Here is a 263958-nt window from a genome sequence, read left to right on the forward strand (position 1 = left end):
CATCAGATTCCCAGCTGACAAGCGGGGATGGGAGCTCGCCCCCTAGCTCCGTGCGCGCGACTGACGTATATCGATGGCGGTTTGTGCAGGAGCGGCTACCTGCCACATTATAACTGTGGCGGGCGGTTGTAAAGTGATTAAATTAATTGGGCAGTGTCTCTTTAAGACCGCTAAAAACACGGTTCCACCGCTATAAGTGCGGGCTCACAATCCCTGGTTATTATAAGCGAATAGTAGAGTTACTGAAGAAAAACCCAAAGAGAAACCCAAGAAAATGTTACCAGACCACAGAGGAGACTTCCAGCACGATCTGTGCAAAAACAAAACTCGCTGTACAGGAAGAGGAAGAGAAAACTCAGCCTCTATATTTTAAAAAACCATGCCACATGCTTGTCCAGCCTATTGACCTCAGGAAAATGGCCGCTCATATATTCACAATGGGGAATTATAGAAAATGGCTGCCCATATAAACTAATGGGAATATGAAAATCATGATCCACAGTAAAATGGCGGCCCCCACTGTGCGCCATGCGGTCTCCAGGATCCCCAAAAGGGGGCCCAGAACAATAGGCATCAGAAGGTCCCTGCCCAGGGGCTCACACAGGACAAGTCACCCTCCTCAAATAAGCACCACAATGACCACATTATTACTGCCCCTCCCCCCCCAGGTAAAAACCTGCTAGGGGTAGGGGAATGCCAAGGGGTACACAGGACTAATCCCCCGAGGTGCCAGGGGAACCGAGGAAGCCCTTAAGGTCCGACTATTCCAGGGAAGGGCCCACGTCCACCCTGAGACCGCCAGGGGTTTTTGGGGGGACAATTTACTCACCATACCACGGTACCAGGTGGGCTCCATTCTGAAACAGATTACCACCCACCCAGGATGGGGGGTGCTGTCAGGAAGCTGCGACTCAGGGCGTTCCAGGTCGTGTGCGTCCCAGCCAGATGGTCCACTTGCAGGCTCGTCCCCATCCGTTGGGGCACTGTCATGGTGAGGCCTAGTTTTGGACTATAACCTGCTCATGCTCACTGGCCAGGCTGGGAGCTTAAGGATCTAGATTATCCAGTGCAAAAGCTCAGCCGGCTGTTGCTTGTAGTTCCTCTGGATCTTGGTCCTCAGGAACTAACTAATGAAAATAAAAAAATAAGCTTTCCTATAATAGCCAAGACCGAAGTCCCAGCAGGAAGCTAGGTCTTATTCCTTAAACTAGGCAGAAACAAACTGTTTGATGATAGCAGGGTGTGTGGGGTTATGCCCTGCAGGGACAGCCCCCATAGGTATGGTTAAGCTTTTTTCCTGCCTAATGCCTATTCCTGATAGGAGGAGCATAACCCTATATTCTCTGACTAGATGGAGCTGCATCTGTCGATGAACGATAGAGAAATGAAGGGTTCAAGCCTTTCCTTTGTTGCCAGCAGCACATAATACCAATTCACATAACTCCTTAATGATAGACCTTATTAATTAAAAAAAACAGGAAACACAATGAAGACTATGAACAATTTATTTCTTTGTGTACAAGAAGATTAGAGGTACATAGTAAATATGTGTGCATGATGGGTGAGGCGCAAACTAATCAAGAGATCTCATTAAAACATATTAAGAAGCACCTCATGCCACGCCAAGAGTGGAGCGAAGTTTTGAAGATGCCTCAGCTGGCAGGGACACTAGTGCATTCTGCAACTCCTGCGGGAAGTGCTGTGCCATGTTTCTCAAAATCATAACTAGAGCTTCCTCTGTGTCTGCAGGGGTAATCATAGAGATAGGAATGACTTGTAATGCTAATGTAAGAGAGTACTAAAAGTAGAGGACATGATCTAAAGACATTCAGACAAAGGTAGGTATAAAGTCAATTAAGATAATATACAAGACTGCAGCACTAGTATATTACTTTCACACAATATGCATGTGAAAATGTAACAATAGTAGTGAGGCTCCTCATAAAAGGCCTTATAGATGTATAAATATTAATGGTTTTGAGACATTTCACTGATAACTAATAAAATAACATATAAACAACATATATATATATACATAAAACAGTGCAGCAATAGTAGTCAAACTCTTCAACTAAAAAGTCCAAACAGCTGTAGTAATGAGACTCCTCCACAACATATAATACAATCCCCCACCAAAATGTTCAAAGGCGCAACTGTCTCACTTTTTTTCAGCCAAATTTCCACAGCATGAGTGAGACTTCTGTGATCGTCAAGTGAACCACCACTACAACTGAATTCAAGGCTGACCAGAAGGCTGGACTTCGAAAACCTAGAGGCCAATCTGAGCATTAGTATGGTGCAATCCTCATAGAGGATTAACAAATGCAGCCTCAACCTCTTCCGATGTCACATTTGGTAATCAAGATCCACATAAAGAAAAAAGCTCCAATGCTGAAATTTACCCAAGGCTTTCTTAAATAGGAACTCCAGGCACCTATCAAAAAAATAAAAGTTAGCAGCTACAAAAAGTGTAGCTGCTGACTTTTAAAAACAGCCACTCACCTGTCCCACGGTGAGCTCACCCCAGCCATCTCCATCCTCCATCGGCTGCGCCGCCAACTTTACTACGGGCACCTGACTGTGACAGCCTGTGGCTTCACAGCCGGGTGCCAACTACGCATGTGCAAGCCGTGCTGCGCATCCTGAATGGTGGATGCAGTCTTCTGGGACCTGTCAGTGTCCCAGAAGACTGCAAGAGGGGAGAACTTCTATTGCTGAGCGCCACAGAAAAGGGAGCAGGTACCTGTCAAAATCGGGTACCTGCTTCCCCCCCCCCCCCCCCCCCGCATCTCAAAAGTGCCAATTGTGCAACAGTAGCAGGGGATTAGTCCTTAAAGCGGAACTTCCCCTTTCGGGTAAAGTTCCGCTTTAATGATAAAAGTTGTGCTTAAAAGCATATATACAAAATGCAAAAACTGTGCAAAGTATGACCGGTGGCATGTATGAGAATGCTAATGTTCATCTTAGAAAATTTAATCCGAAAATAATATCCTCAGGGGCTAGGGTCCCGTGAGGACATCCTATTTGGTTGAAATGCGTAGGGCGGGCTTTTTTTTTTATCAGAATACCAAATAGCTCCACCTTACGTCTTACTAAAGTAGCACAAGTTGCACCTTGGGATTAAATTTGAACATTTTAGTGAAGGATTCATACATTCATCATAAATTATATTACTTGCCACAAAGAGAAGATATTTCACCAATTGTTCCCTATGAGGAGTACTCTATAAATTGTTTTAAATATTGTAAATGCACTGGAGCCCAGCATGAGCAATTACAAGTATTACATATATGAAATACATCACTATGACTATAGTAACACATTTTGTCTTTTGGAGGCAGTAAACAGAGAACTGCCATGAATGCAGTAATAACACGGAAGGAAGGTATAATATACCTGGTTGGATCTCCTTTGTCCCCAAGACATGACCAAATATTCTTGCAATATCATTGATGTGGTTGACAACCTACAAGAAAGAAGCACATATTGGAGTAAACCTGTCATCAGACAAATGGACATTAAAGTGAACTTGTCATCAGAAGAAAGGATAAACTAACAAAGCATACTGGAACCAAAAAGAAGTTTATAGATACATCTGAATTCCTGGAACTTTGACATGAGCAACATGCAATTATATGTTCTAGCGTATCAAGCTACAACTCACACACAGGAGAACATGTGCTGGGGAATGGTACGCCCTAAATAAGGGTGTAACATGCTCCAGGAGGTGAACTTATTCTTTAATTCTGACAGCTAGGAGGATCTGGTCTGGGATCAGTGCAATATTTATTGAAAGCTGGATATCCCTGGATGAAGACGAAGACAAGCTTTTAGATACAGTGGGTACGGAAAGTATTCAGACCCCCTTAAATTTTTCACTCTTTGTTATATTGCAGCCATTTGCTAAAATCATTTAGGTTCATTCTTCTTCCTCATGAATGTACACATAGCACCCCATACTGACAGAAAAACACAGAATTGTTGACATTGTTGCAGATTTATTAAAAAAGAAAAACTGAAATATCACATGGTCCTAAGTATTCAGACCCTTTGCTCAGTATTTAGTAGAAGCCCCCTTTTGATCTAATACAGCCAGGAGTCTTTTTGGGAAAGATGCAACAAGTCTTTCACACCTGGATTTGGGGATCTTCTGCCATTCCTCCTTGCAGATCCTCTCCAGTTCTGTCAGGTTGGATGGTAAACGTTGATGGACAGCCATTTTTAGGTCTCTTAAGAGATGCTCAATTGGGTTTAAGTCAGGGCTCTGGCTGGGCCATTCAAGAACAGTCACGGAGTTGTTGTGAAGCCACTCCTTTGTTATTTTAGCTGTGTGCTTAGGGTCATTGTCTTGTTGGAAGGTAAACCTTCGGCCCAGTCTGAGGACCAGAGCACTCTGGAGAAGGTTTTTGTCCAGGATATCCCTGTACTTGGCCGCATTCATCTTTCCCTCGATTGCAACCAGTCGTCCTGTCCCTGCAGCTGAAAAACACCCCCACAGCATGATGCTGCCACCACCATGCTTCACTGTTGGGACTGTATTGGACAGGTGATGAGCAGTGCCTGGTTTTCTCCACACATACCGCTTAGAATTAAGGCCAAAAAGTTCTATTTTGGTCTCATCAGACCAGAGAATCTTATTTCTCACCATCTTGGAGTCCTTCAGGTGTTTTTTAGCAAACTCCATGCGGGCTTTCATGTGTCTTACACTGAGGAGAGGCTTCCGTCGGGCCACTCTGCCATAAAGCCCCGACTGGTGGAGGGCTGCAGTGATGGTTGACTTTCTACAACTTTCTCCCATCTCCTGACTGCATCTCTGGAGCTCAGCCACAGTGATCTTTGGGTTCTTCTTTACCTCTCTCACCAAGGCTCTTCTCCCCCGATAGCTCAGTTTGGCCGGACGGCCAGCTCTAGGAAGGGTTCTGGTCGTCCCAAACGTCTTCCATTTGAGGATTATGGAGGCCACTGTGCTCTTAGGAACCTTAAGTGCAGCAGAAATCTTTTTGTAACCTTGGCCAGATCTGTGCCTTGCCACAATTCTGTCTCTGAGCTCTTCAGGCAGTTCCTTTGACCTCATGATTCTCATTTACTCTGACATGCATTGTGATCTGGAAGGTCTTACAGAGACAGGTGTGTGGCTTTCCTAATCAAGTCCAATCAGTATAATCAAACACAGCTGGACTCAAATGAAGGTGTAGAACCATCTCAAGGATGATCAGAAGAAATGGAAAGCACCTGAGTTAAATATATGAGTGTCACAGCAAAGGGTCTGAATACTTAGGACCATGTGATATTTCAGTTTTTCTTTTTTAATAAATCTGCAACAATGTCAACAATTCTGTGTTTTTCTGTCAGTATGGGGTGCTATGTGTACATTCATGAGGAAGAAGAATGAACTTAAATGATTTTAGCAAATGGCTGCAATATAACAAAGAGTGAAAAATTTAAGGGGGTCTGAATACTTTCCGTACCCACTGTAAGTGTTTTTAACTACTTAAAAAAATAAAGTATTTCATGAGTCCTATGCACATTAGTCTTTTTATTTAATTTACACAGCAGTCCATTTGCTTTCTAACTAATAACAGTAGCAGAACTTTGACATGGTCTGTGAAGTGGAGGAACTACATCTGGATAAAGAATTTAATTTCTTCCTCAAGAGAATCCTCCTGCAGAATGCTACCTTCAGATCTACAAAATAAAAGGAACTTTTTCACTTGCAGGTAATGCTGATGTTCAGTAAGGGCCAGTTCACACCAGAATTCTGTGCGGTAAAGGTGTGTTCCCTGGGCGTTTCCCGCACAGTGTTCAAAATGCACTGCCTGTCTAATCTACTGCGGGTGGCAATACATTGTTAAGGGCACAGCAAACGCAGTGAGTTTGGGGGGCACCAGATCACATGGTACTGCAGTACCATGCGATTTGGTGCGGCACGTTTTTCAAAAGTAATGCATGCACTACTTTTTGTGCATTCCGGTGCAATCTGCAGCCCATTCAAATGGCTGCCAAATTGCACTTTAGGGAAAGCACAACAATTGCACAGGAATGCAGACATAGTTCCTGTGCCATTCTGTTGTGAACTGGCTCTCAAAAAGAAATGCTGGGAGTGCTTACATTTCTTGTGTATAACAGATTATGATGACTGGACTTCTCTCTTTTGTTACATACAAACAGTCCTAAGCACATGTAAAACTCCTACAATACATTTAGAAGTCCTGTAACTGAAAATAAATTCCACGTGTATTTAGGATTACAGGAGTATTATGCAAATAATTTTAGTAACAAATAAGGGCGTATTATAATACACTAATACTGAACAAACAACCCTTGGCACCAATCAGATGTTTACACTTTGGAAATAATAAGTAGCAAGCAGCTAACTGCTTACATTAGGGCACTGCATTGCTCTTTAGCAGTGGTCCTCAGGGCCCACCAACAGGCCAGGTTTGCAAGATAACTGAAATACATCCCAGGTGATATAATTTGCTGCTCAGTGATTGCAGTATTCTAGTCTGCATCTCCCCAAGGTAATACTTAAAATCTGGCCTGTTAGTGGGCCCTGATGACCGGAGTTGAGGACCACTGCTCTTTAGGACCTAATCCATCTGTTCATGATGCATAAAATCAGCCACAGTTCACAAACGTATAGAAGCAAAATTACATTGCTTTCAAATTTAAAGAAGAATTCCAGGTATGGTATATTTCTACATAGTTACATTGGTCCAGCTACCAATAATTGGGTATATATATATATATATATATATAGCATATATAACTATGTATTCCACCATACCTGTGGAATCCCCTGGAAGCTGGAAGTCACTGAAGTTAGACCCAGCCATTCCAGTGACCTCCACTTGCTGACATTACTGCCAAGACTCTCCAATTTGTGTAATCAGAGAATGCAAAGTATATCCTGAACAACACCCATGCTGAGCGGCTGACCCCCCCCCCCCCCCCACGGGACCTGGAAGAAAGTGGAGATCACTGGAGTAGTGGTGTCTACGCCAGTGAATCGCAGGTATGGTATTACACAGTTACATTGGGTCCAAGCTGGACAAATGTAATTAGGTAAAAATACACCATACCTGGAATCCATCTTTAAATCATTATCTTCCTCATTTCAATGAATGCATTGCTGGATTATGTGTCCAGGTATCCTTAATGTATTCAGTATAAAATGTTATCACAATTTAGCTTGCAAAAAAAAATTATATATACAGAATCGCAATCAGTTTAATAAAGGTACAGCTTATTACGCAATCATTCCCGAAAGGAGTATGAGCCATACCAAGTAAAAGTGCGGGCTCCGTTACGCTCCCTCCTCTGACCTTGTGCTGCTGTAAATTGGCATAATACCTTTGTTTAACTGGTCCTACAAGCTCAATTGTTTATAGTTACTGCAGTGAGGATTTGCTTATTTGCAAAGATTAATTAAAACGCTTAACCGGTATGACTTGAATTTCAGGGCACTGCATATTTTCTGCTAGCAATGTATTAATAAAGAGCAATTACAGGGAGTAGACATATTAAAGGTGTACCACTTTTGGCAGCTTTTTTTTTTTTTTTTAAAGCCCGTGGTGTGTGAAACACACTCAAAAGACTTACACCCGGTGCATAAAAAAGTGCACACACGCAAACGTGAACACACAAAAAGTGCGCAAGGCGTACACACATGGCCCTCCTCCGAAGAGGAAGGGCCCTGACCCTGATCCCCCGGGGCGCGAAGCTCCTGACAGGGACTGAGGTACTCACTTAGGTCCACCCAGCCGAAGCTGGGCAGACCCCATTCTTCAGGGGGACTGCCGAAACAGCCCACCCCGAGTACTAGGTAGGGCTCCCCCGAAGGGAGACCCCATGGGGGAGGGCGAACTAAGCCAAAAGGCCATATCCACCCCCTCCCAAGACTTACAGGGCAGGCCCGAGGACCTACGCCATCCAAGTCGTGCAAGTGACAAAACAACCAAAAAGGGACATACGTGAACACACAAACAAAGAAAAAACAGAGTGGGGAAAAGGGAAGTGGAGAAGTGCTGGGTAGTGCCTAAGTGCGAGACCTCGGCAGGCCCCCCGGCCAGGAATAAAAAATTCCTCTGGTGTTGGCCAAAAGGCCCACCCCAAGAGGCAGGTGCTTGAAAAAGTGTGATGGTGCAGTGACCAAGGTGCCACAAAAACTCAGGTGAGCTGCCCCTCACCAGTGAGATTGAGGCACCCCTGGGCTGCCACCCCAGGGGCACGTACACAACGGGCTTTTTCGGTCTCAGCCCCTGGCCAGACCAAGCGTAGCCCTTCCTGTCAGGAGGCCAGGAATGCAGACAGCTCGGAGAGAGCCCAACCTCGAGGGTATAGAAAATGGCCCCCTTCTAGCCAAATTCACCCAAGAGGAAAGGCCCTTCCCCTCACCATCCGCACTCCCACCAATTACATCCAGGAGCAGTACTAACCGTGGTCGCCCGGCTTTCCCACTCCCTTCAAACTGACAGGGGCGGACCCATTCAAATCAGGAAGGCATTGGAACCCTCCGGCTTTCTCTGGTTTGGCCTACTCCGGTCCTCCAGTTACGCCCAGAGCGCCCCGGTTAACTTCGGCCACCACCGATACTAACCTTCAGGTTCCATTCCAACACTGATAAGAACAGATACTACACTTGATCTTAGCCAAAAGGCCGAGAAGCGATTTTGGCAGCTAATGTACACTCAGAAAACATAGCTGAAAAGGGGAGTTCTATTAGAATTTCCTACATCTGGACAGGTTTATAGTCAGAAAACATCAGACTTATTGAGGTTGATTTTGCTAAAGGCAAATATGCTGTGCACTGCAAGTGCATTTGCTCTATATGTGAGAAGAAAGCTCTGAAATGAGGGAAAGCTCTGCTGGTTTTTATCATCCAATCATGTGCAAGCAAAAATGCTTTAGGCCCCTTTCACATGAGCTTTGTGATCAGGTCTGCCTGTCAGTTTTTCACCTGATCGGATGCTCCGTGCACCCCTTTGGAGTGGTGGATGTCAGCGGTGACATGTCCGGTAACACCCGCTGCTATCTGATCCGATCCTGTCTGTAAAATCCAGACGGATAGAGACCCTATTCACCATCCGTCTGGAGGATCGGATAGGATTGGATGAAAACTGACAGGCTCCCATAGAGGAGAGCGGGGCTCTGACAGCTCCATGTCAGCACAGTGAGTGGAGATGGACCTGTCATCCACCAGCTAAGCGGATGGAACCCCGCTGAGCAAAACGGAGTCCGCCGGGCGGAAAGTCCGTGTGAAAGGACCCTTATTTTATTTTCCTTGCATGTGATTGAGTATTCTTTGCAAAGTGACGCTTTCCTTAATTTACTAAACCCGGGAGAAACTGCAGTGCATTATATATTTGCCTTTAGTAAATCAACCCCAATGTCTGTTTAATCCACCAAGTCTATTGTCAAGTTTTTAAGGCCTAACTCCATTCACAGAGGTAAACTTGCTGAGACTGGAGCAAACAGAATCTAAAGCAGCTATATATGGAAACCAATCAGCTTCAAGCTTTTATTTCCAAAGCTTTACTGAACAAGCTGAAGTTTTAAGCTGATTGGTTGCCAAGCACATTTGCTCCAGATTTAATAAATTCCCATCCCTCACAATTTTTCTTTAGTTAGGGGGGGGGGGGGGTAATCTCCTGTTTGAGAAAGCATGAACTGTAGGACAATCCCCCAGGGGGACACAGCATCAAACACAAAAGGATTGATTTAAAATGGTTAAGCCACTGAATGTTTGTGCTACAGTCTCCTCTGTTATAGTAACTGATGTGCCCCAACATTTTTTTTTCTTATAAATAAGCTGCTGTATTATACAGGGCCGGTGCTAGACTATTTTGCGCCCTAGGCAAGACCAACTACTTGTGCCCCCACGCTCCCCCCCCCCCAAAAAAAATCTAAATTAATTTATTAACTGTAGCACAGAAACTCCTGCATAGCACTAAATTGATGACCCTATGGGGGCTTTGCGTGTGTGCACCTACGAAACGTTGAAAAACTTCAGTTCCCTATATTTTTTCATAGGCAACGCTTTAAAAGCCCCCTACAGGACATCAGGTTAGTGTTATGCGGGGGGTTCTGATGCTAGAATTATTGCTCTCACTCCGATGTGTGTGCTGATACATAACATGTATAGGGCAATTGCATGCATTTTTGTATGTGTGAGTGTAAGTGGGGGGCGCGCTCTAAAATGTTTTGTGTCTTCTTAAATGTTTAAAAAAAAAAATATATATATATATATATAGTTTGTTTTTTACACAACTTTTATTGCCATTAAATAGGGGACCAAAAATCCCCCTATATGATAGCATATAGGTGACAGGTACTCTTTATTAGACATTCAGGGACCCTGGATGTCTACTCTGTATTTGGCTACACAAATGGTGCTTCCCTGAGCACAGCTCCTGTAGAATGGCAGTGCCGGTCCAGTAAGTGACGACATACACGTTACTTCCTGGTCATTGCTCAGGAGGGAGGCTCAGTGGATGGATGTTCGTGAAGCTCCCGCCATCCTTCCCAGGGCCCCACCATGACTGCACCGGGCCACAGGTGGGAAAGCCAAGAACAGTAAACAAAGACAGAGCAAGGTGGGACAGGAGAGAGGGGGTACAGCCAGGTGGAGGGAGAATGGAGCCAGGTGTACAGAAGAGGGGGGTGCAGCCAGGTGGAGGGAGGACAGAGCCATGTGGACAGGAAGGGGGGTGCAGCCAGGTGGGGGGGGGGGGGGGGACAAAGCCAGGTGGACAGGAGGTGGGGGTGCAGCCAGGTGGGGGGGGAGGGGACAGAGCCAGGTGGACAGGAGAGGGGGGATACAGCTAGGTGGAGGGGGGATGCAGCCAGGTGAACCAGAGAGGGGGGGTGCAGCTAGGTGGGGAGGAGGACAGAGCCAGGTGGACAGGATGGGGGGGTACAGCCAGGTGGAGGAGGGGATGCAGCCAGGTGGACAGGAGAGGGGGGGGGGACAGAGCCAGGTGGAAAAAAGAGGGGGGGGGGGTGCAGCCAAATGGGGGCAGACAGAGCCAGGTGGACAGGAGAGGGGGGGTGCAGCCAGGTGGGGGGTAGGACAGAGCCAGATGGACAGGAGAGGGGGGGTTTCTTACCTTAGGGGATATCATCACTGGTACTTTTTTCCGCCTCCCACCACGTGTCAGGCAGTGGCAGTCTGTGTCACCAGTCCCAAGATCGGGAGATGGAGTCACAGCTCATGCAGGGGAAACCTCCTACAGCTCCTCCCCCATGATAGGTTATCTGATCTCTGGGTTCTGCCCCCTGGGCCCCGATGGCAGGCCGTGAACTAAATAGGTGGCCGGCCGCAGAGATGCTTGGTGAGCGGGGCGGGCTGCAGGGCTCCACCAGGACAAGTGGCCCGGCGGCCCCGGGTCGGCGTGTGCCCTTTGGCCAGTCTGGGCCTGGATGGATTCATCCCGGCTGTCTCGTACACAATGCCACCCACCACCCTGCTCCTCCAATGGCTGCACATCGCCCAGGGATGGAGGCGGGCAGAGAGTTGACAAGGCTGCTGTACACTGGCACCGCTCAGATCCAGGGGACGGAGGAGGAGAGGAGGCCGATTGCGTGACTGCAAATTTCCCCCTCCTCTTTGGTGTCTGATCACGGCTGCAGAGCCCTGGCTGTGCCCTAGGCGGCAGTGCGCCCAAGGCGGCTGCCTAGTTTGCCTAGTGGGAGCGCCGGCCCTATATATATATATATATATATATATATATATATATACTTCCATAGCATCGCTCGGTGCTTTTTTATGTAGGTATATACATAGCACCAACAATTTACCAGTACTTAACATTACTTATTGTACATTCACATCATTCCATGTTCTCACTGAGCTTACAATCTAAGGTCCCTATTTCACATGTGAACATACACACACGCACACATAATAGGGCCAATTTACACAGAAGTCAATAACCCACCAGCATGTCAGAGTACCCAGAGGAAACATTTGCAAACTTCATAAAGGGGCTTGGCTGGGATTGGAACAAAGCTACTCTGAATACCCAATAACATGCATCTCAGAAAAGACAGGATTTTTACTTTCACATGATGGATGATTGTCAGCACAGCTTCATCTCATTCTCTGTGCTAAATTAAAATTCACTTTGTGAACAGAATCTACTCCTTTAGTACATTAACTGAAGATTCTTGCTACACTGCTTCTGAACTGTTTTTTGCTCAGATTGGCTTTGGAGTGCTGAACCTTGACCCCGCTAACTGCATGCTGCAGGGCTATCCTGGAATGTGACCTTCAGACACTGAGTTCTGCATTGTGTCACTTTCAAAAGCTGTGTGTAGTAGTAAAAGTTAATCATGGAGTGTTTTCCAGGTCCAGAGTTGAGGCACAGTCCCAGCGCATGAGCCAGTGTCTAAGACTCAGGGTCACGTGCTGGGACTGTGCCTTAAGTCTGGACCTGGAAAGCACTCCATAGTTAACTTTTACCAATGCAGGCTGACCACTAGGAACTAGAAGTGGGTTATAGGATTGAGTATATAAGATTGAATGTTTTTTTTTATTTTTTATCACCACTATTAAATGTATTGCTTTACATCAGTTTTACTGCGGAAGGGGTAAATGCTGATAGACTGAGAACTAATACTCAGTGAAATTTTGCTCTTTCCCAACATTCAGTGTTGAGGAAACACCTTCCCATTGCTATTCCTCATTGCAAGAGACTTGTGGAACTCTCCTCAGTTTGTCCCTGTTGCCCGGCTACAGTGACATTGTTACCTTTGGCTGGTTGACCCTGTATCTGCTACCCAAGCAGCAAGGTACGTTAATATCTGAAGCCTAGCCTCAAGGCTTTTTACCTTGTGTTGCATCGCCTGGTTCTAGACACATGGGAAACAGTCCTGCTGTACTAGGTGCCTTCAGCTCCCGCTCCAGTGATATTTCTGGTGCTGCCTGCAAAGTACCCCCTGAGGTGTTTAACCACTTTACCACAGGAGGATTTTCCTGCTTTACGTCCAGGCCACTTTTTGCGATTCGGCACTGTGTGACTTTAACTGACAATTGCGCGGTCATGCAACGCCATACCCAAACAAAATTTACGTCCTTTTTTCCCCACAAACAGAGCTTTCTTTTGGTGGTATTTGATCATCTCTGCGATTTTTATTTTTGGCGATATTAATAAAAAAAAGCGACAATTTTGAAAAAAAAAAACACTATTTTTCTACTTTGACAGTTAAAAAATATCCAATATATTCAATTTTTGTGATATATTTAGGCCAAAATGTATTTAGCTACATGTCTTTGACAAAAAAATTCTCAATGAGCGTATTTTTAACCACTTTAGGACCGGAAGATTTTACCCCATTCCTGACCAGGCCATATTTTGTGATTCGGCATTAAGTTACTTTAACGGACAATTGCGCGGTCGTGCGATGCTGTACCCAAATTAAATTGATGTCTTTTTTTCCCCCACAAATAGAACTTTCTTTTGGTGGTATTTGATCACCTGTGCGATTTTTACTTTTTGCGCTATAAACAAAAAAAGAGCGACAATTTTGAAAAAATAATATTTCTCTTACGTCCTCCGACAGTCGCCGCCTCTTCATATTCGTCACATATGGGGTATTAGACTTTGCTCCGAAGGAGTAGCTAGGCAACAGAATATGTTAACATTAAAGCTTTTAACACATCCCACCCTCAAGGGGTGGTCCCCTCAGTCAATACCCTCCTACTTCCTGCAACCATATCTCAGTTTTAATGTCTAGCTTGTCAGGAGTGGCTGGCTCTCTCTGTGCTGGGGCTTTGTGCCCCAGACTCTTTCTTCTTTTTTGATTTTTTGTTTGAGTTTTCTCTCTACCTTTACTTAGCTGTTCTTTTTGTCAGCTTTAGTTAGTTCTTCGGATGAAGAGGATCATGCGGGCTGGGTCTCGGGCTGATCCCCCTGGTCGCAGGTCGTGGGTCAGTGGCTTCCCAGCCTGCCATCGAGCGTTCAGCCAGGTAACGCTCCTGGCACAGTGAACGACCCATCCCTGTTCGGTGCAGGGATGATTGGTGAGGTGGCTACCTCACTGGACGCTGTGCAGTTTCTTAACCCCCATTCTGTGCGTCTTGTATGCGACTCTCCCTGCCTCATGTGCAGCGGCTTGTTCGCCTGTGCGGGTCCCCCACGCCACTGTGAGGTAAGTGTATTTATGTGGGGACCTGTCTGTCTGGGGGGGTGTCAGTCTGGGACTGTGTAACCTGCCTCTATTCACACTGTTTGTCTCCCTATCTCTCGGCTGCATGCTGTGGGCTGCAAGGGGGGGGGGGGGGAGCTGTGTGACACTGTGTGTGTCAGCCTTGTCAGTGTGAGAAGCTGTGTGCTGTGGGGCATGTTTTGTGGCATGTTTGGGCATTATACAGCGATCGCTGCGGCGATCTGACATGTTTTTTTATACAGACATGTGTGCATTACTGTACTGTGGAGCGGCGGTTTCGGCGCCAAACGGCGCCATTTTGCCTACACTCGTTCCAGCCGCATGTTCTACATGCATGGCGGCCATTTTCTTGTAGCCTCCCATAGGCTTTCATAGAGCGCCCTGGCAGCATCACTTCCTCTTCTCCAGGAACACCGATCGAGGCAGCAGCAGCGGCGAGGGTCTCCTCAGGTTATATCCTTCCTATCCATTGCCTGTGTCAGTTTTATTGTCCCTGTGGGGGTCTCATTGTGCTTGTGTGTGGTGCGGTGGGCTGCGCTCGCCGCGCGTGTTAAAGGGGCAGTTAACCCTTTATTATCCGGCATTTGTTATAGGGGCAATGGATTCTCAGGAGGGCAAATTTCCTACCGCCTTGGTGGAAAGCCAGGGGACCGCTGTTTCCCCCCCAGGGGGGGATTTAGCCACTATTGTGGCTGGCCTTGCTGCTCAGGTGCAGATGCTGGTGGCTGCTCAATCTACTAAAAGACCCAGAGTTGCTCTTTCCTCTGATTCTGAGGGTGAAGGTGATGGGGCTGTTATGGCGGGGGCCTCCTTATCGGGGTCCCGCTCCTCCCTGGATCTAGTGGGGTCCGAGGTGGAGGCTGAAGTTGAAGGGGTTGATAATTCTCCCCCTGGCTCGCCTGAAGAGCTTGCAATCATGGATGAATTGATTGCTTCCATAAAGCAAACGCTGCGTTTGCAGGATGAAGTGTGTCCCCCCGCTGCCTTGGCGGCTTATGGGACGCAGAGAAAACGCAGGACGCCGCAGGTTTTTCCCTGCAATGATGATTTTCAGCGCGCTGTTAAGGAACAATGGCGCAATCTGCGCAAACCTTTTGCTGTACCAAGTAGGTTCAAGCTGCGTTATCCTTTCTCGCCTTCCACTGATGAAAGGTGGTGTGTACCACCCCCAGTGGATCACGCAATTGCGGTTTTAAACAAATCCACTGCGATTCCGGCAGAGGATTCCCCTGTGTTCCGTGATGCCACGGATAGGAGATTGGAGTCTCTTGCCCATCATACTTATTCTGTTACGGGTTCTATGCTTAAGGCTCTGTTTGCTTCTCTCATGGCGGCCCAGGCGATCGCAAGTTGGACGCAGATGCTTAGGCGCGTCCTAGTGGCCGATTCGGCCTCGCCGGCGACCCTGGATATGGTGGATCAAATCCACCAGGGTGTCATGTATCTGTGTGATGCGGACTTGGACCTAGTTCCGTTGGCTGCACGTGTGCACAGCGTGGCGGTGTTGTCTCGCCGCCTGGTTTGGTTGAAATGTTGGTCGGTGGACCAGTCTTCACGTAAGACCTTAGCCAATCTGCCTTATGATGGGTCTCGCCTTTTTGGAGAGTCCTTGGATGTGTTGATTAAGGGGATCACCGGAGGTAAGAGCACTCTCTTGCCCCATTTCCCCAAGGCTAAGGGGGCTTCTGGGAAGAAGCATGCTAATTTTCGGCCCCCTCAGGGGTCCTTTCGTGCCTTTTGGTCGCACTACAAGGGCAAACCGTTCAAAGGTCAAGGCTCTCAGAAGAAGCCCTGGTCTGGTAAACAGAAGTCCGGTCAATCCGGATCCGCAGCCCATAACAGTGCGGCCTGAAGGGGCGCCCTCACCCAGTTTTGGGGTGGGGGGACGCTTGCTCGGTTTTCTTCAGCCCTGGTTGGCCCGCGTGCGGGACAGATGGGTTCAGGAGATCGTTCGATCTGGTTACAAGATCGAGTTTCTCTCTCGGCCGGAGAGCAGATTTTTTCCCTCAAATCTTCAACTGTCTCCAGAGCGTTTACGGGACCTGCACCTGGCGGTGCGGGACCTGAGGGCTCAGGGAGTGGTAGTTCCGGTCCCTCATCGGGACAGATTTCGGGGGTTTTATTCCAATCTGTTCACCGTGCCCAGAAAGGAGGGCAAGGTTCGTCCAATTCTGGACTTGAAGGCTCTGAACCGCTCTGTGCGGGTTCGCAAGTTCCGCATGGAATCCCTGCGGTCGGTGGTGGCTGCCCTGGTTCCGGGGGAATTCATGGCCTCCATCGATTTGAAGGATGCGTATCTTCACATCCCCATTTTCGAGGGTCACCAGAGGTACCTTCGATTTGCCATTGCGGAGGATCACTACCAGTTCGTGGCGTTGCCTTTTGGTCTCGCCTCGGGTCCGCGGGTCTTCACTAAGGTGCTTGCACCGGTTCTGGCATTATTGAGGGCCCAGGGCATTTCTGTCCTGGGGTATCTGGACGACATTCTGGTTCGGTCTGCGACCAGCCAGGGTCTGGAGAAGGACCTGTCTGTCACGATGCAAACTCTGCAGGAGTTTGGTTGGACGATAAATTTTCCAAAGTCGACGCTGAGTCCGTCGGTTCGTCTTCCCTACCTGGGAATGATTCTGGACTCGGTGCAGGCGAAGGTCTTCCTGCCGGAAGACAAACTCAGAACTCTTCAGGAGGAAGTCAGGTCCCTCAGGGACGTTCCGCACTCGTCTCTGCGGACGTGCATGAGATGTCTGGGATTGATGGTCTCGGCCTTCGAGGAGATTCCCTTTGCCCAGTTTCACACGCGGGGTCTCCAAGCGGAGGTCCTGTCCATGTGGGACGGGCGCCCTCAATCTCTGGATCTTCAAATCTCGTTGAGTCATCGCACCAGAAGAGACCTTCTGTGGTGGCTCCAGTCCCCGATGGTGTCCGGGGGCAAGTCGTTTCGTCCTATCTCGTGGACGGTAATCACCACGGATGCCAGCCTGTCGGGCTGGGGTGGTGTTCTGGGCGTTCTGTCCGCCCAGGGGACTTGGTCGGAGGGGGAGTCCTCCCTTCCGATCAACATTCTGGAATTGCGTGCGATAAATCTCTGTCTTCATCGCCGGACGGACCGGCTGCAGGGCTGCCCGGTTCGGGTGCAGACGGACAATGCCACCAGGAGTGCCCGAGCGGCTCGAGAAGTGGCCGACATTCTGTCTTGGGCCGAGGCTTATGTCCCGGCGATAACGGCGGTTCACATTCCGGGGGTGGAGAACTGGCAGGCGAACTATCTGAGTCGCCAGACCCTGGATCAGGGGGAATGGTCTCTCCACCCGGCTGTCTTCCAGATGTTGTGCGCGAAGTGGGGTCTTCCAGATGTGGACCTGTTCGCGTCTCGTCTCAACAACAAGGTGAGAAGGTTCGTGGCAAGGACGCGCGACCCTCGGGCAGACGCGTCGGACGCGTTAGTGGCCCCGTGGCATCAGTACAGGCTGATGTACGCGTTTCCACCGATTCAGTTGCTGTCCAGGTTCCTTCGCAGGTTACACTCGGAACGCAGCACGGTGATTCTTGTGGCACCGGACTGGCCTCGCCGGTCCTGGTACGCAGACCTCGTGAATCTGGCGGTCGACGCCCCGTGGCGTCTGCCTCTTCGAGACGATCTCCTGTCTCAAGGACCGATATACCATCCTGCTTTACAGTCGCTGGCTTTGACGGCCTGGCTGTTGAGACCGAGGTCCTGAGGGAGAAGGGTCTCTCCCCAGAGGTCGTTCATACCTTGATCAACGCGAGGAAGTCTTCCTCGGGGAAGGTTTATTACCGTACTTGGAAGGCCTATTTTGCTTGGTGTGAGTCCAGGGGATTTTCTCCCCGCACGTACTCGGTTTCCCGAGTGCTGTTCTTCCTTCAAACGGGTGTAGATCAGCGTTTGGCGCTGGCTACGATAAAGGGTCAGGTGTCTGCGCTGGCCGTTCTGTTTCAACGTCCCGTGGCTTCCAACTCCTTGGTTGGCACTTTTGTTCAGGGTGTGCGGCATCTGGTTCCTCCTAGGAGGGATCCTCTGCCCCCTTGGGACTTGAATCTCGTTCTGTCTGTGTTGCAACGTGCTCCTTTTGAACAGATCAGGGAGATCTCGTTGTCTATGTTGTCCAAAAAGGTCGCCTTTTTGGTGGCAATCACTTCGGCTCGCAGAGTGTCGGAGCTGGCAGCTTTGTCCTGCAAGTCTCCGTATCAGGTTGTTCATTTGGATAAGGTGGTCTTGCGACCTAATCCTTCTTTTCTTCCGAAACGAGTTTCGGTATTCCATCTTAATGAGGATATTGTCTTGCCTTCGCTGTGCGCGAAGCCTAAACATCCAAAGGAGGTGAGATTACATTCTCTGGATGTTGTTCGGGCGATAAGGGTTTACCTTAAATCGACTGAGTCTTTTCGAAAGACGGATTCCTTGTTTGTTCTTCCAGAGGGTCCTCGGAAGGGCATGGCGGCGTCAGCCTCTACCATCGCCAAATGGATCAGGCAGACCATTGAACGGGCCTATGCTTTGCAGGGGAAGGTTCCCCCTGTGCCTGTGAAGGCACACTCTACTAGATCTCTGAGTACGTCTTGGGCCTGTCGTCATGGGGCTTCTGTAGCCCAGGTGTGTAAGGCGGCGACTTGGTCGACCGTGCACACTTTCACAAAATTCTACAAAGTAGATGTTCAGGCATCTGCGCATGCTTCCTTTGGCCGCAAGGTTCTTAGTGCGGCGATTCCCTAGGGTCCCTTGTGGGGACCACTGGCTGTTGGGATAAGTTTTTTATCCCCTGGTTATTTGTCTTTTCCTGGGTTGTTGCTCCTGTTGAGCACCTGTTTTTTCCTGTTGCCCAGCTGGGTTCCTTCCTTTGGTAAGGTTCCTTTCTTTGATGCGGAGACTGCGTTGCCTTTTCTGCGCGGATGCGTTTCCCACCCCTCATGTTTGCACTGCTTTGGGACGTCCCCATATGTGACGAATATGAAGAGGCGGCGACTGTCGGAGGACGTAAGAGAAAACGGAATTTTTGTAAAATCTTACCTGTAAAATTCCTTTCTCTGAGTCCTCCGACAGTCGCCGCCCCCGCCCCTCTTTTGGGGTTTGGTTGTATACTCTACTGCTATTCCACTAAAACTGAGATATGGTTGCAGGAAGTAGGAGGGTATTGACTGAGGGGACCACCCCTTGAGGGTGGGATGTGTTAAAAGCTTTAATGTTAACATATTCTGTTGCCTAGCTACTCCTTCGGAGAAAAGTCTAATACCCCATATGTGACGAATATGAAGAGGCGGCGACTGTCGGAGGTCTCAGAGAAAGGAATTTTACAGGTAAGATTTTACAAAAATTCCGTTTTTTCAAATTTTTTTATATGAAATTCCCCCCCCCCAAAAAAAATGTAAAAATCACAATTTAACATTTTAGGCCAATTTTTTTTCTGCTACATATTTTTGGTAAAAAAAAAAAAAATCGCAATAAGCGTACTTTGATTGGTTTGCGCAAAGGTTATCGCAGCTACTAACTACGGGAAATTTATGTCATTTTTTTATTGTTTTTTTTTTTAACTAGTAATGGCGGCGATCTGCAATTTTTTTTGCGGGACTGCGACATTGCGGCGGACAGATCGGACCCTTGACTGACATTTTTGACACTTTTGCGGGTACCTGTGACATTACTACAGTAATCAGTGCTATAAATATGCACTGTTACTGTAAAAATGACACTGGCAGGGAAGGGGTTAACTTTTATTGGTGATCAAGGGGTTAATGTATGCCTGGTGCTTACTAACGTGTGTGGGGGGAGGGGACCGTGTGACACAGGCACAGATCGCAGGTTCAGCTATGCTGAATCCTGCAATCTGTCACTGCCTGTCACTTAGGAGATCCGTCCGCTTTGTTTACACAAACCGCTCCTCCCCTGGCCCGACTCCCGCTGTGACTGTATGGCGAGAGAGGGGAATGTCTGGTGACGTAGGTCTACGTCGCCAGACGATAACGAGCCACTGTGCCGCAGTAGAGGCACAGTGAGCAGTGTTAAAGTGGTTAACACCGAAGGCCTGGGATTTGGTCCTCTGCTAGCCTTACTTTGAGTCTTCCCCATCTGTCTGATGTGGAAACCTGCTTTGTTCTACACAGGAAGGACTTCACTGTGGTCATGCAGGATTTTTTGGGAGAACATTATTAATGGATTGCAGACTAACTGCAGAAGTAATAAGCATGCCTTTGTGCCTTCTACTGCAGAATCTCTCTGACCTGCATGCAATTAGCAGCTTCTGAGCTTTCAGCCACTGAGACCCTATCTGATGCTCAGTCTCTCAAGTCTTTGACAGATGAGCCTACACCTAAGGAATTCCAGTCTTCTGCCATTACTTTCAAATTAGGAGAGACTGCTTCAGGTCTTATTGATGTGGTACCAACCGCTTTAAAACTTAAGGAGCAGACCATAGCCTATGCTGCCCCCAGTCTAGGCTACTTTATGGCTATTAAAGGGCTTTCTACCTCCCAAGTTTCTCTCAGCCTTGTACTAATTTGAGGAAAACCTTGTTAAAAAACTGGCCGCCCCCTCCATGGATCTGCCAGTTCCACGTAACAAATCTACAAATCCAGTGGAGCAGGATCTCACTGACAAATAACTGGGAGCCCTTTCTAGAACCCTGTTCTCTCTGACAGGCCCTGCTCTGCAAACTGTCTTGACCTGGTAAACTCTAGCTGACTGGTCTAAGCCATTAGAAGAGATCAGTTGATCCCTTGGTCACAGAGCGCTTGGAACACATGTCTGCAGCCTAAAACTACAGTATAGGCAGGTTGTTGGAGCTCTCCTGTCAGTAAACAAGAGGAAGAATATCTAGCTAAAGTGCTATGCTGCTTAACCTGCATGCAAAAAGTGCTTGCTTCTCATGCCCTTTAAGAGGCAATGCCTCTTCAGAGCTGCCCAGCCTACCCTCCTCAGGAATGTTAAATGGTAGCAAGAGTACCCAATCTCCACAACAAAAGAAGCCTAAACCTCAAACTGGGCAGCTTCACCCCTTGAAAGGGGGCAAAACTGAATCCAAGTCAGGCACCTAGTTTTGTCAGCAAATCCCTGACTTCCACATTCTCCAAAGCCTGAAGTCTTCTTCAGCATGAGGTGGTGCCCCCGAGGGTCAACAAATCTTCAAGTCTAAAATATAGGTGGTTAAAGACTTCCTGTATCTTTCAAAAGATACAAAAAAATAAGATTTTTCTCTGATGTCCATTGAAAGACGCAGCCTCATCTTCATGAGCTGTGTGGGTTATGCTGCCACTTGCAGTAGTAGTCTAGGCAGTACGCTAGTACAAAATTTTTACATATACACATCCACGGAGCTGTCCCTCCAGACATAACCCTCACAGACACAGCCCAGCACATCAGTTTAATTGCTAGAACTGAAGACAAAAAAACCATCCCCATCAATTCCATAAAGCAGCATCTTTGCACGAGTCCAATATCTCATAGAAGCGGAGGGCTGACGCGTTTTGAGGCCGTGCCTCTTCCTCAGCTTTATGGAATTGAAATGCTTGACTTTCACGCATGTTTGTGAGTAGCTGATTTTTATCTTTTTATTATCAATAAACTTGCTGAGGATAATGCGCTAGGCTGGTGCGCCCTTTCTTTGTTTTGTATTTACAGTGTTTGGTCGACCGCCACGGTCGTCAAGGGCAGCATAGCCCAGTCATAGTGGATGCCAAGTATGAGTACAAGTTCCAAGACTGAGGCAGCCTGAGGACCAGGTTCTGAGTGCAGGAGTAGGGTGCTGAGCAGCACTAATCTTTTTGTGGAACTTAAAACCACTAATTGAGTTCTGGCAGGATGTTTGTTTCTTCCAAAACAGGCCTGTCGTAAAACTTTGAACAAATCCATTAAGGATTATCAGTAGCTCTGCTCATTAAAAACTTAACAAATACACACACGATTCATGAATGCAAACAGGAACATGACATTAACAATAAGTATATATTTGGATGAGAAATGTCATACTGATCGAATAAAGACCATGCGAGACCACCCTATCATATATAGAATAGAAGATAGCTGACAGATATTCCCTGGGTGACAAGTTTATCTGACATATTCAGTGTTTGGTATCCCTGGATGCAAAATTACATGCGGAATGATAAACTATCAGTTTAAAGAATGTAACCAATACATATTTTGAGATATGAATAGTGGTATAAAACTGTCCAAAGAGGAAGGTCCCGATATTGTCATAACCCCAGGACAGCCCATTGCCACTCCGTTTTAATTGGTCAGGGTCATCTGTCAACACCCCTTTGATCCCACAGAAAAAGCTGACTCCTACCCAGTTATCATAGTTCTCATGGTAACATCAAGAAGGAGCATCTATCAAGTTTGAGAACTGATCACAACTGGCTCATCAATTGAACTCTGATAACACCCAGGACATTGAATGCAAGTATTTTTACTTCTCAATTCTACCTTATTTTTCTAATTGCTGAATTATGTCTCTATTTCTTTGAACCACCTTTTTTCTGTAAATATTTTATTTGCACCAACTTTGACCTTTTCATTATTAAAACTTTATTTTGAAAAGTGTTAACCTTGTCCCTAAGCTCTTAATGCAAGCGAAAAATCTGTCTCTTGAAGAGTGCTACTGTAGAGAATAAATCCTATGAATATACCGGTCTGTGGTGAGTGTGTGTTACAGACGATTATTCTAAAATCATAATTGCTATTTTGTAAAATTACGAGTTTCCTCTGGGCTCATAACACAGGTGGTGGCATTGAATGGGGTTAATCGCTTAATTAGCCCAGTGAAAATCGCTCTCAGCCTGCTGGCACCTAGATTGTGGTCCCGCAAGCTGGAAAGTCTTTGTTCCGGGTGCAGCTGAGATTGGCGGCAGGGTGTGAGATTGGCTGGTCCTTTGTCACGAGTTAGTGAGAAGGGCAGGGATCTGATACCTGCGACCGTCACATATTGTCTGGTAGCGTATGTGGGATAGTTTTGCATAAGAGCATTCAGTGCATTGTTAGCAATTAGCTCTACACTGAAGGATTGTAATGTTTGTGGAAAAAGTCCCTAGAGACTTATTTTTTTTGTTTTAAAGAGACATACAGCAACAGCTACTTCCTATCTCTGTGCTTTCTGCTTGCAAACATGCCTGGGATATAAGAATATAAGAAGATGAGCAAAAGTGACCTGACTGCTGAGTGTGCATAAGAGGACTTGACATCAGCGGTAAAAATCGTCAAGGAATGACTCATGCCCTGCAGAAGTATGATATCCGGGCAGACCAGAACCCAAGGAAACTAGAAGAAAGGGTTCCCGTTACTTCAGTGCCCAGTGATTCACAAACGGCCTCGCAGGATGGGCAAGCAGAGACTGGCACTGGAGTATCAGTGAATGTCACCTCTAAGCCACAGCATGAGCAGGCCAGCCCCAGATTACCTGCAACCAGCATAGACTCTCCTCAAGTGCAGGAAACACTATAACACATCAGGGAGAAGGATCCTATGGGGTACCTGCAGTTTCTGGAACGCCAGGCTGAGAGAGAGGCTATGGAACGCTGGGGTGAGAGAGAAGCCATAAAACACCGGGCTGCGGCTGAGAGAGAGGCTGCGCAGAGGGCGGCTGATCATCGGCATGAACTGGAGATGGCTAGGCTCCAGCAACAGCGACAAGCTCAGAACCTCGGATGCCTAGAGCACAGGGATACCTCTCTGCCTGTGAGCCAGGCAGCCAAATTTCTAGTTATGGAAAAGGACAGTGACATTGATGTGTATCTACGGTCGTTTGGAAAAACTTGCCGTCAGTACCATCTGCCCCAACCACAGTGAGCCCGGTACCTGATGCCAGGGCTGCGAGGCAAGGCCTTGGACGCTTATGTCGAATTGCCAGCAGAGCAGGATGACGATTATGAGGCCATAAAGGCTGCGATCATCTTAAAGTACCAGTTGACCCTGGAAGTGTACAGGAAGCTATTTCGGTCCTTGCAAAAGGGGCCTGGGGACACGTATATGGATGTGGTAAGTCGTTTACGTACCACATTCTGGCAGTGGACTAAAGGCTTGAAAGCCGATTACTTTGAGTCCCTGGAGGATCTTATGATTGAAGATCAACTTTTGCACATCTGTCCTACAGACGTCAGACAGTTTGTGTTGGAACAGAAGCCACCCTCTGCCAAAACAGCGGCAGAACTGGCAGATACCTATATCCACACTTGGGTATCTGACCATCGCAATGCTCCTCTGTATGGCTCGAAAGGAGGGAAATCACCCATGGCAACCCTCTCTCCACCTGCCAACCAAGTTCCCCAGTGGCCAGCACCTGCAGTTCCTGGGGCCAAGGCATTCCTGACTGACAACCACAGATGTTACACCTGTGGAAAACTCGGCCATGTCAGGACGCAGTGCCCTGAGCAGAAGAAGACAACATCATCTGGCCAACCAGCCAGCAACCCTTCCCCTGTGCTGTTCATCATTGGGAAACCTCAGGGAACCAACACCAATTTGCAGCCAGTCATCGTAGGCAATCAGACTGTTTTCGTGACACCGGAGCTGAAGTCACCTTGGTCAGACCAGAGGTGATAGACAAAACCGACATCATCCCAGAGAAGTTTCTTACCCTCACGGGAGTTGGGGGCACCCGTTCCCGCATACCATTGATTGGGGCGCAGGAAGTGGGATAAGAGAGGTGGGAGTCTCTGAGGAAATCCCACTGCTGCCACCAATAGGGATCAGATACCTGCGTCCATCACAGGGGGGACCTTAGGTAGCTCAGACATCACTAAAATCTTTGCAGGAATTAAATCCGCACAAGGAGACTAAGGACCTAAAAAAGACAAGCTTTGTCCCCTTTTCTGGGTACCCCCAGAAGACCACGGAGCCAGAAACCAGCAAAGATGTCCCCCCACCCAAATCCTAGGGGAGGGCAGACCTTCATGCTGAAGGAGTCTTGTCTGCTGGTCTGGGAAACTAGCTCTAGGCTTACCAGACTAAGGTTGTGTGGAACCTCCCGAGGAAGATTTAAAAGACCTATTTCCCTTATTCTCCATCCCAGAAGAACGAAAGGGAAGGAGGCTGAGAAGGAGGGCCCCCATCTGCGGCAAGGCTACTTCCCTTGCCTCGACTGTGGCAGGAAGGTACTCTTCCCCCCTGTGATACCCTTAATGATGTCATCCAGGGTAGCCCCAAACAAGCTATCGCCTTGAAAGGGCAGATCTTCTTAGAGGCTTGGTCTGCGGACCAATTCTTAAGCTACAGCACGCGCCTAATCACCACCACTGAAACAAAGTTTTGACAGCACCAGAGCTGTATCCAAAGCTGCATTACAAATAAACTGCAGCCCATGGACCAACTGGTCGGCTAAATAACATAAGCAGCGGGGACCTGCTCACTACCCAGGCCTTGGCGCAAAAGCTTGGCCCATTTAGCTAGAGTCTGAGACACCAGGGCTGAGGCAAAGACTGGCCGCAATGCCGAACCAGCCATAGTAAACATGCTGCATGCCACAGCCTCCATTTTCTTGTCAGCCAGGCCCTTAACCTCCCTGGCGGTCTGATTATGTCCAGATTTCTGTGCTAAAAGCAGTACATTCTTTTGCATGGAAATCTTGTTGTTTTACATTTTAAAACTCACCTTCCCCTATGATCCCCCCCGTCCTGCCGCTGTGTGCTCGGCCAATGCCGGCACCTGTCTTCCGGTTCCCTTCCCTGCGAGCGTTGCTAAAAATTGTAAATACACTAAATGACATGATACAAAGCTGTTATCCTATCCCGGATTACACTGTATCATGCCATTTCACCACAGGATTGCACCTGGTGACTTTTCCCGTGCCCTGCCTGTGCTTTTCCAGTTCTTTGTGTCTGGAAAATTGAGAACGACCATGGTCTGAAGAATCATTTGATATACTTCCCAAATTCCACAAGCTATGTGCCAGAAAGAGAGATCAGAATCGTCGCTGTCGTCACTTTCCATACCTGATGACGAATTTTCCCACAAATCGCTATCGCTCAGTTCTTCAAGTAACTCCATTTCACTGTCGCCGTTTTCCAGTTTGTCTAAAAGCGCTTTTGCGCAAAAAGAACGCTTTTTTGATGCCGCGGTCGTTCAAAATTTTCCAGGCACAAAGCACTGGAAAAGCACAGGCAGCACACTGGAAAAGTCAACAGGTGCAATAAGGTGGTGGCTTTGTATCATGTCAATTGTGTATTTACACTTTTGAATTTGCTGCCGGTTCCACCCCCTGCGTTACAACGCTCGCAGGGAAGGGAACCAGAAGGCAAGTGCCGGCAATCGGCCGTGCACAGAGTGAGGAGAGACTGTGAGGACCCTGGGGGAACGCAGGGAAAGGGAGTAACATTGCAGGGTAATCCCGAGTGTGGTTCGGGGTTACCGCTTTTGGTACTGAAAGTTAACCCCGAGCCACACTCGGGAATACCGCTAAGGAGGTCAGAGGACAGGAATTCCTCTACTGGGACCATGGTTGCTTTATTTAATCTGGAAACAGGATGGTCCACCGTTGGTGGACTAGCCCACTTTTTTAAAACTGACTCCTCAAAAAGGTAACATACAGCAAAACTTTTGGGGATCACAAAGGGTAATTTTGGTTGTTCCCATTCCTTACAGGAAAACCTGTCAAAATAAACCACATAAGGAAACACCTTTGGAGTACGATGCGACTTGTGCGTACCAAACGACACAGCTATGTCCATGGCTAAATCAGCCGCATCCTCCATTTTAAAGTCTCATGCACTGAAGTGATAAGTGCATCTACCAGCCGTTTTTCATTCACAGCTGCGATTATGGAGGAATCATCCTCACTATCGGATGGATCAGGGGGGTGTGACATTAAATCCCCCTGGACAGGTTGAGTCCACGGTGGCACCAGGCTCAAAATTAGATGAGAGACTGAGCAGGGGGAAGGCAGGGGATGCTTCCTCCTGAGCCTTTGTCCATGCACCTCTTCCACCCGGGACACTAAGAACTGCAGGACCGCCATCAGTGCAACCATGGGAAGCTGAGGTTCCGAGGGACCTGCCACCTATATGATGGGGTCAGTGGGGGAGATGTGAGCCTGAGGCTCCATAAGGAAAGGAAGACCTTGCCGTAAAAAAACGATCTTTTGGCACCACTGAAGGATCCCCTCATGGCTCAGGGTACCTATCAGCAGGGAAAATTGCCACCGTCAGCTACAAACGCTGAAGAATGCTGCCAGGATCTTTCCTGAACCCTCTGAAAGGGGATCCTACCCCCCCATCCGAAGGTAGGACAGACATTTAGGGGAGACTCTGTATTGGTCTCTGCACTAGGACCCCCCTGCACTATACTCACACTACAAACAGAAGGGCATGCACCTAGGGGTCTCCTATACTGGGACCCCTCCAGACTACCAGGGCGGGACACACACTATCCCAGGACCCTTACAGAGTGGGGATAGCGGGGGAGACCCCAGGGGTCTCGGCTGCATTTTCTGCCCTGGGATCCCCACCAGACTCTAGGTCCAGACAGGGGGGAATGGGAGTGGGGGGAAGACCAGGTCGGTGAGGGATTTAAGGATGGGAGAAGGGAAAATGCAGGCAGGTCCGACTGTCCCTGGAGGTTACCCGTGTCCACCCCAAATAAACCACCAAAAGGGAAGAGGGGGGGGGGGGGGGGGACTGTACTTTTTCATGGTGCTGGTTACGCTCTAGACAGAACTCCTCACCACCAAAGTAGTGGAGCTGTTTGCCAAGGGACCGCTGCGCCTCAAAGCCAAGCCTGGTCATATGCGACCCTGCAAGACGTTTAACTCATGGGCCAGTCTCTGTATGTGAGGCTAAATCGCAGCCGACCAAGTGCGTAGCTGCGGTCTGCACGCGCTCGCTGGCTGGGCAGGAGAGAACACTGGATTCAGGTTATCCAGACTGTTGCCCAGCCCGGCAGTTGATTGTAGATCTCCTGAGAGAAAAACAAAAAGATGTAAGGAAGGAGAAAATTGCTAGGGCCAGGGATCCCAGCCGGGAGCCTAGGTCCTTACTCCTGACTAGACAGATTAAAAAGTGATTACTTCGAGCAGAGAGGGGGGTTATATACCAGCTGAGGACGGCCCATGGGCATAGCCAGGCGTTTTTTTGTTCTGCCTAGTAATACTCCTGGAGGAGGCAATATAACGCATTAGTTATGATTCATGGAGTGCTGTGTCCATCGATGAACGAAAGAGAAAAAAAAGTTTATTGGAGGATTAAATTATTTTACAGAATATGACACCGCACACAACAATAATTGGCTGTATGTAGATCACCCCTCACTTTGAATGAAGCATTACACAGATATTAGGTAAGTAACAAAAAATAAAATAGGAAATGAGGCAAGACACACTGTCAGAAAAGTGCACCTAATCTAAATGTATACATCCATATTATTATATTTTTTTACAGGCTCTTAAGGCATTGCTGCTACATAATATTATACCTGAGATGGATTTTTTTCATACAGGAATGCAATGAATTTAAACACCGTACTGTTCTCCTCAAAATCTTCTCTAAGAGGCAGAGAACGGAGTAGCACAGGAAATACCTAAATGGGGAGAAGAGGAGGGTCATTTTGGGGGAAGCATTGAAACAGAAGTAAAGCTGTAACAAGGTAAAAAAAATAAAAATACAAAAAACAAACAAGTAATGTAAAAGGTTTGGCAGGTTAAAGAGTTATTTCAGGCAACCTGAGAAGCTCTGAGTGCCGACACCCCTTCTGCTAATCTGAGGACTGCTATACAGGGTATTACAGGAGTCTGATATCAAAACAAATACAGGTGTTTAAGCACACAGACTCAATCACTAAAAATAAAGTTAAAAAAAACCAAAAAACAAAACAAAGGAATTTGACTTAGGGCCCTTTCACACGGGCGCTCCGTATGTCCGCAAATCATCCTATTTTTTTGCGGATGATTTGCGGACAAAATGTAAGTCTATGGGATTGCGGATGTCAGCGGAATACCATCCGCTGACATCCGATTTTCTTCCTTTCAGTTCTGTTCCATTTTTTGGAACGGAACAGAACCCTATTTTTGTTCCATTCAAAAAACAGAAAGGAAGGAAAATTGGATGTCAGCGGTGTCATCCGCTGACATCCGCAATACCCATAGACTTACATTATGTCCGCATATAATCCGCAAACGGATGGGATGATATGCGGGCATACGGAGTGGATGACACAAATGTCATCCGCTCCGTGAGAAAAAAAAAAAAAAAGTCCTGCAGCGGACAAGAACAGCGGAGCGGCCGTGTGAAAGAGCCCTTACCTGTAAGTTCCATTTTTTGGGAGTACAGTACAGGATGTAGGCAACCTATATATGCTGCAATTACTGGTTCCTCCCACTGACCCCCTACCTCCCCAATCTGCCCTGTAGCTACATAGGGTCGGCTGGAGGAACTAGTGAGCGCAGAGGGGGACCAGGAAATCGACCCACTCGGAAGTGACAATTTCTGAAGATACTTCAAGGGATGATATCTCTGCACCAGAGTGGTGTTCAGAGAAGCAGACAACAGAAGGAGGTATTTACTTTCCTCTTTGCCGCAAACTTTTTGGGAAATGCATTCTTAGCGAAAGAAATTAATTAAATATACATTTTATTAATTCCTAAAGAACATAAAACTGCACTCACTGGTGCTGTAAATTATTAGTTCTTCTGTAAACTCCTATAGCAGGATCCAGGCAGCGCCTCACAGGGTCAACTAGGAGTCCATTTCTGAAGACTGTGTTGTATCCCCTGTTAGGGTTCCTAAATCACCACATTACTGTCACAAGCAAGTGGAGTGGAGCAAAGCTGTTTACATATGTATTAGGCAGATGGGCTTTATCTTAAGGTTTAGCATTTTAATTATGACTTAAGTGTGTCTATAAGAGCCAGTCCATCCAAAACGAATATTACATTTATGGGCTGATGGGCTATAGTGCCTTGAAAAAGTTTTCATACCTCTTGAAATTTTCCATATTTTGTCATTTTACAACAAAAAACGTAAATGTATTTTATTGGGATTTTATGTGATAGACCAACACATAGTGGCACATAATTGTGAAGTGGAAGGAAAATGATAAATGTTTTTTAATTTTTTTTACAAATAAATATGTGAAGTGTTGCATGCATTTGTATTCAGCCCCCCTGAGTCAATACTTTGCAGAACCACCTTTCACTGCAATTACAGCTGCAGGTCTTTTTGGTTATTTTTGCCCATTTTTTTTTGCAAAATAGCTTAAGATCTGTCAGATTGGATGAAAAATGTCTGAACAGCAATTTTCAAGTCTTGCCCAACATTCTCAAATGGATTTAGGTCATTGTCCTGCTGGAAGGTGAACCTCCACCCCAGTGTCAAGTCTTTTTCAGACTCTAAGAGGTTTTCTTTTAAGATTGTCCTGTATTTGGCTCCAGCCGTCATCCTATGAACTCTGACCAGCTTCCCTGTGCCTGCTAAAGAAAAGCATCCCCACAACATGCTGCTGCCACCACCATGTTTCATGGTGGGGGTGGTGTGTTCAGGGTGATGTGCAGTGTTAGTTTTCCCGCCACACATAGCGTTTTGCTTTTAGGCCAAAAGGTTACATTTTGGTATCATCTAACCAGAGCACCTTCTTCCACATGTTTACTGTCTCCCCCACATGGCTTCTCGCACACTGCAAACAGGACTTCTTATTAGGGATAGTTCCATATGGTTTTTTCAGGGCCGATACCCATATTTTGGTCACAACGTATCGGTATCGGCCGATATTTTGTACATTTAAAGTTTTGAAAAATAAAGACAATGTTTGACACAAATCTGGTACTGAACATGTTACTTTTTGTTAAATGCTTAATGGCTGGCTTGCTGGCACCCTGTGGTGGGTGGCTGGCTGACTGGCACTCTGTGGTGGGTGGCTGGCACCCTGTGGTGGGTGGCTGGCACAGGGGCTGTGGGTGGGTGGCTGGCTGGCACAGGGGCTGTGAGTGGCTGGCTGGCACAGGGGCTGTGAGTGGCTGGCTAGTACAGGGGCTGTGGGTGGCTGGCTAGTACAGGGCCTGTGGGTGGCTGGCTGTCTGGCACCCTGTCTGTGGGTGGCTGGCTGTCTGGCACCCTGTGGTGGGTGGCTGTCTGGCACCCTGTGGTGGGTGGCTGGCTGGCACAGGGGCTGTGGGTGGCTGGCTGGTACAGGGCCTGTGGGTGGCTGGCTGTCTGGCACCCTGTGGTGGGTGGCTGGCTGGCACACTGTGGTGGCACAGGGGCTGTGGGTAGCTGGCTGGTACAGGGCCTGTGGGTGGCTGGCTGGTACAGTGCCTGTGGAAGGCTGGTACAGGGCCTGTGGGTGGCTAGCTGGCTGGTACAGGGCCTGTGGGTGGCTAGTTGGCTGGTACAGGGCCTGTGGGTGGCTGGCTGGTACAGGGCCTGTGGATGTGGGTGGCTGGCTGGCACCGGGCTGCTGTATGGCTGTGATAAACTCCCACGAGACTAGTCCTGACTCCAGACGAGGCTGTCCAAAGTGAGGGAGGCAGCCTAAGAAGGCAGAATGACGTCACAAAAATATCGGCCAGATCCGGGGGCCGATACCGATATATCGGGGAAAGTGCATATCAGCCATGACAATAATCGGTCTATCCCTACTTCTTATGGCTTTCTTGTAACAATGGCTTTTTTCATACAACTCTTCAATAAAGGCCAGATTTGAGGAGTGCAAAACTAACAATTGTCCTGTGGACAGATTCTCCCACCTGAGCTGTGGCTCTCTGCAGCTCCTCCAGACATACCATGGGCCTCTTGGCTGCTTCTCTGATTAATGCTCTCCTCGCCCGGCCTGTCAGTTTAGGTGGATGGCCATGTCCTGGTAGGTTTGCAGTTGTGCCATACTCTTTCCATTTTCAGATGATGGATTAAACAGTGCTCCGTGAGATGTTCAAATCTTGGGATATTTTTTTTATAACCTAACCCTGCTTTAAACTTATCCACAACTTTATCCCTGACCTGTTTGGTGTGTTTCTTGGATCTCATGATGCGGTTTGTTCATTAAGGTTCTCTAACAAATCTCTGAGGGCTTCACAGAACAGCTGTATTTACACTGAGATTAAATTACATACAGGTGGATTATTTACTAATCAGGTGACTTCTGAAGGCAATTGGTTCCACTAGATTTTAGTTAGGGGTATCAGAGAAAAGGGGGCTGAATACAAATGCACGCCACACTTTTTAGATATTTATTTGTAAAAAACAAATTGAAAAACCATTTAAAATGTTTCTTCCACTTCACAATTATGTGCCACTTTGTGTTGGTCTATCACATAAAATCCCAAATAAATACATTTACTTATTTGGTACTGGTACTATAAATAACCTAATAGCGGCAACCCTTTGATTGTGATGGGTAGATCACATCCTTACCATGCTGACCTTCCTCACAATTGTTTCCCCTCCTTGCAGAGCAGCTCAGGGAAGTGGCTGCAAGATTTTACTGTAGCTCGTTCTGGCGCAGCTCCGTGATCCTCCTCACCCCTGTCACCGAGAGGTGCCTGGGACTGACAAGAGAGAAGAATCGTGGGGAGCAGTAGTATTAATATCTAGAAAATGCTTCCCTTCGCCATTCTGCAAATAGGGAAGGAAAGCACTTCTGAGCAGGGTTGGCACTGTAGGCATTCCGAAGATGAATAGAGTGTGTTTTTTATGCCAACTGCATTACTACCTACTGACCTTTGCACTCTACCATTACTACCTACTGACCTCTGCACTCTGAGTTTCTTACTACTGACCTCTGCAATCTGTATGACTTCTCACTGGCCTCTGCAATCTGTATGACTTCCTACCGACCCCTGCAATCTGTAGGACCTCCTACCGACCTCTGCAATCTGTAGGACCTCCTACCGACCTCTGCAATCTGTAGGACCTCCTACCGACCTCTGCAATCTGTAGGACCTCCTACCGACCTCTGCAATCTGTAGGACTTCCTACCGACCTCTGCAATCTGTAGGACTTCCTACCGACCTCTGCAATCTGTAGGACTTCCTACCGACCTCTGCAATCTGTAGGACTTCCTACCGACCTCTGCAATCTGTAGGACTTCCTACTGACCTCTGCAATCTGTAGGACTTCCTACTGACCTCTGCAATCTGTAGGACTTCCTACTGACCTCTGCAATCTGTAGGACTTCCTACTGACCTCTGCAATCTGTAGGACTTCTCATCGGCCTCTGCAATCTGTAGGACTTCCTACTGACCTCTGCAATCTGTAGGACTTCCTACTGACCTCTGCAATCTGTAGGACTTCCTACTGACCTCTGCAATCTGTAGGACTTCCTACTGACCTCTGCAATCTGTAGGACTTCCTACTGACCTCTGAAATCTGTAGGACTTCCTACCGACCTCTGCAATCTGTAGGACTTCCTACCGACCTCTGCAATCTGTAGGACTTCCTACCGACCTCTGCAATCTGTAGGACTTCCTACCGACCTCTGCAATCTGTAGGACTTCCTACCGACCTCTGCAATCTGTAGGACTTCCTACTGACCTCTGCAATCTGTAGGACTTCCTACTGACCTCTGCAATCTGTAGGACTTCCTACTGACCTCTGAAATCTGTAGGACTTCCTACTGACCTCTGAAATCTGTAGGGCTTCCTACTGACCTCTGAAATCTGTAGGACTTCCTACTGACCTCTGCACTCCACATTACCCATTACTGACCTGTGCACTACTTCCTAATAAACTCTATGATACTTATTACTGACCTACTGAGATCTGCATTACTTCTTACTGATTTGTGCACTATGCATTACTTCCCACTGACCACTGCATTACCTCCTGTTGACCCCTACACTGCCTCAATCAAATGATATACTGCTCTGACAGGCCAAACCCACTCTACCAGGCCATTTTCATTAAAATATTATTTTTGATAGGTTATGGCCTTAAAAAATAAAGGGTGGTGCATTCTGGAGATCCTTGATCACTTCCATGTTGTTAAGATAAATCCCCACCTCTCCAAAGTTCTCTATTCATCTACCAGTTCTGTCTTGTCACTAATCTTGCTGCAGCCTGGGTTTGTCTGCAGTGTAAAATCAATTAACAAATCCAGCCAGGGTCACCTGCAAATACCCTGTCATAATGGTCCCAGCATATGGACATGTGATCCGGAAATACATCACTATGCCCAAAAATGAAACATTAATTTCAAGTGGGGTAACAAGGGGGAATCTTAGTTAACAGAAGTGACAGGCTACCTGGGCAAGAGGCTATTTTAGATTCCAGTCAAATCTATACAATTTTCCAGCATTGACCAATGCAATCCAAAGACAACTGTGCATAAACTGTTACCTGCTCCAATGGCACTCCCCCTGGATGACTTAACACCATCCGACTCACTGCCCCGCACACATTGTCCAGAGCGCGATCATTCTTCTCACAGCTGATTATAGACGATAATACTGAAAGCAACTTAGGGTAATGTCTGTATACATGTCAAGGACAAAAGTGGCACTTTCTAAGGAGATACAGAACTAATTCTCACATCAAAGTTTGAAAGGCAGAAAAACAAGAAATTTACAAGCATTCTTTAGTTATCTAAATGTCATACAGGCAAGTGTTGTTCTTATTACCAAGGCATTTCTTTATATGAATGCCTTCAGTGCAATAGGTTGGTAAAGTATTTGAGTAGAAGGAGGGAGTAAGAAATATAGACTATTTTTGTAGGATACTTGTGCATTGAGGCACCTCCATGTTCTGCCAGAACCCCGAGTCCGAACATAGAATTACTGCGAACCTCATCATCTTTGTCCTGTGCTCCAGAGATCAGTGCAGGAAGTATCTGGGGCACAAACTGTACAACTGCCCCACTCAAACTTACTACTGATTCTGCCAGAATACCTCCTCCAAATGACTTTTCTGCAGGGGAACAGCTTGGCTTCTGTGTAAGAAATAAAGGATGGACACATTTCCATACATAATACAGAAAACAATAACCAATAACCAAAAAAAAAATCAAAAGAATCCATCAAGCCTGAGTAGGGAATAAAATCACTGGGGATTTGGGTTTACTACCCAGTAGGGTCATTCTTTTCTTATATAAAATAGATGTTTTATTTATTTGTTGTTTGCACATTTTTTTTTATGTACTGCACTGGTAATTTGGGCTCACTACCCAGTAGGAATTTCACTGAGAATTTTTAAATATTTTTTTATTTGCTTTTCATGCCTAATTATATCGTATTTAATGTACTTGTTATTTTTATGCTTAACGCGTATAAGAACATAGTATGCGCTGCTGAAGAGTTGAGTGGGTTATTCTTTTGTTGCTTTAGAGGTAGCGCCACATTTTTATTTCTATATTCATTAATAATATAGTAGAATCACCTCTCAGTGATAGTTACTGTCTAAAGAAATTTTAATTCCATTATCAAAATAGTCAAGTAATACAGTTGCCAAAATATTCCAAGCTAGGTTAGGGCCAGAAAAAAAAGAGTAAATGTTATTCGTGTAAAAGAACTGATCTTAGTAGAGGGTAGCATTAGGGCTTGTTTACATATGCAGTTGGGCGTGGTAAAATTAGGTGGTTGCGCCACCCACCCAATCACCTATCTTAACCTGCTAGATAGGCAGCTAGATGGGTGTAAAAATTGCCTTTGCCGCATAAATGATACCCCTGGTCACATACAGCAGGTAGTACCGCTGCCAGACGTGATCTACTGAAGTGAATCGGGCAGTGCCGCAACAGCCCTAAAACTGCATGCAATGCATGTGTTTGCCCCATGGTGGTGCAGCATTTACATAGTTAAAATAGGTGGTGGAAAGGTGACATATCACTTCCTCACCGCCTGTCAAAGACCTCTGAAAAGTGATCCACCGTGGATCGCTTTTCAGAAGTGTAACAATAATAGATGCTCATTTGAACTTAGCCTTACTTAGGTTGCCTACAAGCTCCAGTAATGGAAATCTGGGCCATGATAGTTGTGTGTACTACTGATCCACCCTTCAGACCAGAAAGGTTAGCTTAGAGGCAGCCCTAAACCCTCCACATGTAGGTCTCCTGCCTGAGATTAGGCCTGAAAACTGACTTAATCTCTGGGCTCCTGAAGGACACAAATGTTAACTTAACAAAGCTTTTAAAGTGTAACTGCAGCTTTGTACATATCCGCTGTACAATCTCCTTCTGAAAGAGAATACAAATGAATAACAGCACACAGAACTTTCTCTAAACAGTTGCACTATTAGTCAAAGGTGCAGCCCTACTTTAGGCCTCTTTCACACTTGTGTGACTCGTCCTGCGATTTGGGACTGCAAAGTCGCATGACAAGTTGGACTCCATGATTTCAAATGAGTACTGTTCAGATCTGTACGACTTCAATTTGCAATGACTTTGAAGTAGTCTGCACCACTTTGGGATGATTTTAATGCGTTTTGAGGTCCAAAGACATAGGCATTGCATCAAGTCCAGTCAAAATCGTGGTAAAAAAGCGGCAACAAAATCACGGTAAAATCGCGCGACTTTTAGGTCGCATAAGTGTGCAAAGGGCCTTAAATGTATTTAATATTATCCTGACACTTTTTTTGTGTGTCAGTTTTAACACTTCTGCACGAGAGAGGGCCTCCTCACAGGGGTTAGCAAGAGTATAATCTTATATAAAAAAAAAATGATAACCTGAAACGTAAGGCTGAACGTTTTTTTTTTTCTTTCTTTGGTAATCTGTTCTCTTTTCATTCTCCCATCATTAGAGCGAATTGTGTATATTGTATATATTATGGGATAAATAATAAAAAATAAAACATACTCAAGCTAAAGCTCAAATCTGTACATATGTTGCCAAAAGTCAGAAACACTGTTTGGAGAGCCACTTTCACTGCTGTCTGTGTGGATAAGAAGGGATACAAATCCATACTAAAAGTAAATTGATGTGAATTGGCAATTAAGGTTAGCATACTAGCTAACATGTGCAATGCTTACTGGATCTCTTAGAAAAAAAACATAATACAATGCTACATAAAATTATTGCTCTCACCATATTACTTAGTAGTAATGGAAGAAAACCCGCAAAATATGGAGCAAATGTTGCACCTCCAACTGCAGCAGCAATCAGTGGAATCCCATCTCCTGCACATTCCATCAACATGGCATCCAGTTCTGCCTGTTCATTAAAAAAATAAAAAAAGAAACAAAAAATATTATAACATCTGAGGTCTATCCTCTAAGGAAGTGTGCCTCTGACTACTAGTCTCACAAGATTTTGAGTTGGTTGCAAGTTGGTAATACTGGCTCTGGAAATTATGGTTATATCCGTGCTATGCACCAGCAGTTCTTGATGCACTGATGGATAAAAGGGGTAAAAAGGAATGGTTTTATTTGCATGACTGTTCACTTACCTATAAGCAGAGAAGGAACTTCATGTTTTAGGCCAAAGTGAGGACATCAACATACCTTCTGTTGTAAGACGACAATGCAGTAGCTCACAGTACCTTTGTACTGGCACAATGTGACCTTAATGCTTGTACCATTTCTCAAATATGTACTATAAATACAATGGTATGCTCAGTCTACTCCATCAACTGTTTCAAACACAATCCTCCTTTCCCTAAACATACAGCCTGAACAATCCTGGATTATGAAAACACTGACTTTTGGACTAAAGTCAAGAGTTAAACTAAAGGTAAAACTTTTTTGGGTTTTGGATAGAGTGGAGCGGGATTAGAATGCATGTCCATTTTTATTGCCATCTGTGCCCCCCCCCCCCCCCCCCCTTAGGGAGATTCGGCTCCTCTTTTTGTCCTGTTTACCATTATAATTGAAAGTAAAAGAAAACCCCAAATTATAAGTTGTCCCCAGAAAAGTAATATTGGGAAGATCTTTCAATGGGGATATCAGTTCTGGTGAGCTGGAGGTCCCCAAGGAATTCCCTTAAAGCGGTTGTATCCTCAAAAAAAAAAAACAACAAAAAAAAAACCCTGCAGGACAAAGACATAATGAGCTAGTATGCATCGCATACTAGCTCATTATGAAATACTTACCTTCGAAAGAAGCCCCGACACTGTCGTCTGGAGAACACAGAGGGCGCCGTCATGTTGCCTCTCTCTGCGTCTCTTCCGGGTTCGGCGACTCCGGCGCTTTGAGTGGCTGGAGCCGAGATGACGTCACTCCCGCGCATGCACGCAGGAGTTTTACTTTCTGGCAAGGCCTGGCAAGGAGCTCTGAAGGTCCGCCGGACCTTCAGAGCGCATGCGCCGCTGACGTCAGTGGCTGCATACAGGTTGAATATCTCCTAAACCGTGCAGGTTTAGGAGATATTAATTGTACCTACAGGTAAGCCTTATTATAGGCTTACCTGTAGGTAAAAGTCAAATAAAGGAGTATACTAACGCTTTAATTTGCAGGGATTTCCTCTCACTTCATGTTTGGCTATGGGATAGGAAGTGAAGAGACACTTTGCAATGGGACAAAGATAGTGAAAAGAAAAAAAATAAATCTGACAGGGGTTATAACTCCCCTACTCTACCCAATAGGAAAAAAAAAAAGTTTTGTCTATAGTTCTACATCAGGCTTTCATTTCTATCTCTAACGATTCCCTGGCTACCTACATTTGCAGAGTTTCTGACATGTAATAACAGGCTACTTACCTTCTCTGTGACGTAACATGGTCATATCCAACAGACAAATAGTCTCCAGGGGCATTCTGGAGCAGAAATTTGGTTCACCGGTGAGTTATTTGTAAGCTATAGAGTTGACATTTGGTAGTAGGCTGGGTTCACATATGCGGTTGTGATTTCAGTGGGGCAGTCTGGCGCAGTTCTGTTCACGCTTCAGGTGCAAATTTTTACACAAAATCGCACCTAAACCAGACCCAAAAAAGCACAGGGCCCTTTTTAAAACCACACTGTGGCCGCCCTGCACACGTGTGAGGTGGCTTTATTGAAAGCCAGTCCAATTCACATAGTTAGGTTGAAAAAAGACAAAAGTCTATCTGGCTCAACAAAAAAAAAAAGCACTAAAGAAAACCCAAGCATACAATCCCATATACACAATACCCGCAGTTGATCCAGTATGCATATATGTAAACCCAGTGTAAATATTGACTGTGAAAAGACTGCTTTAATCATAATGAATTACGCAAGCTGTCACCCAAGATGCCTGCCATGGTAAATGTATAGCTTTGCCATAGTGCCACAGATCAACAGAAAAACAAAAATTGTGCAAATGATGGAGGCAGAATATTAGAAGCAGTCAGCGATGATAGTGGTGAGTAATGTTCGACGCAAAAAAAAAACAAAAAAAAAAACTTTATAGCATGGCTAAAACAAAGGGACAAATCATGAGAGATAGTTGTGTGGGTGTGTCACCAACAGACAATCTCTGATCTGTAGGCGTTTCTCTGGGAAGCCCTGGGGTGTGAGACAACCCCTACCTGCTTTAGCTGATCTACCTGCTCTACAGGTTAATTACCTCAAAAGCAAATATACAAACAGAAAAGAAGAGAAAGCTTGCAGTGAAGGCACAGTTAGAAGAGCGCCTTCAAGCAAACAGGCTATGTGACTGATCGAAAGAGTTCATTAATCTTCCAGAGGCTCCTAAACCGATGAAAAGATTGACAAACTTCTAAAAGGAAGCAAACTAGTGAGAAAGGAAAACAAGACAAGCAAGTCTATATAAAAAAAAAAAAACTGACGATAGCATCTGCTGCTGTTAACGATGGCTATGAAGTAATGACAGATTACCAAATGCTCTGCAATAATATATCCGATAGGGCACATGAGAGATGAAGGCATACTTTACAAATATGGGTATTGTAGAGACTATCCTGTGTCTGCAGGCTGGAAAATGCTTCTTTGATTTTCTGCCATTCCTGTGTCTACGAGAAGTTCGCAACCAAGCATCTGTCATCTCGCTGCTCATCCTCATGGTAACCGACACAGTGATCACAGGTGAGACTTTCACATGTCGTCCCTTTTTTCAACTGATTATTCATACTTGCAGTGCAAGAAAAACGAATCTCTCTACTCGAGGTATAATGAATAATACAGCTCTCATTTTAAGGCAATTATATTACCTGGCCTAAACTTTTAAAGAGTTTACAAAACTTTCTATGTATTTTACTGTTCATGATCTATGAGTGTTATAAAATGGAGTCCGTCTGAAGTTAGGAAAAATAACTGATTAATGAATAGAGAATTATAAAACAGCAAAGATATATGAAGTAGGTGAAAAATGTTTATAAATTCCTATTTAAACAGACAGGCAGATGATTGCAAAGACTACACTACGTGTGATTCTGTAATTTCCACAGTAAAAACAAATAAAAGGCCTTCTTAAGGGCTAATTCAGACTGCTAAATTCTATGGATTTTGCAAGGATTGATGCATGCTTTCTGCTACATTAGAAACCTACCCAGCAATATCAAAGTAAAGCTGGCTTACTTAAACAAGTGTTATGAAACATTTCAATCAATGGCCATACTGCTACTAATTCCAGTGGTTTATTTTCTGATAAAATACAAAAAGCAAGCCTAACTTAAATGAGATTAGTTGAATAATGCCTGCCAGCTAACTAAATTATTAGTTTACCTTATTTTTATTTTGTGATTACCTGCTCCAATATACCCAGGCCCCTAGCAACACCTCACTTTGGATGGCGACTCTATTTTTTGACCATATCTTCGTATTTCTGCTTACTTCCTCTAAATTATCTGCTGCTTTTTATACAAGTGTTAGAAATCCCTAACTAAAGGGAGACTATGATCACTGTACACTGATCAGCCATAACTTTATGACCACCCATGTAATATTGAAGAAGACCTTCATCCTGTAAATGCAAATTATAAAGTCAGCAGCTACAAATACTGTAGCTTCTGCCTTTAACCACTTAAGCCCCGAAGGATTTTCCTGCTAAACGACCAGGGGGTATTTTGCGATTCGGCACTGCGTGACTTTAACAGACAATTGCGCGGTTGTGCGACACTGTATCTAAACGAATTTGGCGTCCTTTTTTTCCCACAAACAGAGCTTTCTTTTGGTGGTATTTGATCACCTGTGCGATTTTTACTTTTTGCGCTATAAACAAAAAAAGAGCGTACATTTTGCAAAAATAACAATATTTTTCACATTTTTTTATATGAAATTCCCCCAAAAAAAAAATGTAAACATCAAAATTTTTTAACATTTTTGGCCAATTTGTTTTATGCTACCTATGTTTGGTAAAAAAAAAAAATCGCAAAAAGCGTATTTTGATTGGTTTGCGCAAAAGTTATCGCATTTACTAACTAAGGGAAAGATTTCTGTCATTTTTGGTGTTTTTTTTTTTTTTAACGTGTAATGGTGGCGATCTGCGATTTTTTTTGCGGTACTGCGACATTGGGGCGGACAGATCGGACCCTTGACTGACATTTTTGACACTTTTGGGGTTACCAGTGACATTTCTACAGTAATCAGTTCTATATATATATGCACTGTTACTGTAAAAATACACTGGTAGTGAAGGGGTTAACTTTATTTGGGAGGGAGGGGCTGTGTGTGTCCCTAGGGGTGTGCTTTCTACTGTGATTGGCTGTGGCTTGAGCTGTAAGGACACTGATCAACGGATCTACATAGTAGATCCATGTGATCAGTGTTTTTACAGCGAGGAGAATGACAGGTGGCTTGTTTACACAAGCTGCCTGACATTCTCCCTCTCCCCCGCCGATCGCCGAGTGACCGGCGGACATCGGGTCCACTGGTCACACGCGCGGGGGGGTCCGTGACCGCGCGGGAGCGCGCTCGCTCCCCAGAGCCTCACAGGCGAGCGACGTAGACCTACGTCACTCTGCCTGTGAGGGGCTGACTGCCGCAGTAAATATACTGTGAGCAGTCGGCAAGCGGTTAAAAAAAAAAAAACACACACTTACCTGTCCAAAGATCCAGCCATGTCCTCACTCAACATTGTTCTTTGCTGGTCTTTGGGTCCAGGCACTAGCATCTTAACTGTGGGCAGCCGACTGTGATTTCTTGTGGCTCCACAGCTGGCTGCCCCATGCGCTGCGCCCCGTGAATGGTTTAGCAGTCTCCTGGGACCTGTGACATGTCCCAAGAGGGTGAAAGGGGGGCCCAAACTTCCACCGGAAGTGGGAGCAGGTACCTGTAAAAATCAGTTACCCACAACAACGCCCCCCCCTTCAAAGAAAGACATTCCAAATATGGGAGAGGAGGGGGGAAAAGTGAAATTTTCTTCTTTTGGGTAAAATTCCACTTTTAGTAGGTCCCCTTTTGCTGCCAAAACAGCCCTGAGCCATTGAGGCATGGATGCCACTGGACCTCTAAATGTATGCTGTGGTATCCGGCACCAAGCCACCTGTAGCCGAACCTTTAAGTCCTGTAAGTAGCGAGGTGGGGCCTCCATGGATTGGACTTTTTTTCAGCACATCCCACAGACGCTTGATTGGATTGAGATCTGGAGGCCAAGTCAAGACCTCAAACTCATTGGGTACCTCCAACCATTCCTGAATAATGTTTGCAGCATGACAGTGGGAATTAAACTGCTGAAAGAGGCTACTGCCGACAGGTAATACCTTTTCCATGACCGGGTGTACTTGGTCAGGAACAATATTTAGGTAGGTTGCATGTATCAAGTAACATCCACATTAATTGCAAGATCCAAGGTTTCTGAGCAGAGCATTGCCCAAAGCATCATACTGCCTCCACCGACTTGCCTTGTTTCCATACAGCATTCTGGTGCCATGTCTTCCCCAGGTAAGTGACGCACACACCCCCCGGCCATCCACATGATAAAATAGCGCGATTTATGAGACCAGGCTACCTTCTTCAATTGCTCCATTTTCAAGTTTTGATCTTCACACACCCATTGTAGGCACTTGTGGCTGTGGACACGGGCCCTAACCAGTCTGCAGCTACACAGCCCCATACACAACAAACTGAGATGCTCATTTTTTCTGCATTTAACACACAAACTTCAGGAACAACATGTTTACTTGCTGCCTAATATGTCCCACCAACTGTCAGATGCCATTGTAACAAAATAATCAATGTAGTCACTTAACCTGTTAGTGGTCATATAGTTATGGCTGATCAGTGTATACTTATGCAACCATTTCAATACTAAGCTGCTGAAAATTAGATATTGTTTCAGGCTTGTGAACTATGACACACAAGTGACTAATGCTGACCATACACTAGCCGAAAAATCGTTTGAAAATCTGTCATTTGGTCCGTTCTTTTGTTTTTCGCCCAGTTAATGGGCACAAATAGAAAATCAGTTTGAACTTGTCAGAGCTGAAAATCGAAGGAGAGGTTTGGAAAATTCTGCCGAACGAACGTTAAATTGAAAGGTTAATGTGTTTCTTACCTGAACTGTTTGCACTAGGCATATGTGACAAAATGAACGAAAAAAGGATTCATTTTGTCCATTGAACAATCGATTGAAATTCGGTCATTAAATGATGGCACTATCGTCTGCTGTCACGGCCGAGTGTTAGTTTTTCGAAAATGAGTTTGAACGATATTTGTATGTCCAGCATTACACTTTGGTGGCATCTATTATGTGTGCAAAGATAATAATCAAGAAAACGTTTGTAATGAAGCACTGAGGAATCAGGAAAAGGTCATTTGTTATAAGGCTATAAATTGGAATGCTATTAAAACTGAATTCCAGGTATGGTTTTTATAGCATAATTATATTGGTTAACCTTGGACCAATTTAAGTATGCATATGCTATACCTGTAAAAGCTGAAAATCACTCTGGTAATCTCTGCTACTACAGTGATTACCGCTATCTTCCGCATCATGTGCCAAGCGGCTGCCCTAATGTTATTGAACACAGGGGGTCATTCACCCAGCATGGGCGCCATTTACAGAATACCTTGTATTTTTCTCAATGAATGTAAGGCATTCCCCGATTGGACTAGGTGGATATTGTAAACGCTACAACCCCACCTCTTACGATCAGAGAACACACTGGACCCAGAAGACAGCGGTCTACTAAGCTAAGGCTACTACAGTGATTCTCTGCTTCCCCAGCGGTCCCGCAGGTGTGGCATATGCATACTTACAATTGTCCAAGACAGACCAATGTAACTACACTATATTATAACAGCCAGAATTGAGATTTAACTAACAAGAAACATCATTAAAAATACGTTCATGTACATAAATAACCTTTTTCATAAATTTAGGCCACAATGTAGTCTGCTAAATATCTTACATTTATTTAAATTTAAATAAATTAAATCACTATATATTTGATTATCTGGGTGAAAGTTGCAACCCCAGAGCATCAGTGTTGAGAATAGAGCCAGGGGTAGAAGAAGCATATGGCTGCAAAAGAGAGCAAAGTCGATGCTTCCGGTATAGCACCAGCTCCTGTCACAGGCGAAGTGACACCAATTGCACTCCGTCCGGGACAGCAACAGCCGGCGATACCTGCAGGATTCCTGAAGTAAAGATTGAGGTCAGTTTTTACCTAAAATCAAAAAGCAATGGGCATATCTGTTCTCTGCACTGGTTACTCTGGGCTGCTTGCAAACTGATCCGTAGGTGCAGTGCATCTGCCAGATACCTGCACTGAGCCATAGATTTCTGTTATTACCTGTGGGTTTGGTACACTTTCAGAAAGTGCAAAAGACCTACAGGATATAAGTCTATGGCAAAGTGCAGCTAACCCACAGGTGCACCGCGCTGCACCCATGGTGTGGGTAAACTGCAGCCCATCATCAGTGTGAAAGCAGGCTTAGGCCACTTTCATTTCATACAATTGGTTCCACATGTCCATTTTTCAGGCAGACCCAGTCGGACCCTCTATTCACCTCTATGGAGCAGCAGATGTAAACAGACTTGTATCCATTTACACCTGCCTACCTCCAATTCCATCTATTAAAAAAACACAAGGGGATCCGTCCCCTTTTATCTGGGCGGATCGGAGGGCCCATAGGGTAGAGCGGGCTGTGTCTGTGTACGCTCTGCATATGAAGAATGGACACGGACTTGTCATCCACCCGCTCCACTCATTGTGGCCTGCGACCGGTTACCAAGTCACTCTTCAAAAGACTGGGCCACCCCTGTTATAGAGTATAAAAACTATGATATATATATATATATTTGAAAATTGAACAATCCTGATGTACTGATTGCCCATCTAATTGCTTGAGGCCCCGAAATGCCAGAACAGTACAAATACCACCCCCCCCCCCCCCCCCAATCACCCCTTTTTGGAAAATAGACATACCAAAGTTTTAAGAAAACTAAGAAATTACAATTTTTTTTCTTCCTTTTACATACTGTTAATAGTGCAGTACAGCGTCATCAAATGACTGGTGCGGCAGGCAGGGCAGCTGTTAGAAATCACGGGGCCCCGTACAGTCTATCTGATGGGGCCCCCAAAAGCCCGCCCCTTACCCCACCCATGACCCCGCCCACCTGCCTTAAAAAATGCAGCTTTGTCTTCCAGGGATAGTTATCTTCGAAACAAAGTCGGAAGCTGACGGTCAGGCCCCCCTGATAAGTAACTCTACAGGAGGCCCGATGGTACCCCCTTTATTGGCAGCCCTGGGTGGACCCAATCAGACCCTCAATTTACCTCTATGGAGCAGCGGATGTAAACCTACTTGTGTCTGTTTAAACTTGCCTACCTCTGATCTGGTCCGATAAAAAAACCCTAAGGGGGTCTGTCCTGCTCCATCTAGGTGGTCGGGTGTAAATAGACAATGGAGTCCATTTACACCCCACTGCCCATAGAGTAGAGTGGGCTCTGTCCATGTCTGCTCTGCATAAACTGAGTGGACATGGACCTGTCATCTGCCCACTCTGCTCTGATCAGTAGAGAGATCCTCCGCTGAACAAAGCGGAGTCCATCCAATGTGATAGGGGCCTAACGCAGGCCATAGATAATGCGATTTTATTTCCTGCAACCATAGTCAGGAGAAAACAATGATTCTGCCACCTGGTCCCCTTTAGGAGAACACAATGATTACTTGCTAGCTGCTAGCAATAATTGCATGTGAAATCTGACAGGCTGGTTGTATGCAAGTCTATCAAGTGGATCAACTTGCCTGTCCATAGATGGTTTGAATCTCGGCTGGTTCCTGCTGAACCTGCCGGGATTCGAACCATATATGGCCGGCTGGACCATTTTGGTCTTTCATTAAGCATTGTTGTCATGGATAAATGGATCTCTCTTCTTTCTTTCTTTTGTTTGTATTTGTCTGAGCTGCGCCTCGGTGCACTGCCCTGTTTTGCAAGTTTTGTTTTACCACTTACTAAGTCCCGGTTCACATTATTGCGGCTGCGGAGATCGCATGTAATTTGGAGCGCACTGCTCCTTCATTACATGCGATCTCCTGTGCGGATGCGAGTTCAGCCATACACTTTGTATGGCTGAATTCGCACTGTATCCGCACCAAACTCGCACATGACCCTTTTTTTCAGCCGCATCAGGATTGGGTCACACAGTGGTTCACACTTGTGCGATCCGATCCTGTGCGTACTGTCAGATCGCACTGCGATATGCGATCCAACTGGGGGTGTCGTTAACATTTAATTGACACCCCCTGCGTATCGCATATGGCAGTGTGAACTGCCTCTTGTGCGGATGCGATGCGGGAACAGGCTGCATATTCGCAGCCTTCCCGCATCGCACAAATGTGAACCGAGCCTGAGTGTTTGTTGTTGCTGCAATGTCTACAAAAGTTTAATAAACATACCCTTTAAAAAAAAAATATATATATATATATATATATATATGCATTTCACTGTTCTTTCTTCAATGATGATCTTCATTATCATCATGATAATCACACAGTACAGGCTCTGTGGCTCAAAGCACCTGTACTGTGTGAGTGTGACTGTCATCATGATGATAATGATCACCATATTTGGCTGCTCCCTGCTATATAAATATATATAATATAATATGATATAATATAATATATATATTAAAATAGGCAATAAACCAGGGTATGGGGAAAGGTGTGTGCTGTGTCATGTCATGAGACTGTACCTTTCCTGTGTGACTTATGCCAGATCCCTCTGTGTCTGCACTGCTGGACAAGCTGCTGAGTGGAGATCACACAAGGACTCATCTGTGTGCCTGCCCTGCACGGATCGTTTCCAGTTCCAGGCTCCAACTAGCTGCCCCTAGCCTGCCAGCACTCTTCTGCCTGATTCCCTCAGCACTTACTGGCTAAAGAAGTCAGGCAGTGTGCAGGCCAGCAGCGGGGACTTACAGAGCCGGGACTTCCACATTACAAGAAAGTGTGTGCAAGTCCGTGGGGACGCCCGAAATTAAAAAAAATAGTCCCCAGAGGCTGCAGCGATCTCTCTGCTCTAGAGGGGAACAGATGAGGTCCCCCCTCAGCCCAGCAGGGAATATGAATACCCAGGACTCTGGCAGGGAACAGTATATTATGTACACTAACTGACTGTACACAGTCACATTCTACATGAAGTCTGAAGCTGCCGGCCGGGCCCCCCTGATAAGTGACAGGGCCAGGGCCCCCTACAGAAGGACCGGTGGTCCCCCCCTATCAGCGGCCCTGGCGGCAGGGATCAGGGATACATTAAAAAATACATTTTTAACTTTTTTTTTTTTTTTTAACATACTGTCATCAGAATAGTTTAGTTTCACAACTTTGACACTGTACTACTCTAGAGGGGTGATTTTTTTCACTTGTTACAGTGATGATGATTGTAACAACAATCCTTTGAACTGTTGTGAATGGCTTTTATTTATGACTCATTGTTTACTATTGTGATGCTGTGATTGACCCACAGCTATTACAAGGTACAAGGTTCTGTGATTGGCTCAGGTACCATAAGATCATTAGTGAACAAGCACAAATCACACACAGTAGTAAACAATGATGTCATGAATAAGTTCCATTTATGGCTCGTTTACCATGTGCCATGTGATTGAATAGCGATCACATAGTATCTGGGCCACTCACAGCAGCCCAATACCGAGTATCCCGATCAGAGTGAGCCACTGCGCACCCCCAGAGGCGGCGCTCAGTCAGCATGAGCACCGCGATGTATGCCTGTCAGCAGTACATTTATTGCTGGTGGTCAGCAAGTGGTTAAAAGAAAAGTATGGCCAAAGCTCTTTTTTGGCCATACTTCTCTTGTTGGTCACAGGAGTGCACTTACTTTGCTTTTCTGTGACCAGATTCAGCTTATGGAGGGCTATTGCCTGCTGTCAACTGATGTGGCAGGCTCTGGAAGGAGTCCAAAAATATTGTCAGGATCCACCAAGCTGCCTGATTTACAGCTCGCTCCAACTGCACCACTCGAGTGAGCACAGGAGGAGCGGAGTCAGGAGTGCTGACTGACAGCCACTACTTACTCTCTGCTTTAATCAGATTGAGAAGTGAGCAATCAGCAGTAATGTAATTGCTGAGTACTCGGTTTTGGAGCAGACATGGAACAGCTGCAGCATCACACCGATGCTGCAGCAAAGAGGTGACTATGGTTCTGAATCCATTTATTTTTTTCTATTTAGATTGGGTATGTAAAAAAGCAGAGGGAGTGGAAGATGGGGAGCAGGAGGGATCAAATCAAGATGCATAAAGTTTGGGTACTAGGGAGGTCATAATCAAATGTTCTAGCAGCAAGGTGGGAAGGGATAATCCCTTCTCCCACGTTTTTCAGACAGACTTTGGGAGGTATGTAAATGGCCTACACCAATAGCAAGGACGTTATTCAACTTTAGTCAGAGCTGTGCAGTTTATTTTCTTATACACAGACTCCCCTTACCTGAATAGGCAGTTTATTGGTAAAGTGTTTAAGGATCTCCATGTAAAAGGGCATTAACTTCTGCTGAAAACATTAAATTGTTCCAGCAAACCATGTGTTGTGGTACATGTCATGCTTAAAATAACAACTGGCGCACAACGGGGATAAAAAAGTATTACCAGGGACTTCACGGGTATCACAAAGAAAACAACAGGGGATCAACCAAATGAAATGAAAAGGGACAGTTCATAAGTCCATATAAAAGTCCATAAAAAAATCCCAATAAGCACTCCTGAGGCAGCTCTGGTGACAAGTAGAAGATGCTTGGAGCCAACTGGAAGGAAAACACAGGCACCACTCTAAGTGCAGTATCTTGAGATTTTATTTTAATGAACCAAGAGAAAGGTACTCACAAGGGTAATATAGTTAAAAGCATCATAGTCTATCACTCCGGTATTTTGATCAGGATGGCTTGAGCGGTTGCAGTGTACAGGCAGTAAACGGTGGCAGTCCGCACTTCCTGGTCGCGGGGACACTCTGTAGCCGATCCATCGTCACTTCCGGGTTGCGTGATTACGTCATGGCGACAGTGACTCGTTCTCAGAGCATGCGCTCCTTCCTCAGGCTGATCGGCATGTCATGTCTGCTTGGGACCAGAGTATGAGATCTTCCATTGCCTCTACTCTAGGTATTTATAATATTGGGGGAGGGGTCACTCCATCATAAAGGGATACAAGATTTGTTAGCATTCAGAAGATGGTGAAGGATAGATTTCTAGTTTGTTTTGGTGGATATGCAGTGATGGTGCAAAATAAAGAAAGGGCAGAGTTCATTTTTAAAAGTCATACAAGTCTGAATGTATGTCCACTTGCTTAAAACAATAGGGTTATCAACAGTTATTACAGCCAATTACACATGTACTAACTCTGCTTACTGATTCAGTATCCACAAGTGAATATAGAAGAGATAGGAGGGAGCATAGAGACCCGTGGGTATATAATGTGGCTAGCTTTGCTGAGAATTTCAGGAAATGTAAAAATGTATGCTTCCACCTTTCCTAATACTATCTGTATTCAGAAAAAAAAAATTTTGGATGAATATTTATTTTCTAACATGGCTAATTTCTTACAGGATTCCTGCTAAGTTTATGGAGTGGTGGCTGGATTGTGTCTCCCAGTACAGAAGTAATATTCCTGCGATTTCTGGGCTTTCAGAATGAGGTCCACAAAAAAATCCCTCTGCTGCTCCCTTGGGTGTGCTTCAGTGAAGAGTGGAGCCGATCTCATATAATCCAACGGGGTGGACCAGCCAGAACAGAAGCCACTCTCACCATGCAATCTTGTCTTCTCAGTCTAACCTGTTGGATAATTGCTGCTTCCTATAGCCAGTATCCCTTCCTTTCACTTTCAGACAATCCACCAGTATGTGAAATATGGGAATGGAGATGTCCATTTAAATACATCCATGAAGACAAAAAATTTGACTGGTTGCTGCCCGTAATAGGCCTTGCACTTGGTTCCACTTTGTTCTGCAGCACAATAGAAAGCAGGAACTCTATTGCAAGAACAATCCTAGAAAAAAGGCAGCCACTGAATAAACTATTGATGCCATGTTTGTTGGTTATTGGTGCTGCAGTATCTTTTATTTTGCTTCCTCCTTTTCTGGCAGTAAGCACATGGTCCATTGTAGCTCTGGACAGACTATGTGCACTCTTTAGGTTACAGATCCCAGAGCCACTGATCACAGTTCAAAATGCTGTAGAGCACTCACAAGTGAAGGAATATATAGACTATGTATATGAGCAACAAGAAAACTACGCAAAAAATAAGAAAAGCCTGGTTTAATTACAAGAGAAACAATGCTGAAGAGTGAAACCTGAATAAGGTGCAGAAGGGTATAATGTGTTACATATCTGATGGTATTCAGCAACTGCACTTTTTCTTAAGACAAATGGTAGTATGAGAAGTTTGTTAGACATTATGAAGTGATATATGCTAACTGGATTCACACCTATGCCTTTTAATGCACATGTGCTTCCATTAAAGTGCGCCTGTGCCCAGACTGTGGACTTGTATTTATATACAGTATTCTTAAAAAGCAGTATAGGAGCTTTAGAACTACTCTGACCGGTCTAGCTGCTTGAACTGTGAAGTAACTCATTTTCAAAGATACTCCTGGATCACAACAAAAACTCTAAAATCCCGTTCACACTGGCATTGAAAAACCTGCGATTATGTGTGTTTAAAGGGCATTTCTAATTGTATATATTAATGGTAATTTTCACACTGTGACTTTACTTACAATTCAGTTACCTTCAGTTCAGTTTAGCTGTGTTTAGAGAAAAAAGGAATGCTGAATGTCCCGAATCAGATTAGATTCTGTTGTGTTTAAACGCATGTAAACGTGATTTAACATTTGTAAATGTGTGTAGTCACAAATACATATAAATGCAGGATAACTTGATTTGGGAAAAAAAATACTTTGAACATAATTTATCCTGTGAATATTTAACCACAGAAGGTTACTATGGATGTTGCTTTAAAGTGATTATGTCAGTATAATAAATAACTTCCACCCCCTCTGTTTTATCAAGATCTAAAGCAGATGTCTCCAAAATGCGGCCTGCGGGCCGAATGTGGCCCTTTGATTGCCTTTATCCGGCCCTTGGGGCAATATTCCTTCCACTAATACGGGGAACTATTCCTTCCATTGATACGGGACACTATTCCTTCCACTGATACGGGACACTATTTCTCCCACTGACACCAACAATGGGGTACGATTCCTCTCACTGACACCAGAGATTGGGAACTTGTTCTCCCACTGACACCAATTATGGGGCATTATTCCTCCCACTGATACCGATGATGCATTTTTTTACTCCCACTGACCACCAAGCTTATGGCATTGTTTACTCCCACCAATGTCAGGGCATTTTCTACTTCTACAGGCCACAGTCTGGCCCCCCTAAAATTTGAAGGGCAGATAACTGCCCCATTGTTTGAAAAGTTTGGAAACCCCTGCTCTAAAGTCCAGTGTGTCAGTTTTTTTTTTTTAGAAATTCTAATCCTAAATACCTTCTCTCACAGCACTGATGTGCAGTCCTGTAACATTCCTCTGCTCTACTTACCTGATCTAAGGAATGTGGAGGGATGGTTGGGACAACCCTATGTCAGCCAGCCAGCAGAGGAAGGTCACATGTCCTCACATCAGTGCTGAGAGAGAAGGTATTTAGGATTAGAATTGTAAAAAAAAAAAAAAAAAAATGGGGAGACAGTACTTTAGATCTTGATAAGACAGAGCGGATGGCAGTTTTTTTTATGAATGGTGTTTTCAAGCCACAGGGAAAAGTAGCAGGAGGGAAGAAGATCGGCTCTCTAACACACAGGCTTTGGAACTGACAGCCAGGGAGGGAAGGGAAGAGGGAGAGACTCAGAACAAAGAGCGGAATGACAGGGGCACGTAAACTGACCACGGTATCATGAATTAGCAGCCATGATTACTGTGGTGGGCAGAATAAATCCGGTATTTTACTTCATACAATGGGACAAATTACACAGCACAAGCACTGTGCTGTTTAACATGCTTTAAAAGGAACAGGGCCTTTTTTTTTTTTTTTTTAATAGGGTTTAAAACACTTTAAGATGGGCTTTAGATTTAGATTTAGTTTCTAGGGGTTTAGACACATATGCTATGTGTAAAAATGTGAAGGCTAGCAGGCTTTCATGATTCTGTTGCAATAGCAACAACAACAGGGGAAAGAAAAAAAAAGGTCAGTGCCTCTGTTCCAAACTTTGGAGATTCATTTCTCCACAATGCCTTTAGCTACATGAGTGAATGATGGCTTATTTTAAAGTGCCTTTACTGCCTGTTCCCATTAAATTAGAAGTAGAACTAAAGGCAAAAGAACACCTGTCAACTTTCATTGATATCTGTGCCCCCGCTAGGAAGAATCATCCTCTCCATTAGTGCAGTTTACCATTATCACTGAAAGTCAAAGTAAAAGAAAATCCCAAATTTTGGGTAATGGAGGGGGAAATCTTCCAATGGGGACACACGTTCTGGTGACCTGAGGGTCCCCATGAGTAGCGATTAATTTTCAGGGATTTCCTCTCACTTCCTGTTTTGGCTATGGGAGAGGAAGTAAATGTAAATCTCCCCAATGGGACAAAGATGGCAAAAAATTAACCTTACGGGGGCGTGGTCTAGACATGGACGGCTGAGGTTGTGTTCTCCCCGAGCTCCGTGCCTGTCCGACCTTTACCCGGCCGACGATCACTGCTGACGCCCGGGATGAGATCAGCGAGGCGAAGGAGGACAAGGGGAGCAGCTGGATTACCGAATACCCCCCGCCGGAACCCGGTTTGTGGAGATATTCAGCACTTTTTTCCACCCACGCCGGCTCCCGCCGCCACCACAAACATGGCGGCTGCACGCTCTCCCCCTCTACAGGATGCGAGTCCTCCTCCAGCATCGCCGGCTTCCCCCGCTGCATCGGAAGCCCTGTCGGACACTCCGGCTGCCTTTGGAGCCCCGGGACCCAGCCCTTCTCAGCCTGCTGCTCGGGTGGAGGTGGGCTCTGAGCTCCGCGCCCTGCTGCGTGCCCTCCCCACAAAGGCCGACATCGAGGCGATCGTGGGCCGCCTGGAGGCGAAACACCATCAGGAGGTGACTGCGGTCCGGGCTGAGGTACAGCTTGTGGCAGATCGAGTGTCGGCGGGGGAGACCACTATACAGGCAATGGATGGACGCCTGGCTTCGGTGGAGGCAGCTCTGCGGTCCCAGGAGGAGGTGACCATGGCCATGCAGATCCATATGGAGGATTTGGAGGACCGTAGCCAGCGGAACAATGTCCGGATTAAGGGGCTGCCTGAGGCCACGGGTGCTGATGACCTTCCAGCCACGGTCACCGCGATCTTTGCACAACTATTGGGGGAGGCTTTACCCCCCCGCATGGACTTTGACCGCCTGCACAGAGCACTGGGTCCGCGTTCCTCGGACCCGGACAGACCGCGTGACGTATTGTGCCGCCTGCACAGGTTTGCCCACCGTGAACTTATTATTCGGAAAGCGTGGGATGTGGGCACTCTGGACTTTGATGGAGCGGCCCTCAAGCTGATGCCAGACCTTTCCAGGGCCACGCTATACCGACGGGCCTTGCTCAGACCTCTGCTGGATTTGGCCCGCCGCAGCGGCGCCACCTACAGATGGGGATACCCGCTCTCTGTCACCTTCCGCAAGCCGAACTCTTCTTTCACACTCCGCTCTCCGGGCTCTTCGTCTTACGGACGCGCTGTTTTTCCTTATTTCTATCTCTGACATCTATCCTCCATGCGATACTCACTAATAGGTCTGTCTCTCTCATGATGGTACCCTGTATCCTTCGCCTCCTACTCTCTACTCTCCCTTCTGTCCACATACACAGTGATGGGTGGGTTGGACATCCGGACTCGGGTTCCATTTTTCCTTTTTGTACTTCCTGGTCTGTCCTTCTGCAACTCTAGACCCCCAGTAGGTTGACGCCTGGTGGGCTCTGTGCCTCCTGGTGCTCGTGCAGTAATTTCTGCTCTTTAGTTTTGCTACCTTTTCCACTCCTCTTACTCCTTCTCTCCCTCGCATTCTTTCACCTCCTTTCTGCCCCCGTTCTTTTCTTCTCCCAACTCTTACCTTCCTTCCCCCTCCCCCCCCCTTGTTTGTGTGTACCTCCCGCTCCGTACGGGCTCATGGACGCCATTCACATTGTTTCTTTGAATGCCAAGGGGCTCAACGTCCCCGAGAAGCAGAAAGTCCTCCTCAATGAACTCCGCCGCAACAGGGCGGATGTAGCTTTCATTCAGGAAACCCACTTTCGGGACGATCGCCTTCCACTCCTTAAGAACCGCTTCTATCCCTTTGCATACCATGCCACTAACACCGTGGCAAAATCTAAGGGAGTTTCGATCCTCCTCTCTGCTAAGGCCCCCTGGCATTGTGAGGGAACGTTGCTGGACCCTGCGGGCCGTTATCTATTTTTGAAGGGGACTCTGGGCCCAGCTCGCCTCACCTTCGCGTGCGTGTACGCTCCTAACGAGGGACAGGCCTCCTTCATGGTGGGCGTTTTGGAGAAATTGAGTACGTTTCAGGAGGGACAGCTCATCCTAGGGGGCGACCTCAACCTGCCACTGGTGCCCAATGTGGATACCTCCTCGGGGACGTCCTCGATCCCCCACGGACACCGGAAGAGGTTCTTGCAAGCCCTCCATGGTGCACAACTGGTGGATGTCTGGAGACTCCAGCATGGCGGGGAACGGGACTACTCGTTCTATTCCCCACCCCATCAGACAGACATTCTCGCATCGACTATTTTTTGGTGCCACACCGCCAACTCCACGCGGTACGGTCCACCTCGATAGGATCCATCACCTTTTCAGATCACGCGCCCATCTCCCTGACTTACTCCCTGACTGACGGATCGGAGATGGGGTCCAGAGTATGGCGCTTGAGTGACTCGCTCCTCCAGAACACCAAAGTGCAAGCGGAGATTCAACGCGAGCTTTCCGAGTTCTTTCGGGTGAATGACCCGGATGACTGTGACGCGGGCATGATATGGGAGGCGCACAAGACGGTGGTGCGCGGACTTTTTATTAAACACGGCTCCCGTCTTAAGAAATAGCGCCAGCAGCTGCTGGAGCAGCTGTTGGATGAGATCCATGCCCTGGAAACAAGGCATAAGCGATCCTTTTCGAGAGAATTGGAATTGGAACTGATTGCACTCCGCCAAAGGGTTCAGGACATTCTCTTTATGAAAGCTAAGGCTGACTTACAAAGAGCTCGTCAGAAGTTCTATCTTTCTGGCGACAAATGTGGCCGGCTGCTGGCATCCTCCATTCGGGCGCAGAGGCTGGCTAATTACGTCCCGCACGTTCAGTCCCCGGTGGGACAGCGGGTTGCTCTCCCAAGGCAGATTGCTGCGACCTTTCGCGACTTCTTTTCCACCTTATACAATCTTCCTCCCTCAGTGTCCCCTGCGTCTCATCTAGAGGAGTATATAGCCTCGGCGCACTTGCCTACCCTCTCGGCGGAAGACTGTGAGTCGCTGGAATCCCCGATCTCACTGCTAGAGTTACAGGGCGCTCTAGGCTCCTGTAAGGCGGGTAAGGCCCCTGGGCCTGACGGCTTCACACTCCCCTACTTCACCACTTTTCTGCCCACTCTCGGCCCCCACTGGGTGAAATGGCTCAACCTTCTGGGATCTGGGGAATCTGCCTTCCCGTGGGACTCCCTTCGGGCGCACATCTCCCTCATCCCGAAGGAGAAGAAGGACCCCTCTGCCTGCGCCAGTTATCGCCCGATTTCATTATTAAATGTGGACCTGAAAGTGTTCGCAAAAATTTTGGCGAATCGTCTTGGACCTTATATGTCCCGTCTGGTCCATTTAGACCAGGTCAGCTTTATCCCATCCAGGGAGGCTCGTGATAACACGACCAAGGTCCTCAACCTCATTCATGTTGCCCGGTCAACTAATACCCCTTGCGTTTTTCTGAACACGGATGCCGAAAAGGCCTTCGACCGGGTCAGCTGGAGGTTTATGACGTCCACCTTGCGTTCTGTAGGCCTCGGTTCCACCATGCTGTCCTGGATTGGGCACCTTTACTCGAGCCTGACTGCTCAGGTGAAGTGCAATGGAGTCCTCTCGGACTCCTTCTCGACCTCCAATGGCACTCGCCAGGGTTGCCCTCTCTCCCCCCTTCTTTTCGCCCTCTCTCTGGAGCCTTTTCTGTGTAGGGTGAGAGCGAATTCAGACATCACCGGACTTACCGTTGGGGACTTTGAATGTATGGTCTCTGCGTACGCAGACAACATGATGTTCTCTTTGTCCAATCCTGTCGTCTCTGCGCCTAACCTTCTTAGGGAGTTGGCGCTATACGGTACACATGCTAACCTGAAAATCAACTTCGGTAAATCGGAGGCGATGGGGGTCGCTATCCCCCCGACCTTGATGGCCGCCATCTCCTCCTCACTGCCTTTCCGTTGGACCAGGGGAGCGCTCACGTACTTGGGCACCCGCATGGCACCGGCTATCTCGAAACTTTACGACCTCAATTTCGCCCCATTGCTTGTCACGGTCCGCCGCCTCCTCGAGGCCTGGTCAACCGGCCTTCATTCCTGGTTCGGGAGGTGCAATCTGCTGAAGATGACGGTCCTCCCTAAGGTTTTGTACCTGCTCCAGGCTCTCCCGATTAAACTTCCGTCTGCCTTTTTTAAACAGATGCACTCTCTGTTTGTGCGATTCATCTGGGCCACGGGCGGCCCACGCTTGTCCCGGGCACTTTTGACGTTGCCCAAACACTGTGGTGGCCTGGCCCTGCCGGATGTGCACAAGTACTATTTGGCGACACACCTCGGTCGCCTTCTCGACTGGCGCAGGCACTCCGCATATAAGTTGTGGGTCGGCCTGGAATTGGCACAATCTACGATAACCCTAGGGGGCGCCCCCTGGTGTAAGGGGCACTGGCCGCCCGCTCTGGTGTCCCACCCTACGATTGGGGTTACCCTCTCTGTGCTGGCCCCGGTCCTCCTTAACCCTGCCATTTCTTCTGCCACTTCTCCGCTGTTTCGGATTTTGGGGAATCCGGCGTTCTCTCCGGGCCTGATGGATCGACCTTTCCAACCTGGTGGACCATGATAGGAGAGTGGCGTCTCGCTTTACATGCCCGGGTGGGTGGCCCTCCATAGCAGAGCTATCGGACCCAATGGGGCGCTTTGCCCTCACCTTTTGGCCGGCTGTGCAATTACACCACTTCCTCCTCTCCCTGCCAGAACCAGACCTCTTCAACAGGGAATTGACCCCTTTTGAGGTACTTTGTGAGGGTGAGGGGATGCTCCTACACACACTGTCTCAGGCTTATCACCTTCTAGTCTCCCCGGCGGAGGATTTCACCCCTCCTTTCCTCTCCAAATGGGAGCAAGATCTCCAGATTTCCCTCTCAACGACGCAGCAGCTCAACATCTGCACCATAGCTCTAAAAACGCCGACCTGTACCAGACTGCAGGAGTCCAACTATAAGTTACTCACCAGGTGGTACAGGGTCCCTTCCCGTCTGAGCAAAATTTTCCCGGGGACCTCCGATACCTGTTGGCGCTGTCAGGAAGACAGGGGTACCCTGCTTCATGTATTCTGGTCCTGCCCGAAACTGCGAGACTTTTGGACCGCGGTGGGCTACCTACTGCGGGATCTGACCGAACATACTATCCCAGACACACCGGAATTTTTTCTCTTGCAACGCACCAGCATCCCTCTGAGGAAATATAAACTTTCTATTGTGCCCCATGTCCTCTGTGCGGCTAAATCCTGCATTCCACAGTACTGGAAGACCTCCCGATCGCCCACCATCAGGGACTGCATGCGGAGGCTGGTCGAGGTGAATAGACTAGAGGATTTGACCCTCACGGCGCTCCACCAACGTGAGAAATATGAGAAGGTTTGGGGATACTGGAAGGTCTTCGTCCTGTCAGAACGGGGAAAGTCTCTGTTGGGCTCCTGAACCCAGACGGGAGAGCCGTCTGAGGAGGGAGTGGTCCCCGAGATCCAGTGCGGAGCGGTCCCCCCCACCTCCCTTCTTCCCCTCCCCCCCCCCCTTCCCCCTTGCCCTCCCTGTAGATGTGTGTTTGCCCCCCTCCCTGCCTGTCCTCCTCTCTTTCCTGCTCTCCCTTCTTCTCTCTTTTGCTGTCTTAGCCTTACTTTCTGAGCCTTGTACTGGAAGTATGCTGCGCAGACGATGAGTCTGCACTGGTCACTACCGCTCACTTGGTGCTGGCGCACAACAACCTCGAGTACCTCCACAAGGGCCTAGTGCCCCGGAAACTTGTTTTTTTGCATTTATCGATGCTTACATGATGCATTGTTTTCTTCTGTTGATGTTTCAGTATTTGTCCTGACCTTTGCACTAGCAGCACGTCTATGCGTGCTTTCTTCCTACTTACTTGTTATTTACCTTGGTGATCTGCATATTTTGGTTACATTGCACTGTATTGTACTGTTTATCTGGTTCAACCTTTACAATAAAAATCATATTTGAAAAAAAAAATTAACCTTACAGGGGTTTTTTACCCTCCCTTACTCTATCCAAAATGAAAAAAAAAAAAGTTTTGCCTATAGTTCTACTTTAGGAACGTAGATTTTATTTGTTCTAAAGTCACAATATTTACTTCACTTTGGCTATAGCTTCTAAGTCTGTTTCTAAGGGATACTAAATGTTATACAGTATTTAATACTATTCTTAATATTTATTGCAAATTTTACTAAAAGAAGTTAACTGAAAAACATGATGGTAAAAGCAGTTTAACCAGTTTTACTGCAGAATCCAATCTGTAATCTGGGGTTTAGCAAACCCAGGTGCCAGGTATTTTTTGTACCCAATATGTATTTGTAATTAATGTAAAATGTCACCAGAAGTCTGTGCCTTCACTGACATTGCTTCCACTGGAAATGCTGGGTTGAGACACTGTCTGGCTCAGAGAGGAGCATTATGCAGCATGAGAGGAACATTGCACAGTCATGTTGGAACAGGAAGGGGCCATCCCCAAATTGTTTCCACAAAGTAGGGAGCAAGAAATTGTCCAAAATATCTTGATATGCTGATGCTTTAAAGTGGTTATAAACCCACTTTAAAGACTTTTACCTATAGGTAAGCCTATATTAAGGCTTACCTATAGGTGCTATAAATATCTCCTAAACCTGCACTGTTTAGGAGATATTTACAGTGCATGCAGCCGATGATGTCATCGGCGCATGCGCTCTGAAGGAACGGCCATTATGCTCATTATGCCTTTGTCTTTACATGTTTTTTTTTTTCTAATTTTTTTTTCAAGAGTTTCCTTCACTGGAACCAAGGGGCCAAGCCCAACCCCTGAAAAACAACCCCACATCATAATCCTCCCTCCACCAAATGAGCTGGACCAGTGCACAAAGCAAGGTCCATAAAGACATGGATGAGCAAATTTAGGGTGGAGGAACATGACTGGCCTGCACAGAGTCCTGACCTCAACCTGACAGAACACCTTTGGGACGAATTAGGGTGGAGACTGCAAGCCAGGCCTTCTCATTCACATCAGTGCCTGACACACTCCTAAACCTCGTGCAGACGGTGGGCCAACTCAACGTTGAACCCTACGGACTTAGACGGGGATGTCATTAAAGTTCAAGTGCATGTAAAGGCAGGCGTCACAATACTTTTGACAATATAGTGTGTGTATATGTATTATGTATGCACACACATACATACACACACACACATATATATATATATATATATATATATATATATATATATATATATATATATATCACACACACACACACATGTGTAGCAGTGCAGCATGTTTGCCATCGCTACCCCCTTCCCTTTCCACCTGTCACTGGTTGTCAAGGATGCTGTTGGTTTCACAGCTTATAGGCTCCTAGCAACCAGTGATGCTGACTAGGGGCAAAGCCTGATGGGGGAGCTGAGGAAAAAGTTCCCTGTCAGGTCCACTCCCTTGACAGCAGTTAGGGATGGATTGACAGCAGTAATGGACAGCAGTTAGGGAGGGATTCTATAGCCAATAGACTGTCTAATGGCTATAGAGTCAGCCCACTCCCCACCGTCAATCCCAAGGGAAGCGGACCTGATGGGTAAATAGCGTCACTCGATCCCCATCTGAAAATTGTCCTCAATATGCAAAAAAGAGTTGCCCTGGCAAGCCTGACACCCACAATAATTAGCTGTCTTAATTATGAGTCTTGGCTTTTCTCTTGAAAGATGAAGGTTTGAAAACCATCTTGAAGATGTGCTTTTTTTGTGTGCAAATAATATTCTTTCTATATACAATGGATGCCAGGTTTTCTCGGTTTTCTATGACTTAGACCTTTTTGCCATGATGCGAGCCACGAAGGCATACTAGGGATTTAAATCTTTCAGCATCTCATGAACTAATAGAGCTACAGTATGTGAATCCTAAATACAATAATTGTTTTAAAAGAAACATTTTATATCAGGAAAAATCTATAGTGGGATTTTGTTAAAGACATTTAGAGATGAACACTGCTTCCTGAAATTCATTTTTCTTGTATTTTACAAATCCGTGGTCTATTCATTTTGACTTTCAGGTTTACTATTGGATCTTTCCTCCCTTCTTTTCCTAGGGCAAACAAAGCTTTTCTGCAGAAATGACAGGCTCTACACATCTTTACAGATAGATAAAGCGGTCACTCGGACAGGGTGTGGGTTAATGTAACAGAAACCGGCAATCAGAAAATGTGTGGGAATAATATCCACTCCAATGCTCACCTATGTTTGAATTTTAATTCCATTCATTAAACGTTATGAATGTCTACAAGCTCTCAACTGTCCCTTATTTGGAGTGACTGACCCTCTTTTGGAATTAGTTACCTCTGTCCCTCTCTCCTCAATTGTCACTCTTTTTGATCGGATCAAATAGACCTCTGTAAAAAAAACAAAAAAAAAAACAAAAATGGGATTTTTGACTTACCGTAAAATCGATTTCTCTGATGTTCATTGACAGACCCAGCTCCTGGTATTCATAACCATTGGGATATACTGCCCCCTACAGGAGTAGGACACTAGGCAGAAAAAAAATTCTGGCTACACCCAAGGTGTATACTTCTCCCTCTCTCTGCTATTGCCACTCAGTTTTGTAACAAGCAGTGTCAGGAGAATAACAACTCCACAGAGGGGTGGGTACTGTGTCTGTCAATGAACATTAGAGAAATGGATTTTACGGTAAGTCAAAAATCCCATTTTCTCTTTTGTTCATTGACGGACACAGCTCCTGGTATTCATAACCATTGGGACGTCCCAAAGCAGTGTTAAACATGAGGGGTGAGAACAACCAAAAATTTCCCCAAGGCTAAACATTAGCCAACTAGGCAACAGGGGCTCAACTAAACAACCGGAGCCCACCTGAAAAAAACAATGCACCCTCAAAGGGGATCAGGTCCTCTTAATTAGCAGCCTACAAAACCTTGCGGCCAAAGAAAGCATCCGCAGATGCCAACACACACTTTATAAAACTTTGTAAAAGTGTGCACCGATGACCAGGTGGCCGCCTTTCAAACCTGCATCACTGACGCTTGATGGCGGAAGGCAGAAGAGGCACCAAGCACCCTAGTAGAGTGCGCCTTGACAGGGAAAGGAAGAACCTGACCCCTGATGGAATAGGCCTGGACCACTGTCTGTCTGACCCAATTGGAAATGGTCACAAAGGAAGCGGACAACCCTTTTCGAGGTCCATCCATGAGAGACCAAAGCGGACCCCTTAGCCCTTGATTGTACTCAAGGCCACTTTGGGTTCAACCCCCTGCTGAAGGAAGGTTAAGATCTGAGCCACCGGGAAGGAGCAAGGAGGAACCTCAAGAGACTCACATCATGCAATGTATGTCTTCCACGTACGATGGTAGATCTTCCTAGAAGTAGATTTCCTAGCTTTCAACAGGGTAGGAATCACCGACTCAGATAAACCCCTATCCTTCAGCACCTGGCGTTCAAAAGCCAAGCCGTCAAAGCCAGTGACTGTAAAGCAAATGGAAGATCAGTCCTTGGGACAGAAGATCCTCCCTGAGAGGAAGTTTCCAAGGAACGTCGGCGACCAGCCGCACCAGATCGGCGTACCAAGCTTGAGAGGAGGGAACGCATAAATCAGCCGATACTGACCCCACGGAGCCACCAACGCGTCTGTGGCATCCGCCAGAGGATCCCTTGACCGAGATACAAACCTCTGTACCTTTCTGTTGAGCTGAGAAGCCAACAGATCCACCTTGAGGGTGCTCCACCAGAGACATAGCTGATGAAACACCTCCGGATGAATCCGCCTGCCAATTTTCCACCCCAGGAATGTGTACGGCGGAGAGGGCTGGAACCAACCGTTCTGCCCACCTTAGAATGCCGGCTACCTCCAGAGCCGCCAAGACACTTCTTGTGTCCCCTTGATGCTTGCCATAGGCCACGACTCTGGCATTTTCCTGATTAAATGTGAACTGGACAACCCTGAAGATGATACGTCCAATGATCCAGACACAGTCTGATCGCTCGGAGTTCTATAACATTGATCGGTAGTCTGGATTCTTACAGCATCCAGATCCCCTGAGCAGAATGCTTGCTGAGGACGCCTCTCCAGCTGGACAGGCTGGCATCCGTGGTGACCACTGTTCAATACAAGGGGAGGAAGGATTTTCCTAGCCGAAGCGCCAGAGAAAGAAGCCACCATATCAAGAACTACCTCGTTCCCTGACTCAGCTGGATCCGATTTTCCAGATACTGGGGAGTCTTGTCCCATTTGGTCAGAATCTCCCATTGCAGGGACCTCATATGGAACTCTGCAACCGAAAACCACCTCCAAAGTAGACACCATCAGGCCCAGCACCAGCATGCAAGTCCAGAGGGATGGCCATCTGTTGGACAGCAGATGGCAAATTGCAGCCTGCAATTTTTTGAGTTTGTTCAGAGGAAGGCGCACTCTGGCTAAGGCCGAGTCCAGAGTCAGGCCCAGATAGTTCAGCTTCATGGACGGAACCAGAGCAAAAAAACCCCGTCTATGGCCAGCTTTATAGTCAAACAAAATTGCACCCTCTCAAATGGCAGGCAGCCATACCTGTTCATAATACGGGCAAAATTTATGTTTGATACCTTGGCAAAAAAGTCAGAAGGGAACCAAAAGGAGGAGAAAAGGTTTACGAGCAAATTTAAAAGACAATAATAATATATTGTGGCCCAATATGAAAAATAAATATTTAAAAAAAGGATAAGTACACTTTAAAATGAATTTCCGTTGAACATTGGCTAGCAATAGAGACCCTTCCATCAAATCTCTACACTAAGTTTGTCCTGGAGCTAGGATTTCAGATTTCAACTGCTGTAGAGCCAGTAGAAAATGTGGTAATGTTGCCTGTCCATAATAAAATAGTGCTAAAATTGTGTGATAGCACTAAGTGATGAGAGGAAGAAAGTAAAAGGGTTGAAAAGAATCCTAAAAATGACCAACCTGCTGCTTGTCATCTTCATCTTCACCCTCTGGATCCTGACATGCTGTCTTTGGAAACAGAACCAGTTTAGATTTATGATTCAGATGCAGGTATGTTTGTAATCAGTAGATTATTGAATTACCTTGCTCTGTAGAATTGCCATGATGACGGCACACATTTTCTCCAGCTGTTCAGGTCCTCTCACACATGGGTCCTTCACATCTTTTAGTAAATTGTTCAAAGACTCTAGAACAGTCATTACCACTTCACGCTCTTTATCATGTACTGCCCCGTGCAGATAGGCAGGGATGAGAACATCCAAGAGAAGAAGGAGTGCTGATGAATGGAATACAATGAGAGAAAATGGAACTGAAAATAGAGGATGAATTCAAGAAGTGCTAAAGCTAAAACATTTTTTTATATTAATGCATAAAAGTAAAAAATGTTTTGCCACTTGTACCAATAACTCACAGGAGGATCAGGCAGCCTGTGAGCAGAGCAGAGAGCGGGGCCGAGCCGTGCGGTGTGTGTTTATAGATTCCGCACATATGCCCCATAGCAAGCCCCTTGCTATGAAGTTAGACACAGAACAGGAGGAGCCAAGATAGCTGGTGGGGGACCCCAGAAAAGGTTTGTGGCCACTCTCGTGTGCAATCACAAAGCAGGAAAGGAAAAGACTGGGTCGCAGGGCAGTATTCCAGCATGACAACGACCCCAAACACGTCTCTATGATGACCACTGCCTTGCTAAAGAAGCTGAGGGTAAAGGTGATGGACTGGCTAAGCATTTCTCCAGACCTAAAGCCTATTGAGCATCTGTGGGGCATCCTCAAACGGACGGTGGAGGAGTGCAAGGTCTCCAACATCGACCAGATCCGTGATGACGTCATGGAGGAGTGGAAGAGGACTCCAGTGGCATTCTGTGAAGCTCTGGTGAACTCCATGCCCAAGCAGGTTAAGGCAGTGTGGGAAAAAATGGTGGCCACACAAAATATTGACACTTTGGGCACCATTTGAACATGGTCACTTAGGGGGTTTACTCACTTTTGTTGGCAGTGGTTTAGACATTAATGGCTGGGTGTTGAGATTTTTTGAGGGGACAGTAAATTTACACTGTCCCAAGAAATTGTACACTAACTACTTTACATTGTAGCAAAGTGTAATTTCTTCAGTGTTGTCACAGTTGTCACATCAAAAGATATAATAAAATGTTTACAAATATGTGAGGGGTGTACTCACTTTTGTGAGATACTGTATATACACACACACATCCTAAAAAAATAGAATATCATCAAAAAGTTATTTCAGTAATTCAAATTAAAAAATGAAACTCATATTATATAGATGCGTTACACAGAGAGTGATATATTTCAAGCATTTTTTTATTCTTTTTCTCAGGAAATTTGATTATTACATAAGACCAATAAAAGAAAAAAAGGATTTTTAAAACAGAAATGTTGGCTTACTGAAAAGTATGTCCATGTACAGTATATTATGGACTCAATACTTGGTCTGGGCTCCTTTTGCATGAATAACTGCATCAATGTGGCGTGGCATGGAGGCGATCAGCCGGTGGCAATTCTGAGGGGTTATGGAAGCCCAGGTTGCTCTGATAGCAGCTTTCTGGTTGTCTGCATTGTTGGGTCTGGCGTTTCTCATCTTCCTCTTGACAATACCCCACAGATTCTCTATGAGGTTTAGGTTAGACGAGTTTGTTGGTCAATCAAGCAGTGATACCATGATCATTAAAATAGGTATTGTTACTTTTGGCAGTGTGGGCAAGTGCCAAGACCTGCTGGAAAATAAAATCAGCATCTCCATAAAGTTCGTCAGCAGAGGGAAGCATAAAGTGTTGTAGAATTTCCTGGTAGAGGGCTTCTCTGACTTTGGACTTGATAAAACACAGTGGACCAACACCAGCAGATAACATGGCTCCCCAAATCATCACTGACTGTGGCAACTTCACACTGGACCTCATGCGACTTGGATTCTGTGCCTCTCCACTCTTCCTACAGACTCTGGGATTTTGATTACCAAATAAAATACAAAATGTACTTTCACTCGAAAAGAGGACTTTGGACCACTGAGCAACAGTCTAGTCCTTTTTCTCCTTAGCCCAGGTAAGATGCTGACATTGTCTCTGGTTTAGGAGTGGCTTGACAGAAGGAATTGCCTTTGCTTCACAATACTCTCAAGGCTGCAGTTATCCCTGTTGCTTGTGCATCTTTTTCTACCACACTTTTTTCTTCCACTCAACTTTTCATTAATATGCTTAGAAACAGCACTCTGAACAGACAGCTTCTTTAGCAATGAACTTTTGTGGCTTGTGGAGGTGTCAATGACTGTCTTCTGGACAACTGTAAAGTCAGCAGTCTTCTCCATGATTGTGTAACCTACTGAACAAGACTGAGAGACCATTTAAAGGCTCAGGAAACCTTTACAGATGTTTTGCGTTTTAGCTGATTAGAGTGTGACACCATGAGTCTAAAATATTGAGCTTTTTCACAATATTCAAATTTTCTGAGATACTGAATTTTGGATTTTCACTAGCTGTGAGCCATAATCACCAAAGTTAAAAGAAAGAAATGCTTGAAATAGATCACTGTGTGTATAATGAATATATACACTGCTCAAAAAAATTAACACTTAGAAAACACTTAAGATCTTAATGGGGAAAATCATCACGCTGGATATCTATACTGATATGGACTGGGTAATGTGTTGGGAACGAAAGGATGCTACATTGTTTGATGGAAATGAAAACTATCAACCTACAGAGGGCTGAATTCAAAGACACCCCGAAAATCAAAGTGAAAAAATTAAAGTTACTTACTGGTAACGTCTTTTCCAGTAGTCTTTCAGGACAGGCACTTCTGAGAGAACCTGGCTCCTCCCTTCTTAGGAAACACCGCCCCAATTTATTGGATTTAAGCCTCCCTCCAGCTGGCTGCCTCAGTTCTTCAAGAGTACCTCCGGCCACTGGGGAGACACAAAGATATATCATACTAGCCTCCATCCTCTGATCATCTTATATTCAGACCTTCTTCGGGTGGGTATTAGTGCTGTCCTGAAAGACTACTGGAAAAGACGTTACCAGTAAGTAACTTTAATTTTCCCTTATCGTCTTTCAGGACAGGCACTTCTGAGAGGATAAGAGAGTACTTACTTTCAGGGTGGGACTACCGCTTGCAGGACTTTTCGCCCAAAAGCCTGATCTTTAGCGGATAGCAGGTCCAGTCTATAGTGTTTGGAAAAAGTTGTGTAGCTGGACCAAGTTGCTGCCCGACAGATCTGCTCCGGGGTAGCACCAGCTCTTTCCGCCTGAGAAGCCGCCATTGCTCTTGTAGAGTGCGCCTTAATACCCATAGGGACCTCCTTACCGGAAAGCCTATAAGCATCACTGATGATTAATCTAAGCCATCTGGCTATTGAACGTCTGGACGCTTTAGTACCCTTCTTTGAACTATTAAATAAAACAAAAAAAGAGTCTGACTTCCTGAACTCCTTCGTGATGTTTAGGTATTGCAGAATGCATCTTCTGACATCTAAACTATGAAAACTAATTTCCTGTTCCCTCACAGGCTCTGAACAAAACGTCGGTAGCACTATCTCCTGGTCTCTATGGAACCTTGAGACTACCTTGGGTAGAAACGCTGGATCGGTTTTAAAGATAACCCGATCTGCAAAAATTTGTAAAAAAGGTGCTTTAACCGAAAGGGCCTCTAGCTCACTAACCCGCCTGGCGGTCGTGATTGCCACTAAAAAAACTGTCTTGAGGGTTAAATTTCTCACCGAACAAGACTCCAATGGCTCAAATGGCTCTTTAATGAGAGCCTGCAAAACTAAAGACAAATCCCACATTGGAAATGGGAGATTTCCTGTTGGTCTTTGCCTATTCAGGGCTTTGAAAAAATGGATCACCCAGGGATCTTTTGCTAAAGGTATTTCCAGGAATACGCTAATGGCTGAAATTTGGCCTTTTAGGGTGCTGATGGCTAACCCCTTGTTTGCCCCCTCTTGTAGGAACTTGAGTACTGATACTGTACTTCCTGCGTCTAAAGAGCTTGCTTTGCACCAGTTTCTAAAAAACTTCCAAGTTTTTAGGTAGATGCTCTGTGTCTCTTTCTTCCTGCTTCCTAGCAGAGTCTGCACCAGTTGGCCCGAGAAACCCTTGCTCTTTAACAGTTCTTCTTCAGTAGCCAAGCTGCAAGGTTCCAATGTTGTGTCTGAGGACAGAGTACTGGGCCCTGGGAGAGGAGATCTTCTCTCACTGGTAGCAACCAGGGGGGCTCTACCGCTAAGTGATTTAGGGTCGAGAACCACGGTCTCCTCGGCCAATGTGGTGCTATAAGTATTAGCGTCGTACTTTCCTCCTGAAACTTCCTCAAGACCGCTGGTATTAGCACTGGTGGGGGGAAGGCATAGGATTTGGGGAACACCCAGGGTTGAGCTAGAGCATCCACCCCTAGAGCTCCGTCCCATCTGCTCAGGGAAAAATATTGAGGTGTCTTTGTGTTCTGCCATGAGGCAAACAGGTCGATGTTTGGCATTCCCCATCTCTGGGTAATTCCATTGAACACCTCCTGATTTAACGTCCAGTCTCCTTCTCTTACCGTCTTTCTGCTGAGAAAGTCGGCTAGTTGATTTAACTCTCCCTTGAGATGAACTGCCGAAAGAGAGAGAACTTGGACCTCGGCCCATTGCAAGATCTTCTTTGCCAGACCCCATAGGAGATTGCTTCTAGTTCCCCCCTGTCGGTTTAGATATGCCACCACTGTGGCATTGTCTGACCGTACCTGAATTCGGTGTCCCTGCAAGTCCTCCTGGAAGGCTCTGAGGGCTAACTCTACCGCCCTCAATTCCCTCCAATTGGAGGATTGTTTTGCTTCCTCCAGTCCCCAGGTCCCCTGGGCTAGCTTGGATCCCAGATGGGCCCCCCAGCCTATGCCGCTTGCATCTGTGGTGATGATGGTGGAGGCTATCTGAACCCAACAGAGGCCTTGTGATAGATTTTCGGCTTTTCTCCACCACCACAGGGATCTTTTCACTGCGGTTGGGATTTGTATGAAGGTATCCAGGGAATCCTGGCTGCGGTCCCAAGCTTCCAGGATGAATAGTTGCAGGGGACGAAAGTGCAGGCCTGCCCACTGCACTGCTGGGATGGCTGCTGTTAGTAACCCCAGTATAGACATGGATTGTCTGACTGAGATCGCTTGGTTTGCTTGCAACTGTCCTACTGCCTTGTTTATTTTCTGCTTTTTGTCCGGGGGTAAGAAGATTTTTTGGACCCTGGAGTCTATCTCGTACCCCAAGAACAATATCCTTTGTGTTGGTACTAGGGAGGATTTTTCTAAATTTAGTAGCCAACCCAGGTCTTCCAGAATCCGTGTTGCATCCCGGAGATCCCTGGACAATTGTTCTTGGGAGTGGGCGAACAACAACAGGTCGTCTAGGTACGCGATTACCGACAAACCCTGTAGTCGCATAAAAGCCAAGGTCTCTGCCATTACCTTCGTGAATATTCGGGGGGACGAGGAGAGGCCAAAAGGGAGGGCCTGAAATTGCCAGTGCTGAATGTCCTCCCCTGTTTTTACGGCTAGCCTCAGGAACTTTTGGCTTTTCTCTGCAATGGGAATGTGCAGGTATGCATCCTTGAGATCTATCGAGGCCATATAGCACTGTGGGGGAAGGATGGTTCTTATCGAATAGAGTCCATCCTGAACTTCCTGTATCTGATTGAACGATTCAGGAGTTTTAGGTTTAAGATTAACCTGTAACTGCCTGAGGGCTTTGTCACCACAAAGATGTGGGATTAAAACCCTTCTCCCACTTCCCTTGCTGAAACTCTCCGAATGACGTTTTGTATTAATAATTCCTTGAGAGAGGAGAGTATGGCCCTGGATTTCTGTTCGCATTTTGGCAGATGGGTGATTAACATTCTGGCAGGAGGGGGGCTTGAGAACTCCAGCTGATAACCCTGTCTTATTATCTGCAGGATAAAGGGGCTGGAGGTGATCTCTTCCCACCGAGGGAGAAAGGTCCCCAGTCTCCCTCCCACAGTGGTGAGGTTGTCATTGAGACTTCTTGGGCTGTTCAGGAGGGCGAAAAATAGCCCCCCCCGCGGCCCTTCCCTCTTTGACTCCAGGATCTTTTCTGTCCTTCAGATTTCCTTGGAGCCGAAAAATTTTTCTGGGGATAGGACTTTCTATTGAATCCCGTCTTTTTCCCCTGCTTAATTGGGAAGGATTTCTTTCGGTCTGCCGTGTAATCCAGGACTGTTTCTAATCCTGGACCAAATAAGCGGTCCCCTGTAAATGGGATCCCACACAATTTGGCTTTAGAGCCCCCGTCTCCTTGCCAAGTTTTTAACCAGAGGGCTCTCCTAGCCGAATTGGTTAAGGCCGATGACCTGGCCGTCATGCACACCGACTCCGCAGAGGCATCCGCTATGTATGCTACTCCCCGTAGTAACATGGGAAATGAGGATAATATGGTCTCCTTACCAGTCTCAGCCTCAATATGTGCCTTTATCTGAGTTAGCCAATACTCCATGTTTCTGGCTACTACCGTAATTGCCATAGCAGGCTTAAGATTTCCTAGAGCTGAGTCCCAGGCTTTCTTCAGGAGGGAGTCTGCTCGCTTATCCATGGGATCAGGGAGTGACCCCATATCCTCGAAAGCCAAGTCCGTATGCCTGGAGACTCGCGAAAAGGCTGCGTCCAGTTTAGGTGATTTGTTCCAGACCGCCGAATCATCTTCAGAAAAAGGAAATCTTCTTTTCAGAGCTCCTGAAAAGAAGGGTTTCCTTTCTGGATCCTGCCACTCGCTCTTTATAGTGTCTACTAGGGCTTTGTGTACTGGAAAAACCTTTTTCTTAGGTTTGCCCAGACTCGCGTACATTTGATCATGCAAGGATAATGTTTTCTTCTCTTCCTGGATTCCTAGAGTGGTGTGGATAGCCGCTATCAGGCCTTCCACCTCTTCCAGAGACAGTTTGTATCTAGAGGTTCTTTTGGATTCTCCATCCGACCCCTCTGCCTCAGATTCCCCTGGGGAATTGGGGGGTGTGCTATCGCACTCTTCCCCTTGATGTACAGAAACCGCAGGTACCTCCCCACTTGTAGAGGGTAGTAACTGCGGTGTTGGAGCATTTTCCTGCCGTGCCGACTGGGGGGAAACTCTGTGGAAGCTGGGTGTTAGCAAACAATTCCTTAAAGGATTGGAAAGTGCTAGCAAGCTCCTTGACAGAGGTGGCTAAATCTGCGTTTTGACTTTCCGTGTGTTCCTTAACTAAACTCTCCAGACATTCTTTGCATAAGGGTTTAGTCCAAGTTTCCCCCATATTCTCCTTGCAGGAAGGGCATCTCTTCTTGGAAACATGGGCTGGCTTTTTCTCTGAGGCTTTCTGTAATTTTAAATATAAAAGGCATAGTTTAAAATTCACTTCCTAATGCTCCCCAGCCTGCACAGCTTGCCCCACCAGAGGGTGTTGCTAGGGACAACCATCACCAAGAAGATCCCACAGTGTGACCCTCAGCCTCCCTACTCCCCTTATCTAAGGGAACAGAAAATGGAGCTAGTGGGAGAAGTAAGGGAGAACCACCCCAGGCCTCCTTACCTTATGGTGGCTGGTGCTGTTATCTCCCGGAGCGGTAACTGAGGTCTGTGCCTCCGACATGCCTCCTGGAGTGGCTCAGCTTTCTTTTCCTGGCAGCTGTCCCCCAGCTTGCAGGACGCACCAGCCTTTCATATCTGGCGCGCTCACCGCCGCGACCCGGAACCGGAAGTCGCGGTTTGCCGCCGGAAGTGCCCGCCCCTACCGGAAGTGACGTCCCCCGTCATCCGGCCCGGCTGCTCCACACCGCCGCAAGCGGGGGGCGGAATGCACCATGGTGGACGCTCTCCCCGAGCGTGGTGAGCGGGCCCCCCAGCCAAGAAACTCCGCTGAGCGAGGCTGTGGTGATAAATGAATTTTCTGCGGCCGACAGGTAAGCGGGTCCTCCCCGGTGCTGTCTTTCTTGGCCGCCTTCTGAGAGTACCTGACTCCCTCTAACTTCAGCCTCCTGGCTTCAGCTAAGGCTCCTCTTGGACGGTGTTTCCCCGCTGGAGGAAACACCAGAACTGAGGCAGCCAGCTGGAAGGAGGCTTAAATCCAATAAATTGGGGCGGTGTTTCCTAAGAAGGTAGGAGCCAGGTTCTCTCAGAAGTGCCTGTCCTGAAAGACGATAAGGGAAAATTATGCAGCAGGCTAGTTCATTTTCCTGAAATTTCATTGCAGCAACTCAAAATGGTACTAAGTAGTTTGTATGGCCCCCGCGTGCTTGTATGCATGCCCGACAACCTCGGAACATGCTTCAATTGAGATAACGGATCAGGGCACCACTGAAGTCCTGAACAGACGGAAGTGCAGCCTGGCGGTCTCCGATAAACTGAAACATAATGTCCCAGAGGTTTTCTATTGGATTTAGGTCAGGTGAGCGTGGGGGTCATTCAATGGTATTAATTCCTTCATCCTTCAGGAACTGGCTGCATACTCGGGTCTGACAATGGGTCCAAAGATTTCATCCCAATACCCAATTGTCTAGCTTGTAGAGGTCTGTGTGTCCCTCCATGGATATGCCTCCCCAGAGCATCACTGACCCACCACCAAACTGGTCATGTTGAACAATGTTACAGGCAGCATAACGTTCTCCCTGGCTTGTACAGACCCTTTCATGTCTGTAACATATGCTCTGGGTGAACCTGCTCTCATCTGTAAAAAGCACAGGGCACAAGTTGCGGACTTGCCAAATCTGGTATTTAAGGCCAAATGCCAATCGAGCTCCATGGTGCAAGGCTGTGAGCACAGGCCCATTAGAGGATGTCGGGCCCTCAGGCCACCCTCATGAAGTCTGTTTCTGATTATTTGGTCAGAGACATCCACACCAGAGGCCTGCTAGAGGTCATTTTCTAGAGCTCTAGCAGTGCTCATCCTGTTCTTCCTTGCACAAAGGAGCAGATACCGGTCCTGCTGATTGGTTAGGGACCTTCTATGGCCCTGTCCAGCTCTCCTAGAGTAAAGGCTTGTCTCCTGAAATCTTCTCCATGCTCTTGAGACTGTGCTGGGAGACACAAAAAACCTTCTGGCAAGGTCACGTATTGAGGTGCCATCCTGGAGGAGTTGGACTGCCTGTGCAGCCTCTATAGGGTCCAAGTATTGTCTCATGCTACCAGTAGTGACACTGACCCTAGCCAAATGCAAAACTAGAGAAAAACATTCAGAAAAGAGGAGTAGGGAAAAAAGTGTCAGTGGCCTCCACCTGTAAAACTATTCCTGTTTAGGAGGTCGTCTCATTGTTGCCCATCTAGTGCACCTGTCGTTAATTTCATTAACACCAAAGCAGCTGAAACTAACAACCCCCCCCCCCACTACTTAACTGACCAGATCAGGAGTTTAACTGACTTGATGCAATATTCAGATTAAGAAGCGTTCCTTTAATTTTTTTGAACAGTATAGAATATATGGAGTTTCACTTTTCGAATTGAATTACTGAAATAAATTAGCTTTTTGATGATATTCAAATTTTTCGAGATGTACCTGTATATATACACACAAAAATGTGCAAAAGTTTTAGGCAGGTGTGAAATACTGTGAAGTAAGAATGCTTTCAAAAATATATAATTTAATTGCTTATTTTTATCAATGAGCAAAATGCAAAGTGAGTGAACAGAAGAACCATCTAAATCAAAATCAATATTTGGTTTGACTACCCTTTGGCTTCAGACCGGCATCGATTCTTCTAGATACACCCAGTGCACAGATCGTCTGTGGATGTAGGCTGTCCCATATCCTTTTGCCTCTTCATGTAATCCCAGAAAGACACAGTGATGTTGAGATCGGGGGGGGGGGGGGGGGTCTGTGAGGGCCAAACCATCATTTATTCTTTATGTTGAAGATAGTCCTTAATGACTTCGGCTGCATATTTGGGGTCGTTGTCCTGCTGCTGAATAAATCTGGGGCCTATCACACGCCTCCCTGATGGTATTGTATGATGAAGGACACCATAGATCCTGAGCAAATCTCCGACTCCTAAGGGTGGTCACATCAATTACTGATTTGGATTTCTATTCTGTTCATTTACTTTCCTTTTTAGTTCATAAAAATAAAACTATTAACACTTCAATTTCTGAAAGCGCTCCTAAAGCTGTTTTCACAACTGCCTAAAACATATTGTATATATATATATATATATACACACACACACACACACAAACACACACACCCTTTATTCTGCATAACAGGTTACATACTACACGTTTTATTTTTTCTTTTAGTCAGGGGTTGATTTACTAAAACTGGAGAGTGAAAAAAGTCTGGTGCAGCTCTGCACAGAACCAATCAGCTTCCAGATTTTTTTTTTTTTTTTTTGTCAAAGCTTAATTGAACAAGCTAAAGTTAAAAGCTGATTGGCTACCATGCAGAGCTGCCTCAGATTCTGCACTCTCCAGTTTTAGTAAATTTCCCCCACAGTTAAAAAGCCTAGCAACTGGCGGTCTTTAAATTCAATATGTTTTGCATCAATGACCAGAAACAAGCATGCAGCATGTAAGTGAAGTCAGAACTAATGACCTAATCTTTATACTTATTCAGGATCAGTGGCTCAAACTTTCAAACCCACTGAATGAGTAGAACAGCCAGAAAACGACATTATCAAGAGGAAACATAGTTAACAGTAATCTGCATTTTTCAGCATAGGTCTAAATTAGGTTACGTGCACATTGGTAGTGTGGCATGTCAGCATTAAATCTCAGTGTTTCTAAGTACCCAGAAGGCACAGGTGCATTATCAAGCCTTGTTGTCAGCAGCCTATCAAAACCTATGACAGACTGACTTATGCCATTGGGATTTGATGCCAACGGGTCGAACTGGCCACATGCATGAGGCCTTATACATGATGGTTTGCCCAGCACTGCCCTCACCTGCAGCGTTGGGTTCATTAGGATTCTTCTGGCACACCAGATTCATGGAACGTGCAAATTTTCCCAAAGCTTCATAAGCTGACTTACGGATGCTGGAATGAGGGGACTATGGAAAAAGAAGTAGTAGCTTGCATTAATCCCAAATCAGAGCTGTTGAGAATTTAAAAAAAAAAAAGTGTTGAAGCAGAGTAACAAAACGTGAGCATAAATGAACTGCTCTAAAATATCTTAGGTAACAATACTACAGAAGAGCATGCACTATTTGTAGCCTGCAAGTACCTGTCCTAATCAATCTCTGTGAAGCTCTTTGGCTCCTGAACCAAAGCTGTATAAGGGGCCTCAAATTTATTATATGTCAAGTTGAAGCCCTGCCCTGTAAACTGTCAAATCCCAGAACTTCAATGTGTAGTGAAGGCGCTTGCACTTTTTAAAATGCGAGTGTATTTTTACTTGTGGCTTTGATCTAATGAATATTGAAGATCATTAGGGAGTAAAGTCTTCTAAAACTTTGGGGAGATTCCTAACCCATGTAAGGAGGTATTGTGCATGTTCATAGTGACTTACCTATAATCGGAAGGCTATATCGGGTGAATGATATTCCCACAGGTGGAGGGCTCAGACAGTGTGGAGTAACACATTTGCATACATTTAAAACTTTGTTATCCATCACAAGCTTTATTTATATTGTGGACTTTTTTTTCTCCAACAGTGGATTTACATCTTGGTAAAAATCGTGGACATTTAAAAGGACTTCTTTATATAGCACTGAATAGGTTATATAATTTGTGTTAAGCGCTGCCTTTTCTTTTTTTGTTTATGGCAAAAATGTATTATATTTTGCAGCAAACAAGTTATGGTGGGTGCATTAGTTTTGGCTTCCTTACATCAATTTTCACCTGATGATCCTGCCAATAACACACTTCCTGTCCCAGAGTGCTCACTCTATGTATTGTATTTATAGAATTGTCATTCAAGGATATAATTACGGAACACCTGAGAGGTGTTTTGTAGTCTACAGAGAGAGCTGGGATGATAGCTAACAGTCAACACAGGCATGTTCATAATTTTCTGGTAGGATCAACAGATATTTTTTCACCTATAGAATAGAAATATTAAGAGACTTTCATATGTACAATATATTTATTAGACCAAACGGAGCAAGTAGGAGAAGTTTGTTAGGATTTACATACACCTTAATCCGGGGGTGCCTAACCAGTGGCCCACAGAGCCCTCTGATGTGGACCACGACCTTATGCTCTGGAATCACCAACTTGCCATCCCAGAGCATCAGGGTTATAGATGGAGACAGTGGTAGAGGAACCATGCGGCTGCAGGGGAAGCAAAGACGCAGAAGTGAATGCTTCCTCTATAGTGCCGGTTTCTTTCCCAGCCAGAGTGATTCCAAATGCACTCTCTGCCTGGGACAGCAACATTTCTACAACCAGTACACAGCGATGCCTACAGAAATGGCGATTCATGGAGATAAGAAAGTGAAGGATCATTAAAAGAAAAGGACAGTATATATATATATATATATATATATATATATATATATATATACACATACAGGGCTTTTTTCCGTGGGAACGCAGTTCCGGCACCTCCAGCACTGAATGTATGCCATGGCAAGGGGTGCTGGAGGGTATACTGATGCTGGCTGCTGGGGGATCTATTGATGCTGGAGGGGATATATTTTTGCATGGCAATCTATTGTTGCTGGTGGAGGATCTTTTGATACTGGGGGTTAATTGTTGCTCAAAGGGATGATCTACTGTTTAGGGAGGGGTCTACTGTTGCTGGATGTTAGAGAGTCTATTGATGTTGGTTGCTGGGAGATCTTTTGCTGCTGCTGGGGGGAGTTTATTGCTGCTGGTTGTGGGGGATCTATTTTATTGCTTTTCTTGTTATCATAACCAAATTCCATACATTCCACTACAAAATTATACTTGGCTCTATATTCTCTAAAAGGGACTGTACTGGAAGCTGGGTAGGGGGTGGATTCAAGGGTCGGTGCTCGGAGGTGGGTAGGGGGTGGAACCAAGGGTTAGTGCTCAGAGGTGGGTAGGGGGCAGAGACACAAAGTAACTTAGAAAGGGGAGTTCCTGTACCTATTCTCTGAGAAAAAAGCCCTGTGTATATATATATATATATATATATATATATATATATATATATATGTATATACACATACATATATATATATACACATAAATATATATATATATATATATATATATATATATATATATATATATATGTGTGTGACGGATCACCCTGTCCCTGGATTGTAAACCCCTTCGTTTCATTTTCCTACGAGTTTGGGACATTGGCCTTTTATTGCATTTTATTTTCTCTTCATTCATCCTCAGAACAAAGGAAGATGGCAGGACTCATGGCATTGTGTTAATGTAATGTAATGTATGTTACAGCTCATCCCCCCCCCCCCCCCCTCCTGTTCTTGTGTCTAAGGGTGTGTATTCATGACACAGACACTTGTCTGACCTGGAGACATCTCTCCGCAGGGGGTGTGTACTAAGACTGCCTGGTTCAAATGTACAAGTGTTCAGTTCTCATTGGTTGGTCCCTTAGCTGTGTGTAACTGTTGTCTTGGAATGTAATAAACAGTTTAAGCTCTGCATGGTTAACCCTCAACACCTGTGTGGATTGTCTCGTGATTGAGGGGTTACGGGCTGGGTATGGCTTCTCCGCAGGCTGTGGGTGCGTTTGGAGGACAGGAGACACAGTTTCAGCGGATGTGCCCACGTGGGGTACAAAGATCCGTTACATTGGTTGGCAGCGGTGGGATGTCTCCTGCAGTCCAGGACATCCAAACCACCACCAGGATTCAAGATCTGGGCAGCTGCCGAGGAGTGATACGGGGACCAGCCAGCATGAGAGCGGAGTTCGAGAGGAGGCTGCAAGGCATGCGGAAGCACCATCGGGGACCAGCGACAGAGCACACCAGGCTCGGCTGGAAGGATGTGATCCGCCGGCAACTCTGGCATGAGGCGCTAAGCCACGAGCGGCACCATCAGGGGAAGATCCTTCCCTCCTCCACAGAGATGTACCGGAAGCAGTACCGTGCGCGAGAGGTGTTCCTGAGGGAACGACTGCGAGATGAGGGGAAGACGGAGCTCGGAAGATTGGTCCAGGAGGAAATTAGGCTGGACGCCAGCTACAGAGCCCTCCGGTGGTTTGCGGCTCAACTGTGGCCAGGTACAGCAGATGGCAGCCCGACAGAAGGCGTTGGCTATGGCGGCGTGGGGCTGCTCCATCAAAAAATGTACGGAGACCCAGACTTTGGGAGCAAAGAGGAGTGGCGGCTGGAACACATTCTGGATTTCCGAGATGAGGTGCTGGACCTCCCCGACGAGGCATGTGACCTGGAGGAATTGGAGTTCCTGGTTGAGCAGGAATGGGAGCTCGAGATTGCCTACAAGCGGCTGTTTGACGGTGATCAGCAGCCTGGCATGGCTCCCGTTGCCTGGGACTGTCCGAGAGAAATAGCAGACAGTCACAAAGATGAGAAGCAAATGGGGCCAGGGGTGACCCTGCGTTTTCCCGTACTAACTGCAATGGAAGAAGCAGCGATGATACAGAGGGCCCTGCGAGCGCTAGAATGGCGGAACGCACCGGAGGTCCCCCAGGCAGCGAGACAAGCTAATAGCATGAAGGTCTTAGAAGGGGGAGTTGAGACAGGCGCTGGAAGGCTGGGAAATGGTGATCAGCAGCAAGTCCAGAGTATCTCATCTGGTGCCCCAGCAGAAGCGCTGGCTACAGGGCAGAGTGCCCCTGGCATCTGCCCAGCATCAGAAAAAGAGTTGGATCCGGAGAGTCTGAGAGAGGATCTGCGTGAGCTGTTTTCCCAACAGCAGATATCCCCACCGGGAGTAGAGGAAGCAATTCTCCCTCCCCAACAATTGGACACTACCCCAATGTTCATCCCCCCAGCAAAAGCGCTGGCTACGGGGCAGAGTGCCGCTGGCCTCTGCCCACCCTCAGAGTCAGATCCAGGGAGTCCGAGGGATGACCTTAGTGAGCCGTTTTCCCAGCACTTGGACACTACCCCAGTGGTTATCCCCCCAGCAGAAGCGCTGGCTACGGGGCAGAGTGGCGCTGGCCTCTGCCCACCCACAGAGTCAGATCCAGGGAGTCTGAGGGATGACCGCAGTGAGCCGTTTCCCCAGCACTTGGACACTACCCCAATGTTTATCCCCCCAGCAGAAGCGCTGGCTACGGGGCAGAGTGCCGCTGGCCTCTGCCCACCCTCAGAGGTAGATCCAGGGAATCCGAGGGATGACCTCAGTGAGCCGTTTCCCCAGCACTTGGACACTACCCCAGTGTTTATCCCCCCGGCAGAAGCGCTGGCTACAGGAGAGAGCACTGATGGTCTCTGCCCAGCATCAGAACCAGAGATGAAGAATCCGGGAGACAGTCTCTGCAAGATACCTTCTCAACGGCTGGTAACTACACCAGGAGAAAAGCAAGTATCTTTTTCTCCCCAAATTCATAGCCCTGCCAGCCTACATTCCCTACCAGCGGAAGCGCTGGCATCAGGGCAGAGGATTATTCAGCTCCCCCCAATATCTGCAACCAAGCCCCGGATCAGAGGAGTGCAGACAGTTGTTCCCACTCTGCAGTGGCTGTTTTTATTCATGGGAGACCCTATGTGCAATTTTGCTCCCCAGCGCCAGAGTCGTACTTTTACTTTTCCCGGTTGCCTGGGGTGGAAGTTTGTGACTAACGCAGGTCCAGACCAGTTGAGGGTCAGGAACCTGGTTAGTCTGTTTTTAAAAAGGGGAGAAATGTGACAGAACCCACTGTCAGTGTGTGTTTTGGAGGGGACTGTGCGCAAGCCTCCTACCGACAGACTATGGGCCAGAAGCTACTGGAGTTTGGCGCTGCAGCCTTTTGACTTTACCATCCACTACTGCCCTGGGAAGCAAAATGGCAATGCTGATGGGTTGTCCCAGCAAATGGAACTCAGCCCCTAACCTAAATCCGGACATCCCCAAGTTGACCTGAAAAGGGTCAAGCCAGGTCTGCCGGAGTGTTCCACAAGGGGGGAGCACTGTGACGGATCACCCTGTCCCTGGATTGTAAACCCCTTTGTTTCATTTTCCTATGAGTTTGGGACATTGGCCTTTTATTGCATTTTATTTTCTCTTCATTCATCCTCAGAACAAAGGAAGATGGCAGGACTCATGGCATTGTGTTAATGTAATGTAATGTTACAGCCCATTCCCCCCCCCTCCTGTTCCTGTGTCTAAGGGTGTGTATTCATGACACAGACACTTGTCTGAGCTGGAGACATCTCTCCGCAGGGGGTGTGTACTAAGACTGCCTGGTTCAAATGTACAAATGTTCAGTTCTCATTGGTTGGTCCTTGTCTCATTCCCCCCCCCCCCTTGCAGGGCTAAGGGGAGTGCCCCTTAGCTGTGTGTAACTGTTGTCTTGGAATGTAATAAACAGTTTAAGCTCTGCATGGTTAACCCTCAACACCTGTGTGGATTGTCTCGTGATTGAGGGGTTACGGGCTGGGTATGGCTTCTCCGCAGGCTGTGGGTGCGTTTGGAGGACAGGAGACACAGTTACGGCGGATGTACCCAGCTGGGGTACAAAGATCCGTTACAATATACATACACACACTGTGTATATATATATATATATATATATATATATATATATATATATATATATATATATATAGTAATGGGCTTATCTGTTCTGCAATGGTTACTAAGGCTGCTTTCAAACTGATCCTCAGGTGCAGCACAGTGCACCTGCGGGTTACCTGCGCTGAGCCATACACTGTTGTTACCAGCTGGTTTAGTGTACTTTCTAAAAAGCGCACCACACCTGCAAGACATAATAAGAAGTCTATTATAAAGCCTAGCTAACCCACAGGTGCAATGCGTTGCACCCAGGAATGTGGGTAAACTGCAGCACATCAGTGTGAAAGCAGCCTTATAGGGGGCTCAGAACAGTAGGGGGTTGTTTACATTTGCTGTTTGGGGGGGGGGGCAGTAAAAGCCCATAGTTCATTGTGGCCTGCAACCGGTTTTGAAATCACTTAAGTGGTCCTCGCTATTCAAAAGGTTGAGCACCCCTGCGTTAATCAGTGTTATTCTGTTTTAGCAGAATTGAAAAGGTAATCAGTTTTTACACTTACCTCCTAAGTCGTCACGGCTAGTGCTCAGTAAAAATACTCACAATACAGGTTAACGGTTATTATGAGGAGGGGTGTATCCAGACCAAAAATCATACAAAAATTATTAGTAATAAACCAAGGAAAAATAATTAAAGAGATATCATTGCTGCTGTAGAGGGTTCAGCTACCCATTTGGACCAAACTTTGTCATATTTCCTCGGGAAACCTCTATTAGCATAAGTGTCTTTATACAAAGGTAAGTTGACATTAAAAGAGATGGGGAGAAGTTTTCTTTCATGACAGAGTAATGGCTTTTCGAGCATAAATAAATAAATAAAAATAGAAGACCAACCATGGTCCATTCTGCAACTGGAGGGACCAATTCCTTCACCAACCCTAATAAACATATACTGATGGAGGGCACCAGCGAGGTCTTGGCAACCTCATTTACAGTGGGGACTATCTCCCTCCAATGGCCAGTGATTGTGGGACTATTCCAGAAGATATGAATTAAATGACCAGGAGAGTGGTCACAGCACCAGCACTCTGGAGAGACAGTAGCATTCATTTTGAGGAGCCTGTATGGCTACTTGGTCCTTCTTACCTCCATCTTCCAAGACCATGGCTAATATTCCTGTACTTCTGCAATACAGCTATCAGAGCCCAGCATTGCAAGTGGATTCCTCCCCTAATATTTAAAGTGATTGTAAAAGCTAAAGTTTATTTTTTTAATTAAAATTAAAAATAGGATATACTCACCTGTTCTGTGCAATAGTATTGAACACAGCGGCCCTTTACCTCCTCTTCTGTAATCCCTGTTCTCTTCCCCGTATGCCCCCAGAGCAAGCTGTGTGCTATGGGACGCACATGCAGGCATGCTCCAAAAAGGTGGGCTGTGTGCACCTATAGACACACACAGTGCACTCTGCACTCCCTCTTTACAGGATTTGACTGAAAGCAGCTGGAGCCAATTGAGTCTCTAGTGTGAATAGGAGGAAGGTAGAGAAGAGATGCAGCCAGGCACAGCCCTGGATCAACAGAGGACTCAGGTTAAGTGTTTAGGGAGAAGGGGGTACAACAAATGGTAAAAATGTGTTTACCCTAAATCAGGGAATGCTTTAAAGGTAAAATATTTTAACTTTAGAACTACTTTAAGTTATTAGACTCCCATAATATAGTCAGACCTGTCACCTCTTTCATATTAAAGCTCCCTGCCACCCTCATAATCATTATCTTCATAATTATTTAAAGCAAAATCTTTACCCCTTTATGCTTTGAATTGCTGAACTCCTTGTCAACACTGAAGCAGAAATTAGATGGTCCCACAGATTTTACAACTACATGGTAACATGTTACTGTTGTAGCCAAAGCAGACTCCAATAATAGCAACATACTTTATGTATATTCAAAATGGACGAATGCAATTCTCCTCAAAGGCAATGGAGCAGGAGTGTGTAGAGAGGAAAGTCGGAGGTTGTTTGATAACATGTTTCAATCATTAGTGTAGCATGGTGGTTGAGGTTTTGTATGGATAAATCCACATGTGCTGAACAGCAGCACCAGCTTATTTATTCTCTAACACAACAGAAACATAGACAATGCTTTAAAACCTTCAATCTAATTTGATCATAATTTCATCAAGCGATGATCCACTAACATTTCTTTCCATACACAGATTGTTGCATAACTGCACCAGAATTAATCATACAGAGCAGCAATCTAAAATATGGGTTAATCTTTACTCTCACTTGTATGAGAAGTACACTAGACTTAACAACATATTTTTGGGGACAACATATAAGAATTCTGCTAAGGGAAAATGTATTCCTTACCTCTATATGCTTAAATACTTCCTGGAAGCATAAGTCAAGATAAGGGAAAAATGAAGAGCTGAAGGAAAAATTGGAAGCAAATGGTGAAATAAAAAAAAAAAGCAAATAAAAAGTAGCCACATAAAAAGCAATTGAGGAACAATAGCCAGGGAAATGAGAAGGTAGCAAAATAGGAAATAAGAAATGAATAAAAAATAAGCCATATAAACAGCAATCGAGGGATGTTTGCCAGTGAAATGAGAAGGTAGAAAATTAAGAAACAAGAAATGAATTATTAAAAAAAAAATGTGAGGGAAAACGTTTGATTCAGCAGACACAACAAGACAAATAAAAAAGGATATGGAAGGAAAATAGAAAACATCAATATTACCACAACTTTTTTAAGGGAAATAGAGAGACAGGGAAAATGAAGCAGTAACTTAAACAAAGAATGTATACATATACAGTGCCTTGCGAACGTATTCGGCCCCCTTGAACTTTGCGACCTTTTGCCACATTTCAGGCTTCAAACATAAAGATATAAAACTGTAATTTTTTGTGAAGAATCAACAAGTGGGACACAATCATGAAGTGGAACGAAATTTATTGGATATTTCAAACTTTAACAAATAAACTGAAAAATTGGGTGTGCAAAATTATTCAGCCCCCTTAAGTTAATACTTTGTAGTGCCACCTTTTGCTGCGATTACAGCTCTAAGTCGCTTGGGGTATGTTGTCTCTATCAGTTTTGCACATTGAGAGACTAACATTTTTGCCCATTCCTCCTTGCAAAACAGCTTGAGCTCAGTGAGATTGGATGGAGAGCGTTTGTGAACAGCAGTTTTCAGTTCTTTCCACAGATTCTCGATTGGATTCAGGTCTGGACTTTGACTTGGCCATTCTAACACCTGGATATGTTTATTTGTGAACCATTCCATTGTAGATTTTGCTTTATGTTTTGGATCATTGTCTTGTTGGAAGACAAATCTCCGTCCCAGTATCAGGTCTTTTGCAGACTCCATCAGATTTTCTTCCAGAATGGTCCTGTATTTGGCTCCATCTTCCCATCAATTTTAACCATCTTCCCTGTCCCTGCTGAAGAAAAGCAGGCCCAAACCATGATGCTGCCACCACCATGTTTGACAGTGGGGATGGTGTGTTCAGGGTGATGAGCTGTGTTGCTTTTACGCCAAACATAACATTTTGCATTGTTGCCAAAAAGTTCGATTTTGGTTTCATCTGACCAGAGCACCTTCTTCCACATGTTTGTTGTGTCTCCCAGGTGGCTTGTGGCAAACTTTAAACAACACTTTTTATGGATATCTTTAAGAAATGGCTTTCTTCTTGCCACTCTTCCATAAAGGCCAGATTTGTGCAGTATACGACTGCTTGTTGTCCTATGGACAGAGTCTCCCACCTCAGCTGTAGATCTCTGCAGTTCATCCAGAGTGATCATGGGCCTCTTGGCTGCATCTCTGATCAGTCTTCTCCTTGTATGAGCTGAAAGTTTAGAGGGACGTCCAGGTCTTCGTAGATTTCAGTGGTCTGATACTCCTTTCATTTCAATATTATCGCTTGCACAGTGCTCCTTGGGATGTTTTGTATCCAAATCCGGCTTTAAACTTCTTCACAACAGTATCTCGGACCTGCCTGGTGTGTTACTTGTTCTTGATGATGCTCTCTGCGCTTTAAACGGACCTCTGAGACTGGGTGCAGGTGCATTTATTCGGAGACTTGATTACACACAGGTGGATTCTATTTATCATCATTAGTCATTTAGGTCAACATTGGATCATTCAGAGATCCTCACTGAACTTCTGGAGAGAGTTTGCTGCACTGAAAGTAAAGGGGCTGAATAATTTTGCACGCCCAATTTTTCAGTTTTTTATTTGTTAAAAAAAGTTTGAAATATCCAATAAATTTCGTTCCACTTCATGATTGTGTCCCACTTGTTGTTGATTCTTCAAAAAAAATTACAGTTTTATATCTTTATGTTTGAAGCCTGAAATGTGGCAAAAGGTCGCAAAGTTCAAGGGGGCCGAATACTTTCGCAAGGCACTGTATATATATATATATATATATATATATATATATATATATATATATATATATATATATATATATATATATATATAAAAAAACAGAAAAGAAAATGCATATAAATATATTACCTGGCATTTAGTGCAATGACACCAAGCGAGCTGCATGCTTCTTCCTTCTCATCCACATAAGCATTTTCTACACTGAACCTGTAAAAGCACAATGAGCCATTTCATGTCAATAAAAATAGGATTTTTGGTCTCGCTGTAAAATCTTTTTTTTGGAGTCCATTGAAGCACACATGGAAGTCTTAAACCTTTGGTTAGGTGAACTGGACAATGGCAAACAAAGAAAAACTGTAGGCCAGCCTAGACCTCCTATTACCATCATGCCTCATTTTTTGTAGCAAGCCGTTCCAACAGCTTAATTTTAAACACAAAGGGGTGGAACCTGTATCCATCAATGGACCCTAAGAAAGGAATTTTTACAGTGAGCACAAAAATTCTGTTTTCATTCTTGTCCATTGAGGGACACAATATGCCTTAAAGCTGAACTTTGGGGTAAACAAATATAGTCTAAATACAACAGGCATGTGTATTCTTACTTGAATTTTGGTGTGCTTTTTGTATTTCTTCCCCATCTGTGCAGTATTCCTGTGTTAAACGTTGCCTCTGTGCAGGAGATTTGTAAGAAAGACCAGTCACTGCTGCTCTTTCCCCTTGTGCAGGGTGGCTGGTCTAGTTTCCACCCCTCATGTAGGTAGTGGGTGGGCCTGCTTGCTGCTTGATCCTTCTGACCACTCTGCTCTATGCACAGGTTATGTACAGCAACAAGGATGATGTCACTGCTACTTTTACAAGGCAATATCTGTGTGTGCAAAGGCATTTGGTGCACACCTAATGGGTTTATATAGTGTGTCTCTCTTTATGAATATATTTACATGAATTTTTTTGAGCCTAGAGAGTTAAGCTTTAAAACTTTGGAACATCCAAAGGCAGAGAGGTGGGCAACAGGGTAAACAAATACTAATAGACATAAGAGTAAACAGCGGAACTGGGGACTGCCTGCGGTCAACCTAAAGAACCTTAGACATGAAGCAAGCATTAGTTAAATGAGGCCTGAAAGTCTACATGGTAGAGTTTAAAGAACATGTGAACAGAAGTCCAGATGACAGCCTTGCAGATCTGGGTAACAATAGCATTATACTGATAGCAGCAAAAGACTGACAGATCTGGTAGAGTGTACCTTGAAAAGAAAGAACGGCCTTAAATAATGGTCTGTCTAAGTATTTTAGCCACTATGGATGCTGGACCCTGGGGACCTTTTGGGATAAAAAAAAAAAGGAACCCATTCTTTGTAAAGTGAAGAAATGTCATCAGCACACCAAGGATTCCTTGAAAGGGTCCAAAGCTTTATTATGTAGTCACCTAATAGATATGTAGCAACGTTTCAGAGCCACGCAGGGCGGGCCCCTTCATCAAGCAAGTGATTCTTTGTAAATCCTGAACAACATCAAAACAATAGAGAGAAATCTGCATTTGATGAACTGGAACTAGACAGACAGAGAAACTATGTCTCAGTTACAGGTGAAAGGCTGAAAAGGTTCTTTGTAGGGTAAAGCTGCCAGCTCAGACACATCACAGAGGTGATGGCTAAAAAAAACACCTTCTGGCTAAGATTAAAGAGGGAAATGTCTACAATCGGTTCAAATGAAGCACAGAGAGGAAAAAAAAAAAATCACACACACCAGTGTCACAGGGAATGAACAGAGGGAAAAACGCACGAGAGAAACTCTGAGAAACAGTCTTAATTAGGTATTGAGAGGTCAACAGTCTCAATGAAAATGGCAAGAGCTGAGATCTGACCCTTAGCAGAGCTAAGAGCAAAATGCTGGTTTAGACCCAGCTGTAGTAAGGAGAAGATACATCCCACAGAGAAAAGAAAGGGAAAAGCAGGAAGCGCCACAAGAGTGTAGTATTAGTGTAAATGGTTTAATAGCAAATTACATAACACTCACAGGATAGAAGTTTAAAACCGCTCATCTGGTAGTGTCACTCTGGTGAAGCACAAAAATTACGTCAACGGAAGCAGGGAGACGTAATTTCCGTGCGTTCCATGCTGGTCCTGATCAACTTCCTGGACCAACAGGATGTGCTACTGACCCTTCTCCACCCCAACAGCTTGTGGATGCAGTTTGAAAGACGCCAGAAGAGACCAGAGTGACACTACTTTACCAAATGAGCTGTTTTTAACTTCTATCCTGTGAGTGTTATGTCATTTGCTAATAAACCATTTACATCAATACTACAGTCAGGTTGCACTTCCTGCTTTTCCCTTTCTAGCTTCATCCCACAAAGTCGGCTTTCTTTGAGGAAAGATGCCACCATTACGTTTATTAGATATATACACTTTTTCATATGGACTTCATACAACATCCTGCACCCAAACATCGGAGACACCAGCTGTCCAAGTGTCTCCAAAAGAAAAAAGACATCCCCCAACTTTGGAAAGTAGGGGTACACCATCTCCCTGAAGGTTTGGCAGACTTTAAATCCCAAGCCATGCAGGTGGATTAGCAGCCAGGATTGAGTTTGGACTTGGAGGCTGCATGAGTAGAGTACAAAAAGGGCTTTTCTTAACCTCAAGGTTTGAATGAGCCTTCACAGAGTGTGCCTTAGGCTTTTTTGGCTGAGACAGATGGATGCTTTTGCCACCAGTAGCATTCCTAATAATCGTACTGGGAAGATTGGCATTTTAACAGGTGATTGCCCAGATACCCCACATAATGAATCATCTGAGCATAGAGAAGAGCCAAAACTGTGGCAAGCCCTTTGGTGAAAATCTAGGGGGCTGTGGACAGGCAAAAGCCATGGGTGACAAATGCTGATTGGCCACAGCAAGGTTCAAACAACATGAAAAAAGGAAGGGAAGGTGGAAGAAAGCATCTTGAATGTCTATAGAGACCAGAAAATCCCCCTGAACCATGGAGGCTATGACTGACTTGCCGATCTGGCCAGTTCCACGTGAAACATTTGAATCTGTAAAAAAGCTGAGTGTCTTAGATCCAGAATGGACCAGACTCCTCAGTTTAGTTTGGGACCCTTAAAAAAGGTTTGAATAGAAGCCTTGTGAATGTTCTTCTGGTGGTACAGGGGTAATAACCTTTGAGAAAGAACGGCTGAAGGGTGATGAGGAAGGAGACAAGTTTAACAACATGAAGGGGGAAAAGGCAGAATGGGAAACACTTGTTTATAGCCCCTGGAAATTTCACTCTGGACTAAGACTTGTAAAATTTTCTGAGATAAAAAATTTGACAGAAGTCCCCTGACATTTAGATGTTGGGGCATCCCATTACTTGGAAGAGGACATTGAATCAGTCTTGGCTGGTTTGGAGGGCCAAATCTTCTTACGAAAGTATGTTCCTGACTTAGACTTGACATTGGAGGGCTGAGAGGGACGAAGTACAGAAGTAGAAGCACTAGTCCTGAGGCTTTAGCTCTTTTTGTCTGGGGCAGAAGATTACTCTTACCCCCTGTGATCTCCTTGATACATTTATCCAAGAAGGGAAGAAACAGGTGTTTGCCTTCAGATGGAAAATGCTCAAGGCTTTTCTCACATGGGAGCTGAGCTGACCAGCATTTAAGCCAAAAGAAGACTGCACGTGGGAATGTAGAGAAGACTCATTCTGGAGATCTGATGAAGTGTATCTGCCAAGCCATTCATGCAGTAGTACAAGGCTATAGATAAAATATCTGACTGTGGATGGAAGCATTCGTAAAGATTTTAGGCAATGCGCTTAGTCAAGACACAGGTCTTGTATACTGGGTCTTTGAACACAGGATTCCCCTCCACAGGGGCTAGGATGGTCTTGTTAGATCAAGAAATGACAGGAGGGCTCTAATTACGTAGGGATGTCTCCTTAATAGGACACTGTTGGGCAAAGCATTTTAGGAGTATAAAATCTTCCTCAGGTTAGGCAGTACCTATACAGAACAGGTACTACTAGCAAATGAATCTGGAAAAGTATTGGCTTGATAAGGTAGTTTAAGAGAATCTGTACTGGATACCTCTGGGTGTGCAGACTACAACACTTGGGTTCGCTGCTCCAACACTAAGAGCAAACATAGTCATCCTTCAACTTCGATGAAATCTCTAACAACCATGTCAAACTGATGGGATACCTTAGAAGAAGAGGGATTATTCTCAACTGCCACCTCCTCCTTGGGTAAATAAGTTTATCTCCAGGGCAAAATCAAAGACCGATTCAGGAGCAGAAGTTGAGGGTCTGTCTATGGATTCCATAACCCCAGAAATTCTGCCCATTAAATCTGACGTTGTAGAAATCCTGCTCTAGATAGAAAAAAGAAAGCCAGTGTGCCAGACAAACCAGCAGAATGGCAAGAGAAAAGCAAGGAGTGGGGGCAATCTCCAGAGGAGAGGGTACTAGGGCTCTGAATGGATAAACTTCAACCACCATACACTATCTCCCAATCACGTGAGGATCCAAGGACTTCGGACCAGGAACTGGTAAGTGATATGCAGCCTTCAGGCGATACGCCTGCATGTGATGGCTATACACAGAGTCTTAACGTCATAGACATGCCGGAGAGTGTTATAGCTGGTGGTTCACCTATGCTTCACCTCGGTGAGGAGCAACTGGAACCCACTCTATTGGACGTTCTTGCTGCAGTTTTTTTTTTTTTTTTTTAGCCCGTAGCGTGTGAAACACACTCAAAAGACTTCACCCGGTGCATTAAAAAGTGCACACACACAAACGTGAGGAACACAAAAAGTGCACAGGGTGTGCGAATACAAATGGTCTTCCCTCCGAAGAGGTAGGACCCGAACCTCGATCCCCCGGGGCGCAAGACTCCTGACAGGGATTTAAGGTACTCATGGTCTGTCTGGCCGAAACCAGACCGACCCCGTTCTTCAGGGGGGACTGCCGAAACAGCCCCCACCGAGTACTAAGTGGGGCTCCCCCGAAGGGAGACCCCATGAGAGAGGGCGGACTAAGCCAAAAGGCCCTATCCACCCCCTCCCAAGACTCAAGACAGGGCCCGAGGACCCACACCCTACAAGTCGTGCAAGTGAAAAAAAAGTGATAGAAAGTGACAAACTACAAAGAAAAAGCACACACAAACAAAAAGGTGGGGGAGGGGAAGTGGAGAAGTGAATTAGTGCCCTTGTGAAAATACAAGGGCAGGCCTTCCGGCCGGAATAAAAATTCCTCTGGTCGAAGCCAAAAGGCCTTGCCCAAGAGGCAGGTGCTTAAAAAAGTGTGCGTAGGTGCAGTGACCTTGGTGCCGAAAAACTCAAGGCGAGCTGCCCCTCACCAGTGAGAATTAAGGCACCCCTGGGCTGCCACCCCAGGGGCACATACACTACGGGCTTTTTCTACCCCGGCCCAAAGGCCAGACCAAGTGTAGCCCTATCCTACCAGGAGGCATCAGAACTTTAGACAGCTAAGGGTGAGCCTGCCTTCAACTGGGGACAAGCCTTTTGCAAGGCCAGATTCAACCCAGGAGGAAAGGCCCTCCCACCGCCATCCGCCGTTCCTTACCAATCACATCCAGGAGCAGTACTAACCAGTCGGACAAGCTGGTTTTCTCGCTCCCTTCAAACTGGTAGGGGCGGACCCATTCAAATCAGGAAGGCATTGGAACCATCCGGCTTTCTCTGGTTTGGCCTACTCCGGTCCTCCAGTTACGCCCAGAGCGCCCCGGTTAACTTCGGCCACCACCGATACTAACCTTCAGGTTCCATTCCAACACTGATAAGAACAGATACTACACTTGATCTTAGCCAAAAGGCCGAGAAGAACAATGTTGTACAACGCATATTCATATACATTAAATCATAGCATTGAGAATTTTTTGCTGAACACTTACATCCACTGCATATCATTACATTACTCCTTTGTATGGAGTAAAAAATAGAGTCAATGATGGACTCTAATTTTTGTGTTAAGCAATATAATCATTATATAGGTATTTACTTGTGGGATTCTATTGTCTGTTGCTATATTATGTGGATTTGCATATTTAAAATGTATATACCTCTTTCAAATTCCCTTCTATGAAAGTGTTTGTTTATAGAAACAGGCAAGCATTCCACATTGGGATCTACAAATGTCTTTCTCTGCTGAATATTTGCATATGTAAATTCGTGTATGACTTCTTGCTGCAGTTTTTTTGGCCCGTGGTGTGTGAAACACACTCAAAAGACTTACACCCGGTGCATAAAAAAGTGCACACACGCAAACGTGGACACACAAAAAGTGCACAAGGCGTACACATGGCCCTCCTCCGAAGAGGAAGGGCCCTGACCCTGATCCCCCGGGGCGCGAAGCTCCTGACAGGGACTGAGGTACTCACTTTGGTCCACCCAGCCGAAGCCGGGCAGACCCCATTCTTCAGGGGGACTGCCGAAACAGCCCACCCCGAGTACTAGGTGGGGCTCCCCCGAAGGGAGACCCCATGGGAGAGGGCGTACTAAGCCAAAAGGCCATATCCACCCCCTCCCAAGACTTACAGGGCAGGCCCGAGGACCTACGCCATCAAAGTCGTGCAAAAAGTGCTCAACCAAAAGGGACAAACGTGACACACAACAAAGAAAAACAGAGTGGGGAAAAGGGAAGTGGAGAAGTGCTGGGTAGTGCCTAAGTGCAAGACCTCGGCAGGCCCCCCGGCCAGGAATAAAAAATTCCTCTGGTGTTGGCCAAAAGGCCCACCCCAAGAGGCAGGTGCTTGAAAAAGTGTGATGGTGCAGTGACCAAGGTGCCACAAAAACTCAGGTGAGCTGCCCCTCACCTGTGAGACTGAGGCACCCCTGGGCTGCCACCCCAGGGGCACGTACACCACGGGCTTTTTCGGTCTCATCCCCTGGCCAGACCCAGTGTAGCCCTTCCTGTCAGGAGGCCAGGAATGCAGACAGCTCGGGGAGAGCCCAACCTTGAAGGTAGAAAATGGCCCCCTTCTAACCAAATTCACCCAAGAGGAAGGGCCCTACCCCTCACCATCCGCACTCCCACCAATTACATCCAGGAGCAGTACTAACCGTGGTCGCCCGGCTTTCCCACTCCCTTCAAACTGACAGGGGCGGACCCATTCAAATCAGGAAGGCATTGGAACCATCCGGCTTTCTCTGGTTTGGCCTACTCCGGTCCTCCAGTTACGCCCAGAGCGCCCCGGTTAACTTCGGCCACCACCGATACTAACCTTCAGGTTCCATTCCAACACTGATAAGAACAGATACTACACTTGATCTTAGCCAAAAGGCCGAGAAGAACAATGTTGTACAACGCATATTCATATACATTAAATCATAGCATTAGGAATTTTTTGCTGAACACTTATATCCACTGCATATCATTACATTACTCCTTTGTATGGAGTAAAAAATAGAGTCAATGATGGACTCTAATTTTTGTGTTAAGCAATATAATCACTATATAGGTATTTACTTGTGGGATTCTATTGTCTGTTGCTATATTATGTGGATTTGCATATTTAAAATGTATATACCTCTTTGAAATTCCCTTCTATGAAAGTGTTTGTTTATAGAAACAGGCAAGCATTCCACATTGGGATCTACAAATGTCTTTCTCTGCTGAATATTTGCATATGTAAATTCGTGTATGACTTCTTGCTGCAGTTAATAAGGGAAACGCCTATTTCAACCTCCTTAAAACACAGCTTAACAGTATCAAAGAGGATCTCTCCTTCCTCTACCATGACATTCACAAAGTTAGGGAGAGGATATCAGTGCTGGAAGGCAGGGTGGAATTGAAGATGCCTTAGCTCCTGCATGAAGGGACATAGCTTATGCTGCCATAGCGGTTAATCTACAGGTTATCAAATTACACAATTTCGAAAATGGTCTACACAGAAAAGATATATATGTTTTGTGGGCATTGCAGACAAAGCAGAAGGCAATAATCCTGTGCAATTTATAGAAAGTTGAATGCTCAATAGCTTTGGTAAAGAGACACTATTACCTCGATTTGGGGTTAAATGGGCACATTGGCTTCCCTCTCTCCCCCTACCACAAGGCAATCCCCCAAGAGCATTCATAATCAAGTTGCTCACTTACAAAAATTGTGCAAATATTCTTAGTCAAGCCAGGGAGAAAGGAGATTTGCAAATTAATGGGTCAAAAATCTCCAACTTTTTCAGATTTCTCGGCTGAAGTTCAAAGGCAGCGACTGAATTTCCTAGAGGTGAACGCCTCCGAGATCTCCACCTACCTTATTTCATGCTTTTTCCTGCCAAACAAGTTGTGCCACAAGCCTGAGTGCACTTTTTTGAGTGTGCAAAGAAAGCTGTGGATTAACTGGAAATAAAAATCAAAGATCGCTATGCAGCCAAAGAGATCACTGATCTGTGTCTTTGCCTTCTGTACTTGGTCAAACTCTTTGTGCCAGGAGCTTTAAGCAATAGCAGGTACCGTTTTCCACATCAGCAGTATTACTTTTTCTACAGTATTATGCTTCCCTGCGACCTACCGGGAAGGCTGGGTCACTTTTTTCTACCCCCAAACTATCACGAATGAGGTATTGTTCTAAATTTGGGGGCTAGCTGGGGTTTGGCCTCTTCAAATGAGGACTAGCTTGTTTTTTATTTCATTTTTTTATTTTTCTTCTTTTGATACAGGCTCCATTTTTTTGCCTGTTTGTTTCTACTACCAATGCAGACACAAAATGAGATACTATTTTCTGGAGTACCAAAGCCAGCATGAGTTCTATTCAACATTTTTCCCCACAGGGGACTGTACCCCTTTGGGGGCTATGCCCCCGGACCCCTTCCCCCACATTCACTCAGGAATACTCTGGTCCAACAACTTTTATTATTGTAATTTCTATCTCCACAATAAACACCATATCTGCTTATGCAAGATGGCTAAGATTAAGCATTTCAACATTCTTTCCTGGAATGTTAGTGGTTTGCATCAACCTCTTAAACGTAAAGTTTTATTTTTTTTTTGCTATTGTTAAAGGTTAACCTATGATAGTCTGTTCACAGGAGACCTAACTTAATAAGGACACCTCTCAGGTATTGAATAGTTACCAGTACAAATATAAATTTTATGTTGTGTGAAAAGTGCGCAGGATACAGTATAGTAAAGCTGCAAACGTGAAATAATATATAGTGAAGGTGTAGAAATTAGGTGCTCTTAACTCATACAGATGTGTTCACTAAATAGGGAAACGGATCACAAACGTGATGAACAAATATAAAGTGATATCAAAAGGTTCATAACATAACATCAAATTATATAGTATACGTGCTCTAGTATATCAACTAAGCAAAAAAAAGTGAAATAAATACACTCTTCAAGATAATGATAGTGCATCAAAGGTAAAAAAAAGTCCAATCCAAATATAGTCCAAGTGATGTAGTGAATGAAATGAACTCCTTAGTGAAGAAATCCACTGCAAATCAAAGTGCAAATATTCCCGCCACCAGATCTGGATTGGCTCCTTACCAGAAGGATGGATACGTAAGGGCGAAAATAGCACAGATCCAGATGTAAGAAACCCACAGTGGATATCTCCGTAGACGTCCTCTTGGAAGGAAACGTGTAAGAAAGGAGCGCCGCAACGTCATCACTCATCGCCGCGGACCGCGCTGCAGGCGGCCGCGGCTCCTTCTCTCCATTGCCGTGTTTCATGTCCCGAAATCAAGCCGTCTTATGTAAGTGTAACCTGTATTTGTGATTAAACAGTCTGTGAGGTATTACACTATTGTACGGTTCTTTCATTTCTGGGGCACTGTGAGATAACCTTGGACATTGGAGGAGACACATCCACTCATTTAGTGTGGTCTCAGGGATCCACCGTGGGTTTCTTACAGCTGGATCTGTGCTATTTTCGCCCTTACGTATCCATCCTTCTGGTAAGGAGCCAATCCAGATCTGGTGGCGGGAATATTTGCACTTTGATTTGCAGTGGATTTCTTCACTAAGGAGTTCATTTCATTCACTACATCACTTGGACTATATGTGGATTGGACTTTTTTTACCTTTGATGCACTATCATTATCTTGAAGTGTGTATTTATTTCACTTTTTTTTGCTTAGTTGATATACTAGAGCACGTATACTATATAATTTGATGTTATGTTATGAACCTTTTAATATCACTTTATATTTGTTCATCACGTTTGTGATCCGTTTCCCTATTTAGGGAACACGTCTGTATGAGTTTAGCGCACCTAATTGCTACACCTTCAAATATAAATTTTACACTTTTCCTAATTCAAAAGAATTTTCCCCTCTCCCGTAGACAGGTCAAAATAGAAAAATATGGCAGATATGTGTTTCTACATGCTTTAATCAATATTGCACCTTGCTTACTGGCAAATGCTTATATATCTTCTCCCCACAGTCCTGAAGTTTTTAATGGCTGGATACAATTCTGGATGGGCAAACAGACCCCTCCTGTGGTCATCATGGGGGACTTTAATACCATCATGTGTCCCTCCTTGGACAGATCCTCTACATAGGGTAATCCTGCAGCCTCTCGACATTAGCCAAAGTTGTGTGGGAACTGGGACCTATAGCTTTACGGTGTACTTGCCATCCTGGGGTAAAACAATATTCTTGCCTCTTCAAAACTAGCATGACCTTATCCAGAATTGACCTAGCTCTGGTGACAGATAATTTTGCTGTGCTTAAATGTACTTTTCTGCCAAGAAGTCTCTTTGACCACTCTCACTTACCCATACAAACCACTTTAGGTTATTTACCAAAACCTATGGGATGGAAATGTAATTCTATTTGGCTGCTCCCTTTTCACAGGTCTAATCTCAAACCCATCCTGGCTTCACTCTCTGCATTGAGCATACCCCCCCAAACTCCAGTGCATATGAAGCAACATTACAAGCAAGCGCCAACTCTTCCATCTGGCAGGGTCTTGGTGTGATCCCCCAAAGCTTTGCAAAGAGGCAACTGAAGAGAAAGCTGAACGAGGAGCCGCAGTGGCTATGGTGCAGGAGGAATCTAGATAGAAGAATAATTTTGGTGGAGTATCATAATTTAGAGAGAAAGTCCATAAAACAAGGTAAGCTTTTCTCAGAAGAGTTCAATCACCTAAACGTACTAGCAAAAAACAGAGGCTAGATAAGAGTGAGAGAAGTTATAAAAGGGGATGTACTTGCAGCCTAATTTTTTTGCCAGTGTCCAGTCAACTTAACCCATTCATGACTAAGAGTAAAACAAAACCTAATGCCTAAACACAATTTTGCAACTTGGACATGTGTTACTAAAACTAACTACTTCGTGTATACAGGATGATTATACCTTGTTTTTTTTTCAGGACAAATTGGGATTTCATTTGGTGGTAAATGGCACAAATTGTAAAAAAAAATGCTATGAACATAGGCTACGATAAAACAACAACACAAAATAAATTCTTCTGCTCCTGATGATCACTGTAGCGATACCACATATGTGCATGTCATTTGATGTTTTTACCAGCAGCAGAGCCCAGAAACAATGGTGCACATTTTGAATTTTTTTATCCTACCAAAACACACTGACACCAAGTTAAAAAATGGATTTTTGTAAAATCTTACCGTAAAATCCTTTTCTCTTAGCTCATTGACAGACGTAGTCCTCGGTGATACACCACCTTCGGGTTATGTTGCCTCCACAGGAGCAGGACTAGACAGGAAATTAAAAAGCTCTGGCCACACCCCAGGGGCAGTCCCAGAGGGTATATCCTCTCTCTCTCTGCCTCAGCAAATCAGTTATGTGAAAAAGCAGTCTTTAGAGATTTTAACCCAACTCAAAAAAACAGAGGGGCGGGGACTACGTCTGTCAATGAGCTAAGAGAAAAGGATTTTACAAAAATCCATTTTTCTCTAGCGCTCATTGACAGACGTAGTCCTCGGTGATACACCACCTTCGGGACGTCCCAGAGCAGTATCACAACTGAGGGGTGGGAAAATGGAAATCAAATCCCAATCTAGAAGGCCCAACCAGTGCCAACTAGAAGTTTACAATGCTCATCCTTAATGATGAGACTCAACAAAAAAAGAGAAAACAATTTTTTTTTTTTTTTTTTCAAACAGAAAAAAACCCTTGAGGTAGACCACCGGTCTCCTCAAATTGCGGCCTGCAAAACCTTGCGGCCAAATGAGGCATCCGCCGATGCCGTCACATCAATTTTATAGAATTTTGTAAAGGTATGTACTGACGACCAGGTGGCCGCCTTACATACCTGGACCACTGACGCCTGATGGCGAAAGGCCCAGGAAGTACTGAGCGCTCGAGTGGAGTGCGCCCTAACAGGGAACGGAGGACTCTGACCCTTAATAGAATAAGCCTGTACCACCGTTTGTCTAATCCATTTGGCAATGGTCGCGGCAGATGCAGGCAAACCCTTTCTGGGGCCATCCGTGATCACAAAAAGTGAATCCGTCTTACGGAATGATTCCGTAGCTTTCAGGTATACCCTGATTGCCCGAACCACATCTAAGGAATGCAACGCATGTTCCCGATGATGCTTGGGCTGAGGACACAAGGAAGGTAGTACAATATCTTCATTCAGATGAAAATCTGAAACCACCTTGGGAAGAAAAGATGGCTTAGGATGAAGTACTACCTTATCCCTATGAATCACTAGGTATGGGGACTGGCATGATAATGCAGCCAGTTCTGACACCCTGCGAGCAGAAGTAATAGCCACCAAGAAGGCCACCTTCTGGGATAAAGTAAGCAAGGGAATCTCCCTGATGTTTTCAAAGGGAGGTTTCTGTAGAACCGACAAAACCAAATTAAGATCCCAAGGCGGTAAGGGCGCGCGGACTGGAGGAGCCAGGTGCCGCACCCCCTGGATGAAATTCCGCACCAAGGATTTGGTAGCTAAAGGCTTCTGAAAGAAGATTGCTAATGCTGAAACTTGACCCTTGATGGTGCTCAAGGCTAGCTTCTGCTCAACCCCCTGTTGCAAAAAGGCCAATATTCGAGACACCGAATAGGTACGTGGAGGAAATCCTAAAGATTCGCACCACGCAATATAAGTTTTCCATGTGTGATAATAGACTTTGCTGGAAGTCGCTTTCCCTGCTTTAATAAGGGTAGGAATGACTGAAGCTGACAAACCTCTGTCCTTCAGTACTTGGGTCTCAATGGCCAGGCCATTAAACCCAGCGACTGTAAAGCATGATGGTAAATTGGTCCTTGAGACCACAGACACTCCCTGAGACGAAGTTCCCACGGAACGTCTACGACTAACATGTCCAAGTCGGCCAGGCCGGCTTGAGGAGGCCAGCCTAGAATTTCTAGGACCACTGGCGCTGATTGGATCTGAACCAGGCGTCCCTAGAGGTATCTGGCCCCGACCATCCCAGAAAGTCTGGTCGTTTTCTGTTCCCACACATTTATCAGATACCTGATAGTTATCAGGAAAGGTGATCTTTTCTGGTTGAACCCCAGGGACCGAAGTCACCCGACTAGAGGCTACTTGGCCTATCTGGTCACCAGATCCGATTCCTGTGAGGTATCGGGACTAATCTTAGGAAAAGGTAAAGGAAAAGATCTATTCAGGGAACGGTAATTACCGCTTCCTGTAGTACTTAAATGTTGGAAGGGAAGAATCGCACCGGTAGTAGTGGTTGATGCTCGATCTAATGTCCTGAATACCGGTGAAAACGTCCCCCCACCCTGAAACCGGGTGGGGGCGCACCTTCAGGCTGTGTACTCCTTTGCTTCGGGTTTGGCTGGGTTGGTCCTTTGCTTGTCCGACCAGCCCTTCTTGAACCCTCCTGGAGGAGTCTTGCCTTTCCCGCTAGTACCAGCCGGGCGCCCTTTATGGGCGGTAAAGAAAGGTCCTCGCTTGTTGCGAGGTCCCTTAGCTTTAGCAGCCTGTGGCAAAAAAGTGCTCTTGCCCCCAGTGGCATCCTTAATGATTTCATCTAGGTTGGCCCCAAATAGACGATTCCCCTGAAAGGGGAGATTTGTCAAGGTCTTCTTGGAACCTAGGTCAGCTGACCAGCATTTTAACCATAGCACACGTCTGAGGATCACCGCTGTCTTAGATGCATACCCTAATAAGGGAGTAGTGTCCAAGGCTGCGTCACAGATAAACTGTAGCCCTTGTATAATCTGTTCCATCAAATCAGATGTCTCCTGGGGAATATCTTTTCCCCTAAGATCTTGGCATACCATTTTCGCCCATTCCGTAAGTGTCTGGGAAACTAGACCAATAACAATTACTGGTCTAAAAGCTGACCCTATCAGAGAGAAGATGGTGCGGGACTCTGCTTCCATCTTTCGATCCACCGGATCCTTAAAGGACGAAGTGTCCTCCACTGGAATAACCGTGGCTTTATTTAGCCTGGAAATAGGCGGATCCACGACTGGTGGTACCGTCCATTTCTTAATGATGGATTCCTCAAACGGATAGCGTCTAGCAATACGCTTGGAAATAGTAAAGGTACGTTTAGAATGCTCCCATTCTCCTTTAATCTGATTACCGAAACATTTAGGTACAGGAAAAGCCTTCATCGTCTTGATGGGCTTATTAGTACCAAAAGGAATCTCTGTTTCAGTTGCCTCTGCCGGTAAAGCCTCAAGTTTTAAGGTTTCCTGCACTGCCACAACTAGTGCGTCCACCAATGCTTCTTCCTGAATAATAGCAGGAGAAGAAGCGTCCTCCTCACTGTCTGAGGGGGCTTTACCTGGGATAACAGCCCTTGCAGAGGAACCTGCAACTGCCGTGACCACCTCTGAATCTGAGTCAGAGGTGTCAGATGGTATAGGGGTAGGCGGGGGTCGCTTCCTTGACCCCCGTCCCTGACAGGCCGCCTCCACCCGAGCCACCATAGACTCCAAAATTGCTGTAAATGACTCTATACTCTGTGCACCGGCGGGTCCCGTGGCCCCCTCGAGGGAAACAGGTGGGGGAATATGTGTGGCAGGGTCCATGATAACTCCAGTTACTTCCTGGATAATATAATTCAAAAATAAACTTTTTTTTTTTTTTTTTTTTTTTCGACCCCCAGCGCCACAAAAGCCCCTTAGTGTTACCTGCTAGGGATCCCTATCGATCGAGAGAGAGAGAGATAGACCCCCAGGCTCACCACTTGATGCTCAGAGTTTAACTGCAACAGGTTACAGCGCTGTCTTAACAAACAGGAAGTCTTTTGGCTGGCTGCCCAGGAAGAAAGGAGGCGGCTCCGCCCCTCTGTACGCCTTCCGGCGCCTCCCCCAAGCTCCACGAGGTGTTTGGATCACCTCAAACATGGCCGCCCCCATGCTGGAGACACGAGGCTACGCCAAAATGGCGGGTCGTGCGATCCAGCAAAAAAAATGGCGGCGGCCCGTACTGAATAGCGGTGTGCTGCAGGGCACACAACACTCTCACTGCATGGGGATATGGCGTGGTTGGCGGTACCGGCCCTGGCGGACCGCATGGCCGTTCGGGAGGCCTGCTAATAGCTGGAGATCTGATTAGGAAGGCAGTCTACATGTCCGTGGCTTCTGACTGGTAGGTAGCTTATTCTTAACCCATAAGATTCCCAGAATGCCACAGATTACATCTTTAAAACATGTATACAATTAGATTGTTAGCTCCCAAACCAAGCCTCCTGGCTTTTTGCACACATAAAATCACACTCAAAGTAGGAGGATCTGTGTCATGTTGTAGGATAGAAAGGGACTCTATCTTACCATACAGAGAGGGGCCCGCGTTCACCACAAAACCCGTCAGGGGGAAAGGGGGAACATACTACTCACCATACCGGAACCAGGCGGGCACCAACTCCTGACAGTACCCCTCTCCACCGGGGCGGGAGGGCTGTCGACCGATACGGACGCCGTGACTCATGGTCTTTGGTGTTTCAGCGAGACGTTTAACTCGCGTGGACAGTCCTTTAATGGGACTTTGTCGCGGCCGACCCAGCGCGGAGCTATGGCCTGCACGCGCTCGTAGGCTGAACTGGGGTGACCACCGGATCTCAACATCCAGCCCGTCGCCCAGTTCAGCTTTCTTGCTTGAAGATCTCACAGGAACACTGGAGAAAAAGGCTGTCTAAAAAAATCCTTTAAGAAAAAATTCTTGCCAGGACCTAAGATCCCAGCAAGGTGTCTAGGTCCTTACTCCTAACTAGACAGAAAATAACTGATTTGCTGAGGCAGAGAGAGAGAGGATATACCCTCTGGGACTGCCCCTGGGGTGTGGCCAGAGCTTTTTAATTTCCTGTCTAGTCCTGCTCCTGTGGAGGCAACATAACCCGAAGGTGGTGTATCACCGAGGACTACGTCTGTCAATGAGCGCTAGAGAAAAATGCATTTTTTTTTTACATACTAAAATACACTGACCCTAACCTTTGACCCCTAACTTTGATTCTTTTACCTTATCTCTAACCCCGACACTGACCTAGATCAAACCCTGATTTAGCTATTTTTCTTTTTTTGTAAGCCTCCTGGTCCCTGATTGTTAGTACGAGACCCGTGGCTCTTGGTGAGAGTTAGGTCTCTGTGTTGGGAGCGTGCTCTGCAGCGGGCTCTCAGGACAAACACATGTACGCATATATGTGACCCCACGGACAAAGGCCCAATTATGTGAGGCCGTATATATGTGTGTACAGTCAATGGCAAGGTGTTAAGGTACCTGCATACAACACAGTCCTAATGTAAAAAAAATACTGTACTGCAGGGCTTGACAAACCTATGGCGACCAGAAACCGTGTCCTGGTGCCTGGGCTTCCACCAGCCCACTCACCGCTGGGAGGGATGTGTAATTCCTACCACCCAACGCCCAAGACATGCATTTCCGGGTGACGGGCAGATGCTTTTTTGCTTACATTTAGCCCTGTTCCAGTCACCTCCATCTCAAGCCGCCCCCCGTCGTCAAAAATAAAGTCGTTAGTAAAAAAAAACAAACAAACAAACTGGCTCCTAACTTTTTTAGCTGGCTCCTAGATTCAAAACAATTTTTTTTAAGCCCTTCTGTATTGCATGACTAGAACAATATATTTCAGTGTCCATGTCTAAGCATATGGACACTGAAGCTTATTTTCCTAGTCGTAAAGTTCAGGACACAGGTTCTTTTGTGAACTGTGATGAAAGAGTTTGTTTTGGGATTAGTTACAAGGTCCTGCCTTTTAAAGCCTTAAACAAATAAAACAAGAAAGAGTACAAAGTACTTATGGGAAATTCATAATGTTAATGCAAATCTGTAAATAAATCTCCCCCTTACCACTCTACTATCTAGGCACACCAGGGTCTGAATATGGTGGCTTTCAGCTCCAGGGTGGAACTATGATACCCCACCCCATCCTAATGTGTCACTTTTCTTTGATGGATAAAGGAAGGGGCTAGGGTACCACAGCTTTGTCTTGGAACTAAAAGTCAGGTATCCACATACTGAAGGGACCCTCAGGGTGCTCAAAAGTGATCTGGAAGAGTGGGAATCTACTTTTAAAAATTTACATTGCTTTCACAATAATAAGAGCATTATTTTAAAGCGCACCTGTACTTTAATTGCTGAAGGACAAAACAACAAGTTTAGGCCCCATGCCCACAGGGCGTCAGAAAAATGAGCCACTTCTAACGCCAGGAAAAAGCAGCTGTAAAAACATGCTTTTAGTAGCTTTCTCCATTGCCGTTATTGCACGTTTGGCCAAGTTGCTTTTAGCAGCTTTTTTTCTGCCTCCATTCAAAATCAATGGTTCCCTATGGGAGCCTATTGATTTGAATGGAAGGTGCATCGCATGTCGGATCCTGATCCGACTTGTGGTGCAACTTGCGCTCTGAGAATTCTGAGGGGGAACTCCATGCCAAAATGGGAAAAAAAAAGCGTGGGGTCCCCCCCAAAATCCATACCAGACCTTTTAGCGGAGCATGCAGCCTGGCAGGCCAGAAAAGGGGGGGGGGGGAGAGCGAGCGGCCCCACCCCCCCTGGACCATACCAGGCCACATGCCCTCAACATGGGGGGTTGGGTGCTTTGGGGCAGGGGGGGCAGAGCCCCCCCTGCCTCAAAGCACCCAACCCCTCAAGTTAAGGGCGTGTGGCCTGGTATGGTCCAGGGGGGTGGGGCTGCTCACTTGTCCCCTCCCCTTTCCTGGCCTGCCAGGCTGCATGCTCGGATAAGGGTCTGTTTAAGATTTTGGGGGGGACCCCACGCCGCTTTTTCGGCATGGGGCTCACCTCAAAATCTATACCAGACCCAAAGGGCCTGGTTTGAAACCAGGGGGGGACCCCCATGCAGCTTTTTTCCCATTTTGGCGTGGAGTTCCCCCTCAAGATTCTCAGAGCGCAAGTCACACCGCAAGTGGATGATCCGACTTGTGATGCGACTTCCATTCAAATCAATGGGCCCCCATAGGGAACCATTGATTTTCCAAAAAACGTATTACGTGGCTTAACACTGTATAAGCAACGTTAATCAGCCATTAGCAGCGTCCGGCCTTTTTTACAGCTTGACGCTGCAGCTCCAGAATGCACTGGTCCTGGTTTTTTTGCAGCTCAAAAACGCCTATGCCACTTGGAGCTCCTAAAAGCCCTGTGTGTGTATGAGACCATAGAAAAACATGGAGGGGCGTTTTTAAGCAGCAAAAAAAAAAAAAAACGTCTGACGCTCCTAACAGCAGCTGCAAAAACGCCCTGTGTGCATGGGGCCTTACTTTAATGCCTACCCCCCCATCTACACATTTGTCTTTCCTTTGCTCCCATTCTTGATTCAACTGCTAGAAGTGAACGAAAGTCATCTGTAGGTAAGCCCTGAGTTGTGCCAGTGAAGATATTATCAACCTCTACATGACATCAATGAACCAGGCACCAGCACTATTCAATGGAATGAGTCACATGCTCCTCCATACATGGAAGTAGAGGGTATTTTCTTACAGCACTATCCCATGGAATGAGTCAAATGCTCCTCCATACGTGGAAGTAGAGGGTATTTTCTAACAGCACTATCGTATGGAATGAGTCACATGCTCCTCCATACGTGGAAGTAGAGGGTATTTTCTAACAGCACTATCGTATGGAATGAGTCACATGCTCCTCCATACGTGGAAGTAGAGGGTATTTTCTAACAGCACTATCACATGTAATGAGTCACATGCTCCTCCATATGTGTAAGTAGAGGGTATTTTCTAACAGCACTATCCCATGGAATGAGTCACATGCTCCTCCATACGTGGAAGTAGAGGGTATTTTCTTACAGCACTATCCCATGGAATGAGTCACATGCTCCTCCATACGTGGAAGTAGAGGGTATTTTCTTACAGCACTATCCCATGGAATGAGTCACATGCTCCTCCATACGTGGAAGTAGAGGGTATTTTCTAACAGCACTATCGTATGGAATGAGTCACATGCTCGCTGCTCCATACGTGGAAGTAGAGGGTATTTTCTAACAGCACTATCCCATGGAATTAGTCACATGCTCCTCCATACGTGGAAGTAGAGGGTATTTTCTAACAGCACAATCGTATGGAATGAATGAGTCACATGCTCCTCCATAGGTGGTAGAGGGTATTTTCTTAGTCCCTGGCAACTGTGAAGCAGGAAAGGGAAGGCAATAATGTGTTAACAGAGAGGATGAATGCACACGTGACCCACGGCTTTTACAACAAACTAGATGGAACGTGATGTTTTGCTAGAATTCTCCAAATAAAAATCTCAATCATTTTATTAAATAATTGTTGGGCATCATTTTACAGTACAATAAAGGAAACCCACAGAATATAATGTAATACCTCTGCGATGTGATGTGATATGGTTTGTGGTAAAGCACATTATGTGTGTTGGTACACTGCGGCGCCAATTCATTGTAAGTGCAGTGACAAACTGTGACAAATGCATTGCATTACTCTGCTAAAAAAATGCTGTCTGCTTCATTTTTGATCTGTTATGGTTCAACACAAAAGGAATGGGATGCCTTACCACAACACAAGTTAATGCGTGACATTAAACATAGCACTAATCCCCTTAGTTTGTAAACTCCACAAGAAGGGCCCTCCTATTACTTTTGTATTGAACTGTATTGTAATTGTACTGTCCCCCCTTATGTGTAAAGCGTTGTGCAAACTGTTGGCACTATACAAATCATGTACAAGAATAATCACTAATCAGGTTGGTGTAAATGGACTTTAAAAAAAAACAACAATGAAGATACTGCCCTAGAAGGTCACCTTTTGTTTAACTTCAGTTGACAGAAACATTCACCGTATGTTGCTAAACCTGCTTATACTTAATCTTTACCAACAACAAAAGAATCATAATGGCAGTAGATACTACAATGGCCCTGATGCATATAGTGTCATTTATCTCTCCTGAGTTGCAGCAGGTTGAATGATATAAACCCTGGACTTCAGACTCCACAAAGGATGGCTGAAGGTGGTAGAAGGCCACATAGATCAAAGTTCACCCGTTCTTCCTCTATTAATAGAAGCCTAAAAGTAATGCATCTGAAAAGGGCAATAAAACACTCACAAATGATAAGAAACAATTTTACAACCTTATTGGCCAGAGGGACTACAATTGTGATAACTTACTTATAACTCACAGCCAATGTACTACACTGGTTACCATGTCTGCTAAATCATTAACCTAACAAACCCCTACATACAGCAAACAGAGGCAGCTGCTCTTACCAAGGTACAATATATATTCTGCAGTATTATCACATACATTAAAATATACATATTATCTGTGCATAATCTGTAACGTGGGTGTAGTGCCATAAGGATAATCTACCAATACTTTTTTTCTTGATAACATTTTTATTAAAGTACAAGTCTGATGAAAAGCTAACTAAGCCTAAACTTACTTCAACACCTCCATTGTAAGCCCTATGCAAATGATCCTAAAGGAAAGATGTGTATACTTACCTAATCTAAGTGCACTCCAGCCCAGTCACGTGAGCTCTCCAGTGGCTGGATTCAGTGAAGAGGAGAAAGTAGCAACAGCTGCAGAGCCTGGGTGGAGTTGTCATCTATAGACTTACTATGAGGAATTCATTATCCGCTGTCCCTCCTCCACACTGAAGCCGGTGTTGGGACCCGATCACATGACTGAACCAGAGTACCCTTAGATTAGGTAAGTATACACAGCTCTCATTTACAGGGTAGTTAGCACAGGGTATAGAATGGGGGTGGGAGTAGGTTTAACCACTTAAGCCCCGGAAGATTTTACCCCCATTCCGACCAGGGGGTATTTTGCGATTCGGCACTGCGTGACTTTAACGGACAATTGCGCGGTCGTGCGACGCTGTACCTAAACGAATTTGGCGTCCTTTTTTTCCCACAAACAGAGCTTTCTTTTGGTGGTATTTGATCACCTGTGCGATTTTTTGATCACGCGCTATAAACAAAAAAAGAGCGTCAATTTTGCAAAAATAGCAATATTTTTCACATTTTTTTATATGAAATTCCCCCCAAAAAAAATGTAAAAATCAAAATTTTTTAATATTTTCGGCCAATTTGTTTTATGCTACCTATGTTTGGTTAAAAAAAAAAATCACAAAAAGCGTATTTTGATTGGTTTGCGCAAAAGTTATCGCGTTTACTAACAAAGGGAAAGATTTTTGTCATTTTTGTTGTTTTTTTTTTTAACGCGTAATGGCGGCGATCTGTGATTTTTTTTGCGGTACTGCGACATTGCGGCGGACAGATCGGACCCTTGACTGACATTTTTGACACTTTTGGGGTTACCAGTGACATTTCTACAGTAATCAGTGCTATATATATGCACTGTTACTGTAAAAATACACTGGTAGTGAAGGGGTTAACTTTATTTGGGAGGGAGGGGCTGTGTGTGTCCCTAGGGGCGTGCTTTCTACTGTGATTGGCTGTGGCTTGAGCTGTAAGGACACTGATCAACGGATCTACATAGTAGATCCATGTGATCAGTGTCTTTACAGCGAGGAGAATGACAGGTCGCTTGTTTACATAAGCTGCCTGACATTCTCCCTCTCCCCCGCCGATCGCCGAGTGGCCGGCGGACATCGGGTCCGCTGGTCACGCGCGCGGGGGGGGTCCGTGACCACGCGGGAGCGCGCCTCCGGCGGCGCGTGCTCGCTCCCTAGACCCTCACAAGCAAGCAACGTAGCCCTACGTTAGTTTGCCTGTGAGGGGCTGACCGCCGACGTAGATAGTCGTGTGGCGGTCGGCAAGTGGTTAAGATTAGTTAACTTTTGATCAGACTTCTACTTTAAGTACAAAAAGTGTGGCACAACAAATTATGCAAGCGTGTTATAAAAAATACATGGTTAAAGCATGCCGGCTCACATTTTTTATGTTGCAGTAAAATAAAAGATAAGCTTCCATAACTCTTTAAACATCTTGTTTTTAGGTGATAAAACTTGGCAAACATTTGTGTTAAAACGGGAGGGAGCAAATAGGTATAGCAAGGCTCAAAATTTCAAGTCCTGAGCTACAAGCCAGGTCTTAAGAGTAAAGGCCCGTACACACGATACGAAAATCGGATGTAAAATTTCGTCCGACGAACGATCTGCCGATGAGAAGCCAGTACAGTTGATATGGCTACTGCACTGAGTGACTAGGCCCAACTGTCTGTACATCCTCACACTACAGAAACGAACCTGAACACTCAGTGCAGCATCCCTAGTAACCAATCAGAGCCTGCCTTACATTGGTGTGGTCTCAGTAAGCGGATAGGCTGCTATGGGTGGCTGCACTGTGCTCTACTTCTTATCTGAATAAGGTACACTGCTGGCCTGTGCACACTTACACACTCAGACTTGTCTTGGTCTCCAATTGTCTCGCAGACCTCTCGGTTCTCACTTCTCCACAGTAGGCGTGGCTGTTTTCCCAAGCCCGCGCTCTCGCTGCTGGACTCTTCTTCCTCCTCCTTGCTGTCCTGAGACGTACGCCTCCTCCGCAGCCTCCTTTCCGCCATGTTGGTGAGAAGAGAGTATTCAGAACTGCTCTGGAAACTACACTTCCCGGTGTGCAGTATGGTATACAGAGCCCTCCGTATAGATGACTGGGGAAGGTGGCTTGTCTGAGCCAAGTGAACCAACCCCCTGCCTGAGTCGAGCCAGAACACTCGCCCCTCGCTTTATTTCCACTCGCCAAATGCGAACAGGCGAGTTAAGATTTTTAGGGCTGGGTATAGGCAGGGTGGTGCAGGACAGTGAGTTAGGGAAAGCAAGGAGGGAGATTTACAGATAATTTTAAGCTCAAGATGACTGGTCTTGGTATAGTAAATATCTAAATGATAGACCACCATGAATGTACAGCAATAAGACTGCAGATTTTGATATGTATTTGAAAATATGCACTGTGTGACAAACTGAGTGAATAAGCATTAGAATAGTGTCCAAGAGGAGAGAACTATGTGGTGATGCGAAAGTGGCAGGCACTGCGGTTATTCGCAGCAGCACTGGTCCTCAATTGAGTTTCCTGCCTTCATGTTGCAGCTTGTTTACCTGCTCTAATGTTGCGTTTTGGGTAGCAATAAAGCTTCCAGGCTCATTCACACTCATGCAGAGAAAAACACAGATCTCTACAAGGCCACACGAAAAAAAAAAAGTTTAACTTACCATAAAATCCATTTCTCTGATGTTCATTGACAGACACAGCTTCTGGTATTCTTAACCATTAGGTTATAGTGCCCCCTACAGGAGTAAGATACTAGGCAGAAAAAAATTCTGGCTACAGCCATGGGCAGCCCCAGGGGGTAAACTCCCTCTCTCAGATAAGGTGAACGAGAGGATAACACCGCTAGGTCCGACACCCCGCACGCAGAGATGATAGCCACCAAAAAAGGCCCCATTCTGGGACAGCGTAAGCAGGGGAAACTCCCGAAGACCCTCAAAGGGAGACTTCTGGAGAACCGAAAGTACCAACTGGAGGTCCCAAGGCGGCAAAAGAGACCACGCTGGAGGGACCAAATGCTGAACACCCTGAAGAGAAGTACGCACCAAAGCCAAGCGTCATTGGAAGAAGACGGTCAAGGCCGACACCTGGTCCTTGATAGTACTCAAGGACAACTTCTGTTCAACCCCCCCGTTGAAGGAAGGTCAAGATCCGACGGATTCACACCACGCAATGTACATCTTCCATGTATGATGGTGTATCTTCCAAAAAGTAGATTTCCTAGCTTTTAACAGCGTAGGAATCACTGATTCAGACAATCCCCTATCCTTCAGCAACTTGCTTTTAACAGCCAAATCCCCAAAACCAGCAACTGTAAAGCAGGCTGAAAGATTGGCCCTTGGGACAGCAGATCCGCCCTGAGAGGAAACCTACAAGGAATCGTCAGAAACCAGCCGAGCCAGGTCGGCATACTAGGCCCGGCGAGGCCAGTCCGGGGTCACTATAAAGACCGGAATTTCTTCTGCCCTGATCCTGTAGAAGTCTTGGCAGAAGCTTGAGAGGAGGGAAGGTGTAAATCAGACGATACTGACCCCACGGGGCCACCAGCTCGCCTGTGACATCTGCCAAAGGATCCCGTGACCGAGCCACGAACCTATGTAACTTTCTGTTGAGCCACGACGCCAACAGATCCACCTCAGGGGTGCCCCACCAGAGACACAACTGATGAAACACTTCTGGATAAAGAGACCATTCCCCCTGGTCGAACGCTTGCTGACTGAGGTAATCTGCCTGCCAATGTTCCACTCTGAGAAAGTGAACAGCAGAGAGGGCTGGAACGTTCTGCCCACCTGAGAATGCCGGCTACCTCCAGAGCCGCTAGGACCCTTCTTGTGCCCACTGGAGATTGACATAAGCCACAGCCGTGGCATTGTCTGATTGAATTCACACTGGACAGCCTTGTAGACGATCCATCCAATGTTCCAGGCACAGCCTAATTGCTCGTAACTTAGGACATTTTATCGGTTGTCTGGATTCTTCCAGGGTCCAGACCCACTGAGCAGAACTTCTGCCGAGGACGCCCCCACCCGGACAGGCTGGCATCCGAGGTGTACACTGTCCAATACAAGGATAAGAAGGATTTTGCCCTGCCGGAGTACGAAGCCACCAAATCAGGGACTCTCTTCGTACCCTGGCTCAGCCAGATTTGGTTGTCCTGAGACTGCGGATTCTTGTCCCAAGTGATGAGAATCTCCCGTTGAATGGACCTCGTATGGCACTGCGCAAACTGGACCGCCTGGAAGGTTGACACCATCAGGCACCCGCATACAAGTTCGGAAGGACAACCATCTGCTGGTCAGCAGGAGGCGAACTGCAACCTGCAGTGTCTGAAGTTTGTCCAGGGTCAGCCCCAGATAGTCTAGGTTCTAGGTTCGTAGAAAGGACCAAGGCTGACTGTCAAGATTCAAAATCTAGCCAAACTTCTTCAGAGTTCGTATGGTGATCTCCAGGTTTTCCGCCAGCGCAGCAGAAGGCTCTGCTCGCAGAGGAGAGCATACAGCCCAGGACCGTGATCCCCCAACACTTTAGTGAAGAGCCGGGGAGCTGAGGTGAGACCAAATGGTAATGCCACAAACTGATAATGTTCCTCTCCCACTGCAAAGCGGGGGATGCATTGGTGACCGACACATATTGGAATGTGAAGGTAGGTATCTTTGAGGTCTATGGAGGCAAGAAAATCCCCAATGCAGGGAAGCCAACACTGTGCGAATGGACTCCATCCTGAACTTCTACACCCGCACAAAGCAGTTCAGCGTCTTGAGGTTCAGGATTGGACGCACCTTGCCCTCCTTCTTGGGAACTGTAAACAGGATGAGTAAAACCCCTGAAAATGTTCCGCAATCGAAACTGGGACAATCGCCCCTCTCGACTTGCCAGACCAACTTCGCTTGGATCCATTAGAGGAAGCCACCGAGGGCTTCGATCCCTTGTCAGTCGATCCCGAGGGACGAAAAAAAAAAAAAAAAAAAACTTTTATGAGACGAAAAGGAGGGCCCACATCTGCAACGAGGATCTGTGCCCTTAGTAGCTTGTGGAAGAAAGGTACTCTTCCCCCACTGTGAGACCCTTAATGATGTCATCCAGGGTAGCTCAAAACAGGTGATCTCCTTAAAAAGGAAGAATAGCCAGGGCTTTTTTAGAAGTCTGGTCCGCAGACCAGCAATTTAGCCAAAGAACACACTGAAGGATCACTGCTGAAACAGAGAGCCTAGCCACTAGGGGCACTGCATCCAAAGATGCAGCACAGAAACTGTAGCCCCTGGACCATTTGGTCCGCCATCTCAGCAAGGGCAGGTGGGAGTTGTTCTCCATCCAGGTCACGGCGTAAAAGCTTAGCCCACTCAGTCAGAGTTTGCAACACCAGGACAATGGTGAACACTAGCCTCAATGCCGAGCCAGCCAGCGTGAACATATTGCGGGCCACAGCCTCCGCCTTTGTTGTCAGCCGGGTCCTTAAAGGCCGTAGACTCTTCAACCGGAATCATGGTTGCTTTGTTTAACCTGGAAAACGGAAGAGTCCACCACCGGTGGAACAGACCACTTTTTGAAAAGGGACTCTTCATAGGGGTATTGCCTAGCAAACCGCTTAGGGACCCCAAGGGGATCGACCTCACTCTCTTTCGCAACAATTCTGTCAAATCAGGCGGGGACAGGGGAGCACCTTTTGCCGCTCTAGGTTTATTGTGAGTGCCAAAGGGAACCTGTGCCCCTATCGCAGTCGCAGCTGCGTCCCCCATCTTTAGAGGCTCACAAAGAAATACAATCAGTGCGTCCACCACCGCCTTTTTGCGTGCGGTTGCAGATGTGGAGGAATCATCCTCATTATCTGAGTATTCAGGGCGCGTGGTTGCAGACCCATCAGGGTGACCCACATCTGCAGCGGCCGAATCAGATTTAGGATCTGATGAGACAGACAAAACAGAGGAAGGCGGGGGCGTTTTTTCGCCAGCTACTTTGGCATGGATGTTATCAAAAAAATAGAACGCACCACAGCGCTGCCCCTTCCAAGGGAAGCACCAAGCTGTCCGCATGGTCCAATAGGTAACAAGCCAAAGCCTACATTTTTGTGGAGGCCCAGCCGCAAGTGCATGAATCCCAGCCAATAGGGCCAGCGGAGAAAGAGCTAACCTCGTTGGGGCCGCCTGCACAACGGAGGCACCCGACTCAGCCATATGGCCTAAATTTTGTGGTCGCCCAGCCCCTGGGCACGAGCCCCAGCAGGGCTGACCACACAGGGGAAGTTGAGGGGAGGGCAGGCGCCCAAACGGTGAGTAGTGGCTTCAGCTACCCTCACTGGGGCCGCCTCACATAGCTCCCGACCAGTAGGCCGCAAAACCGCAGCCTAAATTTTCAGCCTGATCCAGCCGCGTGAGGTGTGGACCCACGGATACAAAACCATCCAATCCCCCAGCTCAACAACAGCAGCAGGGAACCCAGAGGACATCCCTGCCCTATTCACCAACCCTCAGGGTGGCGGGGAATCCTGCTCAACCCCCTGTTGCACACCAGGAAAAAAACCCGGCCAGCAGCAACCCCAACAAGCCCCCCTTAACAGCATGTAGCAAAAGCCAGCTCATAACCTCACCCAAGGAGGGGGGGGGGGGGAGAGCTGGCAGACCCACAGTAGTCACCAAAATTTAGAGGGGCTGGGGGGTCTGGAGGGGAACCCAGGGGTCCTACCATCCCAGGGAGGGGCCCACATCCACCCCAAGACCCTCCAGGGAAGAGGGGGGACAGCTACTTACCATACCATGGAAACAGGGTGGGCACTGCTCCAGACAATGTGATATGGAAATACTCGCGCCAAGTGGTGTAAAATAATGTCTGTGGGAAGCTGCAATGTAATCAGGTGCACTAAAAATTAGTGATCTAGGATTGTGAACAGAAAAAGGCTTACTGCGCTACCCTTTTAACTAGTGAACAGCTCTTAGTATGGGTTGTTAGTTAACAAAGTGCAGTATGGTGAATAAAAATAAATATAAATAAGTAGGTAAGTATGGATCACTCCAAACTCAAATGTAAAGTGCAATAATGCCCATATGAAATAAAATAAAATAAATGCAATAACAATATAAATATCAAAGAATGGTGCAACAACAGCATTAATATAAATAATATGACTTAAATAGTGACAGTCCGTTTAGCGTGACTAAAGTGCAAAGTGCTGGATAAAAAGTCTCTTTGTGCAGATTTCAAACGGTGGTGACTCCTGTGACCCTCTGATCACCCTCCAGTGCTCGAAGGTAAGGTATCCCACTTACCAGATATGGTGGATTCTTATGGCGTACGCCAAAAAGAATCTATAAGCGCTTGTGTGTTTCTCCTAACCTCGGATGGTCCGGTTCTGTGTTTGGCCCATAAGTACTCGGGATAAACAAGAAAGAGAAATGCTCCTCATAGTGTAGAAAGGTAACGACCTTTATTGCTCGAACACATGCATATAAACACACTCTTCATGTAAAAAACACATCCAATAAAAGTCCTTAAAAACTGTGATAAAAGAACTCCAGAAACTCTTGTGCAAAAATCGCAAAGGAAAACCGTGATAGGTCACAGCAAAAAGTGTGGGGTACCCATAAGGATACTAGTACCGCTGCTGAGCTTCCATAGTGCCTCGCGGCACGGTATGTCTGGACGCTGTGTGAACACCGCTGGGTTCGCCGTACCCGGAAGTGGTGTGGCGGCGTGCGGTCCAACGATAGCTCAGAGCGAGGCAGCGTGCGTACCAAGTTGGTACGCACGCTGCCTCGCTCTGAGCTATCGTTGGACCGCACGCCGCCACACCACTTCCGGGTACGGCGAACCCAGCGGTGTTCACACAGCGTCCAGACATACCGTGCCACGAGGCACTATGGAAGCTCAGCAGCGGTACTAGTATCCTTATGGGTACCCCACACTTTTTGCTGTGACCTATCACGGTTTTCCTTTGCGATTTTTGCACAAGAGTTTCTGGAGTTCTTTTATCACAGTTTTTAAGGACTTTTATTGGATGTGTTTTTTACATGAAGAGTGTGTTTATATGCATGTGTTCGAGCAATAAAGGTCGTTACCTTTCTACACTATGAGGAGCATTTCTCTTTCTTGTTTATCCCGAGTACTTATGGGCCAAACACAGAACCGGACCATCCGAGGTTAGGAGAAACACACAAGCGCTTATAGATTCTTTTTGGCGTACGCCATAAGAATCCACCATATCTGGTAAGTGGGATACCTTACCTTCGAGCACTGGAGGGTGATCAGAGGGTCACAGGAGTCACCACCGTTTGAAATCTGCACAAAGAGACTTTTTATCCAGCACTTTGCACTTTAGTCACGCTAAACGGACTGTCACTATTTAAGTCATATTATTTATATTAATGCTGTTGTTGCACCATTCTTTGATATTTATATTGTTATTGCATTTATTTTATTTTATTTTATTTCATATGGGCATTATTTCACTTTACATTTGAGTTTGGAGTGATCCATACTTACCTACTTATTTATATTTATTTTTATTCACCATACTGCACTTTGTTAACTAACAACCCATACTAAGAGCTGTTCACTAGTTAAAAGGGTAGCGCAGTAAGCCTTTTTCTGTTCACTGCTCCAGACAGACCACCACTCCATCGGATTAGGGGGGCAGTCAGCCAGGAGGAACACTGTGGCGCAGGCCGTGGCCAGGTCGTATGCGCCCCCCACGTTTAACTCGCAGGTCAGCCCCCGCCCTGAATTTTTTTCTGCCTAGTGTCCTACCCCTGTAGGGGGCAGTATAACCCAATAGTTAAGAATACCAGAAGCTGTGTCAGAGACATCTGTTACTTGTCGGTACTTGTTCATATTCAGTTATGTTTTTATAATAAACAAATACATTCATTACTCCATAGTAGTGACTATTGCGTGCACCTCATTCAAAGTCCCATCTGGCCACTCTTTTTTTTTTTGCAATTGAATTAGGGATGGAGGTGCACAGAATTGCTAGTGTCAGACCATTCCCCCTTTCCTTCTTAGAGGGGTGGGTGCTCTGTCTGTCAATGAACATCAGAGAAAAGGATTTTACAGTAAGACAAAAAATTCTAAATTGTGTACGAATACTGCGCTATGGATGTATGATGTTTACCCTCAATCCAAAATGCTGCTGTTCAAAAGTAATTAAAAATTACAAAAAAGCACAAATCAGAATATATAAAGTGACTGGTGCCAAAATTCTTGTGTAGTTGGGTGAAAACTACAATATTGCAAATAAATAAATGAATAGTAAATTAATAAAATAATTAATCCTAATCTGAATCATAGAGTGCTGTGAAATCAAGTGCAAATACATATGCGTGATAGAAGGCAAATCAATATACCATACAATGGTGCATAAATCATTTAAATATGAATAAATAAATAAAGTTCCAAAAAAGTCCTTAAGCAAGTAGCCAGTGAAGGTGCAATGTGCTTAAGTGCTCTTTATTGTACAAGCTGGTGACAATCCGTGCCAAAAAGATAAGGTGCAATGGTGGGGGGGTCCACTCCCCCATGGATACTTCCACCTACCAGACTGCCAGTCTTGCTAGTCTTGTGGACTCCAATACCCAAACTTTCCTCAATAAGCCAAAGAATGTGGGACCATAGGAAGGAAAAAGTCAAGATAGTGTAATCCCGTTTCATAAGCTTTATTAAATAATGCAGAAAAAAAACTCACATTTCAGGAGTGATAAGATTTTAGTGAAGATACAATCTCCTATGCAGAAAGGACTTCCGGACTTGCGGTGACTGCCCGGGTTGCGCTGGTCCCGGCTGACGTTCCACCGAGACCGGAAGTGACGTAAGCTTCAAACGTGAGCCGGAAATGGCAAGTCCGGAAGTCCTTTCTGCATAAGAGATTGTATCTTCACTAAAGGCTTGCTCTCCCTCCTGAAATGTGTTTTTTTTTTGCATTACTTAATAAAGCTTATGAAACGGGATTACACTATCTTGACTTTTTCCTTCCTATGGTCCCACATTCTTTGGCTTATTGAGGAAAGATTGGGTATTGGAGTCCACAAGACTAGTCTCAAAGGAAAAGAAAAGACCCACACCGGACTAAGTGCGTTTGACCCACAGGCAATATTGCTAAGGGGTCCTGGCAGTCTGGTAAGTGGAAGTATCCACGGGGAGTGGACCCCCTCACCATTGCACCTTATCTTTTTGGCACGGATTGTCACCAGTTTGTACAATAAAGAGCATTTAAGCACATTGCACCTTCACTGGCTACTTGCTTAAGGACTTTTTTGGGACTTTTTTGGAACTTCATTTATTTATTCATATTTAAATTATTTATGCACCATTGTATGGTATATTGATTTGCCTTCTATCCCGCATATGTATTTGCACTTGATTTCACAGCACTCTATGGATTCAGATTAGGATGATTTAATTTATTAATTTGCTATTCATTTATTTATTTGCAATATTGCACAGTTTTCACCCACCTACACAAGAATTTTGGCACCGGTCACTTTATATATTCCGATTTGCGCTGTGTGTCCTTTTTTGTCAAGACAAAAATTATATTTTCTTTTTCATTCATTGACAGACACAGCTCCAGAATCTTCTTGACCATTGGGACATCCCAAAGCAGTGTCAAACATGAGGGGTGGGAAAAAACACAGCAGAAAAAAATCCCAAACGCTAAACCTAGCCAATCCGGTAACATGGAGCTAAACCAGGAGCAACTGGAGCTCACCTGAAACAACACACACCCACATAGAGGACCAGGCCTCTCAAACAGCAGCCTGCAAAACCTTGCGGCCAAAAGCAGCATTCGCAGATGCCAACACATCTATTTTGTAAAATTTTTGTGAAAGTGTGCACAGACCACCAAGTGGCCGCCTTGCAAACCTGCATCACTGACGCCTGATGGCGGAAGGCCCAGGAGGCACTAAACGCCTGTGTAGAATGCACCTTAACAGTGAAAGGAGGAACCTGACCCTTGATTGAATAGGCCTGCACTACTGTCTGTCTGATCCATCTGGAAATGGTCGCGGCAGATGAAAGCAACCTCTTGTGAGGTCCATCCGTAAGGACAAATAGGGAGTCTGATTTTCTAAATGACTCAGTAGCTGCCAGGTACACTATGATTGCCCGAACCACATCCAGAGAATGCAAGGCAATCTCCTTAGGATGCCTAGGCTTGGGACACAGGGAAGACAACACAATGTCTTCATTCAGATGGAAACCAGAGACAACGTTAGGAAGGAACGACTGACAAAGGCGAAGCACCACTTTATCTCTGTGAACCACCAAACAAGGTGAAAGACAAGACAAAGCATCCAGCTCCGACACTGTTTGTGCAGACGTAATCGCCGTCAAGAAGGCTACCTTCTGGGACAATGTAAGCAGAGGAATCTCGCAATATTTTCGAAAGGCGGTTTCTGAAGAACCGACAGTACCAAATTGAGATCCCAAGGAGGCAACTGAGACCGCACAGGTGGAGCCAAGTGGCGAACCCCCTGAACAAAGGTGCGAACCAAGGAATGTGTAGCCAAAGGATAATGAAAGAAAATCGCCAAGGCCGAAACCTGGCTCTTGATGGTACCCAAGGCCAGGCGCTGTTCCACACCTCTTTGGAGAAACGCCAAAATTCGAGCGACTGAAAAAGAACAGAGAGAAACCCGCAGAGACTCACACAATGCAAACGTACGACTTTCAGAAGCGATGGTAAATCTTCCTAGGAGGTAGATTTTCTAGCTTTTAACAGCGTGGGAAATCAGACAACCCCCTATGCTTCAGCACATGGGTTTCAACAGCCAAGCCGTTAAAGCCAGCGACTATAAAGCAGGATGGAAGATCGGCCCTTGGGTTAATAGGTTTTCTCTGGGAGGGAGTCACCAAGGGACATCGGCGACCAGCCGAACTAGATCTGCGTACCAAGACCGGCGAGGCCAGTCTGGGGCCACTAGGCTGACCGGAAATCCTTCTGCCTTTATCCTTCGCAGAAGTCTCGGCAGAAGTTTCAGAAGGGTAAAGGCGTAGATCAGATGGTACTGGCCCCAAGGAGTCACCAGTGTGTCTGTGGTGTCGGCTAGAGGATCCAGACACCTTGCCACAAATCTCTGCACCTTCCTGTAGAGGCAAGAGGCCAACAGGTCCACCTCGGGAGTTCCCCACCGGAGACACAGCTGATGAAACACCTCTGAATGAAGTAACCATTCTCCCTGTCGACCTGAGGAAATCCGCCTGCCAATTTTTCACCCCTGGAATATGCACAGCAGAGAGCTAAAACAAAACGTTCCGCCCACCTTAGAGTGCCGGCTACTTCCCCAGCCGCTAGGACACTTTTTGTGCCCCCTTGGTGATTGACATATGCCACAGCCATGGCACTGTCCGATTGAGTCCGTACCAGACACCACCAAATGGGCCAGACAAAGTCTAATCGCCCGAAGTTCCAGTACATTGGTTGGTAGTCTGGACTTCTCCAGAGTCCAAACCCCCTGAGCACATGCCATGCCCAAGACACCTCCCCACCCAGACAGGCTGGCATCTGCTGGGAGCTTCCAGTACAGGGGAAGGAAGGATTTTCCCTGTCGAAGAGCAAGGGAGTGAAGCCACCAGATCAGGGACCTCCTCGTACTCCGGCTCAGCAGAATCAGATTGTCTAGAGACTGAAGATTCTTATCCCACTTAGCAAGAATCTCTCTCTGCAGAGGTCTCGTGCGGAACTGTGCAAACGAAACCACCTCGAAGATGGACACCATCAGGCCCAGCATCCGCATGCAAGTCCTAAGAGACGACCGACTGCTGGACAACAGAAGTCAAATGGCATCCTGCAGCTTCTGGAGCTTGTTCAGCGGAAGAAACACCCTGGCTGCCGAGTCCATAGTCAGACCCAGATAGTCCAACTTAGTGGACGGAACCAGAGCAGATTTCTGGAAATTCAATGTCCAACCGAACACCTGCAGAGTGCGCACAGTGATGCCCAGTCAGAGACTCTGCTCGCAGAAGATCATCCAGGTACCCCAGTACTGCAATCCCCCGCTGTCGCAACAATGCTTAAACCGGGGCCAACACTTTCATGAATACCCAAGGAGCTGAGGCGAGACCAAATGGTAACGCCACTAATTGATAATGTTCCTCGCCCATAGCAAAGCGGAGGAGGAGCGGATGCCCGACATAAATCGGGATATGGAGGTAAGGGTCCTTGATATCGATAGAGGCCAGAAGATCCCCTTTATGAAGGGATGCCACTACTGTACGAATGGACTCCACCTGGAACTTCTGTACCCACCCAAGCGGTTCAGGGCTTGGAGGTCCAGGATTGGACGAACTTTGCCTTCCTTCCTGGGAACTGCAAACAGGTTTCAATGAAAACCCAGAAAACGTTCATCTGGGTTTAACCGGTTTAATTGGTACAATCACCCTTTGTTGTAGCAAATCTTGTACTGCCTTGAAGAGACCACACAGGCGGTCTGGGGGCAAACGCAGGTTGGAAGGGAAAAAAAAAAAAAAACTCTCTCAAGGATAAGACCGAAATTTGATCTTGTAGCCGGACCGAACCAGCTTGTGGACCCACCTGTCTTGAATAAGAGAGGTCCATGGATCTGGAAAAAAGCGAAGTCGCACCCCCCCCCCACCCACCTTAGAAAAGGTTGAGAGCGCCTCTTCAGGCAGAAGAGGGCTTGTCTGCAGGTCTGGAACGACCTGCTCTCGGCTTACCAGGCCAGGGCCTCTTGGAACCTCCGGAAGAGGCCCAGAAGGGCTGTTTGTCTAGAGATCCTAAGGGATGACAAACGGACGTCTTATGAGCCAAGAAGAATGGGCAAAGTCTGACGGGGCTCCTTGTTTTTGTTGCCTGTGAAAGGAAAGTATACTACCCCCCTGAGAAATCCTTAATGATGTCATTCAGGGCTGCTCCACACAGGTGATTCCCACAAAGGGATATCAGATAAGGCCTTCTAAGAAGTCTGGTCAGCAGACCAGCATTCAGCCAAAAACAACAGGCCGAATGACCGCTGCTGATAGATACAGCCTAAAACCAAGGGAGCCACAGCAAAAGGGAGATCACAGGAAAAAAACAACTGTAGCCCCTGGACCAACCGGTCCATCAGCTCCGCAAGAGCAGGGAAAACTACTTCCTCTCCAGGTCCCAGCATAAAAGTTTAGCCCACTCGTTAAGAGTTTGCAAAACCAGGGCAGAGTTTGCAATACCAGGGCAATAGTAAATACCGGCCTAAGTGGCGAACCAGCCACAATGAACATATGGCGGGCCAGAGCCTTTGCCCTCCCATCAGCGGGAGCTGTAAAAAGTGAGGGCTTAACAACCGGGCATAAGGTAGATTCAGGCAATCTGGAAACTGGCGAGTCCATTATAGATGGGACTGACCACTTGCAAGCGGGGAATCCTCAGAAGGACATAACCAAAACAAGTGCATTTTGGACATCCCCACTGTCTTGCGACATTCTTGTCAAGTAGCAGAAGAAGGGGAACGCCCTTGCCGCCTGTGGATACTAAAAAAAGGACTGACACCTCTGATGCAGCAACCGCAACTCCATTACATAGAAACAAACGAGCAGGTGAGGGTCATCGACTGCGATCCCGCAAGGGGACACCGACCCAGGGCCCAGGAATGGACCAACTACTGGACCCCACGAAAAAAAAAAAAAAATATGTGGGTCACATTATGAGCCCCTCCAAAGAGGCCCACATGAAAATAAAAAACCCTCTTAAAGGGGGTCGCCCGCCGTGACGTGCAGGCAAGGTACCCAGTCCGTAGCGCTAGAGGGGGTGCCCTACGCAATAATGGCGGCATGCTGTCATCAAAAGTGACCACCCCCCCACAAGGGCCCCCCTCTTTCCAGGGAAGGCGCCAAGCTGGACGCATGGCCTAGCAGGCCACAAGCAGTGGACTAAATTTTGGTGGAAGGCCTAGCCGCACAGATCTCATCCAAGGGAAGGCAAGTGGCTACAGGACACTCAAAGAGGGCCACCACCCCCCACAGAGGCACCCACTTGGCCGCATGGCCTAGCAGTTCGCAAGCTGTGGCCTAAAATCTCTGTGGGCGCCCGCCGCCTTGGCGCAAAGCCCACTGGAGCCGACCACCCAAGAACAACGAGGGAGGGGCCAAATTCCCAAACAGGGGGTGGGGGGCTTCAGCCACCCTCACTGGGGAATCCTAAACAGCGTTCAGACAGTAGGCTGCAAAGCCGCGGCCTAAACTTCCGGCCAGGTCCGGCGCGGACCAGCGGATGTGGATCCTCATAGGAACGCATTCTGCCTGCAGAGGAACAGATTTGTGATGATTTGCCTGCAGGTTTTTGCAGGAGGACCCACTACCTTTATGTTCTTTTTTTTTTTTTTCTCCTTACTTCTCTCTCTTGCTCTCCCTTACTCTCTCAATTATCCTCCCTATTCTGCCTTCCCCCCTCCTCTCCCCTTTTCTATGGGAAGGCAAGTGCAAAGATACCCCCCTTTTTTCATGGGTACCTGGTCTCTGACCATTTGTGTAGCATTGTTCCGCTCCAAGCTTCCGCTGGGCCGGCGTGGAGTGCTCCTACATGTGCCTCTCGGCGCCCTGATGTGTGTGGCGGCCTTTGGCCACTCCGCTCCTCCCCTCTTTGTCTCCATTCGCTGATGTCTCATCACTGGGAGGCGTGGATTTAAATTCAATGCCAGTAGTTGATGCAGCAGTGGCACGCCTTGCCAAAAATGTGACTCTGCCTATGGAAGATTTAATTTCCTTTAGAGATCCTTTAGACCGCCGTATTGATTTTGATCTAAAGAGAAGCTACTTGGCATCAGGCGCTGCCTGCAAGCCGGCCATTGCACTCACATCAGTGTCTAACGCCATCAGAGTTTGGACAGATAATGTGGAAACAGCCTTGCGCCAGGATGTCCCCAGGAAAGACATCATCAAGGCTCTTGAAGAACTTAAAATATCAGCAGACTCTGTCAGAGAGACCGCAATCGACACAATCCACTGCTCGGCAAGATCAATGCTTCACACAGTGATGGCTAAAAGGGCCCTTTGGCTAAAGTCTTGGACGGCTGACCTATCATCCAAACAGAATTGGTGTAGGATACCCTTTGATGGGAAAAATCTATTTGGGAAAAGATTAGACGAAGCCATCTCCAGAGTCTCAGGAGGGAAGAACGGTTTACTCCCCCAGGATAGGAAACCCAAGAGGTCTAGAGTGGTTTCCTCAAGATTCCGCCTGTCGCGCTTCAGGGACTTCAGGCAACCGAGGCAACAAAGGGAGAACAGAAGACCCTGGAGGGGCACGCAGGCCTCCTTTTTAGGGGCACGCAGAAACAAAAAACTTACAGCGCCTCAAGACTCGAAGAAGTCTTTTTGACGCCAGGAGGCTTCAGTCCCTCCGTCGGAGCCAGACTTCAACCTTTCTATCCGGTTTGGGCTGCCCGCTGTCAGGAACCTTGGGTCCTATCAACGATCAAGCTAGGGCATCATTGGGAATTCTCCCATCCCCCGCCTCAAGTTTTTCAGAGAACAAGGATCCCAGCTTCTCTGGCAAAGTCGTCGGCCCTACTGCAATTTTTGACAGAACTCCAGCTCCAGGGAGCAGTCATTCCAGTCCAATCGGCAGAACGCTATACAGGTTTTTATTCCCCACTTTTTCTGGTCAGGAAAAAGACAGGAGGATGGAGACCTGTGATAGATCTCAAGAAGCTAAATCATTACATAACACTCGAGAGCTTCAAGATGGAATCATTAAACACAATTATCCAGGTAATCCAACCAGGCGACTGGTTGATATCACTCGACCTCCAGGATGCCTATCTGCATATCCCAATCCTCCCATCCTTCCAGAAGTTCCTGAGGTTTGCAGTAGGGAGAATAAATCTACAATTCAAAGCTCTTCCGTTCGGCCTCTGCACTTCACCCCGGGTATTTACCGAGGTCCTAATATCCGTTCTCGTTCCCCTCCGGGAGAAGGGTTTGAGAGTGTTTCATTATTTGGACGACATCCTTCTCCTCGCAGACAATCCAGTACGACTCATGTCCCACAGGGAGATTCTTCTTTAGTCCCTGGAAGATTTTGGATGGCTAGTAAACCTCAAAAAGAGTCATCTATCCCCAACACAACAGATGGTCTATCTTGGGGCTTTGTTCTATACCCGGCGGGGGATGGTATCTTTACCCCCCGAGAAGAGGGACATTGTCATTCAAAAGATGTTCAAGGTCACTGAGAGTTCCCATTTGACGGCCTCCCAGTGCCTGAGCCTAGTGGGTACGATGTCATCTTGTATCCCCATGGTGCCATGGGCTCATTGGCATCTACGGTTCTTCCAGACAGGCTTCCTAGCGCAGTGGAAGAAAGAACACCTTTGCCAGAGGATCAAAATAACCACAGTAATGCGCAGGAGCCTACGCTGGTGGACAAAGAAGGGGAACCTCGAAAAGCCTCATTATCTAGGCTCGTTCTCCTGGACCATTGTTACATCAGACGCAAGGGGACACGGTTGGGGCGCCCATTGTGGGGATACAAGACTCCAAGGAAGGTGGTCTTGTTCAACCAGGGGAATAGTATCCAATGTACTGGAATTGAGAGCGGCCTTCTTAGCCCTAACATCCTAAACACCACTTCTCCAAGGACACAGAGTTCTTCTCAGGATGGACAACAGAGCGGCAGTATCTTACCTGCAGAAACGGGGGGAACACGCAGCAGATCCCTCCTTTTGGAGGTCGAACCAATAATGCTCTGGGCAGAGAGAAACCTGGTAGATCTCAGAGCGGTTTACCTCCCAGGCAAGTTCAACACAATAGCGGAATCCCTGTCCAGGAATTTTCTGCACAACGAGTGGTGTCTCCACCCACACATTTTTCTTCAGATCTCCAACCTCTGGTTTCCCCCACAACTGGATATGTTCACTACCCCGGAGAACTCAAGAATTCCCAGGTTCTTCTCTCGTCTCCCCCACCCTCAGGCGGAGGCAGTGGATGCCCTGACGTGCCCTTGGAACTTTTCCACGGCCTATGCCTTTCCTCCACGCCCGTTAATTTTGAAACTCCTCAGGAGGCTCCTCAGAGAATCAGTTCAGATCTTATGGCACTTTTCCACTGCAAGTACCGGCTAGTACCGGCTCGGCTCTACTCGGCCCTGCTTGGCCCGGTTTGCTTTTCCACTGCGGTACCGCATGTTATAGTGTCGGAACGGTTCGGTACGGTACGGTATAGGTTTGCTTTTCCACTAAAGTAGTACTAAAGTTAAGTGGGTGGGATAACAACGGGGTGGGTGGGATTCTCTGACCAATCAGTGGCTAGTAGTGACTGCATGCAAAGGATTGTGGGATATGGTACCAGTTTGGTACCTGTTGGAACCACAATCGAGTAGGTACTGTTTTTTCAGAGCCGTACCGTACCGTACCGTTCGGTTCCATGCAGTGGAAAAGCAAACCTATACCGTACCGTACCGAACCGTTCCGACCCTATACCATGCGGTACCGTAGTGGAAAAGCACAAAAGCGTGCCGAGCCGGTACGGTTCTATGCAGTGGAAAAGCGCCATTAGCGATTCTTCCATTCTTGCCGAAGAGACCCTGGTTTCCTCTGGCAGTACGTCTCAGTGTCGGATCCCCTGTCAAGATTCCTCCTTTTCCCGATCTGCTCTCTCAGAGAGGCCTATGCCACCCGAACCCGCAGAGACTGGATCTTCATGTTTGGAGGCTGAGAGGAGGAGATTTCAATCCTTAGGATGTGCTCCCGGAGTCATTTCCACACTCTTGAAGGCTAGAAAACCCTCTACAAACACAATCTATTCCAAGATCTGGAGTAAATTTCTGTCATTTGCGACAGGACAGGATTTCAACCCTATCAGCCCTTCATCTTCCAACTTGCTATCTTTTCTCCAAACAGGATTGGATTTAGGGTTAGGTCTAAGTTCCCTGAAGGTACAATTCGCTGCGATCTCAGCAGCAACCAATAAAAAATGGGCGGAAGATCCTTTGGTGGTCACTTTCTTTAAAGGGGTACGAAAGATCCGCCCTCCCGTTAGACACCCTTTTCCTCAGTGGGATCTATCTCTAGTTCAGGAGGTTCTTTCCGGATCCCCCTTTGCCCCTGTGGAGCAGGCAACCTTATGAAATGTGACCCTACAAACAGTCTTTCTTGTGGCCATCACTTCTGGAAAGCGAATTTCCGAGCTACATGCCTTAGGGATAGGCGAGGAGCATATTACCTTTTTTCCTGATAGGGTTGAGCTTCGTCCATTGCGAGGCTTCATCCCCTAAGTGTCATCCTCAAGCCATCTTCTTGAACCTTGGGCACTACCAGTTCTGTTGGACCCAGAGTCAAACACCCATCATAATCTGGACATCTCCAGAGTTATTCAGGCTTACTTAGGGGCAACAGAATCTTTCAGATCCTCAGAAAGGCTGTTCATCGTTCCCTTTGGAAGAAACAGAGGCAAGGAGGCTACCAGCAGGACTCTGTCATCCTGGATAATCAAGTTAATCCAAAAGGCCTACAAGATCAGGGGCTTGGTTCCTCCTTCTCAAGTGAGGGCTCATTCAACCAGGGCGGTTTAAGCTTCTTGGGCAGCAAGGGCTAATGTGTCTTTGGAGACGGTTTGCAGGGCCGCCTGATGGCCTTCTCAACACACGTTCTTCAAGCACTACCGTATCGATTCTGGGTCACTCACAACTGTTGAATTTGGAAGAAGAACGATTCAATCGGCGATGTCCTTTTCCAATAAAAGATTTACTTATTTGGCATTACCCACCCTTGTTATGCTAGTTATTTATCATTGGTATGCTGCCATGGAGGCACCAGGAAAACTGAAAATTGTATCATACTTACCGTAATTTTCCTTTCCTGGTGCCTATCCATGGCAGCATATGATCCCACCCACAGTATTCTATATCACAGAGAATGCTGGGACAGGGGATTAGTCCTTAATTTATGCTATTTACTAGTCCTAAAGGAGTAGTAGAGGCGGAGCTCTATCATTGGTATGCTGCCATGGATAGGCACCAGGAAAGGAAAATAAATACAGCTTTCACCTACAGCACTGTTTCTGTTTGTATTGCTACACCCGACAATTTCTGCATAGTATAACATGGTGTTTGACTGTACAAGAAGTATGAACTAGCCCTCAAAATTCCCTAACAGGTCAGCTGCTCTCCCTTGAGTGGAGAATGGATTTTATATGTATAGTTTTGGTCAACTACCATGTATACTCTGGGCTTAGAACATAGCCCCTTTGGGATGAAGATTTTATATGTGCAATGCCAATTGTTTATACTAAATAAAAGAGCTGCTTTTTATTTTGATTGAAGAACTCGGTATCACTTTTGTTGGATTCTACAGTGCTGCACGCATTACATATCTGCAAATACATGCATTTGCCTGAAGAACAGACAAACATTTGATGTGGCTTTCTGTGGTTGATTATCCTGAATGGGAACCAATTTGCTTAAATGAACAGCATGTCCTGTAAAGGCTTATAAAAATTCTGCACATGAGCTCCAGAACAACGAACTGGCAATGTTATATATAAACAATACTGCTCCAGCAAGCTTGACAAAGGGTTGTCACATACACAAATATGTTGATGTGTTTTATATACTAGCAGTGTTTTACTTTCAGTCCAGCCATGATGCATCTCACATAATAACATAGATGGAGTACACTCCCCTGGTTAAGTGACCTTCTGTAGCTTCAAGCTAATCAGCATGAATCGGTTCTATGCCCTTCCAAACCTCTTATACTTCAGAAATTAGGATGAAAGCAAAATTAAATCTTGCATACAAAATATTACTTGTGTCCCCACAAACATTGAGTCAGCAGAAAAAAATGTGTCTTTTCCTTTAAATTCCTAAATATATTGTGGCCTGGATTGATAAACATTGCCGTTTCTGATTTTGACATTGGCACAAAATATTTCCCAGGTGCTCACCAAATAAGTCAAGGAGCCTGTTAACAACCAACTATACTCCAAAGCCAGTAACACAACCTATACATACAACTTGCTATGTTACAACATAAAAGTATGATAGGCATAAACAAGAGGATCACAGCCACCAGCAAACAGGTGCACATATAGTGTTGGGCACAGTATGTATCTATGAACATGAAAGAACTTGACAGGTAGCATTATAAACAAAATTTCTTGTTAGCTGGAGCCCCCATTTATGCTTCACGATTTGTTCGTAACAGTACACCCTGAATATGGGTGTAACATGTTACAAAAGGTGAACATATCCTTTAAAACTTTTCTCCTTACAAGTGTGATACTGCTGCTTAATACAACACTCAAGTTTGCCACTAACTAAATGAGGGATCTCTGCCAGCTTTGTAATAAGCCAGCCTTTCTCAACCTTTTCAACACAGTAGAACCCTTGAAATAACTTTCTGATCTCAGGGAACTCCTGCTTAAAATTGTACATACAACATTAGTGTGATGGTCAGTGGGAAGAATGTTCCTTACACTTGGTCATTGGGAAGCATTACCCCCTTACAGATGGTTAAAAAGGATCATTGATGTTAGTAGGAACTTATATAAGAGACAGAAATTGCTCGGTCCTCAAGGTACCCCTAGCAACCTCTGGAGGAACCCTGGTTGAAAAACCCTGTAATAATCATATTGACTGCAGAATTAGGCAAATGCTGCCTTTTTTATTTACTTCAGGGACGTGAACCATGAACAGTTCACTGACCTAGAAAATCCACATTTTTTTTTTTTTTGTTGAAAAAACTTTAATGCCTAGGGTATATTTTTTTTTTTTTCTGCAATGCAAATTTTCTTACAAAGTAGAAAAAGACCAATGGTTTTACATTACCCTTCAACATCAGGATCTTCTTCCTCTTCATCTTGAATTTCAGCATCTTCTTCATCAGTTTCATCATCAAACAACATGAATGAGTGATTCTCATTGTAATGCAACTTTTAGCAGGAAAAAAAGGAAACAAGAAATGAAAGTTAATCCACTACAGTATGTATGACATCATTGGGGGAAAAAAAAGTTTTTATTGAATCTGCTGTACAGTAGACTGTGGCAATCTGTTTATGAAAACTTATTACTAATACACCTTTATATTTGGTTTTTACCTCTAGACTTGGCAATTGTATACACTGGTCAATGCTTCTGTCTACTTTACTGTTTATGTCAATCACAATAAATGCCGACTCGCATAAAAAAAAAAAAGAAGGAAGAGGTCTGCACCCAACGCTGGCTCGTGCAGACTGACAGCTCTGTTTCATAGCTGCCACTTAACAATCAAACTAATAACTACGGAGCGGTCTGTCAGTGGGAGCCAGTGTCGGGTGTGACGCAGGTCGGCGGAGAGGCGTTCATACTCATTCACATGGGGAAGTGGTCGGGATCTGGAGGTCCCCTTTTTAAGAGGGGCTTCCCGATTTCGATCAGTCACCCCGCCTGCACCCCCCACAACTACCGGGCCAGGGTTATGGGGAGGAGGCCCTTGTCCTCAAACATTGGGATAAGGTGCTTTTGGGGTATGAGAAACCCCCCTACCCCAAAGCACCTTTCCTATGTTGAGGTCATGTGACCTGGTATGGTTTGGGGGGGGGAGGGGGCACACCTGCCCCCTTTCCTGGCCTATATGGTCAGATAACGGTCTGTTATAGATATAAATAAAGGAAAAACAGCATGGGGTTTCCCTTAAGATCTGTACCAGACCAGAAATCCCTGGTATGGACTGGCGGGGCGGGACCCCACGCAGTTTTTTACATTCAGCTGTCAGCGGGGAATCCCGCTAACAGCTGCTGAATCATCGGTTGTTAAAGATGCGTGTTCTTAACTGGACCATGTTATTTACTGGAGAGGAGAAAAAAAAAAACGCTGGACACTGGCACTTAGCAGCATTTAAGAGCCTGTAAGAGCATTCAGCGTTTTTTTCTGATGGAAAATCACTCTCAAAAACGGAAACCAGAAGGGTTTTTTCTTCTGCTCCTAAACGCTAAGCTTAAAAATGGATTTTTGTAAAATCTTACCGTAAAATCCTTTTCTCTTAGCTCATTGACAGACGTAGTCCTCGGTGATACACCACCTTCGGGTTATGTTGCCTCCACAGGAGCAGGACTAGACAGGAAATTAAAAAGCTCTGGCCACACCCCAGGGGCAGTCCCAGAGGGTATATCCTCTCTCTCTCTGCCTCAGCAAATCAGTTATGTGAAAAAGCAGTCTTTAGAGATTTTAACCCAACCCAACTCAAAAACAGAGGGGCGGGGACTACGTCTGTCAATGAGCTAAGAGAAAAGGATTTTACGGTAAGATTTTACAAAAATCCATTTTTCTCTAGCGCTCATTGACAGACGTAGTCCTCGGTGATACACCACCTTCGGGACGTCCCAGAGCAGTATCACAAATGAGGGGTGGGAAAATGGAAATCAAATCCCAATCTAGAAGGCCCAACCGGTGCCAACTAGAAGTTTACAATGCTCATCCTTAATGATGAGACTCAACAAAAAAGAGAAAAAAATTTTTTTTTTTCAAACAGAAAAAAACCCTCGAGGTAGACCACCGGTCTCCTCAAATTGCGGCCTGCAAAACCTTGCGGCCAAATGAGGCATCCGCCGATGCCGTCACATCAATTTTATAGAATTTTGTAAAGGTATGTACTGACGACCAGGTGGCCGCCTTACATACCTGGACCACTGACGCCTGATGGCGAAGGGCCCAGGAAGTACTGAGCGCTCGAGTGGAGTGCGCCCTAACAAGGAACGGAGGACTCTGACCCTTAATAGAATAAGCCTGTACCACCGTTTGTCTAATCCATTTGGCAATGGTCGCGGCAGATGCAGGCAAACCCTTTCTGGGGCCATCCGTGATCACAAAAAGTGAATCCGTCTTACGGAATGATTCCGTAGCTTTCAGGTATACCCTGATTGCCCGAACCACATCTAAGGAATGCAACGCATGTTCCCGATGATGCTTGGGCTGAGGACACAAGGAAGGTAGTACAATATCTTCATTCAGATGAAAATCTGAAACCACCTTGGGAAGAAAAGATGGCTTAGGATGAAGTACTACCTTATCCCTATGAATCACTAGGTATGGGGACTGGCATGATAATGCAGCCAGTTCTGACACCCTGCGAGCAGAAGTAATAGCCACCAAGAAGGCCACCTTCTGGGATAAAGTAAGCAAGGGAATCTCCCTGATGTTTTCAAAGGGAGGTTTCTGTAGAACCGACAAAACCAAATTAAGATCCCAGGGCGGTAAGGGCGCGCGGACTGGAGGAGCCAGGTGCCGCACCCCCTGGATGAAATTCCGCACCAAGGACTTGGTAGCTAAAGGTTTCTGAAAGAAGATTGCTAATGCTGAAACTTGACCCTTGATGGTGCTCAAGGCTAGCTTCTGCTCAACCCCCTGTTGCAAAAAGGCCAATATTCGAGTCACCGAATAGGTACGTGGAGGAAATCCTAAAGATTCGCACCACGCAATATAAGTTTTCCATGTGTGATAATAGACTTTGCTGGAAGTCGCTTTCCTTGCTTTAATAAGGGTAGGAATGACTGAAGCTGACAAACCTCTGTCCTTCAGTACTTGGGTCTCAATGGCCAGGCCATTAAACCCAGCGACTGTAAAGCATGATGGTAAATTGGTCCTTGAGACCACAGACACTCCCTGAGAGGAAGTTCTCACGGAACGTCTACGACTAACATGTCCAAGTCGGCCAGGCCGGCTTGAGGAGGCCAGCCTAGAATTTCTAGGACCACTGGCGCTGATTGGATCTGAACCAGGCGTCCCTAGAGGTATCTGGCCCCGACCATCCCAGAAAGTCTGGTCGTTTTCTGTTCCCACACATTTATCAGATACCTGATAGTTATCAGGAAAGGTGATCTTTTCTGGTTGAACCTCAGGGACCGAAGTCACCCGACTAGAGGCTACTTGGCCTATCTGGTCAACCAGATCCGATTCCTGTGAGGTATCGGGACTAATCTTAGGAAAAGGTAAAGGAAAAGATCTATTCAGGGAACGGTAATTACCGCTTCCTGTAGTACTTAAATGTTGGAAGGGAAGAATCGCACCGGTAGTAGTGGTTGATGCTCGATCTAATGTCCTGAATACCGGTGAAAACGTCCCCCCACCCTGAAACCGGGTGGGGGCGCACCTTCAGGCTGTGTACTCCTTTGCTTCGGGTTTGGCTGGGTTGGTCCTTTGCTTGTCCGACCAGCCCTTCTTGAACCCTCCTGGAGGAGTCTTGCCTTTCCCGCTAGTACCAGCGGGCGCCCTTTATGGGCGGTAAAGAAAGGTCCTCGCTTGTTGCGAGGTCCCTTAGCTTTAGCAGCCTGTGGCAAAAAAGTGCTCTTGCCCCCAGTGGCATCCTTAATGATTTCATCTAGGTTGGCCCCAAATAGACGATTCCCCTGAAAGGGGAGATTTGTCAAGGTCTTCTTGGAACCTAGGTCAGCTGACCAGCATTTTAACCACAGCACACGTCTGAGGATCACCGCTGTCTTAGATGCATGCCCTAATAAGGGAGTAGTGTCCAAGGCTGCATCACAGATAAACTGTAGCCCTTGTATAATCTGTTCCATCAAATCAGATGTCTCCTGGGGAATATCTTTTCCCCTAAGATCTTGGCGTACCATTTTCGCCCATTCCGTAAGTGTCTGGGAAACTAGACCAATAACAATTACTGGTCTAAAAGCTGACCCTATCAGAGAGAAGATGGTGCGGGACTCTGCTTCCATCTTTCGATCCACCGGATCCTTAAAGGACGAAGTGTCCTCCACTGGAATAACCGTGGCTTTATTCAGCCTGGAAATAGGCGGATCCACGACTGGTGGTACCGTCCATTTCTTAATGATGGATTCCTCAAACGGATAGCGTCTAGCAATACGCTTGGAAATAGTAAAGGTACGTTTTAGAATGCTCCCATTCTCCTTTAATCTGATTACCAAAACATTTAGGTACAGGAAAAGCCTTCATCGTCTTGATGGGCTTATTAGTACCAAAAGGAATCTCTGTTTCAGTTGCCTCTGCCGGTAAAGCCTCAAGTTTTAAGGTTTCCTGCACTGCCACAACTAGTGCGTCCACCAATGCTTCTTCCTGAATAATAGCAGGAGAAGAAGCGTCCTCCTCACTGTCTGAGGGGGCTTTACCTGGGGTAACAGCCCTTGCAGAGGAACCTGCAACTGCCGTGACCACCTCTGAATCTGAGTCAGAGGTGTCAGATGGTATAGGGGTAGGCGGGGGTCGCTTCCTTGACCCCCGTCCCTGACAGGCCGCCTCCACCCGAGCCACCATAGACTCCAAAATTGCTGTAAATGACTCTATACTCTGTGCACCGGCGGGTCCCGTGGCCCCCTCGAGGGAAACAGGTGGGGGAATATGTGTGGCAGGGTCCATGATAACTCCAGTTACTTCCTGGATAATATAATTCAAAAATAAAACTTTTCTTTTTTTTTTTTTTTTTTTTTTTCGACCCCCAGCGCCACAAAAGCCCCTTAGTGTTACCTGCTAGGGATCCCTATCGATCGAGAGAGAGAGAGATAGACCCCCAGGCTCACCACTTGATGCTCAGAGTTTAACTGCAACAGGTTACAGCGCTGTCTTAACAAACAGGAAGTCTTTTGGCTGGCTGCCCAGGAAGAAAGGAGGCGGCTCCGCCCCTCTGTACGCCTTCCGACGCCTCCCCCAAGCTCCACGAGGTGTTTGGATCACCTCAAACATGGCCGCCCCCATGCTGGAGACACGAGGCTACGCCAAAATGGCGGCTCGTGCGATCCAGCAAAAAAAATGGCGGCGGCCCGTACTGAATAGCGGTGTGCTGCAGGGCACACAACACTCTCACTGCATGGGGATATGGCGTGGTTGGCGGTACCGGCCCTGGCGGACCGCATGGCCGTTCGGGAGGCCTGCTAATAGCTGGAGATCTGATTAGGAAGTCAGTCTACATGTCCGTGGCTTCTGACTGGTAGGTAGCTTATTCTTAACCCATAAGATTCCCAGAATGCCACAGATTACATCTTTAAAACATGTATACAATTAGATTGTTAGCTCCCAAACCAAGCCTCCTGGCTTTTTGCACACATAAAATCACACTCAAAATAGGAGGATCTGTGTCATGTTGTAGGATAGAAAGGGACTCTATCTTACCATACAGAGAGGGGCCCGCGTTCACCACAAAACCCGTCAGGGGGAAAGGGGGAACATACTACTCACCATACCGGAACCAGGCGGGCACCAACTCCTGACAGTACCCCTCTCCACCGGGGCGGGAGGGCTGTCGACCGATACGGACGCCGTGACTCATGGTCTTTGGCGTTTCAGCGAGACGTTTAACTCGCGTGGACAGTCCTTTAATGGGACTTTGTCGCGGCCGACCCAGCGCGGAGCTATGGCCTGCACGCGCTCGTAGGCTGAACTGGGGTGACCACCGGATCTCAACATCCAGCCCGTCGCCCAGTTCAGCTTTCTTGCTTGAAGATCTCACAGGAACACTGGAGAAAAAAGCTGTCTAAAAAAATCCTTTAAGAAAAAATTCTTGCCAGGACCTAAGATCCCAGCAAGGTGTCTAGGTCCTTACTCCTAACTAGACAGAAAATAACTGATTTGCTGAGGCAGAGAGAGAGAGGATATACCCTCTGGGACTGCCCCTGGGGTGTGGCCAGAGCTTTTTAATTTCCTGTCTAGTCCTGCTCCTGTGGAGGCAACATAACCCGAAGGTGGTGTATCACCGAGGACTACGTCTGTCAATGAGCGCTAGAGAAAAAACAATTCTAGACTATGAAGTGTGGATAGGATAACATTAGTTCCTTCAAGAGACATAAAAATAAAAAAATGCTAAACTCACCTAGGAGCAGAATTTTTTTTTAGCTAGTGCATGGAGCCTGAAGCTGCAATTCCAGTTTGAGCATCTGAAGCTAAGTTTTGTGTTGGTAAACTATGGGCTTAAGGTGCAGGACTTGTGCAGGACTTGGAAAAGTTTAACGTAATCTTGTACTCCATGTTATCACTGCTTGAAAGCACATGTCCGCAGTGCTCAATATTAGCTTTATTAGACAGAAATCATCTTCAATGCCCCTCTCTAAATTACTTTCACCTTGTCAATGGGTCAATGTTTCTGGCTTTAAGCCCTGAAAAACAGGCTATATACATCTGAAAGAAGGTTGCGTTTGCCAAGCCACATAAATCACCCTTGTGTTTATGCAACTACGTGAATGTTCTACTTTTTTGTGCATGTGTTTTCTTTAGGTTCTCCTTTTTTTTTTGAGATGCAAACTGTCCAAGTGTCCACAAAGTTTAACAAACTTCCTGTCACTGTGGAAAGAATGCAGAGGTAGGCATGTCTAAGGATTTGGCAGACTGAGTTACAGGAACTGCAGGTGTACAGGGAGTCCAAGTTGGAAGGTCTTGACATGGAAGTCATGGGAGCAGAGAAATTAAAAGGATGTTTCTTAATAGAGAGGGAAGAGATTTTGCAGTCTTTTCTTAGGTTTCTTCCAGTAAGGACGTGGGTTTGAAGCTGGCCCCTTAAAGGTCATGTGGATCAAAGGCTTTTTACATAAAAGTCCAGACCTTTAGCCAAAGTGCAATACGCAAAATGTACTGACATAATACACATATGAGAAATAAGATAGGAGGCTTCCAGCAAACAGTTATAGCTGAACTTTTAATGGTATAGCAGTCTGATCCACGTGTTCTAAAAGCAAGGGATAAACCCTCGTAGCAGTTAGATCTATTTTAAGTAATTTTGACCAGTCAGCCGTGATTTGACAAAGTAAGGTCAGCTAGAGACAAAACCTGCAAGTGACAACAACACAGCTTCAGAAAGTGCTTTCAACCACTTATAGGTTGGGTTCTTAAAGAGAAGTATATCCTCTACAAGAACAGTAAGAACTTTGAGAAGGCAGGACACTGCCAGATCCACAATGGGAATCGACCATTTATGCACAACATACTCTGCAATCAGATACAAGACATTTGGGGGAATCAATCTTCTTATCAGGAGGTTTCCAATCTCCAAAACAAAATAGTTAAAAAAGAGGTTGCAAAGGGAAGGGCTTAGTGGCATTAGGCATTTTAAATGAACCCAGATGGAAGACAGCAATGGCAGAAGCAAAAGGCTGATCTAGAATGATGCACACTCCTTAGTAGTAAGCTCATCAAGCAAAGACTAGAGTCTAGGCTTGTGACGGTATCAGATTTTCATGCTGCGATTAATTGATTAAGGTTTTGCCACGGTATACGGTATTATCACGGTATTCTATTATTAAATTTAAATTATTAAATTTCCACCTCACTTCAATTTCATTGCTGAATTTAGGGGCTTTGGTTCACTTATGCACATTATTATATAGTCAGTCAGTACAGACTCTGTGAACCAGGCCTAAAATAGGTCATCAAGCAGTGTCTGGCCTAACTGGTGATAACTGGTTCTGGCGCTCGGCTCCGATCCGATGGCCTGGTCATTAAGAGGGCAAATCCTTGTGGTCAAGAAGTGGTTAAACCTGAAGGAGGTGTTGTTTATAAATTACTTTACTATTGCTTTAGGCCTGGTTCACATGTATGCGGGTTGGTGGTTCACATTTGCACAGGCATAGCAGCCCATTGATTTGAATGGGCTGCTATGCCCTCATTTTCCGCAGAAAAAAGGTGCATGCAGCATTTTTTTAAAATTCAGTGGCCTTGAAATCCATCCTGCTTTTGCACCATGCGACTAACCTGCAGTTCCTGCTCTGGCAAGCTTTCTGCATTTTTTGTATACGTGGGCACGGCATTTAAAAATAAACAGTTTGCGTGTGCAGCAACGGCAGGTAAGTCGCATGGTGCAAAAGAAGGATGGATTTCATGGCCACTGCATTTTTTTAAATTCTGCATGCACCTTTTTTCAACTGAAAACGCAGGCATAGCAGCTCAAGCCCATTCACATCAATGGGCTGCTATGCCTGTGCAAATGTGGGCCCCCAACCCGCATACATGTGAACCAGGCCTAAAGCAATAGTAAAGTCATTAATTGGTTAAACCTGCAGGAGGACCGGTGTTTTTATCTATTAATGACTTTACTATTGCTTTAGGCCTGGTTCACATGTATGCGGGTTGGGGGCCCACATTTGCACAGGCATAGCAGCCCATTGATGTGAATGGGCTTGAGCTGCTATGCCTGCGTTTTCAGCTGAAAAAAGGTGCATGCAGAATTTAAAAAAATGCAGTGGCCATGAAATCCATCCTTCTTTTGCACCATGCGACTTACCTGCCGTTGCTGCACACGCAAACTGTTTATTTTTAAATGCCGTGCCCACGTATACAAAAAATGCAGAAAGCTTGCCAGAGCAGGAACTGCAGGTTAGTCGCATGGTGCAAAAGCAGGATGGATTTCAAGGCCACTGAATTTAAAAAAAATGCTGCATGCACCTTTTTTCTGCGGAAAATGAGGGCATAGCAGCCCGTTCAAATCAATGGGCTGCTATGCCTGTGCAAATGTGGGCCGCCAACCCGCATACATGTGAACCGCCAACCCGCATACATGTGAACCACCAACCCGCATACATGTGAACCAGGCCTAAAGCAATAGTAAAGTCATTAATAGATAAAAACACCGGTCCTCCTGCAGGTTTAACCACTTCTGGATCGCAAGGATTTGCCCCTTTAAAGACCAGGCCATCGGATCAGAGCGCCAGGACCAGTCATCACCAGGTAGGCCAGACACTGCTTGATGGCTATATAATAATGTAATGTGGGCTGCTAGGCGTGTGTGTGTGTATATATATATTTATTAGAGCTGCACGATTCTGGCCAAAATGAGAATCACGATTTTTTAGCTTGGAATAAAGATCACGATTCTCTCACGATTCTCTGTGTAACAAAAAAAAAAAAAATTGGGATAACTTTACTGTTACGTTTTTTTTTTTTTTTTTTATTCATTAAAGTCTAATCATTGCGTTTGAAAGACTGCTGCGCAAATACAGTGTGACATAAAATATTACAACAATCGCCATTTTATTCTGTAGGGTCTCTGCTAAAAAAATATATAAAATGTTTGGGGGTTCTAAGTACTTTTCTAGCAAAAAAAAAACTGATTTTAACTTGCAAACAGCAAGTGTCAGAAAAAGATCCAGTCTTTAAGAGGTTAAACTTCCTTTCTCCCTGGCAGAGGGAAGGAAAAGATACAAATGTAATCATTTTTGTTTATAGTTAGGAGACTTAATGCTGAAAGGTGTTAGCTGAGTGAGTGAATGAGTCATCCAGCTCACTGAAATGTATCAATTCACAAGTCAGGCAGACTTGACAGAGAAACTCGGTATTTTAAAAATGCCACAATAACAATACCGTGGCTATGCAATACCGCGATATATCGAATTACCGAAAACCGGCATATGTCTACTAGAGTCATTCAGAATCAAGTTTTTCGGGTCGATGGCTCAGGGACCACTAAGGCCATGGGCAAATTAAATTCAGAATCTGCAGGAAAGGGTTTGTGGCCTCTGGGATTAAAGTCAGCAAATAACCCTGTGATTTACGTCATGGGCACATCTGATACAGTATCCCCCACCTGTATCTAGAATTAAGCATTTTACAACTACACGGTAGTAAGTCAACCTACAGGCTTAAGGTAAAAGACAAGGCCTCGGGTACTCACGAAACTTAGACTGGATATAGATGAGGGTCAGATGGCCAGAAGTAACCAAGGTCACTGCAGGAAGACATCAGGAACAAATCAAACATAAAAGTTTCACGTGGTTCTTTGCTAGCTGGAGCAGCAGCAGGGAAATGCTTCCACCATGTCTAATGGTGAGAAAGAGCCCCACTCCATCCAGCGGATGATGGAACAGGGAGTAAACAAAACAAAAATGAAATCCGGTAGTTCCGCTATTATATATAAGAGAGAAGAGGTACTATCCATTATAGATGAAAGGGGGTATGTAATCAACAATTACAAATACCAAAAATAGAAAAAAAAAAAAAAAAGAGAGAGAAAGATCAGAACACACCCTTAAGTTACCTCTAAATAATTGTTTTTAACCAAACCGACAAAAATTTGCAGTACAGTATCCGGTGTTCCTATAAACACAACCTCCCTACAAGTAAACCACAAACCTAAAATTGCCCCTAAAGTATACATATTACACCTCATAAACCTCATAATATGGGGGCGCTCCAGTGGGAGCTGGTCATCATCCCCTATGAACTCCCTCCTGCCCACCCAGTGGCTTTCCACACATACGCACTAATAAACCATAAAAGACCCTGAGGAAAAACGGCACCTCATCTTAAAACCACATTGGGCGAATGAGGTGCTAAGACTCTACAGGGTAAATACCGTAATAAAAAGAGAGCTATTGAACCAACCCTATAAGGTAACATATCAGTGAGAGAGCATGAAAACAAAGGAAAGATACATTGTAACTATCAACTGGCAACATGTGTGTCAATACCGTAGCTGCAAATCCTTCAGATGCTTGTATATACTCATCAAAGTGGACAAGAGATGTATCATCCGGTGGGCTACATACGTAGCAATATTATATCAGCCGTATTAAAGTCCACCGCATGATCAGTGAATTGCAATGCAGGTATACACATTGACGGCACAGAGCCCCCAGTCTCTTACATAGAAGATGTAACTAATTGTTGTTAGATAGGGAACATTGTATATTCCACAAGAGACACAGGATTAAGTCTTCCTCAGCCATATGACTGTCCATGATGGGAGTAAGCAGAGTATAATGTAGCATATAGACAAAATATAGCCTCCAGTCCCAAGTGTTGCAAAATGAGACACTAACAGACTTCCAGCAGCATATGGGGTCCAGCCTGTTGCATATGGATGGTCCCACTCAGTGAGTAACCTATACCCCTATAGTGCATACAGCCGATATGCCCCTACCTATAAACCCTCTGGGTCTGTAATAGGATTTACCCATGGTCCTCCATATAATGCAGCAGACTCTTCAGGGGCTGTGTTGATGTCAAATATTCATCATCAAAGGCTTCCTGCTAAGACTGAATCAGGCCGTCCTGACACCTGTGTGTTAATACTACTCCTGATCACTCATAGAAGAAGGCTGTGCTGTATCGAGCGGTGCAGTCAAATAGTAATCAGACGAGTATTATCATCTTGTACTAGTGCCATTAGTGTAATCGCTCCAGGATAGAGACTGTGCTCTGCACTCTCCAGGTTTTGATAGAAAAAAACAGTCAAATAACCGACAAACAAATAGTGCAATGGTGCGACCAGGTGGGAAGGACAGGGTTTCTCTCTGAAAAGTCCCCCAATCTGCATGTTTCGTTCCGCCCCCCCCCCCCCTAAAGAACTTCTCAGGGTCTTTTGTGTCATTTTTAAAAGTGCGTACAAGTGGAAGGCCACTGGGTGGGCAGCAGTGGGTTCATAGGGGATGATGACTAGAGATGGACGAACATCGGCTGGGGCAGTTCGCGAACGTCAGCCGCAAATTTTCTCAAAAGTCCGCAAATTGCAAGTTCGCGGACCTTTAGGTCATATTTGCAGCCACAAAAGACGTACTAGCTGTGCACAAATAGTCCCAGCACATGGACAATGTCATAACAGAAGTATTGCAATTGGAAACGTTGCCCAAAAATTTTTTTTTTTTATTTAACAGCAAAAAATATATATATTTTTTCCATAAATCAGCCAGAACTGACAGCAGCCGGTAGATACATGTCAAATACATATAGGGTCAATTCACACATCTATAAAATGGGTCCGCATCCATTCCACAATTTGGCGGAACCTTTACAGACCCATTGATTTTCAATTCCAGTCTGAAAAATTAGGCATTCACAGGATACAGAAGTGTCGGCCTGTATAGGCCCCAAAAATTAGCCCACATGAGTTTACCTGACCACTAAGAACGTTGTATTCTGTGGCTGAAGGTACATTAGGCATTCACAGGATACAGAAGTAAGTGTCGACCAGTATTGGCCCCAAAAATTAGCCCACATGGGTTTACCTGACAGCTAAGAATGCTGTAATCTGTGGCTGAAGGTACATTAGACATTCACAGGATACAGAAGTGTCGGCCAATATTGGCCCCAAAAATTATCCCACATGGGTTTATCTGACAGCTAAGAACGTAGTATTTGATGGCTGGAGGTACATTAGGCATTCACAGTATACAGAAGTGTCGGCTTGTATAGGCCCCAAAAATTAGCCCACATGGGTTTAACTAACAGCTAAGAACGTAGTATTTGATGGCGGCAGGTACATTAGGCATTCACAGGATACAGAAGTAAGTGTTGGCCTGTATAGGCCCCAAAAATTAGCCCACATGGGTTTAACTGACAGCTAAGAACGTAGTATTTGGTGACTGAAGGTACATTAGGCATTCACAGGATACAGAAGTGTCGGCCTGTATAGGCCCCAAAAAATAGCCCACATGGGTTTAACTGACAGCTAAGAAAGTAGTATTTGATGGCTGTAGGTACATTCACAGTATACAGAAGTAAGTGTCGGCCTGTATAGGCCCCAAAAATTAGCCCACATGGGTTTAACTGACAGCTAAGAACGTAGTATTTGATGGCTGGAGGTACATTAGGCATTCACAGTATACAGATGTAAGTGTCGACCAGTATTGGCCCCAAAAATTAGCCCACATGGGTTTACCTGACAGCTAAGAATGCTGTAATCTGTGGCTGAAGGTACATTAGACATTCACAGGATACAGAAGTGTCGGCCAATATTGGCCCCAAAAATTATCCCACATGGGTTTATCTGACAGCTAAGAACGTAGTATTTGATGGCTGGAGGTACATTAGGCATTCACAGTATACAGAAGTGTCGGCTTGTATAGGCCCCAAAAATTAGCCCACATGGGTTTAACTAACAGCTAAGAACGTAGTATTTGATGGCGGCAGGTACATTAGGCATTCACAGGATACAGAAGTAAGTGTTGGCCTGTATAGGCCCCAAAAATTAGCCCACATGGGTTTAACTGACAGCTAAGAACGTAGTATTTGGTGACTGAAGGTACATTAGGCATTCACAGGATACAGAAGTGTCGGCCTGTATAGGCCCCAAAAAATAGCCCACATGGGTTTAACTGACAGCTAAGAAAGTAGTATTTGATGGCTGTAGGTACATTCACAGTATACAGAAGTAAGTGTCGGCCTGTATAGGCCCCAAAAATTAGCCCACATGGGTTTAACTGACAGCTAAGAACGTAGTATTTGATGGCTGGAGGTACATTAGGCATTCACAGTATACAGATGTAAGTGTCGGCCTGTATAGGCCCCAAAAATGAGCCCACATGGGTTTAACTGACAGCTAAGAATGTAGTATTTGATGGCTGGAGGTACATTAGGCATTCACAGGATACAGAAGTGTCGGCCTGTATAGGCCCCAAAAATGAGCCCACATGGGTTTAACTGACAGCTAAGAATGTAGTATTTGATGGCTGGAGGTACATTAGGCATTCACAGTATACAGATGTAAGTGTCGGCCTGTATAGGCCCCAAAAATTAGCCATTCAATGGACATGAAATGCCTTTTATGCCGCTGTATGTAGCGAAGCCAAGGACCAGGAATTGCTGTGGGTGGATGGCGGTCTGGCAGGTATTTGTGGCCTGGCATGAGGAATTTCAATGAAACATGGTCTACTGGTCATATATGTTGAATTCCTCAGAGATCCATGCCTCATTCATTTTTATAAATGTGAGGTAGTCTACACTGTCATGAGCTAGGTGAGTGCGCTTATCGGTCACGATCCCCCCTGCTGCGCTGAACGTCCTTACGGACAGGACACTGGACGGGGGGCAAGCCAACATTTCCATTGCAAATTGTGCAAGCTCTGGCCAGAGGTCAAGCCTGCCCACCCAGTTGTCCAGGGGTTCATCACTCCTCAGAGCATGCACATGTAATCGGACACCCGTCGGACGCCTTTTTTTAAGCTCCAGCAACCACAGAAGCCTGCCTTTTTCCAGAACAACGTGACGACGGCATCATGGAATGTGGAGTGGAGGACAAATGTGAGGAGAGTGGAGAAGGAGAAGAGGCTGGATGGTGAGAGCCTGGAGTGTGGCTTTGTGGGTTCTGACGGTGTTGCTCCCACTGGGCTCGGTGATGGGATTTCAGGTGCCTTCTTAAGGCGGTTTTCCCTAGGTGAGTGTTGGGCTTACCGCGACTTATGCATTGACTGCAAAGGCTGCAGATGGCAACACTGTTGTCAGCAACGGACACATTAAAAAAAGCCCACACTGCGGAGCCATGTGCCGGCGTCCTGGGAGCGCCAGATGTGACTGTACATGGTTGATGGCTCACTCCTGATACATTTGCAATCTGCTTTGTACCTCTTGTGCAATGCAAGTTCTGCCTGCCTCTCCTATCTGCCGGTCCATCATTTCACCAGTCTGCCAGTTCTACAAATAATTGGCCAGTAACGGTTGTCACTGTGTGTAGCACAGTTAACACAGCAAAATAGGCCAACATTTTTGCAGGACTAAAATACAATCTTAGAAACGTATACTGTTAAATAACACCTCACTTCAATCTGTGGTATTGGGGGGCCACAGGTTTTTCACACTAGTTCTACAAATAATTGGCCAGTAATTGTTGTCACTGTGTGTAGCACAGTTAACACAGCAACAGAGGCCGCATTTTTGCAGGACTAAAATACACTCTTAGAAAAGTATACTGTTAAATAACACCCCACTTCAATATGTGGTATTGGGGAGCCACTGGTCTATCACACCAGTTGTTCAAAAAATTGGCCAGGGAGTTTGGCACTGTGTGTATCAGAGTTAACCCAGCAAAAGAGGCAATTTTTGTTGCAGGACACAAATACACTTGTAAAAGTATACTCAGATAACACCCCACTTCAATATGTGGTATTAAGGGGGCCATTGGTCTATCACACCAGTTATAATACATTATAAGTGCTTTTGTCACTGTTTGTAGTATTGCTGCAGCAACGCTCAGTCACCACACCTGTCACAATGCTGCACAGTGCACAATAATACTACTAATCCACTATAATATGCTTTCTACAAAGTATATTATGCTGTGGATTACCCCCCCATATAGTGCACTGCACAGCAATACCAAATAAATTGCAGCCCTTTAAATGACTTTTGTGGACATTAACAGCGATTTGTGTGACTGCTGCTGATCTCTAACTGCCCCTAAAGCACAGACTGGATACCTGTCCCTAACATGAAAAGAGACTGGACCTATACCGAAATACCAGCCCTGAAAAGGACTTTTGTAGATCTTAACAGCCATTTGTGTCTGGCAATCTCTCCATCATGAACACAGCCAACCTCTCCCTACGCTAACAAAAAGCAGAATGTGAAATGGCCAACAGCTCAGGTCTATTTATAGGGTAGGGGGCATGTCCATGTGCTGAAATGTTTCAATTGACTGTCCCGTTCCACCTGACGGCTGTGTCATTGGTCAAAGTTCTCCCCAATGTAAACGAATATGGCCAACGCGAACAACGCCATGTGTTCGCAAAATTGGCGGGTAGCGAACAAGTAAAACTTGCCGCGAACCGACCGCCGGGCGAACCGCAAGGCCATCTCTAATGATGACCAGCTCCCACTGGAGCGTCTGCATATTATGGGGTTCATGGTTGTAATATGTATACTTTAGGGGCAATTTTAGGTTAGTGGTTTACTTGTAGGGAGGTTGGGTTTATAGGAACACCAGATGCTGTACTGCGATTTTTTGTCAGATTGACTAATACATTTTTTTTCTTTTAGAGGTAACAAGTTTTTTTTTTTTTAACTTAACTTTTTTTTTTTTTCTATTCTTGATATAGGGAATAAAGGTACCCAGCAATCAAAGTAACTTAGGTAGCTCCCAATGCAGAGCCTGATTGGTCATTAAGTGATTCATCAGTGACAGAGCAAGCACTGAAGCAATCTCATTGGATCTGGACCAAGAAAGCACTATGCAGCTTACTTTTACCAGAGCAGGGCCTTGAAGGTACCCTATACGAGACCCAGTACCCAAAGGTCACTTCTCGGTTATCCCTGCAATGTTCAGGACAGTCCACCGTACTCCCAAAGCCAGCACGAAGAGGATTGCCCTGGGGTGATGTAATGTAATAGAAGAGACAAAACATGACCGAGGTAGAGAAAAGTCTTGAACAATAAAAAGGTTCCACCCCCTGTATTTAGGACCACGCTGTTAATACTGCTTTGCTATAAAACTGCAAACGTTGGTAGTGGGAGGAGTTATGATGGCCTGGCCTACAGTTGTTTTGTTTGGCAATGTCCAATAGTTCTGTGAGCTGCAGTATAAGCAAAAGGTTAAAAGACTTCTGGTGTCTTTCAATGAGCACTAAATAACTGTAAATTATGTTCCATTTGCTTCCGGACTCCTAAACAAGTGGATTATTATTCAAATGAATGAAACATTAAAAACAAAAAAGCAGAGTGACTGGCTTCTTGAGCCTTCAATGCAGCACAAAGTAGTGATAACTCAATGAAACCCCACAGACTCTCTGTGTCTTGCATTTCATGAATATCACTTACAGTGGTTGTAAACCTCAGACATGAAATATGAGCAAAGCATCTTCTTCTATACTGTGTACTTGTCTCATCGAAGAGCACTAAATGTAATTTCTGTTTGCTGCTTTCTTTCTCTGCTAACAGCATGAATTACTTCTGACAAGTTTTTCTGACCAGAAGAAAAAAGGTGACAGGGGTGGGAGTTCAAATTGATGGACAGCCTCAGCTCTATTCCTGTGTGAAGGGGGTGTGTCCCTTCCCAAATCAACTGCTCTCCTCACTGAGCTCCTTTTTTCTGACAGCTCAGAGAAGCTTTATAATTTCTGCACTTTGATGTAGAAAAGAGAAGACTGTAGATAAATAGGTAAAATGTATGCATGAAGATTTGTTTCATCTCTGTGTATAGCCTGAGGATGGTCCCTTTACTGGGTATATGTAGCGGTTTACAACCACTTTAAACGGAAACTGCTCTGAAGAGTAAAGACTGCAGCGTCCAGTGGAGAGGAGAAACTGAAATTGGCCCACTGATGTTAAAGGTTTTTATATTAATTTATAACAGGTTTACACTATGCCGGTTTCCCGGGGACCAAAGCAGCCTATTCATTTAATGGGCTTCTGTACCTAGGGGAAAATGCAGGTAAATGGCCCCTGCACCTTTTCTTAAATTGCAGCCCCAGGAAAACCGCAGCACAGTTTCCAGAGCGTGGGGTGCCATTAGGAATAACAGCACCCCTGCCAGGGGCAGCGTATTTTTGATGTGGGTGCAAGAAAGCATGTTATTACACGCAGTCCTGCATCCCTAGTGTAAACCTAGGCCTAATGAAGGAGAAGAGTGGCACTGATGCACTGGTCATCTATTCATGTTGAAAGCTTTTCTATGTTCTCTTGTACTCTACTACTGATTGCTGCTCATCAAAGTCTATCCGCAGCTAATAAGAAAGGAGTAACTTTGTATTGGTCTAATCTCTCATATGGAGGGTTTCACAAAATGTCTGCACAATAAACAGATTTCATAGTAAAGGCCAAGAATCTCCTTTCTAAAATTGCAAAGGTCAGGAGCACCCAGAATTGCAGAATGTTTAATTTTCTGTATTCTCATGATCCTGGTATATTTCCAGAGTGCATATTCACCTTCTCTTTGTAATAATCACTGGCGCCTTTGATTCCTGCTACTCTCTTATCTGAACAAAAGACACAAAAGCAAGCAGATACAAACAATCTGTAAGCAATGACCCCTAAAATTAACCTGTTAGCAAAGATCAAATTTAAGATATCAAAATGCAGGAGCCAGGCAGTTTATGCAACCCGGAGAGCCCTTTGTTTGAAAGTTCGCAATAACCTTAACTTGCCCTGCCTACATTGGAGCCAATACCTACCCCTGCCATTCAATAGTCCAACGTGGAAGCCTACAACTAAATAACACACAGGTTCTTTTCAACTCAAATTCTCCATCATAACATTTATGTATAACCTGTTTTTTGTGTTCTTGTTGTCAGTTATATTTAAAGTGAACCAGTGTTATGAATCTACTTAATTATAGGCAGACAAGAAAATCAGGCACTTTAAGGTAGCTTATTTGCACCCCATTCTAAAATGTACAAAACGATTCCAACAGTTTTTCGTAATTCAGCAACATCCACATGCATAGGACACCCAACGTTAGAGGTGATTTATTCTTCCAAAGCAAATACACTTTTGCACACTGATACTGACTATTCTTGCAATGTTGCTCTTCTCAATTTATCTCAATTCTCTTATTCCAAAGTTTCTCCTCAATTTCTTTCCATCACTCAGGTAATGTGGCCCCCAACACTGATGGAGAGGGGCAAGGGAGAGTCAAACAAGGTTGATATGCAGGCGACGGACATTCTCTATATCAACTGATGATGCCATTGGTCATTAGGACACCCGCAGCTAGAAAGTTGCAATGGTGCACAATGAAAACCTGTGGCTTTGTGTAACTAAAAGGCAGGCTTCTTCCACACGCCAGCTTGTATATAATTTTTAGGCATTTTGCAAAGGCACCCCTGACGACACCTCAAGGCATCCCGGTTGGAAAAGGCTGATTGATATACAGTATATATGGATTTAATTCCATGACTATGATGATCAGAAACTCTAACCAAGAGGGGGGGGGTTGCAGGTGGGTGTAGCAAGTGAGGGAGAGCAGTTTCGACGGCCCAGGCCATCTGGATCTAAAACCAAGCCTTCAGGTCAAGGGCAGAAGAAACCCTGGGCCCAGAGAGCTACCAAGTCTAGCTCTAAATCTACCTTGTGAAGGGTCACCCCCACTCAGTTGGGTGGGGGGGAAGGCTGCTATGGGTCTCGGAGGTCTGGGAGGAAATAATTCAGGACAACTGGGTTATTTCCACTATCTCGCAGGGGTACAAACTAGAATTTCGGGGGTTTCCTCATCCTTGGTTTGTAAATTCAAACATACCTGCAGATCCCCTAAAGAGAAGATCTCTCTTCCTGGCTCTGGACCATTTAGGGTCTCAAAGAGTGATTACAGAAGTTCCAGACGACAAAAGATTCAGGGGTTTTTATTCAAACTCAAAGCCAAACGGAAAGGGGAGATCTATTTTGGATCTCAAAGCTCTGAACCAGTTTCTAAACATTCGCACTTTCCTAAATGGAGTCAATTCGCTCAGTCATGGCCTCTCGCTCAGTCATGGCCTCTCTTTCAGGCCCATCAAAGGTTTTTACGCTTGCAGGCAGTCCACTGTCTGGAATATCTGGGTTTCCTTGTGGACACAGTACAGGCAAAGGTATTCTTGCCGTCAAGAAAGGTTGTAGACCTGAAGATTCTGGTTTGGTCCGTAAGAAGGAAAAAGTATCCTTCTGCACGTCTTTGCATGAGGTTATTAGGGAAGATAGTGTCCTCCTTCGAAGCAGTTCCCTATGCTCAATTCCATGCCAGACCTTTACTGAACAAAATTCTGTCAGCCTGGAGCAGAAAGATCCAGACCTTAGATTGGTGCATGTCTCTGGTACAGAGGGTACGTCAGAGTCTAGGTTGGTGGTTGATAGCCAGGAGTTTGGAAAGAGGAAAATATTTTCTTCCGGTAATCTGATAGGTAGTAAATACAGATGCAAGTTTCTCCAGCTGGGAAGCAGTTCTGGAGGAAGCCACTGCCCAAGGAAAATGGCCTTGTATAGAAAGGATTCTTCCCATCAATATCCTGGAAATCCAAGCAGTTTGTCTGGCATTAAAGTACTAGATGCCCAGACGTCAGGGTTACCCTGCCAGGGTACAATCTGACAATGCCACGACTGTGGCTAATATCAACCATAAGGGAGGCACCAAGAGTCAGTCAGCCCAGGAGGTGGCTTTCACTCTATCCTGGGCGGAAAAAAATGGATTTTTGTAAAATCTTACCGTAAAATCCTTTTCTCTTAGCTCATTGACAGACGTAGTCCTCGGTGATACACCACCTTCGGGTTATGTTGCCTCCACAGGAGCAGGACTAGACAGGAAATTAAAAAGCGCTGGCCACACCCTAGGGGCAGTCCCAGAGGGTATATCCTCTCTCTCTCTGCCTCAGCAAATCAGTTATGTGAAAAAGCAGTCTTTAGAGATTTTAACCCAACCCAACTCAAAAACAGAGGGGCGGGGACTACGTCTGTCAATGAGCTAAGAGAAAAGGATTTTACGGTAAGATTTTACAAAAATCCATTTTTCTCTAGCGCTCATTGACAGACGTAGTCCTCGGTGATACACCACCTTCGGGACGTCCCAGAGCAGTATCACAAATGAGGGGTGGGAAAATGGAAATCAAATCCCAATCTAGAAGGCCCAACCGGTGCCAACTAGAAGTTTACAATGCTCATCCTTAATGATGAGACTCAACAAAAAAGAGAAAAAAATTTTTTTTTTTCAAACAGAAAAAAACCCTCGAGGTAGACCACCGGTCTCCTCAAATTGCGGCCTGCAAAACCTTGCGGCCAAATGAGGCATCCGCCGATGCCGTCACATCAATTTTATAGAATTTTGTAAAGGTATGTACCGACGACCAGGTGGCCGCCTTACATACCTGGACCACTGACGCCTGATGGCGAAAGGCCCAGGAAGTACTGAGCGCTCGAGTGGAGTGCGCCCTAACAGGGAACGGAGGACTCTGACCCTTAATAGAATAAGCCTGTACCACCGTTTGTCTAATCCATTTGGCAATGGTCGCGGCAGATGCAGGCAAACCCTTTCTGGGGCCATCCGTGATCACAAAAAGTGAATCCGTCTTACGGAATGATTCCGTAGCTTTCAGGTATACCCTGATTGCCCGAACCACATCTAAGGAATGCAACGCATGTTCCCGATGATGCTTGGGCTGAGGACACAAGGAAGGTAGTACAATATCTTCATTCAGATGAAAATCTGAAACCACCTTAGGAAGAAAAGATGGCTTAGGATGAAGTACTACCTTATCCCTATGAATCACTAGGTATGGGGACTGGCATGATAATGCAACCAGTTCTGACACCCTGCGAGCAGAAGTAATAGCCACCAAGAAGGCCACCTTCTGGGATAAAGTAAGCAAGGGAATCTCCCTGATGTTTTCAAAGGGAGGTTTCTGTAGAACCGACAAAACCAAATTAAGATCCCAGGGCGGTAAGGGCGCGCGGACTGGAGGAGCCAGGTGCCGCACCCCCTGGATGAAATTCCGCACCAAGGACTTGGTAGCTAAAGGTTTCTGAAAGAAGATTGCTAATGCTGAAACTTGACCCTTGATGGTGCTCAAGGCTAGCTTCTGCTCAACCCCTTGTTGCAAAAAGGCCAATATTCGAGTCACCGAATAGGTACGTGGAGGAAATCCTAAAGATTCGCACCACGCAATATAAGTCTTCCATGTGTGATAATAGACCTTGCTGGAAGTCGCTTTCCTTGCTTTAATAAGGGTAGGAATGACTGAAGTAGACAAACCTCTGTCCTTCAGTACTTGGGTCTCAATGGCCAGGCCATTAAACCCAGCGACTGTAAAGCATGATGGTAAATTGGTCCTTGAGACCACAGACACTCCCTGAGACGAAGTTCCCACGGAACGTCTGCAACTAGCATGTCCAAGTCGGCCAGGCCGGCTTGAGGAGGCCAGCCTAGAATTTCTAGGACCACTGGCGCTGATAGAATCTGAACCAGGCGTCCCTAGAGGTATCTGGCCCCGACCATCCGAGAAAGTCTGGTCGTTTTCTGTTCCCACACATTTATCAGATACCTGATTGTTATCAGGAAGGGTGATCTTTTCTGGTTGAACCTCAGGGACCGAAGTCACCCGACTAGAGGCTACTTGGCCTAGATCTATTCAGGGAACGGTAACTACCGCTTCCTGTAGTACTTAAATGTTGGAAGGGAAGAATCGCACCGGTAGTCGTGGTTGAAGCTCGATCTAATGTCCTGAATACCGGTGAAAACGTCCCCCCACCCTGAAACCGGGTGGGGGCGCACCTTCAGGCTGTGTACTCCTTTGCTTCGGGTTTGGCTGGGTTGGTCCTCTGCTTGTCCGACCAGCCCTTCTTGAACCCTCCTGGAGGAGTCTTGCCTTTCCCGCTAGTACCAGCCGGGCGCCCTTTATGGGCGGTAAAGAAAGGTCCTCGCTTGTTGCGAGGTCCCTTAGCTTTAGCAGCCTGTGGCAAAAAAGTGCTCTTGCCCCCAGTGGCATCCTTGAGGATTTCATCTAGGTTGGCCCCAAATAGACGATTCCCCTGAAAAGGGAGATTTGTCAAGGTCTTTTTGGAACCTAGGTCAGCTGACCAGCATTTTAACCACAGCACACGTCTGAGGATCACCGCTGACATAGATGCATGCCCTAATAAGGGAGTAGTGTCCAAGGCTGCGTCACAGATAAACTGTAGCCCTTGTATAATCTGTTCCATCAAATCAGATGTCTCCTGGGGAATATTTTTTCCCCTAAGGTCTTGGCGTACCATTTTCGCCCATTCCGTAAGTGTCTGGGAAACTAGACCAATAACAATTACTGGTCTAAATGCTGACCCTATCAGAGAGAAGATGGTGCGGGACTCTGCTTCCATCTTTCGATCCACCGGATCCTTAAAGGACGAAGTGTCCTCCACTGGGATAACCGTGGCTTTATTCAGCCTGGAAATAGGTGGATCCACCACTGGTGGTACCGTCCATTTCTTAATGATGGATTCCTCAAACGGATAGCGTCTAGCAATACGCTTGGAAATAGTAAAAGGTACGGTTAGAATGCTCCCATTCTCCTTTAATCTGATTACCGAAACATTTGGGTACAGGAAAAACCTTCACCGTTTTGATGGGCTTATTAGTACCAAAAGGAATCTCTGTTTCAGTTGCCTCTGCCGGTAAAGCCTCAAGTTTTAAGGTTTCCTGCACTGCCACAACTAGTGCGTCCGCCAATGCTTCTTCCTGAATTATAGCAGGAGAAGAAGCGTCCTCCTCACTGTCTGAGGGGGCTTTACCTGGGATAACAGCCTTTGCAGAGGAACCTGCAACTGCAGTGACCATCTCTGAATCAGAGTCAGAGGTGTCAGATAGTATAGGGGTAGGCGGGGGTCGCTTCCTTGACCCCCGTCCCTGACAGGCCGCCTCCACCCGAGCCACCATAGACTCCAAAATTGCTGTAAATGACTCTACACTCTGTGCACCGGCGGGTCCCGTGGCCCCCTCGAGGGAAACAGGTGGGGGAATATGTGTGGCAGGGTCCATGATAATTCCAGTCACTTCCTGGATAATATAATTCAAAAATAAAAAACTTTTTTTTTTTTTTTTTTTTTTTTCAGACCCCCAGCGCCACAAAAAGCCCCTTAGTGTTACCTGCTAGGGATCCCTATCGATCGAGAGAGAGAGAGAGAGAGAGAGAGATAGACCCCCAGGCTCACCACTTGATGCTCAGAGTTTAACTGCAACAGGTTACAGCGCTGTCTTGACAAACAGGAAGTCTTTTGGCTGGCTGCCCAGGAAGAAAGGAGGCGGCTCCGCCCCTCTGCACGCCTTCCGGCGCCTCCCCTAGCTCCACGAGGTGTTTGGATCACCTCAAACATGGCCGCCCCCATGCTGGAGACACGAGGCTACGCCAAAATGGCGGCTCGTGCGATCCAGCAAAAAAAATGGCCGCGGCCTGTACTGAATAGCGGTGTGCTGCAGGGCACACAACACTCTCTCTGCATGGGGATTTGGCGTGCTTGGCGGTACCGGCCCTGGCGGACCGCATGGCCATTCGGGAGGCCTGCTAATAGCTGGAGATCTGATTAGGAAGGCAGTCTACATGTCCGTGGCTTCTGACTGGTAGGTAGCTTATTCTTATCACCGTAAGATTCCCAGAATGCCACAGATTATAATCTTTTTAACATGTATACAATTAGATTGTTAGCTCCCAAACCAAGCCTCCTGGCTTTTTGCACATAAAATCACACTCAAAGTAGGAGGATCTGTGTCATTTATAGGATAGAGAGGGACTCTATCTTACCATACAGAGAGGGGCCCGCGTTCACCACAAGACCCGTCAGGGGAAAAGGGGGAACATACTACTCACCATACCGGAACCAGGCGGGCACCAACTCCTGACAGTACCCCTCTCCACCGGGGCGGGAGGGCTGTCGACCGATATGGACGCCGTGACTCATGGTCTTTGGCGTTTCAGCGAGACGTTTAACTCGCGGGGTCAGTCCTTTAATGGGACTTTGTCGCGGCCGACCCAGTGCGGAGCTATGGCCTGCACGCGCTCGTAGGCTGAACTGGGGTGACCACCGGATCTCAACATCCAGCCCGTCGCCCAGTTCAGCTTTCTTGCTTGAAGATCTCACAGGAACACTGGAGAAAAAAAGCTGTCTAAAAAATCCTTTAAGAAAAAAATCTTGCCAGGACCTAAGATCCCAGCAAGGTATCTAGGTCCTTACTCCTAACTAGACAGAAAATAACTGATTTGCTGAGGCAGAGAGAGAGAGGATATACCCTCTGGGACTGCCCCTAGGGTGTGGCCAGAGCTTTTTAATTTCCTGTCTAGTCCTGCTCCTGTGGAGGCAACATAACCCGAAGGTGGTGTATCACCGAGGACTACGTCTGTCAATGAGCGCTAGAGAAATTAGTTCCATGCCTGTCAGCGGTTTTCATTCTGGGAATAGAAAACTGGCAGGCAGACTTTGAGTCATCAGCAGATGTTTCTGGGGGAATGGTCCTTACACCCCACGATCTATGCATTGATCTGCCAATGCTGGGGGGGGGGGGGTCCTGGATGTAGATATTTTGGCATCTAGGTTCAACAACAAGTTGAAAAAGTTTGTGTCCAGGACCAGGATTCCGCTCGCAGTCGGGGTGGATGCCTTGACTCCTTGGGAGGAGTTTTTCCTATACTATGCCTTTACTCAGGCTCAGCTGCTCCCGCATCTTCTATGCCGGGTCCAGGTAGAGGGGAAATCTGTAATCCTGGTGGCTCCAGCATGGTAGTTGGCAGTGGCAATTCTTGGGTTCTTAAACTGCGTTCGGATCTGCTCTCTCGGGGACCAATATTCCACCTTGCTTTACAGTCTCTAAATTTGACGGCTTGGTTATTGAAGACTGGATCTTGAAGGATCTAGAGTTAAACGCTAGAAAACCAGTCTCTAGAGGATTAGTCAGGAAGTCTTACATTTCTTGGTGTGAGGCCAGGAAATTGTATCCCCCTAAATATGTCATCGGGAGAGTTCTAGCCTTCTTGCAAGTAGGGGAAGATATGAAGTTAGCCCTAGGCACTATTAAGGGTCAAATTTCAGCCTTATTTTGTTTTTTCAGAAACTGAATGCTTTGCATTCCTTGGTTCGAACCTTCATTCAAGGGGTGCTACATGTGCTTCTGCCAGTGAAGCCACCATTGTGTCCTAGGGATCTAAATTTGGTGCTGCCAGTTTTACAGAAACAGCCTTTTGAGCCCATGCAGCATATTCCTCTGGTTCTTTTGACCAGAAAGTTAGTCTTTGGTTGCTGTAACTTCAACAAGTAGTGTATCAGAATTGGCGGCTCTTTCTTGTAAATAGCCATTCATGATTTTACATCAAGATAGGGTGATTCTACGTCCACACCCAGGTTTTTAATCAAGGTGGTGTCTGCTTTTCATTTAAAATCAGGACATTCTACTGCCTTCCTTCTTTCCAAATCCTCAGACAGGAGAGGTGAGGAAAGGTTGTTACATTCACTCGATGTAGTACGTGCATTCAAGATTTATTTGAAGCGGTCAGCTCAGATTCGTAAGACTGACCTTTTGTTGGTTCTGCCGGAGGGGCCCAGGAAAGGGCAGGCAGCATCTAAGCCTACAATTTCTCAATGGATTCGCCAGGTTATCCAGGCATATAATTTAAAGGGGAAGGTTCCACCTTTTCCAGGCTTCTATGGCTCAGATATGCAAGGCCGCTACTTGGTCTTCAGTACAAACGTTTACTAGATTCTATCAAGTGGATGTTAGGACCCAGGAGAAGTCTGCATTTGGCTGCAGTGTTCTGCAGGCAGCTATGTAGATCTTTTGCGGTCTGATGGGGGCGTTTTGTTTAGTGTCCCTGGGACGTTCCAAAGTGCATTACTTTGGAACGTCCCAGATAGTAATAAATATGGTTGCTCTGTGTCCTGTGATGTACGATTGAGAAATATGGATTTTTTCTACAAGTTACCTGTAAAATCAATTTCTTGGAGTACATCACAGGACAAAGAGGTCCCATGTCTCATCTGGGATGTTTATTGCTTCCTACAAAACAGGGGTACTTCCTGTATGGGAGGGGATATATAGAGGGGGACTACATGTCCTAATTGGTTGCCAGTGTTCATTCATCTATAGGTGGCGTATAACCCAGATAGTAATGAATATGGCTGCTCTGTGTCCCGTGATATACTCCAAGAAATGGATTTTACAGGTAAGTTGTAAGAAAAATCCATATTTTATTAGAATTTTCTGATTGCATCCCCCTGTCCGTTTTTTCAGGCGGACCAGTTGGGAACCTCAATTCTCCTTTATGGAGTGCCGTGTGTGAACGAACATGTGTCCTTTTACACCTGCCTAAATCCAATCTGATCCAATCCGCTAAAAACATATGGATGGGGATCTACTTCCGTCCAGCGGATCGGAAAGGTGGTCCATTTACATCTGATCTACCATAAAGGACAGTGGGCTGTGTCCATGTCTGCTCCGCTTATGCGGACGGATCCCCTGCTGAGAAAGCAGATCGCAGCCGGAGTCCGCTCCATGGGAAGGGACCCCATGAGAAAAAGGAGGAGTGTTGAGTAGGTGAATCAAGGTGTACAATCTGTCCCACTTACACAGAGATAACTTGCTATAGCCTAGTTATATTCTGAACCTGAACTGAGGCCAGTAGAACCATGTCTTCCTTAATTTGTCCACATAGTGTCTGAGGAAGAGGGTAAGATCCTCCACCTATATGATTTCATCATTCTAAATAACCCATTAATATCCCGTGGGGGGAATACTGTACTTCCATTCAACCGGGATGCAACCCTTTGCTGCATTTAGTAAACTAATAAGTAAACATTTATATTGTTTCTTACAGACTAGCTAAGGTGCAGGATTATTTCCGCAGGTTTTTTTCCAAGTCTGATCCCAGTGAGATGAAGTATTTTACATACATCTCCCCAAAAGGGCAAAACCAGAAAATGTGGAGAAGGGTAACCCATCTTGTCCACATCTTCAGCATAAGCAGGTAATTGCAGGATACTGCATCACCTGGTTAACAATTTCAGGATTGTACTAAATATAGAAGATTTTGTAAACTGGGGAATATAACGCCTTTCAATGAATGTCTGGTTTAGATCCTCCTTCCATTTGTTATGTTATCTTTTAAAGGGCTATTAATTTTCTCTTGTTATTTTTGGCTGAAGTTCTGCTTTAAGTGCAACTATGTCAAAATGAATAATAAAAAACAAAAACAAAGAAATATATATATATATACTGTATATAGATACATAGATATATGTGTGTGTGTAATGTGGAAAATAATATAAAAACAGATACAAGGCAGCCACCTATATTGTATGGGAAGGTTATTACTTGGGAAAAAGTAATAATATATTATACTGCAGTGGGGTATATAGTGCCTCTTTTCTTAGCAAGTGTAGAGAACTACTTACCACAATTCCTTCTCTTGATTTTAGGGACAGAAGCATCATGGTTGTCATTTTCTCAAGGTGATGAGAAATATTATCTTCCATAACTTCTGAGATAGCACCAAACAAGTGATAGCTGCAATATACAGTTTATTCAAAATTAAAAAAAAAAAAACACGTGCATATACATGTTAATTAAAAGGGACATAAAAGTTTTTTGTTTTTTTTTAAATAAAAAACATGTCATACTTGCATGCATGCTCTGTGCAAAGGTTTTGCCCCGATCCTCCGCTTCTAGGGTCACGTGCCCTCTCCCCCCCAAATCGTCACCCCTGCTTAGTGCCCTCATAGCAAGCAGCTTGATACAGGGGAACCCAAACCGGCTCACTCACGAGGCTGCTCCGTGTTTATTCACATGAAGCGTGCCTCAGCCCCGCCCTCACCTCCTTAACAAGATGTATTTTGCATAGCTTAACATCCATAGTCTCATGTGGAGACTCACATGGCACTCGGTCTCTGTTATCTTTTAATGGGAACAGGGTAGTTTGCATGGAACAAGGTAGTTTCACTTTAAAGAATGCAGGTACACAGCGCTTTAAAAGGACATCATTACAGGAAAACCTCGTATCTGCTTCCCGAGGCTCAGGTAGAAGGATCTGATAGCTATTCCCTTAGATTCAGTGATCTTTGATAGGGGTATATAACATTATCTTCTTTTCAAGAAAATATGGAGAGACTCTCCACCGTAGGCGCTTGTGCAGTTGTGGGATTGATGCAAAGTTTGTTTAAACATTATTTCTTTGCTTACTGTTTGACACACTGTTTTTACCCTGGACTGATGACTTGAAAAAAGGTATCAGCTGTGACAAACAAGATTCAGCCTAAGCCAGTAAAGGCAAACCTTGGCACCCCAGATGTTTTGGAACTAAATTTTCCATGATGCTCAACTATACTGCAGATTGCATGAGCATCATAGGAAATGTAGTACCAAAACATCTGGGGTGCCAGGGTTTGCCATCTCTGGCCTAAGCTGTTCTCACCAAAATGTAGCTTTTTCCGCATTGGCGCACTAGCGCCTGCATGTTCCTTTACTCTTTGGATAGCGCGTTTGTGGCGAAGGCCCATTCGCGGGCGCGAATATCTTTGCCTTTTAAAACAGGTGTACGCCGCATGGAGGGCATGTTTGAATGCAACTGCCGTGCACGTGGATGCCACGTAGCACGCCACGCATGCGCAATACAGCATAAAAGGGCGCAATTTATAAGGAACTGTTTCCAATGCGCTTGCCTCTGTCAGAGGCTAAAGGGGATACAGAGCAGCAGCAGCTGGGTTGTGTGAGTCACTGTGGGTGTAGGATTACTGCCACAAACGGGTTCTGTATCTTTGGGATAATCAGTGCTGTGTGTGTAAGCTGTATAAGCTTGGCACAAGCCTTGAGTACACTGAAGTTAGTACTTTAAGTTTGTCTTGTTATAAAGCAATGTCTGCCTGAAACAGGGCTGGGGGAGGCACAGTTGGAAGGGGCAGTGTGATGTCACTGTCAGGCCTTGAGGGTCCTAGCCGTGCTTCCTCTGTGTCTACTCCCCTAGAAGAGCCAGAGGCGACTAGCCAATCTGAGCCATTATGGTTGTCCGGCATAGTAGCTACTCCAGGTGATTCTGCCGCAACCTACGTCACTAAGGACGATTTGGCATTGGCATTAGCCAGCCTTGAGGGTAAGTATGCTGGCATGATTGCAGCATCTCAAGGAGGGAGGAAACGTGATAGATACCCCTCACCTGAGCCACCCCCTGAATCAGTTCAGGATTGGGCAGGGGATGTGGAAGAAGTAGCGGACGATGACCCAATGGATGGTCAAGTTTCCATCTCTGGGGAGTCAGGGTCAGAGGAGTCTTTACTAAGGAATGGAATATACCCACTGTGGATGCTGCCATTTCTTTGGTTAACAAAAGTTTAACCTGCCCTGTGGATAATGCCCAGGTTTTTAAAGATTTAACAAATTAAAAAGTTGGAAGCTTTATTGAAAGCCTATTTTGCTGTTGCAGGATCTGCGATACAACCAGCAGTAGCGGCCATAGGAGTTTGTCAGTGTTTAAAAGACCGTATAAAGCGAGTGTCCAAGATAGTTCCTTCTCAAGGAGAGCCTGTCAGATCTACCTCGCACTTAATATTTCTCAGTGGATGCTCTTACGGACTTCATAAAGGCAAATGTCACGGTTTGCTCTGATGACAGTGCATTTGCGCAGAATCCTTTGGTTAAAGAGCTGGTATGTAATTGCCATGCAAAAAGTGGCTGGCTGACTTCCCTTTCCAGGGAGAATGCCTTTTTGGTGACTATCTGCATAAGTATATCCAAAAGAGCTTGGGGGGGGGGGGGGGGGGGGGAGTACATTGCTACCTGTAAAAAGGAAGAGCAAGCGTCCTCCATTTAAGATCCCCAGCACTCATACTACCAGTGCTTCTAATTCCAGACGGTGGCAATAGCCTCAGCCATCTGGGTCTGGAACCAAGCCTTCAGGGCAGGGTCAGAAAAAGCCGTGGGCCCAGAGATCAGCCAAGTCTTCCTCTAAGCCTTCTCTGTGAAGAGGCACCCCCACTCACTTGGGTGGGGGAAGACCGCTTTGGTTCTCAAAGGTTTGGGTGGAAACGATCCAAGACAACTGGGTTATCTCCACCATCTTGCAGGGGTACAAACTGGAATACGGGGTGTTCCCACAGCCTCGGTTTGTAAAGTCAAGTATACCGACAGATTACACCAAAAATAATCTCTCTCTTTCTGGTGTTGGACCAGCTGAGTGCCCAAAGAGTGAGAACTGAGTTTTCGGAGAATGAAAGGCTCAGGATTTTTTACTCAAACCTGTTCATAATCCCCAAAACAAACGGGGATGTGAGACATATTTTGGATCTCAAAGCTCTAAACCAGTTTCTGAACGTTCATACTTTCCGTATGGAAGCAATTCGTTCAGTCATAGCCTCCCTGCAGGGAGAGGAATTTCGAGCATCCGTAGACATCAAGGATGCATATCTACACGTGCCTATATTCCAGGCTCATCAAAAGTTTCTACGCTTTGCAATAGAAAACCGCCGTTTTATGTGTGTGGCCCTGCCCTTCGTGTTAGCCACAGCTCCAAGAGTGTTCACAAAGATCCTAGCTCCAGTATAGGCTGTTCTAAGGTCCCGAGGGATATCTGTAATAGGCTATCTGGACGATATATTACTTCTAGATCGATCTGCTTCGGCTCCAAGCTGAAATGTCCTCCAGACAGTACAGTTCCTAGAATGTCTGGGTTGGATACAGAACTTGGCAAAGTCAGAATTACAGCCGGTCCAGCATCTGGAATATCTGGGTTTTCTGGTGGACACAGTAGAAGCAAAGATATTCTTGCCAACAAGAAAGGTCACAACCTGAAGGATCTGTTTCGGTCCCTAGTAAGGCTGAGATATCCTTCTGTACATCTTTGCATGAAGTTATAGGGGAAGATGGTGTCCGTATTTGAGGCAATTCCCTATGCTCAATTCCATACCAGACCCTTGCAGAACAACATTCTGTCTACATGGACTGGAAGGGTTCAGTCTCTGGACTGGTCCATGTTTCTGGTAACAAGACGTCATGGTAAATAAGATGTCAGTGTCTGAATTTGTGGTTGGTGACCAGAAATCTGGAAAAGGGGTAAATCTTTTCTTCCAGTAATCTGGAAGGTGGTGTCTACAGATGCCAGTCTCTCTGGCTGGGGAGCGGTTTTGGAGGAAGCCACTGTACAGGGGAAATGGTCTTGGGTAGAGAGATCTCCCCATCAACATTCTGGAAATCCGAGCAGTCAGTCGGGCTTTGGGGTCACCCTGTCAGGGTGCAATCTGACAATGCCATGGCTGTGGCTTATATCAACCATCAAGGAGGCACAAAGAGTCAGTCAGCCCAGAAAGAGGTGGATACCATCCTTTCCTGGGCAGAGAAGTTTGTGCCACCCTTGACAGCAATTTTTATTCCAGAAATAGAGAACTGGCAGGCGGATTTTCTGAGCCGTCAACAGATGTTTCCAGGGGAATGGCCCTTAGAACCAGAGATTTTTCAATCAATCTGCCTACGCTGGGGGGTCCCAGACGTAGATCTGTTGGCATCCAGGTTCAACAACAAGTTGAAGAGATTTGTGTCCAAGACCAGGGATCCACTCTCAGTTGGAGTGGATGCTTTATTGACTCCTTAGGAGTATTCCCTGATTTATGCCTTTCCTCCAGTGCAGCGGATACCGCATCTGTTGCACAGGATCCAGCTAGAGGGGAAGCCAGTAATCCTGGTAGCTCCGGCATGGCCGAGGTGGGTTTGGTATGCACAAATCCAAAGGTTGGCAGTGACAAGGCCTTGGGTCTTTCCACTGCGCCCGGACCTACTCTCTTACGGTTCGATATTCCAAGCCTCTAAATTTGACGGCTTGGCTATTGAAGCCCTAATCTTGAAGGAGCGGGGTGTATCTGGCCCTGCAGTTTATACCCTGATAAATGCTAGGAAACCAGTCTCTAGAAACATTTATTACAGGGTCTGGAAATCCTACATTACCTGGTGTGAAGCCAGGAAATGGAATCCCTGCAAATATATCATCGGGAGAATTCTAGCTTACCTTCAAGCAGAGGTAGATATGAAATTAGCCTTGAGCACTATTAAAGGGCAAATTTCAGCCTTATCGTTTTTTCCCAAGAAACAATCGCTTCCCAATCGTTGGTTCAGACCTCCGTCCGGGGAATGTTACATTTGCTTCCACCTGTGAAGCCCCCATTATGTCCTTCGGATTTAAATTTGGTGTTGGCAGTTTTACAAAAACAGCCTTTTGAGCCAATGGGGCAGGTTTCCCAAGTTCTTCTAACCAAGAAACTGGTCTTTTTGATTGCGATAACTTCGGCTAGAAAGGTATCGGAACTAGCAGCTCTTTCTTGTAAAGAGCCATTCTTGATTTTTCATCAAGATAGGTGATTTTACGTCCACACCTAGGTTTTTTGCCCAAGGTGGTGTCCGCCTTTCATTTGAATCAGGACGTTCTACTACTTTCCTGTTTTCCAGATCCTCACTCAGAGGAAGTAAAGTTATTGCATTCTTTTGATGTAATGCGTGCACTTAAGTTTTACTTCATCAGCTCGGATTCGCAAGACTGGGAGCTTGTTTGTGCTGCTAGAAGGGCCCCGGAAGGGGTCGGCCGCATCTAAGTCTACGATTTCTCATTGGATTGGCTAGTTTATTACCCAGGCATATGATTTAAAAGGGAAGGTTTCACCTTTTCCTGTAAAGGCACATTCTACCAGAGTAGGTGCCTCTTGGGCACTTCGCCATCAAGCCTCTATGGCTCAGATTTGCAAGGCCGGGACCTGGTCATCAGTGCATACGTTCACTCGCTTCTTTTGAGTGGATGTTGGGACCCAGGAGGAATCAGCATTTGGCCGCAGTGTTTTGCAAGCAGCGGTGTAATCCTTTTTGTGGTGGGATGCCGGTATTTTTTGGTGTCCCCTCCCCTCAGATGCATTGCTTTGGGGCATCCCATATGTTATGATTTATGGCTCTGTGTCCCGTGATGTAAGAAAATAAACATTCATTTTTTAATACATACTTACCTGTAAAATCTATTTTACAGTACAACACAGAACACAGAGGTCCCTCCCCTCTTCTATGGGGCCTTAATTGCTTGGTACAAAACTGAGGTACTTCCTATGAGGGAGGGGTTATATAGGGGGACATCCTTTCTGATTTGTTGCCAGTGTCCTTCACCTGTAGGTGGCTATATAACTCATATGAAAGGTTATTTGGCTCTGTGTCCTGTGATGTACTTTAAGAAATGGATTTTACAGGTATGTATTAAAAACACAATTTTTTTAATACAGAATGTTGGCTTACTGAAAAGTATGTCCATGTACAGTATAGTATGCACTCAATACTTGCTCGGGCTCCTTTTGCATGAATTACTGCATCAATGAGGCGTGACATGGAAGCGATCAGCCCGTGGCACTGCTGAGGTGTTAAGGAAGCCCAGGTTGCTTTGATAGCAGCTTTCAGCTCAACTGCATTGTTGGGTCTGGTGTCTCTCATCTTCCTCTTGACAATACCCCATAGATTGTCTATGGAGTTTAGGTCAGGTGAGTTTGCTGGCCAATCAAGCACGGTGAGACCATGATCATTAAACCAGTTATTGGTATTTTTGGCAGTGTGGGCAGGTGCCAAGTCCTGCTGGAAAATGAAATAAGCATCTCCATAAAGCTGGTCAGCAGAGGGAAACATGAAGTGCTGACGGCCTTGCTAACTTTGGACTTGATAAAACACAGTGGACCAACAGCAGATGACATGGCTCCCCAAATCATTACTAACTTTGGAAACTTCACACTGGACCTCATGCAACTTGGATCCTGTGCCTCTCCACACTTCCTCCAGACTCTGGAACTTTGATTTCCAAATGAAATGAAAAATGTATTTTCATCCAAAAAGACGACCTTGGACCACTGAGCAACAGTCCAGTCCTTCAGGCGCTTCTGACGCTGTCTGTGGTTCAGGAGTGGCTTGACACAAGGAATGCGGCAGTTGTAGCCCATATCCTGGATATGTCTGTGTGTGGTGGCTCTTGAAGCACTGACACCAGCTGTAGTTCACTCCTTGTAAGTCTCCCCCAAATGATTAAATGGCCTTTTTCTTCACAATCCTCAAGGCGTCCGTTATCCCTGTTCCTTGTGCACCTTTTTCTACCACCCTTTTTCCTTCAACTCAACTATCTATTAATATGCTTGGATACAATACTCTGAACAGCCAGGTTCTTTAGCAATGACCTTTTGTGACTTAATCTCCTTGTAGAGGGTGTCAATGACTGTCTTCTGGACAACTGTCAAGTCAGCAGTCTTTCCCATGATTGTGTAACCCACTGAACCAGGCAGAGATCATTTAAAGGCTCAGGAAACTTTTACAGGTGTTTTGAGTTAATTAGCTGATTAGAGTGTGACACCATGAGTCTACAATATTGAACTTTCTCACAAGATACTGAACTTTGGGTTTTCACTAGCTGTAAGCCCTAATCCTCAAAATTAAAAGAAATAAATGATTAAAATATATCACTCTGTGTGTAACAAATCTATATAATATAGGAGTTTTACTTTTTGAATTGAAATACTGAAATAAATTAACTAAGGATATTCTAATTTTTTGAGATGCACCTGTATATTCCATTTAAAACAAAACAAGCACATTTATATGGGGGAAAAAATAAAAAATATATGTACACAAAAGTTTATATATATATTACACACACACACACACACACACACACACAGTAAATGGATTTTTGTAAGAACTTACCATAAAATCCTTTTCTCTGAAGTCCATTGACAGACGCAGCTTCCATACTTCTTATCCATTGAGTTATACTGCCCCCTGCAGGAGTAGTTCTGGGTAGGAAAAAAAGTAATTCTCCATGCCCACGGGGCTGTCCCCACAGACATAACCCCACATCCTCTGCTCCAGCAAACCAGTTTTGTTGTAAGCAGTAAATAAGATACAAAAACCATCCCCATAACAGAGAGGTGCATCTCTGTCAATGGACTTCAGAGAAAAGGATTTTACGGTAAGTTCTTACAAAGATCCAGTTTTCTCTATCGTCCATTGACAGACGCAGATTCCATACTTCTTATCTATTGGGAAGTCCCAAAGCAGTATAGGCATGAGGGGTGGGATGAACACAACCAGATAGTAATGTAAACTCCAAAGGCTAAACATAGCCCGTTGGGTAACATGAAGCTCAACCAAGAACAACAGGAGCTCACCCAGGAGAAAAAACCCCTAAAGAGAAATAAACTATTCTCTTATGAAACAGCAGCCTGCAAAACCTTGCAGCCAAAGGAAGCATCTGAAGATGCCAACAAATCAACCTTGTAGAATTTTGTAAAGGTGTGCACAGACGTCCAAGTCCCTGCTTTACAAATTTGCACTACTGAGACCTGATGGCGAAAAGCCCAAGAGACACTCAGCGCTCTTGTAGAATGTGCCTTCACAGGGAAAGGAGGTACCTGACCCTTGAGTGAATTAGCCTGAACAACCATCTGCCTGATCCATCTGGATATGGTTGCAGCAGATGCAGCAAAACCTTTTCGAGGTCCTTCAGTAAGCACAAACAGAGAATCCAGTTTATTGAAAAAGACAGTTACCGTCAGATAAGCCCTTATCTCCCTAACCAACATCCAGAGAATGCAAGGCAATTTCCTTGGGTGCTTAGGCTTAGGACATAAGGAAGGCAACACAATGTTTTCATTGAGATGAAAATCCGACACCACCTTTGGGAGGAAAGACGGATTAGGTCGGAGAACAACTTTATCTCTGTGGACCACCAAATAAGGCGAACGACAGGACAGTGCCGCCAACTCAGACACTCTGCGAGCAGAAGTAATAGCCACCAGAAAGGCAACCTTCTGTGACAAAAAAGCAGAGAAATCTCCCTAATATTCTAAAAGGGAGGCTTTTGAAGAACAGACAGAACTAGATTGAGATCCCACGGAGGCAACGGGGATCTTCTCGGAGGAACCAGAGGATGCACCCCCTGAATAAAGGTGCGAATCAAGCTATTAGTAGCCAACGGACGTTGGAAGTAAATAGCCAAGGCTAACACTTGGCCCTTGATAGTGCCCAAAGCCAAATGCTGCTCAACCCCTCTTTGTAAAAAGGCCAAAACCCTAGCTATGGAAAACAAGCGAGGGTACAGCTGCAGTAATTCACACCATGAAATGTACGATTTCCACGTACGGTCATAGATCTTCCTGGGCGTCGATTTCCTGGCCTTCAAAAGTGTAGGAATCACCAAATCAGAAAGGCCTCTATCCCTCCACACCTTGCTTTCAACAGCCAAGCCGTTAAAGCCAGCAACTGTAAAGCAGGATGGAAGGTCGGTCCTTGAAACAGCAGATCCTCCTGCAGAGGAAGTCTCCATGGAGAATCTATGACCATTTTTACCAGGTCGGCGTACCAAGACCGCTGAGGCCAGTTTGGTGCTACCTGAACGACTGGAATTCCTTCCACCGCCACCCTGCGAAGAAACCTCGGCAGGAGTACAAGCAGAGGGAATGCATAAATCAGCCGATACTGGCTCAAAGGAGCCACCAAAGCGTCTGTTGTGTCTGCCAAAGGATCCCAAGACCTGGCCACAAACCACTGGACCTTTCTGTTGAGGCGAGATGCAAACAGATCCACCTCCGGAGTCCCCCACCGGACACACAGGAGATGAAATACCTCCGGATGAAGGGACCATTCCCCATTAACCAGCACCTGACGACTCAGGTAATCCACTTGCCAATTCTCCAAACCCAGAATCCACACCCAGAATGTGGACTGCGGAAAGAGCCGGAACATTGGTTTCCGCCCAAACCAAAATTTCAACCACCTCCATGGCTGCCAGGGCACTCTTGGTGCCCCCTTGATGGCATTGTCCGATTGTATCCGAACCGGAGTCCTGTGTAGCTGACTCGTCCAGTGGAATAGGCAAAGCTTGATTGCTCTGAGCTCCAGAATATTGATTGGCAAGGCAGACTCTTTTGTCGACCAAGTCACCTGGGCACAGAGCTTTCCCAGCACTCCTCCCCAGCCCGACAGGCTGGCGTCCGTGGTGATCACCGTCCAGAACAGCGCAGGAAGGACTTGCCCTGACACAAAGCTGGCGACTGGATCCACCAGGAGAAAGCAGATCTCGTGTGATGGCTCAAAGGAATCTGACCCGTACGGATGGCGACAGAGCAGATTTTTTTAAATTAATGGTTCACCCAAAATCCTGAAGGGTCTGGACCATAATTTAGATGTGCCCCAACAGATCCGAGTCTGCTCGCAACAGGAGATCATCCAGATATCCCAAAAATCACAATTCCTCTCTGACGTAACAAGGTCAGCACTGAAGCCAGGACCTTGGTGAAAACTATGGGAGTGGAGGCGAGACCAAAGGGTAACTACACAAATTCAAAGTGCTCCCCTGCCACCGCAAAGCATAGCAATCGCTGATGTTTCTTGAAGATGGGGGAAGTGCAATTACGCATCTTTGATATCGATGGAGGCCAGAAAATCCCCCTGATTCAAGGAAGCCACCACCGACCGAATGGACTCTATTCAAAACTTCTGCACCCGCACAAAGCGGTTCAGAGCTTTGAGATCCAGGATTGGACGCACCATACCCTCCTTTCTGGGCACCGTTAACAGGTTTGAATAGAAACCTTGAAGGCTTTCTGGCACAATCACTCCTTGAGCAAGAAGATCCTGCATAGCCTCCCAGAGATCTGTCAAACGATCTGGAGACAGGTGAAGATTTGACAGAAAAAAACTGCCCCCGGCCGGGACCGAAATTCTATCTTGTAACCAGAACGAATCAGTTTGTGAACCCATTTGTCTTGAATGAAGGAAGTCCAGGGTTCCTGAAAGAAGCGCAGACGTCCCCCCACCCCAGAATCGTGAGGGCGCCCCTTCATGCTGAAGAGGACTTGTCCGCAGAACCGACCTGACTGGTCTTGGGCTTGCCCCAGTGCTTTTCAGTCCCTCCAGAAGCTCTGCACTGTTTACCTTTTTCTTGTGCCCCGGAGGCATGAAAAAAAACATCTATGAGTGGTAAAGGAAGGCCCCCGCTTAGTATGGTACTCTTCCCACCAGTCAGACCCTAGATCAACTCATCCAGCGAGTCGCCAAAGTCGCGAGGCTAGCGACCCCTCAGGTAGGGGGGTGTCCGTGGCGATCATATCAGCCTCTGAATCAAAGGACCCCACCAATGATGGAGAAGGCAGCGGCCGTTTTTGGCTAGTAACCTTTTTCATAACCAAATCTACCTTAGTCACCAGGCTTTCCGGGGCTGCTGAAATTGTGGCCAGCGACCGCGATCCAGAGGGTCCGGTTGTTGCACTAAGTGGGTCTGAGGCTGAATATACCGCCTGGGACTCCATATTTAATGCAAACAAAAAAAAAAAGGAGTACTGTCACTTTAAAAACACTGCCGATCGGCGGAGTCCCCCTTAAATATATACCGACTGCAGAGTGTGCAGGGATATGCCCACAAAGACCACTGTACTGTACCACCTTCAGAGGAAACCTCCTGAATCGGACTGTGCAGCAGGAACAGAGAGCCACAGGAAATGACATCAGCATGGTATGTGAAAGGTCACGCTGCCTGTATAGCTCCATAGGGCTACACAAAAATGGCTGCCAATGCAATTTAAAAGGAAGTACAGGGAAAATGGCTGCCCCATACAAGTCAATGGGAAAAATAATTTACATTGCCCACACTAAAGATGGCGGCGCCCATGGCATGCCATGCGGTCAGGGACCCCCAATATGAAGGCCTCAAGGATCTACCACCAGACCAAGCAGGAAAAAAGGTACATTGCCACCCCCCCCCCCCCCCAGGACGCAGGGAGCCCCAGCCACAGAAAACCCCAGGGGGCAGGAAAGGGGAACAGGACACCAGGCTGGGCAACCGGACACGCCATAGGGATCTTTTAGGAAGTCCAGGTCCTATCCAGGGCCCACATCCCCATGGACCGGGTGGGCTCTGCTCCGGGCAGAACCACCTCCCAACTGGAGTGGGGGTGCTGCCAGCTGAGGGGTACGCTGCAACTCAGGGGGCGTTCCAGCGAGACATCCACTTGCAGGCTCGTCCCAACCAGAAAGGGGCTCCGTCGTGGCGAGGCCTAGTGCGGGACTATAACCTGCTCACGCTCGTAGGCCAGGCTGGGGAGACCTTAAGGATCTAGATTATCCAGTGCGAAACCCCAGCCGGCATTCCTTGTAGATCACCAGGAGGATCCCCCTGAACACTAACTAGCAAAGTGAGTAAAGATAAATAAAAACAAAATAAAAATATTCTGAAAATAATAAAATACTGAGACCGAAGTCCCAGCAGGAAACATAGACCCTACTCCTTCTCTAGGCAGTGGGGTTATGCCAGTGGAGACAGCCCCGTGGGCATGGAGAATTACTTTTTTCCGGCCTAGAACTACTCCTGCAGGGGGCAGTATAACCCAATGGATAAGAAGTATGGAAGCTGCGTCTGTCAATGGACGATAGAGAAATAAAGCTGCCAACTACACCAGGGTGAACAAAGAAAAACACAACAAAACCCAAAAAACCTTTCTAGTAGTCTTCCATGTCAGCCCTTGAGAGATGGAACCCCTCCCACCAATCAGGAATCACATTGCCAATTTCTCTTTTAAGGCGGTCCCTCAGGTCCCTGGTCAGTCATCCATGAGGACCAAAGGAAGGAATCTGAAAAAAACATACAGAACAACACAACCCCAACAGGTTAAACATTAGGGTGGGAACATGCTGCCCTGGAAGACTATTGGAAACAGTTACTGGTAAGACTAACTCAGTTTTTCCCCCTGTCGTCTTCCAGATCAGCCCTAAAGAGGATAACCAAATATATACCAGACTAGGGTGGGACAACAGCTTGGAGGACTTTCCTACCAAAAGCCTGGTCCTGGCTGGATTTAGATCCAGTCGATAATGTCAGGTAAAGGTGGAGAACTTGGACTAAGTTTAAAAGGGGGTTGTACTGCGCTTTAGGAATTGTTCAACCAGAAATTCAGGTAAAACTTTGGTTATACATTCACTCTTCTCTGATCACAAATGATAAAATACTTCTTCCATTATTGATCCATAAAAATTAAAACAATAAATATATATATTTCATAAAAATAAAATATTTCATAGTTTTTTCCGGTGCTCTCTCCTGGGGATTTGCACCGATTTCCTATGGGGGATTTTCTAGGGTCCTTCCTCGCTTCCTTAACGGTATCCACTGTGCCTTCAGGCTCCTATAAATAATGGAGCCATTATGGTGCAGTAGGAAAGGAAGGACCCTAGAAAATCTCCCATAGGAAATCGGTGCAAATCCCCAGGAGAGAGGACCGGAAAAAACTAGGAGACACAAGGATCAACCCAGGAGGAAGTGAACGGCGTTGGAACAAAGGAACCAGAACCATTAATGGTCAAGTGATACTGGCGTATTACTGACCTCATTGAGGTAAGCATTTAGAACACCTAGAAGTGATTACACTGAAAGGATCTGAGACACGAAGAGTTAAAAGACATTTTATTACCACTATATGATTGAGTTTTATGAGAACAGGAATATTAGCATTCTAACACTATACACAGTGGTTTATTGATTTATGCACTGGTTCAATTTATATAATAAAAGCACTTTATAATTTATTATAATTGGAACACTAGCACTTTTGTAATTTTATAGTATAAAGATACGGATATTATCTGATGCACAATAATCACTTTAAAGCACGATAACAACCCTCTTCACTTTTTTATGTTGATAAATGGTCACATTAGCACTTTAAGATATCAACATCACGGATATTCACTGTTTATGAAATATTTAATTTTTATGAAATATATATATATATATATATATATATATATATATATATATATATATATATATATATATATATATTGTTTTAATTTTTATGGATCAATAATGGAAGAAGTATTTTATCATTTGTTATCAGAGAAGAGTGAATGTATAACCAAAGTTTTCTAAAGCGCAGTACAACCCCCTTTTACACTATATGTTTATACTGTTTTATTTGGTATCAGTTAATTTACTAGCAGCATTAAGGTAATTAGTGAAACCCTTCCAAGATAGCGCAGGAACCACACTTTATAGATTTGGACTAAGTTGCTGATTGGAAATCTTCTTTGAGGTAGGTCCCGCCTTTTCTGCCCATGAAGCCGCTGAAGCCCTCGTACAGTGTGCTCTAAGATGTTGCCAAGGTGTCACTTGCAAAGCCTCATAGCACTCCAGGATGGTTGACATAATCCACCTTGCTATTGTATTCTTAGATGCCAGTTTACCCTTCTGCTTTATAAAGGATGAATAGGGCAGTCTGAGGACCTGAATTCACTTGTGACTTCTAGGCACCTTAACAAGCACCTTCTGACGTCTGGGAGATTCAGCTCTTGCTCTTTACTATTGTAAGGCAAAATACAAAAGGACAGCAGAACTATAGTTTGCAATTTGTGGAAAGCTGAAGTCTGTCTGTAGAATGACTCTGTCATCAAGGAGCCTTAGAAAAGGCTCTTTGACTGATAGAACATGTAACGCCCCTATTCAGTGGGCCGTAGGAATAGCCACCTTGAAAGCGGTTTTATTGTCAACAGGTGCAGTGATGTGTCCTGTAAAGGCTCAAAGTGGGCTCTGATAATACACCCAAGTACCACTGACAGATCCCACATGGGGGCATTTCTGAGCTTCAAGTGGCCTGTTCTTGGCTACGGCTCTGCAGAACCTAGAGATCAGAGGGTCTTCTTGTAAGGTTTGTTCCAGATACACTAATAGCGCTATCTGAACCTTCAGTGTACCGAGCCCTAACCCTTTATCAGCACCCTGCTGTAAGAATTCCAGGATTTTTGGTGTATCCATAGTTAGTTGTCATTTTCTAAGCACCAGCTGTTAAATTTTTTCAACATTTTCCTGTAGATGGCTCTGGTGTTAGGCTTCCTGCTGCTTAAAAGAGTAGCCACCACTCTCTCTGAGAGCCCTTTTGACCTTATGAGGTGCTCCTCAGTAGCAAGGTCGTCCACCTGAATCTTTCCTGTTTGAGGCCTGCTAGGGGTCCCTGACAAATCAGGTTCTCCCTGCAAGGAAGTGGCCAGGGCTGGTCTGCTGAAAGGTTGAGCAGCTGCAAGAACCAAGCCCTTTTGGACCAGTATGGTGCAATCAGTATTAATCTGGTCTGTTCCTGTAAGAACTTGTTCAGGTTCCAAGGAATAGGTTACATGTATTAGGGGGGTGAAGGCCTAACACATTCTGAAACGCCGGGAAATTTGAAGTGCATCTATTCCCAAGGCCTGATCTCGTAGATTTAGTGAATAGAAAACTTCCAACTTGGTATTTTTGCGGGACACAAAAAGGTCTATGTCTGGCACTCCCCATTGTGCTGTGATTTCCACAAACACTTCTGGATATAGTTCCCACTCTTTCTGTGAGATTTCCTGGCGACTGAGGAAGACTGCCACTTAAAGGAGTTGTAAAGGCAGGAGGTTTTTTTTATCTTAATGCATTCTATGCATTAAGATAAAAAGCCTTCCTTCTGCATGTAGAATGCTTCCCAGCACCCCCTAAAGCCTCGTACACACGTGCAGATTGTCGGCCGAAAAGATTCGGCCGACGACCGATTGGCCGATTTTCGGCTTGTTAGTATGATGCTGCCGACAGCGCACTTTCGGCCGAACAGAATCTGTCGTGCAAGCATTAAAATTTTTGTATGCCGACACCAGAACGGCCGATTGTTCGCCAGTCAGTACAGAATTCGGCCGACAGACAGCAGATTTGCAAGACTGGGCATGCTCAGAAAAGAAAAATGACAAGGAAAGTTAACCATCACATGACATCACTTCTGCAGTCGGCTGTTGTTGGCCGACAATATTCGTGTGCAGTCTTTTGCAGTTTTCAACAGACACGACAGCCCTCGGACAAAAGACGGCCGATCGTTCGGCCGACGATCGGTACATGTGTACGGGGCATTATACTTATCTGTGCCCCATCTCTGTCCAGAGATGTCCACGGGTTCTTCGGCCACCCAGGACTCTCCCTCCAGATTGGCTGAGATACAGCCGCTGCGCCATTGGCTCCTGCGCCTGTCAAAGTCAGTGAGCAATCAGGAGAGAGAGGGGCTGGGGCCCAACAGCAGCTCCGTGTCTGAATGGACACACCGAGCTGCAGCTCGGCTCGGGTGCCCCAATAGCAAGCTGCAGAGCACAAAGTGTAATTTCTGTTTTCTGCTTTAATCCTCTGTTATCAGCATGAATCACTTCTGACAGGTTTTCCTGGCACCAATAGAAAAAAGGTGACAGGGGAGAGAGCTCGGGTACAAAGCCTGTGAATAACAGTCTCAGCTCTATTCCTATGTGCCGTGTGAAGAGGGGTGTGTCCCTTTCCTCCAATCAGCTCCCAGCTCTCCTTACGGAGCTATGCAGAGTGTAACTTCAGCTCCCGACCCCTTGTGTGTAAAGGCTCTAATTAGTGCCACTGTTTCCTCTGTTTTGTGTTAAGGTGGATGGTCCCTTGGCAGTTCTGGAGTATAAATGGGTGGGTACATTGTGGCCAGTTCCTTTTCTTATCTGTTCCTGGATCGATTGACACACATGCTGTCTTTGTCTTGTGGCTTGGTAAACAGACATCTTGTTACTTAAATAGATGTTTATCAGCCCGGAAGTGGCGCATGGGATGTACTTGGACATTCCAACATGACAATGATACTAAACACAAGGCCAAGTCGACATCTCATTGGCTACAGCAGAATAAAGTGAAGGTACTGGAGTGGTCATCTTAGTCTCCTGACCTCAATATCATTGAGCCACTCGGGAGATCTCAAATGTGCAGTTCATGCAAGACAGCCCAAGAATTTACAGGAATTGGAGGCTTTTTGCCAGGAAGAATGGGCAGCTTTACCATCTGAGAAGATAAAGAGCCTCATCCAGTAATACCACAAAAAACTTCAAGCTGTCATTGATGTTAAAGGGGGCAATAATCGGTATTAAGAACTGGGGTATGTAAACTTTGATCAGGGTCATTTGGGTAGTTTATGTTGTTTTTTTTTTTTTGGCATATAGTTTTTTTGTTTAATATCCTTTTTATGGTTCACTGTTTATTTTTATACCATTTCTGCCACTACCGGTACAGCCTGTGTACCCCCAATGTCTTTGCCCTTCGTGGCCCTGTGCTTCCTTTGATGGGTTTTTTTTATTTTAAGTATTTGTTTTGTTTTCGTTTTGTTGTGCCTTTTTTCGTCCAGCCTGGTGTGACTGACCACTTTATTTTCTGTGATATATATATATATATATATATATACATACACACACACACACACACACACACACACACACATTATATATATATATATATACATACACACAAACATCTTTCACAAGACACTTTAACCCTAGGCTAAAAAGAGTATTCGGATACTTACGCACAACTTCTCATACTTGGATCATCAATTCTGTCACACAAATTGAGTCCTAGGAGACAGCAATCTTCAGCCAAAGGCAGGAAAGATTCCTTCCCCAGTGAGTAGACCAGGACAGCAAGGGTTTCTAGGGGGAAAAAAAAAACACAGATACAATCACAAGGTAAACGATGGACTTACTATACAAAATATTTCTGTCATCTCTTTTTTACCCTTACCCAGACACTGAAGCTGTACAGGTCTCTCCTCTTCTCCTGTCTGCATTAAATGGACTTTCAGTACTTCCATTACAGGTGAGAAATATGGCCTTAGCAATTCTTCAGCGCCACTGGCTAATGAGGAGCAAATCACAAACAATATGCAGAGACTGAATAAAGTATGTATAGGTAAAATTATATAATGGAGTACACTAGAAAAGGGTAAAAGGAACGACAATTACATACCACGGCTGTAACATAAAAACATAACAAGGAACACTTACTGGATGCGGGAAGGATTCCCCTATCAACACTGACTGTGTTGATGGGGTAATCGAAGCCCTTTTTTTCCTGCAACCAAGAGAATATCACCATCTAAGGCCTGCCTTAAGACATTGATGACATCCACCTTATGGGACAGCGTTTATCCCCTGGTGATTTGACTGCTTAGGCCTGAGCACTACATCCACCATACTGAATGGCCGCCTCCTGCCCCTCCTCCATGCCATCAATTTACAAAATCTGGTGTGGGCACATATGTGCCACTAGTGTCATCCAGGTATCTAGAAAAACGCTGCCAGTTTCTGACAGATTGCTACAACCTGGTGGCATTTGTGCCTCGCAGTTGCTGCTTAGTAATTCACTGCCTCTTGGGATAGCTGTGACACCGCAATCCCAGGAGACAGCAAGGCCTGGCCTAGGCCAGGAACTGCTGCCTTATTTTGTCAGCTTTAGTTTTTAGTCGACTCTTCGGACGAAGATGGACATGCGGTGCTGGGATTCGGACTGGCCGCCCTGGTTCTCCAGGGCACAGAGGGTCAGATGGACCCCCAGCCCGCCATCAAGCGTTCAGCTATGGTTCGCCCTGGCATTATGAACGACCCATCCCTGTTCGCAGCAGGGATGCAGCTGTGAGGTGGCTACCTCGCTGGATGCATCTGCGAATCAGCAGTGCAATGTCCCTGACAAACGGCATTCCCTGTCAGATGAGGACAGCGGCTTTCCATTCTGTGAGGCTCCCCGCGCCATCGGGTACAGGTAAGTACTTCTGTGTGGGGCCTCTGTGTGGGGTGGCAGTCCTGGTTACTGTGGGTTCCCCATGTCTGTGCCTTGTGTGACTCCCTGCTGCGATCCCTGCGGGGATCGATTGTACATGCGCTGCGGCGCTGTGTGTGTGTTTGGGGGTCCCCTTCCCTGGGTCACTTCGGTATTTGGGGGTGCAGACTGTGTATGGACCGCGGCGGGGTGTCCGCCATTTTTTATTACACTGGGCAGGCATGTGAGCTTCTCTGTGGGCTATACAACATGCTGATTTGGCGCCATTCGCCGTCATTTTTGCGGTGACCGAGTGCTCGGTTCTGCCGCATGTCGGCGGCCATTTTGGTGGAGTCTCCCATTCATTTCTATGGGGCAGCCATTTTCCCTGGGTCATGCAGCAGATTAGTTCAGCCTACTTTTGCAGCACTTCCTCTTTCCTCTGAAGCAGGACAGCGGTGGCAACACTCTGCGGGGCTCTGCAGGTTATTGCTCTCAATATATCTCTGTACTGTCGCTTCTAGCTCAGTTCTGTCTCCTTTCCTGTTTGGGGGTCTTTTGGTCTGTATAGCTGGAGCGGTGGGCTGCGCACTCGCAGCGTTTTTAAGGGGACAGCACCTAATTCTTGCACTGTCCTTATTTTCTCACTTGAGCATGGATTCTCAGGATAGCAAATTTGGTGGGGGCCCCCAGTTCTCCTGTGGCCCCTCTGAGACCTGATTTGGCCGCTGTAGTGGCGACTTTGGTGTCCAATATGGAAATGCTGATGGCTGAACGTGCTGCTCGTAAGAGGCCCAGATTGTCCCTCTCCTCTGACTCAGATGGTGATATGGCTGCTGCGAGCGTGCCCTTTTCAGGGTCCCGCTCATCCTTGGACCTGCAGGGGTCTGAGGGGGAGGCGGAGGTGGAGGGGGTTGATACCTCCTCTCCAGGGTCACCCGAAGAGCGGGCGACCATGGATGAATTAATTATTTCTGTGAAGGAAACTTTACATTTGGAGGATGAGCCTAGTCCTCCGGGCGTTGTGTCCTCCTTTGGGACGCACAGGACCCGCAAGTCGGCGCAGGTTTTTCCCTGTCCCGCTGAGTTTCATTATACTGTTAATAAACTGTGGCGCACGTTAAAACGTCTGTCCGTGGTGCCTAGTCGGTTCAAATTGCTTTATCCCTTTGCACCGGCTACGGAATCGCGCTGGTGTGTGCCTCCACAGGTGGATCACACGGTTGCAGTGTTGAACAAGGCTACCTTGGTTCCTACGGAGGATTCCCCTGTTTTCGGGGATCCAACAGACCGGCGTTTGGAGTCTTTGGCCCGCCATTCCTATACGGTGGCGGGCTCTCTGCTCAGACCCATTTTCGCGTCCGTGTGGGTGGCGCAGGCGGTTGCTGATTGGACTAAGGTGCTTAGGAGCAACCTCGTGTCTGATGATGTTCCACCTGCCCGGCTGGAAATGATGGATCAAATCCATCAAGGAATCATGTATCTGTGTGACGCGGCCTTGAATGAGGGCCCCTTGGTGGTGCGCCTCTCTAGCGTCTCGGTGCTTAACCGACGACTGATATGGCTGAAGAGCTGGTCGGCTGACCAGTCCTCGCGGAAAACGGTTGCTGATTTTCCCTATGCTGGCTCTCGCCTTTTTGGCGAGGCGTTGGATACCCTGGTGAAAGGCGTCACGGGGGGCAAGAGCACTATGCTGCCCCAGAACCCAAAGCACAAGTCCTTCCGGGGCAAGCGGGGTTCAGCGCCTAGATCCAATCAGGGTTCCTTTCGTGCCTTTCGGAACCAATCCAAGGGCAAGCCCTTCAAGTCCCAGGGAGGACAGAAGAAGCCCTGGGCGGGTAAGCAGAAGTCAGGCAATGCCGCTTCGGCGGGCCAGTCCACCTCTGCCTGAAGGGACGCCCTCACCCGTTTCAGGGGTGGGGGGACGTTTGCGCGGTTTCCTCCAACCTTGGCTGCTCCGGATTTCGGACAGGTGGGTTCAGGAAATCGTTCGGTCTGGATACAAGATCGAATTTCTTTCCCGGCCAGAGGACAGATTCTTCCCCTCAAATCTTCATTTGCCTCCGGGGCGTCTGCAGGACCTGCACCGTGCGGTTCAGGACCTCCTTGCTCAGGGAGTGATTGTCCCGGTACCTCACCGGGACAGGTTTCGGGGCTTTTATTCCAATCTGTTCACTGTGCCCAGAAAGGAGGGCAAAGTGCGTCCTATTCTGGACCTGAAAGCTCTGAACCGCTTTGTGCGAGTTCGAAAATTCCGTATGGAGTCTCTCCGATCGGTGGTGGCTTCCCTGAGCCCAGGAGAATTCCTGGCTTCGATAGACCTCAAGGATGCGTACCTGCATGTTCCCATCTTCGAGGGTCATCAGCGGTACCTTCGGTTTGCCGTCGCGGAGGACCATTACCAGTTTGTGGCGTTACCTTTCGGTCTCGCTTCGGCTCCAAGGGTCTTTACCAAGGTGTTGGCGCCGGTTCTGGGCCTACTGAGGGCTCAGGGCATTGTGGTCTTGGGATATCTGGACGATCTCCTCATAAGATCAAGTGTCAGTCAGGACCTGGTGCACGATCTGTCCACCACGGTCCAGACGCTTCAGGAGTTTGGATGGACCATCAACATTCAGAAATAATCGTTGTCCCCTTCGGTTCGTCTTCCCTACCTGGGGATGATTCTGGACTCTGCTCAGACGAAGGGGTTCCTGCCGGAGGACAAGCTCCGAACGTTGCGGGACGAGATCTGGTCCCTCAGGGACGTACCGGCCTCGTCTCTCAGGACCTGTATGCGGGTCCTGGGGTTAATGGTGTCGGGCTTTGAGGCGATACCCTTTGCTCAGTTTCACACGCGGGCTCTCCAAGCGGAGATCCTGGCCGAATGGGACGGACTGGCTCAGTCCCTGGATCTGCGTATCTCCTTGCGTCGTCAGACCAAATTGGCTCTTCTGTGGTGGCTCCAGTCCCCGTCGGTGACGGAGGGCAAGTCTTTCCGTCCGTTGGTTTGGACGGTGATCACCACGGATGCCAGCCTATCAGGCTGGGGTGGGGTCCTGGGCACCCTGTCTGCCCAGGGCACTTGGTCGGAGGAGGAGTCCTCTCTTCTGATAAACGTCCTGGAATTGTGAGCGATAAAGCTCTGCCTCCTCCAGTGGTCGGACCGTCTACAGGGTCGTCCTGTCCGGGTACAGACGGACAATGCTACCGCGGTGGCTTACATCAACCACCAAGGGGGCACCAGGAGTGCTCGGGCGGCCCGGGAGGTGACCGACATTCTGTCTTGGGCCGAGATTCATGTCCCGGCAATCTCAGCGGTTCACATCCCAGGTGTGGAAAATTGGCAGGCCGACTATCTGAGTCGCCAGACCCTGGACCAGGGGGAATGGTCCTTACACCCGGAGGTCTTCCAAATGCTGTGTGCGAGGTGGGGATCCCGGACGTGGATCTGTTCGCATCTCGGCTAAATCAAAAGGTGGAAAGGTTCGTGGCAAGAACGCGCGATCCGTTGGCGGACGCCGCGGATGCGTTAGTGGCCCCTTGGCATCAGTATCGTCTGATGTATGCCTTTCCTCCAATTCAGTTGCTGTCCAGGTTCCTCCGCAGGCTAGCCTCGGAACCGCACCTGGTGATTCTGGTAGCGCCGGACTGGCCTCGCCGGTCCTGGTACGCTGACGTTGTTCACCTGGCAGTGGCGCCTCCGTGGCGACTGCCAATGCGGGAAGATCTTCTGTCTCAAGGACCAATCTTCCATCCTGCTTTACAGTCGCTGGCTTTAACGGCCTGGCTGCTGAGACCCAGGTCCTGAGGGACAAGGGTCTCTCCCCTGAGGTTATCCCTACTCTAATCAAGGCTAGGTAAAATCTATTACCGTACCTGGAAAGCTTATTTCGCCTGGTGTGAGTCCAGGGGGTTTTCCCCTTGCTCGTACTCGGTGTCAAGAGTGTTGGCTTTCCTCCAGTCTGGAGTGGATCAGCGCTTGGCGCTGGCCATGATAAAGGGTCAGGTGTCTGCTCTGGCTATCCTTTTCCAACGCCCTGTGGCGTCTAATTCCTTGATTCGCACCTTCATTCAAGGTGTGCGACATTTGGCTCCTCCCAGGAAGGAGCCTTTACCTCCATGGGACTTGAACTTGGTTCTGTCCATGTTACAGCGTGCTCCCTTTGAAAATATCAGGGAGATCTCTTTGCCTCTGTTGTCAAAGAAGGTCGCCTTTTTGGTGGCGATCACTTCGGCTCGCCGAGTGTCGGAGCTGGCGGCGTTGTCTTGCCGCTCCCCTTACTTGATAATCCACAAGGATAAGGTGGTGTTGAGAACACTCCCGTCCTTTCTTCCCAAGGTGGTCACTGAATTCCACCTTAATGAGGAAATTGTCCTGCCTTCGCTTTGCACGAAGCCTCCGAAGGAGATTGCGTTGCATTCTTTGGATGTTGTCCGGGCGATCAGGGTTTACCTGTCGTCTACAGAATCCTTTCGTAAGACGGATTCCCTATTTGTTCTTCCTGAGGGATCTCGGAAGGGCATGGCTGCGTCCGCAGCAACTATTGCCAAATGGATCAAACAGACCATTGAGCAGGCTTATGCTTTGAAGGAACGGGTTCCACCGTTCCCTGTTAAGGCGCACTCTACTAGATCTGTGAGTACGTCCTGGGCTTGTTGGCATCGGGCCTCGGTGGCCCAGGTGTGCAAGGCTGCGACTTGGTCGTCGGTGCACACTTTCTCCAAATTCTACAAGGTAGATGTTCTGGCATCGGCTGATGCTTCCTTTGGCCGCAAAGTTCTCAGTGTGGCAGTGCCATGAAGGACCCTTGTTTTTTTATGGGTCCCTGGCTGTTGGTATTTGCTTTCCTGGGCTGTTGCTCCTGTTGAGCATTGTTTTTTCTGTTGCACAGAAGGTTCTCTTACAGTGCATGTAAGATTCCTTTCTCTGATGTGGGTACTGCGTTGCTTTGTTCTACGGTTGCGTCTCCCACCCCTCATGTTTACACTGCTTTGGGACATCCCATCAGTGATGACTTAGGAGGCGGCGACTGTCGGAGGACGTAAGAGAAAATTGAATTTTTGTAAAATCTTACCTGTAAAATTCCTTTCTCTGCGTCCTCCGACAGTCGCCGCCCCCGCCCCTCTATGGGGTTCTTGTTACTTACTGCTATGCTACCAAACTGAGTTGGGAGTGGTCACTGCAGGGGGGTATTGACCAGATGGGACAGCCCCCAGGGGGGGCTTGTTTTTAACTAAGTCTATATGCCTAGCTACTCCTGCGGAGCAGATGACAATAGCCATCAGTGATGACTTAGAGGAGGCGGCGACTGTCGGAGGACTCCGAGAAAGGAATTTTACAGGTAAGATTTTACAAAAATTCCATTTTTTCAACATGATTGAACAGGCAAACATTAGATGTTTATTTAAATAGTGCCTACAAAGGTAATATACATGAATAAGACACAAGAATAAAGTGCCTTTTGAATAATTTATGAAAATCATCAATAGATATAATGGTGTACCAAGGCCTTTTCGTAACACACCTCCTAGGCAGGCTGCATAGCTGCAATCTCCTCCTGATTGTAGATGCCTGCACTTTGACCCAACTGTTACAAGAGCTACCTGAACCCTGCAATGATGATCTGGAGTTCTTGTAGCATCAAACAGCTCTTGAGATGATTTTGCTGGGCTGGCCAGCACTGGACAAATAATCAGTTGTTTAAAAATCAATGCCACTTGTACATTGTTTTCCTTAAACACTTGCCGACAGCAATACAAATATATTGGCTGCAGCTTTCAAGTTGCGTTAGCGGGGCTATGGCTGAAGCTATCAGCCATAAGAGAAGATAAAAATACCAGCAAAATAACCCCACAGGTCAAGCACCATCTTTCCACTTTTGTTCAAATATATCACCTTTATTTGTAGGCACTACTATTTTTTCTTTTTCAAAGATGTGGAAAAAGTCAACAGTTTTAATGGAATATACTTACTTTTTCACATTACTGTACGGTTCAAGCACTTACTAAACTGGCTAAATATTAAAGTATATGGGGTAGGCGCTACTCTATAGATGTAAGTTCAATGGTAGTGTGTTCGCAATATTTTAAAATGTACATAAAAGGTATTCAACAAATAAAAAACATATAAGGTGACCAGTGCTTTCGTGAGTGTTCCACCTAAGGTGCTATCCAAGATGTGAAACAATTATTGAACAAGTACCTAGTTCCTCCACTAGGGTCAGTATTGTTCCAGTGCTTACAGTTATAAGTATTAATGATATATTTACATAAATGTACCAATTGTAAACAAAGTGTTGGAGTGCCACTAAAAAATAAAATATAAATAACCGTATTTTTTTAAAAAAAATAATGCCTTATGATATCATGCAGTACCAGCTTCTACATGCTTGAGAAAATTATGAAGTGCTAGCATATAAAGTGCTTAGTACATAAATGGCATACATATAATAAAATCTCTTATAAGTTAGTGATGGTGTCAAAAAATTGATAAATTAAAAACATAGTCCACAGTTCAAAGTGCTAAATGCAATACAATCCGTGTTATAGTGATCTGGCAATGATGAAAAAAATGATGGGACCACTGGTTGACAGTAGTGCTTAATCCTCCGTGCTCCTTAGTGCATACAAGGCTATGCCGTGCTGTCCCACTAAGGTATCGCACTCACCACAGACGTACCCCTGCAGGGGTGTCAGGCCTTATGTGCAGTAAGGAAGTTCCTCCAGATCATCTGTCCTTCTTATGCGCCTCACATGGAAAGATATATTTGACAAACCATGGTGTAGTATATCCAGAATTTATTAAATAAAACACAGTATCCACTCACAGTTTGGCAGTATGGCATACGCTAGTCAGTATCACGGCGGATGGCAGATGCCCTGGACTGTAGAATGCACAGACATCCGCCGTGATACTGACCAGCGTATGCCAAACTGTAAGTGGATACTGTGTTTTATTTAATAAATTCTGGATATACTACACCATGATCTGTCAAATATATCTTTCCATGTGAGGCGCATAAGAGGGATGGAGGATACGGAGGAACGTCCTTACTGCGCATAAGGCCTGACACCCCTGCAGGGTTACGTCTATGCGGTGAGTGCGACACCTTAGGGGGACAACATGAACAGCATGGCATAGCCTTGAATGCACTAAGGAGCACGGAGGATTAAGCACTACTGTCAACCAGTCGTCCCATCATTTTTTTCATCACTGCGAAATCACTATAACACGGAATGTATTGCATTTAGCACTTTGGACTGTGTATTTAATCAATTTTTAGACCCCCATCACTATTTATTAAATAAAACACAGTATCCACTTACAGGTTGGCAGTATGGCATACGCTAGTCAGTATCACGGCGGATGGCGGATGCCCTGGACCGTGGAACGCACAGACATCCGCCGTGATACTGACTAGCGTATGCCATACTGCCAAACTGTAAGTGGATACTGTGTTTTATTTAATAAATTCTGGATATACTACACCATGGTCTGTCAAATATATCTTTCCATGTGAGGCGCATAAGAGGGATGGAGGATACGGAGGAACGTCCTTACTGCACATAAGGCCTGACCCCCCTGCAGGGGTACGTCTATGTGGTGAGTGCGATACCTTAGGGGGATGGCACGGACAGCACGGCATAGCCTTGTATGCACTAAGGAGCACAGAGAATTAAGCACTACTGTCAACCAGTGGTCCCACCATTTTTTTCATCACTGCGAAATCACTATAACATGGATTGTATTGGATTTAGCACTTTTGACTGTGGACTGTGTATTTAATTTATCAATTTTTTGACACCATCACTAACTTATAAGAGATATTATATGCCATTTATGCACTAAGGCGCACGTTATATGCTAGCACTTCATAATTTTCTCAAGCATGTAGAAACTGGTGCTGCATGATATCATAAGGCTTCATTAAAAAAAAAATATGGTTATTTATATTTTATATTTAAGTGGCACTCCAACACTTTGTTTACAATTGGTACACTTGGCACATTTATGTAAATATATCATTAATACTTATAACTGTAAGCACTGGAACAATACTCACCCTAGTGGAGGAACTAGGTACTCATTCAATACTTGTTTCACATCTTGGATAGCACCATAGGTGGAAGACTCACATCACGAAAGCACTGGTCACCTTACATGTTTTTTGTTTGTTGAATACCTTTATGCAAATTTTAAAATATTGCAAACATACTACCATTGAACTTACATCAGGGGCGCAACTAGATTTCTCAGGGCCCCGGTGCAAGAAATCATGAAGGGCCCCCCCCCCCCGTGGTGGGGAGGGGGGGTGTGATGAGTGGCGGCGCCGTGGTGGGGAGGGGGGGGTGATCAGTGGCGGCAGTGGTGGGGAGTGGGTTGTGATCAGGGGTGCCGTGGTGGGGAGGGGGGTGTGATCAGTGATGCCATGGTGGGGAGGGGGGTGTGATCAGTGGCGGCGGTGGTGGGGAGGGGGGTGTGATCAGTGGCGGTGGTGGTGGGGAGGGGGGGTGTGATCAGTGGTGCCGTGGTGGGGAGGGGGGTGTGATCAGTGGTGCCGTGGTGGGGAGGGGGGGGTGTGATCAGTGGCGCCGTGGTGGGGAGGGGGGTGTGATCAGTGGCGGCGGTGGTGGGGAGGGGGGTGTGATCAGTGGAGGCGGTGGTGGGGAGGGGGGGTGTGATCAGTGGTGCCGTGGTGGGGAGGGGGGTGTGATCAGTGGCGGCGGTGGTGGGGAGGGGGGTGTGATCAGTGGCGGCGGTGGTGGGGAGGAGGGTGTGATCAGTGGCGCCGTGGTGGGGAGGGGGGTGTGATCAGTGGCGCCGTGGTGGGGAGGGGGGTGTGATCAGTGGCGCCATGGTGGGGGGGGTGTGATCAGTGGTGCCGTGGTGGGGGGGGGGGTGTGATCAGTGGTGCCGTGGTGGGGGGGGGGGTGTGATCAGTGATGGCGGTGGTGGGGAGGGGGGGGGTGATCAGTGGTGGCGGTGGTGGGGAGGGGGGTGTGATCAGTGGCGCCGTGGTGGGGAGGGGGGTGTGATCAGTGGCGCGGTGGTGGGGAGGGGGGTGTGATCAGTGGTGGCGGTGGTGGGGAGGGGGGTGTGATCAGTGGTGGCGGTGGTGGGGAGGGGGGTGTGATCAGTGGTGGCGGTGGTGGGGAGGGGGGTGTGATCAGTGGTGGCGGTGGTGGGGAGGGGGGTGTGATCAGTGGCGGCGGTGGTGGGGAGGGGGGTGTGATCAGAGGTGGTGATGGTGGTGAAGGGGGGGTGAGATTAGTGGCGGCAATGGTGAAGGGGGTGGGATCAATGGCGGTGGTGAGGGGGGGTGATAGTTGGGAGGGGGGTGGGATCAATGGCGGTGGTGAAGAGGTGATAGTGGAGAGGGATCAGTGGGGGCAATGGTGGGGGGGGGGGGTGGAGGAGGGGTGGGATGTGGTGTCATCCTCCCCCACCACCACCACCTCTGTCTTACTGATCCCATCCCCCCACCACCACAGATCTCATCCCTACACCCCCCAACACCTCTGTTGTAGATAGGGATGAGATCTGTTCTGTGCCAGGCATGGGTCTGGGATCATTAAGAGGCAGCATTGCAGCAAGCCAGCAACAAGGGTGGAGTTTGGGATCAAAAAGGCAAGTTAGTTCACTTACAATTAGCACTTAGCAGTCGAGTCGGTTAGTCAGCTTCCCCCTCAGTCACTCAGCAAATCCAGGCAGGCACACTTCTTCTAGCAGGCACAGCATGCAGTCTCTTCGCACTTGAACTCCTCCTCCCCCTGCACTCTATTGGTGTCACTGCCTCACTGCATCAGCTCCGATTGGAGGATCGGCAGGGCTGGGGGCGGTGCAGGCAGCACAGCAGCAGATTGCAGCTTTACACAGAAAACTGGCCGTTTTAGACACGTCTCTACCGCCGCCCCCCCCCCCCCCGCACAACGATCGTCTCTCAGTCTCAGCCAGACAGCCACTAGCGAACACGGAACAGTCAGGCGGACAGACGGGCCCCCTCATGCCGCGGCCGCAGTAAGAGAACGGGGGCTGGCTGGCCCCCCTCAGGTAGCGGAACTCCAGGGCCCGGTCGCAAGCGCGACCGCTGCGACCCTGATAGTTCCGCTACTGACTTACATCTATAGAGTAGCACCTACCCCATATACCTTAATACTCACATATTCAGTTCCCCCACAGGGAACTTAGGGGTGGCAGCAACTCCATATCCATTTTACTTACTCACATCATCAAATTTTTACTCATATAATTTCCGTGGCATGGGATAACTTATTTTAAAATTCCTAAACTGGCTGAATGATGCATCAGGAATCCCACATTTGCTTTCCTGTAACATTTAGGTTTAGGTAGTCTAAACCTAGATGTAGCTAAATGGCTGGAATTTTTAATTGTTTTAATGATTGCCCCAGGTTTAAGAGTATCTAGGGAGCTCTAAAGAAGCAAAAACTGGTATTAATATATGATCACTAAAAGGTTTTCTTTAAAGGCAATGTTCCTCACCAATAGCTCCTAGAGCACTTATTGATAACTCCTTTAATTTGGGGCAACTGGAGTTGCTCATACTCCCCAATATTCGCTCCATCAGAGTGGGAAGGTATGGTTCAATCTTACTTCCTGTAAAAGAAAACAATTATAAAAGTGGTTTGCCAGTTATACATTCAAAATGTCAAATAAACACAAAATATTTCTTATGCAATAAACAACAAATTTATAAAAAAAAAAAAAACATGACTCTTGTGCAACAAAGCAAAGGCCACTAAAATAGGAAACAGTGGTTGCATTCAAATATGCGCTAAAGAGCAATTCTATGCAACAAGAGGAAATAACCGGTGTCCAGCTAACACTGCAACCTGTTTTTTTGAGCAATTCACTGCCGCAAGATTTCAGAAAGCATTTCACACGTGCAGTGGGTATGCCTGCTTCCTGAAGTATGTGCCCCACAAGTCCTTTTTTTCTTGCTTGATGTATCACCAATCGGATTGAAACTTACAAGGCAGATATAAATCTGACTAGTGACTGCACTCACACTTGTTTCATTGGGCATTTTGCATGTAAAAAGTCCACAAGAAGTTGGTGTGTTTGGGAATGCCTCCTCTGCATTCGCATTTGCAAACTGTGTAACCAGATGTGTACCTCATCCAATGCAAAAGATGTAGCAAAGGATCTTATGTAGGCGAAACAGGACAGAAGTTGCAAGCGAGGATGAATTTGCACAGACATACCATCATGGAACATAAAGAAGATAGTTTCTGCACACCTGTGGGACATCATTTTTCACAACCGGACCACACTATAGAAGACCTCAATGTTTTCGTTCTTAAAGGGAATTTCAGAACTATATAGGAAAGGAAAACTTTTGAACTAAGAATGATACTTCTTTTTGGCACAAAAAATAACGGCCTAAATTTAGATATGGGTTTCCTTACTCATTGTTCTACAGTTTTACGACCCCCTCTGTGACTATCCCCCCCCCCCCACTCCATCCCCCCAGTCTATAGCTCTCCCTCTGTCTGATCGCACTAACTATGCTAGTTTTATTACCATTGCCAGCTACATTTGTTTATATTTGTTTGGTTTTCGCTTTTTTTTTTTTTAACCATTCTGCTAAACATTTTATGAATCAGTACTGCTCGGATCTTGATGAAGGGGCCATACCCCGAAAGCTTGTCCTGAAAAATTGTATGTTAGTGCAAATAAAAAAAGTATTACGGACAGTACTCCATTGTCTCTTCTGCATTAGAGGTTCCCAAATCTCTGATAAACCTCAGTGGGGTGGTATGGTGTACTATAGCTGTGCAAGGATTTAAAGCTAAATGTCTAAACAGGCAGACTGAGTTCCCTGTGCATTTTGTAAACAAAACGTCCTACAACGTAGTAGGCATCATATGGTGCAACATCATAAATTAATAGTTACCTTGAAAATGTGGAGTTCCTAGAAGTGCCTATGCCAAATTTTGGCTAACTAAAAATTTGGCACTTGCATAGATTAGCATGCCCCCTATATGACAGTGCTTGAACCAACAATTACCTACATAGTGTCACTCCAAAGACATGCTGGTAGGTTAATTGGATCCTGTATAAAAAAAAAAAAAAAATGGCCCTACTGTGTATGTATGTGAGTTAGGGACCTTAGATTGTAAGCTCCTTGAGGGCAGGGACTGATGTGAATGTGTAATGTATATGTAAAGCGCTGCGTAAATTTACAGCGCTATACAAGTACCTGAAATAAATAAAAATAAATAGTGTCTACCAATATTACTACTAAGTTCTGATTCACATAGAGTCACTGATCCTGCAAGTCTTTTCAGGGGGATCATTACATTTTTTGAAGAGCAAAGTGACTTACTATAGAGTATGGGTTGAATGAGATTATGGTAGTGATGACAATAAAAGAAATGGTCAGCATAAATTTATAACACTCAGCTCTCAGTTTTAGGGGTATCACGGGGACAATTTTCTAATCAACATTTTATAATCCTTTCAATTCAAATTAAAATAGTACATATATGGAAAATGTGAACAAAATCCTGTTGACACTAGATCTTAGTGTCTGAAGGAGGTAGACACTTTAAATAAAAGCAGAGTTAATGAAAACTAGGGGAGAGGTATGAAGAAGTTTCCAAAGCTAACCTCATTGTCTAAAATTGCCAATCCTCTTGGTTTAGTGTCCTGAGACAATGACTTGATACAACTGCGAATAAAGACTTTGATCCTTCTAAGCCAGCATAACAGCCTGTCAAAGGGTAAGGGGCGGCACTGTCACCCCAGGCTGTGCCTCTGAGTCGAAACTACAAACACTATATATCATCCTTTCTCATCTTCACTACATAGAGGGTAGGTGTTCTATAGCTGACATAAAATAGCAGAGGTTTATAACACTGTTTGAGATTTCACTGGCAGGATCAACAGGTGTTTTTCTGTACTCGTAGGAACGTTACTTAGCCTGTAGGCAGTCACCACATCTAAGGACTGGTACGCTGAAATAATTGGATTTTTGTCTTACCATAAAATCCTTTTCTCTGATGTTCATTGGCAGACACAGTTCCAGAATCTTCTTGAACATTGGGTCATGCTGCCCCCTACAGGAGTAGGAGACTAGGCAGAAAAAAACTTTACCACGCCTATGGGGCAGTCCCAGGGGGTATACTCCCACTTCCTGCTATTGGCATTCAGTTTTGTTGCAAGCAGTGTCAGAAGAACAAATAATCCAACTCAACAGAGAGATGGGTGCTGTGTCCGTCAAACATCAGAGAGAAGGATTTTACTGTAAGACAAAAATCCAATTTTCTCTTTGGTTCATTGACGGACACAGCTCTAGAATCTTTTTGACCATTGGGATGTCCCAAAGCAGTATCAAACATGAGGGGTGGGAAAAAACACAGCAGAAAAAAATTCCCAAAGGCTAAACCTTGCCAACTAGGTAACACGGAGCTCAACTTGAAAACAACACACCCTCAAAGAGATCCAAGTCCTCTCAAACAGCGGCCTGCAAAACCTTGCGGCCAAAAGTGGCATCCGCAGATGCCAACGCATCTAGTTTGTAAACTTTTGTGTAAGTGTTCACAGACAACCAGGTGAGCGCCTTGCAAACCTGCAACACTGATGCCTGATAGCGGAAGGCCCAGGAGGCACTAAGCACCCACGTATAATAATACATCTTAACAGGGAAAAGAAAGAACCCGACCCTTGCTTCAATAGGCCTGCATTACCATCTGTCTGATCCATCTGGAAATGGTCACGGCAGATGCGGTCAACCCCTTGCGAGGTCCAAAGTGAGTCTAATTTCCTAAACGACTCGGTTGCTGCCAGGTACTCCCTGATTGCCTGAACCAGATCCAGAGAATGCAAGGTTATCTCCTTAGGATGCTAAAGCTTAGCACACAGGGAAGGCAACACAATGTCTTCATTCAGATAGAAAGCAGACACAAATTTAGGAAGGAGCGGCTGACAAGGGCGAAGCACCACTTTATCTCTGTGAACCACCAAATAAGGTGGACAAAACAAAGCTGCCAGCTCGGACACCCAGAGTGCGGAAGTAATCGCCACCAAGAAGGCTACCTTCTGGGACAATGTAAGTAGAGGAAGCTCATGAATATTTTCAAAAGGCGGTTTCTGAAGAACCGACAGTACCAAATCGAGGTCCCACGGAGGCAACGGAGACCGCATAGGTGGAGCCAAGGGGCGAACCCCCTGAACAAAAATGTGGACCAAGGAATGCACAGCCAAAGGAGCTTGAAAGAAAATCGCTGAGACCGAAACCTGGCCCTTAATGGTACCCAAAGCCAGGCTCTGTTCCACACCTCTTTGGGGGAACGCCAAAATTTAAGCCACCGAAAAGGAACTGAGAGAAACCCCCAGAGACTCACACCATGCAATGTACGACTTCCAGATGCGATGGTAAATCTTTCTAGAGGTAGATTTTCTAGCCTTCAACAGTGTGGGAAACACAGAGCCAGACAACCCCCTATTCTTCAGCACCTGGCTTTCAACAGCCAAGCTGTTCAAGCCAGCCACTGTAAAGCAGAATGGAAGATCTGCCCTTGGGCCAACAGGTCTTCTCAGAGAGGGAGTCCCCAAGGGACATCGGCAACCAGCCATACCAGATCTGTATACCAAGACCGGCGAGGCCAGTCTGGGGCCACAAGGATGACCAGAATTCCTTCTGCCTCTATCCTCCGCAGAAGTTTTGGCAGAAGTTTGAGAGAGGGAAAGGCGTATATCGGATGGTACTGGCCCCAAGGGGCCACCAGTGCGTTGGCTAGAGGATCCCGAAACCTCCTCACGAACCTCTGCACCTTTCTGTTGAGACGAGAGGCCAACAGGTCCACCTCGGGAGTTCCCCACCAGAGACACAACTGATGAAACACCTCCGGATGAAGAGACCACTCCCTTTGGTCCAAAGCCTGTCGACTGAGGTAATCCGCCTGCCAATTTTCCACCCTTGGAATATACACAGCAGAGAGGGCTGGAACGAAAAGTTCCACCCACCTTAGAATACCGGCTACTTGTCGAGCCGCAAGGATAATCTTCGTGCCCCCTTGCTGATTTACAAATGCCATGGCCGTGGCATTGTCCGACTGAATCCGTACCGAACACCCCTGAAGATGAAACGTCCAATTGGCCAGACAAAGTCTGATCGCCCAAAGTTCCAGTACGTTGATCAGTAGTCTGGACTCCTCAAGAGTCCAAATCCTCGGAGCACAATCCGTGCCCAAAACACCTTCCCACCTGGAAAGGCTTGCCTCCGTGGTGACCACCGTCCAGTACAGGGGAAGGAAGGATTTTCCCTGTCGAAGGGCCGAGAACTGAAGCCACCAAATCAGGGACCTCCTCGTACCCCAGCTCAGCAGTATCAGATTGTCTAGAGACTGTGGATTCTTGTACCACTTGCCAAGAATCTCTCTCTTCAGAGGTCTCATATGGAACTGTGCAAACGGAACCGCCTCAAAGGTAGACATCATCAGGCCTAGTGCCTGCATGCAAGTCCTGAGAGACCACCGACTGCTGGAAAACAGAAGTCGAATGGCATCCTGCAGCTTCTAGAGAGCTTGTCCAGCGGAAGAAACACCCTGGCTGAGGCCAAGTCCAGAGTCAGACCCAGAGAGTCCAACTTGGTGGACGGAACCAGAGCAGACTTCTGGAAATTTAAAGTCCAACCGAAATCCAGCAGAGTCCGCACAGTGACGTCCAGGCTGTCCTGCAGAGCAGTCGGAGACTCTGCTCACAGGTCGTCAAGGCACCCCAGCATCGCAATCCCCTGCTGTCGCAACAATGCTGACAGAGGGGCCAACACTTTTCTGAACACCCGAGGACCAAAAGGGTAACGCCACAAATCAATAATGCTCCTCGCCCACGGCAAAGCAGAGAAAACGCAGATGACCGACATATATTGGAATATGAAGGTAAGCATCCTTGATATCGATAGAGGCCAGAAGATCCCCTTGATGAAGGAATAGTTCATATTCCCATTGCACACCTTCCTAGATTTAGGCACATCAGTTATGGGTGCTGCAGCCATCACCAGCTGGACACTGGATCTATCACAGATACATACATATTCGCCAGCATACCATGGATCTTGCACAGAAGTCCGAAGAACTTTTTTTATTGCAAAAAGATCACATCAGGATAGATGCAACATTTCGGAGTCATGCAGGACCCCTTGATCACATGCCTGACGAAGGGGTCCAGCGTGACTCCGAAACGTTCCATCATGTGCTGGCGAATATGTATGTACTCCTTGATGAAAGGACCCCACTACCGTGCGAATGGACTCCATCCTAAATTTTTGTACCCTCACAAAGCAGTTCAAGGCCTTGGGATCCAGGATTGGATAAAGCTTGCCTTCCTTCTTGAGAACTGTAAATAGGTTTGAATAAAAACCCTTAAAGCTTTCCGATTCCGGAACCAATACAAGAAAACCTCTCAGGCGATCTTGGGACAAACATAAGTTGGAAGGAAAGAACCTTGCCAGAGGCAAACCCGGAAACTCGATCTTGTTGCAACACTAGAGGCCCACCGCTGAAATCCCCGCCCCTAAGGCTCCAAAAACATGGCCGCCGCTCTATTCAATAAAAAACTACTAGGAAATGGTCGCTGGACTACACAAACATGGCCTCCGATATATACAGCAGCCATCCACAACAAAATGGCAGCTCCACTGGGCTCCCGGGACCCCCAGGAACGCATGAACTGTAAGGAGAAGCCCTGGCATTCCCACCAAAAAAATGCATGTTTGGCAGCAGCCGGCAGCACACCCCCACCCCCATTACACTCGACACCCCCAAACCGGGTTTTCAGGTATGGTCACCCCTGGGGGGGGGGGGGGAGTGAGGAAAGCTAGTATGGGCGAATGGGGAGTGGTCCACAGGGGACCCTAGGGATTTTGGGTGGAGACACTATGTGGGAGGGAGGTCCAACCATCAAAGGGAAGGGTCCACGTCCACCCCAAAAAGGCCACCCGGGGGAGGGGGGATACTACTTACCACACCATATAACCGGGTGGGCACCACTCCAGGCAGACCATCGCACCATTGGAATGGGGGTGCTGCGGGCAAATGGCAAGCTGCGACTCAGGCTTGGCCAGGTCGTATGCATCCTCGCCAGATGTTTAACTCATCAGCCAGCCCCCGTCCCGTGGGGCTATGTCACGGCCAACCTAGGGCAGAACTGAGGCCTGCACGCACTCGCTGGCAGGACTGGGAGACCATAAGGATCTATGATATCCAGTCTGATGCCCAGTCCAGCAGTTGATTGTAGTTCTCACAGGAACAGAAAAAATAAAAGAGGAAAAAAATTCCATTTAAAAAAGGATCTAAAAAAAGGTCCTAGAATTTTTCCTAGCAAGGAACTAGGTCCTTACTCCTCACTAGGCAGAAAAAAACTGAATGCTTATAGCAGGAAGTGGGAGTATTCCCCCCCCCCCCCCCTTGGACTGCCCCATAGGCGTGGTAAAGTTTTTTCCTGCCTAGTGTCCTACTCCTGTAGGGGGCAGCATAACCCAATGGTCAAGAAGATTCTGGAGCTGTGTCCGTCAATGAATGAAAGAGGAATTTTATTTTTTTTATTCTTGGTTCACATACATTTTCAAAATTTCTCTACTCTATCTACTCCCCTGTATCTAAGAGCATTTATTAAATTACAATTTAAAATGATCATCAAGTCACAAAGGGCAAACGTATAAAATCATATCACAGAAAAAGTCTATAAAAAAATATTCATGACAAATTCCTTGTGTGTGTGTGTATGCTCAATACCTTGTATACACATTCATCATTTGCAATCCTAGCATACTATTCATAGCAGTATCATTATATATGTAGGTTGTAGCCTCAGCTCTCACCAAGGTTCTCCACGAAGTTCTCAAGGGCGAAATAAGCTTTGGTGAGGTGAGACGTATGAGAAGGATCCACACGTGACAAATACTCCAGGAGCAGTGGGAGCACAGAATCTGCATAGCTACTGATATCCGGCTACGAAAGAGAGAGCGAAGAGGTTATATTAGCAAGTGACAGCGGGAAAAAAATGAAATAAATATGCAGGGAGGGGGAGAGAGGGAGGGGGAGAGGGAGAGAGGGGAGAGGGGGAGAGGGAGAGAGGGAGGGGAGAGGGGGAGAGGGAGAGAGGGAGAGAGGGAGAGAGGGAGGGGAGAGGGGGAGAGAGAGAGGGGGAGAGAGAGAGAGAGAGAGAGAGAGAGAGAGAGAGGGGGGGGAAGAGGAGAGAGAGAGAGAGGGGGGGGAAGAGGAGAGAGAGAGAGAGAGAGAGAGAGAGAGAGAGGGGGGGAGAGAGAGAGGGGGGAGAGAGAGAGAGAGAGAGGGGGGGGGAGAGAGAGGAGAGAGAGAAGAGAAGAGAGAGAAGAGAAGAGAAGAGAAGAGAAGAGAAGAGAAGAGAAGAGAAGAGAAGAGAAGAGAAGAGAAGAGAAGAGAAGAGAAGAGAAGAGAGAAGAGAAGAGAAGAGAAGAGAGAACAAACAAACCTCCATAGAAAAAAGTAGGCTTCCCCTCAGCAGAGGGAAGAGGTCTACCACTTAAGGACACTGTCAGAAAACTAAAGATAGCTGGGAAATACGAACGTTACCTGTAGATGTTCAGAAAACTGTCCCAAGGCATATAGGGCTGCATTTCTGACAACATGGCTATCATCTGAGATGGCCTGGCAAACCAATTGCAGCATAGACTGGAGGTGCCTACAGAAGAAATGTTTTTAAAAAATTGTGTACAAATAAAATGAACCTAAAGACCCTTTTACCAGCATAAGAGTCGGTATTCAAAATCCACAGGCAAGTACATCCTGTATAAAAAACAATTTTATCCACTGCATGGTATACTGTAAAGCAGGGTCAGCAACCCCTAGTTAATGGCCAATTGAATGGTAGATCGCAGTCTGGACTTGCTGATCCACCATTCCAGAGCATCAAACAAGAGTGCAATGCAGAGGGACTACATGTATATTTGGAACTATAGTAGGGAGCAAAAGCCAGATAGGTCGATGCCTCCTCTATAGTGCTGGATCCTGTCCAATGCCATGAGTGATACCAACTGCACTCCACCTCTTATCCCAGCTAGGGGTCTGCAGAGTGGTGCCAGCAGCAGGAAAGGAGAGATATTCAGGTCAGTGTGAAGCAATACACTGGGCGTAATAGTATAAGACTACTTTCACATGATGCGCTGCTGTTTACCCACACTGCCGATGCAGCGCAGTGCTGTGCATTTGTGACTTTCCTGGGTTAACTGGGCTTAGCCATACACTTCTATTACATCCTGCAGATTTGCTGTGCTTAGCCAAAGACTTCTATTATATCCTGTGGTTTTGGTGCACTTTCTGAATGCAGGAGTTTATATGCACTTTTGGAATGCATGAGTTTTGCATTCCAAAAGGGAGGGAGGGAGAGGGAGGGAGACACACAGAAAGTGTGTCAGTGAAAGGACACTGTGTGTGACACAGAGTGCGTCTGTTTCCCTTCCTCATAGGCACCAAACCTGCAGGATACAACAGAAGTCTATGGCAAAGCGTAGCTAACCCAGGAAAGTCGCAGATGCACTGCGCTGTGCTGCAGTGCCGGTAAACCACAGCACATAAGTGGAAATGTTCAAATTGGGCTCAAAGTGTCAATATTTTGTGTGGCCACCATTAATTTCCAGCACTGCCTTAACCCTCTTGGGGATGGCGTTTACCAGAGCTTCACAGGTGGCCACTGGAGTCATGTTCCACTCTTGCATGACATCATGGAGCTGGTGGATGTTAGAGACCTTGAGCTCCTCACCTTCTGTTTGAGGATACCCCACAGATGCTCAATAGGGTTTAGGTCTGGAGACATGCTTGGCCAATCCATCACCTTTACCCCCAGCTTCATTAGCAAGGCAGTGGTCGTCTTGGAGGGGTGTTTTGGGTCATTATGTTGGAATACTCCCCTGTGGCCCAGTCTCTGAAGGGAGGGGATCATGCTCTGCTTCAGTAGGTCACAGTATATGTTGGCATTCATGGTTCCCTCAATTAACTTTAGCTCCCCAGTGCCGGCAGCAGTCATGCAGCCCCAGACCATGACACTCCCACCACCATGCTTGACTGTAGGCAAGACACACTTGTCTTTGAACTCCTCACCTGTTTGCCGCCACACACACTTGACATCATCTGAACCAAATAAGTTTATCTTGGTCTCATCAGACCACAGGACATGGTTCCAGTAATCCATGTCCTTAGTCTGCTTGTCTTCAGCAAACTGTTTGCGGCTTTCTTGTGCATCAGCTTTAGAAGAGGCTTCCTTCTGGGACGACAGCCATGCAGACCAATTTGATGCAGTGTGCGGCTGACGCCCCCACCCCTTCAACCTCAACAGCAATGCTGGCAGCACTCATACGTCTATTTCCCAAAGACAACCTCTGGATATGACGCTGAGCACGCACTCAACTTCTTTGGTTGACCATGGCGAGGCCTGTTCTGAGTGGAACCTGTCCTGTTAAACTGCTGCATAGTCTTAGCCACTGTGCTGCAGCTCAGTTTCAGGGTCTCGCCAATCTTCTTATAGCCTAGGCCATCTTTATGTAGAGCAAAAAAAATTTTTTTCTTAAGACCTCAGAGAGTTCTTTGCCATGAGGTGCCATGTTGAACTTTCAATGACCAGTATGAGAGAGTGAGAGCAATAACACCAAATTTAACACAAGTGCTCTCCATTCTCCCCTGAGACCTTGTAACCCTAACGAGTCACATATTTGTTTTATTTTATTTTGTTTACATGCATTGATTAGAAGCCTTACACTTGAATTTTTTTTGCAGGATCCACTGTAGGGATTAACAAGAATCTTGGTGATCATCTCAGGCCTAAGGAAAAATCTGCATTAGCCCCTGGAAACTGGCTACAATATCATAAAGATAAGGATCCAACTCCCTATCAGTGTCCCTCTATCACACGCTATCTCACACTTTTTACTTTTTCTCTCACTCTGTGTGCCCCTCTCTCTCTCTCAATCTCTGGGTGACAGAGTGGGAGAGAGTGACAGAGAGAGAGACAGTGGAGTCACTGTGCCTCCATTTCACTCACTCTGTATCACAGAGAGTGTGTCAGTGAAAGGACACTGTGCGTGACACAGGGTGCATCTGTTTCCCTTCCTCATAATCTGTGTAACACACGCTCCATCATAGTGTCAAAGCTTCTCATTCTCACACTGTCACACCGTGACTCTCTGTGACACACACTCTTTATACTACTCACCCTCTCACAATCTATGTGTCACTCCATCATACACTCCCAGTAAGACAGAGACTCTGTCTGTAACACTCATCCACACGGTCACCCATTCTTATATACCCTTTGTGTCACTTGACCTGTCTCACACTATGTGAGAGAGAGAGACACACACCACAACTACTGCTGGGAACCCGCACATGGCTCCTACTCCCCTGCCCCCAATGAGTATCTTTGAAAACGAAATAGAACCCACATGTTTTATTTGGTAAGAGTAAAGGTAAACCCCATGGTGCATTTAGAATCATGTGGGTTCTAAGTCTGTTTTTAAAGATGCTCATTGGAGGCGGGGGAGTGGGAGTTATGTACGGGTTCCCAACAGTGATTGTGGTTCTCAAACCAGGAATTGGAACAACTGGCCGTGGCAACTAAAATGCCGCTGGCAACCTATACATATTTCCTACACAAAAGGACCCCCCTCTCCTTTCTTCCCTGTAGTACCCTATATTCAATGGAGAGGATTCACACGGTTTGTGACAGAGAGAGTGACACTCCGTCCCACACTCTCTGTGAAAGACAATCTCTCACATAGTGTCAGTCATTGTGCATCTCTCTCGCTCTCATAGTGCGAGTCAGTGTGCCTCTCGCTCTCTCTCACACATAGTGTAAGACAGGTGAGGTGACACAAAGGGTAAAAGAATGGGTGACAGAGTGGATGAGTGTCACACACAGTGTCTGTGACATACTGGGAGTGAATGATGGAGTGACACAGAGATTGCGAGAGGGTGAGTAGTACAAAGAGTGTGTGTCACTCTCTCTATGTCACGGTGTCACAGAGTGTGAGAATGAGTGAGCGTGAGTTACACAGAGATTACTAGGAAGGAAAAGAGCTGTGTGTACTGTACTCGACAATATTCCTGCAATTTCCCAATAAGAATAGTTTCCATTGCACGCATGCGTAGAGAGCGAGACAGAAACTGACATTTAGATTCTACAACCTCCGCACACTGTCTCTCGTCGGCTAAAATGCATTCGACAAACTGCGCATGGCTGTGTAATCGTCACGCCAGCTGATCGAGATATTAGCTGGAGTGACGTTACGTATTGCGCATGCGCAGTTCGTCGAATGCATTTTTTGACGGGAGGCATTATTCGATAGAACACCGGCATTTCTGATCTTCACCATCCTCAATGTGGCGCTTTGAGAGCAGGAGGATTGGGGAGGCAATATCAGCCCAGCGAAAGCCTCAGATATGGTAGGATCTTTGAAGATTAAGTGCAGCGAGATAGAGCTTTGAAATTTCGCTGCTCACATCCCGGAAGTCAGTCACGCCCCCCTTGTCTAGCAAAGGTACTTGCAGACATCTTATTTTGTCTGCTTCCATATTTTTTGCTTGAAAATTTTTTAAATGGTTAGCAGGTGTATCCTTAATTATGGAAGTTTCATTTCATCAGTTATTTTTGTTTAGACTATCTTCTTTTGAAAATGTTTAAATGATTTTGGAGTCAATGATTCAAACAAGTACAAAAGATTATGGGTTCAGACTTTCCCAAGGCTTCACTAGCTGCTAGCATTTGCTAAATTAGTGAAAGTATTGAGGCTAGGAAACTGGACAAAGACCCATAACTGCCGCTTCCACAGACCCTGAAAAACTGTTTCTTCTATTTTCTTGTTAAAGGTTTCCCTTAAGTCCAACAAACAAGCTTTTATTCAGACTTTCACTCAGACATTTAATTTATGTTTGGATGCCACTATAGCAGCCCCAGGCTACTCTGCAGTCCCACAATGCTGCATTGATCGAGTGACATTAATTTCAGGCACCCATCGATCATGCAGCACTACAAAAACATGTCCCATTTACTGAAAGCATGCCTTTTTTTTTTTTTTTTCAATGTTCAGTATTTTGACACACACATAAAAGGACACCTTGTCATAATACACAAGTTGGGGCAAATGTGGAAAATTGTGTTTGTATAAATAGAATGGAGGACCTTTCTGCGTTCTAGGTGTCTATTTAAAATATTCCACTATAGTAATATTATTCAGAATATGCAGTCATCAAACATACTTGTTTCGAATGTGATCCGCGCAGCCCTCACTGAGAACAGCAAGGCACATTAGACCAGCTTTCCGCTCATAGGGATTTTTGCTAAGGAGACATGGCTCCATGAGTGGGGTCTAGAAAAAAAAAAAGAAAAAGTCTAGCTAGGCATGTAAAGAATCAATCATAAAAAGGTGACATTCTTATAACTTCCCAATACATGGAAGTTCCACTGGTGTTTAACAATATAGCTACAGTTTCAGTGACTAAAAAACAGCAGCCAGTGCATAAATGGCAGAGGTACTACGTAGACAAAAACAAATACCACAGACAGATAATAAAAGTTATTAGCAAATGCTTATTTACCAATTGGGAAAACAATTTCTCAGGAGGCAGATGAAGGGCCAGGATATCAATAACCTAAAAAACAACAATATTCAAATTAAAAACATCATCACCACCACACATTAAGAGACTGTATTTGACATATATCTCCACTGACCTGGACTGCATAGTGTTTGGGTAACTGCACCTCAGCCTGATCTTCCAATAACTCATCTTCTTCATCTTCCTGGTCTTCAGGGTCTAACTGCCCAGGAGGAGGCTCAGCACACATGATGGGGAAAACTGCATTGAGGATCTGAGGCAGCAACTTCTGCTTCAAGATGGACTAAGGCAAGATAAGGTACTAGTTATTGTATCAAAACCAACTTAATAGAAGAAAGGTAAAGGAGGGTACAAAGATTAGGACTACACTTAAATGGTGGTTTAATGCCAGAAATTCATTGTCTCGTAAAAGGATTTTCTCTCCTTATCAAGACTAAAGTCAAGTAAATAAGACATTTTGCCTGTGAATATTTTATATTTTCACAAGCAGCCAGCCGGCAGCCACCTTTTTTATTTTTTTTTTACGTTTTTTTTTTTTATCTGTTGTAAAATATATATATATATATACAGTGGGTACGGAAAGTATTCAGACCCCCTTAAATTTTTCACTCTTTGTTATATTGCAGCCATTTGCTAAAATCATTTAAGTTCATTCTTCTTCCTCATGAATGTACACATAGCACCCCATACTGACAGAAAAACACAGAATTGTTGACATTGTTGCAGATTTATTAAAAAAGAAAAACTGAAATATCACATGGTCCTAAGTATTCAGACCCTTTGCTCAGTATTTAGTAGAAGCCCCCTTTTGATCTAATACAGCCAGGAGTCTTTTTGGGAAAGATGCAACAAGTCTTTCACACCTGGATTTGGGGATCCTCTGCCATTCCTCCTTGCAGATCCTCTCCAGTTCTGTCAGGTTGGATGGTAAACGTTGGTGGACAGCCATTTTTAGGTCTCTCCAGAGATGCTCAATTGGGTTTAAGTCAGGGCTCTGGCTGGGCCATTCAAGAACAGTCACGGAGTTGTTGTGAAGCCACTCCTTCGTTATTTTAGCTGTGTGCTTAGGGTCATTGTCTTGTTGGAAGGTAAACCTTCGGCCCAGTCTGAGGTCCAGAGCACTCTGGAGAAGGTTTTTGTCCAGGATATCCCTGTACTTGGCCGCATTCATCTTTCCCTCGATTGCAAACAGTCGTCCTGTCCCTGCAGCTGAAAAACACCCCCACAGCATGATGCTGCCACCACCATGCTTCACTGTTGGGACTGTATTGGACAGGTGATGAGCAGTGCCTGGTTTTCTCCACACATACCGCTTAGAATTAAGGCCAAAAAGTTATATTTTGGTCTCATCAGACCAGAGAATTTTATTTCTCACCATCTTGGAGTCCTTCAGGTGTTTTTTAGCAAACTCCATGCAGGCTTTCATGTGTCTTACACTGAGGAGAGGCTTCCGTCGGGCCACTCTGCCATAAAGCCCCGACTGGTGGAGGGCTGCAGTGATGGTTGACTTTCTACAACTTTCTCCCATCTCCTGACTGCATCTCTGGAGCTCAGCCACAGTGATCTTTGGGTTCTTCTTTACCTCTCTCACCAAGGCTCTTCTCCCCCGATAGCTCAGTTTGGCCGGACGGCCAGCTCTAGGAAGGGTTCTGGTCGTCCCAAACGTCTTCCATTTGAGGATTATGGAGGCCACTGTGCTCTTAGGAACCTTAAGTGCAGCAGAAATCTTTTTGTAACCTTGGCCAGATCTGTGCCTTGCCACAATTCTGTCTCTGAGCTCTTCAGGCAGTTCCTTTGACCTCATGATTCTCATTTGCTCTGACATGCATTGTGATCTGGAAGGTCTTATATAGACAGGTGTGTGGCTTTCCTAATAAAGTCCAATCAGTATAATCAAACACAGCTGGACTCAAATGAAGGTGTAGAACCATCTCAAGGATGATCAGAAGAAATGGAAAGCACCTGAGTTAAATATATGAGTGTCACAGCAAAGGGTCTGAATACTTAGGACCATGTGATATTTCAGTTTTTCTTTTTTAATAAATCTGCAACAATGTCAACAATTCTGTGTTTTTCTGTCAGTATGGGGTGCTATGTGTACATTCATGAGGAAGAAGAATGAACTTAAATGATTTTAGCAAATGGCTGCAATATAACAAAGAGTGAAAAATTTAAGGGGGTCTGAATACTTTCCGTACCCACTGTATATATATATATATATATATATATATATATATATATTTACAGTACTCAATAGCTAAGGCTAACACGTATGGGGAATGTCAGAGCAGTGACTAATTCCTTATAAGAGGACTCTAGCCTAGGTTTTAAAAAGAGAAAGCATGACGGAAAAGGGGTATCCAGGAAGTAGCCATGCCTCTATCAGTAAACCAGTAAGTGGTTATCCATGGTGTGGCGAGACCAGGTTTGTGAGCTACACATAGTAAGATACTACTGTTTAAGGGAAGACAACCTTATTTATTAGTGAAGAAACAACATACAAAACCCCATACATAAAGCAAAACCCAATAACAAATGGTGAAGCATACATGCAAACGCAGTGAATAACTACAAGCTAATTCTGTACAAAATACCTCAGGGAAACAAGGGAAGTAGGACAAAGTTATTAGCGGAGTCTGCTGTGCTTAGCTCGCTTCTGGCGTCATATATCTAAAAGTAAAAGCTGCTCAATCACATATCTGATCTTGCCCTCCCTTCCTCTACAAAGCTGGTTCTCTCACAACTCGTATTGCATTTTTTGTTTTTAAGAGAAATTTACAATCGGACTAGTAAGCAACAACAGTGGGCCAAGCGCTTGACTCATGGTTGTAAAACAGCTCTATTGGCCTGAATGGCCAAGCTTGACAGGTGTTGCTGCATGTCAACTCATCTTGCCATATTAAATTTGCCACAGCATATGAACAGCCCCCTTTGGCTGTATTTCAGACTTTGGTTGGGCAGTGGTAAAACTGCAGCTCAACTGCCTGCTTTTACCACCCACCAGCCTTCAACTATGTGAGTATACGGCCCCAAACACACAATCTGTGGTGAGGGTCATGCACCCACCCTTGCATGGCTGTCAAATTGGGTGTCCAAACTGACAGGAATGGGACTGCCTGCATGGGGATGTACAGAGCACCTGTGCATAGCCATGCAGGCAAACATGGCCGTTGCACTGGCATACACTAAGGTAGGCCCGTGTGAACAAGGCCTTATAGTAGAACCCACCTTTTTAACTGGTTCCTAAAGGAAAGATCAATGTTCAATAACTATCAAACATACCAATGTTGTTTTCAGCTATGTTTTCATTTACATTGTGCCTACTAGCACATGTGTAGTGTATGCTACATTCGAATCCTGCCTCTGGTGATAACTGGCACAGTTGTCAATGTGTTTTTTGTTAGTTTTCAACAAAACTTTCAACAGCTGGTGTGCAGCACCATTGCAACCGCATATCTAAATAGATGATTAGATGAGCTTGGATGCATCTGCAGCCTCCCATCAATGAGACTCCTCCAGCCATATGCCCCGCACACTTTAGTGCTGACAGGACACTACCCCTATCATTTCTGTAGCCTTGTACTTTCTTGCTCACCCTCGTTTTGTTCTAGACATCTACTTCATTCCTGAGACATGTGTAGCATACCTTGTGGGTCCCCTGCTTGGAAATGAGGTTCTGTTTGTGAGGATGTGTGCGCATCCCAGGCCTTAGCCGGGATATAACACCCCTCTCCTCTCCTAGACACATGCATCAACGGCTATGCAAAGCCTGGCTCACATGGTCCTACGGTTGTTATGTGCTACCTGCGAGTGCCTGTGGCCTCCTACTTAACATTCTATGAACTGGAGATGTACAGTTCCGTTCCGTGTTTGTTATTTTCTTTGCCATTGAAGCTGCTTGTGCCTGGCACAGATAATCTGATGTTTTTTTCACCTCTTATTAGAAGATCCCGGGTGCAGCAGTCCTTCCAGGTGGGAGTGAGTTACTATTTTTTAATAGGAATAGTCCCTAAACCATTCAGCGGACACAAGATCAGGAACCTACACAGTTTGGTTAATATTTCACCCTGCTCTCTCCCCCCTTTTTTATTCTGTTTTTTAGACTAGATCCCATACCCTGGATATAGATGATCTACTGGATTTAACCTTCAAGCCTTTCTCTCCTCCCTCTCTCTCTTCCCCCCCACCCCCTTTCCACACAACACCCCCCTACGGGTGCTGGCTGGGATATTTGCCTATCTGCACGCATGCCACATTGACGCCGCCCCCCCCCCCCCCCTCCAAAATGAGCCTGAACAGCCCAAATAGATGCTCTCAGATATTATACCTTATGCACATACTGTCTGCCCACGCACTTAAAACCACAACATGCCCCAGCTCTTTCCACTCACTACTACAGAACATGGTATTGTAGTAATAACACGCTAAGCAAGTGCTTGGGTGTACACCCCTCCGTGCCTTTCCAACACTTGGCTGCATTCATAGACTCCTTATGACCACTTATTTTTTAAACGCAAACTCAGCAACCAAGTGTTCACATAAATGAAAACTTATCTCCCTAACCAGGGCCAAGTCAAATACCTTATGTCATTACTGAACCATCTGAAAAGAGTTAATGGAGGGACTTAGTGGTCATTTGGGGGGGGGGGGGGGGCCTTAACATGGATTTTAAACCACACCTAGACACATATTTGGGAAAAATTACCCACTCCCTGGCCCAAACCCAATAGGCTGGAATCCGCTCATACATTCCTTCAACTACGAGAAATGTGGAACAGTTTTCATCGCAGCCAAAAAAGATTACACATATTACTCTTTAGTTCATAACTACTATAGACAAATTGACTACTTTCTTACTTCCCATCATCTCTTGAAAACCCAAATTCCACCATCCGCTCCCACCTTTGGTTCGATCACTCCCCGCTATTCCTATCACTCAAAGTCCCCTCCACTTATAAAACTGTTCTCCACCAGGAGACTTAACCAGGCTTTACTTTCCGACATAGTTTTCCGAGCGGAGGTTTCAAAGACGATCTCCAACTTTCTAAACGATCATGCTGCAGATGAGATGATACACCTCTCCCAATAATATGGGTAGCCTTAAAGTGTTACTAAACCCAGGAGGACCCTGTATTCACTATATCTGGTCTCCCACAGTACACAGAACAAGGAAATGTAAGTATTTTAGTAAATATAAACTGCTAAATACCTTTTCTCATCAGCAGTATAAAGCAGTCTTATGACTTCTATCAGTGTCTGGTAAAGGTTGTAGGAGGAGTTTTCATTCTCATCTGACTGTCCTTTGAAGCTGCAGGACCCCTGGCCCTATGTCTGGACAGTGCTGATTGGCCCTGTGCTGATCTAATGCACCCTTCCAAGAAAAAAAAACTCTCTAGCAATACACACCAAAATGAGCATGTGCAGAGTGCCCCCAAGGCTCTGTACTGTCAGGAAATGGATTGGGGACTGTGAAAGAAGGGGAGGATCAGAGTACACAGGATCAAACAGCCTTTTTACACAATGTGCAGATTAACATCTTCGTTTCCACAGCAAATGTAACAAGCATGCTTTACTGCATATACAGACATATTTTACTGTTGTGGGTTTAGTAACACTTTAAATGCGTGAGCAGGGGAAAACTGGTCTCAGAAGCTACCCGCCTCAAACGGGCCAGATGCTCTGAATTATCCTCCCTATTTCAAGAAATCCCCCCCCCCCCTTCAGACGTAGGGAAAGCTTTTCAAGATTATTCTGACTTGTACAACCAATCTACCTGGACAGACTCCACTAACTCACGGAACCTATCGTCAAGACTCCAAAACTATACCAATGCCACAGCACTCCCCAAACTGACTGATGAGGCATGTGCAGACTTACCTCATTTTACAGTCCAGAAGTACAAACTACTATTGCCTCACATCTCTTAGGCAAGAGTTCAGGACCTGATGGGTTTACTGATGTTTTCTACAAACAATTTAAGGAAACCCTGGCCTCCATCCTATCCTTAGTGTTTAATTCAGCCTTTCTCGACAACCTTCCCTAAACAATCACAAGAAACTTACATCACGTTGATCCCCAATTCCTGAGCGGTGTATACATCTTCTTGGTACAAGTGTGATAAAAGCAGATACACCGCACTGGTGAAATGCATTGATAAATCAACCCTACTGGTCCATCTCAATGACTGCATTTTTCACAGCTCGGACAAACAATGGGTACTCTTTGAAAATTCACTTACCTCAATCTCACCTATTCCGCTCCCCTGGGATTTTCCCTTCCAGGAGACCCAGCACACCACATAAACATTCTAAATCCCCTCTCTTTTGTGGACCTGGTACTCTCCACTCAAAGATTTACACCTATCGACACTAACCCTAATTATGGGTAATCCCATGTTTGCACCAGACCTAACCAACTCTGCATTCCCTATGTGGTCTCAGGACCCAATGTCACCAATCTGCTTAGCAATGCACAATCACAAGCTTAAACCACTGGTCTTATTGATCACAAATTGCACTCTCTGCCTGGGATGGCTATGGCAATACTGCCAGCTTTATGACTTGGTCTCCTCTCTTTCCAGGGTTTCCAAGTTTAACAAAGACCTGCTCCCTTTTGAACATCTCTGTACACAGAAGGAACAACCCACACACCTGATTACAAAAATGTATGCCAGTTTCCTAAGTCATACACACTCAGGGACTTCCTACTACATCAGGGAATCGGAGATAGACCTGGAGACTAAATTCTCACGCGCGGATCTCACCAAGTTCTACACCCTTATACATAAATCCTGCATCTCTGCCACCTAAAAAAAAAAGTGTTATAAAATTCTTACATGATGGTACCGCTGCCCCAGGACACTCCATAAGTATTACAATTAATTCCCACTGAACTGCTGGGGATGCAGTCATCCTCATGGCTCCAAGCTTCATATTTGGTGGGCATATACAGAAATTCACAGCTTTTGGTCATGCATTTTCCACAGCAATAACACTCACTGACTCTCGCACCCACGTATCTATGCCTGTAGCCCTCTTAACACTCATACCAGGTTCTAGCTTGTCAGTCAAAAAGGAGCTATTATGTTTCTTCCTAATAGCAAGCAAGAATGTAATTGCCAGGCATTGAAAGTCAGTGGGCTCCCCCACGACTGCAGAATGGCTTGCTGAACTCACTTGTGTACAGCAACTGCAAGAGCTGTTAGCACAGCACTACGACAAATACTAAGCATACATGGTCACGTGGAGTCCAGATATTCTTTTTGGTCTCTTCTCAGATCTAAAACTTTTCTCCCGATTCAGGAAACCTTCAAAACCAAGTTTAGGCTTGGCATCTCCGATAAGTAAATGCCCTTCCCCACCCATCCTCTTTCCCTTCCTTCTCTCTTTACTTACCTTTACCAATAAACCTATTCTTTAGTCCATTTAACCTTTATGCATACACTCCGCTATGAGGTCGATACCCTCCTCTTAGAAATCATACAACTTACCTTGCTTTTGAGCTTAATGAGGAAGCGGATGCAATAAAGTGCTTTTACACGGAGGTCATCGGAGAGAGACTTATTCACAGCGATCTGAATCAACCAAAAATAAAGGTTACACTTACACAAAGCTCTCTTTTCTCTTCATGTGAATTCTTTCCTAGACTAAAGACTTTAAGAATGAGGAATAATAAGTGGTTTTAGCAGTTTTATTATTCATTTGCCACAACTACCGTGCCCCAAGTTTTCAAAGACAAGACGAGTCTGGAATACCAAAATTTCCAACCCCTTAGAATCATTCTAATGGCGTGCTTTTAGATATTCTCACCCAAACATTTCCTTTATGTTTTTATCAGACCCCCTTATGTGGTAATTTAAAAATATCTCAACAGGATTTAACTGCCAAAATAAGGATGCTGAAGGGAAAGTCTACAACATGAATTGCTAAGTACTGTGCATGTATATTATTTAACCACTTACGGACCGAGCCTATTTTTGACACTTGTTTATAAGTTAAAATCAGTTTTTTTTTTTTGCCAGAAAACTAGTTAGAACCCCCAAACATTATATATTTTTTTTGAGCAGAGACCCTAGAAAATAAAATGGAGATCGTTGCAATATTTTTTTTCACACAGTATTGGCACAGCGGTCTTCCAAACGCAATTTTTGTTTTGTAAAAAATAATTTTTTCGAATAAAAAAATAAGAAAACAGTAAAGTTAGCCCAATTTTTTTCTATAATGTGAAAGATAATGCTACGCAAAGTAAATAGATACCCAACATGTCATGCTTCAAAATTGCGCACGATCATGGAATGTCGACAAACATTGGTACTTAAAAATCCCCATAGGCGACACTTTAAAAATTTCTACAGGTTACTAGTTTAGAGTTACAGAGGAGGTCTAGGGCTCTAACGATCGCGGCGTTACCTCACGTGTGGTTTGAACACCATTTACATATGTGGGCGGGACTTGCGTATGCGTTCACTTCTGCGCGAGAGCTAACGGGGACAGGGCACTTTAATTTTTTTTTTCCTATTTAATCTATTAATTTTTATTTTTACAAAAAAATGTTTTGATCATTTTTATTCCTATTACAAGAAATGTAAACATCCATTGTAATAGAAATAAGCATGACAGGACCTCTTTATTGTGAGATCTGGGGTCCAAAAAAGACCTCACATCTACACTAAAAAAGAAAAAAGTAATTTTTTCATGATGAAAAAAAATTGTCTCTTTAAATTGGTTGCTAGTGGGGGCCATCTTGCCCTCACTTGACTTCCTGTCTGTGAGGAACGCACACTGGATCATTTTCCCTGCTGCCGGTGGATCCGGTAAGTGGGGAAAATGACCAGGAAGCGACGGGAGGAGGGGACCTCTCCCGCCACACTGTAAGGGTGATCAAGCGGCGAATCCGCCGCTGGGACCACCCTTATCTGAAAGAGGACCGCCCGTTTTAAAAAAATACCGGGGTTATGGGAGCTATCTGCTGCCATAACCCCGGTATTTAACATCAAAATACCGATGTAAACCGACTATGGGCGGTCCGAAAGTGGTTAATGACAGATATTTCTTATATAAATATAAATTCAATTAAAAGAAAGGAACATTTTAAAAAACAAAAGTTGGAATAAATACCTCAAGACAGAAGTGAATGACCTCTGCTAAGTAGTGAACAATAACGGACACTTCGCTTTCCATTAATTCATCAAAGACCTCCATTGCTTCACAAGCCTGAACCTGGGAAAGAAACATTGAAAAAACATGTGTCTCAATATTACCACCGACCACAAAGAATATTACACCGTGTCTCTCTTAGGAGTATGTACACACCTCTTACATGCATTGGGACTTTGAAGTGTTATACATGGGCTCATTCAGACGGGCAATGACCGTCCTCCATGCAGAGCCTCTGGCAGATGCGTGAGCATCCACCTAAGCTGTGTGCAGGCAGCTCTTAGAAACAGATCCCAGGTCTAAGTTTGACATGTGTATAATTGAGCTCTGTATAATTTAGCAGGGATTAATACCTCATATCCTTCCTCTACAGGGGATTACGGTGCCTTAATGTATTACTAATACTAATGTATTTACAATTTAGATTATATTTTTTGTTTTTGCTATGTATCTTATGTAAAAACCTACTAGGAAATCTGATTTAAAAAAAAAAAGTTTGACATGTGGGCAGGAGCAGATAAATGGATCCAAATGCAGAGCCTCTGCGTTCAGATCCCTGTACCCACTCCTACCCGCATGTTAAACTTTGAGATGTGATGGTGGCTGTGCTGGCACTAAGTGTTCATCCACTTTTATGGGCTGCCTGCACACAGCTCCAAGATGGATGTACACGCATCTGTCAGTGGCACTATACAGAACACAAGCTTAATCACCCGTCTGAACCAGCCCTATTGCGTTATATATTATATAAACGACACAAATACATTTTTTACAACATAAAATTGTGTACATTTATTATTCCACAATTAAAAATGTTTGCCATCAGTAAAAGAATACCAATCTCCATTTTATTTACACAGCCCCATAGAGCCAATATTTTCCACATCCATTTGACAATGTGATAAAACCAATAAATGTATATGTACTTGTTCCCATTAATACCCCATTTAACCTCCACCCTTCAGCATCTATTTTATCTCTTGGAAAAATGAATTATCTGTAATCTGTTGCGAGCTGATCAGATGCTGGGGTCCAGGTAACTAACATATTTCATGCGTTCTTAATCCCATTTTCTCAGGCAGTCTGAAGGCTGTTTTTCATAAAACAAGAAAATAATCAATACATAAAATAATCCTGAGGCCCTGTTCACACTTGAGCGTTTTTCAGCTTGTAAAGCACTCGGCTCTTAAGCTCCAAAATCCCAACATGCATAATCCCATTCATTTCAATGGCCCCGGTTCACATCTGAGCATTCTGTCGCCTGGAGAAAAATAACTGAAGCTCAAAGTACGAGCTTCTTTTTGGCAGATTACAAGCATTTTTGACCCCATAGTTTTCAATAGAAACGCCTGACTTGAGCAGAAAAACGCTCGTAAAATGCCTGTAAAACGGTCGTAAAATGCTCAAATAGCAGCTCTCCACCCCTAATTTCCTCTCCCTCTCCTCCCCCTTGTGCTTTCTATTGGCTAAACAAAAATACATGAAGTTGTAAAATGCTTAGAATACACTTCTAAAACGCTTTAAAAAGCTTGTAAAAAGCTGTATTTGTATATCGCTATCATGTCCACTCTCAGGCGTCTCTTCTCCAGGGAGAATAAATCAAGCGCTTGTAAATGTTCTTCATAATTAAGGTCCTCCAATCCCCTAATTAGTTTAGTTGCCCTTCTCTGGACTCTCTCCAGTTCCAACACATCCCTCCTGAGGACTGGCGACCAGAACTGGACAGAATACTCCAGATGCGGTCGGACTGTTTTGGATTTGGACCAGAACAGTCCTCAGATATATCTACTGCCTTCCCAATTTTAGTATATGTCCTGCCGAAGAGACTAGAGGACATTAATGTGCGCACATTGAAATGAACCAGAGTTTTATAAAGTGGAAGGATTATAGTTTTATCTCTGGAATACATCCCCTTCCTTATGCATGCTAATATTCTGCTGGCTTTGGCAGCCACAGCTTGACATTGCATGCTATTGCTAAGTCTATCTTGTACTAAGACTACTAGATCTTTCTCCATTTTTGATTCCCCCAGAGGTTCCCCCCCCCTAAAGTGTATTGTGCTTTTATGTTTTTAGTACCCAAGTGTAATACCTTACACTTCTCCACATTAAGCTTGTTCAGTTAAAGGATAGGTTCACCTTTTGTAACCCTGTTACAAATCCACAGGCCCCCGCTCCCCGATGTCTCAGATGGTGGGGGATCTTCTCTTCCCCCCTGTCAGAATCTTCGCCCACCCAGCCACGTAACTCATTCACAGAGTTCTGTGAATTGAAAATTATAAGATCCAGCAGGCTTTGTGGCTGTCGGCATTGTAGGTCTCAATTAACTACAACAGCGCTGTTGAGCGCTGTGGTAGTTCATTGATGCTTCCCGTTACTGTGTAACTGCTTTGCCGTACGATGTATTGCCCCATATTCTAGCTGCTCGTTTTGACAAATTCCCCCCTATGTGCACTGCTAGACAGGAGTAACAGTTTACTGTGGATGGAATTGGGGATACCTCAATGGAATTGCATAACCCTTATGGGCAAGCAACTGGTATTCTGAGACCAACAAATAATCAGCAACAAGGTCAAGCAAGGAAGTAGCTATGAACACCTGATGTATGGATGCCTGGTAAAAAAAAGCAACCAGGGCGGCCAATAAACCTAAAGGCGAAGAGGATTATAAACCTTGAAGGAAAAGTAAGGAATCAAGGAGTATGCTACAACACAAGCCAGTCAATAAGTTAAACCAGGGGTCTAGTAACATTCTACGCAAAGTGCCAGTTCAATGTCCTTCAGACTTTAGGGGGGCCGCATTGCGGATAGTGGCAGTCAAAATATTCCTGTCATCAGTAGAAGTAAACATTGTCACATTTGGTATTAGGGGGAGGAATAGTGCTCCATCATAGGGAATCATAGGGATAAATAGAGCCCCATTATTGGTGTCATTTGGAGAAATGGTTCTCCATTGTTGGTGTCAGTTGGCAGAACAGTGTCTCGTATCAGTGGGAGGAATGGTGTCCCAAGGGCCAGGTAAAGGCAAGCAAAGGGTCACATCTGGCCCTTGGGCCACAGTTTAGCAACCACTAGGTTAAACTAAGCTAACAACACTACATGTAAGCGCAAAATGGTAAGTGGCAGCAGCCCCAAATGTAAAGACTTACCTCGTTTATTTGTATCAACTGCTTGATAGCTGTTACTAACTTAGGAATTAAAGGCCTCAGCTGGTTCTGGTGGGAGGCAGAAATAAGATAAAGGTAAAGTAAAAACACGCGAATAACAAAAGTAGATACTCGTTACTATACACTTACTGTTTCATTGCCAACAAACTCAGGCACAATGCTGGTAAGGGACTGCACAGTATAGAAGAGTGATGGTCCATTCTGAAGATCACACAAGGTTTGATTGAAAAGTTTGATTAAATCTGTGAAGTGAGGATGGAAAATTTCAGCACTGAGATCAAGAGCAGAACGGAGAACCAGGAGTCCAACCTAAAACGAAGAGTGCAACATGATGAAGGAAATGGTACTTTGGACATAATGGGCTAAGCTTAAAGTGACAATAAAGGTTTTTTTGTATTTTTCTTTTCCTGCTCTGTGCGACAATTTTGCACAGAGTGGCCCCGTATTTTCTCTTCTGGAGACCCCTGTCGCATTGTCTGCTCCCCCTTAGCAAGTTGTATGCTATAAGGCAGTGATGGCGAACCTTGGCACCCCAGATGTTTTGGAACTACATTTCCCATGATGCTCAACTACACAGCAGAGTGCATGAAAATCATGGGAAATGTAGTTCCAAAACATCTGAGGTGCCAAGGTTGGCCATCACTGCTATAAGGGAACCTGTGCAGGTGTGCTCCCTCCTCACAGGATCTGATCGACAGTGGCAGGAGCGTATGGCTCCTGTGAAACCATGAAGAAAGAGCAGCGGCGTTGCATCTGGAACAGTGCTCGAGTAGGAGAGGACTAAATGTAGGGGTGAACATGTATTAGAAGGTTTTTTTTATCTTAATGCAGAAAATGCATTAGGTAAAAACAGCACCACTATTTCAAAACAAAAATAAAAGCGCTTTTATTTCGGAGAAAAAAAAATCTTCTCTACAAAAATCACACAGACTAATAAAACACAAAGACACACCAGTTATACTATGGGGTAAAAAGCAAAATCTAACATAAACCTTCTAGGGAAACTGACATCACCCATAGACACCTAGAAGTACCACGTTCTCTTTATGCAAATGCTAATCACCTGTCTGTCTTACTGAACTCATGGCTTTCATATTTTATGAGCCCATAAACCAGAACAAGCTGCAGGTTAGGAGTTTTGGCTTTACTCTGAATTTTGTGATCTGTATAATTGCCCTGGATAAAAGTACTGAAACCAGCGAGTCAGCATTATAACCATGCAACTTGCATTTTCAGAAGAGAAACTAAAGCCTCCATGCTTCCCTCAGAAAAAAAGGTTTCCTCCTTTACTTTGCAACATCTGCTTAGGTCAAGAGGTAGAAACTATTTTATGCTTCTCTTGCAATGAGTTATGATTGCTGGAGGAACATAAAAGGAACCAGAGAATCAAAAAATTAATAAATGCCCACAGGGTCTGGGTGAGGGTCACATCAGCATCCTTTGGGCGATATCCCAGGGAATACCGAGTTGCCCCCATATTTTGCAAGAACACACTACTACTGCACTTTGCTGTAGCATCATCTCGCAATATTTGAGCTACGCAATCTGCCCCAGGTCCCTGGGATGTCGTCCAAATGATGCCGATGTCACCCCGTGCACCATGGAAGCTGGGGGGATGACAACTAATGCATTCCCCCCCCCCCACAATTGTTTTTTTTTTTTAGTAAATGACTATGGGGAAGGGGAAGGCTTACTTACTGAGTGGACCTTGCACATGCACATTTCAAACCATGCATTTAAGTGCCTAATACAATTAGGTGCAGAAAGGCTGGAAATACATATTATAGTGGTAGTATCGGAGTATACTTAACTTTTACCTACAGGTAAGCCTATAATAAGGTTTACCTGTAGGTACAATCACGGTTTAGGAGATATTTGCCCTGCATGCAGCCGCTGAAACTAGCGGTGCATGCACTCTGAAGGACCTTCAGAGTTCCTTGCCGGTAAGTGAACTCCCGCACGCATGCGAGGGACTGACGTCATCGCAGCTATGGCCACTCACAGCGCCGGAGCCGCCGAACCCGGAAGAGACGCCGAGGGAACATGACAGCTCCCTCAGCTGTGTCCGGGAGTCCTTGTCGGGCTTCGTTTTAAGGTAAGTATTTCATAATGAGCTAGTATGCGATGCATACTAGCTCATTATGCCTTTGTCTTGCAGGATTTTTTTTTTTTCTTTAATAGTGAGGATACAACCGCTTTAAAAACATTACAATTGGATGGAACTATTTATATTTTTCCAACCATAGTATGTCCTGTCACTTCGTGGAAAACATAATGCTGTCACAAAGGTTATCATGTGCAAACTACTATCTAAGCTGAAGAATCCTAAATTGTCTCCATGTGAAAGTCAGTTGGAAATGCCTTAATAAAATTAAGGACACCGGTTTTTAGGGAATATGAACAGGCATAAAGAGTTCTTCTGTGACCCCATATTGACCAACACTTACCGATTAAGAGACACACTTGGAAGCAAACTAAAAGTATACTAAAAGCTTTGAGAAAAGGGAGCCTTTAAAACTTTTGACATGCTAAAGGTAGAATTTAATCTCCCGAACCGCATGTTTTTCCGCTTTCTACAAATCCGACACGCCATCCAAACACAATTTCCAGACTTGGCACCCCACCCCCCTTGCAATCCTATTATGGAAGTCATTAGGAGTGGGGAGTCTCATAAATGAATATCCACATTCTACAGTATGCTACACACCCAGTCATCCACAAAATTAGCGTATAATGTTAAAGTGAAGTGGGAAGGAGACCTGGGACAACTGGAGGATGAAGACTGGAGTGAGGCCTTAGACACATGTAAAATAGTTTCACCCAGACTGTCGGACAGACTGACTCAGGTATATATACTGCACCGTGCATATCTCACTCCTGTACAACTAGCTAAATTTAAACAAGAACAACCCCCGACATGTCCAATGTGCAAACAAACATTGGGTACATTCTTTCATCTGTTGTGGTCTTGCCCATATATAAGGGAGTTTTGAAGTCAAGTGATAGATTTCCTGCATGACCACATGGGGTCCCCCCTGACTCTAGATCCAAAGCCCTGCCTACTTGGAATCCTCCCTGAAATTAACATGGATAAATATTTCAAGACATTCCTACATGAAACATTATTCCTGGCCAGAAAGACGATAGCCAAAGTGTGGATGCGACAAGCCCCCCCAAACCTAACTGATTGGATGACTGATGTGAATAATACCCTTCCTTATAAAAAATGTATATACGCTCACAGAGGTATCCCTACAAAATACAATAAGATTTGGGACCGCTGGCTCAAAGAGTCTGCCACGTGTATAATCTTGCTGTATACATCATCCCTCACATTCATCACTCTCCCATAACAAAGTGGTGTAATTTATGATGTTGTTCCATGAAGTTTAAACTTTGTCTTGCAACAAAAACCCTTGCTGTATCTCAGGGAAACCCCACGTACTTCTGTACAAATTACTTTTATAAACTTAACACTGAACATGAAAATTGTATATACATTAAAAGCTGTATACAGTTTTGTATTATTGTTTTGTTTTTTCATTGGATAAATAAAATCGTTTAACCAAAGAAAAAAAAAAAAAGCTTTGAGAAAAACAAACCTGTCTCTGCTCTGGGATATTACTGTGAGATGCCTGTAGCACAAATTGGATGAATTGTGGCCAGCGCTCCAACTTTTCATTCCTAAGGACCACTGAACACAGCTGTGCAAGAGCATGACGGACCTTGTGCCTGAGATCACCAACAAATAAAAAACAATCAATTAATCAATCAATCCAGTCACAAATACATTTCAAGCACATGCATTTTAAAACACGCCAAGGCAAGTACCCAAAGCTGAAAGATATGGGTATAAAAATAGGATGTTTGTACTCATGGTAACATTTTTTTTTTTAAAACTCTTTCACATTAAGGTTATATCTGCCACCTCCATGAGAACGGGACACTAAAAAACAAAAAAGAAAAGGTAGGCCAGCCTAGAATAACCCCTCTTACTACCAGCATGCCTCAAAGGGGTGGGACCTGTGTCCTTCAATAGACTCCAAGAAAAGGATTTTACAATGAGTCCAAAATCCTATTTTCTCTCTCATCCATTGAGGGACACAGGAAGTCTTTAGCCTTCAGGACGTCCAAAAGCAGTCCAACTGAAGAGCGACCAACATAGCAACAATTGCCAATGGGCCCAACAAAAACAATAAAAAAAAATAAAAAAATAGGGACTGCCTGCAGCTCAAGAGCCTGAAGAACTGTTTGCTAAAAATTGGTATCAGATGAGGCTTCAACCTTCACCTGGCAGCAAACAAAATGATAACAGATGTGTAACAACTGGAAAATAAAGAATCACTCACAAAGAATATGAAGTATGTCTTGATGGGGGAAGGGAGAAAAATGATACCCAAGACCATAGGATTCAAAAGATGGTCTATAGGAACCATCCACAATTGTGGATAAAAATCCAATCACCCCACAGGGTCCTTCTGGTATGTTCAAAAGGGAGACAGTAGCTGACAGACAAACTATCAGCCTTAAATGTGATTAAACAGGGAAGAAAAACTCCTCTTGAAGAACTGGAGCTAGACAGACAGAGGGACCAGAGTGTGATGCCCAAGGGGACTGAAACTGTAGAGGTCAGAATAGTCAGAAGAAGGGTGTAGGCTTAAACTCAGCTGATCCTATTACTGGAATTACCAGAAAGGCTGGAAGGTTAGACATTCACATAGCAGAAGCAATGACCAAAAGAAAAGAACCCCCTAAAGTTGAATTCAAGTAGAACTACCTCCAAGGAGTCAAAACAACAGTCCCTGAAAACGCAAATAGAACCAAAGTTTTATTCTATGGAGTCACAAGCAACAAATATTGTAAGGTACATGGGAACTTTCCATGAAAGAACTTAGGCAAGGGAAAGAAGATCAATCGTAAACCTTGCTAGAATATTCTTCCTATTTTTTAGCATCGTAAGAGTCACAGATTCAAAGATGCTCTCTACCCCCCAATTTCAACATGTTAAGGCCCATTAAGTAACAGTCAGGAGCCTCACCAGGTCAGCAAAATACACTGACCAGCATCAATCCAGAGCAAGTAAGGTTGATAGAAAACCCTTTATCTCTAGTCTGCAAAGCAGATGAGGAAGAAGCATTAGAGGAGGAAAGGCCTAGATCCAGGTGTATAAATCCCAGAGAATTACCAGACCATTCACCACTACTGCACCTGGAAAGAAACCTCTTCAGCATACAGTTGAAAGGGGTTCATTTCCAGCATCCTCCCCACACTTGGGTGTTTCAATTGTGCCCCCATAAACAAAGGAAACTCACACAGAGAGTAAGTGCTGACCCGGGTCGTACAGCAGCATGATGTGAGCATCGAGACGCCTCCCCGAAGTGCTTCATTGAAACTGACATTCTCAAGGGGTCTTCCCTTAAGATTGGACGAAACACATTGAGGCAAAGTCTTAGTGCTGACGTCACACCACTATATGACCTGGGTCGGCAGCGGGTCTCTGTGTGAGTTTCCTCCATTTCTAATCACTGTATTCGACTGATATTTGTATTATCTATTATATTGGTTATTTCAGTGATGTACATATTCTCTGAGAGGACCTATGCTTGTTATACATGCTGTGGGAATGATGTATTTGTTACAGCTTATGGTCTGATAAGTGTTCACTTTGTAACGGCCTCCCATGATCGCTGCTGGAAGACACTGCTAATCACATATCGGGGTAAAGAGCCAATCAGTGGGTAGGAGTAGGAGTGGAAAAGAGAGCTGATGTCCTGATTTTCAGTGCTGCCAATGTGTGCCCACATTATCAGTGCTGCCAATGTGTGCCCACCAGTGCATCCTTATCATTGTCACCTATCAGTGCCGTCTCATCAGTGCAGCCTATAAGTGCCGCATCATCAGGGGTCATTAGTGAAGGAGAAAAATTACCCATTTCCAAAATCTTATAACAAACTATGAAAAAATTTTTTTCCCCCCCAAATTTTCGGTATTTTTTTTGTTTATTTAGCAAAAAAATAAAAAACCCAGTAGTGATTAAATACCACCAAAAGAAAGCTCTATTTGTGTGAAAAAAAAATGATAAAACTTTTGTTTGGGTACAGTGTACCATGACCGCGCAATTGTCAATAAAAGCATGACAGCGCTGAAAGCTGAAAATTGGCCTGGTCAGAAAGGGGGTAAAAGTGCCCAGTAGGCAAGTGGTTAAATACACACACAAGGTGCAAAGAATAATCAGCGAAATTATTTAAAATTATATAAATATAAAGTGACACAGTGCTTATACACAATTGAAAAATGGGGTGAAAGGTGCAAATTTAACAATCAACTGTGCAATGATATACAGCAGCTATATTAAACTTCCTCACTAACGGAAGTAGGGTGGATCAATAAAAAATAAATATATACAGCGCTATATAAAACCATAAGGTGCTATATAAACAATAAAGTGGCAATGTGCTTGATAAAATATGCAAAAATTAGCTATTAAAGGTGCATGATATAGTGTCCATATAATGCATTCCAAAGGAAGTGCGCATAAACAATCCAATCAAAACGTGAGGATAAATATAAAGTGCTTGATTGGTGCCTCAATACTAAGTTCTTAAAAACACTACTGACGAAGTCGTGACGCGAAAGCATGGCTCCTCATAGCTGTATTTGAAAAGCCTGTACGGTCCGCACAAGCCCGATTGTGCCTTATATGTGAGTGCATTTTAAATTATTTTACAATAAAGGGATTTTTAGCAGTGAGCACTTAGATCTTGTATCCTTTATATATTTCATCTGTAAACCGAGTCCATAAGAATACCAGTCCAGCCAGAGGTATTCATTGACCTGAACTCACCCAGATTGAGGATTCATTGCTCATTTATCATCTCAGGTGTTTTTAAGCACTTAGTATATTGAGACACCAATCAAGCACTTTAAATTTATCCTCACGTTTTGGTCGTTTCGTGGATTGGATTGTTTATGCACACTTTCTTTGGAATGCATTTTATGGACACTATATCATGCACCTTTAATAAATAATTTTTGCATATTTTATCAAGCACATTGTAACTTTATTGTTTATATAGCACCTTATGGTTTTATATAGCGCTGTATATATATATATATTTTTTATAAATACGCACACAAAGCTGCAGATTTGAAGGTGGAGGGGATGGGGAATATGACCATGTTTCATGTTACACCCTTAAACTATACCTAAAGTTATGGACAGTGTGGAGTGGAGATGGAGTAGAACCACTATCAGGTTTTTATTGCGGTCTGTGCCCCTGTTAGGGAGATTCACCCTCTACATTTGTCCTGTTTACTGTCATCATCAAAACTGAAAGTAAAAAAAATCCCAAATTTTGGGTTGTCCCCAGAACTGTATTAGAGGCCAATGGGACACAGATGGCAGAGATAAAAAAAAAAAAAGACAGTGGTTATAAACCTCCCATATTCTATCCAACATGAAAGAAAAAATAAATCTTCCCTATAGTTTTACTATGGGTGTAACATGAAACATGGTCACAAAAATGGACTTCATGCAGCCAGACTAAAAGTTGTTTGTTAGCACACAAAACCACAACAGTTGGACCGCCAACTGTGTCAAAAAAGACACAAACTAGAGTGATCTGAATTTCACTTACTCAGGTTCTCTTTGAATGGATTCCAACAGGAGGAGCTTCACACTAATATTAAGAAAAAAAAAAAAGAAGATGAGGGTTTAGTAAAACAAGATTTATGGTAGACATAAAAAGCAAAAAGTGTTCCCAACAATAACGGGGCAAGGTTATGTTACACAGTGACTTACAACGAAATTAATCTACATAGGTTTTTCATTAAATCCTCAAAGTTGGAGTCTTATCGGTTGCTATGGCTTACAACACTTCACTACATTCTATAAAGAAGTAACTAATGGCCACAACATACAACATAATTAACTGATTAAGGGCCGTCCTATAGCATTCAGGTGCAGAATCCCATTTTATATATATATATATATATATATATATATATATATATATATGTATATATACATACACACACACGAAATTGTGGACTTCTGCCTAGGGGCGCTCGCCCCGCCGGCAGTCCACTCCTGCCGTGATTACTCACACAAGGAAGTTACTTCTTAAAAGAGTAAATTTTCTCAGTTTAAACATTTGACATCCTTTCTATTTTCTATTGTGAATAAAATATAGGTTTTTGGGATTTGCAAATCATTGCAGTCTGTTAAATGTAGATTTTACACAGCACCCCATATATTGTTAAAATTGGGGTTGTATTAAAGGAGTTGTAAAGGCAGAAGGTTTTTTTTATCTTAATGCAGTCTATGCGTTAAGATAAAAAGCCTTCTGTGTGCAGCAGCCTCCCCAGCACTCCCTAATACTCACCTGAACCCCATCTGCAGGCCTGGGACCGACATAGCGAATGCCGCCAGCTGGAGGGGAAGTTGAAGAGCAGACACACATCCGCTCTCCTCCCTTTCTTGCTGTGACCCGGAAAGCGACCTGTATGCCGTCACATCTGGGTCAGCCTCTCAGAGTCCCAAGCTAGCATAGCCAGGAAAGGATGTATTGCAATGCGATGTGCATTGCAATACATTCAGTGGAGCCCAGATGAGATCTGCATGGTCTTTTAGACCCTGCATGTCTCAATAAAGAGTACTTGTCACCTAAAAATCATCACATAGGGGAGCTTTTGTCCACTATGTGATGAAAAAAAAAAAAAATCAAAACTACACCCAAGCACATAAAATTCCCCCTCCCCCTAACAAAAAACTTTTTTTTAGAGGCCCCCCAGTCCCACATATATGAACGTAAACGCACGCAAAATGTAGATTGCGATACACGTTACATATCGCCGCGCAATAGCAATAATTCTAGCACAAGCCCTCCTCCGCAAAACTGAACTGATGACCAAAAGGGAGCTTTTGAAGCGTCGCCTACAGAAAATACAGGCTACTGAAGTTTGTTGCCATTTCAGGGGCGAACGTAATTTTAAGATTTGACATGTTGGGTATCTATTTACTCTCTGCAGCCTCATTAAGGAGCAGGCAGTAGGAATACACAGAAGAGGCTTGCCATCTCTTACTGACCTCTGTTGCTGCTCAACAGGCATAACCTTCCACCGTTTACTTAGTCGTCTGCGGAGTAAAACTGCAGCAAACTGGCGAATCTAGAAGAAATATAAGCAAAATTATGACAAAGTGACATTTTCTAGTTATGTTTGTAGGTACTGTATATTTGTGTGTATACAATAGTGAAACACAATGGGGGATTTACTAAAACTGGAGCAGACAGAATCTGGAGCAGCTTTTAAATTCTGCTTTTTCAGGTAAATCGGTGTTAAACACCCATATTAAAAATGTAATATATTGCAGCTTACCAACCATTAGATGTGGTGTCTGCATTAGGTTTCTCACCCTTTGCAGCTATAACAGCTTCAACTCTTCTGGGAAGGCTGTCCACAAGGTTTAGGAGTGTGTCTATGGGAATGTTTGACCATTCTTCCAGAAGCGCATTTGTGAGGTCGGGCACTGATGTGGATGAGAAGGTCTGGCTCGCAGTCTACACTCCAATTCACCCAAAAGGTGTTATATCAGGTTGAGGTCAGGACTCTGTGAGGGCCAGTCATGTTCCTCCACCCCCTTTATTTTTTAGGCTTCTCCCCGGTTTTCACCTGGAGATTTGGCCAGTAATTAATTTGCAGTGCATCCATTCAATGATTGTTAATCTGCAATATATTTAATTTTGCTTTTGGGTTTAATTTCACTTTATATAGTTTTTGCACACATGTAAAAATCTTATTTTTTGGCCACAAAATTATTTAAACCCCCAGAGCATTATATACATTACATATTTTTTGAAAGAAGAAACCCTGTAGAATAAAAAGATAACTTTTCTGCCTGGCTACCCTACTTTCTCTCTTCTGAAATCCCCACAATCATTCTTAGTGACTTCAACATCCCTGTTAATACTAACCCTCCTGTTACTTCTAAACTTCTCAGTCTAACCTCCTCTTTTGATCTGAAGTAATGGATACATTCTTCTACTCACTCTGACGGCAACACCCGACCTTGTTTTCTCCTGTCTATGCACCCCGTGCAACCTGTCCAACCATCCTTTTCCTCTCTAGGATCAACACTTATTTGTTTCACTATCTCCCTGTCTTCCACCACTTCCTCCTCCAACCATCTAACAGTTACTTGTAGAAACCTTGGCCATCTTAAAGCGGAGTGCCGGCCTCGAGGGTCAATTTGAGCTAAAAATACCCCCGGGACAGTCAGGGCTAGTACATTTCATAATGAATAGCCTCTGAACTGTCCCGGGTCGCACTTACCTGTAAAAAGAAATACTTACCTTGAAAATTTCTTCTCCAGCGCTGCTATCTCAGGTGTGGGCAGCTGAAGCCGCAGCGTCCCTCTTCGTGTCCTCTTCCGTGCGTCGGAGTCCCACAATGCACTGCACCGGCCCCACTCATCACTTCCGATGCAGGCACGGCATCCCTGCACAGATTCTGGGCATGCCCAGAATCTGTTTAGCAGTGAATGACGCGCCTGCACCAGAAGTGACGAGTAGGGCCGGTGCAGGCGCATTGATTCCTGGGAGCGATGACGTTCAGGTCCCAGGAATCATCGCAAACCGGAAGTGACGGCGCGAGCCGCGGCCGCAGAGGGAGGAAGTGGAAGGAAGGGGAGTATATTTTCTTCTATAAGAAAGGTAAGTGACCAAAAAAAAAAAAAAATCGGCACTATCCATTTCTCTTTCAGGTTGCCCTCAGCAAGCGGATGGCCCAAAATCGATTTTGAGGCCGGAACTCCGCTTTAACTCTTCTCTGTTACTGACCACCTCTATGACAAATACTGCAATTTTGTTTAATTCAGGGCTGAACAGACCACAATCAATCACTTACAGTTTTTTTTTTATATACTAGAGCTGCACAATTCTGGATAAAATGAGAATCACAATTTTTTTGCTTAGATTAAAGGTCACGATTCTCGGGGTAACATCATCTTTCACATTATACAAAAAAAAAGGCTAACTTTACTGTTTGCTTGTTTCTTTTTTTTTATTCACTAAAGTGTTTTTTTTTGCGTTTGACAGACCGCTTCACAAATACAGTGTGACAAAATACTGTAACAAAAAAAAAAAAATGTATATATATGTGTATATATATATATATATATATATATATATATATATATATATATATATATATATATAATGTTTGGGGTTCTAAGTAATTTTCTAGCAGAAAATACAGATTTTAACTTGTAAGCAACAAGTGGCAGAAAAGGGCTAAGGCTCTATTCACACCTGAGCAGATCGTTTTCATGCGTTTTTTTGAGCGTTTTTAGAGGCATTTTTTTTAAGTGTTTGGAGGCAGGCATGGACATCTAACAAAAACGCTTGTAATCTGCCAAGAAAGAAGCTCATGTACTTTTTTGATCTTCAGGCGACAAAACGCTCATATGTGAACAGGGGCCATTGAAATGAATGGGATTTTGATTGCTGGGCATTTGAGACTTCAGAGATGAGCATTTTATGAGCTGAAAAACGCTCAGGTGTGAACAGGGCCTTAGTCCTGGTTAAACTGCCCTCATTTACAGACCGAAGTTCATCCATTTGATCTAAAAAGAACCAAATGATACATTGTAAAACATGTTTATAGTTATCTCCCAGTGCTGACCGATGTTGATAAAAATTTTCAGGAGGCTCTTTTTTTTTTTCTTAGACAGCTGTGAGCAAAGAACGGCTCTGAACTGTATGAATTGTGGAAATGCCGGATTAAGATCATGAGGGGGGTTAAATTGAGATTGAGATTTTTTTAATGAATAATCGTGCAGCTCTATTATATACCTTTTCATTACTTCCATTAAATCTTTGTTTCACAAATCGATATACATTACAATGTGCTTCTATGGCACATGATTTACAAAAAATTATGTGTGCTCTATTAAAAAAAAAAAAAAAAAAGAAGAATCATATTTTACTAAAAAGACAAATATTTACATACAATTGTTATTTTAGGCAACTGATCATAAAATGAATTTAGAAAAAAATACACATTTTTTTTTTTTGCCCACCTTTGGTTAGTATTTCATATCATATTAACATACATTTTATTGTAACACTGAGGACATGTACTGCCTGTGAACTCAAATTGAAATAGTTGTTGCTTTTGAGGCTCCCTTTTACAAAGTGAATATATCTAGGATTTTCATGCATCAGCATATGAGGATTAACCAGGCTTACTAGTTATTGAGTCAGCTACATGTAGATGTAGCAGAGAACTGGATGTCTTCTGTTCACCCTTTCCACTTGTTCTAATTCTGGTTAAAAGATTGAGGCAGCCAGCTAGTATAATTAGAGGAAATTCCTTTAAACACTAAGTACATATTTACAGGGCATTTAGGGGTTCAAAATTAATTAAAAGAAACCTTGGAGTGTAAACACATGGAAACGGTGTTTAACCTCCCTTGCAGTATGATTGTTTCCGATTTTAGGCGCTGAAAGCGCTACAATTATTTTGCACGTAATTCTTAGGGACAAGCAGCCCAAACCAACTATTTACATATGATTTCTTTTTACCGTGCATTCTTCTTTATAACATCTCGGGTATGATAAAGTTTGAAACACAAATCATAAATTATAATATAATAAATAACGATAAATAAGTAAATTATATATATATATAGTACAGTAAAACTGCAGGCAAGGGCAGGGGGGGGGGGGCAAACTGAGGTCAATTTATTTTATTTAGTCATGTAAACCAATAGGATTACAATATATCAGTGTGTTTTACTTTTTGAATTTGCCACCAGTTCCACCCCCCCCCCCCCCGCGACGCTCGCAGGAGACGGAAGCCGGGGCTCACAACATCAGGCAGAAGATCCAGCTGCCGTATGCTGCCAGAATACATCACGGGATCCCAGGGACAAGGTAAGTAACCTCTCTTCCAGGATCCAGCGATGCTCCCTGGCGGTACCCCGAGTGTGGCTCAGGGTTACCGCTAACGGCACTGAAATTCCACCCCGAGCCACACTCAGGAATACCTCCAGGGAGGTTAATGGACTTAAAAAAATGCTAGTTTCCTGGCTGATATACTGACCCTTTAGCCCGGAGTCACTAGCAATGAACAAGAGTACAGATCAGGAAATCTGACCTCACTTGCTACTACTTGTGCTGGATAAGTGACTTAAAGAGGAAGTAAACCCTCCTCTGACACTTTTACCTATAGGTAAGCCTATGATAAGGCTTACCTATAGGTACTGTAAATATCTCCTAAACATGTACCGTTTAGGAGATATTTACCTTACATGCAGCCAGTGACGTCACTGGCGCATGCACTCTGAAGGAACGGACGCTGGTGCCGTTCCTTCAGAGTCCCGTGCCGTGACCGTCGGCTCCCGCGCGCGGGAGTGACATCACCGCGGCTCCGGCATACTAGCTCATTATGCGTTTCTATTTCAGGTTACAAAAAAAAAAAATATATATATATATATATATATATATATATATATATATATATGGGTTTACAACCTTTTTAAGGAGGTGTTCCAGTCTGTAAAACAAACAAGACACTTACCTGGGCAGGGATACCGCAATGTTGGCACCCCTAGCCGATTCGTCAATCGGCTTTGGGTGCAGGTGCCGGCATCTACAGTAAGGGGAACCAGAAGTGAAGCCTGGCAGCTTCACAGCCTGTTTCCTACTGCGAAAACGCTTTCTGAATGGTCCCCACTGTCTTATGGGACCTCTGTGTGTCCCATAAGGCAGCGGGGGGAGGTAGTCTGAGGGGCTGGAAATGTCATAGATCACTTATCTTACCCCCCACAAAGTGCCAAATGTGGTAGTGGAGGGGGGGAGTGTGCGAACAAGTGGAGCTTCCCCTTTTGGGTGGAGCTCCACTTTGAGGTGTTACTAAACCCACAACAGTAATATCAGTCTTGTATATGCAGTAAAGCATGCTTGTTATACTCACTGTTGAACCTAAGGGGTTAATCCTGTGCACTGTGTAAAAAGGCTGTTTGACCCTGTCTTCTTTGATCCTCCCCTTCCTGTACTGTGTCCAATCCATCTCCTGATAGTACAGAGCCTTGTGGGGCACTCTGCACATGCTTAGTTTGATGTGTATTGCTAGTGAGTTTTTTTTTCTTGGAAAGGTGCATGTGATCAGCACAGGGCCAATCAGCACTGTCCAGACAGAAAGCCAGGGGCCATGGAGCCCCACAGGAAAGCCAGAGTAGAAAGAAAACCCATTCATTAAACTTTAACCAGACACTGATAAAAGTTATAACTGCTATACTGCAAAGGGTATTTTAGCAGTTTATATTGACTAAAATATTGCTATTCCATATTCTGTGTACTGTGGGAGACCAAGTATAGTGAATGCAGGGTCCTGGGTTTAGTAACCCTTTAAAAATGTAATGCCATAGACAGCCAGGCTGTTTTGAAAAAGCTGCCCATAGATTTCTCTAAGCACAGGTTACTTAAAGCGGAGTTCCAGCCACAAAGACATTTTTTAGAAACAAATACCCCCCTAATCCTAAACTAACGCCAATTACACTAACACTAACCCCACATTACAGTACAGGATAGTAATTGAATTTAGATAAAATCTTACCTTTAAAATTGATTGCAGAGCGCGGTCATCTCTGGTGTGGGCATCTGAAGCCGCTGTGTCCCCCGCTGTGACCTTCTTCCTGGTTTCTGGCTCCCAGAATGAATGACGATCGCAATCTCGCGCATGCGCTGTAGATGGCGATCGGCAATCGGAGTAGCGGCCGGCCATTCCCATTGCATCCTGGGATTGATGACTCAAATCTCCCAGGACGCAATGCGAAATCGAAAGTGACGTCCGGGCCGTGGCTGCAGAAAGATGAAGTCGGACAGAGATGCCCCTAAAATAAGGTAAGTGACCCACCCCCCCCCTCCCCCCAAAAAAAATGTCCAATTCTTTTTTAACATGCTATTCCCCACAGGAATCCGGAAGAAAAAGAAAAAGAGGGTGGAAATCCACTTTAAAAGCAATCAACTCTTATTGTTTCTGGAGTTATACATGTTTGTAAACTCAGAAAGAGAAAGCCAATATGAAAAGATGTCTACATATACCCACATCTCAAAAAGGCGTAAAAGCAGCAGGAAAAGTAATTACAAAACACAATCTGCAATTCAATGATCCCCTGATCCCTGAATCTGAAGAATGTGTCAATATGAGGAATCTTGGTACATACCAATAAGGGCTATAGCTTAACATCTAGTAACATACTGCATTAGGTATGTTGAGGGTATTACAGTGCTATTCCTAAATCACAAAATGCAATCAACTGATGAAGAATTTGTCTACTATCTATTTATGTGCGTTGTTGTTTGACATAAACGGACGTGTCAATGATATGACTCTTACATGCATTTTGTGTACCTATTACCAGAAGTGTTTCTTACCATTCAATAGAATCACCAAAAATACAATAATCATTTATTTAACAGGCATTTAATGTGCGTTGGCATGTCAACCTTCATGACCTTTTATATTCACATAGTCAGATGATTAGGTCCCATGTAAAAGTTTTAAATGTGTTCCTGCATGTTAGAGCACATATTATTTCACAAAGATGTGACTGGTGCCTTACAGACACTTAGAAAATCTGTCAGATTTCTATTGCTGTCTGTGCCCCTATTAGGGAGATTCAGCCTCTTTATTTGCTCTTTTTATTGTTATTACTTATTGTTATTACCGAGAGTGAAAGTAAAAGACAATCACAAATTTTGGGTCGAACACCAGAGCAGTAATAGAGGGAAAATAGGGACACTAATCCTGGTGACACCCAGGGATTCCCTCACTTCCTGTTGTGGCTATGGAACAGGAGGTGAAGGGAAATGTCCCCAATGGGACACAGATGTAAAAAAAAAAAAAAAAAAACTGACAGAAGTTATAACCTTCTGCCTTATAAATATACATTTACCTTCTGCCAAAATAAATGTTTTGCCTTTAGTTTTACTATAAGATGGTCTTGTTCTACCAAAGTAGACAAGATGAGTGTTCATTTGTGAAGCGACGAGATAGAAGGGGTATCTGTAAGTAAGAGCATGAAAGTCTTTAACCACTTGCCTACAGTGCACTTTCACCCCCTTCCTGCCCAGACCGATTTTCAGCTTTCAGCGCTCTCACACTTTGACTGAGAATTACTCAGTCATGCAACACTGTACCCATACAAAAATTGTGTCCTTTTTTTCACACAAATAGAGCTTTCTTTTGATGGTATTTGATCAATACTGGGTTTTTTATTTTTTGTGCTATAAATAAAAAAAGACTGAAAATATCGTGAAAAAAACGCATTTTTCTTTGTTTCTGTCATAAAATTTTGCAAATTAGTCATTTTTCTTCACAAATTTTGGCCAAAATTTATACTGCTACTTATCTTTGGTAAAAAAAAAACAAATAAGTGTATATTATTTGGTCTTTGTGAAAGTTATAGAGTCCACAAGTTATGGTGCTATTCATTGAAAATTGATCACACTTGATCACACCTGATGTACTGAAGGCCTATCTCATTTCTTGAGACACTAAAAGGTCAAGAAAGTACAAATACCCCCCAAATGATCCCTTTTTGGAAAGTAGACATTCCAAGGTATTTAATAAGGGGCATGATGAGTTTTTTGAAGTTGTAATTTTTTCCCACAATGCTTTGCAAAATGAAGATTTATTTTTTTTTATTTTTTATTTTTTACAAATTGCCGTATTAACAGGTTATTTCTCTCACACAGCACATGTATACTTGCAACTACACCCCAAAACACATTCTACTACTCCTCCTGAGTATGGCGATACCACATGTGTGAGACTTTTTCACAGCCTGGCCACATACAGAGGCCTAACATCCGAGTAGCAGCGTCCGGCATTCTAGGAGCACAAATTACACATATCATTTCCTAACAACCTATCGCACTTTTGAAGGCCCTGGAGCACCAGGACAATGGAAACCCCCATAAAATGACCCCATTTTGGAAAGCAAACAGCCCAATGTATAATTTTTGAGGCATAATGAGTCTTTTGAATATGTCATTTTTTTCCACAAGTTTTTGGAAAATGTGGAAAGAAAATGAAAACACATTTTTTTTACACAAAGCTGTCCATTTATGCAATATTTCTAACACATCGCATGTACATAGCAAAACTTGCACCCCAAAATACATTCTGCTATTCCTCCTGAGTATGGCGATACCACATGTGTAACACTTTTTCACAGCCTGGCCACATACATAGGCCTAACATCCAAGTAGCGCTTTACACAAAGTTGTCCATTTATCCACTTTAAGACTGGGCCTATTTTTGACACTTGGTGTTTACAAGCTAAAATCATTTTTTTTGCTAGAAAACTACTTTGAACCCCCAAACATTATATATTTTTTTTTAGCAGAGACCCTAGAGAATAAAATGGAGATCGTTGCAATATTTTTTATCACACCATATTTGCGCAGCAGTCTTCCAAATGCGATTTTTTTGAAAAAAATTCACTTTTTTTAACTAAAAAATAAGAAAACAGTAAATTTAGCCCAATTTTTTGCCATAATGTGAAAGATAATGTTACGCTGAGTAATTAGATACCCAACATGTCATGCTTCAAAATTACGCATGCTCACAGAATGGCGCCAAACATTGGTACTTAAAAATCCCCATAGGCAACATTTTAAAAATTTCTGCAGGTTACTAGCTTAGAGTTACAGAGGAGGTCTAGGGCTCAAATTATTGCACTCGCTCTAACGATCGCGGCGATACCTCACATGTATGATTTGAACACCGTTTACATATGTGGGCGGGACTTGCGTATGCATTTGCTTCTGCGCGCGAGCTAACGGGGACAGGGCGCTTTAATTTTTTTTTTTTTTTTTTTTTCCTATTTATTTTATTTATTATTTTTTTATTTTTACACAGTTTAAAAAAAAAAAATGTTTTGATCATTTTTATTCCTATTACAAGGAATGTAAACATCCCTTGTAATAGAAATAGGCATGACAGGTCCTCTTTATTGTGAGATCTGGGGTCAAAAAGACCTCACACCTCACAACTACACTAAAAAAGGAAAAAAAAAAAAAAATTGTTGAAAGAGGAAAAAAAAAAAAAGCAAAAAAAAAAAGCGGCCCTTTAATCCGGTTGCTAGGCAACGTCTTTTGACGTAGCTCCGGTCCTCCAAGACCATAGAGTTGAGTGAGGGCCATCTTGCCCTCACTCGACTTCCTGTCTCTGAGGATCCGGGACCGGATAGTTTTCCCCGCTGCCGGTGGGTCCGGTAAGCTGGGAAAACATCTGGGACGCGGCAGGAGGGGGGGGGGCACCTCTTCCCCTGCACCGTAAGGGTAATTCCGCGGCGAATCCGCCACTGGGACCACCCTTATCTGAAAGCCGACCGCCCGCCGTTTCAAAAAATACCGGGGTTATGGGGGCTATCTGCTGCCATAACCCCAGTATTTAGCTTTTAATGGCCGACGCATATAGTCGTTAGGCGGTCAGTAAGTGATTGCATGTATATGGCAAACAGGTGACGATGACTGACGGGGTGACAGGTGACGATGACTGATGGGGTGACAGGTGACGATGACTGATGGGGTGACAGGTGACGATGATTGATGAGGTGACAGGTGATGATGATTGATGAGGTGACAGGTGACGATGATTGATGGGGTGACAGGTGACGATGATTGATGGGGTGACAGGTGACAGTCACTGACGGGGTGACATATGACGATGATTGATGGGGTGACAAGTGACGATCACTGATGGGGTGTCAAGTGACGATGACTGATGGGGTGACAGGTGACGGTGATTGATGGGGTGACAGGTGACGGGCGATGGTCACTGATGGGTGACAGGTGACGGCGATGGTGCACGGCGGTACTGATGGCAGTCTCTGGTGACCGGTGAACTTTAGGCTACGTTCACATGTGAGCGTAGCGATCACGGTCAGAATCACTGCGATTCTGCCCGTGATCCAGAAATCATTGCAAATTGCGGGGCGCCTGTGTGTTGCCCGTGATTTGCAATAGCACCCCAAATGCTGTGCGATGTTGCTGCGATTTCCGCCTGCCGAATCGCGGTAACATCGCGCAAACAACACATGACGCTCCAAATAAAAACTCTTGTACCTTTTTTGGGCGTCATGCGATGTTTGCGCGATTCGGCAGGCGGAAATGGCGGCAACATTGCACAGCGTTTGGGGTGCTATTGCAAATCAGGGGCAACGCACAGGCGTCCCGCGATTTGCAATGATTTCCGGATCGCGGGCAGAATCGCAGTGATTCTGCCTGCGATCGCTGCGCTCACATGTGAACGTTATGGGTGTCAATTTCTGGGCACTGATGAGGTGACTGTTGGGTGACAGGTGACATTGGGGGGGGCTGAGGACTGTGTGGGGACATTTATTAGTGTGATTTTACTTTTTGCAGGTACACAGAGCAGTAACTCACTATTTCTAGCTCTTCTCCCCTCACACTGGAAACTGTATGAGGGGAGAAGAGCTAGTAACACTGAGTTACTGCTCTTTGTTTACATTTTGTGATCGGCTGTGAATGGATTCACAGCCGATCACATAGTAAACAGTCACTGTCAAGTGACTGTTTACTACCGCCGGTGACAGCTGTGTTCCTACGGAACACAGTGCCACCAACATGACCGCGCTGCGCGCTCCCGATCGCGCATGCGCGGTCATCTGGTGGGCGCCTTCATTGTGATCGGCTGTGTCATTGGAACACAGCCGATCACGTGGGAAACAGCCACGCCCATTGGCTGTTTCCCCCCTGCCGGTGACGGGGGGTGTCCCGGGGACACCCCGACACCGGCAGTGCAGGGCGGCGCGCACGCGATCGCGCGCCTGCCCTGCTTAAAGTGCCGCCGTCATATGACGGCGGCCCAGGATAATGGTCGCTCCGCTCCGCCGTCATATGACGGCGGGCGGGCGGCAAGCGGTTAAAGTTAAAGGGAACTTGTGAGATTAGACATACAGGGTTTCTATTGCAATTTTGTTTTAAAGAGTGTAGTGTTCATTTTGAAGAGTGTAAGCTTCAGGGAGGGTATGTGTCTTTACATTTCACTGGCTGAATGCTTATTTTTAAGGGTCCATCTTTAAAAACAAGTCAACCAGCAATGCCAGCGGTGATATTTGTATATATACAAGTATAAAGAGAACTAGTAAAAAATTGAGCTTCTGAAAAGTGACATGTCACAGCTCCCTTGAGTATCCCAACCTAAGCACCATAACTCCTAAGGTCGGCCATACACGGTCCAAAATTATTTCCTGCAACCAACAGTTGCAGGAAAGAAATTCACACAATTTCCTCATCAACACAGACGGTGGGGGAAGCCGTCCCTGTCGGGAGAAGACAGTGATTATCGCCAGCGGCTATAGCAGCCACTAGTGATAATTATTAATTCGGCATGCTGGTTGTACCCAAGTTGATCGTTCGATCAACTTGGTACAGTCAGCCTGCTCATTAACGGTTCAAATCTCGGGCTGGTTCAGCATGCCCATTAACGGTTCAAATCTTGGCAGCTTTGTGCTGAACCGGCTGAGATTTGAAACGTGTATGGCTGGCCTAAGCCTAACACTAACCTAAATTAAAGGAGTGGTAAAGTGTTTTTTTTTTTGTCTTTATGCATTAAGATAAAAAGCCTTCTGTGTGTAGCAGCCTCCCCAGCACCCCCTACTACTAACCTGAACCCTATCTCTGTCCAGCAATGTCCACGAGTCCCTCTGCCATCCAGGACTCTCCCTCCTGATTGGCTGAGACACAGCAGCGGCACCATTGGCTCCCGCAGCTGTCAAAGTCAGTGAGCCAATTAGGAGAGAGAGGGGTCGGGCCGAATGGCAGCTCCATGTCTAAATGGACAGATGGAGCTGCAGCTTGGCTCGGGTGCCCCCATAGCAAGCTGCTTGCTATAGAGGCACTCGACTGAAGGGAAGGGCCAGGAGCAGCAATGAGGTACCCGAGAATTGGAGGACTTGGGCTGCTCTGCACAAATCCACTGCAACAGAGGTAAGTATAACATGTTTGTTGTTAAAAAAAAAAAAAAAAAGAGTTTAAAGTCACTTTAATCCCCGACACCCCCACCCGTCCCTTTACTCAGACTGCAACTAGGTTTTAAAGAGGAATTATAGGTACTGATATTTTATACATAGTTACATTGCAAAGCATTCTCTGATTGGATGAAGTACAGTGTGACAGCACCACTGCACCACTCCATCTTGTCCAATCAGGAAAATGCAAAATGATTCTCTGAATGGCGCCTGTGCCGAGAGGCTGCCCTTCTGTATTCACAAAGCATCAGGCCTGCAACTCAGCACGGGACCTGCAAATGGAGATCACTGGAGTATCAATGTCTACTTCAGTGATTTCCAGCTTCCAGGGCCAATACATTTATATTTATATATTATATATATATATATATATATATATATATATATATATATATATATATATATATATATATTAAACACTGGTTCAGGCTGGATGAATGTAACTATATTAAAAATATCCATACCTGGAATTAATCTTTAAAAGACTGCATGAAGTAATTTACAAAATCAGTCTAGAGAATGTAACTGTAAATACCTGTGGGTCCTGAGCACCTCCTATGACATCACATAATGCTGGTATAATCAGTGGGTCCTTAACAGCTTCTTTCAACTGTGCTGTAGCCTAAAAAGAAATATGAAGATACCAGTAAAACTATGAAACAATTTTTCAGCTAATTGCACCATGATGATGCACAAGTTAGTGAAATGGTGAATGATTAATGCTTAGAGGGCCGAGAAAAAAAACTGATGGGGGTTATAAGCCCCCCCCCCCCCCTTTACCAGAGTGAAAATAAAAAAAAACGGGGAGGATAAACCGTGGTTATATTCACCTATTTTAAGGGCGCTTCGGTCCAGTCATATGATCTCTGCAGTGGCTGGCTTCAGTGAAGAGTAGAGGGCAGCAACAAAGGCTGCAGAGCATTATTATCCACAGACTTGGCTGCTTTCACACTGATCAGTTTTTGTTCAGTTAAAAAAAAGTGGAAGAAAAATGCATCCCTTTAATTGGAACTCTTCACACCTGAACAAGTGTACCAATAAACAATCAGTGTGAAAGTACCATTTCAACACACACAAAACATGCACCAAAATGCGCGGCTTCATAGGCTGTTTCTTACTGCACATATGCTAGTCAAAATGCACTTTCTGAATGGTCCCACCATCTTTCAGGACCTATGTGTGTCCCAAAAAGACAGCAGAATCCAGCAGCACAGTGCACACATTTACTATTCCTTGAGATATCAAGAGTACCAAAAAAAATCAGGGCTCAGTCACACAGTCTGTTATGACCTGTTTTAATCTTCACAAGTCAATGAAGGCTCAATGTTAGGGCATGTAAAAAACAATTGTTCCCTATGTGCACAGTTCACACCACATCATTGCAGTGATGCATAAAAGTCAAAACATGTTGCAAATTTATGCTACTAATAAAACAGACCTTGCTACACCACCTGTGGGGCATACTACTATTAAGGCCTTATCTGCTACATCTAAATGAACTGCATTCTTCGCCTGTTTGGTCTCGGGAATAAAAACAATACAGAGACTTTGTTTCAATTGTGTTAATATTTGGAGTTTATTAATGTACAAATGGAGATGATGTCTTAGCAGTTCTTTATATTATGATTACGGTGTAGCGTGGTCTGTTTTAATTGTAGCATGGTTTTATTATGTGATGTGGACATATGGGACCTGGCAGCAACACCATCAATAGTAGAATTGTATGGACAGAACCCACTCTAAGGCTGCATTCACACTTGAGCGTAGCGTTTTTTACCGCGATTTTACCGCGATTTTTAACCGCGATTTTTTCAGGCGTTTTTCATTGACATCTATCAAAAACGCTGGTAATCAGCCCAAAAAGAAGCTCATGTACTTTTTTTAGCTACAGGCGTTTTGCAAAACGCTCAGATGTGAACAGGGGCCATTTAAATGAATGGGGTTTTACTTGTTGGGCGTTTTGGAAGCGTTTCTTTTGAGTGTTTTTGGAGCTGAAAACGCCCAGGTGTGAATGGAGCCTTAGGGGATTTTTGAGGGTAGAAATGTCAACGTAACATAAAATATTAAACAATGTAATTTATGAACATGTATATAAAAGAAAAAGACAATTACATGCACTAAAATATCAATGCGGTTATAGGAAATACTATTGTTGGATTTACAGAAGTAATGACAGAGGTATAAACCAAACGCAATTCGAAAAAAAAATATTTTTTCCTCAGGGGTAAGTGGTCACAATATGAGATTATTCCTCATGGACATGGAGTCCGGGGAGGGGGGGGGGCACATTTTTGGCCCTCCCTTTTATTAATTCAGCCCACATATATAAAATAGCCCCAGAAGGCAATGTTAGTCCTGCGGAGCTGCTGTCCTGACTGACACAAAATCACAAAATATGGGATGACACCAGACTGCTGGACTCATGATATTGAAATGATTACAAGCTTTCAGTTTGTCCCCAAGAGACATTCTCCTTTATATCTTACTCTGAAATCCAAATACCATACCCAAAAAATTGATCTTCAGCATTCCGGTTCAGTGGTATCTCCAGGGGTCAAGTCCTGGGAAAAAAAAAAAGCAAGAACTCACCCAAGATACCTCTCCCCCCCCCCCCCACCTCAAAAATAAAAAAGTGCATGAGAGTGTATATATATATACTCTCACACGCTTTTTTATTTTTGAGGTGTGGGGGGGGGGGGGGGGGGGAGAGGTATCTTGGGTGAGTTCTCACTCTTTTTTCCCAGGACTTGACCCCTGGAGATATAACCCAATGTATAATGTATATAACCCAATGGTTATGAATACCAGGAGCTGTGTCCGTCAATGAACGAAAAATAAAAAATAAATTTAAAGCGCCCCGTCCCTCCGAGCTCGCGCGCAGAAGTGAACGCATATGCATGTCGCGCCCACATATGTAAACGGTGTTCAAACCACACATGTGAGTATCACCATGATTGTTAGATAATTCTAGCCCTGTACCTTCTCTGTGACTCTAAACTGGTGACCTGTAGAAATCATTAAATCGTCGTCTTTGGAGATGTTTAAATATCAATGTTTGTCACCATTCCACGAGCATGCACAGTTTTAAAGCCTGACATGTTAGGTATCAGTTTACTCGGCGTAACATTATCTTTCGCATTATAAAAAAAAAATTGGGCTGTTTTCTTATTTTTTAATTTAAAAAAGTGTATTTTTTTAAAAAAATTGTGTTTGTAAGAGTAATTTTCTAGCAAAAAATACTGATTTTAACTTGTAAACAACAAGTGTCAGAAATAGGCCTGGTCCTTAAGGGTCCATTCACACTAGCGCGACTTGTCAGGCGACTTGGTCGCCTGACAAGTCGCGGTCGGTCGCTCGCCATTGAATAGTACAGGACCGGTTCTAATAGGAGCGACACAAGTCGCTCCGACTTAGAAAAAGGGTCCTGTACTACTTCGGGGCGACCTGGAGGCGACTTGCATTGACTTCAATTATATGAAGTCCGTGCAAGTCGCGCCGAGGTCGCCCCACAAAATCCTGTCGCGGCAGTGTGAATGGGCTGTTAGTGGTAATAAAATACTTTGTTTATTATTTTATATTACGTTGACATTTATGCCCTCAAAAATCCTGTTAGAGGGGGTTCTGTCCATACAGTCCAGTTATTAGGGATGCAGGCACTATTTTCCTTAAACAGAAATTAATCCCATATATCGATAGCAGAATTAACCCTTTAACTCTTAAAATTTAAAGTGTTACTAAACCCAGGACCCTGCATTAACTATATCTGGTCTCCCACAGTACACAGAATGTGGACGTGGACAATTTGCAATTATTTTAGTAAATGTAAACTGCTAAATACCCTTTCTCATTAGCAGTTAGAGCAGTCTTGTGACTTCTATCAGTGCCTGGTAAAGCTTGTAGAAGGAGTTTTCATTCTCCTCTGACTGTCCTATTAGGGCTGCAGGACCCCTGATCCTCTGTCTGGACAGTGCTGATTGGCCCTGTGCTGAGCACATGCACTCTCCCAAGAAAAAAAAAAAACATCCTAGCAATACACCCCAAACTGCATATACAGACTGTTGTGGGTTTAGTAACACTTTAATACACGACTGCACTTCAGCTAAAAACCTATTTCCATGCTACTTATTTATGTAGCACAACTCACCAAACTGCATGTCACCACACAAAAACAAATTTGACACTTTTTTACTTTATTGCCATTTCAATAAAGCTAAAAAAAGAAAGCAAAATGAAATAGTGCATTGCGCCAATACTCATTGACCCTTCACAATGCACACCAGTCCAGATGTGTTTTAGCATACAATCTGGGGAGAATGAGCCCTTTAGGACATATATGTCTGACAGGTATTGGGGTGCACAGGAAACATGTAAAAGCAGCTGCAGAAATAAACAGCTGTGACAAAAGGACACATAGGACCCAGAGAAATGTCAAACTAAGCAATTGTAAAGGACTAAAGCTTAGTACACACAGGCCAAATGTCAGGCGGCATCTGGCGGTTCAATAGAAAGCAGCCAACATTCGGCCTGTGTGTACTGTAGCCGGGCTGGCTTCTGTTGAAGGGCATGACCGAAAAAGGTCATCCGATCCGGATCGGCTTCCGATCAGCGCTAACCCCAGTGTTCTGGCACAGGGGGACGTCCCCCCATCAGAACACATTGGAATAGCAGGGGAGATCACTGTACAAGCATTGCATGGTTAGTCCAGTGGCTCCTGAGCGGTCAGTTTTTTTTTTTCCTTCAGCCCTGCTAGGTTGCACGAAAAAAAAAAAAACTAGCGGTGTGTATGAGAATTAACTGTCAGTCACTCCCTTGGGGAATACCAGCCAACAATTGTCTACAATCCTTTAAAGGGCTTGTTTACATAAGTGATGATAAATCACTAAAGAGAGAATCATTTCTGATAAAGCCACTGAGCGGTGTAACAGTAAAGAGAGAAGCTAGGATTGGGTGACGGATACACAGAGATGTTCATTATAAATAAATGACAGGTATGTGTAGTGTAGAGGAGTCCATAGAGTACACTACACCTGACCATGCACTATGCAACCTGAATGTATAATAACCCTTATGGTAGCCATACATACTTGATTTTATGGTTTAATCAATGTGTGATTTCATAAAAACGATCAAATCTACAAGTGATCAAACACCCAAAACTTCCCTTCTGTTCAATTTAGACTTGTTTTAGATTTAAAGTGGTTCTAAAGGCAGAAGGTTTTTTTTTTACCATAAAGAAGATGTATGGGGTTTTTTTGTTTTTTTTTTAGACTCACACTTACCTAGGTGGATGCAGCATCTGATAGATGCACCAGGGGACAGATGCAGATAAGCCCCGCACACACGTACTGATCGTCGGCCGAACGATCGGCCGTCTTTTGTCCAGGGCTGTCTTGTCTGTTGAAAACTGCAAAAGACTGCACACAAATTTTGTCGGCCAACAACAGCCGACTGCAGAAGTGATGTCATGTGATGGTTAACTTTCCTTGTCTTTTTTCTTTTCTGAGCATGCCCAGTCTTGCTAATCTGCTGTCTGTCGGCCGAAATCTGTACTGACTGGCGAACAATCGGCCGTTCTGGTGACGGCCAACAAAAATTGTAATGCCTGCACACCCGATTCTGTTCGGCTGAAAATGCGCTGTTGGCTGTCGGAAGCATCATACTAACAAGCCTACAATCGGCCATCGGCCGAATATTTACAGCCGACAATCGGTACGTGTGTATGGGGCTTAACACTGAGAGCTGAGCAATCGAACACAGCCGATCCCTTGATTCTTAGGGCTTCCTGAGCAGAGAGCTGGTGACTGTCAGTCAGCAGCTCTCTGCTCTGCCCCCCCCCCCCCCCACCCCACACTCACTGGAGCGCTGGGCTGTGGAGCGGGTGGGAGCAGCCAGCTCAGGCTCTAAGTGGCTTGCTTAGAGGCTAAGCAGGGTACCGGTCCAGGCATGTGGGCTGATCCCGACTTCATTGTCATGATCTTGCCCGAACCTGGACCAGCTCTGTGATGTCAGCAGAAAACAGGTCACAGGAGTGCAAAACAAACTGCATTCCTGTGATCCACAGGAGAATACAGCCATGGGAGGTTTTAATGTACTTCTCCTTTCCCCCTAATACTTATCTGATCCGATCTTCCTCCAGCGATGTGCATGAGAGCCTCGGCTCTCGGAGCCAGAGTCTCCCTCCTCTTTGGCTGGGACAGCAGCGGGCGCCATTGGCTCCTACTGCTGTCAAAGTCAGTAAGCCAATGAGGAGAAAGAGCGGGTGGGGCCGAGCTGTGGCTCCATGTCTGAATGGACACACAGAGCAGTGGCTCAGGTGCTCCCCCAGCAAACTGCTTGCTGTGGGGGCATTCGGGCAGGAGGGAGTAGCCAGGAGCAGGAAGCCCGAGGAGGATCTGGCTGCACTATGCAAAACCACTGCACTGAGTATGTAAATATAACAAGTTTGGTATTTTTATTTAAACAAAAAAAAAACAAGACTTTAATATCACTTTAATTTGATCAAGCTTAATTGACTGACCAGTGTGTAAAGTTATCACTCGCTTTGCACTAATGAGATGATTTGGTCATGCATATTACATTATGACACTGAATGGTGGAAACAGAGATGAGATCCATAACTTACAATCGTATCTTCCAACTATTGGGTGAAATCCATTTCCCTGTGCATGGCATATCAATTTAATGGGTTTGTCTGCTATAGATCAATTGGGAGAGATTGATTAGAAAATAGATCGATTATTGATCATAGCATGTATGGCCACCATTAGATTTACCATTAGTTATGTAATATGAGAATAAACCTAAGCGATCCGGATATTTAATCAGTATGAGATCAGGTAGGTCCTTTCACTACACAGTTTATGGAGGATCTGAAGACTGTACAATCAGAATAAATAAACAAGGAAAGAGTGACAATGAGGACATGAACAGTGATCGGTCTCCTGTGACTCTGCAGAAAGCTGTGTACATAATAGCAGTGCCATGCTGCATTGGCACCAGCTCGGTTCCCTGTGCCCAGCACACTCCGCATTCCTGGCACAGAACTGTCACCGCACTATGTACCGCTATCCCTTCCTATCAGCACAGCCCCTCCCCTCTGTCCCCTACCTGCTGGATGACAGCATTGTCCGGCTGTAATAGATTGCTAAGGATGCTCTCCAAGATGTTAGACATGATGACAACCAGTCACCCCTGTGACACAGCCTAGAGACTATCCGTCTTCCACACCTCAATACCCGGCTACTTCCACCAGCTGTCTCTTCCACGTGGGTGCCGGGCTGTTGTGTGTCAGTCACAGCGCCATCTAGTGCCCGGGAGGAGCACAGCGGCCAAGCCATCTCCATAGTCTGCTCTGTCCTCTGACTTCAGAGACTGTATTTTTAGAATACTATCTTCTTTGCAAATGTTGCCATTTTTTCATGGAGAACAGTAAAATAACACTTTTTAGTGCTGGTAACAGTTGCAGAATACAAGGGGCAATAGCTTAGTTTAACCACTTTACCACCGGAGGATTTTGCTGTCTTACGTCCAGGCCACTTTTTGCGATTCAGCACTGTGCGACTTTAACTGACAATTGCGCGGTCATGCAACGCCGTACCCAAAGGAAATTGATGTCCTTTTTTTCCCACAAACAGAGCTTTCTTTTGGTGGTATTTGATCACCTCTGCGCTTTTTATTTTTTGCGATATTAATAAAAAAATGCGAAAATTTTGAAAAAATAACAATATTTTTCTACTTTGACAGTTAAAAAATATCCAATGCATTCAATTTTTGTCATATATTTAGGCCAAAATGTATTTAGCTACATGTCTTTAACAAAAAAATTCTCAATGAGCATATTTTTAACCACTTTAAGACCGGAAGATTTTACCCCATTCCTGACCAGGGCATATTTTGCGATTCGGCACTGCGTTACTTTAATGGACAATTGCGCGGTCATACAACGCTGTACCCAAATAAAATTGATGTCCTTTTTTTCCCCACAAATAGAGCTTTCTTTTGGTGGTATTTGATCACCTGTGCGATTTTTACTTTTTGCTCTATAAACAAAAAATAGCGACAATTTTGAAAAAATAACAATATTTTTCACATTTTTTTATATGAAATTCCCCCCAAAAAAATGTAAAAATCTAAATTTTTTAACATTTTAGGCCAATTTGTTTTCTGCTACATATTTTTGGTAAAAAAATCCCAATAAGCGTATTATGATTGGTTTGCGCAAAAGTTATTGCTGCTACTAACTACGGGAAATTTATGTCATTTTTATTTTTATTTTTTTAACTAGTAATGGCGGCGATCTGCGATTTTTTTTTTTGCGGGACTGCAACATTGCGGTGGACAGATCGGACCCTTGACTGACATTTTTGACACTTTTGGGGGTACCAGTGACATTACTACAGTAATCAGTGCTATAAATATGCACTGTTACTGTAAAAATGACACTGGCAGGGAAGGGGTTAACTTTTATTGGTGATCAAGGGGTTAATGTATGCCTGGTGCTTACTAACGTGTGTGGGGGGAGGGGACTGTGTGACACAGGCACAGATCGCATGTTCAGCTATGCTGAATACTGCAATCTGTCCCTGAATGTCACTTAGGAGATCCGTCCGCTTTGTTTACACAAGCGGGCGGATTTCCACACTCAATCCCTGATGATCGGGGAAGAGCTGCGGTGATCACTGCCGCTCCTCCCCTGGCCCGACTCCCGCTGTGACTGAATACTGGTTGGCAAGTGGTTAAGGTGACCAGATTTTTAAAATTAAATTCGGGGACATTTTTTATTGGCAAATGGTAAACTATTTTATAAGCATATTTTCCTCAAATGATATACCGGTATGCAGTGTATGTAGTATGTGTTTATGGAATGAGTGTATGATATATATACATTATTTCTCACATTTAGTCCATGAGATAAAAAAAAAAAGATACTACTTAGAATTTTTTGAGTTATGACTACCAAATGTTATGAAGATAAGATAGAGAAAAAACATGTTCCAGAGTGCAGAGTTCAGGAGTGCGTTACATAAAGAATGCAGGGCTAAGTAGCGCTCAGGAGCATGCTACATAAAGAATGCAGGACTCAGCAGTGCACTACATAAAGAATGCAGGGCTCAGCTGTGTCCAGCAATGCAGCCTGACCAGTGCCCATCCAATGCAGCCTGACCAGTGCCCATCCAATGCAGCCTGACCAGTGCCCATCCAATGCAGAGTGATTAGTGCCCCCATCAATGCAGAGTGACTAGTGCCCTATCAATACAGAGTAATTCGTGCCTCATCAATGCAGAGTGATTAGTGCCCCCTTAATGCAGAGTGACTAGTGCCCCCTTAATGCAGGGTGACTAGTGCACCATCAATGCTGAGTGACTAGTGCCCCATCAATGCAGAGTGACTAGTGCCCCCTTAATGCAGAGTGATTAGTGCCCCATCAATGCAGAGTAACTAGTGCCCAATCAATGCAGAGTGATTAGTGCCCCCTTAATGTAGAGTGATTAGTGCCCTCTTAATGCAGAGTGATTATTGCCCCATCAATGCAGAGTAACTAGTGCCCCATCAATGCAGAGTGACTAGTGCCCCCTTAATGCAGAGTGATTAGTGCCCCCTTAATGCAGAGTGATTAGTGCCCCCTTAATGCAGAGTGGCTAGTGCCCCATCAATGCAGAGGGGACTAGTGCCCCATCAATGCAGAGTGACTAGTGCCCCCTTAATGCAGAGTGACTAGTGCCCCATCAATGCAGAAGGATTAGTGCCCCATCAATGCAGAGTGATCAGTGCCCCATCAATGCAGAGTGACTAGTGCCCCCTTAATGCAGAGTGACTAGTGCCCCCTTAATGCAGAGTGACTAGTGCCCCATAAATGCAGAGTGACTAGTGCCCCATCAATGCAGAGGGGACTAGTGCCCCACCAATGCAGAGGGATTAGTGCCCCATCAATGCAGAGTGATTAGTGCCCCCTTAATGCAGAGTGACTAGTGCCCCCTTAATGCAGAGTGACTAGTGCCCCTTAATGCAGAGTGATTTGTGCCCCATCAATGCAGAGTGATTTTGCCCCCTTAATGCAGAGTGATTAGTGCCCCCTTAATGCGGAGTGATTAGTGCCCCATCAATGCAGAGTGACTAGTGCCCCCTTAATGCAGAGTGGCTAGTACCCTATCAATGCAGGGTGACTAGTGCCCCCTTAATGCAGAGTGATTAGTGCCCCCTTAATGCAGAGTGATTAGTGCCCCCTTAATGCAGAGTAATTAGTGCCCCCTTAATGCAGAGTGATTAGTGCCCATCAATGCAGAGTGATTAGTGCCCCATCAATGCAGAGTGACTAGTGCCCCCTTAATGCAGAGTAATTAGTGCCCCCTTAATGCAGAGTGATTAGTGCCCCATCAATGCAGAGTGACCAGTGCCCCCATCAATGCAGAGTGACTAGTGCCCTCTTAATGCAGATTAGTGCATGGGGATTAGAGCACCTCCTGATTACACAGAGCAGGGTTCTTCTGCTAACCCGGCACGGGCGCTCTCTTCCGCCTCCTGGACCGGCTCCTATGATAGACATCACCAGTGTGCTGTCTATCATAGGTAGGAGGCGTGAATTCGTATGACAGCGGCCACACCGGGTAAGCAGAAGAACCCTGCTCTTTGTGCAATCAGGAGGCGCTCGCCCTCCCCTTCCCCAACGGAGGCAGCCCAATGGTACGGCCCGCCCTGGGCGCCCCCGCCCAGGATCGGCCATGCAAAGCGGGAACAAAACTGGGGACAGATTCGGGCCGGGACAGTGTCCTCAGTCCGGGGACTGTCCCTGGAAACCAGGGAAGTCTGTTCACCCTAGCTTAGTTACTACGTGTCCAAAAAGGTTGCCCCCCCAGAGCGCTCACGGATAGAAGTGAAACAAATACAAATTAAAGTATATGTAGCACCCTCCTAGGTAGGTGCTAGAAGAAAGAGTATCGTTTTTGGATTTTTCTGCTTACCAGAGAGATTGCCAAGTAAATTTATATTGCTCTCTGCCTACCAGAGAGCAGGATCTGTTAATGAGGTCTGCTCATGGAGCTCAGGTGCAGCTCAGCTTGTCTGAAGTGTTTCACAATGGTCCAACAGGGAGACATATTGGACAGTGGGAGGAAACCTGCCAAGTGAGGGCACAGGCATTTTTATAGCCCTGGTGATTGGCAGAGGAAAGTGCCTCAGGTGCATGCTGGGTGATTGTATAAATGCCAAGGGCACATGTGCTCTGGGTTTTTCAGCTGGAGAGCGGGATCCTGGAGGGAGGGTCGGCTTCCCCTCCTCTGTAGAAGTTGCCATGCGGTCTCAGGTGGTCGACCTGAGGGCCTGAATGTTAGACAGGAGTGGTACCCAGATGGCCTGCAGAGCTGACTAGAAGGAAGACTCTGAAAAGTATCTGATTCTGCATACAGTGAGTACAGATCTGTGTCATGGGGCCTGTCCTGTGAGGGACATCCTTTCAGCTAGAAGAATCAGTGGATGGGTGTCACTCAGTCAAGGGGATGTTAGAGAGTGTCCTGAAGATAATATAGTTGCTTCAAGTCTACTGCTGGAGAGAACAAGAAGACTTAATTCCTCCATACAAGTGGCAGTATGGTTAAAGCCGTGTGCCTGCTTCCACAAGTAATCTGGTGAGGCCGAGTGAGAGTTGTCTTTATTAACTGTGAATAGTTCAGTTGGAGTATCCCACTATTCGCCCTGTCCTCTTTACGATTATCAGTGAAAGTAAAAGAAAGCTCAAGATTTTGGGTTGTCCCCAGAAAAGTAATAGAGATGAAATCTTTCAATGGGAACACTAGTTCTGATGACCTGGGGGTCCCCAAGAAATTCCCTTAAACGATAAGTCCACCCTAACCCTAGAATCCCTGCATCTATATACCTCCATTATGTAACACTAATCTATCTAGCCCTGTAAAGAAAAAAACAGTATACATACCTTTTCTGAAGCCGATCCTGCCCAATCCCACGCTTAGCTGTCAGCCACGGCTTCGCTGTGTAGGCGGGTGCAGAGGACACAGTCAACAACGGAAGCCCCATAGTAGGTCTATGGGTGACGTCACCTCTCATTCATTTCACAGCCGTTGTTGGCCGTGTCTTCTGCAGAGCTTCCTCTGCTAGAGACCGGGTCGGATCGGCTTCAAAAAAGGTATGTATACTGATTTCTTCTTTGCAGGGTTAGATCGGTTAGTTTTAGATTATGGAGGTCTAGATGCAGAAATTTTTGTTTTAGGGTGGACTTATTCTTTAGTTTGCAGGGATTTCCTCTCACTTCCTGTTTGGCTATGGGACAGGAAGTGAAGGTAATGGGACATAGATGGCGAAAAAAAATCTGTCCATACCCTCTAGCTCCAAATAATCAGTCAAGGGGTTGTTTTTCTTGTAGTTTATTGCGTGAGCAATGTTAACAGGAGAAAGGGGTTAGCACATAGGATACTCCACAATGCTTGGTGCTTAATAAATGGAGGATAATCTTCTTTTTGGAGTAATAGTAGGTGTGACCAGTCTAAGGCAGTGGTAGGCAACCTTTGAGCAGTGGAGGTCTACCTGAACAACATGGGAGAAATCAAAGATCCCTGGAAATAGGGTCTTGTTGTTAGCGAGATAACCTAGCAAGGTGATCAGGAGTTTTAGTGTGCTTTCAGAAAGTGCACCAAACTCGCAGGATATAATAGTCTATTGCTAAAGAGCAGCTAACCCACTGTAATAGGTGCTGTTGTGCCCATGTAAACTAAAATCATAGAGAGCCTATATTGTGTATGATAGAAAACAGTAGGAGAACATCATACACAATATAGGCGTTTCATGATTTTAGTTTGTTTGGTTGTCTTCTCATCTGGTCCCTGTACATGTGAGCTGCCATTTTTGTGGACCCAACGTTTTACTGGTAATTTACTACCTTTGGGCTAACCTTTGGAGTTTTTTCTGTTTTGCCCATATAGCTGCTATTGTACCCATGTAGATGTACAACATCAGCTATATGGGCACAACCGCAGCTATATGTGCGCAATAGCATCTTTAAGCTATTGTGCCCAAATAGCTGCTGTTGTGCCCATATAGCTGCTATTTTGCATCTATCTGGGCAAAATAGAATCTGTATTGTGAGGGATTAGCTCGGTAGCGGGTGTGGATAACCCCTTTTGGGGGGGGTTCGTCACACAGGGAGATAGCCGAGGAGTGGTTGAAAACAACAGTTTATGGTTTATTCTTCCAATTTCTTCAAAACAGTGCATGCAGCAAAAACATCAAAATAAAATAAAACACAAAATAAATCCTGGCCACTGTGGGCGTCTATCTTCTCACACACCGGAACCTATCTAAGGAGTCTTCCCAACCTACTCTTTGGGCAGACCCTGCTGGTTCTACAGCAGACACTCAAATGTCCATTTGTGTTTTCTTTACACAGAAAAAATTCAACACCTCACCTTTAGAAGTCTCTCATCTGACTGCTCTCCCCAGCTTACACAGCCTCAGGAGACAGCAATCAATAGACTCCCTTTGGACAAGTTATAGAGATCTTAATTGCCTCATTCTGAACAGCTGAAAGTGTTCTCAACTTCCGTACACCTTCCTGCCTACCTCTGCAGCCGACACCTGATAGCAATTAGTGAATTGTCTAAACCAAGCAGAAATATATCTCCCGTCAGTGACAACACCCATAGATTTTCCTGACTTCCTGTCACATACCCCCCCCTCTTGTTTCAACCCTAGGGTTGGGACACAGGTTGACAGGCACGCATGTGCACGGGACAAACCATCTGCATTCCCCATTTGAACACCGGGGCGATGCGTTACCACAAAACTAAATTCCTGAAGGGCCAGAAACCACCTATTTATTCTCCTATTGGTCTCCTTGTTCTGTGCCATCCACTTCAATGGGGCGTGATCCGTCACCAGTTCAAACTGTCTACCCAGGAGGTAGTATCGGAGAGAATCCAAGGCCCATTTCACCGCCAAACACTCTTTCTCAATGGTGGCATAATTCTCTTCATGGGCCTTCAACTTTCGGCTGAGGTACATAACAGGGTGTTCTTCCCCATTGATAATCTGGGACAGTACAGCTCCTAAACCCACATTTGATGCATCTGTCTGGACCACAAAGTCTCGTGAAAAATCAGGCGACTTTAAAACTGGCTGGCTACATAAGGCCTGTTTTAAAGCCTGAAAAGCTGTTTCTGCCTCGGGAGTCCATTTGATCATGACAGACTCCTTCCCTTTGGTCAGATTGGTCAGGGAAGCAGCCTGTGAGGCAAAATGGGGAATAAAACGGCGATAATAACCTGCAATCCCCAAAAATGCACGAACCTGTTTCTTGCTGGTGGGACGTGGCCAATCCTTAATAGCTTCAACTTTGTTTATTTGGGGCTTGATTAGACCTCTACCAATGGTATACCCCAGATACTTCGCCTCTTCTAGCCCAATGGTACATTTTTTTGGATTGGCTGTAAACCCAGCTTTCCAGATGGAATCCAACACAGCCTGAACTTTTGGTAAGTGTGAGTCCCAATCCTCACTGTGAATGACCACGTCATCGAGGTATGCAGCAGCATAGGCTAGATGAGGCCGAAGGGTCTTATCCATGGTGCGTTGGAATGTGGCAGGAGCATTCTGTAACCCAAAAGGCATCCTCCGATATTGGAAAGATCCGTCTGGAGTTACAAATGCTGTTTTTTCCCTGGCCGACCCCGAGAGAGGAATTTGCCAATAACCCTTGGTAAGGTCTAACGTGGTCATGTACCGGGCAGTGCCTAGGCGATCAATTAGTTCATCTATGCGGGGCATAGGATAGGTGTCAAACTTAGTGATTTTATTCAGGCGGCGAAAATCATTACAAAACCGCCAACTTCCATCTGGTTTGGGCACTAAGACAATGGGACTGGACCAATCACTATTTGACTCTTCTATCACCCCCAACTCAAGCATTTTTTTTACTTCCTGGCGAATGGCATCTCGCCGGGCTTCTGGAATTCTATAAGGCTTTAACTTGACCTTATCCCCTGGGGTGGTGATAATGTCATGTTTAACTCCCGAGACCCAACCTGGCAGGTCTGAAAACTTCTCCCTATTACGGAGCACAAATTCTTTAACCTCCTGTTTCTGAAGTTTGGACAGAGTCTCTGCTATCCCAACTTCAGGGACAGCCAGGTGAACTGGAGCAGAAACTCGGGTAGTCTCAGCGACCAAGGACTCTCTATCCTTCCATGGTTTTAACAAGTTCACGTGATAGAGCTGCTCAGGTTTTCGTCTTCCTGGTTGGCTAATTTTATAATTCACCATCCCTATTTTCTCCAATACTTCATAGGGCCCCTGCCATTTGGCTAGGAATTTACTTTAGACCGTGGGGACCAACACCAACACCCTATCACCAGGTGCAAAAGAACGGACCTGGGCCCCACGATTGTAAATCCTTTGTTGAGCCAACTGGGCTTGGGCTAAATGTGCCTTCACAATCGGCATCACTTGGGCAATTCTATCTTGCATTTGGGCAACATGCTCAATCACACTTCGATGAGGGGAACTCTCACTCTCCCATGTTTCCCTGGCAATGTCAAGTAGGCCCCGGGGGTGCCTCCCATACAGCAACTCAAACGGAGAGAACCCTGTGGATGATTGGGGAACCTCTCTTATGGCAAACATCAGATAAGGGAGCAGATAATCCCAATTCTTTCCGTCTTTATCCACCACCTTCCTCAACATTTGTTTTAACGTTTTATTAAACCTCTCCACTAACCCATCTGTTTGAGGGTGATATACTGAGGTACGTAACTGGGTCACTTTCAGGAGTTTACAAAGTTCTCTTGTCACCCTGGACATAAACGGGGTGCCCTGGTCAGTTAGGATTTCCTTAGGTAGACCCACCCGGGTGACAACTTGAAATAACTCCTTGGCTATGGTTTTAGCAGAGGTATTTCGGAGAGGAATCGCTTCTGGGTAACGGGTGGCATAATCCATTATCACCAAGATGTGCTGGTGCCCTCTTGTGGACTTCAGTAAGGGCCCAACCAAATCCATGGCGATCCTCTCAAAAGGAACCTCGATAATGGGCAGGGGTACCAAAGGACTACGGAAATGGGGCATGGGTGCATTAATCTGACACACTGGACAGGAAGAGCAGTACAATTCCACTTCCTTAGTGATCCCAGGCCAATAAAACCTCTGGGTGATTCTCTCCCGGGTTTTTTCTGCTCCCAAATGTCCCCCAAGAATGTGCCCATGGGCCAGTTCCAAAACCATCTTGCGGTACGGTTTAGGCACTACCAGTTGCTCAACAGTGTCCTCTATCCTCTGTGACACTCGATATAAGAGGTCCCTCTCAATAATGAAGTAAGGGAGGGCAATCCTCTCGTCAGGGTTAACTAGCTCCCCATCTATCTTCACTACATTCTCCCGGGCTCTTAGCAATGTGGGGTCCCTCAATTGCTCAGTGATAAAATTTTCTCGGTGCACTTTAAGGTCATCCAACCCTAACGGCCGCTGTTCCTCTTCTGAGGTAGCAGGCTCCTCCCTAGGGACTGGTGTTTCCCCGGCTAAGACTGAGCACGGAAACTCAGGATAATCCTCACAGTTAGAGGATTCTGGAGTAGATGGTTCAGGCTCAGAAGAACCACCTACTGGGGAATCTGGGCAATCCCAGAGTTCCCAGAATTTTGGGAAATCCCTTCCCACAATGGCGTCATGTGGCAGTTTGGGAACTAAACCCACTTGGTGACACAAGTTACCGAGGGAGGTTTCAAAGGAAACTGTAGTCACCGGATATTCTCGAGTGTCCCCATGTACACAAACTACCGCCATTTTCCTAGGATGTACGTTTTTTTTCACCACTAGATCACTTCTCACTAAGGTAACCAGGCTACCTGAATCCAACAATACCACAACATCTTTACCATCTAAACACATTCTATATAAAGGTTTCTCATTCCCCTTTACTGCAGTGTATGTGGTTGCAAAAAAGGACTGTCGTCTCTCTGTCAGAAAGTCACAATGCATGGGTTCATCATCCACTGGGCAAACCGCTGGGCAAACTGCTGCTACATGTCCCTCTTCCCGGCAACGGTAACAAATCAACCTTCCAGTCCTCTCCTGTGGGATGGGTCTTCCAGGTCGCTCTCGCCAAACATTAGTAGTAGTCCTACTAACACCTCGAGTTGCTCTTTGGATCCTCTCTCCACCCCCATCCCCTGACGCAGTCTTACTTATAGGTGGGGAGGGTCTGGTCTTGGGGTGAAAAGTCTGTGCATCTCTGGAAAAAGAGGTCAAATTCTCAGTTGTTAGGTACCTTTCGACCAGGTCTACTAATTTGTCTGCGTTTTCCGGACCACCATGGCTTACCCATTTCTGCAGGGTGTTAGGAAGAGACCTAAGAAATTTGTCCATGACTACTCGCTCCAAAATTTCTGGTCCGGACAGAATTTCTGGCTGCAGCCATTTCTTAGCCAAATGGATGAGGTCATACATCTGCGACCGGGGTGGTTTCTTCAGCTGATAACTCCAATTGTGGACCCGCTGAGCACGGACATCCAAGGTTACCCCAAAACGTGCCAATATTTCCACTTTTAATCGATCATAGTTTTTTGCATCTGCAAGTTCCAAGTCAAAATATGCCTTTTGGGCTTCTCCAGCTAATAGGGGGGCCACTAGTCCAGCCCACTGTTCTTTAGGCCAACTCTCTTTCTCCGCTGTTCTTTCAAACGTGGTCAGAAACATCTCAGGGTCCTCATCTGTAGTCATCTTTGGCAATAAGTGGTTTACCCGAAAAGTCGGTATGTTACTGGCCTGACTCCCAACCTCGGTCTGCTGTCTCTGAAGCTGTTTCACAATGGCCTCCATTTGCTGCTGGTGTCTCTGTTCCACGCCTTCAATGGCCTCTCGGTGAGCTTGTTGTTGAGCTGCAAAGCTCCGCTGAAAATCCGCATTTGCCTGCTGTTGAGCTGCATTTGCCTGCTGTTGGGCTGCATTCGATATAATCAGTTGTTTCAGTATTTCCTCCATTTTTTTGGGTTTACTTTAACTGCCCGCATCCTCCACCATATGTGAGGGATTAGCTCGGTAGCGGGTGTGGATAACCCCTTTTGGGGGGGGTTCGTCACACAGGGAGATAGCCGAGGAGTGGTTGAAAACAACAGTTTATGGTTTATTCTTCCAATTTCTTCAAAACAGTGCATGCAGCAAAAACATCAAAATAAAATAAAACACAAAATAAATCCTGGCCACTGTGGGCGTCTATCTTCTCACACACCGGAACCTATCTAAGGAGTCTTCCCAACCTACTCTTTGGGCAGACCCTGCTGGTTCTACAGCAGACACTCAAATGTCCATTTGTGTTTTCTTTACACAGAAAAAATTCAACACCTCACCTTTAGAAGTCTCTCATCTGACTGCTCTCCCCAGCTTACACAGCCTCAGGAGACAGCAATCAATAGACTCCCTTTGGACAAGTTATAGAGATCTTAATTGCCTCATTCTGAACAGCTGAAAGTGTTCTCAACTTCCGTACACCTTCCTGCCTACCTCTGCAGCCGACACCTGATAGCAATTAGTGAATTGTCTAAACCAAGCAGAAATATATCTCCCGTCAGTGACAACACCCATAGATTTTCCTGACTTCCTGTCACAGTATGCTGTTGTGCCCATCTAGCTGCTGGTGTGCCCATCTAGCTGCTTTTGTGCTCATCTAGCTGCTGTTGTGCATCTATATGGGCACAATAGCATCTTTATGCTGTTGTGCCCACATAGCTGCTGTTATGCCCACATAGCTGCTATTGTGCATCTATTTGGGCACACTAGCAGTCATATAGGCATAATAGCATATTTATGCTATTGTGCCCATATAGATGCTATTGTGCAGAGTCAAACTTAGGAGACATTGTCCTTTGAAGGCAATGCAGATGAGGCACTTCCTAAACTCTGTAGTTCACCAGGTAGGTAAATGCATATGTATTGACAAGAGGCCAATGCAGGAAAAAAGCATGGAGGCTCCTAACAGGCAATTGCATCTAAAGTTAAACACTACAGATATCTGTTCTATGTGCTCAACAAGCAGGAGGGCCAATAACAGAATTTAAAGGGATTTGGACTGATCAAATTGAATTACAGCTAAATACAGTTGTAAAGCAGAACCCACTACAAAGTACCCTATATACTTATTGGTGGGGTCCCTGAATGTCATGCCAATATTCACAGGTGTAGTAGTTACTTTTTTTATAGAAATGGCCAAATCTAAAGTAGGAATTGACCACTTCTAGAGTCTTCCCCAAATGGGTACAAGATTGTAAGTGCTTTGGGGGGGAGCAATTAGCCTACCAGGGCATTTCCAGTCCTCATGCAGAAACTCCAGGAAAAGCAAAAGCAAGGGAAAGGTCTTTGTGTTTTTAGGGCACCAGATCCTCCATCTTCAGAGTTCTGCGTACCTCATCAGAGCCAAAACAGTCACTTTTAAATTAGGAGTAATAGCAGTGGAATGAGATGTGACGGTACGCACCGTCACTGAGACTGAAAAAACGATGTGACAGATAAATTGATGGTTTGGACTGCTTCAGTTGGTCAGACTTGTAACAGATTCATGTCATCAGCTCAAACACCTGTCTTCCACGCATTGTAAATTATGCTGATTTGTTCACCTATTGTTTACGGTGGGTTCTCCGTATTTACACTATGATATGTGTATTGTATCTTGTTTTAGCTTTGGTGCCGGCAGTCTGGTCTTCCAGACTGGCTTAAGTTTAATGAGTTAAATATTAGCATGTTAATTGGGATTAGCCACAAGTCAGCTGTACCTCGTTATCTAACCATTGTGTGATGTTTTGGGTAAATATTCGGGTCATTGTTCATATAGTGACTGAAATACTTCTCAAGTGTATAAAAAGTATGTTTCTTGTTCAATAAAGAGTGATTCTAGTACAAGCGAATGTAGTATGGTAAGCAACGGGTTAAGTTGCTGTCTGCAAAATGTTACAATTATGTATATGTCTGGGAGCTGGGTGTGGCTGAAGTTAGTTGCATGCTGATGTGCAGTGAATAAAGAAGCAACCTGTACAGCCTGTCTGTGTTAATACACTACATTTTGGCGACGAGGATGGCTAGCTTTCTGGATTTACCGGCTATCGGACCGTTTGATGTGTCTGGAGACCACACTAGTCTCTCACAGCGCTGGGACAAGTGGAAGAAGGGATTTCAGCTCTATGTTATAGCCACAGGAGTGACTACACCTGCTCAGAAGAGAGCCATGCTGCTGCATCTAGCTGGACCTCAAGTTCAGGACATTTTTGAAACCCTGGGAGCAACAGGGGAAGATTCAGACTATGAGACAGCCATGAATAGACTGAGTGAGTACTTTGAGCCAAAGAAAAATATTCCCTATGAAAGATATAAGTTTAGACAGGCTGTGCAAGAACTGGGAGAAACCACAGACAGTTATGTGACTAGGCTGAAATATCTGGCAAAGTCTTGTGATTTTGGGACTGTAACTGAGGAGATAATCAGAGATCAGGTCATAGAGAAATGCACATCTGTGCACCTCAGGAGGAGATTATTGAGAGAACCTAGTCTCACACTTACTAGTCTGCAGGAGATTGCAAGAGCCATTGAACTGTCTGAGCTCCAGGCTCTGCATATTGAAACCAAGAACATTGCATCTGTCAATACAGTCTCCAAACCTACCTATAATAATAGGAATATCTGGAGTAGGAAAGAGAGTTTTCCAAAGAGGACTTTACATATCACCTGCAATAAATGTGGCAGGGCGGGACACACAAGTCAGGACTGCACTGTGGTACAGAATAAAATGTGCTATGCTTGTGGAAAGACAGGTCATTTTGCAGCTGTGTGTAGAAGTACAACCAGAGATAACAAAACCAAAGGACAATCTGCACAAGTAAATGTTATAGCTGAGGATAAAGAGAGTGCTCCTGACTGTGAATTTATATTCTCCCTGTGTTCTCTGCAAGCCGGGACATTAACCATTAAGATTGGAAATACAGATGTGTCAGTGTTGATTGACTCTGGAGCTACATGCAATGTTATGGACTTGGCTTCTTGGCACAGTCTTAATGGCAGAGAAAATCACCTTAAATTGTGTAACACCACTAAACAGATTTATACTTATGGCTCCAGTACACCACTGCAACTTAAAGGCAAATTTTATACCTCTGTTCAAACACATGAGACTGGTCCTCCATTGCAGACCGAATTCTATGTTGTAGATGGCACAGGGTCGCCTCTGCTTGGTCGTCAAACCGCAATGGCACTAGGGGTGTTACAGATTGGCCGTGATGTAGGCAGCGCAAGAGTGAATATGGTGTCTCCTGCTATTTCTGCATTGAAAGAGGAATTTAAAGATTGCTTCTCTGGGGTTGGAAAATTAAAGGATTTTCAGTTGGAGCTTCACATTGATCCACATGTAAAGCCTATTGCACAGCCAGTACGCAGACTTCCTTATAGCCTGAGATCACCTGTTGAGCACAAACTGGCAGAGCTGCTAGACCTTGACATTATTGAACCTGTGGAAGGGCCCACTCCGTGGGTATCGCCGTTAGTTGTTGTACCAAAGGGCACAGATATTCGGATTTGTGTGGACATGAGATGTGCTAACCAAGCTGTGCAGAGAGAGAGACATCCAATTCCCACTATTGAAGATGTTCTACATGCAATCAATGGGGCAAGTGTCTTCAGTAAACTGGATTTGAAATGGGGTTATCATCAGATTGAATTGACCCCAGCATCTAGAGTCATCACTACATTTGCAAGCCATAAAGGTCTTTTTAGATACAAGAGGTTGATGCTTGGCGTATCGTCCGCACCGGAGGCCTATCAACATGTGATTCAGCAAGTGCTACATGGTTGTGAAGGCACGCATAACATTTCTGATGATATAATTGTGTGGGGAACAAACACACAGGAGCACGATGAACGTCTCCGTGCAGTGCTAAATCGCTTGAAGGAGAAAGGGTTAACATTAAATGAGAAGAAATGCACATTTCAAATGAATAAAATGACTTTTATGGGCCATGTGCTGTCTGACAGGGGCATTGGTCCGGAGGACTGTAAAATTAAAGCTGTGTCTGATGCCAGAAATCCTGAAAACCCTGCAGAAGTACGCAGTTTTCTTGGGCTAGTGAATTACTGTGCCAAGTTTATTCCAGATATGGCGACTGTCAGTGAACCTTTGAGAGTGTTGACTCGCAAAGCAGTCCCTTGGAAGTGGGGCTTTTTGGAACAAGGTGCATTTGATGAACTTAAGAGACGGCTGACTTGCTGTCACTGGCGTTAGTCCTGCGGAACTTCTTTGTGGTCGCAAATTCAGGACAAAATTGCCAGACATTGGGGGTCCTCCTACAAGTCAGAAACCTTTTCGGCATATTGATGAGGAAAGGAAGATCCGGGCTGAACAGTATGCAAACCACCGCCGCCATTGTCAACCTAGTGGCCTTCAACAGGGTGATAAGGTGTTGCTTCAAAGTGATCGGTTTAACAAACTGGCTCCGTCCTTTGAACCTGAGCCTTATGTTGTAAAGGAGAAAAGAGGTACTCAAGTGGTTTTAGAGGATTTCGATGGACACACAAAAGTACGTAATTCCTCATTTGTGAAGAAATTTATTGAGTCAGAAGGTCAAGTATCGGAAGATGGCGAACAGGCAAAGAGTAGTGATGATACTGCCAGTGATCCAGACTTCAATCCACAACCATCCACATCGGAATGGCCAAGAGAAAAACGAGCAACAAATCCACCGGCCTACCTTAAGGACTATGTGTATAGTCAGGAGTTTATAGTTTAAACTTTTAGTTGTTCATCCATGCATTTTGTTAATCTTATTAATACGTTGTGCATGTTATGTTTTATTCAAAGAGAGGAGGGAATGTAGTATGGTAAGCAACGGGTTAAGTTGCTGTCTGCAAAATGTTACAATTATGTATATGTCTGGGAGCTGGGTGTGGCTGAAGTTAGTTGCATGCTGATGTGCAGTGAATAAAGAAGCAACCTGTACAGCCTGTCTGTGTTAATACACTACAGCTAAGTGTCAGGCTAGCTTTGTATGACGGCGGCTGGGATTTGATATCTGTGTTCATGGCTGTGAGGAAGCCGTATAGTGGCGGAAGACCACAAGTACAGTGTGGGTCTTCGGATTCCATTACATGAGACTCCTCAGGAAAAAAGCTAATCAAATAGGGGTTTGAGTGATTTAGACAGAGTTTAGACAGAGTTTAGGAGGCCTTCTGCTCAGATGCCACTAGGGCATCAGGTAAACCAGATAGAGAACCTGCAGAGGGCACAGTGGCTCTTTGTCATCAGAGTCCGAAAACAACTGGGTAATTTGAATCATAAAGTTCTTAATAACAGCAATAACACCCTCCCAAGAGGGCAGAAGACCAAGTCGCAGTGGATGGGGCCATAGAGGACTCTGATGAAAGGATACAAAAAATTCTGGATGACCCCTTTAGTACCTGATGCATTACATACATGTTTAAGTTGGGATAGGTGTATATCTTACTTCTATTGCATTGCAGCTCAGTGGACAGCCCTGAATCTTGTAGCTCTCCCACAATTTGTAGAACTTTCCCATATTGGCACAACATCCATTTGGAGAGCCTAAACACATATTGCAATATATGTACACAAAAATCCCTGTTATCTTTGTTTTTTTTTTGCAAAGTTTGATAGAAAGGGTATATAGTAATGTGCAGAGGGTTTATCCAGAATTTTTAGTGTTAATATGTGGTTGCACCCCTTTAGCACCTGATGAATTATTTACATGTACAGTAAAAGCTATTGAGATTTGAGCACAGGTATGGCTTACGTCTATTGCTTTGCAGGTTAGTGGCCAGGCCTGAACCTTGTTTTTTTAAAGCCCGTAGCGTGTGCAACACACTCAAAAGACTCCACCCGGTGCATAAAAAAGTGCACACACACAAAGTGAGAACACAAAAAAGCACAGGGTGTGCGACAACCTATGGTCTTCCCTCCGAAGAGGTAGGACCCGAAACCTCGATCCCCCGGGGCGCAAGACTCCTGACAGGGATATAAGGTACTCATGGTCTGTCTGGCCGAAACCAGACCGACCCCGTTCTTCAGGGGGACTGCCGAAACAGCCCCCACCGAGTACTAAGTGGGACTCCCCCGAAGGGAGCCCCATGAGAGAGGGCGAACTAAGCCAAAAGGCCATATCCACCCCCTCCCAAGACTCAAGGCTGGGCCCGAGGACCCACACACTCCAGTCGTGCAAAAAAGAAAACAAAGGTGACAGTGCAGGTGACGGACTCCAAAGAAAAAGACAGACAAACAAAAAAGTGGGGAAAGGGAGTGGGGAAAGTGCTTTGGTGCCATGTGAAGAACCAAGGCAGGCCTTCCAGCCCTAGTAGCTCTCCGACAAGTCTTGTCTATTTACCCCATTTAGCACCTGATGTATCATACAGCCGTGGCCAAACATTTAGAGAATTACACAAATCTTAACACAGTCCACTGCTTCAGTGTTTTTAGATATTTTTGTCAGATGTTATTACTTTTGCTTTGGGGCAAGGTGCTCCATCATGTTGGAAAAGGCATTGTTTGTCACCAAACTGTTCTTGGATGGTTGTGTGGCTGCATAGTGTCCTGTAACCCCACCCCCACTCTCAGGAAGAAGGAATGCATGGTCACATGACAGAACTTTTTAGCCTTGTAAAAAAGGTAAGAAAGATAATTTCTGAAACTACACAAAAGCATTTATGGTACCTGCATAGTTATAACTTTATTAGAAAGTGTCTATAACATAGTACAGCCTTTTTCAACCAGAGGGTGCCTTAAGGTTTCTTTAGGGGTGCCTTGGCAAAATGTCTAAGAATTGCCCAAAAATTGTATACAAGCTGGCGTGTAACCTGCCTTTTAGTTACACAAAGCCACAGGTTTTCATTGTGCACTATTACAACCATCTAGCTGCCATCGTCCTAATGACCAATGGCATCATCAGTTGATATGGAGGATGTCAGTCACCTGCATCCTTGTATCCCCTTCTCCTGCCCCTCTCCATCAGTTTTGGGGACACATTAGCTGAGTGATGGATAAAAACTGAGGGAGATGAGAAACATTGGAATACTAGTCAGTACCAGTTTGCAAAAGTGTTTTTGCTTTGGAAGGATAAATCACCTAACATTGGGTGTCCTAATTGTGTGGATGTTGTTGCATTATGTAAAACTATTAGAATCGTTTTTTACATTTTAGAATGAGGTGCTCAAGACTCTCCATAATTTTTCTTATTCAATATTGCTCGAGCAATATCCTTTGATGATGTCTAAGTGGACGAAACGCGTCAGTAGCTTGCAGTAGAACTTCATCTTGCCTGTTTATTGCCTGTTACCATGCGATTCTTGTAAGTGCAAGTCTTTACTTTTCATTAAAAGTTTTTTGCAATATTACGCTATGTGCACTATTTTCTTGGCTTCCATGTAATCTGGTCATGAGAGATTTCCATCCCTCTCCCTATAATCCCATGAGCCTGGAACTACATCCTTGGTTGTTTTCTTAGGAGTATTTTGGATCATTTTATAAGCCTGGTTGGTTTTTTTGTCATATGGCAATACAGACCCACATCATCTGGTGAGCGCCCATTTCATTTATTTATCTGGTGACGGGACGCCTTTTCACTTTATGGTCACTATTGTGTTTACCTTCAAGATTCACCACAATTTGGGACTTTATCTTGGTTTCAATTGCTATTTTTGGGACTTTATTGGATCCATTTATTTGTTTCAATTGACTATGTTATCACATAATGTTTACTTTATTATATCTCATGACATCTCTGCCAGACTTCTAGGCTGCCTAGTGTTGTGGATGTCGATTTAATCTGGAAGGATTTTTTTTTGGTGTAGGTTTCATGGGCACATAAAACACCCAAAGACATTTTTGTTCTGCACTGGTTCATAGGTGCATATCATTTAAATTTTTCTTGCTTTCATCAAGAGTACCTCTATAGGGTTAGGGTGTGAAGGCAACTCCGACAGCCAAAGACCAATTTTTTGGCACCTGTTTGACAGGTGCATATCATTTCAATTTTTGACAGCAAGGCAATTCTTGCTTTAATCAACAGTACTTCTATAGAGTTAGGCTGGCCATACACCATACAATTTTCTTATTCAATTTCCTTTAGATTTACCTTCAACTATGTAGTACAAGGGCCTGCCTGATTGCATACCAATTGAAAGTGTTCAGGTTTGAACTTATATTATATGGTTTTGGTAAATCTAAAGGAAAGTTGAACAAGAAAATTGTATAGTGTATGGCCAGCCTTATGGTGTAAAGGCACTTTCCACACCTGTTACTTCTATCCAAAGTCAGCGGTAGAGACACCAGATTTTATCCAAAAAATCTCTAATCTTGTTCCCAGTTCAGTACATTGTGGCTTCATTATACAGACTGGCTCCTAAAGCCATTGCGTACAAAATAAAGAAAGCTTGCAGGGAACGTCATTTTTTTGGCTTTATAAATGAAATTATTTCTGCAGCAGCTTCTATACACAGTACAGATGTTCCACTTTACAGGTAGACTAAGGGGGCCCCCCAGACACTATATTGAAAGGAATTTTTCATGTTTATTGATCTCATTTTTATGCTTTCACTTTAAGCATCAGTAAATCACTGCTCATTTAAAAATGACGTTTTTTACAAACTTTTTTTCATTGATACATGTCCCCCTGGGCAGTACCCGGACCCCCATAACCATTGTATACCCAATTACTTGCATATAAGCCTTCAAAATGGGCTCTTTTGATTTTTCCAGTTTGGGTCCTATAGACTTAAATGGGGTTCGTTATTAAGTTCCCGAACTTAAGCGATGTTCTAAAGTTCTGGTGCGAACCGAACAGGGGGTCGTTCGGCCCATCCCTATTGTGCAGGCAGCTGTCAGTTTCTTCTGCAGTAAGTGGTCGGTGTGATGTGCATTTCAGTGTTCTTTTTTTGTGAACTTATTTAATAAAGTGCACAAAGTGACACTTCATGTCTCCGCACAGCAGCATAGTGCATTGCGTTGCTGCGCAGTGACATGTGTTGCCTACCTGTGTGCTGCGGTTGTCTATGAGCCCTAGCGGTGACTAGCATTAATCCAGTGCGATAAAACCCCAGTTATCTCCCTATATGTGATGAGTCACTATGAATGATCCCTAGGTGACTAGGTTTAGATCCCTAATTCCAAAAAAGTTAGGCGCTAGGTAAAATCTACATAAAAACAGAATGCAATGATTTACAAATCTCACAAACTCATATTTTATTACCAATACTAAATAGAAAACATATCAAATGTTTGAACTGAGAAAATGTTCCATTTTAAGAAAAAAATAAGGTAATTTTGAAATTGATGGCATTAACACATCTCCAAAAAGTTGGGATAGGGCAACAAAAAGCTGTCAAATCCTGAAAACCCCAATCCTGAAAATGTTGGGACAAGGCCATGTTTATCACGGTGTAGCATCCCCTCTTCTTTTAACAACACTGTAAAGCACTGGTTACTGAAACCAGTTGCTGGAGTTTTGAGAGATGAATGGTGTACCATTCTTGCCTGAGCATATGCTGCTCTAAAACCTGGATATACAGCATCTTTCAGCATTGATGGTGCCTTTACAGATGTGCAAGCTTACAATTCCATATGCACTAATGTGCTTCCATACCATCAGAGATGCATACTTTTGAACCCAAGCACTGATAACAAGGCAAAAGATCTCTCTCCTCTTTAGTCCAGAGGACACTACACCCATAATTGCCAAAAAAATGTCTAATTTCAATTCATCTGACTATAGAACAGTTTTCTACTGTGCAACAGACCGTTTTTAATAAGCTTTGGCTCAGAGAAGATGGTGGCATTTCTGGGTCATGTTCAGTGGCGGCCAGCCGATAGGGGGAGCAGGGGCGCCGCCCCCCCAAAAAAAGATAAAAAAAAAAACTTAAATTTTTAGCCCACTAGGGGCGCCGGACTCATTGGTGGCTATGGGGGGGGGGTGGGGTTTTCCACCCGGCAGAGGCACTGATTGGCGGCCTTCCGGGGGGTTACCTGGGCGCAGAGCACTGCGCTCCGACACTCCCCCTTTTGTGATGTCCTGGATCATGATTGGTCCAGACTTCAGCCTGGACCAATCATGATTCAGGACATCCTTGCTGACCTCGTTGGGGGCGGTGCCGGTGCGTGCATCAGTCACTCACCGTCACTGCTTGGTCACCTTCCCGCCGCCGCAGAAGAGGACGGAGTCTCGAGGAGGGGAGAAGCCACCCCCGGGACTGAAGAAGAAGCCGCCACCGCCAGGTAAGTGCATTGGTCTCAGGGGGAAGCCCACACTGCATTGAAGGGAGCACGCACGCTGGTCTCTGCATTGATTGGGGGGCATGCTGTGGCGCTCTGCATTGATTGGGGGCATGATGTGGCGCTCTGCATTGATTGGGGGCATGCTGTGGTGCTCTGCATTGATTGGGGCACGCTGTGGCGCTCTGCATTGATGGGGGCACGCTGTGGTGCTCTGCATTGATTGGGGGCACGCTGTGGTGCTCTGCATTGATTGGGGGGCATGCTGTGGCGCTCTGCATTGATTGGGGGAATGATGTGGCACTCTGCATTGATTGGGGGCATGCTGTGGTGCTCTGCATTGATTGGGGCACGCTGTGGTGCTCTGCATTGATTGGGGGGCATGCTGTGGCGCTCTGCATTGATGGGGGCACGCTGTGGCGCTCTGCACTGATTGGGGGCACGCTGTGGTGCTCTGCATTGATTGGGGGCACGCTGTGGCGCTCTGCATTGATTGGGGGGCATGCTGTGGCGCTCTGCATTGATTGGGGGAATGATGTGGCGCTCTGCATTGATTGGGGGCATGCTGTGGTGCTCTGCATTGATTGGGGGCACGCTGGTCACTCGTTTCTCTGTTTGCACCCCCCCCAAAAATTTTGAGCACCAGCCGCCACTGGTCATGTTTACATATGGCTTCTACTTTGTATGATAGAGCTTTAACTTGTACGTTTGGCTGGCACGGAGAACTGTGCTCACACAATGATTTTTGGAAGTATTCCTGAGCCCATGCAGTGATGTTCATAGCAGAATCATGTCTGTTTTTAATACAGTGCCGTCTGAGGCCCTGAAGATCACAGGCATCCAATATTGCGTTTTGACCTTGTCCCCTGCGAGCTTTCTCCAGATTGTCAGAATCTTTTGATGATATGTGCTGTAGATGTTATTTTCCCACGAGGAACATTTTTCTGAAATTGTTTGACAATTTTTTTTTTTTTATTAAAAAGTTTTCATGTAATACACTTGGATAGATCACAAAAGGGCAAACACTACCAGGTACAAAATTTCCTCAAAAAGAAAACCTTAATGAGTTCCATACATCTGATGTTACAGCATAACAGACATTAGTACGTGTATTTAACCCATATTAAGTTTTTTGCATGCAAAATAAAAGAGTATTTCATGTAAACCAGTGCATCCCAAAACCAACAAACAGCCTCTGGCAAAGGGAAAGAAAAGGTGTGTTCAGAAAAAAAAATAACCGAGAAAAGCGAAAAGAGACAAATAGGGAGGAGAAAAATGAAAATACAAGCAAAAAGGGGTGGGTGGGAAGTTGGGGGGAGGGGTCCCGGTGGGGAATAGAAAGTTTGGGAGTCCCTATTTGGGCCAAGAACTCCAATGCCCTCTGTTCGTACTCGACACCCATATGACCAGAAATCACAAATAGGACCTCAGAGCATCAGAGTTTAAAAACTCAATCCAGGTATGCCACACTGCTGTAAATTTGGAATATCTTTCCGCCAGGCTCACAGTGAGCTCTTCCATTCTCAGTATGTGGTTAGGTTCAACTGCCCATTCCATGATTTTAGGTACGACTGTAGAATTCTAGTGTCTGGGTATTAAAGTTTGCACTGAGGAGAGGAGAAAATGAGGCAGACCCTTTTTAGGTACCAGTAGAGAGCTTGTGAGAATGGAAAGTAGGGCTGATTCTGGTAGTAGCAAATGGTCTCTCTCCCTGTGAGATGAGAACAGTTTAAACCAGGGGCAGGGCCACCATATGTGAAGCATGGTGCCCATGCCCTTTCCGGCTCCGCAGCTCCAGCAATGTTCAGGATATGCTGCCAGCATTTTATGCAGTCCAGCAGGGCACCTGGTGAGCATTTTATACTTCCTCTCTTGTGCTTGAGTGTAGAGGCTTGAGCTAAATTTAAGCATACAGCCCAACTCTCCACCAGTCCCCGGTAAGGTTGGCGAGGAAATGCATGAGAAAGAATTTCTCCTGTTAAAATCAGGAAGTTCGGGACACAATGCGCTCCAGGGACTCAACCCGGAAATGGCGCAATGACGCTAGGCTCTGCCCTAGGACGCTCCATTTGATGCCAGAGTGACTAAATGCATAGATCAGAGCCTAGCATCATTGCCACACATCCGGTTTGAGTCCAGGGAGCACATCACGTCCCGGACGTCCTCATTTTTAACACAAGCAGACCGTTTTGATCTAATGTAAAAACACTACTGTGATTTCTCAAAAAAACTTTTTATACAGATTCACACTATGTGGAGAGAGGCATACAGTTGGGTTTAGCTGTATAGGCTGGATACCCCTGTTGTAAGGGGAGAGACATCTGGTGAGTGCAATAGCAGGAGGGGGGCACGAGTGGAGACACCGGGCACACTGCATGCGGTTGCACAATTCCCTGGCTGTGATAATTTGAAATATTGCTTCTCACTGATACCACCATAAGAACCAGCAAGGAGAGCTAGGAGACTGTGGACTAAATAATGAAATTCATGGACTGCTCATTCTTAACACGGATCAGTTGGGGGCTAGTTTATGTTTTATGTAATTGGATATTCACATCGTTTGGGCACTTGGTTTTAGCACATGCACTTTAACAATAAATTGTTTGCACATAAGTTCTGCATATGTCGCACAATACTTTGTTTGCTTTTTTACCTTATTTGGCACATGCATTTTTTTGCATGAGAAAGAAGTATACAATATATTGTAGATCTAGCATGAGGATAGTCAGATCGCCTAAGATAAAGACACTCAAAGGGAGTTGGGTTTCAATGCACGTGCCCAGCTTAGAGAAGTATGAAAAAAAAAATGCCTAAGCTGAAAGTAATGCAGTCACCTGCCTGGGTATGAGTGGTCCATGGGTACTGAATGGTTGGAGACCATGGGCAGCAAGTGCCTGTTTAATTGGGGAGGGTGTCAGAGTCGTCCACCGTAAGAAATGGGAATCAAAAAGTCCTGGGGGAAATTCTGGGTTACCTATAATTGGCATGAGTGGTACTGGTACCGAAGAAAGACCCAATTTCCATCCCACATAGTCCCACACTCTCAGCAGGGTGTTTATTAGAGGTGAGATAAGTCCCGGTTCACAGTGTGCGATGCAGGAAACCCAGCGAATCAGTGCCAGTTTCCGCATCGCACCAAAAATCGCACAGTAGTTCACACTGAGACCTGCGAATTGCTGAGGGTGTCAATGTAAAGTTAATGACACCCCCAGATTGGTTTGCAGATCGCAGTGCGAACTGTGAAAAGGTGCAGGAATCAGATTGCATGGGTGTGAACACCCATGTGACTCGATTCCCATGCGAACCAAAAAAGGGTCCTGCACCATTTTGGTGCGAATGCGATGCAATTTCAGGCATCACACATTTCAATGCTGAAATCGCATCACACAGACATCGCATTTGATCTGCACAGCAATGCGAATCATATGCCATGTCTGGCATCGCACTAGTGTGAACCGGCACTAACTGTCCAGGCAGTTGATGGGGGGGGGGGGGTTTATCTAAAAAGTCAGCTGTCAGCGCTTAAGTGGTCTGGAAAAAGCAGCATGCAATATATGTGTAAATATACAAACACAAAAAGTACATAAAAAAAAAAAAAAAAAAAGCAGCGCTGTATGAATAGCAATGATCAATCATGTTACGGACCTGTTCCCAATTAACCTAAATAGTTGAAAACATTTCTTCCAGCTCTTTCCCAGTAGTACCACCTACTTTGCCAGCTTTTGGATGTCCTGTCCCATACTTTGAGAAGTTGCCATCAATTTCAAAATAACCTTATTTTTTTTTTATAACGTTTTTTTTTTTTTCTAGTTTAAACATTTGATATGCTTAATATTTTCTAATAATAATAATAAAATATGGGTTTATAAGATTTGCAAATCATTGCATTCTATGTAGATTTCCCACAGCGTCCCAACTTTTTTGGAATTGGGGTTGTATATTAAAGCAGAACGCTAGACACACAGCAAAATCAGTAAACTAAAGAGGTTGGAAGGTCGTAAGATTTAATTCCTAATGCATTCTATGCATTAAGATAAAAAAGCCTTCTGTGTGCAGAAGCCCCCCCCCCCCAGCCCCCCTAATACTTACCTAAGGTCCCTCTCTGTCTAGTGAGGTCGAGTGTCTTGGCCGTCTCAGACTCTCCCTCCTAAATGGCCATTGGCTCCTGCTGTTGTCAAGTCAACTAGCCAATCAGTAGAGAGAGAGGGGGGGGGGGGGGCTGGGCCGCAGCTCTGTGTCTGAATAGATACAGGGAGCTGGGACTCAGCTCGGGTGCCCCCATAGCAAGCTGTTTGCTGTGGAGGGATGGGCCAGGAGCACAGAAGAGGGACCCAGGAAGAGGCGGATCCAGGCTTCTATGTGCAAAGCCACTGCAACAGAGCAGGTGAGTATAACATTTTTTTTTTCCCTAAAAAAATAACAAACGAGACTACAATACCTTTAAAATACAGGGGGTGTAGAGAATAATAAAAAAAAAAGGTCTATGCTCTCTAGGTTGTATGGCAGTTTATTACACATTGTGGTTAGTATGTATGGTCAAATGGGTAACATGTCAGGCTTTGAAAGACGACAAATTGTTACCACTCATTTAGCTAGTGTCATTAAAATTGTAATTTCAAAGAGTACCAGTCTTCACAGTTATATAAAACTGCATAAACAAAGCATGGCAAGATTCATTGGCAAAACAAGAATAGTGGGCAAAAACCAAACACAATTGGCTGGAGAACAGGGATCCTACTTTCACATAAACTGTCTGCAGATAACACAAACCCAACATCTATGGAAGAGCTGAAACCAAAGTTAAAATTCAGTTTTGGTTGTCAGACACTATTCTTTTTTCCCCAGTGAGGTCTTGCACATTATGACCAACTTGCCCTCCTCCAGCAATGCGAGGTCCACACTCATCTTGACCGCTCCATCGTTACTTCCAAACTTGGCATTTTCTTTCTTCAGCAGTTTTACATGCAGTGATGATGCATCTCCTGCAGATTTGCACCGGAGTTATGCTGCGCTGCACATGCACCATAGGCAATTGTAAAACTTTACAAAAATTGTTAGCAGAGAGTTTTTTTTTGACAGAAGAGATCTACAAATGTACTGATTTACCAAAAGAGTCAAAGCATGTGAATATTCACTTCAAATTATCGACTAATGTAAAAAGCAAATTCCAGTTTTTCTTTAGCATTTGCACATGACAGGGTATGCAGAGTGAACAGGAATTTGCTTTTTACATGATTGACTAACTAAAGTGAATTATTATTGAGCAAAAATTCAGTAAATCAGCCTTAAAGTTTGTAATACCGAAAAACTCTACTATTCTAGTTCTGCCCAATCTAAAATGTGTATGACTGTTAGATGCATGGGAACCCTATTCAAAGAGAAAGCTGTAATTTTCTTCAACAACATTTGCTTTAGACTTTGTTACCGTAGATGTAAATATTATTTAGGAGAGCTCCTTATCAGAACATGCGGTCATACAGAGTAAAATCTACCCATTGTGGTACCCAGTAGCTACAGCTCCA

The 263958-nt window shown here is 45.4% G+C and overlaps 2 protein-coding genes across 3 annotated transcripts; one reads left to right on the plus strand and one right to left on the minus strand.

Annotated features, from left to right (window-relative positions):
- Window positions 1–1489: 1489 nt before the first annotated feature.
- Window positions 1490–237474, minus strand: IPO4 (importin 4). The gene is made up of 30 exons (XM_082243128.1): window positions 237301–237474; window positions 230729–230815; window positions 218215–218294; window positions 216764–216805; window positions 212729–212858; window positions 209256–209435; window positions 209109–209174; window positions 205923–206024; window positions 204296–204379; window positions 196922–197089; window positions 196786–196839; window positions 196447–196556; window positions 191773–191881; window positions 191040–191169; window positions 183698–183811; window positions 172201–172314; window positions 171986–172109; window positions 155039–155150; window positions 127361–127464; window positions 84895–84972; window positions 82745–82802; window positions 74762–74867; window positions 63946–64139; window positions 63824–63871; window positions 37110–37235; window positions 34812–35020; window positions 34432–34564; window positions 28580–28684; window positions 3397–3466; window positions 1490–1743 (listed from the first exon to the last, which is right to left on the minus strand). Exons 1-30 carry the CDS (start codon window positions 237364–237366, stop codon window positions 1613–1615), a joined length of 3234 nt encoding a protein of 1077 aa, XP_082099254.1. The 5' UTR covers window positions 237367–237474; the 3' UTR covers window positions 1490–1612.
- On the plus strand, window positions 39613–150478 carry LOC309544236 (uncharacterized protein). Of its 2 annotated transcripts, XR_014224843.1 has the most exons (3): window positions 39613–40020; window positions 49937–50758; window positions 150467–150478. XR_014224843.1 is itself a non-coding variant. In XM_082243129.1 (2 exons), the coding sequence occupies exons 1-2, from the start codon at window positions 39855–39857 to the stop codon at window positions 50647–50649; spliced, it is 879 nt and encodes a 292-aa protein (XP_082099255.1). In that variant the 5' UTR covers window positions 39613–39854; the 3' UTR covers window positions 50650–50926. The 2 variants fall into 2 exon arrangements, 1 of the variants encoding a protein (XP_082099255.1); XM_082243129.1 differs by lacking the exon at window positions 150467–150478 and having other exon boundaries at window positions 49937–50926.
- Window positions 237475–263958: the final 26484 nt, after the last annotated feature.

The sequence above is a fragment of the Pelophylax lessonae genome (genome assembly GCF_965119305.1).
Source record: "Pelophylax lessonae genome assembly, chromosome: 1".
NCBI lineage: Eukaryota > Metazoa > Chordata > Amphibia > Anura > Ranidae > Pelophylax > Pelophylax lessonae.

Excerpts from the sequence above, each read along its gene's own strand:
- LOC309544236 (XM_082243129.1), top strand. The coding sequence starts at position 39,855 with ATGAAGGCATACTTTACAAATATGGGTATTGTAGAGACTATCCTGTGT. Across the intron at positions 40,021-49,936 it reads AACCGACACAGTGATCACAG|GATTCCTGCTAAGTTTATGG; the intron begins GTGAGACTTTCA and ends AATTTCTTACAG.
- IPO4 (XM_082243128.1), bottom strand. The coding sequence starts at position 237,366 with ATGTCTAACATCTTGGAGAGCATCCTTAGCAATCTATTACAGCCGGAC. Across the intron at positions 216,806-218,214 it reads CCTGTTGAGCAGCAACAGAG|TGTGAAGCTCCTCCTGTTGG; the intron begins GTCAGTAAGAGA and ends TCTTAATATTAG. Across the intron at positions 35,021-37,109 it reads CATTACTACTAAGTAATATG|AAGCCAAGCTGTTCCCCTGC; the intron begins GTGAGAGCAATA and ends TTTCTTACACAG.